Consider the following 288,358-nt stretch of genomic DNA (forward strand, 5'->3'; position numbering starts at 1 on the left):
ATGCTAGGTGTTATTATTACTACACAGTTTATTCTATATCTTCTTAATAGGTGGTATTAGTATGGATAAATAGCCCCAGCATCCAGGTAACCAGCACTAACTCTGATTTGGATTTCCAGTGTTGGCTTCAGCTACTTCTCATACTCATTTATACCTCATGTAATGTCTCAGTGTGGAAAATCAATACAGCAGGACTTTCAGAGGCTCCTTCCAAAGGGTCTCTTATGGAAGAGGGTTTGTAGGGTTCTCTAGTTTGTTGATCTCTCCTGTCCAACATGTTGTACTATATGTACAGTGCTATTGTTTGCAAATGTTTAGAAGAGGAGGTGGGGGGGGGAGAGAGAGACACAGAGAGAGAGAGACAGAGAGACACACACACACACACACACACACACACACAGAGAGAGACAGAGACAGAGACTGAGATAGAGAGAAAAGAAGAAAAAGGAGGAGGAGGAGGAGGAAAGGGGAGTAGAGGAGAAAGAGAGGGAGAGAAGAGGAGAGAAGAGGTAACAGAGAGACAGAGTCAGAGAGAGACAGAGACAGAGGAACATAGTAAAAATAACCCTAATAAATGGAAATCTGGTTAAATAGGGAGTAGTCAGATTATACTTTATATAATTGTATAAATATATTTTGCTTTGTATCTATTGCCAAGTGTGTTTGTTTTGAGTCAAGTAGATTATTTTATTCATCTCTGCATGTAAGAATATCACTGCTCTTCTCCCCTCCCCTTTACACACATATCTGCACTTAATCCAGAATGTTCTACATACATGGTTATGAGAAGCAACAATGATTAGTGAATAGAAAGCCAGCTTTGAAGCTGGGTTCAAGACTAGCCGCTGGCACATTCTAGTTGTTTGACTCTTGGACAAGTAACAACCTCTCATGTCTCTAGGCATCCCTAAGACAACAACATTCAGAGAAGGCCCCGACCTGCAGTTGTAGACGATATCTTTGCTCATAAACAGTTCTTGGTACCAGTGAAATGAGGGGTTCAGTTCTTATCTCATTCTCTACCCGCCTATGTGAAGTACATGATAAATGCTTCCAATTCGAATCTATTAACTCTGAAAAGAGGTAAAGAGAAGGAATAAAATGATGTCAAACTTACTAATGGTTCTGGTAAAAGATGTATTGAGGAAGGCTTTGAAATTAAAGTTGAGATTAGTTCCTTGGATAATTCCCAAGAGTATGAATAATTAGGATTTTAAAAAAATAATTTGGACATAGTGTTAAGGAATTAACTTAGAAAAAATGTTGTTTTTAAAAAATAAAATTCCAGCCTTTTACTAAAAGTTGTTCAGCTTGCAGATTTAGAGCTAGAAGGGACCTTTGAAGTCATCTGGTGCAATCTCATTTTATAGATGAGCAAACTGATGTCAGAAGAGGAAAAGTGACTTACCCAAAGTCACATGGGTGGTAATTGACAGAGCCGAGATTCCGACCTGGGTCCTCTGCCCCCTTTTCACTATATCATGCTTCCTCCCTTAAAAAGTATAAAGAAAAAGAATTCTTTTGAGAACTAAAAAGCACTGAACACATTTACCACATAAAATATGGGGTATTAGGTGGTTGACTTAATATTTTTCTCCCTTATGGCTAAATATTCATCTCTGAACTATGTGCTACAATAATAGAACTGACTGAAAAAGTGTTTCTGGCACTAATACATAAAATATGTGTGCGCAATTAAAGAGTGAAAAAAAATGGATAGTTCTTGGGGAAAAGAAAGAATGTTTTGAAAGTTCCTGCAACTCTGTAGGAATGAAACTTGATTATCTACAAGGTTAACTGAGTTTAAATACTGATTGCCAAACTGTTCAATAAAATATGAATACTTATTATGGCAGTCCATATCACATGCTACATAGCCTATTTCAATGGCAAAGTGTACTTTCTTAAAGAAATACACACTAACTAGGTAATGTCAAACATTATAAAGTGAACGGAACATTGAGATTGAAGTCCTCACTTCCTATTGGTAGATGTATTGGTCTTTAACCTCCAGGAAGAGACGGGTACCATAAACAAAACTCTGTATCCATGGCAACATGCATAAAAAGGTAATTATTTTTCTTTACATTTTTAAATTTCTGAGTTTAATAGCATATTACATGCATTGCCTCAGGCCCTCGGTTCCTCCAGTTGGTCATTAGCTATTAGAAAATGCCCTCTCCACCAGTCATTATTGTTTAAATAAAATGCCACTTACAGTCCCCTTGAACAAAAGAGGTACAGTAGAAGGCATAGCCTTGCATATTGTAATGATTTGGCACAGAGAGGAAGTTGAATGGAGCACCAAGTCCAGGAGTCAAGCTCAGGGCCCTACAGTGCAGTCATGTAGTAGGAGACCTTATTAATTTATGGTTAATTAGAGCCAAGGAAAACCTTGGGTTCATATTTGCTACTTGAACAACTGAAATAGGAAAAGGGTCTCCAATTGCCTAAATGCCTACATTTAGTAACTGTATGAACCTCCTTCATTTTATACAAAAATTGTGATTCTGAAAAGTTCCATGTGATTCCAAATTTAAACCCACTATGCAGTCTCGTTATTAAAAGAATAGATCATGAATCCTTCTGTAATGCTAACCTTCCTCTCCCCCTCCAATTTATCTTTTTTGTTAATTAGGTTTTTGTGCCTTCACTGGACTCTCACTTCACCATCTCATCCTGACGTTAAGATGAAAAATAAATCAACCAACGTAGAACTGAATCCATGTAATTTGGGTCAAAGAGTTTCTCTTTCCCTGACAATAGGTTAGTTTTGAATGAATTATCCAGAACATGGCATCAGCCACCTGTTAGTGATAGCCATGTCCCTAGACAGGAAAGCATCTCCTTAGCCATATGCCCACAGGAAACTAAGTGTAGCAAATTACCTGAACTCTTTGTGGAACTGAGGCCATACTATCATTCTGGTATACACCATTCACTTTGACCCACAGACCACATCTCTTTGCTCCCAACTCTATTTAATCCTAGTAATGATTTCTATTTCTGTTCCCAAAGCATTCTTTTGACCTTAGATTCCAGCTTTTTTCTATAAAAAATTTTTTGCAGTTATGATGCATTCATTTCTGAATCTGTCCTCCCTCTTCCTTCTTTCTTAAAAAGAAACCATTTAGCAAATGTAACCAAGATACTAGCTGTGATTATCAGTATATGTAATATTTTTTTGTTTGTTTTGTTTTAGGCAATTGGGGTTAAGTGACTTGCCCAGGGTCACACAGCTAGTAAGTGTCAAGTGTTTGGTCTGAGGTCGGATTTGAACTCAGGTCCTCCTGACTTCAGGGCCGGTGCTCTATCCACTGTGCCACCTAGCTGCGCCCAGCATATGTAATATTCCACAACCATAATCACCCACCTCCGGCAGAGAGGAGAGTTCTAACATGAATTGTTAGAAGTTTTCCCTCACGTTGAGCTGAGCTGAAATCTGTCTCCCTTTAAGTTCTATCCATTATTCCTGCTTAGCATTTACATAGAGCTTTAAGGTTTGAAAAGCACTTTACAAACATCTCATTTCATCCTTATAACAAGCCCAAGAGATAGGGGCTATTATTATCTGCATTTTACAGATGAGAAAATTAAAGCAGATGTTAAGTGACTTGCCCAGGGTCACTTATACCAAGTCTCCCTGCCTCCAGGTCCAGCACTCTGTCCACCATTCTACTTGGCTCTTTAAGATTTGCAAAGTGCTTTACAGATAATTAGCCCATTTTGATCCTCATAACAACCCTGTTAAGTAGATGCTGTTGTTATCTTCATTTATCAGATGAGGAAATTGAGTCTGAGAGAGCTTAAATGACTTATCCAGGGTTACATAGCCCATAAATATTTGAGGCAAGATTTAAACTCTGGTCTTTCTGAGTCTAAATTAAGCACTGTCTCCATGAGGTATCTCTTGAAGTTATCACAGCTTTCCATCTGGATGACACATTTCCTGCTATGTGCTGGCAAATCATGGCTGATAACATTGATAACATATCCCATCATGTATATTTCTGTCATCTTTTTTAGAGAAGATTGGTATAAGATGGAACAGAGGGAAGAAAGGTAGAGTGAATGGAAGCTTAGTTGGCAAGGCACCGAGTAGGATGGCACCATGAAAAGCTTCTGCCATTGCTATTTTGTTTGGTCTTGTCTGTGCTGTAATTATTTTTTTTCTTACAAGTTCTAGATTATGGTCACAAGTGTCTCATAGCCTTGGGCTACTGTTTTACCCCTCTCGCCATTAAAACGAAAGAGTAAACTTGAGAGACTTTCCAACCACACAGAAGGGCCATTTAAAACAAATTTAGGCGAAATAAAGGTAGTGAGGCACAATGAGCCGGTCAAAAGAGCATAAATAGAGAAATGGAAGGGATCTCAGAAAGTATTTTGTCTCACCTCCTGATTTTACAGATAAGGAAACTGAGGTCCAACAAGATTAAGTGACTGGTCCAAGGACGTCCAAAGCGTTTTTGAACCTGTGATTTCTGAATCAGCATTCTTTGAGTGCTGACTTGAAATCATACCTGCCTCTGACACGGTGTGACCAAATTTAAATTGGGGAGAATAGTACCTATAGCACCTACCTCACAGGGTTGTTGTGAGGCTCCAATGAAATAACGTAGGGAAAGTCCTTGTTATAGGAAGTGCTGGGCTTAGAGCCAGAAAGAACTGAGTTTGAATCCTGGCTCAAACACTTATTAGCTATGTGATCCTCAGCAAGTCATGTAACCTTTTCTCAGCCTCAGTTGCCTCATCTGTAAAATGAGTATAATAGGAATACCTAGAGGGTACTTGTGAAGAATGAATGAAATAACATATATAAAATGCTTTGTAAACCTAGTGATTATAACCTAGCTATTAGTTATTGTCATAAGGCCTTGTTATTACTTATTCTTAGAAATGTCCTACAATGACATAGTATACAAGTGTGTTTGGGGTTTTTTTTGTTTGTTTTTTATGGCAGGACAGGAGTGAGGGAAGAGAAAAGGAGATTAATTTAAAAAAAAAGAAGTTTGATGATTGGATTGTAAGGAGATGGGATTATCATACGAATGGTATTTCCTTTTGCACATCCCGTACTATGAAGATGAAGAAAATTACAAATGGCTAAAATCATGCTGATGGTGGGAAAATGATCTGGGGAGATTCTCTTCTCCCTCTTCTGGGGTGGGCATTTGGAACAAATTTGGAGGTTGAACCTATCTCCTTCCCGGTACCTTTGTTCAGGCATCAGTGGTTTTGGTCCTTCCATGGGTTCCAGGAGTTTGCTTGCTGCTGCCCAGAGGTCCGAGGGATATAGTACTGGATGAGACATGTGAGGCAAAAATAGGCTTGAAATGGAGTTTTGATGTATTGCCTTTTTCGCAGTGGGTGGTAAGAAGTGTGTCTTGAAATGACTTGGTGCTTAACTAGAAAACCCTAGTCTCTGGGAAGCTGGCCATAATAACCAGGCCCTTGGGCTACGATGGCTTCTCCACATTAAGGTGTTTGAACCACGGTATTCTACTTGGACTGACCACAAAATAGGTCAGTCTACTGGATGAAAAGTCCAGAAAGTTCATTTTCAGGTGAATGACATATTTACTATCCACAGAAAGTGGCTGCTTTATTGATTTTGTCTTTACAAGGGCCAAAACCATGAATATCTTCCCCATTCATGTTTATCTAATATATCTGCACTGAAAAGTATAACAATGGACCCCCTGCAATTTGGTCAATGGGGGAAAAGTCTAGTTTGAACTAGTAAGAGTCTAAATTTCAAATATTGCTAAAAGTTTTATTTAAATGCAGTTTTATTTCTTTCAAAAAACAAAAAAAAAAAGTAGCTTTAGCTAACCCTCAGTAAGGACTGCCTTGGAATGCCCATTAGTTGAGACTGTTAGGGGACCTCATTTAATGAATAAAGAATAATTTGTAATGAGCCCATCTGTTCTTTGTTTCTAAATAGTTTTCTTCCTTAAGAAGGGTTAATATTCCCCTTGCCATCCTGATCACTTTGCTAATTTCCTTAGCAAATCCTTTTTTCACAATATAAATGTCCCCATGGGAATGACCACATATTCCAGTTTAGTAAGGTCTGAATTAATGAGGGCTTAACTATATAAGAAATTTTCCTCTCTGGAACAATGGTAATCATTCTCACTATGGCCTGAAACTCAGAATGTTCATGTCTGTAGCATCATTTCACCAAATTACTTAGAAGATATGAAAACAAATAGTGAAGTGAAAAGAAAAATCATTTTAATTAGATTATTTCAGAGGTAGAAGATTTATTTGTTTTGTTGTATTGGAAAGCAGCCACAACTACTAAAGACTTGGAAAAGAAAAAAAGTTCTCATCACCAAAGTGCTTGGTACTGTCAAATAGCCAACATCAGAATGGATATGACTTTTACTAAAGAAGAGGTATTACCATTTGCTTTGCCTCACCCCAAGGACCATTGGACCCTTCCATCTAACTCGCAATTGAAATCTCTTACGTGTCTTGTCTCCCCCATTAGAAGGTGAGCTCCTTAAGAGCAGAGACTGCCTTACTTTTTCTATTTATATCATTATTGCTTAGCATAGTGTTTTGTACAAAATAAGTGCTGATAAATTATCCATATCCACAGAAAAGTGTTTCTACACTGCAGTTCCCCACACTAAAATCATGGCTCCTGATTAAAAAAAAAAGTTCAAGTCACAGTGATAGATGCTGGAAATAAAATATGAACAATTATATACATATATGTATGTATTATGTATAATATATGTCTTATTCTATACATGAACTCTATCACCTCTCTTAAATGGATTATGTTTCATCGTCAGTCCTCTAGAATCATGAATACTCATTGTGCTGATCATAGTTCCTATAGCTTTCAATGTTCTTTGTTTTTAAATTGTGTTTGTCATATAAATTGGACACCTGGTTCAACTAATTTCATTCTTCATTTGTTTGTAAAAGTTCTCAAAATTGATAATTTTGGGGATATTTATGTTCACTCAGCATCCATTCACTTGTCTTTGAATAATCAATCAATAAATATTTATTAAGCACCTACTGTGTGTCAGACACTATGCTAAGTGCTGAGGATACAAAAAGAGGCAAAAGACAGGACCTGCCCTCAAGGAACTCACACAAACAAATATATACAAAGCAAGCTGTATACAAGAAAAATAGGAAATAACTAATGGAGGGAAGGCACTAGAATTAAGAGGGGTTGAAAAAAGGCTTCCTGTAGGGGGTGGGATTCTGTTGGGACTTAAAGGAAGCAAAGGAGATCAATAGTTAGAGCAGAGGAGAGAGAACATTCCAGGCATGGGGAACAGCCACAGAAAATGCCACGAGTGGAGAGGTGGCATTTATCAAACAGCCAGGAGGCCAGCGTCATTAGCTCAATGAGGACATGTCTGGAAGTAAGGTGTAAGTCTGGAAAGGTAGGAGAGGCCTAGGTTAGGAAGGACTTTGAATGTCAAACAGAGGATTTTTTATTTGATCTGAGGCAATAGGAAGCTACTTGAGTTTATTAAGTAGGAGCATGACATGATTGGACTTGTGTTTTAGGAATATCACTCTAGTGGCTGAATGGAGGATGAATTGGGGTAGGGAGAGACTTGAGGCAGGCAGACCCACCAGCAGGCTATTATAATAACCCAGGCACGAGGTGATAAGGGGGTGTACACTACAGCGGTGGCATAAAAAAGGTGGCATATTTGAGAGATGTTGCAAAGGTACAGCTTGGTTATGGGGGGAGGGTGGCTGGGTGAGAGATAGTGAGAAATCCAAGATGACTCTTGGGTTATGAGCCTGAGGGACTAGTAGGATGGTGTTGCCATTCATACTAATGGAGAAGACAGTGTGGTGATGTGGGTGGGGAAGTACAGGATTTAGGGGGAAAGATAATGAATTTCATTTTGAACATATTGAGTTTAAGAATCCAGTTAGAGGTGTCTGAAGAGCTATTGGAAATGCAAGAATGGAGGTTAGCAGAGAGATTGGGGCAAGATAGATTTGAGAATCTAGAGATCCTTGTAGAGAATGAATAGAGATAGTAATGAAATCCTTGGGAGCTGATGAGATCACCAAGTGAAGTAGTATCGAGGGAGAAATGATGATGGAGGACAGAATCCCTAAGGGACACCTGCAGTCAGAGGGTGTGATCTGGGAGAGAATCCAGCAAAGGAGTCAGAGAAGGAGCAATCAGATAGGCAGGAGGAAAAAGGAGAGATTGGTGTTCTGAAAACCTCTAAGGAAGAGAGTATCAAGGAGGAGAGAGTGCTTAACAGTGCCAAAGGCCACAAAGAGGTCAAGAAGAATGAAGATTGAAAAAAGGCTGTTGGATTTGGCAACTAAAGAATAATTATTAGTAATTTTGGAGAGAACAGTTTCCAATGGAATGATAAGGTTGGAAGCCAGAATGTGAGAGATTAAGAAGAGAGTGAGAGAAAGTGAGGTAATCTACTGTAGACAGCTTTTTCAAGGAGTTTAGCTAGAAAGGGCAGAAGAGAAATAGGAAGGATAGTGGGATGGAAGGATCAAGTGAGAGTGTTTTTGTTTTGTTTTGTTTTTTTCCAGGAAAGGGGAGATATGAGCATGTTTGTAGAAAGTAGGGAAGCAAAAAAAAAATAATATTAAAAAAAAAGAAAGAAAGAAAGTAGGGAAGCAGCCAGTAGACTGAGGAAGAGATTAGCAATAAGTGGAAGGGTAGGGATGAGAGAGGGGGCAATTTGTTGGATGAGACAGGGTAGAATGGGATCACCTCACAGGTAGAGGGGTTAGCTTTGGTAAGGAGTAGGGTCACTTCATCCTGTGAGACAGGAGTGAAGGAGGAAACAGGGACAGAAGACAGATGAGTGATAGGAGGTGAGGAAGAGGGGAGAAGTAGTTCATTTTTTTCTGTAAACTAAGAATCAAGTTTCTCAGAATAGGGGAAAGAAGAGTCATGGGAAGTTTGAGGAGGGATGAAAAGGTTTGGAAGAACCGTGTTTTTTAAAATAATTTATTTCCTCATTTCTTACAGAATAACAGTATCTACATCATATTTATATACCACAAATTATTCAGCCATTCCTCAGTTGTTATATATCCTCTTAGTTTCCGTAAGCAAAGTTTTAAGAAATAAAGATAAACCTCCCTTATTAGGTCTTGGGGTGAAGGAGAGGAGAGTTGGGAGAGAAAAATCATCAGGTTCATGACTTATCAAAAGAAATGGAGTGAAAGGGAAAATGGGAAATTAAGTATCACCACCTTCAGTGTGCAGTCTAGACAGTCCATATCCACTATGGCACCCAGCCTCTTAAAGATGGAAGGTAAAATGGATAAATGTAAAATCTTACACTTGGGCTCAAAAAATCAATTTGACAGGTACAAGATGGGTGAGTTATGATTCAACAGCAGTCGGTCTGGAAAAATATCTGAGAGGTTTAGTTGAACACATGCTCAATATGAGCCAACAGGGTAACACAGTATGCAATAAAGGTCGTGACATTGTAGAATCTAGTAAAAGGGGCCTAGTGATCAGGGCGAGGGATCATTTCACTTCTGGTATATTGTATTCTGTTCTAGGTGCACATTAGAGCATCCAGAGAAGGAAAACCAAGAAGGTGAATGGCCTCAAAACCATTTTATGTGACCATCCATTGAAGGAGCTAGAGATGTCTGGCTTTAGTTGACTAGGCTACTTTGGTAAGAAGTAAGTTCTCCCTTTAGATCTTTAATCAAAGGCTGGATGAATCAATGAAGAAACATTTATTAAGCTCTTACTATATGCCAAAAATTGTACTGTAGTGTTTCACCAGTACGTGGTAGAGAATTGGTGGGCTGTATGACCTCTGAGGTCCTTTCCAACTCAGATTCTGAATTCTTTCTATATCTGAGCTCCTTAATCCGTAAATTATATTTCTATGGTCCCTTCCAGCTCTAAGGATCTATTTGATCCTATGAAATTGTCTGCTATTTGACATCATGTCTCCCAGACTAGCAATGCTTTTCCCACCCTAACACACTGACATCTCCTCATTTAAAGAAATTAACTTTTGTCACTCAGTTACAAAGGAAAGAGGCATCTGAAGAACTTAAGCACTTATAATAGGGTATAGTTGAAAACACTCTGGTCCTAGAGTCTAGACAAGAGTCCTGAGTTTAGATCCCACCTCCGTCATTTACCCTCCAGATGCCTATGTCAGTTTCATCGAGCCTCACTTTCCTGATCTGTAAAACTGGGCTAATTGCCCCCATTGTGCCTACCTCATAGGTCTGTTGTGAGGATCTAATAAGTTAATACATATGAACTGCTAAATGTCAGCTGTTACTACATTTAACTTTCATTGCTTAATAAAAAGTGCTTTGAAGACGAAAGGTTGATATGACAAAGAATCATTGGGATTCCTATCCTTACCTTTGTCATTCTGCTCCAAGGGTGAAGGGAAAATTTCCTGTAGAACAGGGAATGTATGCAAGACATACATTCTGTGGAACTCTCAGTATTCTGTCTGTGTGAGCTTTCTGCATTCTGACCCAGAGAAAAGCAAAGTGTCAGAAAAAAAGAAGGAAGGAAGGAAGGAAGAAAGAAAGGAAAGAAGGAAGGCAGGCAGGCAGGAAGGAAGGAGGCTCTGGTCAGAAAGGCCCCTTCCTTCTGTCAGTTTTCCCAGATTCAGTCACCTGTTCCTTTCATCTTATCCCAGGGGATAGCCTGGTAGAAAGGTAAAGAAAGGGAAATTGACAATTTAAAAAAAAAATTTTTTTTGGCATGGGTACAGGATCATTCAAGTGGGAGACAAGAACCTAGGTTCTAGTCTTTGCTCAGAAAGGGACTTCCTCTGAGGCCATGGGCCAATCCCTTCCCCTTTCTAAGCTTTAACTTCCTTTTATGTGAAATGACAAGATTTCTCTACAAAGGTTGACACATCCATTTCCAATGATCATAAAAGTTAGTGGCAGCTGACACAAGTCCACCTGAAGTTCATTAAGGGGAATGACTTTCACATAGCAAGTGAGGTCAGAGGGTATAGTGGTCTGGGAAGTAGCAAGGTAGTTCTGAAGAGTCTGAATGGGAAGAGGTCAGAAGAGGTATCAGGGGGATGAGGTAGGTAATTTGACTTAAATGAATGAAGGCTTGTTGGTTATTGAATTTCTGTTGGAAACCCTCTCTCAGGTGACAGCTGAGGCGGCTTCTGTTTGCATTAGGGTTTGGCAGGAATGTGCTAATTGCCAATCAAAGACAGCTGAGCAGGCTAACACTTATCCTCTATAAATAAATAAACCCTTCTACAGAAGCCCCTAGGCAGTTACCACTGCAGATCACCACAAGAATTAGCCAAAAGATTTGGTTAGGAAGGATTCCAACTGCTATTGGGAACAAAGCTGAAAATGTTAGGCGTCACAGACTTTTAATACCTGAAATTTGTTAAACCTTGTACTTTCTGTATCCTGTTTGCAATAGAGCATTCACATTGTCCATGTGCAGGTTGCCGATTTTTCCTTATCTCTGTCCTGACTTATTTCTGTGCACTTTGATCTGGGATACTCAATTCAAGTATTTATTAGGCACCTACCATGTTCTAGGCACCTGCTACACTCTGACGATACAAAAAATGCAAAATGCACCAGTCCCTGACCTCAATGAACTTATATTCTATCTGTGTATTTCCTTAACCTTCCTCTTCATAGCTGGAATTCCTGACATTCAATTTTCCTGACCGCTGGTAGCTGTGTGGCTGTACCCTCACCTGGCTCTCCAAGTCTGTATCTTCCTAGTGATTCTTCCTATACAACGATCCATAACCATACCTTGACATCATTTAAAAGTATTTCTTTAAGGACAAACAAGATCCCTCCCTAGTTGAACCTTCTACTTCCTTTTCCCCAGGATTCTAGGAATCTTTTTCCCTAGGACTGAAGAACCAACACGTGTAACTTTGCTGAGGAAGAGGATTCAGTACATCATGGGGGTCTCGGAACAGCTTGATTCGGAAGCAAGAATTGCATTTGCTGGGCACCATTACTCATGGGAACCCCAGAGGGCTGGGATGATGAGCATTTTACACTGATTTGGACAGTGCACACTAATGGCCCGAGAAAATAATACCAGAAAGGCTCTAATGATGCTCTGAGCTCTTCGGCAGAGAGGACTCCCATTGATTTCAGAGGGAGGACTGCAGGATCAGGTTTATCCATAACCTGAAATTGCACTCTGCCTCTGGCCCCTTTTCATGGTTCGAAGTGTGTTCATTTCAAAGCTGAATCAGCAGCCCTAGCTGATTATGACATCAAATGAGGACCTTTTGTTAGCTTAAATTACCTCACTTGGTAATAGCTCTATCTGTACACTCTCACTCCCCGTATAAAGCACAATGTGTCTTAATAAAATACCTGTATTTCCATAAGTACCTAGTCCATCACAGTGATGGCTTTATTAAGCTACTAGAAACTACCTTCAGAAAGGGCTAAAAGGTCGGCACACTGGATGTCACTTTTTTAGGAGGAAGTCAAAGTCTTTGCTTTCAGCCAGAACCTGGCGAATTTGGCTCCAGATAGGATGAACAGAACTTTATGCTGATTCTAAGGGCTGTCTTAAAGCCAAAATGATCATTATGTTCTCATTCTTGTAATGCAGCTCTTTAAAAAAAAAAAACCTGCAAAGAAACTCATCACTATGCCTACTTCTACCATAGAATTGTGAGAATAAAGTAGTCTTTGCCCCTTTGTTAAATTGTGGCTAGGAAGATTGCTCGTGGAGGTGGTCTAGGGTTCCTGGAAGTGCTGGTCAAAGATACCAAACTGGAAAGGCTTGGAGTGTGGTAACGCTGGTCCTAGAATTAGCCTTGCTGACTAGAGAGAAACTGTCACCAGAAGCTTCCAGCCATCCATTTGGGAGGGGAGGGGATGGGGTATGTAGGATCATAGGGTCACCGATTTAGACCTGAAAGGACACATAGAGGCTGTCATTTGGAACCTCTTCATTTTATAGATGTGGTAACTGGGACCTAGAGAGAAAGAGAATGACTCTCCTACCCCCACCCCAGGTTTTTGAATTCTCATGCTCATCTTCATCCTTATTCTCTGACTCCCAAGCCAGAGTCCTCTCTGCTGTGACATTTACTAGTCCCTCCACAGGCCGGATACTGTACTTGCAGAATTTCATATTCACAGGGAACTATAGAAAGAGGCTCTTAGCCTGGAGTTCACAGGTCCCCAAAGGGTCCATGGGTAGATTTCAGTGGTTTGTGAACTTGACTGGGGAAAAAATTGTTATCTTCATTCACCTTTTTCCACCCTTTGTAATCCTATGAATTTTGTTTTATGCATGTAAAAACATTATTCTGAGAGGGAGTCCACAAGTTTCCCCAGATTGCCAAAGGAGTCCATGAGACCAAAAAAAAAAAAATGGTTAAGGACCTCCAGAAGCAATCCCCTGTGAATGGAGAATGGGCATGGGATTCTCATAGACATTTTGGAGAGCCTTCCAGCTACTAGACTGCTTTTGTTTGTAAGGTTTTCAGTGACTGGATTTTTGACCTGTGACAAATGGATCTGAGATTTTGCAATCCCTTGTGCCCTAAAGGGACATGTGCATGGCCCCTAAGGCATCCAAGGCCAGAGGCTAATCTTAGGGTACCCCAAAGTGTGAAAGTTACAAAGAAATTCTCCCATCCTCTATAATGGCTGCACACTTCTGATGGTAAGTGCCGAATTTGCTTCTGATTCTATTCATGCACCAGGAATTTCATTCCATTCTATTCAATAAACATTTATGAAACTTTTCCTACATACAAGGTTCTGTGCTGAAGGGGGTGGAGATGGAGGAGGAAGCCTAGGGGAGGTGGGGGAAGGCAGAGAGGAGCAGGGCCAGACAAGGCCGGTATGTGTCTTAGTCAAGGATTGCTCTACGGAGCATGTGCACTGGCTTATCCCAAAATCAATTCCTTCATGCAGCACAGAGCAGAAATTTCTGGCATTAAAATACATGCACTTGTAAATAATAATATTAAAAAGTTCCCTTCCTTGCATTTCCATGCACATTTAGCTCCTGACCACTGACAACTCTGCCTACCCCTAGTCTAGGTTGGGGGATGGAGGAAAAGCACTGGACCAAAGACAAATAAGACTGAGTAGTATAATAGAAAGAGTACTAAAGGGTGCCATAGTGCAGAATGCTGGACCTGGAGTCAGGAAGACCCAAGTTCAAATCTAGTGCCAGAAACTTACTAGCTGTGTCACTTTGGGCAAATCATTTAGCCCCTTATTTCCTCAGTTTCCTCAACTGTAAAATGGGGGTAATAGGGACATCTATCTCCCAGGGTTGTTGTGAGGACCAAATGAGATAATAAGTGTAAAGCACTTAGCACAGTGCCTGGTACATAGTAAGCACTATATAAGTTTTAGTTATTATTATTGTTATTATTATTATCCGCAAAATGAGATAATAGTAGCTACCTCCCAGAGTTGTTGTGAGTGTAAAATGAGAAATTTGTAAAGCACTTGGCAAACACTCCCTATATGTTTGCTATTATTATTAACAGAAACAATAACAATAATGACAATAGTTTAGAGCCAGAAGACTGAGTTTGAATTTGACTTTGACACTTACTACTTATGTGACCCTGGGCTAATAATCACTTAATTTCTCTGAGTCTCAGTTTCCTCATCTGTAAAATGAAAGGGCTGGGACTGGTTGACCTCTAAGGTCCCTTTCAGCTCTAAATCTCTGACCCTATGATCTATAGTCCTAATATCCTGGTGCTCAAAGAATGTATAGTATGAGGAAATGAGCAGTGTGTGCATATAAATAAGTGAATAAATAAATAAATAAATAGTGTCCCAAAAGTCTTAGTGCCATGTTAAGCCTTGATGGATCAAAGGAAGACTTTTGGGTCATCCTGTATAATACAAAATAGAACAAGTTAGGTAGCAACAAAGGGCTATCTGTGGGTCAGCTAAGGAGATAGAGGTCACAGCTTCTGGGGTAGCAGAATCCCTTGGTTTTTCAGAAGAGAATTAATAGCAGGAGACAGGAGGTCTGGGAATAGAAGGAATGAATCATCTTGGCCAAAAAGATGAAAGCACATTAATTAATGTGCTAGTCATTATTAATGTAATGGGTCTAAGTAACACACCTTAGTCTTTTTTTATGTATGTATTTAACGGTTTCTTCAGGATTTATCTGTTGGGCTTTTCTTCCTTCCCCTTATGGCTAATCTATGAAATTCATTAACTCCTGCTCATTACTGCAAATGACTGCAGTGACCTGCGCATGCCAGTCTTTCTCATTTAAGATGTCTAATGGGTTTGGTGTGCAGTGTGATCTAAGGGCCTACGATTGTTTACTTAGATAAGCCAACATACACAAAAACAACTCCCCACCTGCTCCCTGAGCCACAAGCCAAGGAGATGCCCGGGGAGTGAAGTGGTTGCTTTCTGCTTTCAGCCACATTCATAAAGGGATGTGTGTGTGTGTGTGTGTGTGTGTGTGTGTTGTTTTTGTTTTACTTTTTTTGTTTTGTTTTATTGTTAAATTCCTGGTTGGCATAGCTTTGCCATTCTCTTTCCAGGCTGCTGATTTTCTCACCGTGAACTTTGAAGGAAGCTTCTACTCAAGAGCCGCCCTAGGAGTATTATTAGCCTTAAGTCAAAGTCACCCTTTCAGGGGCATTCTAAAACATGTTTTTCTGTGTTGGTTGGGGGAAGGGGGAGATTAAAATATCACAATTCAGAGAGCTTTATGGAGTTTGAATTGGTCTGGGCAACACAGCCTTTCCAAACAATAGAGGACAAAGAATGCTCAAGACTCCAGATTTTGGGAGTGGGGTAATAGGTTTGGCCTACAAATGCCAGACAGCGCTGGAAAGAAAACAAGGATGCTTGAAATGAAGGCAGAGGTAGTTATGGGGCTCTCTTCAACACTAGGGATTCCTAAGCTCCGGACTTGGGCTGTGCAGAGTTATTTCAGGCCATTGGACACCTCCTGGTTTGCTTTCTGAACGAACTCGCTGACCTCAAAGGGATGTGCTTTTTACCGTCAAAAAGGGGTGTCCTCAGTGGCTAATTTTGTATGAGAAAAACAGCTGAGCCAAGGGGTACACATGCAGTTGGTGGGAAAAAAAATGGAAGAGAAAAGGAATTATAGGACTGCAAGGGATGAGAGGAGAGCACCAGGTCCATCTTCCTGCTAGACTGACAGAATCCCACAGTTCCCACATGGGGAGCTGGTCTAATATTCTACCAACCTCCAGAGGCAGTTACCTCAGCCTGCTAAGTCATGCCAATGTTCAGTCGCTCCCACTGCCAGGAAGTCCTTTTCTATGTTGAACCCAAATGACTCATACTGTAGATGAAACCTATTTCTTCAAGAGGAAGGAAGTATCAAGGGAATGAGAGAATGAAACATTTGGAGAAAACCTGAGAGCCTACACAACCCCCATCACTGACAACTGGCAAAGAACATGAGAGAAAAATTTCTCCAGGCAGGAAAAATAAAAATGGAGGGGGGAAAAATCCATTCTCTCTTAAGCTTCCTTGGCATTGTTTTCTAGGACCATTTTCCCCCTAGGGCCATTTTTACCCTAGTTACCTAAAGGTAACTTTCAAAAAATAATTTTGCCAGCGAGAATTCTATTGGATTTGCCAAATTTGCATTAGCCTTATCCTTTCAGATATTATTCCTAACCCTCTCTATGCTGCCAGTTATCATTTCATATTCAATAGAACTTTATTATGTAATGACTACTTATTACTTGAATTTGTATATGTTTGATCAAGACAGATCTCCCCAAATTTAATGACTAAATCCTATATAAGTGCACAAGATAAGTCTTAGTCCGGATCTGGTTCTAAAGTCAATCAACAAACATTTAATAAGTCCCTACTATGTGTAAGGTACTCAAGATAAAAGCACAAAAAGAGGACAGTCCCTGCCCTTGAGGAGTCAACATTTTACTGGATTACCCATCACTCTATTGCTTTGCCCTTCTACTAAATATTACAATAGGTAATTATAATTGAGGGTAAAGGACTACTCTTCAGATTCCAAGATGGCGGTCTGTAAAGTACTCACTATCAGGTAGAGGGTGCAGGGTGGGGGAGGGAAGAAAAGTCCATATTGGAGCATTAGTCCTTGTGTATGTATGCGTGTGGATGGTACCATCACCATTCACATGGACTGTGAAGCTCCAGTTACCATGTACTGAACCTGTCAGTGTCTAGGATTCTGCATCTTAGCCTCACCTTGCTGCCTTTGTCTCACTCCAATTAAGATGTCTGCATTTTGGCCTCATTGTAGCTCATTGTCATTTCCCAGTGTGAGGGTGGGGGTTTTTACCCCAATCCTAGTTAATATAAACACAGAAGGCCCAGACTTCTCCACTGACTAAACCAAGCAAAGGCATGTACTTGGTGAAATAAATCCTAATCAGTTCGGGGGGAGTGACGTTCCTTGATGATTGGATCAAAGCAGATGATACCAGACAAGATATTTTGTGATTACATGAAGAGAATGTCCTTTGGGGCTACAGATTAAATAGCAAGCCAGTTCTGGGATTCAATCTGTTACTGTATACCAGTATTCCAGTAACAGATCAGTCAAGGGATGGTTGAGAGAATTGCCCATAGAAAAGAGGATGGAATTTTCTTCTTCCCTCTCCCTTTGTTAACCAGGTGATGACCTTGTGATCTTCGAGAGGTTGGAAGATCTGTAGTTCCAATAGATGCTAGGAACAGCATTCATTGGAGTAGTGGTGGCTAATGACAGTGTTTGAATTATGAACATCACACTGCTCAGAGACACACCATGAATTAACTAGATACACCAAGTGAAGGCAGTGTCAGGTGCTGATACTCATAGCCTAGCAAAGGCTATGAGGAGCCTAGAGGTAACTTCATGAAGACTCCACAAAGGGAGATAAGAACTTTTAATAATTGGGGGCTGGGAGTTTACTTTGGCCATATATGCTGTCCATATTTGAACATATTCTCCCCAGAGACTTTGTATGTGCAAGGAGAGAGTGTGGCCTAAATTTGGGAGTGTTATTTTATAACTATTCCTCTTGTTATAATTTCAACAACTATATCTTTTGTAAAAGCTATTTGATATCAACTGTTCAAATGGCATTGGGAAGCACACCAGATGGGGGCTCATAGACATCAGTACTTCAAAAATCCAACCCCTCAGGGTTAACCTAGAACCCACCCAAAGAAGAGAAGTACTCATTGCCCTCTGGGAACTCAGACTAATGATTTGAGTGGGAGTTGGGAAGTGAGGAAGGGCTGCACTGGGGAGCACTAGAAGGAGGTGGGAAATGAAGGAGTAGAGGTGCTCTATCGGCACCCAGAAGCATTTCTGACATACTGCTTAAAAGCTACCAAAAGATTCAGTAGGTATCATTGAAGGGTTTTACCTCTGAAGACTAAAATTGGAGTTCAGCCTAAAGTTCACACTCACATCTTTTTATTTTTGCTTCTTTTCCCTTCCATTAGTGCATGAAGCACATCCTTAGGGACATGTAATTACTCCCTTTTCAAGGTCCTGTTAGACCCCATAACGTCCTTTCAGTTGCAGTCAAACTATCCTGTATGTTTTTCCCATAGTAAGATTCTATCTCTCTGGACACTGAGCCTTTTCAGCCATCATAGGAGCCTCGGACACTCTCCATCTTAACCTTTACCTCACAGAATTCCTAGCTTCCTTCAAAACACAGTTCAGGTCTTCCCACCTGTTGAGGCCTTCCCTAATGTACCCAGTGTTATTGGTTTCTCCCTCTCAAAATCATTTTGTATTACTCTGTACATACTTTGTGTCTAAAGTCAGTTGAAAGTAATCTCCTTGAAGGCAGGAACTATTTCCTTGTCCTCTATGTCCTCAGCACCTACTCATTCAATGCCTTGCAGGCGGCAGGTGCGTAATAAATGTCTGTTGAATGGGGAAGAAGAATCCTTTCCCAAATGAATTATCATCTTTGAAAAGTTTCATCAAATACTGATGGGCAAATGATGCTGTGCTGCGTGTTACGTATGGTACATGGTACAGAGTTTACTACCACTAGGAAAATATCATTGCTGGTTTGGGTTGTAGACCCCAGGGTGATACAGTTAGGCCTTAGGTCCACCCCATCATGGATTCTCTTGGGCTCCCCCATCCAAAACAAGGTGATGCAAGATCTGCCTAGGAACACAACTTTTATATGATTTCCAGCAACATGAGTCAACAAAGGTCACTCATTTGGGGACAAATGACAAGGGATGTATGTGTATGTGTGTGTGTGTGTGTATATGTGTAGAAGGTTTGCTTAAATACCATTATTATTATGTACAGCTATCGGAGTTTGTGATAGAAAAAGAGTAAAGTTTCTTCTCTACCCCTCAATAACTGTGTTTGAGAATCTACAGGCCTAAAGGGTAAGAGAGATTAGACCTGGTCTGTCTGGTTCCAGAGAACAGATCCAGCAGCAGAAGATTGAAGGTGCCGAGGCAGACTTTAGCTTGATATAAGGCATAACTACCAAGCAACTTGAACTATACAAAAATGAGATGGGCTCCCTTGCTAGGGAGGTGATGAGATTGCCTCAGGAGCTGGTGAGATCCCAGCTCAATGGAGGTCTCGAAACAAAGACTCAGTTGGTATTTACTTTTGAGTTGTGTAAGTAATTATTTCTCAGGTATAGGTTCAAGTGGATGACTGCTGAGGTCCCTAGCCAGGTGAGATAGTTTCCTGCATTGGAAGATTGTGTGTGTGTGTGTGTGTGTGTGTGTGTGTGTGTGTGTAGAAGGTTTGCTAAATCCCATTATTATGCACAGCTAACTACTTTGTGAAAAATCTGCTATGTGCAGATACACAGTAATGGGTTTGAATTACAGAGGTATAGCTTAGAATAGATGGCTGCTGCGTGCCTTCCAACTCTGAAATTCTGTCCTAGAGTAATCTTATGCTGAGATGCTTCCTCATTAGGAAGGACCCCAGCTATGCTTTGCCTCGCTGTCTCGTGGTCCTTCTCCCAACTCTACCTCCTTCTCACAGCATTGTCCCAGAGCAGTTACTCTTCTTTTACCCTCTCCCCTCTGCTTTCACATCACCCCAAATGGGTTGTTTTTTCCTCCCATTAGAATGTACACTCCTTGAGGGCAGGCACTGTCTTACTTGCTTTTATTCCCATCCCCAGGGCTTAGCACAGTGCCTGGCACATCATAAGCACTTAGTAAATGCTTTATTAATCTAATTGAGGTCTTTAGACAAAAGCTGTATGACCACTTGTTGGGTATGGTGTTCAAGGGACTCTTTTTCAGGTTCGGGTTAGAATAGATGGCTTCTGAAGTCCCTTCCACTCTTGGATTTTACGATTGTATAGGGTACAGATAATCACATTTGCAGCAGGGTCAGCATCATCTATCTGAGGGTGAGAGTATTATCTAGACCAGATGTAGGATGAAAGCACAAAGCACTATGACGAAGGATAGTTTCAGAAATACAAAAGGCTCTGGCAAGAGACAAGAATTCTTGTGGGAATTGGTCAAGGTGCCCATGAGTAGAAGTACAATCTGTTGAAATTAATTCCCATGTGGCACAGAGGCCTGTTAGGGCCAGGACTGCTACCACAACTTAAAGACAACAGACCCTTGGACATGGCATGAGACTAAATTACCTTGTCTTTTTGTTGCATATAGTTTATATGTATGAGCACAAATAGTTGTCCATTTTTCTTCCAATAGAATCTGAGGGCAGGGACTATTTCATTAATGTTTTTGTATCCCCCGTACTTGGCATAGTGTTTGGTACATGGAAGCACTTAATAATCGATTGTTGATTGATTGGTTGATACTTAGGCCAATCACCTCTTGCTACATCAATCTTCCACCATTTCAAGAAGAGGCACTTGAGAAAGAGCCTGAAAATAGCCAACCTTGTATGACCCGTTTCTCCCCCAGGACTTACTATGTTGCTAAAGTGAGTTTTCAAAGGAGTCAATATTATTCATAGGAATGATGCCTGGGCTGCCTAGCTCAGTTCATCTGGTAAATGCGTGATGAGATATTAAATCATGGATTGCATAAGGATGCATTGAATAAAGGGATGTGAAATTTAATAAATATGTATGTTCAAGGGACTATTAACTATCAGAAAATTCCTTTGAAGCTAGTTGAGGTATTTTCATGCATTGAAAGGTGTGTGTGTGTGTGTGTGTGTGTGTGTGTGTGTGTGTGTGTGCAGAAGGTCTGCTAAATCCCATTATTATGCATAGCTAACTGCTTTGTGGGAAAAAAAAAACCAACTGGAATCTGCAGATGTATAGTCAGTAGGTTTAAGTTAAACACCTCACTCATTAACATTTTCTCCCAAAATTAACAAGAGCAATTAGCCCACATTAATGGAAGAATCCCTGGAAGAGTTCAGAGTTGTTTTCTTTCCTTTTTTGGTTTGTTTTTTTAATTAAAATTCCATTTGAGTCAGAGTCAATGAAACTGAATCTTTAAGTAATTTCCATTTGAGTCCAGACAGGAGTTCAAAGCAGCTGAAATGACTCTCCTTTCCTCCCTCTCCCTAAAACTCCACCTTCACCCTCCCTTCAGTTCTCAAAAATTTACTCCTAGGCTGAGACTTACTATGCCAAGTTTCAGAGCTGAGCAAATTTTTACGGTCTAGTTATAAACCCTAGAAAAACAAGGGTTATAGGAAATGTTGACACAACCTTAACCAAAGTGGTGCTAGCTGACACCTCTATATTTTCAATTTGGGGGTTTCTACTGGGAAAATATAAACACTAATTCAAGAAAGGAAGCCAACTATAATAAAAAGGTTGTCGTCTTCCTGTTCACCCCATGAAGGTCTACTTCAAAAGACTCCAATTCAACCTGGAGGCAGGTTGGAACTGGAACCCACTATACCTAGGGCACCTGCAAATGGTGCAGTCTCATAATTCCATATATGGTTTTGCTTTGGGATTCCAGGACATCATGCTGACCTGAAATGCCATTCAAAAAGGAGTGGAAAACTTGATCTTTTTCAAAGAGATATGGGAGGCTGTATTTAGAATCAGAGGACCAGCATATGTAACTATCTATCTATCTATCTATCTATCTATCTATCTATCTATCCATCCATCTATATCAATTATTTATCTATCTCCAATGATCATCTCTATCTCTGTCAGTTATTTATATCAATCATCGATCTATCCACCTGTCTGTCTATCCATTCTATCTATCCATCCATCCATCTATATTGATCATCTATCTCTCTATTGATCATCTCTATCTCTATTAATCATCTATCAATCATCTATCTATCTATCCATCTATCATATATCTATTTATCCATCCATACATCCCTCTATCCATCTATCTATATTGATCATCTATCCCTATTGATTATCTCTATCTCTATCAATTATCAATCATCTATCTATCCACCTATCATCTATTTATCTATTTATCCATCCATCTATCCATTCTATCTATCCATCTATCTATATCAATTATCTATCTCTATTGATCATCTCTGTCTCTATTAATTAACTATCTCAATCATCTATCTATCTATCTATCCCTGAGCTGAGAACTTGTCCCAGTTTTGGTTCCTTCACGTAATAACTAGGTCATATTGCTATATTTCAGTTTCTTTCTCTCTCAGGGATACTAATACCTATTTCGAGGGATTGTTGTGAGGATCAAACAAGATAATGTATGTGAATGTGCATTCAGAATGATAAAACTCTATGTTAGTGTCAGGGATCAGGCCATAACTAGCACAAGGCAGGTGGAGTTTTGCTGAACGGTGCTGACATGGGGTGGGTGGCAAGGGGAGGACTTTCTCCCTTGGGAATCCCCCATGCTCATATCTCACCCACCAGTCCTCCACTGGCTTCAGCTGCTAGTTAGTAGCTGCTAGGTCGTCATTTACCAACCCCAGGGTTCAAACTTTGTGCCAGCTGTCTCACAACCTCCAGTTTCACCTTTTATATCAGCATCTGCTTTTATTCTTTTTGCCCCAGGTAAAAAAAAAGTGTAGTTTCAGGTCCCATAAGGTATTATTACTATGCAACTTCATGCTTATTGATTTTCCATTTGGTCTAATCAAAAATGGCAACCAACAGAAATGTTTTTGAACTGAGAGACAAATCCACTGAACTTTTTCAAGAAGACAGATGGGGTGAGGGTAGGGGAACACCTTCCAAAGGCCCTGTAATTGCTTTTTTTTTTTTTCAAGATTCTTCAATCCCTACAACTTTGATTTGTTGAGGCATTTACTTGTACAACATTGCTTTTGTATTACAGTCTAATAACACATTAAGGACACAATTTGGATTACACCCCAATCACCATTAGAGGTGTCTAACCTTCCCCAACCCTTATGGGACCAGTAAGTTACTACGGTCAACAACAGAAAAGACTCTGAATGATATTTTTTTTTCCACTCAGATTTTCGGGCTTGCTGGCAGTATTTCCTCAGAGCATTTTCAAAAGCTTTCAGAAGATATCATCATAACCTTGGCAAAAAATGTGAAGCATACTTTGAGTCTAATGCTTAACTTCTGTAGTGCCTTATTTTTCAGGTTGAAAAGGAAGATAGTGAGTTCCTGTATGTACCTGTCAGTACTAAATGATTGTTCATTTCCTGTGAATTGGGAATAAAGTAATAACATACAGCTGCAGAGCTAGGCTGTGTTGCTCGTTGTTTTTTTTTTTTTTTTCCCCTTCTCTTCCAAGAGTTGTCTCCTTTACCAGCTGTGAAGCATTACCATGTGAACCTGCTGAAAAACTAAAGGCGAATTAAAACAATAACAACATTTCAGATGTCAGCAATGGGTCTGGTGGTCTTATCTTTAAAAATGTGGGGGCCCTGGATGAACAAAGGAATTTTTAAAAGAAGTTTAATTTAAAACAAGCCTTTAGAAAAGCTGAAGGATTTAAGAGAACTTAGGAATCTTTTTCTCCAGAATGGAGTTGATTAGAAATAGCCCTTCCAAAATCATAACATCCCAGAGACTTTTCATTTGAGAGCAACAATTTGAAATAATAAAGCATTTTACATTAGAGGAAAAAAATTAGCCAGAATGAAAATATCTGTGTCTTGTTCATGCTATTGTTAACTGGAACAACAATATAAGTCAATGCTGGGTTTAAAATTTGAAGTTAGAAAAAATATAATCTCAGATTCTAATTTTAGATCTATACAAATATTTAATTATATTAATTATTACACAATATAACACTATACATTACTAATTTATGATTCTGTTAGCTGTTAGCTACAGAGAAAGGAAGTCAACTTTTCACATCGCATGCATTTCCTCTTCTCAACTTAATTGTCACAGTTTAAAATTTGGATATAAAATTTGAATTCAGAAAAAATATAATCCCAGATGCTAGTTTTAGATCTATACCAATATTTAATTATGATAATTAATGATTACACAATGTAACACTATACTTTACTAATTTATGGTTGTGTTAGCCCTTAGCTACAGAGAAAGGAAGCCAACTTTTCACATCGCATGCATTTCCCCTTCTCAACTTAATTGTCACAGTTCATTAGAAGGGCTGACAGGAAATATTTGCACATTATAAAAGCGTCCCCTTACATAAAAGGCAAAAAAGGAAAACTGAACTCTAGGTGGAAAAATAAACAAAAACCTCTGCTTCTGAGATCTTGCTGAAAATATTATCTTGTGGATTCAGATGTGATCATAGAAGTCCCCCAAGAAGTTGGGGTAGGGAGATAGTAGGAGAGATGTCAGCTATCTTGGATTACTGCATACAGTATTTTTAAACAAACTAAAGGGTTGTTTTTTTTTTTTTAAACAACACTATGTTACCTAAATTTCTATCTGACTCTTTAATCCAAGAAAAGTATTTTTTTTTTAAATGGAGACTAAGCACAGGTTCTGGAGTCACTCTCCCAATTCCTACTTGCACTGGCAATCTGGGTCCCTAGAGGGCAGCTATTATATTTCCTCTGACCTTTATGTGTAACCTTGAGGGCTCTTTCTAACACAGTAACTTATGAGCCCCTACTAGTGTGCACCTACCCATGATTATCAGTTGATAATAATTAGCCAGACTTTTAGAAGGGTAATTTATTAATTTATTAAGGTAATACAGTAAGAATTGCTGGTACAAATCACACCTCACCTATCCCCACCCCCCAAAATGTCTGAGACGCACTATTTCTCAAATATACACAGAGTCCAGTGGAAAGTGAACTAAAGCTTACAGTACATGTGGCAAAGTAGGTAACTCATAGCTCTTAGAAATTCTTTTTCCTTGAGTCCTCATGCTTTTCCCTTTAACATAGTATGGTTTTTCTATTTTTCTGCTGGACGCTTTGTAGAGCTTTGAATCTGAATTTATTCATCTTGTCTTATCTGGTTGAGAATTATCCAAAGGACAATGAAATGGTTATAGGTTTAAGGAGATGGCAACATTACAAATGAGGAATTGTACATTCAAAGCAGTATATAGGATGACATCAGAGAAATGTATGTCCAGATAAAGATGTGGGCTGGTAACATGTTGGATGGCTTATATGCTTACTGGTGTCTATGCAGTGTCAAGAGATCCTGCCCCCAGGATGTGGGGTGGACTCCCTGTGGAGGAATTATGGGTTGACATGAACAGGAGTCATGCTAGTTGGCCAGGCATAGATAAGTTACTATTTGTAACTGGAGGGAGTCAGTCAGTCAATAAAAATTGATTAAGCACCTAACATATGCAAAATACTGTGCTAAGTGCAGAGGATACAAAGAAAGGCAAAAATAGTCTGTGCCCTCAAGGAGCTCACAAACTAATGGGGGAGAAAACATACAAATAATTGTATATAACTAAATTAATGCAGAAGTCCCCATATTAAGAGGTCATGGATCCCTTAAAGGATTGAAATACCCATTCTTAAGTTGAACTTTCTATGGATACCATACCAACCACAGAGGAAAGACTCTTCTATTTGATGTTTCCAAAGAGAAGCAACAATGAAAAAAATAGCTTGGAGTACACAATGCAAATGTGTGTGTGTGTGTGTGTGTGTGTGTGTGTGTGTGTGTGCATACCCATGATCTGTGATTTCATCAATGTGGGGAATGCCCAGCATAGAAACTCCTCTACTGATGGAGATTAGCAGCTTGACTGTAACTAATGAACTTACAGAGATGCTGGGGTATTGAAAGTCTTGCTTTTGGTATAAACTAGTATGTTTTAGAAGCAAGACTTGAACCCAGGTCTTCCTGACTACAAACTGCTGCATCTCATTCTATTTAGGTTATATTATTTCAAATGGGAGTCATATAATTGGATTGATTTTGGCATTTCCTCTTAAAGCTAAGGGTGATCCTCTATAAGCTTCTAAACACCTCAAAGAGAAGGATAATGAATCAATCAACAAGCATTTATTAAGTTCCTTTTATGAGGCGGCCACTATGCTAAGCACTGGAGATACAAAAACCAAGATGGAAAAGTTTCTGTCCTCAAGAAGCCTACTTTTTATCAGGGAAATAAACACATGTAAGGATATATTAAATACAGGGATAGGGACTGAACCTGTGATTTCAAATAAATACAAGGTAATTCACGGGAAGACAGCAAGGAGAAACAAAGGCAGAGGGATATTGCAATTGTCTGATTTATATCTCTGCCCTCAGATTTGGGTTTTTGGTAACCTCAGTCTCATGATTCAGTTGCCTTAATGGGAAGGAATAATAATCACAAGACTTGAGGTTGATGGATATTTGGAATTGCAGGTATATCTTCCTCTAGGGAAAGCATAGTCAGGAATAGACTTCAGAGTGAAGATGTAATAAAGCGTGCTATCAGTACTCAGTAGCTTTGTTCACACAATTTACCTAGTGCCTCCATCTTCCATTTTATGCTAAGTTAAAGTCAAATAGTACATTTTTCTGGCATAACCTATTGTTTTTCTAAAGGTGTTTGATTTTACAGTAGTTACTGTTGAACTGAACAGTACTGATAATTGTTCCCAGAACAGTGGCATGAATAAATTATCAAATTGAAAGTGATAGCAAATCAGACATAATGCAAACTTAGAGTTACTGTCTCTTTACCATGTAGACAAACCCAAACCCTGTTATTTATAAACTTGATAACAAGAAATGGGAACTTGGTGCATTTAAAATCAGGGACCTAGTTCCATATTCTCGGAAGAATGTAAATTTCTTAAAGGCAGGAACTTTCATTTTTGTCTTTGCTCCAAGTGCCCAGCACAGTATCTTGCATGTGACAGGTTGTTGTTATATAGTAAATTGAACTGATTTTGAACTGAATTAAATTAACTATAAGGCAGCAAGTTGGTACAAGTGGATAGAGCACTGGCCCCAGAGTCAGGAAGACTCCTCTTCATGGGTTCAAATCCAGCTTCAAACAATTACTAGCAGTATGACCCTGGGCAAGTCACTTAACCCTGTTTGCCTCAGTTTCTTCATCTATAAAATGTGCTGGAGAAGGAACTGGCAAACCACTCCAATATCTTTGCCAAGAAAACCCCAAATGGGGTCACCAAAAGTCAAGCACAACTGAAAAAATGATGAAACAGCAACAAATTAACTATACTTCACAACTCACTTAATGGGGATTTTTCAGATCTCTTTGGCTGTATTTGCCTCTAACCTTTTCCTTTTTCTTTTGGAACAGCTCGACTTGTTCATTTCCAAAAAGCAGATGCTTACATAAAGGACTGGGAAACTGAGTCTGAGCAATTAAAGTGGCCATCCCATGGAACATGAATGGAGAAGTGGCCTTACTTCTCACAGTGGAGAAGAGGCCTGTCCCCATTGCTGAATCATTCTTTAGGATGGGGACAGTCATTCGTTGTCATCTATTTTCTATTCTCTCATGAGAAGAGGCAGCTATTTGGCTCAGTAGATAAATCACTGGGCTTGGAATCAGGAAGACTCATTCTAAATCTGGTCTCAGACACTTAGTAGCTGTGTGACCCTGGGCAAGTCACTTAATCCTGTTTGCCTCAGTTTCCTCAGCTGTAAAATGAGCTGGAGAAGGAAATGGCCAACCACTCCAGTGTCTTTGCCAAGAAAACACCCAATGGGGTCATGAAGAAGCAGACACAACTGAACAAGCAACATCTGGCAAGTGGTACAATCCAGAATATGTCTGGATAACATAATGTTTAAGGGCATCTGGGTGGTGCAGTGGATAGAGTAAAGGGCCTGGAATCAGGAAGGCTCATTGTCCTGAGGTCAAATCCAGCCTCAGACACTTATTAGCTGTGTGACTCTGGGAAAGTCACTTAATTTTGCCTCAATTCCTCATCTATAAAATGAGCTGAAGAAGGAAATGGCGAACCACTCTAGTATCTTTGCCAAGAAAACCTCAAATGGGGTCACAAAGAGTAGGACAGGACAGAAAATGGTCAGAGGTTCCTCTTTTAAACAAACTCCTTTGCATTCAATTCAATTCAGTTCAGTTCAATTTAAGTGCTTACCAAGAGCAAGGTATAGCCACTGAGTTTACAAATTCAAACAATTGACCTCAAGGAGTTTGCAATCTACTGGAGACATGGCTGTTGTGACAGCAATGACTGATCCCTAGTTTCAGATTGAGTGTCAAAAGCATTGTTTTCTTCATTTTGTTGATAGATATGGGGGTTCTGTTGGGAAATGGAAGATATCCTTAAAAAAACCCCAAAAACACCTACAATAATAACGCACAACATCTCTTCCTGCAATGAATTTTGTCATTGTTCTCCTAGTGGATGTCAGGATCATCCTGTTCAAGAAGCAGCTCCAGGGTAAGGCTCTCTCTTCACTTGAATTCGTTCAGCACTCAGGCACATTCCAGCCTGGTCATTTTCATTAACATGGTTTTCACTGCGCTTCAAGCAATCATTTAACCTAGTGAATCATTTAACCTTATGAAGCCCATGGGGAAGTCATAAAGTCCACCATCTTTCTGAGTCCCATCATGAAATGTTAGTGAGGATACAACTATAACAGAGTCATTAGTTTTCTGTTAAAGATAATATTAATGGAAAAGCAAAGTAGGGGGTTATCCCTCTGGAGAAACTATAAGTTGAAGATGATTAATGTTGCAAAGAAATGCCTTTCTTAGTGAACAAATGGCCTTTGCACTGGAATGAGCTTTATTAGGCTGCAAAATTAGATTTCAGATGGAACAAAATGTTCTCACTTTTACTGTAAAAGAAATGACACATTTATATGAATACCTTCAGTGTATTTTCTACAGAGGGTATATTATTTTAGGATAGCTTCATCATATGTTTTTAGTTGTGGTTCTCTCCTATAACTTTTGAAATGGATTTTATTCCTTTTTCTGTCATTATTGTTGTCTGTTGATTAGGTCAGTTGAGCAGCAGATCTTCTGGGAAGCCTTTTATGTCCTAGTTATTTTTGTCTGTCGGGCAAACAGAGTCATCATAAAAGCATCCCACTCACATACACCCTGACTTGCTATTTGTTTCTTCTCTCTTTATACTCAGCCTCACATATTCTAATGTCACGACTTAAGCTATCTCTTCTGTCTTCTCATAACTTTCAAATCTACATTTCTGTCTTGTCCATTTCTCCAACAGCCTACGAGGACTTCCTTACTTGCAAGTGCTATAAGCTCAATATTTACATATGTGAAAACCAAACTTCCCATTCCACCCTGAAAACATAGCAATCCCCATGATTCATCACGTCGATACCCTTCTTAACAACCATCGTTGCTTCCTTGTTTCCTCTAGCATTAAACAGAAACTCCTCTTCACTGATTTTCAACATCCTCCAACATCCAGCCTCATTTTACTTTTTCAATTCTATTTTCCACCATTCTCTAGCACATGCCTCCTATTCTAATCAATATCTTTAATGCCCAATTAATTCACTATGTTCATTCCTGAAACTGTGTCATCTTTGCTCCTGTTCTTCCTCTCACTTATAATTTCAGATTGCATTTAATTTGATTGACAAAAATTTCAATTCCTTATTTTGTACAACTAGTGTGGTAGGATTTGGGAATGCAAAGATATGATGCAGACTCTGCTTTCAAGGAATTTATGTTTTAATTTGATGATAAGATGCATATGAACAAAAGGAAAGTGACAAGGATGATGAGAGGTTTAGCAAAGTGCAGTGAGAAATTTGAAGGAGAGAATGCTTTTATGGAGGTGGGCAGTATGAGAAGTCGTCATTGAGGTGGCCTCTGAGCTGCAACTTGGAGGAAAGAAAGAACCCTCTGAATTTGTCGGTTTGTTTAGGTATCAAGCCAGATCCTCTTATACCTTTGCAATTAATGTTTTGTTACAAAAATTGAGGACTTTAGACTCCTTTCTAGTACGGTTCATCTTGTCAGCCCCTTGTCTTCGCCTATTATGAGTATCTTCAATACTAATTTTGTCATGTAAGTTATTAGCTCTCCCTCCTAGCTTTGTGACATTTAAAAATGTTAAACAGGGCAGAGTCAAATACAGAACACTGTGACACACCACACAGGCAGTATTGTGTAGTGGAAAGGGCATTGGCTTTCGAGTCAGATGATGGGGGCGGTTTCAATTTCTGTCCTGTCATTTATTATCTATGTGCCCATGGACAAGTCACTTTCTCTCAGCCTCGGGTTTCCTATCTATCTACCAAATGAGGGGAGTGGACCTTCTGAGGTCACTTCCAGTTTGAAATCTATGATCGTCTGCTCTCTGCAATTTCATCCAGCTATAATTCCTATGGTCCTTCAGTGTAACACCAAATCATGCATACTCACTCTTTGACTTAGAGTTAGTGGTAAAATTTTTCTAAGCTGGCTCACTAGGAGCACTAAGGTCTTTTTAGGAAGAAGAATCCTTTAGAAAGAAAGATTGTATGACCATATTTTACAAGCCTGGAAGACCAAAAGGCAGCATAAAAAATATCAAATTAAATTTTGCATATAGGACACACATATAGAAAAATAGGAAGAATGTTGGATTAGTTTTTTTTTCTGGTTTATTAACCTTCTCAAACAACTGTTACCATTCATGCTAGTCTGTGCAATTCTTTCTCTAGATATTCCTCTTAATTTGCTGAAATCAAGTTTGCCAAATAGTAATGGAGGACTGCTTAAGCTTGGGGAGAGTTCTGAGTGTACCATTCCCCACCTCTAAGTGAATTTTGAGCATTTCTTTAGTAGAGACTACTAAAGAAAGAGGTAGTGGTGTCACTATGTCTTCCATGTTCCTGGCAGCCTTTGATGGATGAATGGAATAATACCAGCTAAGCATTTAAAGAGAGTAGATTGAGGGTCAATTAGGATATCCTGTTAATGACTGGATCAATAGAGAATATTTCCTTGGGGAAGACACACCCAATCCTAATTTTGACATTAGAATAGGGTGAGATTTGGAGGGAAGATTCAGACACCCTATCTGAAGGTAGAATCAGGGCTGCTGACCCCCACATAAGCAAGACCAGAATTGAAGTCTAGTGGGGAGAGGCTCCAAGAAGCAGAGGGCATGACATTCTTAGGACTTTCATTCATTCATTAGTTCTATTTACTCAGGAATGGGGAGGGGAGCTGCTTCAGGGGCTGCAAGAAAAGTGTAGAGGATGTTTTCTTCTACGTTTTTCGTGGCCCACCTGAAATCCTTTGTTGGCAGGTGGGCTATAAATGCCCGTGGGCTCGCAGGTTGTGCAGGCCTGATCTATTAGGAGCCTACTAGGTGCAAAGCATTGTGTTAAGAATTGAGGGAGGTAAAAAGATCATGAAAACATGATCCCTGACTTCATTGAAAGTTGTCAATATCTTGAATGCCTGAGAAAGAAGGTGGAGCTAGAAGATGCTAGCTGAGGACAGAATACCATGGGGGCAACAAGATGGAGGTCTTGGAATCAAGATTATCTGCATCTAATACTTATAAAGATAGATGATTCACCTTCACCAAGCCTCAGTTTCTAAGTGTGAACATGGGCTCACACAACTATGTTGAACTTCAGTTTCTTCACCCGTAAAATGGGGTTGTCCTGTAGTACGATGCCTCACAGAGTTGTTATGGGGCTTAAATTCAACAATATAAGTACTATAAAATATCAGTTACCATTACACCACATAACCTCTTTATAGAATCCCTTGAATACTTCCCAAATGTTTCCATTGTCTCTTTTACATCCTAAAATATTGCAAGTTTTCAGTCCAATTATTCAAGAAAGATCCTTAATAAGAGTTGGGGAACACATCAGGGTCTTGAGGTTTCATTTATGTGGGAACTGCCCCCAACATCCCAGATTTGCAACCTGCATTGTCTGGGGCTCAACAGTGATTTGCCAGGGTCACACAGCTAAAAAAATATCAGAAATGGGATTTAATCCAAGTCTTCCTCACTCCAAGTCCAGCATCCTCTCTACAATGTCATGCTGGCTCTCAGATTTATGGGTATATATGTATATGTGTGTATATATATATATATATATATACACACACACACACACACACACATGTGTATATGTGTGTATATATATGTATGTATATATACACACATACATAAACACACACACATTATATATATAATTTTATACATAAATATACACCTGCATTTATAAACTTCATCCATACATACGTGTATACTGTATATTCACATAATAGTCCTCGAAAGTCTAGGTCCTTTTAACAAATGACCATTTTCACTTCCTTTAATTAACTTTAACAAGATAAATTTCATTAAATAGTTTGTTCTATTAAACCCAAGTCATCTTCCCTCTGCTCCCAAATTTATGGTCTCTAATTTCAGCATGCATCATATTTATCAAAACTATCAAGATGATACTGTACATTTCATAGTGACTTACAGTTGCTATTAAGATGGTTTCTTTGTTTCCCCTGCTGATCGCATCAGGCATGCATAAGTCTGCTCGGTAACTTCTCTTTCCCTCTCAAAGGGGAGAAGAGGTTCAGGCAGCCAGCTGTGCCGTACAATCAGTAGCGGCCACAATGTGGCCAGCAGATCTTCCCCTGTGTGAAGGGAGTGATAGAGTGTGGGGCACAACTGTCACTGTTTTATGGTTGTTCACAATTTAAAAGTTAGTCAGCAGCAGAAGCAGGGAGTGAAAAGGGTGAAAGAGAAGACTGTTCGTAGCTAGTGTTAGGTTTCATGACAGACAACCTTGCTGGTTTTAAAGAAGGAAGGGGGGTGGGGGGAGAGGAGAGAAGAAGGGAGGAACATTTGGACCCAATTAAGGAACAAATCTGGAAAACAAGGAACAGTTGGTTACCTCTCCATATTGGGCAGGGTATGGGGGAGGTATTTTGATGTATAATCGTAATTTTGGAAGTTATGCAACTTAGACCAAAGAAGAAATTTAAATTAATTTTACAGGGCAGTCAATGCTTGGGCCAAGAAAGCCAAGGGGACCGATTAAAAGAAGGTGATTGGGAGGGTGAGAAAGAGCCTAAGTTCACAAGACTTTGGGGATATATAAACAAAATGGAAAGAGTCCTGTTAAGAAGCGAGCTATACAAAGTTACAGCATGGAGCAGAAATCTTTGCTCAATAATATTAACTCATATTTCCATAACACTTTAAGGTTTCCTCACAATGACCTCGTGAAGTTGGTAGTTCTAGTTTTATTTTTTATTTTGCAGATGAGGAAACTAAGTCTCAGAAGAGGTTAAGCCCGGCCCTTCCGTATTTCAGCTACTCCTTTGCCTTTCCATTCGGTTGTGTTCTCTGGAATCCCTAGCCTCTTGTTAATTAACTTTACTTCAGCCTAGATCTCTTTGCCTTAGACTTTTTCCTTTTCTTTCTGACACTCATCAAAACCCCAGTTCTCTCCAGAAAATACTGCATCTCTGGTCACTCTCATCAATAAAGATTGATCCTTTTCTCATGCCCTTAACTGATGGAGTCTTTGTCCAACACCCCTTGTCAACAAGGTCTGCCACTTTCAGGCCCTCCGTCTGCTGACCTTGTTCTATAACTTCCTACCTCTGAGGTTCATTCCATCTGTCTATATCACAGTACTCAATTCCATTTTGCCATACTGTGCTAACCTCCAGGTCATTCTCTTTCCTTTTTCAAGGAGTAAGTTCAGTACCTGATTCACAACCTTCATCTCCATCTCCATAATCAATACTTCAATCTGCCTGTTGATGTCTTTTTGAATGTTCTAGCCTCCCAATTTTCTCAACTTCCATGTTCTATATCTTACCCCCAACACAGCCATGTATGTTCTTTAGAACATCACTCATAATTGCTACCTCCATGACCATCAACTTGGAAATTTCCCTTTCTAATCATCATCTCCTATGTTTCTATCTTTCCCTCTGCCTCGTACCTTCCAATCTTTTTTCTTCATCTTCACTGTGATCACTATTCCCTCCATCCTCTGTTCTCCCAATCTATCACCATTTCCCTGACCTCACTTTATAGTTTCCAATTTAAAATTTTGTACTTATTTGTGGAGCTAAGACTCAGTCCAGCCATTCTGTAAAATGATTTGTAATTATGATTTTGAAAGTAACCAAAACATTTCTACCCTTGGACCCTGAGCTCTCAGTTCTAAGCATATACCACAAAAAGGCCAAAGACAGAAGGAAAGGTCCCATATATGCTAACAAATTAATATCATAAGTGGGACCGAAGAACTGGAAACAAAACAGATGTCCCTAGGCATCTCAAACACAACATGTCCAAAACAGAATTCCTTATCTGCCCCTCCACAATCCTGCCCTCTTACAAATTTCCCTATGATTGATGAGGGCAACACCATTCTCTCAGTCACATGGGTTCTTCATTTAATGTCATCCCTAGCTCTTCATGCCCACTTGTCCTATGTAGCCAGTAAGGTATCAGATCTCATTATTTCCATTTTCACAACATTTCTCGAATAAATTCCTTCCTCTCAACTCATCCAGACTCCACACTAGTTCAGGCTCTCAGCATTTTTCACCTAGTGTTATTGTAAGAGCTTTCTAATTGGTCTCCCTGTCTCATCTCTCCTTGCCCCAGTGGTCCTCCCCTGAGCTGCCAAAAGGATTTACCATGCTACTCTTCTACTCAATAAACCAATCGTTCCCTGTTGTCTCTCAGGTTCAATATAAACTCCTCTCTTTGACATTTAGAGCTCTTTACAAGCTGGCCTCATCTTCTCTTTCTAGTCTTTTTTACACATTACTCCCCTCGACACCCTTTATGGTCCAGCCACACTGGCCTATTTCCCATTTTTCTATCTCCCATCTCTCTATGCCTTTACACTGGTTGTACCCCATGCCTGTAGTGCTCTCCCTCTTTTCCTCCGCTTTTTAGAGTCTCTGACTCCCTTCAAGACTTAATTCAATTGCTGCCTTCTTCAAGAGAAGCACCCCAGCTACTAATGACTTCTCTGTAACGTTGGCTTCCATTTACTGTGTACCTACTCCATCTTCTGCATACCTATTTATAAGTATGTTGTCTTTCCCATGATAATGTAAGATACTTGTGGGCAGAAACCATTTTTTTTGTATCCCTGATACTTAGCACAATTCCTGGGACATAGTAATCACTTAATAAATGCTTGTTGATTGATTAGGGGAATGACTAAGCAGACTGTGGAACATGAGTATCATCGAATATGTCTTTGATGTAAGAAATGCTGAATATAAAGGATTCATAGAAGTATAGGAAGGCATGCATTAATGCAGAGTGACGTACACAGAACCGGGAAAACAATATATGCAACTACTTAGAACAATATTAATGGGATGAACCAAAAAAACTGAATACTTGATAATATTAATAAACAAACTTGGCCCCAAAGAAAAGATCAGAAAATGCATCTTCCTCACTCTTGTTCAGGGCTGGGGGGCTACAGGTGGGAAGATTGTACAGATACAGCTGATGCATTGGGTTTGCTTAACTACTTTTTTCCTTTAAAATTTTTTTTTTATTGTTACTATGTGTGACTCACTAGATTGGGGAATGAATGAGATATAATCTTATATAAAAGTGATGTAAAGGAAGTCTTTTAATAACTGTATTTCAGTATAGTTGGTTTCCTTTATAATCCTATGCATTTTATTTTGTTAACTTTAAAACATTATTCTGATAAGGGACCTATGATAATAATGGTTAAAAATTCCCTGCTGTAGGCCATCTTATCTTCTATGGCCATAACTCCCTTGATCATCCCCAAAGAATTAAATAATGCTTACCTTCTGGGATACGCGTATGATAATGAATTCTGAGTGTCTCCCCATTCCTGTTTTTTCTCTCCATCTGCTTGTTATTGCCAGAAATTCCTTGAAGGGGGATGTGTTTCCTAATCTTTAGTCAGAAATAAAAGGTACACCTGATAAAGCCTGGTTGAGAGAGTTCCTTGAGCTAGCCTCACTCACTCTTATAGGCTCCAGAGCCAGAAGGAATTTTAGCAATCATGCAGCTCAGTGTGTCATGGACCCCTTTGGTGAAGTCTGGGGAAGCCTTTGGATGGACGTTTTCTTGGAATAACATTTTTAAATGATTGAAGGAAATGCTAATTTTCAGCTAGAGGCTGATGGAGGGTGGGGAGTGGCGGTGTTTAGAGTTCAATAGGACACTCGGTACCTAATGAGGAAGAGGCAATCATCATGGGGTTTAGGGAGTAAAGCTCCCAGAGAAGGGAGCCTGAGAACACCAAAGCCAACTTTTTGCACAGTTTTGCCCACAATCTATCCCACTCATCTGCAACTGTACAGGGATAGTGAGAAGCTGTTTGAAGATGGACAGACCACAGGCATCATCCTTGGAAGATGCAAGACAGTTCTGATGTGACTACAAAGCAAAGAAACATCCTTCCATTCCAGACAAACATCAGCCTATCACTTTACAGTCATCCTTTATATTTCTCTGCTTCACATTATCAATCCTCTACATGTGGTGGGGACTGGTCATTGAGCTGCAGACAGCATCAACACTACTCCTCCTGACTGATGATGGATTTTTAAAAACAAGACTCCTGCATAAAGGAGCTTTATTCCCAGAGGATTTGGTAATCAAGGTATTGACTTGTGATTACATACTACTGATAATAGCTTGCATTTATATAGTACTTTAAAGTTTGTAAAATATTATCACATTTGGTTCTCACAACTCTGGGAGGGAGGTGCTATTATTATCTCCATTTTTACAGATAAAAAAAACAAAGGAAACAGGTTAAGTGACTTAGGTAGGGTCACACAATTAGTGAGGCAGGATTTGAATTCAGGTCTTCCTTTCTTCAAGTTCAGCACTCTCTCCATTGTGACACCTAGCTTTAAGTTTTAGAATACTGGCCTCTTTACTTACTTATCTTGAAAACTTATTTTTTGAGAGAATAAGCCAGAGAAAATGGAGAAGAATGTCTGTATGATGCTTATAAAGAATTGGGAATTTCTTGGTTATAAAATGATACATCCCAAGGAACAAAGAAGAGCTCATTGAGTTTAGGTTCAAAAATGGACCATTTCAAGGTCAAGATGACCATAATCAGTGTCATATATTCTTTTTTTTCCTGATCAAGAAACTCATTTTGAGGCTCCTTGGAGAACCTAACTTTTTTTGATGTCTGCAGATTTGGTCTCTAATGATAATATAAATAAAGATTACTTAGCCATTTACAAACAGGTGTTCACTAGTATTGGACTTCCAAAGAGGTACATATGGTGAGATCCAGCCCTTACCCATATAATTAAGAAACAAAAATAGAGCAGTAGAACGTCTGCTCATGGAAGTTAAAATAAAGAATGGGAGGTGTTATTGGTTGACTAGAAAAGGTCAATTTAAAAATGGTTTTAATAATGCATTTCAGAACAGAGGACACTTTAACAGTTCCTTAACTCTATGGACACAGGTTTGAAAGCGAAATCATAGAAAGGTGATAATTAACATGACTGAATCCTATCAGTTTACAGGACCTTAGATGGTTAGAACTGAAAGGGACAGTAGAGTTCATCTATCCCAAGGTTCCATTTATGTGAGGACAATGAGCTATGGATAGCAATGTGCCCAAAGTTAGACAGCAAATAAGTGGAAAGCTGGGACTTACATGCTTAGAAGCATGCATCATAGGTATACCCCAGTTCTGGAGCCCTTTTCTGAAATGATTTTAGGGAAGGTTGTTTTGGGTAATCATAATTATGGGGCTCAAGGCTACATATTAGTGTACATTCTATTTACAGACCTTAAGTCAAAGGACCAAAGCATTTAATTGAGATAGACTGGAAGTGGAAGAACAAGGGGAAATAAAGGTGTAGAATCATTCTCAGTGCCTGCAAACACAATTGAGTACAATCCAGAAAACAAATGAAGGGAGTGCTCACTATTTCAGTCAGACTGGCTACAGCTCCCCCTCAGGCTTCTAAAAGTATCCTGGAGACTGTTGAGGTTCTGGGTGTGTTCCCTCGGCACTGTGAATGGCACCCCAATTCCATTTAGCCAGTTGACATCAACTAGCTTTTACAAAAGGAGATTTACTTTGCAGGTAGAACAAGAATAAACATTTCCCCCTCAACACTTCAAGAGCAAACTCTTCTCCATACTCCCTTGGTCTCAAGGAAAATTGAACTCAAACAACCTAATTTCTACAGTGCATTGGTCCCACGGAATTTAGGTCCAAATGCATCATTGCTTTTGAGCAGCCCGCCTCACAGTTGCTGTTAGACTCCCCATTCTTCAGGGCATCAGTGTGGGCTAGCTTCAAAGCCCATTGTGGACTTGGCTCCCAGACTCCAGGACTTTGGGTCATTCACTCTGCCAATTCACAAAGTCATAGTTTTGAAATGAGTTTCATTCACCTAAAATGAAAGAACAAAGGCTGACCCCTATTCACAGGGCCTCTCAGGGCCAAGAAGGGAAAGTGTCCAAAGCTCCTTCCATTATAACATCATTTCTCTTCTCTCACCAGAAAACTCATATAGGAAGGAGTCAATCTAAGGGAGATCAAACAAAAAGAGAAGAGGTGAGCTCACGCCTTTTGAAATCCCTTCCTCCTCCTCCATTCTCTACACTATTTCTAACTCTACAACTGCTATTCATTGTATGTTTAGCAAAAGGGAAACAATTACAGAATGTCTACCCATGTCCCAGTTTTTCCCAAGGCCATTCCATCTCCATGACTCTTTGAGGAGCAGGCTGCCCAATCTATTCCATGTGGGGCATTGATTCAGCAACACTTTGCATGAGCTCATAAGGGGTATTGGGCAGTCCCTTGTTTTACTAATTCTGGGGGCTGAAGGATTGAGGAAACTCTCTCTTTTATGCAGGTGAACTGGGTGAAGGAAAGAGTCAGTCATTATACATTTCTCCTCTGCTTGGTTTTAGTGATGGGCATGGAGATCTGCTAAAGCCTCCTAGGCACAGAACTTAATCTCACTGACTGCTGAGTCATCAGGATTCTTCCAGGACTCTTAAGTTTAGGGATAACATGGCAAGCTTACTCATTTACCCCTCTTTCTTCACATCATCCATCATGCCTGGCTGCATCTTCCAACCTCTTCATTCTAGTTACTTCTTTTTTTAATCTACCATCAATCTGAATCCTTGTCACCCTTTGTGCCCAGACATATAACCTCCTGGAAAATAGAGTAAAAGAAATTCCTATCATTAAAGAATAGTCTTTGGGCCCTACACAACTTGAACAAATAAATTTAAAGACCATTTTATTAAGTGTTGACTATGTGTCAAACATTGTGCTAAGCATAGGAGACATAAATAGAAAAATGAAAAAGTCCCTGGTTCAAGGAGCTCACATCATAAGAAAGGAAGACCTGAGGACTCTTCTCCTTAGTTATGCCTACTATGTGCGTATAAATATTTGCACTGTAACTGTAAAGTAATGAGTCTATTTACTTTATAGCCATCTCCCCAAATTATACATTACTATTCTTTTTTGCATAATTCTATTATGATCTCATTCAGCAATCACTGAAATGACTACTGAGGGTGTGATCACTTTTCCACAATGAGAAAAAATGCAATTTGGGGGAGAGGGGAGAATTAGCATCTATGGCCACCATCTGTGTGAGAGGTCTTTTGCTGTCTATCTCTGGGACTCATGCTTAGCCTCAAATCTATTCAAACAGATCAATGCCATTATTCCAGACCACACTCTAGGCTGGCTTGGTTCTGTCATAATGTTCATAGAATCCAAGAACTCTAGAATATCTGAGTTGTAAGACAACTGAGAAATAAGTAATCTTGTCCAATGCTATCATTTTGCAAGTGATAAGCTGAGGCAAAGAAGGATTAAATCATTAAATTTGACTGGAAGATTGCTGGATAATTGATGTCTTTATCTGAGGTCTGATTATTGATTGTTGTCAACACACAAAAGGGTGGTTAGGGAAGACTTTGGTAAATATTGTTGTCTTGAATATATCTAAGAGATATTGTTAGTATCTCTCTAAGTGCATAGATGCAGATAAAATATTGAGGAAAAAAGTTTTGAATTGGCTATTTTAAAAGTAAGTTCAGAAAATGACTTGATGTGAAACATCTCTACCTATGGATTCAGGGAGAAGGTCTGTATTTGGGAGGTGTTTGATTTCTGGTTCACAAATATCTATGAAGAATCTATGGAGATGTCAAAGAGAAAGAAGATAAGGATGGATTTCTTTCTTGTACAAACTGTTTCATGTGTTATTTTATGAGAAGATCCTATAAAGAGAACTTTATTAAGATAATTCTATGAAAAGCTTGAGAGATTATTTCCGCCGTTGCTGGAGAGAAGGTGAGGAAGACAAATGGGAAGGAGATGAGCAGAAATTCTCCCTTATTGGAACTTTTAATTGTGATATTATATTTTTAAAAATATTATGAAGAAAATAAAGAGGAGTCAGCTATTGAGGATTTGAAGTGGTTCAGGCTGTGATGTTCATAGTCACACAGAAATAATTACACATCATGTTTATTAATTATTCTATATTTTAATAAATTATAATATATTTTATTTATTTAATATTTATTTGCTTTACTAATTATTTAATATTAATATTTAGTATTATTAATTTAATATTTATTTAAATATAGAAAAATAAAATGCTTATTATCGGTTAAAGAAAAGCTTTTTCTAGTTCATTAAATGACTAATATTTAATAAACTAGCACGGGGGCTTTAGCTAATTAATCAATGAGATAGGGATCACAAGTTTATTAATGAGAAAATAATTATCCAGACACACCCCTTAATCACAATAGAGCTTAGAAGGATAAATTTAAATACAGAGCAAGGATTCAAGTGTCAGGCTGAGATTACACGACCTGCAAGTGAGTGAAACGCTCAGATCCCAGACTCCATTCTACCTTGCTATACATGGCGGCAGTGGCTGGTATCACGTTGCTTCTGCCACCTGTTGCAATAATAAGTAAAAGGAAGAGAGCTTTATGGCCACATTAATCAGGCCTGGCCCTGAGGCTCAGAAAGGATTCAAGTGCTCACAAATTTTCAAAAAAAGTTGCATTTAAGCTTAGTTGCTTCCCTCTCCCTCCTCAATCCAAGGACATTTAAGTTGGAAACAAAGAGAACACCACTAATCACAATGACAGTTAACTGGATTTTTTTCTTTTTTTGCTTTACTGATTCTTATCATAAAGAAGAAACAGGAAAACAAACTTTAAAAACAAATCCATTTCCAGGGTATGTATCATGCCTCAGTCATACAGATTCAGGCCATTCTTCTACTCTCTTTATTTATGTCTACACTTTCAGATGGTGGTTAGAAAGTGCTACAGGACTCAGTTATTGAAGAAAGTCTCAAATATGTTCCATTCCCTGGGCAAATAAAAGGACCAATTTAATCCTTCAAAAAGCATCTACTATGGGTCAGACATTATGATAATGCTGGGGATACAAGTACAAAGAATGAAACAACTCCTACTTGGAAGAAATTTACATTCTAATGGGAGAGACAGCAAGGACACACACATACATATTTGTTTTTGTTCATTCGTTTCCATTGTGTCCAATTCTTCATGATTCCATTTGGAGTTTTCTTGGCAAAGATACTAGAGTGGTTTGCCATTTTCTTCTCCAGCTTATTTTACAGATGAGGAAACTGAGGCAAACTAGGTTAAGTGGCTTGTCCAGGGTCATACGGCTAGTAAGTATCTAAGGTCAGATTTGTACTCAGGTCTTCTTGAATCCACTATGCTACCTAGCTGCCATATATCTGTGTGTGTATGTAGATATATGTGTATGATATATATGTATATATGTGTGTAGGTATACATGTAAATGTATATGTATGTGTATGTATGTCCATATACATATATAGACAGACAAACATATATAGACATATGTATATATCATAAATATGAAGTTCATAAATACAAAATCATTAAATACAAGGTATTTGGGAGGTAGGGCACTGTCAGGAAAGATGATGCTTGATCTTTTTGAAAGGAAGAGAGGGATTCTATGAGAAAGGGATACAGAGGAAGTGCTTTCCAGGAATGTGGGTCAGTGTATTTTTGGATGAATATATTTTATACTTTCAACAACATGGTTTGAAATAACAAAGTTATTCCAGTTACCAGAACATTTGACTAACATCTCATTCCCCCAAGCATTCCAGTAATAATAATAAGAGCTAGCATTTATAGTTTTACAAAGCATGTTATATATATCATCTCATTTGATCATAACAACCCTGTGAGGTGAAACATTAATATTATCTCCATTTTATGGATGAGAAAACAGCTTAAGAGAAGTTCATTGACTTAGCCAGGGTCAGACAGCTTGTAAGTATCAGAGACAGGATATAAGCTCATGTCTTCCTGACTCCAAGTTCAGCACTAACCACTGCACCACCTAGCTATTGCCTTCTAGGCATGCCAGGTTTTACCATTGCTGATTTAAAATTTTTTGTTACACTTCAGTGAAAAAAAAACAAGGGTTCTGAGTATACTGGGCTATGTGAGCATGAAGACTAGCATAGATTCTGCCTTTTATATGACCATTACTTAGGAAGAAGCCTGCAGGTCTATGGCAAAGCTATGTAAGTGTTTTATGAAAAATGTTCAAGGTGGGAATTTTAGAGCTATCATGGAAAGGAATCAGGCTCTGCTCCTTGTCCCAGAGTTCAAAATGAGTGCTTAATAGGTACTCATTCAGGTGAATTGAATTGTATTGACTGAATCAGAAGACCTTAGAGAAACCATCTAGTCCAATTCCCTTGTTTAACAATTAGGGAAACTGAGACCTCAAAAACTGATGAGATTTCTTCAAGGCCATACTACTGGTCAGTGGAAGATCCTGAACCAGAACAAATATTCTGATGCTTGGCCTCTTCTCCTCCAAGAGGTTACCATCTCAAACAACCACTTGTAGGGGAACCTGTAAAAGGACACACTAATAAAAATAAAGTTTGGCAATTTACTAAGGTGTAATTTATTAAGGTGTAAGAGATGACATGGTATAGTGAGTTGCATACTGAATTTGGAGTCAGGAAGACCTGGGTTCCAATCCTGCCTCCAATTCTGACTTAGCCATGCGACCTGGGGCAGGTTGGTTAATCCCCCCATCTCAAGTTTTCTTACTTGTAAAGAGTTTGTAGTAATATAAGCTATATCTACCTTATTGGAGTCTTATGAGGCTCAAATGAGATCATGTATGAGATGAGCTTAAAGCACTGCATAAATGTCAGCTATTTTTATTAAAAATCCTACTGAAAGCTGTTACTACTCCATTGATTCTAGCATCCCTCTGAATCTCTGTGTATGCTCCTCACAGCTGTCTCCATTGGCACTCCTTTGGCTGTGCTCATTTCTTCCTCTCATACGTCTCCCCCAACAATCTGTAAGCTCCTCCAGTCCTCATCTTGTCTTTCTTCGTAAAGGACATCTTTTTTGTTGCCTCTGCAAGGCTCTCCGTAGAGTGAGTGCTGTCAGACAGATGGGTGGGATGTATCCAGAATGGAAAAGAAGTCTAAATGTTTACTTCAATACTTCAATGGCTCGGTAACCTTGTGGATTGGCAGTGTTCTCTTCAAGGGTCATCACAACCTAATGATACCTTCACTTTCTATGTGATTCTTGTCCATATTTTCCCATAGATGATCCACAGATGATGTACCCAGCATCCCTTCTTCAAGATTTTCTTATATTTCAAGAGAACACTCAGGCTGGCTAATTAGATATTTACAGTGTATAGAAATGTGAATTAGGCGATGTTAAAATATCATATAGTATGAGTGTGTTATCCACTGATGTTGACAATCAGTGAGAAGGAAAACATCCCACTTCTACATAGAACAAGGACTTTGAGGAGCTGAGATTTCATTCAGCTTTCCAAGATAATTTAAATAATAATAAGAAAAATATGCACACTTATGCTCCATCAACAATTGCCTATTTCCAACTGGGTGTTCCAGAGATTTGCATGGAACAAGATGCCCCTCCCAGGATAAACTGATCACTTCTTATCTCATCAGCATGCTGCTAACTCAGTCACCTTCCTACCTTCCTCAGCCTCCTCTCCCCTGGGATTGGAGGGAGGGAGGCTGAAGCACTCAACTCCACCCAAAGCCTTCCTTTATGTAGAGCAGAACCTGGACTTTGTAGCTCACTCTACTGGGTAGCTCTGCCTGGTTTCAACTCCTTGGCATGAGATTCTCCCTCATTATTTCAACTGGCTTCCTATTTCCTTTAGGATAGCATAAAAACTGTGTAGCTTTTAAAGCCCTATGCAACCTGGTCCCAACTTCTTTCCAGTCTCATTGGATATTCCTCCCCATTCTTCAGTCTGTAATATAACCAAATTGACCCTTTCTCTGTTCCTCAAATTCAACACCCCATCTCTCTCTAGGCTTTTGCACGGGCTAGACACATACCTAGAATATACTCCCTCCTTATCTTTGCCTCATAGAGTTCCTCTCCTCCTTTAAGACATGATGTGATTGTGAGCTTTTGCATGAAACCTTTCCTGCTCTTCCCAACTGCCAATGTTCTCCCTCATAAGAAATCTGGTATTTAATTAGCATGTACATATTTGTACTTACTTACTTTACGTGAATGTTGTATGTGTTTACATACGTACTTGTTTCATCCATTAGAACATAAACTCCTCCGAAGCAGGGAATTGGTTTATTGATTGGTTCTCTGAAATACCCTAACTCCAACCAATTGCATACCAGATGAAATAAACACCAATTTCTTTACGTTTTTCTTTTCTTTTAAACCCCAACCCTCCCCCCCCGTCCCCCCAAAATGGGAAAGTTTGTTGGTATTGCTTAATACAGAATAAAGCAAAGTTAGGATGTCATAATTTATGGGTGAAAATATGTAATTTTCTGTTGTAGTTTGTAAAAAGTTATCAAGGGGTGTGAGGTGATGCAGTTGTTGATGTTATTAGATGTGTTTTTGGAATATTGTGACAAAAGTTCCACTTCAAGGGCCAATTTGAAGTTAGGGCCAATTGCCTGGCCCCATCTCAAGTGCACTTTGTGTGGTAACACTGTATCTCTCCCTTCAGCTCCTTAGAACTTAATTTCTATTTTATTTTATTGACGCCTCACCATTGGAATGTGTATCCTTTGGGCCTCTATGGAGAACCGAGCAGGTGTGAGCAAAGCAAAACATCTTTTGTTAATAGAAGTACACTCTGGGAGTTCATGGACGTGTAGTTGCTTTTATGGAAATTCTGTAAATTCCCTCATTGTGAATTTGGTACAGAGATTGGGAGACCAACGGTCTTCAGCAAAAGCCAAAGATGTGGTTATTTCTATGTCCAAAATCAAGTATTTGACTTCCTGTCTATAGAACAAATGAGTTCAGTTGTTTAACTGGAATTTTTAAACTGCAGAAAAATCAGAATGTTTTTGAGCTTGACTCTTTCTTCTTGCAGGTGGGAAGGAGAGGATGTGGCAGACCTGTGGAGACATAACTCAAAAAATGCTCTAAAACTTTTTGTAGAATTTATGCCATCTGTATGTAGGTCCAGGGTTATTCTTCAATAGCTTTATGCCTGAATGAAATCTGGGCATGTAGCTCAGAGCGGGAAAATAGCTAGGGAAGGATCAAATGAAGTGCACCTAAGACAGAGTCATAACTAGACATTTTAGCACATGGAATAAACAGAACAATACAAAGAGCCCCCAAACTAACTTTGTAATTCATAATGTTAAAATAATTCAAAAAGAAATTAATAAAAATTCCAATGAGTTGTAGATAGAATTAGTTACTATTGCTCACAGCTATAAGTTGTAACACACATATAACTCACAAATAAACCATCAAATACCTTTAACTAATTTTTGCTAACTAGGTGCTAAGCCCAGCTGTTTCTACACCACTGAAGGAGTGAATTTGCTGTTTTTTGGACACTGCCGTCCAATGTTGGTGCCCTGAGGCAAAAGCCCTAATACTCCACCATAGTTACGGTGTTGCTCTATTTCTTAGACATAGATACACATTCTCCAGATCCCCTGCTAAAACAAAACAAAACAAAACAAGAAAACTTGTATAATAATACTTGAGGATTGGGGAGACAGATATAGGGAACTTAATTGTTTGCATCCAGCCCAGCTGAAGTAAAGAATCAAGGGGAGTTGGGTAGGCTTTCCTTCTCAGTCCAAGACGGTAAACCATTGCACTCTTGCAGTCTTAAGCGGAAGAAGTAAATTTGGTTTAAATTTTTCTGTATCATTAGAAAAGGACTTCAGAGTGCTTTATTTTAAAATTTATTTTCTCAGGCTGTATTGCACAAGTGTGTCTTGGCACATACAACTTTAGCTTCACAAATTCCAAGGCACAGAAAGAGTTTTCACATAGTTGGAACTATTATATTTGGTTATATGCCACTAACACCTTTTTTTTTTTTTGGTTGGGTGGGGAGACAAATGGCTTTCCACTAAAAAATTCATTCTCTTCTCCCTACAACCACAGGGTCAATACTTGACAGGGTCATTTATCTTCCCCAAATAGAAAAATGGAAAGCTTTTTATTATATTAGGGCCTTTGGGGATTACTTGGATAAGACCTTAAAAGTCAAAGCTTTTGCCATTCCAGGATGACTTTTAGAAGAATTAGTTAGGGGTTCTGCCCTGGCAACCTTGCCAAATTGCTTGGACTGACTTGGCTGAAACCCATAGGCAATTGAGAACCTAGCTTTTCCCTGTAGACCAACTGAGTTTCACTTGACAAGAGATAAGCATGTTCATTTGATGTCATTAGAAGTTTTTCTATTATAGTGAAAGATGTTAAATCAACAAATCAGAAGATAGATCAGTAAAGGACTAATCTCCAATGAAAACTAAACAGATGAGTACATCTAACTTACAACTCTGAACTAGAGGTCACTTTTGTGGGGCAAAAATATGCTACAAAATCTTAATCTAATCCCGTACAACTATCTTATAAGCTTGCTACTATTTAGTCATTTGATAGAGAAGGGCCAAGATGAGGGTATGTGTTCTTCCTTCCAAATCTCCAACTCCAACTCTCCTTAAGGATTGTTGGACTTTTCCAAGGATGCTGGTTATGGACTCTTTTATGCACAGCCCATTTCCAATTCTGAACATCTAAGTCTCTCCAGAGTAAACTGCATCTTCTTAGATGCTGTATGTACCTAATTAAATAGCAAATTGGCAGGTACCTCATGAATCCTCAGCCCATAGTAACTGAACTGAACTGAACTAAAATCTGCTCTATTCTATAACCCTAGATGCCTTGCTTCAAAGTTGCATTATCTTGGTCTTCCAAGGTTGTCAAAAACAACGTTGAGATGAAATTTTGGTCCCTTTTGGTTTCATGGGTGGTGGTGGTGGTGGTGGTGGTGGTGGTGGTGGTAGCATTTGAGTGAGGCTTTAAAAAAAAAGGTAAGAGATGAAGAGATTCTAGGACATGGGGATCCAGAACTGAAAGGGACCTCAAAGGTCAGTGCTCTTTACACTGGAAACAGAGGGTGGAAAGGAATTCCAGAGAGTAGAAACAGTGTGAGCCAAAGCACCAAGGAGAGAAAGAGTGGGAGGGAGGGAGTGTTTGGGAGGAGAATTAGTAGTCCCATTTAGCTGAAGCATAGCCTATATGGAGGGATAGAAGTTGAAAGGTTGGGTGGTGACTGATTAAGGGGGATCAGCTGGGCTGGATGCAAATGATTGATGAGTGTCAAGCGAAGGAGTTCGAATTTTATCCAGTGGGCAATAGAGACTCAATGAAGATTTTTTGGTAGAGGAAAGGAATGACTAGATAATAATAGTTCATATCTGTATGGCATTTTAAGGTTTACAAAGGGGTTTCTTTGTGAGGTAGTAAGAACTAGTACTTTAAGGCTTACAAATCACTTTCACAGCAGATAAGTAAGGTAGGTAATACCAATATTCTCATTAAAGATTATTTCATTTTTAAGTGTTTATATTCCCAGGTTACACAGTGCTTGGTACATAGTAGGTGCTTAATAAATGTTTGATTGACTAAGGAAACAGGCTCAGAAAAATTAATTGACTTGCCCAGGATCACCCAGTTTGTGATTGACATAATTTGTCTTTTAACTCTAATGCACACACACACACACACACACACACACACACACGCTCTGGCAGGACTAGTATATCTAAAATGTATAGAGGTTCATTAGTTGGTTACCAGGTGGTTAAATTTTTTCAGTCACTGCAACTCCCGAATACTGTCTACTAAATCATGGAGAAGTTGTGATCTATATTAGTAGAGGGGGTACCCACACCTAGAGATGCTTGAGAAACATATATATCTGCATAATATTTTATATATGTATGTGTGCATATATGTACACATATGTATATAACCATATTTCCAACTAAAATTGGTTTTATGCATGTTATGTTTCTGTCACTAGTGTTTGTACTTAAGTGAATGCATGCTTTTATAATCCAGTCACTTGTGTGTATATATGAAGGCATTTCCCAATTTATGGAACAGTTATATTCCAAAAATTCTTTTGAATCCATTGCTTAGAACTCAGAATGAGTTTTCCTTCAGAAAACACTAAACATGGTGATTACATTTCCCAGGCCAGCACAAAAAACCTTACTTAACCTATAATGTAAAGTATAATTATACAAATCTACCTACCATGGGTGTCAATGAATGCTTATTGGCATAATCATGTGATATTTATTATTTTTGTTATTAACAAACTGACAGGCAAGTGGTATAGCTGGTGTTGGAACCAGGAAGACCTGGTTCATATCTTGCCTCTGACACATGCGTAACTTGAGATAAATCACTTAACCTATCACATTTAGGCAACTCTCTAAGACTGTAAGGTTTAGAGAAAGTGCCTACCTGAATTGGTAGGGGGAGTTTCTTCATCCAAAATACAGCAATGAAATCACAGATTCAGTACTTATCCCTAACTATTTGTTTTTTTATTATGATTAATTATATTTATAGTCTGCCTAATGTTGGATTATCCTGTAATAAATTCCAACCTGGTCATAGTGAATTTAGATAGATATACATTTCCACATACATATACATACATGTGCATATAAATAATGCCATAGCCTCTTTGATAATATTTTATCTGTTATTTTGCAGCAATATGCTTTAGGGAATTTTTTTTTATATTTTTCTTTATTTGCTTTATCTCTTCCAGGTTTGGGGATCAGAACCGTATTTGTCTCATAAAGGGAGTTTGATAAGATGGCTTCTTTCTATATTTTTGAAATCATTCCCATACACAGGAGGAAGGTTATAAATGTATATATTAGCAAATATATAAATTATAATATTAGCAAAAACTAGTAATGTTCATACTAATATTGTGAGTTAAGTAGGTAGTTCTAAGCTATTTATTAGTGATTAGTCCAGTGCTCCCTATAGTATAGGGATTTAGACCTTGTTGAAGATTAAGCACTTATTTGAATAAATGAGTGAAAAGGTGTAGGGGGCCTGTACCTTCTGCTGGTATTAATTCCCCTAGGGACATTTTTAAGGTCTAAGACCCATAATTCGGGCATATTTTCTTTTCACTTGATGGTCCCAGGGACTGCTCTGCTTCCTTTCCCTTCAACTATCAACATCTCTTGTTTTGAACCAGGGTTTCTAATGTTCTGGCCCACTTTTGGAATAAAAATACCTGGATTCACTATCTTATTCCTTCTCTTTCACCCTCCTGTGCCTGAAACAAGCAAACTCTTTAGTGGTGTGTTCGTTTGTTTAAACTATGAACAAGAGTAGGAAACAGTAAACAAAAGCCAAGTTACAAAATTTCAAGTTTTAAAATAAAAGTTGTCCCTGGTATTAATTGGAATATAAATGGAGCTATGCCCAGATTTTTATCATTCTATGACTACAATGCCTTTTTTTCTTAAAAGCCCTTCCTGTCCCTGAGAACCTCTTTTAATCCTGAAGCTTGTGCTGAAGCTTGTGAAGCTTGTGTCTTGTCTTCAATAGGGAAGCCCCCTTCTACTTCTTCACACATATTTTTGCATGTGCTTCCTAGAGAAAAACAAAGACCCCACTGATGATAATGGTCTTTAGATATAAAGGATATAAAGGTAAAGTTCATTTAAGTATAAAATCAGAAAACTTAAAATGCTTTGCAATCTTTAAAGTGCTATATACATTCTAGTTATTAATATTTACATTTATGTTCCTTCTTCCTGAAAGAAAGTTATGAAAAGGAACTCTGGGGTGAGAAGTAAGTTGGGGCTTCTGGAAGTTGAAGGGATAAAAAGATTTAAGGAGGCTGGAGATAATGCTAATGAAATTGGAAACGTTGGAGCAAGAGAGGGAGGAATTTTGAGGTTAGAAGAACTCATAAATGATTCTTTTCTATGTCCCTCATTGTACAAATAAATCAGTTCTGGGTTTTGAAACCTCTTGAGTCTGAGTGTTTATAAAGGGAGCTTTTGGTTATATTTATGACCAATTCAATGATTTTTGAGAATTGCAATGATTTAATATACTTGTGCATTAGGAAGATTAGTCTGGTAGCAGAATGAAGGATGAATTGGAGAAGGGGGAGATTGGAGATAGAGATATGAGTTAGAAGGTTATTAGAATACTCCAAGTAAAATGAAACAAGATTCTGGACTAGAGTTGTGGCAGTGAGAATGAAAAGGATGAGACAAATGCAAGAGATATTTCATAGGTAGAATTGATGGGAATTCTGTTTAGTTCCAAAAGGCAAAACTTCTACAGGTTACAAAAGGCAAATTTCAACCTGAAGTCAGGAAAAACTTTTTAATAATTCGAGCTATTCCAAAGTTGAATGATCTACCTCAAAAAGTGGTAAGGTTCTTCCTTCTTTGAGGTCTTCAAGCAGAGGCTGCATGTTGAATTGTCACTTAATGTCATGGAGGGCTCTCCTTTCAGGTACGGGTTGTATTAGAGAGTTTCAGAAGGCCCTTCCAACCCTCAAAACCTGAGATTCTATGGTGACTGATTGCATTGGGGTGTGAGAGAAGGGGAACAAATGAAACAAACATAAAACAAAAATGAAAATAAGATTTTGAATAAGGATGACTGAGAGAATGGTGCCATTAATAAAAACAAAACCAAAAGAAACCCTGCGTTATGGGAGCAGAACACTGTTCAACATGTTTGTTTTTATATTTATCATGGGAATGAGACAACTCTCATTTTCAGAATGGAGAAAAATGCATTTCAAGTGTTTTGAATTGGTAATAGGAAATGTTCTTTATAGAATGTACTATATCTATTATTCTTCTTCTGTACAATTCTCCCCATATTAGCCTACTAGACATCTCTGACTGATAGTGTTTTGAGCTTGGCAAACCCTTAGCAATGACCTAAGTCAACTCCTTCTTGTGCAGAGAAGAAGACTGAGGCTCAGAGAAGTTAACTTGTTTTGTCTAAGGTGATAAAAGCAGTAAGTGATTCAATTCCTTGTCCTCTGACTTAAAATCTAATTTTTTTTTCCCGTTAGGATACATTACCCCAGTGCCTACTCTGATCCCTGAGTATCAATTCATCCTTTTGGTTATCAAATAATCTATCAAATATTATCAAATATTTGTTATCAAATAAGCAATCCTCCTACTATCCTTTTCATAAATATCTGTCTTGTTCCAAATTTTAAGGGATTCAAAATTCCTGAGGAAATCAACTGCCTAGAAATGAGATAGTTATTATTTACATTTTCAGAGACAAAACATATGCTATTTATCAAGTAAGTTCCTTCTTCCTGAAAGTTATGAAAAGGAACTCTGAGAAGAGAAGTAAGTTGGGACTTCTGGAAGTTAGAAGGGATAAAAAGATTCAGGGAGGCTGTAGATGATGCTAATGAAATTGGAAACATAGGAGCAAGAGAGGGGAAGAAATTTGAGGTTAGAAGAACTCATATAAGAGTCTTTTCTTTGTCCCTCATTGTGCAAATAAATCAGTTCTGGGCTTTGAAGCTTCCTGAGCCTGAGTGCCTGGCACACAGTAGGTGCTGTTCAGTCATTTTTAGTAGTGCCCAACTCTTTGTGACCCCATTTGAGGTTTTCTTGGCAAGGATACTGGAGTGGTTTGCCAGGTGTCATTGATGCAATATATTGACTGGTTTCTAAGATCAGAAGAAGCTACGTTTCTGCTGAGTTTTGGTTTTGACCTACAAGCTGATATTGTTCATAAATTGATTTTATTTGTATCATCTATTCTTCACCTCCTTTTAAATTTATTTATTTGCTTGTTTTTATGGATGATGAAAGACATTGTTAGAATTTGTTTGCTTTTGTTTGTTTTTGATACTGTTGATTGTGATCACAGTGTTTAAGAGGCTAAAGTAATTTCTACAGCTTTGAATAAGAAATGCTAGAAGCAGCTACCAAATATTGAGGGTAGGGATTTGGAGTTCTACATCCATTAACATTTCACATTGTGAGATTACACTTGCCATACTATTCAAGTGGCCTAGATGATCAGAATGTGAAATAAGAAAAAGCCACTTAATGGTAGCCTTCACTCCCTGCTTAGAATTCATTCCTTGCTATGAAATGAGCACAGAGTAAAACATCTCTGAACACAAATACTCTCAGAGAACCTTCAAAAAATACAGCTTCCTTCCTAGTCCTCTGGATCTGTAAGAAATATACATTAACTCCATTGTCTCCTGAGCTCTGGCAGATGTCTACAAAGATGACAGGATTTTGGAGCTCGAAGGGATCCCAGAAATCATCATCCAACCATGTTATATTACAGATGAGGAAATTGAGGCCCAGAAAGACTAAGTCATCTGCCTAAATTCATACAGCTAGCAAATATCAGAACTGGAATTCAAACTCAGGTCTTTTGGTGACAAGTCCAAGGCCCTTTCTGTACCACCAAGTTGTCATGCCAAAAAGCTTGGATGTTTTTTCAGTTTTGTTAGTTCTATCTGAATACATTAGTTTTTACTTCTACAATTAAAATAAAAGGGAAAATATTCCATTTAACCAAAAGCTCTAAGTTAAATGTTTTTAACTTTGAGAACTCTAAATTGAAATGTTAGATGTTTATCTTACTACCAGCAACTAATTCATAATTCATAATTAAATTATGGTACAGTTAAATAAAAGCAAGAAAATTAAATTGCTTGCCTTTTTATGATGGTATATGTAATTATAAGTATAATTGTCAGTAACATTTTCACAACTAACAATCCATTTATAATGCTTAACATGTATAATATTAAATTTAACTCAATAACCATTTATTAAGCACCTACTGTGTTCAAAAGGGAAGGGAAAGGAATAAACATTTATATAGCACCTACTGGGGCAGTTAGGTAGCACAGTGGATCAAGTGCTGGGCCTGGAGTCAGGAAGACCTGAGTTCAAATCTGGCCTCAGACACTTACTAGCTGTGTGACCCTGAGTAAGTCACTTAACCCTATTCGCTTCAGTTTTCTCATCTGCAAAATGAGCGGGAGAAGGAAATGGCAAACCACTCCAGTGTCTTTGCCAAGAAAACCCCGAATGGGGTAAAAGACAGTTGGACACGACTGAAATGATTAAACAACAACAATAACAGCACCTACTATGTGCTAAGTGCTTTCACAAATATTCTCTTATTTAACCCCCTTAGCAACCCTGCAAGGCAGAGGCTGTTATGATCTGCATTTTAAAGTTGAGGAACTGAGGCAAACAGAGGTGGAGTGACTTGGCCAAGATCACACAGTTAGTAAGTATCTAGGCCATATTTGAACTCCTACCTTCCTGACTCTAAGCCCAGCACTCTACCCACTGCACCATCTAGATGTAAGACACTATGCTATGCACATATAAAGACATAAACCATGCAATCCCTGATTTCAAGGAGCTCATGACATAATAATGAATTAGACATACATTCAAATAAATATGATATGAGTTAGACTGGGATAAGAGCAAAGGAAGGGTAGGCAATAAGCATTTATGTAGAATCTACTATGTGCCAGGCACTGTGCTAAGCATTTTATAAATATTATCTCATTCAATCCTTGCAACAACCCTGTAAGATGAGTGCTGTTAATATCCTCACTTTACAGTTAGGCTGAAACTGAGGCAAACAGGGTAAAGTGACTTGCTTAGGGTCACACAGCTACTAAGTGTCTGAGGTCAGATTTGAACTCCCTGACTCCAGGCCTTCCACTCTATCTACTGCACCATTGTACTGTTTCGAGGGCAAAGGAGAGACAGACAAAATGATATAAAAAAAAATTGAGGAAAGAAAAATCATTTCATCTGGGGGAAGATAAAAAGGCTTCAAAGGGTGAGATGGCATCTGAGGCTGAACCCTGAAAGAAGAGAAGGGTTTCAACAGCTGGAAATGGAGAAGGAAGGAATTATTCAGGGACAGGAGAGTTGAGAAGGAGAACAGGAAACAGCTAGGAATCCTTTTTGGCTACAACCCAGAATACCAGCAAATTCATGTGAGATAAGTCCAGAAACTAGCTAAGACTTTTCATTGGTGTGAGGGAGAGGAATCTTAGATCCAAGTCTAGTGAGTTATTCTGCAGGCAGTGGTGAGCCATCAAAGTTGTTGAGCAGGGGAGAGACGTGGGCATATCTGCACACTGGGAAGATTATTTTGGCAACTGTGAAGAGTGAATTGGAGAGAGCAGAGGCTGGAAGTAGTGAGAACAGTTAGCAGGCTATTGTATTTGTTGAGGGCCTGAGCTAGGGTGGTAGTAGTGTGAATGGAATGAATGAAAAAATGAATGAACTAATGAATGAAAAAGTATTTATTAAACACTTGTGCCAGACAATATGCTAAGTGCTGAAAACAGAAATACAAATGTAAGTCAGTTTCTGCTCCCAAAGAGCTCACATTCTAGTGGGAGAGATGATACCTAGAGGGGAGGTAGGCTAGGTAAAATGTTTTGATATGGAAAATCACAAGGATGGGGAGAGCAGCATTAGGGCTCTGCCCAGCTTCTTCATCCCCACCCTTCCCCCTTTGATAATAAGTATAACTCTAATTGGTCCAGTCCCAGGCTGATGAGGTGATGGAGACTAAAGGATATTGTGAAGTTAGAATCAACGGAACTTGGCAATTTATTTACTAGAGAGCTAGAGGGAAGAGGCAATGATTATTTTAAGTCTAGATGACTAAGAAGAAGAACATATGTGGGGTGGGGAAGATGATGAGTCTGGTATGGGCCACGTTGAAATTGAAGGTGTCAATTGAATATCCAAATGTTGTTCAACAGGCAGTTGGAATTGTGGGATGGAAGCTCAGGACAGATCAGAGCTGAATATATGATTTCAGATTAATTTGTCCTAAGAGAGGTACAAAGTGTTAAGTGAATTCAGAGGGAAATCATATCTGGTAAGAGGAATCAGGAAAGACTTCATGAAAGAGGGAACATCTGATCGTGGCCTTGAGGATCTATAAGATTTTGACTGAAGTAGGGAGAGAATATTCTGTGAGGAGGAAATGTTCTCAACAAAGGTATAACATGGAAAAGTATAGCTTCTCTTTAACAAATAGTGAATAATCCAGTTTGGCTGAGACGTAGATTACATGTAAAAGAGTAATGGAAGATGAGGTTTTAAAGATATGTTGAGGCCATAATGTTGAGGTCATTGAATGCCAGATGGAGGAATTCATTCTGTGATAACAGGACAGATTAAATGTTACCAAATGGTTCTGCATTTTTGAATTGGTTTCCCATTGCCCACATCAAATAATGATTTTTCAAGAATTCAATAAAAATGGTAGTTCTCCATCCATGCTCCTTCCTTCACCACACTTCCAGCCTCCCAAACAGCCAACACCAGCCCTGAGACTACTTTCTGAAATCCTTAAATAGCTGGCAGGGGCATGCCATCAAAGCTTCAGGCTCAGAGATACTCCTTCCACCCCTTGAACATCTGACAATCCAAGTGGAAATGTCAGGCAGGTAGTTAGAAATCTGACTCTAAAGTTCTGGATAAAGGTTGAAGTTTAGAGCTATAGATTTGAAAGTCATATTGTGCCTTGTGACCACAGTGGAAACCGTGGTAGTGAATGAAATTAGAGGAAAACAGAGTAAAGGGTGAAATAACAGAATTTTGGTAGTGTCTACATTTTAGGAAGGATGAGGAATAGGGACCAATGAGGGGATCAAGATGGTGGTCAAAAAAATTGTAAGAGGGCTAGGAGAGTGATGCACAATAGAAAGTGAGAGGAAGAGTTTCAAGAAAGAGTAAGTGGATCACCGTGTCAAATGTCTCAGAGAAGTTGGGCACAATTAAAACTGAAAAAAGACTTAAATTGTTTTTGGCACTTCAGAGATCATTGGTAACATTTAAGAGACAAGATTCAATCATTTAGTTGAGATGAAAGACAGATTCCAAGGAAGCACAGGATTTTAAAACTGGAATGATCTAATCTACCTCCACCCCCATCGTGTAGATGAGGAAACAGAGACCCAGCTGCCTGGGGTCACACAGGTAGCACATAGAATCAGTACTGGAACCCAGACCTTCAGATTCTAAATCTAGAACTCTTTCTATGACACCATGTTGAGTCATGTAGAACAGCAACGTCAAACTCAAAGAGGAATATGGGCCATCAGTCCCGACATAGGGATCCTTGGTGGCTGCATAGTGGCTTTGTTTTAAAATGTAACATTATCTATATTTTATTGTAGTTTTCTTTATTTTCTTTCCTTCTTTCTTTTTCTTTAATTTCCCAATCACATTTTAATCCCCTTAATATTATTGCCAGCATTGAATGTAGACCATTACTTCAAGAAGTTTAGCAGTTGAAGAAAGGAAAGACATTTGATGGAGGCTGACATAGATGGAAGATTGTAGGGTTTCTAGCGTCGATGTAAGGATTTTTTTCTGTGTGTGGGTATGGGGAGAGGAGACCCGTACATTTCTGCAGAGAGAAGGAAAACTAATTAAAAAAGGAGTTAAATCATTATAATTAGTGGTACTCTTAGTTTTCAAAAGCATTGTTATTATTAGATTTATCTTTTTAAAAAATATTTATTGTTGCTTTTTTATATCACAATCATTTCTGGCCATAGACACCATCTCCCCCTCACTCCCCCGCCCCCAGACTGAAACTTCCCTTGTAACAAACAAAAATATTTATCATATGGTGATATGGTGACCACATTTGATAGTATGTATCTATATCTATACCTATCTCTCTATACATCCATACATACATGTCTATATCTATTCAGCTCTATATATCTCTATCTATACATACACATCTATATTTATACATTTGTCTCTATACACATATCTATATCTATCTATCTATCTATCATTATGCCCTGTAGTCCTGATCTCTCTCTACCAAGTGAAGAGAGCTGTTTCATTTTCTCTTCTGTGGGACCAAGATTGATCTAATGATCAATTAGTTACTCTGAGTTCAGCTCCCTTTTAGGATTCTTTTCATTTAAATCATTTTGGTCATTGTGTATACTCTCCTGGTTCTTCTTCCTTCACTCTACATGAGCTCATGCAAATAACTGCCTTGAAAAATATCTGAACTCTTTGTACTCATTTTTTTTTTTACTTAATGAGAATATTCCATTCCATGACCATAGCTTAATTCCTCAATCATCCCCCAAATGATGGTTACTCTCTTTCCAGTTCCTTACAACAACAAAAAGTAGGACTAGGAACATTTTGTATATCTGGGGCACTAGGTTAATACTAGTGTACATGTGATTCCTTCGTCTTGTGGAAGGCTATTGTTTCTAGCACATTTTTAGATCACAACACATTGAAAGATGGCAGGATTGTTTTCCTTAGAGGAAAGGTAAAGCTGAAGCAAATGTGAGATGGTCACATATTGTTTGCCTCATACTAGAGACTATTTGTTTATTAGAGAGTAGTAAATACGGAAGTTACCTATAAAGGACTACTAAAGAAATACGCTATGTTGATCATGAAAACTGTGTGGTACAGATAATAGAAAAAGTGACAAAACTGACATAAAATATTGATTTTTAAAAATATTAATTATCAGAAAATCTGGTTATGCAAAAATTCTAGTCTGTGATTTTAAAATTCCATGTGCGTATTTAATATTTCACAAATTAAAAAGGATGCACATATTTGAATAAATTATTTTAACATTCTACTTTTTCCCCATTGATAACCAGAGACATGATATGGCTTAAATTTACAGTCAAACAGTCTTTCCTTGAGCAAAATTAAAAATCAGTCCACACGAATGAGTCTTGGACACTTTAAAGTTGTCGCTGATTGAACCTTTATAATCACATCTCTACAAGGGTAACTATTCTGTTTAGCTTTCAGTATCAGCAATGACTGCAAAAGGGAAAGCTTTTGTTCAGCCACTTCTGAGATACTGTGTTACATGTTATCTGAAGTGTACAGTATCAAAATGATGACTGATTTTTTCCAGATGATTGAGGACAAATTAGTAGGAGACATACTCACCGTGGACTCTTTATGTACAAAACCATTCTCAACAAAATGGTGACTATTAAAGTCAAAATTGGATTTCCATGGTATTTGGCTTTAGAGTTTCTAGGACTGTATTCCTGCAGATTCTAGACTTGAATTTGAAGGCAAATATGTTAGCGTTGCTCCTTCCAGTCTCTAACTAAAGTATCTGGCAATTGCTTCATATCAGTTATCTAGTCCTGAATCATTGCCTTCAGTGCAACTATGAATCATTGTGGTGATGTTTGAAAATGTGACATTATTTATTTATGCTGGTGTATTTATTGCTTTTTGAAGTACTCACTATGTACTGAGGGCAGTGCAAGGCAATGGAATATGAAGAGAAACAGGAGCATCTTTTCCCCAGCATCTAAGAAGTGAATAACATAAGGGAAAGAGAATACGTACATGACATATTGAAAACTAGAAATGACACTGAGCACAGTGGTAATACCAGCCCCAAATAAGATCTTTTAAATTGGGAGAAGCACAGTGCTTTAAGAGTTCCAAGATGTGTCCCCTCAATCTCCCAGGTGCACTAAGGTGGCCTGAGGGATTTTTCCACTTTTTTTTTTTTAAGATTCTAAGTTCAGGGCTGGGTTTTCCACAAGCCCCTCATTCTCTTAATCACTGGATATGTTGTTCCCATAATTGCATATCCATTTTGAAAATAGATATGCAATTCCTGATCATTGCAAATGCCTTAAACACAGTGATTTTTTCCACTCGTGAAATTAAAAGAAAATTATATTTGTGTTATTAAAAATAGACTTCATATCAGGATCTTGAAATCTTCCTACTGAACTCATACTGGATAAAAAATAATTCAGACATTCATTACTCAGTACATTATATCACTACTGCCCCAAACCCTGGCACTCTAAGCAACTACACAGTCTTAGACCCTAACCTAAGGATATTATCAATGGAATATGTGTTTCTAATGATGCCTATTTTTGCCATCATCTTGTTGGTTTACAACCAATAGCCATCTTTTATAGTTTTATTTTCTACAGATAGCAAAAATTGGCCTAGAGATCTGAAAGCCACAAATACATAGAAGTATTTAATTATTGATAGTCTTATTTTGGAAATTGATAATAATATAAAATCAGTCCCTACTCTGTCACCTATTGGTGACTTTACTATACATCTACCTTTTCATCCAAGTTTCATAGAGATCTTGTTACCAATCACCGGGAAAGTAGATGTCATCAGAATACAAAGAGGAAAGTAAATTCCTTCCCCCCTAACCCCTCATCTATCCGAGTCAAATCAGGTTGAATGAGAGGTTTGGAGAGCTGCCAAGATGACAAGTTTAAAGCTTTTTTTCAAATCCTGACACATTTGTAGCACTCTTGAGTGAATAGAAAAGTGTCATGTCTTCTCTGCAATTGTTGTAGAAGTTGGAAAAGAGTTATTTGAGAAAGAAGACCACACTAACCTTCTAGATCCCAGGATTGCAATTTATTATCATATTTGTTTAAGTCTAACTCCAGGGTCCAAGAACTGCCCTCAGTCTCAAGAATATGGTATACTATTGTATGGTTATTCAGGCATCAAATCCTCACTTGCTCACCATCTTGATTGAGTAGTAGGTTTAGAATGAATGAATAAGTATTTATTAAATGCTTACTATGTGCAAAGCACTGTGCTAAATGCTAGGGATACAAATAGAAAATTAAGAGATGGTAAGTAATCCAATATAGGTTACACATGTGCAATCATAGAAAACATTTCCATATTAGTCATTTTGTACAAGAAGATTCAAACAACAAAAAAAAGAAAGGAAGGAAAGAAAGAAAGAAAGAAAGAAAGAAAAAAGAAAGAGAGAGAGAAAGAAGAGATAGTATCCTTCAGTCTGTATTCATACAATATGTTTTTTCTCTGGAGGCAGATAGCATACTTCATCATGAGTTTTTTGGGATTGTCTTGAATCATTGTACTGCTGAGAATAGCAAAGTCATTCACAGTTCTTCATGATACAATATTGTAGTTACTGTGTACAATGTTCTCCTGGTTCTGCTCACTTCACTTTGCATCAGTTCATGTAAATCTTTCCACGTATAAAAACAATTTTTAACATTAGTTTAAATGTTTTTAAGTTCCAAATTTTCTTCTTCCTTCTCTCCCTCCCTCCTCTCCCTGCCCCCCCCATCGACAAGGCAAGCAATTTAATATAGATTATACATGTGTAGTCATGCAAAACATATTTCCATGCAAAATATTTTCAATGAATATTTCTCCAGTTGTTTAGATCTGTCTTTATTTGTGTGAAAAATGTTTTTGTAATTGTGTTCATATAGTTTCTAGGTCTGTTTTGGCAGGTAGACTCCTAAGTATTTTATAATGTCTGCACATATTTTAAATGTAATTTCTCTTGCTATCAATTCCTGATGAACTTTGTTGGTAATATATAGAAATGCTGATGATTTATGGATATTTATTTTGTATTCAACAACTTTGCTGAAGTTGTTAATTGCTTCAACTAGTTTTTTAGTCAATTCTCTAGTATTCTCCAAGTATAGTATCATATCATTTGTGAAGAATGATAGTTTTATTTCCTTATTACATATTCTAATTCCCTCCATTTCTTTTCCTTCTCTTACTGCTATAGATAGCATTTCTAGTACAATGTTGAAGAATAGTGGTGAGTTTTCATTTTGGGATCTTGTTCAGGGGGTGGTCAGTGGATTAATTCCATTTCTATTTTGCCCTCTGGTTCTAGGATATCAGGGCAGTTTTTCTTTATAATTTGCTCTTTTTATTATGACTTTCAGGTAGGGCAATAATTCTTATGTTATCTCTCCTCATTCTGTTTTCCAGGTTAGCTATTTTTCTGATGAGATATTTCACATTTTCTTCTATGTTTTCACTCTTTTGACTTTGTTCTATTGTTTCTTGATGTCTTGTGCAGTCATTAGCTTCCAGTTGTCCAATTCTAATTTTTAAATTATTTTCTTCAGTGAGTTTTTGTACCTCTTTTTCCATTTGGCCAATTCTGCCTTTTAAGGAGTTCTCTTCAGTGAATTTTTGTGTCTCTTTTATCATTTGGCCTATTCTGTTTTTTAAGGTATTATTTTATCCTGTATTTTTTGTGCCTTTTTTGCCAGGCTGTTGATTCTCTTTTCATAATTTTCTTGCACTACTCTTGTTTCTTTCCCCAATTTTTCCTCTACCTCTATTATTTGATTTTTTAAAATTATTTTTAGCTCTTCTAGAGATTCTTGTTGGGCTTGTGTCCAATTCACATTTTTTTTTCCTTTGAGGCTTTGCTTCTAGGTGTTTTGATATCATTATCTTTTTCTGAGTTTGTATCTTGATCCTTTCTGTCACTACAGTAGCTTTTTATGATTATGTTCTTTCGTTTTTGTTCATTTTTTCTGACTATTCCTTGATATGTTTTTAATATGTTTTTAACTTTTAAAGTTGGGGTCTACTGTGGCGTTGTGGACAGGCTGTTCCAAACTTCATATTTTTTTGTGTTGTTGTTGTCAGAACTAGTTCTGGGGATCTGTAGGTTTTCAAGGAGAGGAGTGGTCATTGCTCTCCTAATCTCTGCTCTGGTCTTTCCCCAGAAAGTACCTCTGTAGCCACAAGTGCTAGAGCTTCTCTTGGTCCTGGAACTGTGACAGGGTCACTGTTCCCCTGTGATGGCAAGTGTGAGTGCTCCTCTTCATCCTGGAACTATGACACAGAACTGCATATGGGCAATGAAACAGGTTCCTGTACCCAGTGCCAGCAAAGGGTCCCCTGTAATCTCTTTCTGACCAGTTGTCTGACTCCCTCACCATTTGTGGGCTGAAAATTCCCAAGGCTGTTGCTGCCACTGTTGTGGTCACCTCCAAGGCCCACCACTGCTGCTGCCACTGCAGGCCAGGCCAGCTCCCACTCTGGTGTCACACACCTATTTTGCTAACCTCCTAAATGTTTTGGACTAGAAAAATGTTTCATTCTGACCTTCTATCGGCACTGCCAGTTGAGAAATAATTTTAAAATTGTTTAGAGGGAAATTTTGGGAGAGTTCAGCTGGGTTGCTGTAACTACTCTGCCATCTTAGTTCTGCCTCCCCTCATATTCATCATATCCATTTCTCATGTTGAACTATATGACAGTGAGAAGGACTTTGGTAGTAAGAACTTTCTTTTCTGGATCTTTGGTAGCTATGGTTACAGCCCCTGCAGAAGCAGTTACCCACGGCATCCTCTCAGTGGTTGCTTCATAGGATGATGGCTTGTATGGTTAACCTGAAAGTAGGACTGGTATCTGGGTGGTGCTGCCAATCACAAGACTCTTGAACTCATCTGCCTACATATGGTGGTTGGTTGGCAATTAGTGTTGGCAGTGATCATAGTGACAAGGTATCTAAGGAAACTGAGAGGAGTGGTAATGTTCTGGAATTCTACTGCCCTCAGGAAGCAAACTACACTGTCACATGCCAAATGGCCTTTTCCAAACAAGATGGAAAACAAAAAAACAAGCAAACTCCCCACCAAATGACAAAGTACAGTACTGAAAAATACCCTTGATTGCAAATATGTTTCTCAAAATGGGAATTCTATTGAAATAGTTAGTTATATTGAGAGAGCATGTTAAATCAATATAATTGTTCATTAAGGAAAAAACAAACAAACACAGGAACTCATGCCCCTAAATATTGGTACTTCTTGTTATACATGTTGTCTTATGTTATGATCGAGGAAGACATGGAGATAAGAACTAACTTATAGTTTGCATCTGCAAAACATATGGCAGGATTTGAGGTGTCTGAGAAGTCATGGATCCATTTCAGGAAATTAAAATGGCAACTTTAGGGGACTTATTTCTCATTCAAAATGATGCTTTTTGAGAAATAAAAATTTTTTCTTTCATATCACTGCTATATGCAGCTGACACTGAAAAGTCAATATTTTAAACTGCCATAAAGTAGGTTTAAAGAAGTTTTAAAGATTTTAGCAGCTTTTAAAAAATGTCAACTAAGAGGATAATAAATGCTTAAAATGTACTGTGGCATGTGTCTTCGGTATAATATTCACAATCACTAAAGTGTCTACTATAAAGATCAAAAGTATTATTGTACTTGTTAATGAGCTTTCATAGAAGAAGTTATAGATCATTGAATGACTTATCATCAGCAAATGCTGATGAAACAATATTGAAGAGTTTATTGTGATTTGAAATGGAAACCAACTCCATAGAATTGTGAAATTCTTGGTAACCATATCTAAGAATCTAGAACTAGTGAAACCTGGTTATAGATGTCAGTGGTATATGAAGACAAGCAGGAGGGAGGGAGCAGAAGGGAAACCTTAGTTAATGTACCATTTCCACAATATCTTTTCTTCTTTTAAAAGGAGAAATCTTTGCAGGTGATTTTCCCATCTTGCTCACTCTGCAAGGAAGGGTGTTTATCATCTCATGGATTTACTGGCAATTGGTGCATCCTGTGGGCTCATTTATCTCTCACAAAATGCCACTAACTCACTCCTGTCCTCTTAAATTTAAAACAGCTGTTACCCACTGCAGTATCTAAATTTTAACAGAGGCAGAATTCCAGACCTTCTCTCTGCCTGTACAACACTGCTGTTAATAACATCTCTGTCCATCAAGGTGACAAGGAGAGAATGTGTTTCTGTGGGTATTTTTTTTTTTTTTGCCCATAAGTAAAATGCGAAAGCTTTCATTTTGTTATTGTGAAAACCCCTTGATAAAAACAATTTGATTTGGATGCCATTTGAAGCACTGTAATTTAGTTTTGCTTGAAGAAGCATAAACTCTAATGCTAGACTCTACCTAGGGCAAATCTTTATTATATTATTCCTTTCACTTCCAGCGAATCATTGACTAAGAGACAAAGTGAAGAAGAAGAAAGAAGGGGAATAAAGAAAGGTAAAACTATGTCTAAATAAGAGAAATTCATTCCGTGATTTTAATTGAAATTAGGATGTGGTTCTCATAATACATTTTCATAATTTAAAATGATCATTCACCCATTTGTGCTATTCATAATATTTACTTCTGAAGCAATAAATCAAGTTAGCTTGAAATTTAATTGCTTTAACTAAAACTCCCCTATGTTTTTTTATTTACAGATAAAAATAAAGATGTGATTTCCAAAATATATCACTATTCATATTGCACGCTTAGGTACCTTTTCTGCACTTCTCATTTCAACCTTGTTTCTAAACTAGTTGATCTTTTAAAATTAAGTTTCCTGGCAGGACAATTGTTCAACTTCTGTTCATAATATAGTCATCTGTTCTGATAAATATTAAAGATGATTTTGCATACATGAATCACAAGTAGACAACAAAGGGGTTAGAATGTATTGGGTGTTCTGACTAGAGTCAGACCCAAATCATTTTCCTCCATATTAAACTCAACCATCTCCTGCAAGATATAATCTCAGCCTGTCCAAAGCTTCCTTTCAGAAAGCAAGAAAATATAATTTTGGAAGTGAATTACATAGCAGAACTCATAAAATAAAATACATCAACAAATACAAATCTCCCCATATATTTATCCAGGTCTTAACTTAGTATTCTATAGTAGTGGAAAGAATGAATTAGACAAATAAGTATTTGATTAAAAATATTCTAATTCTCTGGAATAAAATTTAAATGGCCAGTAATCTTTGATTAATATATTTAGAATCACCTCCTTAATAAAGAGGATTAACTGCTATAATTTCTATTTGACAATTTATACTATGAAGGAGAAAGGTTCTGAAAATGCCTCTAGGGAAGAAATGGAAAAATGAGTCTTTAGCAAATTTTACATTTTCTACAATCCAAACAACCCAGTCTTCCTTTGTATTAGTACTTTTATTTTTTTCTACAGCCACATACAACAGAGCTTTTAGAGGATCACAGCCCGAGGTTAAAAACCCATTTTATTCTGACGTTCGTGCCCTGGACTTATTGTTGTTGGTATTATTATTGTTGAGACCTATATAGTCAATGTAGGCACAAAGAACATATGCAGAACATCAAATGAATTTGAGTGTAGATTATTATGAAGTAGATAAAATGTGTGCTACATATGGATGCCAGACATTCAGGGTATAAGTAATCTCATTGATTACCACTTTTTTTTGTTCATTTATGGCCTCTATGACATTTCTTGTTGCAATGGTCCTTAAAGAGGCATGTCTCAAAAACTTGAAAAAAAAAGAAAAAAACAACCCTACCTTTTTCCCTAGGATTTTTCAGATAGTGTCACTTCAGGATTGAGAGGTTATTAAATTCCAAACAATTTGGAGAGAGAACTATATAGAGAGAAAAATGTCTTTTTAGAAATGTTTTATATGACTAAGAATGTCTATTTAAAATGTAATGTACTAACAGATCCCCTATCCACCTCAGATAATCCTGGTTAAGCACTTTGGGACTTCTACTTTGATGCAATGTTCTTATGACCACTAGATTTAGGCTACATGGTAGGTTTCAGTAATAACTCTCCCACATATAGGAACCTAATGTTTCATTGGTTAGCTAAGTATTACTCACCTGATAGAGAATGCAATTGATTGGTCATATACTCTAAGGAGGCCTGAGAAGCTATATAAACCAAATCCGTACCATAGAAAGCTAGAAATGCTACCAGTAAGCATTTTTTTCCTTAGCAGGCAAACAGATCTCTTCTTCCAGTTTGACCATTCACTTTATTTGATCTCTAGTTTTGTGAAGGTGAAATATTGGTAGGTGAAATATTCCCAGGAGAGCAATTCCCTTTTCTTTGAGAAATCCCAAATACTTCCTTAGAATAAAATTTTAAAATAACCTATTTTAAGAATCTAATACTTTTTAAATTTGGAATTCTAAAGATAGGAACTAAAATGGAACTGTAGAGAAAAATTCAAGGGAAAAGACGTGATACTGGTAAGGGTGCACTAAGAGAGATTTTTTCAGAGAGAAGAGGGGGAAAATGATTTTTAGATTGAAATGGGCCTCTTTCTGCCTGAAATTCTTAAGGTGAATAAGAACACAGGAATGGCCTTCTTAAATGTAATGATATAGCTAAATGAAAGGCAGCTTGAATAAACTTCAGGACTAGGATTAAGTTTGGAAAATATCAATTTTATAAACATTGTGAAACAAATTTTCAGAAATTGTTGGCATCCTACATGTATTTGAGGAAGAGTTTTAAATGTAGATACTAATTTTTTCCACACTGGCATTATGAATAATAAATACTATTGCATTATGTATTTCTCCCCTACTCTAACATCATATAAACCCACCTTAACAGTCTCCCAGGGTAGTAAGACTAATATGCATAAAAGTGCTTTGAAAGGTTTTATTATACAAATATGATATTTTTATGATTTAGTAGGCAAATCAAATAATATAACTATGAAGTGATTTTCCCTGGTTCCCATAGTCAGTGCCATGGGCAAGGTTTGAATCCATGTCTTTTATACTACAAACCAAGCATACTAGCCACTTTGCCTTCCTGCTTTAAAAACACAGAAGACCTTGTTTTATTACCATAAGGGATTATCATTATTTTGTCTTTTGCAAACCAACTTGTGGATCTTAGAAAGCTTATTTTTCCTTGTCTTATAAAATGTTTTATTCAAATATATAAATAAAATGTCAAATATGATAGAAAGTTTTAGGGTAGCATAGGTAAAGTGGTAGACCAGGAGTGGATTCAAATCTTGCCTCTAACACTTACTAGAATCAGAGCTTCTTAAACTTTTTCCACTCATGACCCATTTTTGTTTTTCAGCAGAGTTAGTTGGCTTTGCATGACCTGAGGGCATGTGCAGTGCAAAGCATGCTTTGTGTTCAGAATCAAGGCTGCAGTGAAGTTGCACAATGCAACAGGGGCAAACACTGCCAGAAACACCTCAGATTCATTAAGCATTTGATTTTTAATTAATTTTTGGTTGTTGCGCATTCAGAACCCTTTTGCTGTTGCCAAATTTCTCCCATGTAGGATCGTGACCCACAGTTTAAGAAGAGCTGTCTTCTCTGAGCCAGTTTTTCATCAATAATAACATGGTACTTAGAACAAAGATGAGAAAAACAGATAGTAGCAAGTGTACAGAAAGGAAATTCATATTGAGGCAACACAATTGTAAAGACATCGACGGGGGCAGCTAGGTGGCGCAGTGGATAGAGCACCGGCCCTGAAGTCAGGAGCACCTGAGTTCAAATCTGCACTCAGAACAAATACTTGACACTCTGGGCAAGTCACTTAACCCCAATTGCCTAAAAATTAAAAAAAAAAAAAAGACATTGAGGGATCAGTTCAAAAGATATCTAAAAGAGGGAAAGATACTAAAGAATTACAAAACTCTCATCTTATTAATAAAGAAGAAGAAGAGAAAGAAGGAAAGAAAGAAAGAAGGAAGGAAAGAAAGAAGGAAAGAAAAGAAAGAAAAAACAAGTAGTAGCAGGAGAGGACCAAGAGAACATTGACAACTGTTGAACTATGTGCCTATTTTCCCAATTCACATACAATGTGAATTACTTAGGATAAGCACCAATAGCCACTGCAATGTTTTTAATATTGAAGAGGGCTATTTAAGATCCATTCTTAAAAACCTCAGAAATAGAAATGCGACAAAAGAAAGTGATAAAATACATGTATATGGCACAAAATCCAGCATTCAACTAACAGAGAAATAATTAAAGTTTGGGTAGCCAGCTCAATCTGTTTTCAGCTGGTCAAAGTCAACTCTTTAAGTAAGCCTAGGGTCAGAAGGGGCTCACAAAATGACTTAATATCACAAAATGAAACCATATCAAAATTGTTTGTCCTAAATAAATCATATGCCACTGTATGCTGACAAGAAAGTGGATACATAGGTCATATGATTATCTCAACAGATCCAGAAAAGGCATTTGACAAAATGCAAGATCCATTTATGCTAAAAACAAAACAACACTGCTAAGTAGAGGTATAGGAGGACCGTTTTTAACATCCATAAAAAATATCTAAAACCAAAAGCAAGCATCATATATAATGGGGACACACAAGAATTTTTCCCAATTTATATGTATGTAAAGCAATGATACTTACTTTCCCCACTATTATTTGATACAGTTTTTGAAATACTAGCAATACCAATAAGATAAGAGAAGGAAATTATAAGTGTAAAGATATTTAAGAAGAGATAAAAATATCCCTGACTGCTAATAACAGGATGGCTAAATTAATGGCTTAGCAAAGTAGCAGGCTAAAAAATAAATCCTCAAAAGCCAACAGTATTTCTATGTAATAATAACAAAATCCAAGAAGTAATACTAGAAAGAGAAATGCCATTCAAAACAATTACAAAATGCACAAAATATTTGGGAATCAATTTATCGAAATACACAAAGTACTTGTATAGATTCAAATACAAAGTGCTCTTAAAGAAATAAAGGACAACTTAAATAGCTAGAGGAATATTTCACAGTGCACCTGGCTGGGCCATGCCAATATAATAAAAAAGACAATAGTGCCAAAGTTAATTTACAGTTATAATGCTATACCAAACAAATTATCAAATGGTTATTTGCAGAACTCAATAGAATAATAACAAAATTCATTTGGAAAATTAAAAGATCTAGAATAAAAAAATAATAAAAAGAGGCAGTAATGAAGAGGGACCAGAGAAGTCATCAAAACCATCTGGTATTGGTTAAAAAATAGAGAGGAAGATCAATGGAACAGACTAGATAAGGGTGAACTGAAAATAACAGAACTCAATAACCCAATGTTCAATAAACTGATAAACAGAAATTATTTAGGAAATAATTCCCTATTTGATAAAAAACTTCTGGGAAAATTGAAAAATAGTCTGACAAATTGGGCTTAGACCAATAAAAAATCATAATATATTTTACAATAAATTCTAAATGGATGTGTGACCTTACTATTAAAGATCATATCATAAAAAATTTAGAAGAGAAGCAGTTCATACACCTTTCACAGCTATAAGTAAGAGATGTATTCTTAACAAAATAAAAGATACAGGCAATTATATAAAATAAAATAGATAACTGATTATATGAAAGAAAAGCTTCTGCATTCTTCTAATGCTTCTAGGATAAAAAGGGAAGAGGTCAAATGGAAAAAAATCTTTGTATAAAATTTCTTTGATAAGGATTCTATATCTAAGATATGTAAACAATAAATATACTTGTATATCTAAGTGTACACATATATATGTGTATGTATATATGCACATACATACATACACACATATCCATCAAAAGCCATTCTCCAAAAGATAAAAGGTCAAAGGATGTGAACAAATAATTTTCAAAAGAAGAACTGCAAACTATTAACAACCATATAAAAGAATATTCCATATCACTAATAATATGCAAAATAACCAGAGGTTTTACCTCACAACCAACAAATTGGCAAAAATGGGAAGAATCAATAATGTAGGGGCTATGGAAAGATAGGCACAATAGCTCATTGGTGGCGGAGCTATGAATTGACACAACCATTTTGGAAAGCAGTTTGGCATTATGAAAATAAAGTGACTAAAATGTCCCTACCTTTTGACCCAGAGAGCTCAGAGCTCATTACTCGGCTTCTACCCGAGGGAGGTTATCCACAAGAAGAAAGCCCCAATACATGCCAAAATACTTATAATGACATTACAGTTTTTTGCTAACAAAGATGAGGAAACAAAATAAAATGCTCATTGATTTGGGGAATGGCTAAACAAATTGTGATACATACTGTAGTAGAGTATTATTGTGCTCTAAGACATGACAAATATGATGAATACAGAGAATCACAGAGAAAACTTACATGATCTCATGCAGATTTAAGTAATCAGAGCCAATAAAACTATACAATGACTATAACAATGTAAATGGAAAGAAAAACCATGAAAAAATCAAAAGTCAATGTTGCAAAATTACAAAGAATAAGCAGGAGGATATATAGAGATATACCCACCCTACTCTTTTGTAGAGGTGGGAGGTTCAGCGGTATGGTATATTGCATATATTTTCAAACTTTTCCAATGTATTGATCAGTTTTGTTGATTTTTTTCCTCTTCCTTTTTCTTTAAAAAAAAAAAAAGAAATACTATTTGCTATATGGGATAGCTCCCTGGGAAAGGAGAGAGGTAGGCATACTGGGAGATGTTCTGATGATGCTACAAACAAAAGATATCAATAAACATTTGTTTTATTTTATTTTTAGGCAATTGGAGTTAAGTGACTTGCCCAAGGTCACACAGCTAGTAAGTGTCAAGTGTTTGGTCAGAGGCCAGATTTGAACTCAGGTACTCCTGACTTCAGGGCTGGTGTTCTATCCACTGCGCCATCTAGCTGCCCCCAACTTTTTTTTTTTAAAAAAACAACAACAATGATTTGGGCCCAGAATAAACAAGAAGAGGAAAGTAGGCTGGGTTGCCTTTAGGAAATTATATTAATAAATGTACATAATTAATGTATTTAAACTTCAGGAAAAAAGACCCATATTTTTAATACTAAAAATTCTACCAGTGATGTTGTATGTCCACGAGGCATGGAACATACTGGTCCCTAAGTGACTTAGCTAATTATTCTCTACTTCTTAAAACTATTTGTAATGTGTTATATCCTAACTACAGAAGATAATAATTGCTTTTCAAACATCAACCATTTAGGGAAAACACTATATATGTGTTATTACATTTTATAATTAATTTATACAACCAGACTATATAATCTAAAATACCAAAGGTATTTTAAGAATTTAAAAACATTTATATAGGAATTTTACATAAGAAAATGAAGTAATAAGATGAACTAATTGAAATCTCACAAGACTTTTTAGATACTATTGGAAAGTATGGTATGACAGTGCTTTCTCCTAACATCAATTTTAAGTAGATAAAAAAAATCTTTATATGCTAATATCTGTTTTAAAGTAGAACATTCTGTCAGCTGATAAGAAGCTATCGAGTTGTGAAATCATGTCAATAGCATAAACAAATGATTTCTGATTCATAATCCCAGTGGAAATTTAAAGATATACAGCATTTGCAAATTTATTATTCATCAAGCGACAAGCATTTATAAATAACATACTATGTATATATTTAATATATTATCATATATTTAATGATAAGGATTGTTGTAATCTAATTTCATTCACTTTTCTTGATACCATATTTCAGTTTTTCTTGATTTTTTTCTCCTAAATACTACTCGAATCATAGAATTTTGGAGTTGAAAGGACCTCAAAAGTCATAGTCCAACACCTATCTGAAATATTAATCTTCTTTACAACATTCCCAAACATATCATCATCATTCAACCTCCATTTGAGAACTTTCATTGAAAGAGGGACTACCTGTATTTTCTGGAAGTCCATTCCATTTTTTGGACAGTTATTCCTTACAGTGAGACCAAATTTTAATAGGAATATATTAAAAATATAGTTGCTGCTCAGTACAAAAATGTTTTGCTCATATTGACTATAGAAAGAAATATCAATACTAACTATGCAAAAAGCTCTCTCTTAAGAGGATAGTATAAAGGAGATATTAAAGGAGTTTTCCTACAACTCCACAATATGGGAAGATGTTCCTTGACTAGCCTGAGAGATCACTGATACCACACAGGTAATACTTAATGAATGATTAAAAGAATCAATAGTGGGCTTTGGGCTTATGTAAAAAACTAAGGCATCCAGTAGTTTGAGAATTCAGCATTTGGGGGAATTCTATATCATTAAATGGTATATGTAAGTGTAATGTGACTTGTTCTGGTCTTACTCTCTGAAGATCAGACTGATTCATTTTATACACTCCTCTCTCTTCTCTGGTACGCTGGGGAAGGCATGTTGGGAAATCTCTTATTTTTGCCACTGACTCAAAGTCCCACTGACTGTGTTTCCTTCATTTTTAGGGTCTCATACCCTGGTCCCATATAGCTGCTTAACATCAGTTGAAGCTTTTCACAAAGGGATATTCATTTTAAAAATCTAGCAAGAACAAATATGCAAACATTGCCCCTCACCACTGGAGTCATAATCTCATGCTCTCCCCCACCCTCAAAACACACCACCTTCAGTGTCTGGGGAGGGGAGAAGGATTTGGTTCACAGTTAAGCTAAGTTCCTACATCACATTAGACCCACCAAATTCAAGTACAAAGTCCAATAATACCCCCACCCCATTCCTGTACCCTTAGTCTTAGAACTTTGTTATTGGGCTGGTCAAACACCTAGCCTGGATTCCTGGATTCCTGGATGTCTCTGTCTTTAGCTCCAAGAGCCAAACACTTTATTTCCTGCATCTAGTCCTGAAAAGGACTAAAGAAAATGCCCAAACTCCAGACCCTTTTCTCGGGGCCAGATGACCAGGAGGTGGAAGGAGGAGGAAGCAATCAGTTAATAAGCATTTATTAAATACCTACTATGTACCAGGCAGTGTGCAAGCTATAGGAATACAAAGAGGGGCAAAATGCCTTTGCTGCACTCAAGGAGCTCACAATATAATACAGGAGAAAACAAATATGTATAAACAAGATGTATAAACATGAAAAATACACCATAAACTATATACAAGAAATAAATCGTAGTGGGAAGGCAGTAGACTTAAGAGGGATTAGAAAAGGTTTCCTGTAGAAGGTGGGATTTTTAGCTGGCAGCAGGCTCCCTCCTTACTGCATGGTATTATCTGCCATAATGAAGGCATGTGGCCAGCTTTCCTGTCTCCCAGAAGGAGATCCCCAAGTGTCTATTACCTGGGTGATACCACTTTAAGTGGTCTAGGCATACCCCAAATTGCTATCATATAAACATACCACAAATTCTTTCCTATTGGTCTTAACAATCACATCCCTGAGAAGCGTCAAGATACCAGTGGAGGTAGATGAGCTCAAGATCCTGAGAGGGCCCAAGGTCTGTCCTTCATGCTTAGGCCTTCAAGGCATCGACATCCTGACCAGGCAGTTCCTGGACCAGCTCTCAGGTCCTTCCTGCCTCCATCCATGGTCAGTGGGTACCAAAGCCCAGCAGGCTAAGCAGCAACCCCCTGTGGCCAATTCATTTGACAAGTTCTGGCTGAAAAGCCAGCAAGCCATGAGAGGGAATCTTTGTGATGGCTGGGATTTTCTTCCGCCAGCAGCTGTAGCTGATACAGTATTGTGGCCCAGGACCATTGAGCTATCAATAGAAGCTGCAAACTTGAAATGTACTCAACCTTCTATCCTGAAAGTCTCCTTCTCAACCCTTCCTTTATGAGAGGGCATGTCTCTCCTACATGCCTCAAGAGCACTGGAGAACTGAACCATATTTATGTCAACACCATGACCCTATCACTGCAGGAGGTAGCAGATTTTGTGGTTTATCTGGAAGGAAAGCCTGTCTCTTCTAGGAGCCAGCTTTGACCTAGGCAAACCAGTGGAGAGTATTTTCAGTAGTCAGGGCAAGCGCCTTCTACGAAAATCTCTCTCTCTTCCTCTGTTGGGACTGTCAGAAGACTGCACCTGATGGCACTAGCGGTGTTGAAAGAAGCTAGAAAATCTGTTCTGGTTGAGAATCCCTACTTGTCCTGGAAACTCATGACCACACATTCTGTGAAACATTTCTGTCTTCCCTTCTGGGATCCTCCTTTCTGGAAGAGAAACCTGCCATAGGAGCCCACTATATAGCAATGATGGCCCCTGATGGTACCATAGAACTGGAAGAAGTAGAACAACTTCTTGTGGTTGAGAATTCCTATTCCTCTGGACTCAGGACTACAAATTATATGGAGTATCCATATCACCCCTTCTCCAGCATCTATCCTCCCAACAACAAAAACAAAACAAAACAAAACAAAAACAAAAAAACAAATCCAACCAAAAAAAAATTAAAAAAAATGAAACCCGAACTGCCTAAGGAGCAAAGTATGGCAGGGCTACTTCCTCCCTCTCCCCTTCTCCCTCCCCCTGCTGCTACTAAACCCAAAAGAAGCTTCCTTAACACTATTTAGTTGAAGAGCCTGTCTTCCATAATAAGGTGAACCCCATACAAAGAGGATTATGGATTTGACTAGATGACTGCCTGCCTATTCCTTTTGCTGCAATAATTTAGCAAAACTGTTGAAGAGAAATTTATCAGTTATGTGGTGCTCACTTCTAGGAGAAGATATGGACGCCATTGTTTGAAAAACATAGCCTTATGGCTCAAATATTTTAAGCCATCATTGTGTTCTTAGGATAATTTGAGAATGCAATCACAGTTTCAACCCCAAAATGATGCTAATAAAGTTTCTTTGAATGTTTTTAAATTTAAAAAATCCTATTTCTCATATACCAAAACCCAATCATTTACCACCAATCTCTTCTGCAAGGAAAAAATCCTAATTTGGAGTAGTGTTAGTTTTGTTCTTAATTTTAAATTGAGTTGGATCCTGGCTATGTAAAGGCAAAATTGGTCAAATAGGGTTGCCATAATAAATTAGGAAGTTGTCTGTAAATACCAATGAAGTCAGAAAAACTATATAGTAAGGAGCCTTGAAACTACTAATCAATGATCTCTCCTGAGTAATCTTTACCCATTTATTTTTTAAAGTTTATTTTAATTTATGGAATAAAACAAGCATTTCTATAACATAGTATAATAAAAAAGATGGTTGAACATGAAACTGGAAATCTACTATGTACAACCTGCTATTCCTTTTAAATATACAACAAAGTTATCAGGCAAATTTCTTTTTTCTTTCCTGTTTTATTCATCTTTTAACCATTTCACAGAGAGTCCTAAAACCTGATACTCTTCATTGATTGTCATTTTACTTTCTAAAAATGTCAGTCTTCTCCAGACCCATGACAAGAGAAAGCAATTTTTACTTATTCATTTAAGACTGCGAGGGAATGACAGAATCCCATACCTGTTTGTGTCATTTACTGAGCACAAGAGGCTACAAGCCAAGGCTTTTATTTTTTCTTTCTAATAATCCTATTCAGGTAGTTTATTGTCTCATTTCCTTAATTTCCCCTTTCTGCTGACCATCTAGTGAGATTCTCCATGCCTCACCCAAGACCAGATTGCTCCCCTGTGCCTCAACAGAGCTGAGCAAAAATAAAAATTAAAAAAAAAAAAATCATTTCCTTATGAATAATGTTTTCAAAAGGTTGGAAAGAGGAGGGACCCTTGTCCTTTTAAGTTGTGATCTCCCCCCAGGAGGCCGTTTGCTAAAATTTAAGGCTGGAAAGCTGGATGGGGTGGGGTGGGGGTGGGGGTGGGGGGATGGTGGAGTGAGGCAGGGGGAGGATGGGGAGCCAGTCTGAGGTTCCCCTAGAGCAGGGGGTCTCCACCTTTCCTGAGTCACTTCTGGTTAATCTGCTGAAGCCTGTGGACCTCTTCTCAGAGTAGTGCTTTTAAATGCATAAAATAAAATTACATTGGAATGGAAATGAGGCCGATTATGTTGAAATGTAGTTATTAAAATATATTTTAAAAAAAAGCTAGTTCGTGGTCAAGGCTAAGAACCCCTGCAGTGGAGGAAAGAGGAGGAAGTGAAGGAGGCGGGTGGGGCAGAGTCAGCTCGGGAGCGGGAGGAGGCCGCGTGACCAGGAGGCCAGGCCGGGGCGGGAGCGGGCTAGGCGGAGCCCTCGCGGGGCGAGGCTGGACGCTGAGGGCGGGTGGGCGGGGCCAGGCGCGACTTCGAAGCACGCTCAGACCGGATGGGCGTGGCTGAGAGGGGGCCGGGAGGAGACGCTTACGTCACAGCACGTGGAGAACTTTTACGAGCACGTGAGCGAAAGAGCAAAAGTCCCTAAAAAAATCGGCGTGGGAGACCCTCCCACCCCAATTCCGCGGGCCCTGAGCTGCTCGCCATCCCGCCTGTCCCCCGCGATCCCTACTCGTACCGCCCCCTACACACACGCTTCACCCCACAGGTCAGTCCTAGGGCTCCCCCAGCTTCACTTTCCATACCCAGGAGGCAATTAGATCGTCTCCTCTGATTCGGCCTCTTTCTCCGCCCAGCGCGAAAACGGAAAACGCCAGTTGGGGGGGGGAAGCAGGGCGCCACGAACACATTGCGCCTGCGCAAAAAAGTTCTCTGAGCGGTGGGGCGGGTCTGTCTTGGCCTTTTCTGGGCGGGGCACTGGGGCTGGGGGTGGGGGGAGGGGCGGGGAGAAGAGACGTGTAAGAAAGAGAGAGTGTGTGTGTGAGAGAAAGACACTTGGTGGGGGGCGGGGGAGGCGCATAAGGGGGAGGTGTCACACCGCTTGCCCCGCCCCCCCGCGGTCTGACGTCCTTGAACGCGAGGCCTGCGTGACGTCACCCCGCTGGGCTGCGCACGCAGTAGGAAGGCTGTAAGTTTCCCTGTGCCCCGGCAGCTATGTCTGCAGGGGCGCGTGCCGAGGGTGGTTGTCTCGGTGGTTGTCCTGATTGTCCTGGGGGCGCCGGGGAGGCGGGGCGGGGGAGCGGCTCCTGGGGCCGCAGCCGGAGGTGGGAGCGGGGTGACGCGCGGGGTCACCGGGGTGATGCCCCCCGACGACTCCCGGCTGTGCGGCGTCCGGGTGCTGGTGACTGCAAGTTCCTCCTGCCCTCCAGTTGAAAGCCGGGTCACTGCCCTTGGCCCCCTAGGTCACAGGCCCCAGGGGACCCGAGGACGCACGTTCTCCTCGTAGGTGTGCAGCTAGAGGGAGCTGCGGGAGCTGGTGCCTCAGTGTCCATTTATGTCAAATGGGGCAGTAGTCACGACTTTTTCAACCCTCTTTTCGCTTACAGAGGCACAGGAAGGACGTCTGTAGAGGACTGAAAACTTTAAGGCAGGCAGGAAGGGTCAAATTCAAAGCAGTGAACTTAGGAGGGCAGGGATAGACAAAATACGGTCTCTGTGCAAGTACCAGTCTGTCCTTCCTTTCCCCCTCCCCCACAACATTTACCCAGGACCTAACCTGAATCCAAAAGATCGAGTTTAGCTTCTTTCTTTTTCAAATTGAGAAAACCGGGGCTCACGGTTAGTTAGCAAAAGCAGGACCTAGAACATGAGCGTCGCCTAACTCCAAGATCGATATTCTCAATCACATGCCACACCTGTGTGAGTCTGGGTAACTCGAGGTTGGCATTGAACCTAATAGAAAAAGAAGGAAGACATAATTGGTATCAACAGATGTTCTTGGTTGTTGTGATGTCAGCAAAATGACTTTGACACCAACATAATCTTGCCTGTGGAAAAAGCCTCCACATGTCTACTGAAATAGAAGTGATATTTCAACGAGCAAAAAAAATTTGCCCAATACAGAGATGCACGGTGGAATCCAGAATAGTGTCGTCCGAGTTGACTTCTGGTAACAGCATTATATTTGAATACTTGACTCTTTTGTCACCCCAACGTGTTGGCATAGATCGTGTCAAACTTTGTGTCAGAGAAAGATTTTTTAAAAATTGACAGTGTCTAAATTGTTATTCTCTGAAGTAGCTTTTCTTGTCAGTGTGCTTGATGGGTTTAAGCTCACGAAATACTGTAGGGGCAACTGCCAAAGAGGAAAGGATTGAAAGGGGAAGTACCACGCTTCCCCCCACCCCCATTCCCCAGCACGAAAAGTGTTCACAATGGGGGAGACAACCTACAAACATACTGAACGAGCTATAGACAGGATCAGTATGAAATAATCAACAGAGGAAAGGTACTAGAATTAAGAGGGTTTGGGGAAGGATTCCTGTAGAAGGTGGGATTTTAGTTGGGACTAGTGCTAAGAGGGAACATGGGGGAAGTACTGCATTGTCGGTATGGTTATATCTTATCTGAAGAGGCCCAGTTACTCCTTCCTGAGCACTCCTACAGAATAAAAGAAAATAGTACTGTAATCATTTCCAATACTCGTCACCTGAAAGTAGCATGACAAGTTATGTTTGTTTCAGCACTCTGGGGGAGGTGGAGAAATAGCTTGCTAATTCCACATCTATTTGTTAACACACATGGACATATACATTAGCCCATGCTAACACCTACACTTTTCCAAATACAGTTACACTTTTGCCAGGAAAAAGCCCTGAAAGACAGTAACACCTTGCATTTATTTGTATAAACTTCGTTTTCTCATAACCTAATATATTAGACGGTTAAATATTACCATCATTTTACAAAACAAAGTGAGAACCAGAGTGACTTGCCCAGGGCTATACATTTAGTGGTTAAACTGGGAATAGAGCCTAGGAGTTCTAATTCTTAGTCCAGTACATTTTTTGTTATATACATAATGCTCCTGTAGAGTAGAATTTGTTTCATTATATTTATTGTAGTTGTATCCCCAGTGCAGAGTCACTGTTCAGACATTTATCAAACACCTACTGTATACCAGGTTGTATACATACTGTATACCTTGTGCGAGGTGCCCTGGGGATACCAGTAAGAAAAAGGAGCTTACAATATAATGGAGGAAGACCGTGCACAGAAGGAGCTGAAAAGCAGGGCAAGGGCTCTAGAGAGTACCCAGGCCTGGTTCATAGAATCAAACCAAGCAGGGCAGCTGAAAGGAAATTAAGAGTTGGCTGGAAAATTCCAAGTCCTTCCTCAAGGGAAGCTTTGGGGGGAGTTGATTGCTCTGCCTTCCAGGCCCCCAATCAGAGGGGACACAGTGTCTGGAACCTAGTAGGTGCTTGCAGTGGCTTGCTCCTTGTGCCACCTTCATAGGTGGGAGAGACTGTAGTCTGCTCTAGTCATGTTTTATGAGCAGTTCTTTGACCTCATGGACCCTCTGTTTATTATGTTGGCATATAACAGGTTCTTGCTTTTAATATCTTTGTGTCATGTAGTGCTTGACTTTTTGGATAAGGGTATGCACGTGTATGTTTTGGGGCCATACACATTTGCATGTTTCTTTATTTGTTGTATTAGATTTGTGTCCTGTATACATTCTTCCTCTTTGTGTGTTCAGGAAATTGAGGAACAGCCTGATATTCTTCTGTCCTTAATTGCTCTCAGTGTCAGTCTCAGGCAGATGTGCAGCTGGGCCTGAGGCTGTTGCTCTGAAGAGAACTTTTGCTCCTTTATTTTTTTTTTTTCCTTTGTTGCCTTGCTTGATTTTGAGCCCAGGTAGGGGAGTGGGAAAAGAAGATGCAGGCACTGGACTGAAGGGAGCACTTCATCCTTCTTCAAACAGCAGGAAAGCCCAAGAGAATAAAAACTAGAGCAGGCCGAATTCTTGTTTAGAGCTGGCTTTCCAAGGAAAAGCTGTTAGCATTTCCATTATGCCCTTTAGTTTTGGGCTTAAAGTTATTTTGAAAAATTAACTCCCGTGGCCTAGAGAGGGGAGAGGTCACAGTAGCAGAGGCGAGTATAAAAGGGAGTTGAGTAGAAAAGATTTAAAGAAGCATTTTTGCCAAGGCTTTAGCACAGAAAGAGTTTGGGGAAAGCATCTTTTGGTTGAGGCGTTCATAAAAGAATCCCTAGTAAACTTGACTATTTTGCTATATCTGGAGTACTAGTTTTATTCAATGTCAGCGTTTTACTAAATGATAGTAATTGTGGTAATTAAATGTAGCATCTCAGAATTTTGGTGTTGAAGGTACCCATTTGTCTAACCCATAGCTGAAAAGATCTTCCCTATGTAATAGACACAGGGCCATCACCGTTCTATTTGCTCTTGCCTGGGTGCTCCTCAGCTTAGCAGTAGCCGTCTTCAATTTTGGCATCACAAATGGAACAATATAGTTGGAGTCTGCTGAGGATTTCTGGATCTCTCATCTGGCCTCCTCTCTTGAATCCCTGCCTTCCTTGTTGTATTTACTCTTATTCCCAGCTAAATCTCAGCCTCGGGTCACTCCCATCATTCATCACTTTTGCTATAACATGTGTGGAATGAAGGTGAAGAAAAACCTGTAGCCCGTCTGGGTCCACTGAAAATTTGTGTCACACAACCTCAAGCTGGCAGTCATTGCTGCCAGCAAACCTACCATACCTCCCTTATCACCTTCCTAGCCCACTTTTCACAGCAGCCCCTCCAGGCTTTTTCATCCCTCCTCCCTCTCAACTGAGATCCTTGCCTCATATTTTATAGAAAAAATGAAGACCCTTCGCTCTTTCGATCCAGTGACTCTGGCCTCCTGGGTGTTCCATGAACAAGACATTTTGTCTTTTGGCTACAGACATTTTCTCTGGCTGTCCCCTAGGGCTGCAATGCTCTCCTTCCTCTGTTCCAACTGCAGATCTCCCTGGCTTCCTTTAAGTCTCTACTCAAATCTCTTTTACTGAAATCTTCCAACCCTCTCAATTCTGATGTCTCCCCTATGCTAATTATTCCCTTTTTATTCTATATATGGCTTCTTTGTGCATAGTTGTTTTCATGTTGCACTCCCCCCCATTAGATTATAAGCTCCTTGAGGGCAGGAATCACTTAATAAATGTTTTTTGATTGGTTGGCAATACTCACAATTAGATTGAATGAATTCTTTTCTACAGTTTCACTGCTTCTTTCACGCTTTGGACATTAGCATGTGAAACATACATATTCATGCTTTCATCTTCATGAATTTAAAAACTTCACTACTAAGTGCAATGCATTGCATCATATTTGAAGTACTTCCTTATGGTGATCATCTGTGTGGATGAATAGGACTGTTTTGTTTAAAGGGTACCCAAATAATAAATATCTTAGGTAGAATAATAGTATTTTGAACTTACATTTCTTATGTCTGGAGATGCGTTAGCACCTAGGAGCAAACTTGGATGCAAAACAGACATTACCTATTTTCAAAGGGCTTTCATACTTTAAAACCTTGATACAGGTATTCCCATATTTACTGTCTTCTAGCATAGCTTTTTCGAATTTGGAAACTGGTAAATCAATTATTGCAGTATTCTGGATTTTTATATTTATTAAAAAAATAAGTTGGGTAGGGGTGAGGATTCCTTTTTGAAGCCCAACGGTTTAGCTGTATTTTTAATTTAACATTTAGGTATCAAATAACAGTATATAATATCATGAATAAATAGCAGGTACAATCAGCCTAATTTGTGATTTTTTTTTCTCTCCAGTGATCTGAGACAGAAGTAGAGAAATAGGATACTTTGGGTTACTTAATGATGAACATCAGGAATGGTGGCAGATAGTGGGGTAAGGGATTTTAGTATAATAGTGAAACATTAAAGTAGCAAACTGTGGGATCAGGGCTGAGTATGGAGGCTAGTGAAGCCATAGTGTAAAAGGGGCCTGGGAGAATAGAACGGATCAGAGTTTTTAGGTTAGTTATTTTAGTACCATGGCACAGAGAGCCAGCCTCAAGGATAGGAAGACTGGACTCAAATAGTGCTTTTGATCCTTGCTGGCAGTATGACTCTAGACGGATCATTTAACCTCTCAATGCTCTAGGCCACTGATCAAAATCCAGTGGAAACTGGAGCCACTAAACTGTACATGAGGATCTCTGCAGACTTAGAAAGCTGCATATTAACATTATCTATGTCCTATTGTATTTTTGTTTATTTTGTTAAATATTTATCAATTATATTGTAATGTGGTTTGGGCAGCACTAAGGAGTGCTGCCTCACCATGGAGGGCAACCATGTATTTGACACTTGTGCTCTAGGCAACTTTCTAAGACTAAGTTGCAGAGAAGATGTTGATTTGCATTGGTAGAGAGTTTGCTCACTTGGGATTTCCCTATACCAGTGGAATTACAAATCCAAATTCCCATCCCTAACCCTATTGTATTTTATTTTAAAAATATTTTAGCACCCAAAGATATTCTGTTTCATTAGAGGATAATTCATCTAACAGAGGGTTGGCAGACAGTAGCTTCCCAATAAATACTTGGTTTTATCTGATATACATTAAAATCCTAAAGATTAGAATCCAGCTATGTTTGTTAGCTGTAGCTTTTATTTTTAAAGAGATCATCTTTTATGCCATTTTGTGCAATTCAGAAATGATTGGAAAGAATCAAACACTCATATAACTACCAAATTAGTAAATCTGGGTGGAGACTAAAATTGTAGTGAGCAGTTAACATAACTCCCACTTCAACTGAATGCTCAAGAGAAAAACTTTTTGGAGAGAATGAAGTATTGTTTTGTAACTTCTACCATAAATATTATAATTTCCTTTAAAATTTTTTTTCTTTTATAGTAATATTTCTTTGTCTTGTTCTGATGATTTTAGACCTTTATTGGGGTTCTTGAATCCTGAGCAAGACAAACGTATGTTAAAGTGACATGTAGAAATTGGCATATTGTATAAAGAATTGGTAATTTGAAGACTTTTCTAACAAGTATTTTGTTTCTCTTTGGTATCTTATATAATGGTAAATTCCTAGTGCCTTTAGTTTTGATGGGAACTAGTTAATTTGGCTCAGTTCTTACATGGAGAATAATTGTTAATGTTCATCAGTTATATTTGGGTGCTTCTTCTTGGCATAGAGTTGACCCTGGGTTCATATGGGTGTGCTGGCACAAACTCTGAAAGGGCTTTCTGAGCTAGAAAGGCTTCAAATACCTTGTATGACCTTGAGATTCTTTGCTCCTTGATGAACAAATTCTCTTAAATCCTTGATCTCTTCCCCTTAGGCTCTTTTCACCACCTAGCACTAGCTAACTGAATATTAGCTAACTTTTGAAGAAGCCACAACTCTTGCTATGTTCTCTACTTCAGACTCTTCCTTCTCCCATGCACTCCCAGGGCCAGTGGGAGGAATTGGTATACTTCTGGCTTCCACAGCAACTTCCAGATACCTTTCTTCTGCCACCATCACTTGACAACCTCTCCTAATAGTTTGCATCATCTGCTGTTTGCCTTATCATTACCAACTACTTACCATTACATCAGGACATTCTCTTGCCTTCTTCCATGATTGTAGTACCTGGTTTACAGTTGTCTTCTTTTTTTTTTAAATTAAGTTAAATTTTTTTTTATTGATTTATTTTGATGTATCAACAATCACTTCCATAGGCTTTTGAGTTTTAAATTTTTCTTCCTCTTCCTGCCCCCCTCCCTCCCCAAGATGGCTCACAATCTGATATAGTCTATACATATACATTCCTATTAAACATTTTCACATTAATGATGTTGTAAGGAAGAATTAGAACCAGTAGCAGGAACCATCAGAAAGAGGGAAACAAAACAGAAGAAAAAAATAGTAAATTATGCTTCAATCTGCATTCAAACTCCATAGTTCTTTCTTTGGATGTGGATAGCATTTTCCATCATGAGACCTTTGAAGATGTTTTAGATCCTTGCATTGCTGAGAAGGGCTAAGTCTGTCAATGTTAGCCATTGCACAGTATGGCTGTTATTATGTACAACGTTCTCCTGGTTCTGCTCACTTCATTCAGCGTCAGTCCATACAAGTCTTTCCAGGTTTTTCTGAAGTCTGCCTGCTCATCATTTCTTATAGCATAATAGTATTCCATTACATTCATAAACCACAACTTGTTCAGCCATTCCCCAATTGATGGGCATCCCCTCAATATCCAATTCTTTGCCACCACAGACAGAGCTAGTATAAATATTTTTGTGCCTGTGGGTCCTTTTCCCATTTTTATGATCTTTATGATCTCTTTTATGATCAATAGCCCTAGAAGTGCTATTGCTGGATCAAAAGGTATGCACATTTTTATAGCCCTTTGGGCATAGTTCCAAATTGCTCGGATCATTTCACAACTCCACCAACAATGCATTAGTGTTCCAATTTTCCTACATCTTCTCCAACGTTTATCATTTTTCTGTTTTGTCATGTTGGCCAATCTGATAGGAGTGATGTGGTACCTCAGAGTTGTTTTGACTTGCATTTCTCTAATCAATAGTGATATGGAACATTTTTTTCATATGACTATAGATGGCTTTAATTTCCTCATCTGAGAACTGCCTGTTCATATCCTTTGACCATTTATCAATTGGGGAATGACTTGTATTCTTATAAATTTGACTTAATTCTCTATATATTTTAGAAATGAGGCTGTTGTCAGAGACATTGGTTGTAAAAATTCTTTCCTAATTTTCTACTTTCCTTCTAATCTTGGTTGCATTGGCTTTGTTTGTACAAAAACTTTTCAATTTAATGTAATCAGAACTCACTATTTGACAAAAGTTGCTGGGAAAACTGGAACAGAGTATGGCAGAAACTAGGCATAGGCCAAAATCTCACACCATATACCAAAATAAAGTCAGAATGGGTTCATGATTTAGATATAAAGGCTAATACTATGAAGCAAACTGGGAGAGCAAGGAATAGTTTACCTATCAAATTTATGGAGAACAGAAGAATTCATGACCAAATAGGAGATAGACAACATTATGAAATGCAAAATGGATAATTTTGATTACAGTTGTCTTCTTCACTTCTATTTATGTTGTCATCCTTGGTGATGTCAATATTATATTGAAGATCCCTGCCTTCTCCCGCTTCCCCCAGCCTTTTAACCTTCTATGAATGTATTAAATATTTTCTTGTGGGCCCACTATGTACTAGGCCCTCTATGAAACTTACAGTAGGTAGACCCAATACTTGGGTAGGAAAGAGAGAACTAATGCCTTCTCTTCTGAGATTATGCACTATCCAAGATATATCTGTGTATATCTTGAGTGTCCTATTATTTCCTTCAATAGAATGTATGCTTCTTGAAAGCTGGGTCTTTCTTTGAATACCCATCATTTAGCACAATGCCTGGTGCATAGTGAGTAATAAGTGCTTTTTGATTGACTAAATGAAATTCTTGCTCAAATGTTCAGGTAGAGAGGCTCTGTCTGCTTAGCCAGCTCTGTAACCTTGGGCACGTCATTTCCCTTTTCTGAGCATTAGGTTCCTCAATTGTAAAATAAGGGGTTTGGAGCATATGTTCACTGAGGTCTCTTTTGGCCACATTGTTACATGAATCATGCTTTATTAAATTAGGGGATTGGACAATATGATCTCCAAAGTCCTTTTCAGTTCCAAGAGTGTAAATACTTTTAATGCAACAATTTTGTAGTCATTTGGCTGTCTTTACTGATAAATATTAACTAAGGCCTAAGAAGTGTAATATTTCATACATGCATTTTAGCATGTATGTAGTAACAGACATGTTACTGCAGAGTTTCTTTGATTCTGTTCCCCACCATATCCCCTACTATTTCTTCATCATCCATCACATCTCCCTATCTTGCCTGTCCTTCTGGCTTTTGGTATCTGAGTCATCTTCAAGACAACTTTCTTCTTCTTCTCCCCCTGCCCCAGCATAGCTGATGATCTTTAAAACACTGTAGTTTCTCAGTTCATCCCTCTCTTCAGTTTTGGTTACCTCCATTTCCACACTGTACCTCAGCCAGACCTCACCACCACTTAACTGCTCTGCCTTCTAGATTCTGAATCTTGAAAATGCCCTCTCTGATTCATCTATTCTATTTCCTTTTACCTCCTTGCTTTTTGTGAACCTGTCCTTGCAGTTTTTTGTTTTCCTAATCTATCACCCTTGTTCTGATTTCTGATTTCACTTCATCCCTTCATAGCTTTTACCCTGGAGTTTGCCTTTTCACTAGATGTCCTGCCCTTCATTTTGAATCCTTTCCTCTTCTGTCTGCTGTTCTTAATTTACTAATGTCCAACCAAGAGGTCACTTTCTCCTCCATCCTCATCTCTGTTCTACTTTAGCCGGTAAGTACTGCCGGAGGAACTGAGAGCTGTGCTGACTGGGTCTGCTACAAATTCATAGCGTTTAATTTCAGCTGTGCCCTAAGTGCTGCACAGTGATCTCTGTATTCCTCTGTTGCCGACTTTCGGTCACACTCCTCGTAGCAGCTGTTTTAAACTTTGTTCAAGATCCAACTACAGTCTCCCCTCCCCCCACACATTCTGCCTTACTGGGAAGATTGAGATGATTCGTCATTTCTCCTCTTCAGTACCTCAAAACATCTCTGACTCTTCACCTTTCCTCCAGTCTCACAAACTGAGGTAGTCCTTTTTACCAGTGTTGTTTAGTTGTGACCCCAGGGACTTGTCCTTGGAGCTTTCTTGACAAAGATACTGGAGTGGTTTGCCATTTCCTTCTCCAGTGTGTCCCCATTTTACAGAGGAGGAACTGAGGCACATAGGGGTTAAGTGACTTTCCCAGGGTCACATAGTAAGTTTCTGAGGTCAGCATATTTAATAAGGGTATCTCTCCCCGTTATGGCTCTTCTCCCATCCTCTCCAGGGAGCCCTTTCTCTTCCAAAGTCTTGCTCCATCAGTCATTACCCTTCTTATCTTTAATCCTTCCTCTCTTCTGGATCCTTCTATGCCTATATAAATATATTCAGGTGCTTCCTATCCTAAAAAAAGATAATCTTAACTCATTTCTTCTATTGCTTCAAGCAGTAATCTAAAAACAGTTTGTAGACTATAAAGTACTACGTAAGTTTGAGTTGTTACTACTACTAATATATCCTTCTCCCACCCTATAATGCTAAACTTACAGAATGAATAGTCAATCTGTGTTTTCACCGTCTATTTTCTCAAGTCTACAATTGTAAAAACTCTCTCTCAAGTCTACAATTGTAAAAACTCTAAGATCAAACATGCTCTTAATTGCTAAATCCAAAGTCTTTTCTTAGTTCTTATCCTGCTTGACCTTTTTGTAGCATTTGACACAGCTAATCACTTTGTTATTCTTTGTACTCTGAGTTTCCTCTCATTAGAGATCTTTAAGCAAACTCTAGTTGACCATTTGTTGGGTATGTTGCAGAGGCGATTTTTAATCAGGTATAGGTTGGACTAGATGGTCCCGAAAGCCCCTTTATCACTGAGATAGTGTGATTCTCTTGGCTTTTTGGACACTGATCTCTTCAGATTCTCCTTCTTGGCTTCTTATTCCTTTGCTAGTCTGTCTTATTTCAGGTTTTGCTTCCCAAATGTAGATACCTTCCAATGTTCTAGCTTTGACCTTTTCTCTATACTCTCTTCCTTGGCAATCTCATCTAAACCTGATTTTATTTATTGCTTCAGTGGTGATGCCTCCAGAATTCCTCTTTTCAGCTCTAAAATACTTCTGTTGAGCCTACATTTCTGATTTCCTCCTGGACATAATGTATATCATGCTGAAACCTCTCAATTAACATGTCCAAAACTGAACTCATCATTCCCCCCCCCAAACTTAACCCTGCTGTAGCTTCTCTATTTTCACTGAGAACACCTTTCCAGTCGTCTAGGCTTAAAAACTTGGAGTTGACTCTACCAGTTTTGCTTTTCTGCCGGTTCCCCCTTCCCTAGCCTGTTGATTCTACTTGGTTTGTGTTGCATGTCTGTCCTTTCATCTCCATTAACATTGCCACAACTCCGTTTATGTCCTTATTAACTCTTAACCTGGCTAATTGACTCTCCCTTCTTCACTGTAGTCTTTACCTTGCTACTGAAATAGTCACATCACTCTCTAGTTCAAAAATATTTAGTGTCTTTCCATTGGCTATTATATTAAACATAGACTTCTTAGCCTGGCATTTGAAATCTCCCATAATCTTGCCTTTATAGGTTTGTTTCATTCCATTCTACATCAGTTTTCAAGAATCTGGCTAAATTGACCTGCTAACTGTCTCCTCCTTTTATGTCCCCTGCACCAGCTCCTGCTTCTCTTTCTGTTATTGTTCATTTGTTTCAGTCATGTCCAACTCTTGGTGACCCCATGTAGGGTTTTCTTGGCAAAGATACTGGTTTACCATTTCTTTCTCCAACTCATTTTTACAGATGAGGGACTGAGGCAACAGAGTGAAGTGACTTGCCTAGGGTCACACAGCTAGTAAGTGTCTGAGGCCAGATTTGAACTCAGGAAGATGAGTCTTTCTGACTGCAGGTGCAGTAATTTATCCACTGCGCCACCTAGCCGTCCTACTCTCTCCTACCACTGTCATGCAATAAGGTCTGGAATGCATTCCCTATACATTTCTGCCTACTGACATCCTTCATTTCCTTCAGGGACCAGCTCAAGTGCTGCCTTATCCTTGAAGCCTTGCTTAACTTTTCTTTCTTCTTTCCCCCCCCCCCCCCCAAAAAGATTTTAAAGTAAAATGAATTTTTGGGGGGCTCTAATCTGCTTTGTATCACACCAATTTGTGAACATGTCTTATCCTTATTAAATTATAAAGTCTCTTGAGGGGATGGAGTGTACTGTTTACATCTGTATCCTCACCATCTTTTGCAGTGCTATGCACACAGTAGACACGTTTCTTAATATTTGTTAAATTGAATACAGGCCCAGTAACAGGTTATGTGACTAGATGGCTAGCTTACTTCAAATCACTCATTACCAGAAGGTTGGTCTCCAGGTGATGGATTATTTTGACCATAGCACCTTGGAGGAAGGGGTGTTTAAATATAAAATCATGATTTTTTTTCATATAGGCCACTACCTTAGGATGATTTGTCACTAACATTTTTACCTTGCTCTCTTTTAATTGTTCTCTTGGTTGTTAGGCATGTTCATGCTCAAACTAAATGGGCATCAATATAGAATACAAAGCTTGATCAAATATGTTGATATCTAGCCATCTTTAGAGTCCTGAAAAATAAGACCTTATTTGAAGAAACATTTATATTTTTAAAAGATTTTCACAACTGTTATTCCATGGGTGATAAGTAACACGGTTAGTGTTATAACCATCTGTCAGATAAGAAAACCAAGATTTAGGTTAAGTGATTTGCCAGAAGTTGTATAGTAAGTTATTGGCATTTTGCAATTTGTTAACCAAGTATGAGAGAATTTATAGCATTAAACTTAGAGTTGCAAGTCACCTTAGTGACTAGCGATCTAGTCCAACCCTCTTGTTCAACAGTGGAAGAAACAGGCCCAAAGTTATTTGCCTGCTGTCACATAGAGCATAAGTAGTTTATATCTTTCCATTCCTCTTTCTCCAGTAATTCTAATCTAATTTCATTCAGGCCTATTACTTTAGAGTTTATTTACATAGATGGTTCTGTGATCTCATTGGTGTGGGCATATCATTCACTAGCTTTGACTGTAATGCCTCATCCTGTGCCATTCTTGTGAGATATCAGCTCCATTTCCCAATTTAAACCTGAGTTTGTTCTCTAATTTTGGTTTATTTAATGTTATTCTTTGCAATTTTTCAGGGGACACCAACACACATGCATATCCTTCCCCCTTGGCTTTTGATGGATACATTTTGCAAACTGAAAATCAGAAACTTTTCTCCATGTAACCCTAAGTTTTAGATCTAGTTTACTTTCCATTACTTTGTATTTAGAAAGACTCCCTTCTCCCCTTCCTAAACAATTCACTGTAATCTTACAACATTATCATAATGTTCTTATAGTCATTTAAGATAGTTCATTACAGATGTTTTTAGCTCAGTTTTAGAGATTAGGAAACTGAAGAATTAAGGGATTTACTCTCATGGGTGTCAGGATCAAGACAGTTTACATCTTCTGATTCTTACAGGAGCATTCTAGCCTCCAGCTAGTATTTTAAGACTGAGTATATTTTATAAATGTCTGACCATTTGGCATTAACATTTAAAGGTAAAGACATTTTGTTGGCATTTGGAGAAAACTATTTGAAAATAGAAGTATTGGTAGAGAACTAATTAATTGAGATTTATAAGTGCTTCACTCCCTTGGATAACCTGGAGCACCAACATATTCTTTTACCTTCTTCCTTTCTACTTGCTAGTGATTTTGGTTGTTAGGTATAAAATTCATGCTCAGTTAAATAAATCCATCTTGCCATTATTGAGAGCAGGAACTGTCTTAACTTTTGTACTCATATACCTAGCTCATTACCTGTTACCTTTCCTCCCCTTCTCTCTTTCCTTTACTCCCTTCCTCCATCCCCTTACTTTACAGCTGTGATTTAATTGCTATAGAGTTTCCCGGTGAGAAAATTATAATGCTGGTCAGTTGCTAATCTGCACATTTTTGTCATACAGAGTTTTCTGGAGAACTCTGGCTAAGTAATTTGACAAATGTCACATAATCAGTAAGTATCGTAGGCTGGACTTGAATCTAGTTTGATTTGACTCTGGGAGTTTGTGCTCCATTCACTCTACCATGCTACTTGGCAAATAGTAGACATTTAATAAATCCTTATTGATTAATAATTGATTAATGAAGGGATGTTCGGAAAATCTGTCACCCAGACTCAAAACCTTGAAGTCATTCATAATTCTTCCCTAACCTTCTCTTATTCAGTCAGTTTCCAAGTTCTTGTGATTCTTCCTCTATAACATCTTATGTCTTTCTCTTCCTCTTTTCTTTTACTGCCACCACCCTAGTTCAGGACCTCATTTCATCACTTCCCACCTTGACTGTGGTAAAAGCCTTTTGTTTCATTTGCTTGCTCACGATTTCCTTCTCCTCTCCTCCCACATCTTACAACTTATCATTTGCACTACTGCTGAAGGAATCTTTCTAATGTATAGGTTTGATTATGTTACCCCTCTACACAAAAACCCTCAATAATTTACTGTTGCTGACTGGATACATTAAAAATTCCTCATAATGGCTCTCAAGGATCTCCATAATTTGGCTGTACACTTCCTAAGGAATGTCAGCCTCATTGCATTATATTCTACTTCATGAATTCAGCCCTCTTCTGTCTTTGTGTATATAATTTCTCATGCTTGAATCAGATTCTTCCTGCCCCCACTCCCTGGATATCTACTGATATCCTTCCCTTCAAGGCTAGGTGTTACCATCTCCTCCGTGAAACTTTTTCTGATGTCACTACTTGGAAATTTCCTTAAACCTTAAATCTTGTAGGATTTATTGTTTTCTTAATTGTAAGATTATTTGTTGTTCAAGTCACTTTTCTCTTTTTATCTCTAGAGCTTATTTGCAGAGCATGTAGTAAATGCTTGTTGATTCATGATTGTCGTTGTAACCTACTAGACTGTACCCTTCTTGAAGGCAGGGTCTGCATCTCCTTTATCTCTCTGTGTCTTTGGCACCTAACCCTTGTCTTAACATTTAGTAAGCTTATTAAACTGTGTGTTTAATTGGATTGTCTTGTTACAGAATGACATTTTTAATGAAGGCCTAAGACTTAAGGCTCAGACACTTAGTAGCTGTGGGACCCGGGGCAAGTCACTTAACCTCTATTTGCCTTAATCTATTGGAGAAGGAAGTGGTGAACTTCTCCAGTATCTTTGCCAAGAAAACCCCATGGACAGTACTGGGTCGTGATTGAGCAACAGCAAGGCTCAAGGAATAGAGCAGAACTACACTTTAGCTTGTGCAATGTTGTATCAAGCAGGAGGGATTGTGATTAGATTTAAAAAGAGGAGAGTTTCAAGCTTGCATAAAACTGAATTATTGTTTCCAGCTGCCTTCACATAGGTTAAGACAGTAATATAGTTCCAGATAAACTGTAGGGACCAAGCGAAGTCCCAGTGTCCCATTAAAAAAGACATCTCCTATCTTCTAGTATAGTATTTTAAACAAAGTTACTATCTATAAAACTCTCCTTTTGTACCATTTTGCTATGTTGTACATTTTTGCTTTGTGGGGAAAAGTTCCATTTAATCACTAAAATCCTGATTTGGGAAAAGAGTATTATTTGAGATGTTATTTGAGATTGGAAAGAAATGCTAATATGGTATGCCAGAGATTTAAATGCTGTTAGCATTTTTCAGTGTTTGTCAGAATAATGGAATTTGAAGCAATTAATTCAACTGTAGTGTAATGTAAAAATATTTTTCCTTACCTCCATGAAGAAAAATGCTAGTTTCCAGAGCAACCTTTATATTTATTGTATTTGTGTCAAGCACATTAACATTAGAGATTATGTTAATACAGTGTACTTTTGACTTTGTTTTTCATATGAGGTTTTAAAAATATGACTGCAGTGACTGTCATGTGTTTTTTATGTATAGGTCTGATGATTATATGGTATAATACTTCCTGAACATTCTTTATATGTGACCCAGGCAGCTTCAAGGATTTTTATATGTAGTTAAAAAGGTAATGTATCATTTATAGAAATACTTTAATACTTTAAACATTCAGGTGAAGGCAGTGTTACTTTTATGTTCCTATTTTTCTTTTTTTTTCTGGGAGGATTTAATGTCGTGTCATGGATATGTCAGAATTAGTCTATTAGTCACTTAGTCTGATGCTGTATTGTTGAGCTAAAAATTTGGGATTTGTTTTTGTTGGGCATGCTCCTTGAAACTATACATATGGCTAGTCCATATAATATGCTTATCTTTGCATCACTTGAAAAAGTTTAATGATTATAACATGTGTGGAGGCAGTTCTACAATGTAAGAACAAGTTTTAATATGAGTAATTCATGGGCGAGACTTAAAATCTGTTTTATCTCTCTATAGTTAAATTTCTACCCTCAGAATATTAAGAGTATGTTTTTCAGAATGAAACAGAGATACTTGTTTATGAACTATTTATTGAAGAAATGTAAATGAGACATTGTTTTTTTATTTTCTGAATTTGCTATTGAAATAAATTCAGGGAAGGCTCCATACTTAAAATAACCAACCCTGACCCTAGAGAAGAGTTGGGAAAATGTCCCAGTCTCCTTTCTTTGATGAAGTGGGGGACTATGGCTGTGAAACATTGCATAAGCTGTCAGACTTGGTTGGATAGTTTCATTGAGCTGCTTTTTTCTACTCTTGCAATTCTTATTAAAAGGGAGAGGTGACTGGATTGTGGAAGAGGGGAGTGATATGTTCAGAAACAAAAGTATTATGAGAAAGAAAAAATATATACATTTTTCAAAACAAATTCAGAGGGCAGTTTTTAGCATTTTAGCAGGCCATAATAGATCAATTGAGATTTGTATAATTTTCTACATAGGATGAAATTTTTAATTTAACAGCACAACCTATATTTGTGTATGAGATCACCTTATGACAGTTTTTATAAGAGTTAAGAAGTTGGTATGTTTGGATCCTTAACCCACATTTCCTTCCTCAATAAGTACTTTTTTTTTTTGACACCTTTTGTCTTTTATGTGGGTGTTACCCAGTGGTGAAGCTATATTTATGTATCCTCTAAAGCACTTTTAGTTGATAAGTAGCCTTTACAGGAATATGAAATATTTTTACTGTATTTTGTTACAGGCCCAAATGTCTTTCTTACTGTCATAATGAATGTCACAAAGCTCATTTATTAAGTATGATTCATTTTTTATTCTCAAAATGTATACATACTTATATTGATGGTGCTAAGCAGAGATATGAATATTCTATAGAATAGCAGTGATTCTCTGGTGCCAGGGTCATTGGCATATAGAGTATATTATAGATAGGGTCATTGATTAGAGCTGGAAGGCACTTCAGAGGTGAGGCAGACCATCCTCATTTTACAGATGAAGACAGGTTAAGTAGCTTGCTCAGTCACAAAAGTAAGTCAGTAGAAGAGAGTTTTCAACCATGTCGTCGTTCCAAGTGTAATACCACAGTCATAGCAGCTGCACTGATCCCCCATTGCTACCTACCTTCTTGCTTATCTGTGTTTTACTGACTGCAGCCCACTTCTTAGGTCAGACCAAACTTCATCCTTTGATGGACTCAAAACCTGCTTTTTCTTTCAGAATTAATGGATTTTAGTGTCATGTGATTCTGAAAATCAAAATTAAAGATGGCTTCAAAGATGGCTACTTTTTCCCCAAATACAGATTTAAACCACTCCCTTACCCTCTCATCCTGTGCTGTTCTTATCTGACTTTCCTTAATTGTACTGGCATGATCAAAGAACTAAGTACGAATTCAATTTTGAATCAACGAACACTTAAGTGCATTTTGCTAGGCTCTGGGGATAAAAAGACGGAATGCAATCTCTCTCTGCCTTCAAGTAGCTTATGATACATTGTATACATAGGGAAGGCAATGCAAGGTCATTTCAGGAGGGAAAAAACAATAACTTTTATTAGCAAAGGCTGCTCCTGGAACCTGACTCCTGCTCTGAGTCTTAAAAGACACTGAGAATGTTGAAAGTTCCAAAATAATTAGAGCGAACCATAGTGTTGGAGGATTATCACTTCCCTTTGCCATAGTGCTGAACTTCTGTTTGGTGCCAAGTAAACTGTACTGACGCAGATGATGGACCCCATCCTTCTTCCTTGGTATTTGATACTACCTGTCATCATCCTAGAACTCTTCAGGGTAGGAGCCCTAGTCAGTGGTATTTCATGAGGCTGAAGTAAAGATTGCCAGAGCCAGCTCAGCATGTGGGAGGTTTTGAAAGAAAGTGTGGGAGAAGAGGTATTAGGCTGCTCACCAAACTGAAAGCCTGCAGAGCCATTGTGCTGACCTCATTGTCTATGCCTGTGAAATCTGGACATTTTACCAGCACCATTCCAGAAAATTGAACCACATCCATTTGAATTATCTTAGGAAGACTCTGAAGATCACCTGGCAAGATAAGGTACCAAACAACTGAGGTCTTCTCTCAAGCTGAATTGTTAAGCATTCAGACTCTACTCCAGAGAGCACAACTCTAGTAGGCTGGCCATATATCCTGGATGCCAGATATATGTTTACTGAAAAGACTGTTTTACAGAGAACTCACACAAGGACACTCTCCAGATCTCTCTGAAGAACTTTAGTGTCGATTGTGAGACGTGGGAGATGCTGGCATAGGACCTTCCAGCATGGCGTGCCTACATCAAAGAAGGTGCTGTGCTGTAAGAGCAAAGCAGAATCAGCAGCATGAAGGAAATGTGAGACGCTCCATTCTAGAGACATCTCTATTCCAAACGTTCAGATGGACTGTTTGTGCCTGACCTGTGGTAGAGCCTTTTGAGCTTGTGGACTCATCAGCCACAGTTGGACACACTCTACTTTGACCTCAGCGTTGTGATGTCATTGGTCTTCTTGGAGTACAAAGACCTCCAAGACTCCAACCACAGCTTCTGTTCCCTAATCCCTGTGATTGAGTCACCCAGTGCATAGTCAGAAAACGCTTTTACTTCCTGATTGCATTTCCATCCACCTTCCCATCTCCTTCCTGCCAAGTCTTCATCCTGCTCTGCCTTCCATTTCCATTATGCCTTTTGGTACTGTAGGAAATAAACTGAGGTGTATAAAATTTTCTGCCTGCAATGAAATGTTAACTGTAAAACCTGATGCTATACTTGTATATGAAATCAGTGTGTGATTATAAGAACAAGATAGCCTCCGTTTCCACATTTCTTAACTGCCTTCATTTTAGATCTCTTCCTCTCATCCTACTTTTGTCTTTTCTTCTTGTGGAAATCTGGTTCCTTCTTCACCTCCCAAATAGTTGTCCTTGCCTCTATTCTCATTACTGGATAAAACTTCTCTTATGCCCCCCGGTGTACTAGTCCAGGAAAAGTGATAGTCATACTTCTCTCTCCTTATCACCATCTCCAAACCCTCTGCCTTCTGTTACCAGTCAGCAACCTTTCTTTCCTTGAGGCTCTCTCTATTCATCTGTATCACCTTTGCATTTGTGTACTGGCTGCTAGGGCATTTTCTCTCCTTTCTCAAGAATCCAGGACTTGGATTATCCTTATTCCTCAATTCTATTATATTAAGGATCTACAGTATACATGGTGATATCCCCTTAAGCACTCTGACCTCTCAGTTCATCACTCTCAAATCTCATCTTTTTTACTTTGACTCTACCTCAGGCACACACTGGAATGGTCATAAATTGCCCTTGCCATTGCCCATTAGTCTGTGGTCCAAAACTCTGGAATTCCTTTTTATCATAATCATTTCCCCTTCTTCCCCCCCCCCCTTTGCTTTATTCTTTCAAAACCTACTTCTTAACTTCACTAAGAACTCGTCTTGACACAGCTTCTCATTGCCCAGGTCAACGGAGCAACTGCTCTGGCCTCATGTTCCTTCATTTACAAACTTGACACTAGACTTAACCAGTTCAAGTTATATATTACCCTTTACCCTTAAATATTTTGCCACATTATTCACTCCTGGCCAAACCCCATTTGCCTTTTCTATTTCTACTGCTGAATGCTGATGGAAAAAGTCAAATTATGCTGACTGGGTATATTACAGATTTGTTACGTAATCACAACTAGGCTCTCACTGATTTACACCAGTTCTTTTTATTCTTTCCTAATTGATAATGGTATTTCCTATAGTGACTATTCCAAACCTTTTCCTTGTCATGACTGAAATTAAACTGAGGCACAAAGTTCTAAGCATTATCAGTTTATTAATAAAACATGAATTTATTAATAAAAAAGGTCAATGACTACCTCAGATATGCTAGAGATATTGAATGAGGGTTGACAGGGTCTTTTATAACAATTAGCAAGGTGACAGCAAAATCTCAGATTGGCTGTTGATGACATAGTCTGAATTGAGATTACATCATTTGAACTTCTTTATGAAACTCCCTTAATCACTGCCAAGATGTGATTGTCAGGTCACAAGACAAAGATCTTCATATGATGGGAGTAGTCTTCGGGTGATGGGAGTTGCTACAATAGTTTCTCTGGAAAGTGGGTGATGGGTGGGGTTACAAAGGTGGAGGTAATTATAAGACAAAAGTTTGACTTTAGGGAATATGGTTGATGGGTGATGGGTGGTGGGTGAAGTTTACACATGAAAGAGAATATTAAATCTAGCTTGACTAAGACTTAAAAATAAAATTAAAATAAATTCTCAATTTTATATCCTCTTTCTTCAAACCTTCATTATCTTCCTCTCTTTTAGCAGGGGACCTTGAGACTCCTGTTGTGCTGGAAAAATTGAGGTTATGTGTCCTGAATTTGATTTTCTCCCTAATTTTGAACTTCAAAACTTGTCTGCATGATCCTCTCATTTTCCCCTCTCTCAGTTCCTGATGAAGAGTTGGGCACTTGCTTAGGCCCGCCTCTCTTGTGTCTTTGATCCCATCTCATGAGCTTAGCTATTTGATTATTTCCCCTTCCCCATCTTCAGTTTTTCCTTATTTGCTAGCCTTTTTCCTGCTGCCTGCACACATGCCTTTTCTTCCCTTCTTGTCTCTGCAATCCCCTCAAGTTAACATCCTGTTTTTGTCATTGTAGAAGGGGTCCTTGTGTAGGTATTGGCTAAACTAGGTAATTTCTCAGGTCACTTCCAACTTTGATTCTATAATTCACCTCCCTTGTTTATCCAAACTCCTAGAAAAAAATCCATCTGTACTGGAGTATTGCCTCTATTTCCTTAGGTATTCTTCATTTCTCAACCCCTTGCAGTTCCGATCTTCCTGATCCTGAGATCCTTCAAGGCTTTGTCTTGGAAGGAGGTGGTCTTCTAACTTTCTCCCCTGTTTCCTGTTTATTTAATCAATTCCTGTGGTTTCATTTATGTCTAGCTCTAATCTTTTCCCTTATTCCAGGTGCCAAATCACCTCCTTTACGTGTCAATTTAGATACTTCCTCAGCATCCCATATTCAGCCTGTCCAAAACACAGAACTCTTCGTCTCTCCTAACCTGGCTCTCTTCTAAATTTTGATACTTCTGTTGAAAGCATCACTAGCCTTCCAAGTTTGTAAGCTTTGAGTTATACTCGACGGTTTCCTTTCCCTCACTCTCATATCCAGTTATTTGCCAACTCCTGTTGATTTAATCTCCACAATATTTCTCACATCTTTCCCCTTCTTTTGATAACTGACTTAAATATTTATCTTTATATTTTATCATATATATATATATATTATACATATGTGTGTGTCATTTTATATAGAGTAGCTGGTGGTGTAGTGGATAAAGCACTGGCCTTGGAGTCAGGAGGACCTGAGTCCTCAGACACTTAATAGCTGTATGACTGCTCAAGTCACTTATTCTCTGTTTCTTAATTTCCTCAACTGCAAAATGGGAATAATAATAGCACCTACCTTATAGTATTGTTGTGAGGATCAAATGAGATAATATTTGAAAAAGCACTTAGTGCAATGCCTGAAGTATAGTAAGTGCTATATAAATGCTTATTTATCCTTCTCACCCCATCCCCATTTTTTGTATGACAAACTCCTTATCCCATTTCTAGGCACAGTGCTCTTGCACATAAATGTTTATTGAATTTAATTGTTGAATTTATAGAGGACATTTCAGCTCAAAACCAGCACTGATACATAACTTACAAGACCCAGCCTTTTGTGTAGAGCTACTTTTGTTGGGATATGGGGTTCAAGGCCATCTCCAAAGGTTTTGGAATCTGAAGTAAATCATATTCTGGTTTTTCTTGTCTATCTTTTTATACAGGTGAATCAAGTTAAAGTGAGTATCATAGGTATTTGACCACATAGCTATCACTGAGAATTGGTAGGATGAGAGACTCATGACTCGAATGTCATTTCAAAAGAATATAGTTGACTCAAAAGAAATAGGATTGGTAAAAGTAGCGGTGGTGAAATGTAGAGTAGATCTTATACTGAGAAGATATACTCAATGTGAGAGAATCTAGGCAGTAGAAGCACAACAGAAAGCATTTGGATGAAGATTGGATGCTGAATAGAAGCACTTGTTTTAATGGAGTACACTACAGGCCACCTGGACAGAAAGAGGAAATAGATGAGTTTGCAAATAGCTTGGCCAAAAGACACGATATAGTAGTGATAGAAATGACTTCAATTATGCAGACCTTGTATTTCAGTGCCAAAGTACTAGCTTCTAGAGAAATTACCCTCATTTACAGTTATATTATCATTACAACAAATGGTGGAGCCTTTCACTAGTGCGATTTTAGTCTATGTCTTGTTGCATGTTTGATATTTTAAAAAATTCTTGGTATTTCTTAATCAATTTACCTTTTGGTAATACTATATGTTTCAGTTAAAATCAGTTAAAAAAAACTTATTTCTTGGGCTCGGAGGTTCTTGCTATATCTCGTTCCTTATTTGATAGGATGTAGAACTGGAATTGCCCCCAAGAGCCTCTCTGGTATAGTCTTCTTATGTCATAGCTGAGAAAACACAGGCCTGGAGAGGTGACATCACATTCAAGTAAGATTCTGCTTGAAGAGCAGGTGGTCAAGTAATCCTTGTTTGTAGGGAAATATTCCTTACCAAGGATGTGGTCAAGGCCTCTGTTTCTGGGACCCTGAAGGGTAGTTGTATTAATTTAGAAACGCCTGTAGGTTGACTGACTTAGCTTCACCTTCTCTCTCTCTCTCTCTCTCTCTCTCTTTTTTTTTTTTTGGCTAGGCAATGGGCTTAAGTGACTTGCCCAGGGTCTCATAACTAGTAAGTGTCATATCTGAGGCCAGATTTGAACCCAAGTCTTCCTGACTCCGGGGCCAGTGCTCCATCCACTGTGCCACCTAGCTGCCCCCACCTTCTCTTTATTTAAATGTAGAGACAGGTTCCCTTATGCAAATATAGAAAGTTGTCAGGTAGGTTATTGAGACCTCAAAGTGTCTACACTACCTCCTTTTCTGTGGCCAAGGCTAAGGGAATTAGAGTGTATTTTCCCATAGAAACATTATAAATGGTGTTTAGATATGGAGACATCTTGGTACAGTGGAAAGAACACTGACTTGGAGGGGTCAGAGAACCTGGTTCAACTTCTTTTTCAAGTGTTTATTGCCTCTGTGACTTTGGGGAAGTCACTTAACCCTTGTGGCCCTTGGCTTTCTCAGCTCAGAAGTGAGGTAGGTTGGACTATGGTCTCTGAGCTCTAAATCTTGTCCTCTGATATGAACCGGCAGCATTAATACTGTAGCTGAAGTACATTATAGTTAAATAGACTTTTGTGGGTTGGTATGGGACCTCATTATTTATAATAATGTTTTTATGGAAAAACATTTTAAGTCCCAAATATTGACTTACAAGTGAACTTTTGAAACCACCTCTTTGTAAATTAGGGAATAAGCATAGTATTAATGTTTATTCTTATCCATGCTAAAATTATTCTTTTATGATTGCTTTCGAGGTCCTCATTGTTGATCTTTTTCTTGTATCTTGTAAAAACACATTAAAAATTTGTGGTAATAAACATTTTAAATGAATTGTTTTTATTTTCAAAGTGCATTCTTTTTAAATTTAAGCATTCCTTCTGTAAATCATAACTCACTGCAGTGTGATAAATTCTGAGACTATGAAAAGTGAAACCTAACTTCAAAATGGTTGTAAATAGAAAGTTGAGAGACTGTGTTAATTTCACTGCTTAAATCTAAATGGAATGCAAAAGGTAAATAGCGAAAGGAGTTAGAAGCCTTGCTTCAAATAGTTTTGATAAATATGGTCATTAATAATTTTAACAGTCATAAAACTGTAGGATTTTCAAAACTGGAAAGAACCTTAGAGATCTGATCTAATCTACTCATTTTACACTTTAAAAACTTGTATTTATATAAGCTTATGTCTGCCTTTACAGTTTTTTTGTACTTTTATTATCTGTATTCCCCCCTAAACCTTTAGTAAATCTGATTAAATCAAATGTATATGTAAAACATTTTACAAACTTTAAAGTACTAAATAAATGTTAGCTATTATATTTTTTTCTTTCCTTAATAAAATGATACATTAAATCATGGAATTGGGGAGGAACCTTTTATAGTAGCTTAAATGTGACATACATCTGACTGTAATGAAGGAGAATAAGAAGGGACATAACAGACTCGTGAGCCCATTTTTTGCTTTACCGGCCACCAAATGGGTATGCCAAAGTTTCTAATGGAATTAGAATTTTTAAAATGAATTTGGAGTTGGCTTTTTAGAAGTAGTGGTGTAGAGAACAGTAGAAGTCCCTTTAGAGGTAGCTAAATTAGGCTAATACTGAATTTTCCTTCAATGTTTAGAAAATGTGGTTGTCCCGCCCCCCCCAAAAAAAGAAAATGTGGAAATGTATTATCCACATTATGATCTTTTAATAAGAGATCTCTTTGTTTTTTGAGAAAGAGATTTTGGATTCTAGACATTTCTGATAAATCAGTAAGGGTAGTTATTCACAGGGAGACCTCAAATTCATGTGATTCTTTCTCATGCCAATAGTACTTTTAAGCCCTTAAATTTAGGCAGACAGGTTAGTGTTATGAAATTGTCTTTTCTGCGATGCTTAATTGTAATTTCAACATTTTAGACTTTAACTTGCTTTTTTGAGTAACTGCCCCTCCCACATAGATACTTATGGTCCTGTTGTTCAAACTAAGAGGCATATGAGCATGGCAATCAGTATATAATCACAAATTCCTGCCCTTTTTTGTTGTATATTAATTTAAATAGGTCCTTATTTTAAGTTTGAAGTTATAATTTTTAAAACTGCATTCACTTTATTAATCCCCTCTTTTTTTTTTCTTCCTATTTTGTTAATGTATGTCCTCAGGAATATAGTTTTTCCTCTGAGGACTTATTTAACTGAGTCCCATAAATTTTGGTAAGCTATCTTTTCATTATCATTCTCTTTCATATAATTACTGTTTGTTTCTTTAATTTCTTTTTCGATTCACTCATTATTCAAGATGTCATTATTAAGTCTCCATGTAGATCTATATCTTTTGCTGGCCTTATTAATTGCTATTTTTATTAGATTGTGAGCTGTAAAGAATGTATTTAGTATTTCTGCTTTAGCATCTTTTTTGGGGGTGAAAGGGAGAGGAAAGGTACTATATGGTGCTGAAGCATGTGTACTTTTTTTGGGGGGGAGGAGTTTTGTTGAGGCAATCAGGGTTAAGTGATTTGCCCAGGGATCACACAGCTAGTACGTGTCAAGTGTCTGAGGCCGGATTTGGGCTCAGGTCCTCCTGACTCAAGGCCGGAGCTATGTATATTTTTTAATGTTCCATTCGGTGCCATAATTCTTTCAGTCTAAATTTTCTAACAGTGCATTTCAATATTTCCCTTTAGTTTTTTGCTAGTCTTGTCTTATTCTGAGAGAAAAAAAGACTGTGCTTTTTAATTCTTTCTCCATTACCTACCTGTGCTTCTACCTTCCATATATTTTTATAATAATCTGAGTTGATAAAGCTCAGATCCAAGAATAGCTCAGGTGCTGCTTACGTATGAGGCCTTTCATGATCCATCCAGCTATTAGCACTCTGTATTCTTGAAATTACTTTGAATTTACTTCTTTACTTGTTATAGTTGTTCCTCTCCATCCCCAAATGATTATAATATTGTGATAGAAATCTGCAATAAAGAGAAACTGAGGCAAAAAAAGTTCTGAGCTCGTTCAGTTTATAAGCAAAGCTAGCAGTTGCCAGTAAATTGGGTCATTGGCTCCTTAGAAGCTAAAGACGTTCATGGGAGAATACAGAACATTCTTGTAGTCTAAAAAGAGGAACTAATCAAAATAAATATACATAAGATTAATATATATTTGTGATATTAATGCATATTCATAGGATTTACAGGAATAGGGAATTAAGTTGATTTGTAATATTAGGACTGTAGGTGTTTCCAACTCCATGTGACTTACATTAAATCAAAGCTTGGATTTCTCATTGGCTTGGGTGTCTATGATAAATGAAGCAACTCATTGATATACTGTGAGAGCGTCATAGAGTTTTTTCTGAGTTTTCAAAAGCTAGTCTGGTTATGGAATAGGCAACTTAGTCTATTATGAATTTACAAGCAAAGACCAGCTTGGCTACAAAATAGGAAACAAGATTTGCCTTAGGGTGTAGTGTACATAGTGAAGAAAGTAGGGCTTGACACAAAAGAGAGTTTAACCAGGACTCTCTCATGCACGATAGATCAGTTGCAACCTAAGTTAAATCTTATCAAAACTAATTAGATGAATTAAGTCTTACCATACAATAAATGTATGGCTCATGAAATTATAGTTAATAATAAGTTCCTGGAAGATAGGATTTTGTTTTTGTCTTTGTTTCCCCAGCACCTACACACGCTGTACCTTGTCTATAATACACACTTAACACATATTTTAAAAATTGAATTCATGTATTTCCAAGCTGAAAATTTGTATGAAGGCAGAAAGGGCTTAGTTATAATCATCTGTGTGTTGTCTAAGGAACAGCCTGGCCACGTTCAAGAGAGGCTCACCACCTAGTTGGCTGCAGGTGATGGCAGTTCTCAAAGATAAGTCATAGATATGTTGTACTTTATGTTGGTCGAGGGAGTACTCTTCTCAATAAAATTTGTAGGCCCTCCAAGTATTGGAGTAAAATTAAATTAACTGCTGAACACCAAAACTTTGTGTCATACATTCACACTTTAGCATGGCATTTAAGGCCTCCTGTGATCAATTTTCAGTTTATCTTTCCAACATTACCCACACGTTCTTCATTCCAGGTAAACCAAGTTAGTGGTTCTTCCCCAGTGTCGTCTCAGTCCCAAGCCCGTAGCCTGAAACACACTCCTTTGTCTCTGACTGTGGAAATCCTCTTCTGCTCTCAGCTCAGTCACCATCTCTTCTGTGCAGTTCATAAGCATTTATTAAGCACTTTTGGAATGCAGGGAACTATGTTCATCACTGAGGATAAAAAGATAAAAATAACACAGGTCCTGCCTTCAGTCAATCAACAAGCAGTTATTAAGTGTTCTTGGCTCAAAGATAAGAGCAAGACAGTTTCTACACAAACCTTAAGGATCTTGTGTTTTATTAGGACTGTGTCATGCATATAGATAAGCATGATAGAAGGGAGAGTATGATAAGGATAATGAAGATTGGGTAAAGTGTCCTAGCAGTCTTTAGAGACAGAGTGCTAGGAAATCTGGAAAAGCTTCATGGAGGAAGCATGTATGATCTTTGCAGACCTTTGAAGAAGATTGTGGTTCAGGATTGAGATGTGCCCCTTCCCTTCCATCCCCCAGCTTATTGTAATGTTTGATGCTTTATAACTTGAGTTGATTTGTTTAATAATGATTTTAGAAATAGCCATATTTTACTTCATATTTTAAGTTTTCATAAGGCATCAATAAATTGTTATATTTTATTCATGTAACATAATTTAAATGGACACTAGCAAGAAACATGTTTAAAATCATGCTTTGCAGTAGAATATTTGATGCTTTTTATCCACTTTAGTAATTTCAATGAAAAAGTGTGGTAATCTATAGTTTGCAGTCATTTGTACTCTTTCATCCCCCTTTTATTGGATATAAGTTGCACTAGCTTGACAATTTTTCTGTCAATGAATTCTTTTAAAAGGCAAATTTTTTTGACTTGGATACTAATGGTGGATTTTCTTAACGTGTAATTTGAAGCATTTACATAGCAGTGCTGTAGGGCTGTGCTCTGGAGCTTAAAATATTTGATCTATTTAACATTGCATGGAGAAGGTTCAATAATGACAGGTAACTTAATAAAATAGAAATGTTCCAGTCTAAATGCTAAATATACCGGTTAAGGTTTGAATTTATTCACTCATTTCTGCCAGAACCAATGAGCAAGAAATAGTCAACTGCTTGTAGTTAGCCTTGTGACATTACTCTCTATGGTATACTTATTTTGTTGTATAGTATTTACTATATCTTCAGTTTTTAAGTAATCATGAATTTGAAAATCACAACTTTAAAGATACTATGTGCTTAGGAGAAAAGGAATATTGTCTGCTGCCTACTGCCTTATTCTCATTTTTGTAATCTACTTTTCTTACTCATTTACCCTTCTAGGTCCCTTTTATTCAATATTTGTAAAATAATGGTATTAGACTAGGATAAACGCCAAACTCTCTTCTAGTTCCAAAATTCTGTGCTTCTATGATCTTGGTGCCATGTCATTCCAAATGGTACATTCAGAGCCAGGTGTTATTCATGTCTGTAATCCCTGCTACTGAGGGGACTAAGGCTGTTAACACTGGGTATGATGAGATCTTTCTTTCCCTATTCAAATGTATAATTTTATTCTTTTCACTTAAAATTTTGTTAATATTTAGAATTTAACCAACACCAAAAAAAGAGAACATTTTCATATATGAAGTAGAATAGAAAGGAGAATTATATATGAAATCACATAACTATTACTTATAGCTTCCTTTAAAAAAGTTACATGATATAACGCAACTTTCAAAGCTATTTTGCTTGTCTATGTTTTCTTCTAAGTCTTCTGTTCTCTTCTTTGAATTTTAAAAATAGACTTCAATGACCCTCTTGTGTTTCTTTTCATTTTGGGGGGGGGTAACTTTATTGCTTTGCCTTTCAGAATTCTTTCCTTCCCTAAATTAAAAAAAAGAAAAACACCATTCTTGTAACAAGCATAGTCAAGCAAAACTAATCCACGTACTTTCTACATCCAAAAATGTTTATCATTCTGTATGTTTTGTTTCATCATTGGTCTTCTAAATTAATTGCTAGTTGGTCATTGCATCTGTCACAGTTCTTAAGTCATTACGTGTTTTCTTCTTTACAGTGTTATTGTTTACAATTTAAATTGTTCTCCTGGTTCTGTTCACTACATCAGTTTTTACAAGCTATTGCCTTGACTTGTAGCCGATAGCCTATATTTTGTAGGTGCAAATGTGGGTTTTGATGATGTTCTTTTAAAATGAGTAAGGGTTATTATTTGGCAGAGCTGTGGAAATGGGGACTAGTAAGGCACAGCCTCAGGAATAGACCTCAGATTTGAGGGCAGGACGCAAAGGAAGAGAAAGTAAAAGCACTTGAATAGAAAAAGGATACCTGAGGAATCAAGTGAGCAGGGCTGTAGTTGGCATCCAGGAGGACAGAAGGATGGGATGATGGACCACGAGTTAACATAAGCTAGGTTCTAGACTCAGTTATGCTGCAAGTTAACCTTGGACAAGTTATGTAATGCCTGGATTTCTGTTTCCTTATTTGGAAAATGAAGAGTTTGACATAGGATTTCGTGATTCTGAGAGAGTGATTACTGTAAGCCTTAGAAAAAGTAGAAGAAAACAAGGACGCTCAGCAAGTGATGGCTGTTAGAGCCATTGTAGACCAAGGGATAGGAAGGTTAATGGGATTTAACCCAGACCAGAGGCTTAGGGGGAGAAGTTTAATGAAGAGTTATTACCTAAGGTTACCCTACCAGACTATAACATGAGGGCAAGAACCGTGTCTGAGCTGATCTTTGAATCTTTCTTAGCTCCGAGGAAGTCTGGTTCCTTTAGGGCTGGATACCTGCCTTGTTCTCCACAGTATTTTTAGGAATTAGACTCTGCCCTTCACCTCAGCCCCTATAATAGAATCTGTCATGTGTGCTCCTAGAGCTCCTGGCTTGCTTGGATAGACATCCAAGCCTACTGCCTGCCACTAGGCATCATTAAGTTCTTGTGCTTCTCCTAGCTGCCTGGATGCTTCTAGGCTGTCTGAAGACAGTCTTAGGCTGAAGCCTGGACTGGCGGTTGAACTCTGGTACTTACAAAGTCAGGATCTTTTAACTGGCCTGTGTGAACAGTACTTCTCCTCCCCCAGGGGGTTTGAATGGGAAATGAGATCTTGGCATTTACATTCCTAACTTTTATCAAGGGCCAATTAGCACTATTTCATATCAACAACTGTGTTAGCCATTTCTAATAGACTGTTGAGTTGTTTTGGTCCAGTCCCACTCTCTGTGACCCCATTTGAGATTTTCTTGAGAAAGATACAAATTTTACTTAAAAAAAGTTTGGTCCTTAGTTTCCAAGTAGACTCAAGGGCAGGGCTAAAAATCATGGTTCTGCAGCAAAATTCTTAAATATCACTGTTTGAATAAATGAAAAAAACATTTATCAGATTCTTAAGCACTGTGCTAAGTACTGAGGATTCACATGCAAAAGAAGATCAGTTTGTACTCTCTAGGAATGTTAGAATGTAAATTTTAATAGGCTTGAGATGACCTAGTGGGGTGATACCTAGGGAAAGGTGTTTTGTTTTGTAACTAATTGTTCTTTAAATGTTTAGTACAAGTGACTTGTGAATCTATTTGGTCCTTGGAATTTTTTTTTTTTTTAGAGAACTCAGTGATAGTTTATTCAATTTGTTTTTCTAAGATAGGGTTATTTAAGAGTTCTATTTTCTGTTAATCTGGGCACTTTATATTTTTGTAAATATTTTTCCATTTTACTTGGATTGTTACGTTTATTGGCATATAATTGGGCAAAATAGTTCCTTATAATTGTTTTAATTTCATCTTCATTGGTGGTGAGTTCACTCTTTTCATTTTTGATACTAGTGATTTGGCTTTTTTCTTAATTTTTAAAAATCAGATTAACCAATGGTTTATTTTATTGACTTTTTAAAATCAGCTCCCAGTTTTATTTATTCAGTGGTTTTCTTTCTTTCAATTTTATTAACATCTCCTTTGATTTTCAGAATTTCCAATTTGGTGTTTAACCAGCAATTTTTAATTTGTTCTTTTTCTAGTTTTTTAATTGCATGCCCAATTCATTGATCTGTTCTTTCTTTTTTTGATGTCAGCATTTAGAGATATAAATTTTCCTCTAAGTACTGCTTTGGCTGCATCCCATAAATTTTGGTTTGTTGTCATTTTCTTTAATGAAATTATTGATTATTTCTATTTGTTCTTTGACCCACTGATTCTTTAGGATTAGATTATTTAGTTTCCAATTAATTTTAATCTATGTTTCCATGGCCCTTTATTGAATGTAATTTTTATTGCATTATGATCTAAAAAGGAAGCATTTAATATTGCTGCTTTTCTATATTTGGTTGAGGTTTTTATGCCCTAAAACATGGTCAGTTTTTGGGCAGTTACTATGTGCCGCTGAGAATAATGTGTATTTCTTTCTATTCTCATTCTGTTTTCTCCAGAAGTCTGTAAGTCTTTCTTGTTTACTTTTTGGTTAGATTTATCTAGTTTTAAAAGGGACAAGTTGAAGTACCGCACTAGAATGGTTTTACTATCTATTTTCTCCTATAACTCATTTAACTTTTCCTTTAAGAATTTGGATGCTGTACCATTTGGTGCATATATATTTAGTATTGATATTACTTCATTGTCTGGTACCTTTTTAGCAAAATGTAATTTCCCTGCTTATCTCTTTTAATTAGATCTGTTTTTGTTTTTGCTTTGTCTGAGATCATGATTGCTACTCCTGCTTTTTTTTTTTTTTTTTTTTTTTTACTCAGTTGAAGTATAATAGATTCTCCTCCAGCCCTGTGTCTCTTTGCTTCAAATATATTTCTGGTAAACAACATATTGTAGAATTCTGGTTTTTAATCCGCTCTGCTGTGTGTTTCCATTTTATGGGTGAGTTCATCCCATTCACATTCACAGTTATGATTACTAACTGCTTATTTCCCTCCATCCTACTCTCCCCGTCCCCATTTATTCTTCCCTTTCTCCTTGACCCCTGTCCCTCCTCAGAAGTGTTTTATTTTGTCCACTCTCCCGCCCCCTTCCATCCACCCTCCCCTCCTGCTTCCATGTAGGATAAGATAGATTTTTATACCCACGTGAACGTGTACGTTATTCCTTCTTTGAGCCAATTCCCATGAGAGTTAGGTGCAAGCTTTGCCCACCACCTGCCTCATCCTTTCCGTCCACTGTAAAAGCTCTTTTGCACCTCTTTTATGTAAGATAATTTACCTCATTCTACCTCTCCCTTCTCCTGGTGCATCCTTTTTTTTCACCCCTTAATTTTATTTTTTTGAATATCATCTCATCATAGTCGGTTAATACTTGTGCCCTCTATCCGTGTACACTCCTTCTAACTGCCCTAATAAAGAAGTCTTAGGGGCAGCTAGGTGGTGCAGTGGATAGAGCACCAGCCCTGAAGTCAGAAGGACCTGAGTTCAAATGTAGCCTCAGGCCAAACACTTGACTCTTACTAGATGTGTGATCCTGGGCAAGTCACTTAACCCCAATTGCCTTTAAAAAAAAATTCTTAGGAGTTACAAATATCACCTTCCCATGTAGGATGTAAATAGTTAAACTTTATTGAATTCCTTATGATTTTTCTTTCCTGTTTACCTTTTTATGCTTCTTTTGTCTTGTGTTTGATTATCAAATTTTCTCTTCAACACTGGTCTTTTCATCAGGTATACTTGAAAGTCCTCAATTTCATTAAATGTTAAGTTTTCACCCTGAAAGATTATGCTCAGTTTTGCTGGGTAGGTGATTCTTGGTTGTAATCCTAGTTCCTTTGCCATCCAGAATATCTTATTCTAATCCCTCTTATCCTTTAATGTAGAAGCTGCTAAATCTTGGGTTATCCTGACTGTGGCTCCATGATATTTGAATTGTTTCTTTCTGTCTGCTTGCAATATTTTCTAACCTAGCAGTTCTGGAATTTTACTAACATATTCCTAGGAATTTTCAATGTGGGATTTCTTTCAGAAAGTGATCAGTGGATCCTTTCAATTTGTACTTTACCCTCTGGTTCTAGGATATCAGGAATATCAAGTTTTCCTTGATAATTTCTTGAAATATGTCTAGGCTTTTTTTTTAATCATGGTTTTCAGATAGTTCAATAATTCTTAAACTATCTCTCCTCTATCTGTTTTCCAGGTCAGTTGTTTTTCCAGTGAGATATTTCACATATTCTTTCATTCTTTTGATTTTGTTTTTATATGTCTCATGGAATTATTAGCTTTTGTTTCCCCAATTCTAATTTTTAAAGAGTTATTTTCTTCAGTGAGCTTTTGTACCTCCTTTTCCATATGACCAATTCTACTTTTAGAGGAGTTCTCTTGTGTGAATTTTTGTGCCACTTTTAACATTGGTCTTATTCTTTTTTTCAAGGTGTTATTTTCTTTGTTATTTTTTTGTGCCTCCGTTACCTAGCTGTGACTCTTTCTTGTATCACTTTCATTTCTTTACCCCATTTTTCCTTTGCCTCTCATTTGATGTTTAAAATCATTTTTTGAGCTCTTCCAGGGCCTGAGACCAATTCACATTTTTCTTTGAGGAGTTGCATGTAGCTGCTTTAATCTCATTGTCTTCCTCTGAGTTTATGTTTTGATCCTTTCTGTCACAATAGTAACTTTCTACAGCCAGGTTTTTGTTTGATTGTTTGTTTGTTTGTTTTGTTTTGTTTTTTAAATGTTTGCTCATTTTCCCATCCTTTTTCTTTACTTTTAACTTAAAAGTTGGGCTCTGCTCCTGGGGGTGGGGGTGTACATAGTCTCAAGCTTCAGGGTTTGTTTGTTTTTGTGCTGTTGTGTTCAGAATTAGCTCTAAGGTTCTACAAGTTTCAGTTCCTCCAAAGTGGTATGGTACAAGGAGAGGTGTGGTTAGTGTTCTCCTAGCCGGTACCGTGCTCTGTGAGTGATCACCAGCATCCCACCCTGAAATTGTGACTAGGATCTTTGCTCCTAGCTCCTGCTAAGTCCTCCTCCTTACCCTGGGACTGTAACACAGGACCACATGAGCCATGTAATGGAGTCCTGTACCCTGTGGTATCAGAGGTTCCCCTGCAGTCTTTTCTTAGCAGTTTTCTGGTCTCTTTACTGTCTGTGGTCCTCGAGCACCAGAGATCTCTGCTGGTGCCACTCCTGCTGATTCAGTGGCTTCCAAGGCCTGCTGACCTTCTAAGTTGTCTTGGGCTGGAAAATTGTTTCACCCTGGCCTTTCTGCTGCTCCAGAACTCCTTTTGTGGCATTATTTTAATGTTTGGAGGGGAATTTGGGAGAACTCAGGTGAATCACTGCCATTACTCTGCCATCTTAGCTCTGCCCTCCATGAATTTGTTCTTAAAAAAAAATTTTGAGAACTGCATTTCATTATAATTGGTGTACTTGTAATCTTGTGTATTTTATTTTATACATTTAAAAAACAATATTCTAAGGAGGGGTCTCTAGGCTTCACTGGACTGCCAAAGGAGGGAGAGGGCTCTATGATACAGAAAAGATGAATAACCAAACAAACTTCTATCCAAAATGGGCAAAATTTAAAAAAAAAAGCATCGCCTAATGGATCTTCAGTTATATAGAAAATTCATGTATGTGAAATACTTCCTCATATATTGCCAATACATCAAATAGTACTTTGTTTTTGAGAAATTTCCTTTTGCTCCCTATACAGTAGTTATGTATAATTTTTAAGATGAAAATTGCATATTTTACTTTGCCTTCATCAGCTGGAGGGCATGGCTTAGCAGTCTTAAGATCAAATTATAGTATAACTGGACTCTGATATTTTGGAGCTGCTGAAAATTTCCAGCCTTTGAAAATAGTTACATTGATTTTTAGGTTTTAGTCACAAGTGTCTAATCATGCAATACTGAGAAAAGTTTAGCCTACCGTGTATGGCCTGTTTGTTTCTTTTCTACAAAGTAGCAAATTTTGGTCAAGTAAAAAATCCAATTTACTTTATACCATCAAACCAGTGTTTCTAGGTGCATGGATGGATATGTGTGGCTTGTTTACTAGCTTGTTGAATTCATGTCAAAAATATGAGCTGATGATAACCTCATTTGATAGATTGTTAGTGAAGTTTAAAATCTTTTTAACGTCAAAGTAAAATGAGTGTTGTGTTTTATATAATTTGTTTTAATGGGTGTTTTATTCCCCCATTTTCTCTCCAGGTTAGCATTACAGTAGTGTCCAGATTTGAAATATGAGCTCAGAAAAACAGCATTGCACTTTCCTTGTATTCTCCCTCAACCACTTCTTCTTCTTGCTTCACAATGGGTAATTGTGAAGGTGCCCAAACCTGCCGAGGATCAATTTGACAAAAGGGGTTGAACTTGGAGCCCAGATGGGAAAAGATGCCTCTTATGTCTTCTTTGAGGCACATACTGATCTCTCCCTCCTGTGAAATCTTAAAGAATTTATTTTATATGTCACTAACTTGGTCCTTAACATAGTGAAAAAGGAAAAAACTTCAGGAAGGAACTTCAGGAAGTATCTGAAGGAGACTTTAATACTTTTAAACTAGTGTAATTTGAAGTTGTACTTGCAAGTTACTTTAGTTAAGTGCTTCACACTCTAGTCAAGGTTCGACTGCCCTTGAACTGATTGCCTGAACTGATTGATTGAACTGATGCAGGAGACCAAGATCATCAGTAACCATTTATTAAGGGTCTACTATGTGCCAGGTACTATGCTAAGCTCTGGGGCTTCAGAAGGAGGCAAAAGACAGTCCTTGCCCTCAAGGAGCTTGCAGTCTATTGAGGGATACAATAATTAAATATGTACAAAGCAAGCCATATATAGGATATGCAGGATAAATAGGAAATAACCAACAGAAGGAAGGCACCAGAATTAAAGATAGGAGACATACAACTAACAAAGAAGGGAAAGAAGACTAAGGTTAGGAACGGTAATCACAGAGTAAATTTCTTCCCATCTGATCCTTTGTGGTGACTATGGAAAGTTAACCATGACAGAGGGTGATAGATCCCTAGCTACTGATTAAGTATATATAACATTCAAACCAATTGTCTCCCCAAGGACTGGAGAATTAACTATTTTAATCCCTTTTTTGTTTACATAGTGGATAAAAATGGTGATACTATACTAGCCCATCCACACTATGAACCTTATATAACCTTATGTGACATAGACTGTAGTCAACAAAATCAACAACATATATCTGCCCTGACTGTATCTTGAATATTGTGTTCAGTTAATTATGAGTGTCACATTCTAGCAAGGACACTGGTAAACTAGAATGCATCCAGAGGAGTACCGCCAATAAGAGACTAGAAAACTTGCTTTATGAGGATTGGCTGAAGGAACTGGATGTCTTTAGGGCCTGAAGAAGAGAATACATGAGGGCTGGGAAGCAAAAGAGGGGGTTGGGCTTGTTCTGCTTGACCCCAGGGGGCAGAACTAGGAGCAATGGATGAAAGTTTCAGGGAGGCATATTTCAGGTTCAATAAAAAGGAAAACTCTTGAGACACCCTGTTGTTAGTGTGCTTTTTATGGATATTATTTTCCATGAATTATATTAATTTTACATATTGGACAATCAGAAGGAAATTGTCAGTAATCTATCTCTAAGTATGTAGAGTGAACCACTCTGTGCTCTCCTCCATTCATCCCTCATTTCAAATCATAACCCCTCCATACATCCTCCTGTGTACTCATTGTTCTTCCGTGGTCTTCACAGAGGATCTGCCTGAAATAGGAATATTTGAACTGCCCATGTCTTATTCCTTGCTCTCATTTTTATCCTTGATAATATTTCTTCACCTATTTTTATGTATGGATCATTATGGGAAATATCCTACAGTCTACTTGTGTTCATGTATCTCTCCATTGCCCTTTTGGTCATCTGCAGCTTTGATCATTCAGAGACGGTGATGTTCCAAAATATGTAACCATAGAGGGTGCCAAGAGAACATTTGTATTAAAAAGATGGGTTTTATTATGCTAGTGAGAGGCTGGAGGTCACTGAATGCACATTGTGTATTTTCCTAAATGAAATCTCAAATGCTTCCTCAGTGAAAGCCATGATTACTTAAGAGATTGACCTAAAAAAATCCATCCAGGAAAAAAAATAATGAATGAAAAATACCAGTTCAGTTGGATGGCTAGTTTGTTGAATTAGCACATCACTGCATATATCTGGGACACACACTGCAGGTAGACAGTGAGTTGAGCTCAGAATTGAACAGAGTGGGCTGTATTACATTTGGCAAATTGCTGATTACAAAATATTGAGAGTGTCTGAAGATTTTTTATGTATTCTTTCTATGGCTGATTTTAAAGTTACTTTCAATGAGTAGTGTGCCATTTTATCTGGTAAAATCCCTTTTGATAAGTGTTACTAGTTCAGTCCTTTAGGTTTCTTCCAAGGGGATGAACAATTACAAATAACCCTGTTGACTAGTAGAGCTAAGTCATCTCATGTCAGTGCCCTGCAAATGAGCAGTAGGATTAAAAAATTGGAGATGCCCCAAGGACCCATGTGTACATTGGGGCTGTCAGATTGATGTACATACACATTTACCTCAGATGCATGAAAACCTTATATGGAAAATATCTGACTTACTAAGTGAGGGACACTTACTAGCTGTATGACCCTGGGCAAGTCACTTAATCCTGTTTGCCTCAGCTTCCTCATCTGTAAAATGAACCAGGGAAGAAAATGGCAAACCACTTCACTATCTTTGCCAAGAAAACTCCAAATGGGGTCATAAAGAGTTGGACATGACCGAAACAACCAAACAATAAAGGATGAAATATAGATGACAAAAGTTATAGGGAACAATTCACTGATAATGCTGAAATTTCTATAAATTAGCAAGTTTCCTTGGTGCATAAAAGGCATCATGAAGCAGTTCAAAGAAACTTGGTTCTGAAGTCAGATGACTTGGATGGGAATCCTGGCTTGACCCACTCAAAGTGCTTTGCGCATTTATTACTCTCCTTTGAAATATGTACAGACAAGGTCCCTGCCCTTGACCTTCCATTTGTCTAGGAAGATAAGACATCTACATAAAAAAGAATAATTCTAAATTGATGATATAAGCAATTCTGTAGTTCAATTTACTAAAATTTGTTAAGAGTCAGCTGTGTACCAGACCCTGTTCTAAGCACTGGGGATACAAATAAAGACATCCCCTACCCTCAAGCAGTTTACAGTCTATTGGGAAAGACAGCACACGAAAGGAAGTTGGAAAGCAAGGGTCACCGGAGGACACTGAGGGCTATCTAACATGAAGGCCCCATCTCTGGAGTTCAAAGGAGGTAGAGCTGTGGATGGAAAATGGACAGTCAGTTAGAAACTGCAGATCTCCAGCATTCTATAAAGGAAAACTTTGGGAGGAATTTAGTGCTGCACTGTCCAGGCCTCCAGTCAGAGGAGAGAGAACCCTAAGGGAGTTGGGAAGGTGTTGATGAGATTTAAGGTGATCAGTTTATCCTGGATGGGGCATCAAACCAAGCAGAACTACAGATGGAAAGTGTCAGTGTGGCACAAACTGTATAAAGGTGTTTTCTACTTTTATTTATGTACTGATGGATTATAAATTTAAAGCCAGAAGGGTCCTGGCAAACCATCTTGATCTCATATGATGTGTTAAGAAACTGAGGCTTGGCACCACGAGGTCACGTGACCATGGTCGCATAAACAGTAAATTGCAGAGCTGAAATTCAAAGCCGATACTGTTTTCCACTGTAACACACTTCCCATCTCAATACCCATCCAATCTCATGTCCTAGAAGAGTTGATAGGCATTCTTATATGAAAGTCTTGTTGAAGGGAGATTCTGGGGCTTGATGAAAGCAGCATGATGTCATCTGCAAACAGGAATGTCTGAAGGACTTCACTGTTCCTCAGGAGCCTTTCTGGCGTTTGGACTCTCCACAGGATGACAACTGTGATGATGGCAGGTGCCTCTAACAAGCTCATATTTATGCTTCTCTTCATCTTGAGTCAGAGACCAGGGAACAAAGTTGTATCTGTGGGCACTTTTTTCATGGATCTTTACATGATTTTGCCATTTGCACAAAAAAACAAAACAAAACAAAAAAAACCTTATTGGAGAAGAGCGTGACTCTTTTTTTTTTTTTTGTATTGAATTTAATGCTTTTTTATAATCTGTAATTAATCTGTCTAGTGGGATTTTGTGTTCATTAAATCTTTTGGTCACTTGTTTGACCATAAATGAAGATCTTGTCTACTGTGGAAAATTATTTGTAAAAGCCTGTTTTCCCATTCTTTCTTATGTTTTCTGGGAGGATACCTTTGCGTATTAAAAAAATTATAGTAATGAAAAAGTTTATATGAGTTGGTATTTATTGATGTTCACCTTGAGCACTTTTTAAAAAAAGTAATACTCTTAATTTTTCCAATTTTACTCCCTCTTTTCAGATTTTTTTACACCGCCAATGATTATGAAAATAAATTATTATAGAAACGCTGGCAGATGTGTTCCAGTTTTTCTTTATTTGTTCTCCTTCCAGTTTCATCTATAAGTGTTTTTTGGATGATCTGGCTTAGTAGAGTGTTGGGCCAAGCTTTTAGTTATCATGTCCCCCTCCGCTAAGTAAAATTTCATTACTATGAAAACTCTTGACTGAGCAGTTTTTCTGAAACATTGTTTATTTTCTGAAACATTGATATATTTTCTGATAGGAAGACTTATTAGAGGTACATTCATTATACACTGCCAGCTTTTGATTATTAAAGGACTGGTTATCTCTTCTATAGATTATACATACATACCTTACAGTTTTTCTTTCTTCTGCCCGGTTCCAGGCCATTTTCTTGTCCACAGCAGAAAAGGATGGGGGGTGGGGTGGGAGAATGAGGAGGTGAATTTCTTTTTTTGTTTTCAAATAATTTATTTTTTCCCCAACTACATGCAAAGACAATTTTTATCATTCATTCATTTTTTAACATTTTAAGTTCTAAATTTTCTTCTTCCTTTGCTCACCTTCCCCCTTCCTGAGGTTGTAGGTATTTTGATATAGGTTATACATGTGCAATCATGCAAAACATATTTCCATATTAGTTATATTGTAAAAGAAGTCAGAGACCAAAAGAAAAAAAAAACACAAAAAAAAGTGAAAAAATAGTATGCTCCTATCTGCATTCAGATTCTATCAGTTCTTTCTCTGCATGTGGATAGCATTTTTTATCATGTGACCTTTGGAATTGTCTTGGATCATTGTATTGCTGAGAATTGCTAAGCAATTCACAGTTGATCATCATACAGTATTGTTGTTACTGTGTACAATGTTCTGGTTTTGTTCACTTCACTTTGCATCAGTTTATATTAGTCTTTCTAGGTTTTTCTGAAATCATCCTGCTTGTCATTTCTTATGGCACAGTAGTATTCCATTACAGTCATATGCCACAACTTGTTCAGCCATTTTCCAATGGGTAGGCATCCCTTCAATTTCCAATTCTTTGCCACTACAAAAAGAGCTGCTATGAATATTTACATAGGATAAATAGGTCTCTTTCCCCCCTACCCCCTGGCCTTTTTAAAAATCTTTGGAATACAGATCTAATATTGGTATTGCTGGATCAAGTCCTTTGGGCATAGTTCCAAATGGTTCTCCAGAATGGTTGGATCAGTTCACAACTCTACCAATAGTGCATTAGTGTCTCAATTTTTCTACATCCCCTCCAACATTTATCATTATTCCTTTTCTGTGATATTAGCCAATGTGACAGGTGTGAGTTGGTACCTCAGAGTTGTTTTAATGTGTTCTTTCTCTAATCAGCAGTGATTTAGAGCATTCTTTTCATGTGACTGTAGATAGCTTTGATTCCTTCATCTCACAACTGGCTTGTTGATATCCTTTGACCATTTATCAATTGGAGAATGACTTGTATTCTTATAAATTTGGCTTAGTTCTCTGTATATTTGAGAAATGAGGCCTTTATCAGAGTCACTTGCTGTAAAGATTGTTTCCCAGGTTTCTGTTTTCCTTCTAATTTTGGTTGCATGGGGTTTGTTTGTGCAAAACCTTTTAAATTTAATATGATCAAAATTATCCATTTTGTATTTCATAATGTTCTCTATCTCTTGTTTGGTCATAAATTCTTCCCTTCTCCATAGATCTGACAGTAAACTTTTCCTTACTCTCCTAATTTGCTTATGGTATCACCCTTTATATTTAAATCATGTATGCATTTTGACTTTATCTTGGTATATGATTTGAGATGTTGGTCATATATTTTTTTTTATTACTTGTGGATTTATTTTTCACTCTGAATAAGTCAAAGTTGACTTGTTTCTTTTAGACCAAAAGAGAAAAATCATAGTTTGTAGTATATGAAAGTATAAAGATTTCTTATGTCAAATGAGAGCTTTGCTTTAATACCTGAGGATTTTTTAGCTTGTGAATCAACAAGAAAGTTATTGAACTGCTAGTTATTGTATGATGTTGGATTATAGTCTTCATTACAGATAGTCTGTGTATAGTTTTTGCATTACAAACGTTGGAATTTTACAATGGAATATTTGAAATTATGTCACTTGATTTTATAATATTCATCATAATGGATTATTCTAGAAGATGATCTTTCATCTGGTCTGCTTATTTATTGCAACTAATTCATTTCTATGTTGTACCACATTTCCATTCTAAACACATGAACAGTTCTTATCTTTTAATATGGCAATGGCACAATATAGAAGGATACCTGAATTCTCAGGCAAATGAAATACCCAGTTAATTTTATTTAGTTAGTTTTAAAAGTTACTTACTTTTCTAGAAAGCAGCATGAAGCAATTGAAAAAGTACTGGTGTTGAAAGAAGAACTAAGTTCAGATCTTTGTTTATGACTACTTCTAGATATGGGACCATAGAAAATTACAATCTCAGTGAGCCTTAGTTTCCTTATCTGTGAAATGGAGATAATAATATTTGTACTAGCTACTTTGCAAAGCATGAGAAAAGAGCTTTTTAAATCTTAAAACACTTAAAAATGAGAGTTGTAATTATTACTTACAAAATTCTTTTTTTCTAAGCTGTTACAGCTGCTAAGAATCTTTAGAAGGTCTTTACATCTGTTGTGGGAAGTCTCTAGGCACGTGGTCTTCTGGGTGGGGGTGTGTGTGTGTGAGACTACTACTCCTTCCCTCCCTCCCCTATTATCAGTCAATACCAGGATTCTTGCAACCTCTGGCAGCCTCCTGTACACTTGTGATAGGCAAGCTTTCTCAGATATATATACAAATATAGTGGAAACAAACACAGGGGGAAAGCTTCTTCTGTAACTTGATTTTCCAGAACTGTACAGCTTTCAAGATCTGATCTGGCTCTCTTGTTTTCTCTCATGTCAATTTCGTTCTATAGCTATGGTATAAAGGCAAGTTTAGGAATAGCAGTCCAGAAACTTGGGCTCTCCATGCTTTTTATGCTTCCTACAGGCACCTTTAGCATGGGAGAGGAACTGATGCCTTCCTTAGTACTAATGACTGCTGTCTTCTTTCTTCCACAGCTCAACTTACTTGAGTCTTATATTATGTTCTTTGAAAGGAAGAAGATTGAAATAAAGATTGTGAACAAGGAAGAATGGCCAAGCCTGGCTTATAGTAAGTATGATCTACTTTTTGTAAAGTCCACATAATTTAGACTTTATGTGCATAAAATTCCATTTCAATCACTTTCCTTCTTTTACATTAAATAATCAATGCTAGCAACTCATTACTGAGATTTTATATAACAAACCATCATGCCTAGGTGATGGAAAGGAAAGATTGGTAAAGCTATCATTTTCAGTTTCATATCTCTATGGAATTGTAACCACCAAGAGATTAAGGAAGAATGCTGTTGTCTAGCCCGGAGTCTCTGTGATCACTGCTTTGTCGGGGTCAGACTTCTGATCACCAGGCCAGGTGGGTGGGAATATAGTGTCCTTGCTTAGCTATTAGGAGCAGAAGGGTATATTGGCCATTAAGATGCTCTAAGACTTTGAGGGGTAAAGATTTGATGCATGGTAATAAGGATAGTGAACAGTTCCAGGCAATTCAGGGGTTCTTATAGTCCCCCCAGATCTTTTAACTTTTAGGCTCTGTAGAACAACTGTGGGAACATCCTGAAGGGGAGGGAATTTGTTTGAAAGACATCCTCCACTGGCACTCGTAATCATTTTGGTGTGTGAAAATACAGGGAAGAGACTGTACCAGGTGACCTTTCTAGATGTTGTTGTTGTTGGAGTGGGGTGTGGAAATGTCTTGTCAGGCAAGCCCAAGAGACCAAGATGGTGCTTATTAGCAGACATTCATTTTTGAATTTAGAAAAAATTATATACTTATTTTTGGCTTCAAGGTCCTTTACTGGTTACTACCACTTGCTTACTCTTTAGCTACTTATGTCTATACTTTGTTATTTGTTAATATTTTCTTAGATTCCGAGTTTCTGATTTTTCTTGACTTTTTTAAACAATCTTTTCCCTCTCCTTACCTCCTCCCTCCTTGATGTGTATTACCTTATAGATCTTAAATTCTCTTAGTTGCTTTATTTACAGGAAGTTGGTTATATCAAAATTGATAAGTTCCATAATACCAGGCCCAAACCTTTCTGCCATCCATTTTAAAAATCAACATCTATTTTTTATCTCTTACCCCATTAGCGCTGTAGCTGTGTTCTTGGTTTTTGCCATCTTTAGAAATATGTTGATACTAGATACTTTTAGTCTCCTGTCAGAATTAATATTTTTTAAATGATTTTTTATAATTTAGGATTTGTTTGATATGTTGCTAATTATTAATGGATTGATGTCAGCTTGTAGGGAGGACTCTAATGGAGTACTCGAGAACAGTTTTTAAGCCCTGGTCTGTTAAACTTTTTGCCAATAACTTAATGCCAAACTTTTAGATGACAAGAAGCTAAGAGGGACTGCTAACACACATTGGAGAACAGAGTCAAGCTTAAAGAAAAAATCTCAATAGGCTTGAATGGTAGAACAAACCAGATAAGATTAAATTTGATTGGGGAAAAATGTGAAGTTCTACTCTTGGTTTCAAAAACTCAGCTTCACAAGTATAGGGTGGACATGATGTGGCTGGACTACCAAAGATCTGGAGGTTTAATGGCCTGCAAGCTCCAGTTGAGCCAAGTGTGATTGAGCAGGTAATTTCCCTCCCACCCTCTTCCCACTTCCACTATTGATAGGGTAATGTCCAGAACAAAGGAGGATGACCCTGTAATTGTTTGTTTATATTCTGCAGTTGTCAGACTTCATGGGGAGCACTGTGTTCAGTTCTGGGCACCACTGTTAAGAAGGACAAGGATAAGCTGGAGCATGTGCAGAAGAGGGCAGTCAGAGGAATAAAAGGACCTGGAGACCGTGCCACCTGGCTATCATTTGAAAGAGCTGGGATGTTTAGCCTGAACCACAAAACTCAGGGGTGACGTGATAGCTCTTTTCAAGTATTTGAAGGGCCTTCCTGTGGAAGAGGGCTTCTCGGTCCTCTTGTGCTTGACTTCAGATAGCAGAACTAGGAGGAATGTGGGGAAGTTGCAGGTAGGCAATCTTAATGTATGTATGTCGTGCTGTGGAGAAACTGTCTGCATTAGAGATGTCCAGAGGTGGGATGGACTTGTTAGGGAGCATTGAGTTTTCCCACTGTCAGAAGTCCTTAAGCAAAAGTGTACAAGGCCAATTGTTGAAAAAGTACAAGAGATTCTTGGTCAGGTTCCAGTTGGACTCTGTTGCCTTGGACAGTCCCTTCCAGTTCCTGGCATCTATGTTTCTGATATATCCTCTCTGAGTGTCCTTATTTTCATTTCTTGATCTGATTTTTTTTTTTTTGGTCAAGGTAGGGGCAGTCTCTATTTTGAGATTTAGCCTTGGTAGCTACTAATTATTTTGTTTGAGGTTAATCAGTTTTTGAAGTGACATAAGGAGTTCTCAATGCTTTCTGAAAACTGGTGTTTTTTTTTTAAATCACTTTTATCTTCATTTCTCAGCCCCTCTTATCTCTGTCTTCATGTGTATGTGTATGTTTGTGAAATTAATTTCTTATACAATTGTCTTTTGATAGGTGCTGAGAAATGTTCTCTTTTCCCTAATGACAGGCCTCATAGTAGCAACTTGCTTGATGGAAATCTCTCCCAGGGGTCCATAAGGAAGAATACAATCTGCACTCCACTTCTCCCTCCCAATTGACACTTAGAAGCCTTGTAACTTGATCCAGGGGCAGTCAGGCTACTCACATTTCCTTTAGCTTCTGAGGATTGATTTTTTTTTTTTTCAAGAATATGAAGCAGCTGAACTTATTTTTTTTTAACAAAGTTCAGCTTTTTGATTCAGAATATAGAAGGTGATTTTATGTGGAGTAGGTAAAGGGAGGGGAGTGAACATTTCTTGTTAGATAACATAGAATTTATTGTGAAAGGAATGTTTTCCCTGCAGGCTGAATAGGAACAAGATGTTTGACCACCATCTAGGGTGGAGATTTATTTATTTGGTCAGCTACAGATGAACCACATTGTGTACCGCTGATGAGTATGCCAGCATCTGTTCTTTTTCCCTTGTGTGTGATTGGACAATTCTCTTCAGATTTCGTGTGTTCTTAGCTCGGGGTAATTCAGGTATACAGGGCATACATGGCAATGAGAAAGACCAAAGGCTGTTTTCTTGAACCATGATTTTAACACATCATTATGAATTTATAGGCTTTTAATGTGCGCGCACGCGCGCACACACGCGCACACACACACACACACACCCATTTTTTTCCGTTAGCTTTTTTCTTCCAGTTGATTTGTGTAGTCACATAGTTTGGCAGCAGCAGGGCTCCATTTTTCATAGGATTTTTTGGCATGAAAGGGTTACTGTTCACATTTCCTGTGTAATTCCCTCTGATCTTGCTGGGCTGTAATTACTTTCTTGATGTTAAACATTCCCAGGCTCCTATAACCTTCTAGCCTGCTTGCAGTGGCCAAGTTTGTCCCAGGTGATCATGTGGGCGAACCTCCTGTTTTTAAGGATAGAAATCTCTCCTTCTTCCTGTATAAGATAGACTAAAAACTGATTCCTATGCATTGCAGTCCAAGAAGAAATCTCTTAAAGGGAAAAAAAAAAGCCGTTAAGTTAACAGTTTTTTAAAGTCAGATTTAGCAGCCAAACTGTTGTCAAATCAGCTCCATGTATTTTAGAATTTGCTGAATCCCAGTTGAATGAATTCCTGGTTGAATGAATCCTGGTGATAAATTAAAAATTATCTTTTTTCCTTTTATAAATACATTTGAATAAAAAGAGTATAAATCTAAAAGGTCAGATTTCAACTATAGGATCTCATTTTTTTTTGCCCACATAATTAGCAAATCATTTTAAGCTGTCTTATGAAATTTTATCTAAAATTCCAAGTTTTCTAATTCATTTATATCCTCTGCAGAAGGAAGGTTTTTAAAAAATTTCTACATTTCCTCTCCTTTTGGGGAAAGTATAATGTAATTTTATTTCACTAAACATTTTTGCTAAGCATTTTATATTGCAAAAGCAGGTTAGAAATAAATATTTTCTTTTTCTTAGATTTTTGAACTCAATTCTATGCCATTGAGATGAACAAGAATTGTCAAGTTGTCAGGATGGAAGATTTTTTTTTTTGAATGAATGAATGAAAAAGCATTTAAATGCTTACTATTTACCACACACTGTGCTAGAGTACTGGGGATATAAATATGAAAAACAAAGCTAATCCCTGGTCTCAAGGAGTTTATATTCTTTTTTTTTAATCTCCCCCAAATTATTCTTTATTTTTAGCATTCTTTTAAAATTTTGTTTTTTGTTTTTTGTTTTTTTTTTTTTTAGTGAGGCAATTGGGGTTAAGTGACTTGGGCCAAGGTCACACAGCTGGTTCTTTTAAAATTTTGAGTTCCAAATTCTCTTCCTCCCTCTCACCCCTCCCCTACCAACTGGGAAGGCAAGCAATATGACATTAATTATGCATGTGAAATCATGCAAAACATATTTCCATATTAACCATATTTTTAAAAAGGCAAGAAAAATAAAGTGAGAAAGTTATACTTTAATTTGCACTCAGTTCATCAGTTCTCTTTCTGGAGGTAAATAGCATTTTTTCATAATGAATCCTTTGAAATTGTCTTAGATCATCGTATTGATCAGAATAGCCCAATCTTTTACAGTTGGTCATCACTGTAACATTGCTATTACTGTGTACAATGATTTTCTGGTTCGTCTCACTTCACTTTGAATCAGTTTATATAGGTCTTGCCATGTTTTTCTGAAAGCACTCACGTTGTCATTTCCCACAGCTACAACTTGTTCAGCCTTTCCCCAATGGAAGAGCATCCTGTTGATTTCCAATTCTTGGCTACCACCACAAAAAGAGCTGCTATAAATATTTTTATACAAATAGGTCCTTTCCCTTTTTTTTTTTTAATCTCTTTGGCATACAGACATAGTAATGGTAATGCTGGATCAAAGGGTATGCACAATTTTATAGCCCTTTGGGCCTAGTTCCAAATTGTTCTATAGAATGGGTAGACCAGTTCACTACTCTACCAGCAGTTTATTAGTTTACTTATTTTTTTCCTTATCCCTTCTAGCATTTTTCATTTCTGATAGGTGTGAGGTGGTACCTCAGAGTCGTTTTAATTTGCATTTCTCTAATCAGTAGTGACTTAGAGCATTTTTTCATGTGATAGCTTTGATTTCTTCTTCAGAAAACTGCCTGTTTTTATCCTTTGACCATTTTATCAATTGGGGAATGGCTCTTATTTTTATAAATTTGACTCAGTTCTATAATCAGTATATATTTGAGAAGTGAGACCTTTTTCATAGAAACTTGATATGCGATTTTTAAATTTTCATTGTCTATGGTACTGTTTAGCAAAATTTAGTCTCCATGATTAGCCCTTTTAATTAGGTATATTTGGTTTTTGCTTTGTCTGAGATCATGATTGCTACCTCTGCTTATTTATTTCAGCTGAAGCATGATAGATAGTGCTCTAGCCTTTTATTTTAACTCTGTGTGTATCTTTTTGTTTCAGGTTGTGTCTTTGGTAAACAACATATTGTTGGATTCTGGTTTCTAATCCATTCTGCTACCTGCTTCCATTTTATGAATTAGCCCATTCCATTCACATTCATAGTTATGATTACTGAGTTTTTCCATCTATCCCATTTTCTTCTGTTTCTTCTTCTTTTTATCCTTTCTCTTCTCAAAAGTCTATTTTGCTTCTAACCACTGCCTCCCTTAATGTGTCCTCCCTTTTATCATTCTCCCTCCCCCTTTTTTTCTTCCCCTCCTACTTTCCTGTTGAGTGTGTTACATTTCTATACATAACCAGTTTTTTGAATTAATTCCAATGAGAGTGAGGTTCAAGCATTGCCCACCTCCCTTCCCCTCACCCCGCCATTTTCTTCTCTACTGTAAAAGCTCTTCCTCTCATGCCTCTTTTATGGGAAAAAAAATTTCCCCTTCCTACCTGTCCTTTCACCCTTCTCCCAGTGCATCCTTCTGTCTTCTCCCTTCATTTTTTGGGGTGATCATTCCAACATGATTGACTTACATTCATGCCCTATATCTATGTAAACTACTTTCAACTTCCATAATAGTGATAAAGTTATTAAGAGTTACATGTATCATCTTTTCATAGAGGAACGTAAACAGTTTAACTTTATTGAAACTCTTATGATTGATTACTCTTTCATATTGACCTTTTTATGCTTCACTTGAGTCTTCTGTTTGAAAGAAGACATCATATTTTCTATTCAGCTCTGGTCTTTTCATCAGGAATTTTTGAAAGTTCTCTATTTCATTATGTATCCATTTTTCCCCCTGAAGGATTATATTCAGTTTTGCTGGGTAGGAGATTCTTGATTGTAATCCTAGCTTCTTTGCCCTCCGGAATATTATGTGCCAAGCCTCTGAGCCTTTAATGTTCAATGAAGTGTTCAATGGATTCTTTCAATTTCTATTTTACCTTTTTGATCTATAATATCAGTGCAGTTTTCCTTGATAATTTCTTGAAATGTGATGTGTTGGCTCTTTCTTTGGCTTTTAAGAAGGCTAATAATTCTTAAATTATCTCTCCTTGATCTATTTTCCAGGTCAATTGTTTTTCCAATGAGATATTTTACATTTTCTTCTGTTTTTTCATTCTTTTGACTTTTGTTTTCTTTATGTCTCCTAGAGTCATTAGCTGCCACTTGATAATTTTAAAGGAATTATTTTCTTCAGTGAGGTTTTGTACCTTTCCATTTAGCCAGTTCTGCTTTTTTTAAGGAGTTCTTTTTTTGAGTGAATTTTTGTGCCTCTTTTACCAGTAACCCAATTCTGTTATTTTCTTCAGTATTTTTTTGTGCCTCTTTTCCCAAGCTATTGATTCTCTCTCTCTTTTTTTCCCTTGCATCACTCTCATTTCTTTTCCCAATTTTCCTCTACCACTCATCTCTTTTCTTAACTTTTCCAGGAATTATTGTTAGGCTTGGGTCCAATTAGCATTTTTTCACTGAGGCTTTGTTTGTAGCTGTTTTCACATCGTTATCTTCTTCTGAGTTTGTGTCTTGGTCTTTCCTGTCACCGTGGCTTTTTATGGTTAAATTCTTTTTTATTGTTTGCTATTTTTTCCAGCCTATTTCTTGACTTGGAATTTTGTGTTAAAATTGGGGAAGCAACTGTCCCAAGTTTCAGGTTTTTGTTTGTTTTTTGTGCTGCTGTTTTCAGAGCTAGTTCTGGGGGTCTGCAATTTTTGGTGCTTCCAAAGTGGTGTGATCCAGAGGCAAGTGTGGTCTCTGCTCTCCTGGTCTGGGTTCTGGCAAGCACTAGTGCTCCTCTTCTCCCTGGAACTGTGACCCAGAACTGCATATGAGTAATAGAATTGCCAGTTAGTGCCAGCTGTACCCTTTCCCAGCAAAGGGTCCCCTGTAGTCCCTTTCTGACCAATTTCCTCACCTCCTCAACTGCTGTTGCTGCTTTGGCTGCTCTTGCTGCCACCATGTGTGTGGGCTCTGAGCAGACCTCTGTCATAGACTTCTGTTGCTCTCCTAAGTTTTCTTAGACTGGAAAAATGTCTTAGCCTGATCTTTTGTTGGCTCTGCCACTCCAAAATGAGTTTTTTGAGACATTATTTTAAAATTGTTTGTAGGGAAATGTTGAGAGAGTTCAGATGGCTTGCTTTTGATTTGCTACATTGGCTCTGCCCCCATGTGAAAGAGTATTTAGAGCATCCAGTCTCACCCTAATGCAAGGGGAGATTTCATCTACAGCTGTCCCAACCGAGTGGTCGTCCAGTATCTGCTAACAGACCTCTGGTGTCATGAGACTCACCTCTCCCAAAGACAGCCCATTCTGTTTGACCACAGGTCTGATTTTTAGTTTGTTCTTACTTAATGAAGTGAAAATCTACTTCCTTATAACTTTTACCTGCTGCTACTAGTTCTGTCCTCTGGAGCTAGGCAGAATAAACCCAATTCCTCTTCCATATGATAGTTCCTCAAATATTTGAGGATAATGATTATATTCCTTTTAAGCCTTCTCATTTTCAAGCTATTTTTTAAAATCTAGGATGGTTCCATTTTTGTCTTTGCATCTCTAGCTTTTAGCGTATAGCTTGTACATAATAGATGCTTAATAAGTATTTGTTGACTTAATTGAATCATTTATCAACATCATTTGGACTTACACAATCACTCATCACACATTAAGGAGATCACTGAAAGTACTAAACAGTATACTTCTGTTGAGTCTCAGGTCTATTACCTAAAAATGTTACATTTATTAAAAGGTAGTTTTAATGATAGTACAATTTTACATATGCTTGGGAGGAAAGAGATTTATTCATTTAATTTTAATTTCCTGTAGACAGGTATCATAGTAATTAGTTTGATAGAAAGTAGAAAGTAATTCCAAACTATTTTTGTAGGCCATTGATTTGGGACAGTGTGTGCAGATAACTACATTGAGAAGTTGTCCCCCTTACAGTGAGCTGTGTTGAGTCCTTGGGCAGCTCTTCTAAATGGAGGTGGCCTGGAGGCAGGGTTCTGCCACCTGCTCACACAAACAGCTGTTTAGTCACTTTTGGTCCCTGGAATGAAAACCAGTTAACCTAAACATCTTCCTAAAGGAACAAAAACTTGCATTTCAAAAGACTATCCAGTATAATCTGTCAGCTTTCCCTTTTGAGGCACTAAGGCATAAAGTCAAATCAATTAATCAGTAAACCTTTAGGAAATATCTGCCATGTACCAGGTACTGTGCTAGTTGTTAGGGATACAGAGGCAAAAGTGAAAGAGACCCTGCCCTCAAGAGAGACAACATGTACATGTCTGAGTATAGAGAAAATAGATTCATGGGTTTTTTGGTTGTGTGTGTGTGTGTGAGGAGTGCATTAGCACCTGAAGTGGTGTTATTTGACATTTGTTAACATCAAACAATCAGCTTATTTTGTTGAATTAATATGAAGAGGTAGATCATGGCCTTTTTTTTTTTAGGGAGAAAGGGGGATAAGCTATATACTTGAGAGAATTTAAACAATAGCATAAGGTAATATACAATTATATGTGCATAAGTACATCAGAAGAAATAGGGGCAATTTAGCACCTTGGAGGAGAGGGAGAGACTTTGGAACTTAGGGGTAAGAGTACTGGGAGAAAGTTTCATGGACAAGAGCCTGAGAATAACTAGAATTTGGGATAAACACTACTGAACAGGGTAGGTTAATATAATATTTGCGTGGTTATAGGTTCTCATTTATCTCCTGTCCCCTACAGTGCTGATGGAATGTTCCAGTAAAGGGCTTCCAGGCATGTACTTTGCTTCATCAGAATCTTAAAAATAGATTCCCTCTTTGATATAGAGCATCCCTTTTTACTACCAGAAGGATTATTTTGATAAAACTCTTCTGAGATTTCTCACCTGAGAAGAATTTGACAAAGGCTAGACAAGGCTAGTGGTATGACTTCAACTTGGTAGTGCCAATCCAGTCCAATCTCAGAAGCAGATTCTACTTTTCAAAGGTCATTGCTGAGCCTCAGCCAAATACTGGCAAGGGAAGTAATGTGTTTTATACTTTATACTTTGCCAGGATATAAGTGGCTTTAGTCACTACAGAGAAAGTGACTAACTTCATGACTAATTGGATAATAGGTTTTCTTAAAGTTTACAAATATGACATCATTACCACATGCAAATCTTTTACTCATGCCTTTCTTTTATACATACAAATAAAAAGAGAACAAGGGGTGCAGCTAATGGAGATGATACATCTCCCTTAGCTTTTGTTACTGTAAAAAACAAATAGTGTTCATTATATCATAACTTTTCAATGCCAGATCTTTTGCCTTTAGGTTTTTTTGTGGGGGGGAGGGAGAAGGGAAGCGGCTTCCAATGACCTACTACGCAGTGAACACTAAAAGTGGTGATGCTGGAACTTTCTCCTGTTGCCATGATGAATCAAGAGTAGGCTATATGTTTAAGCTCAGGCACCCTATGAAGAAGGGATGTGTTTATCCAACCCCATTCAACTCTGGTGGAGGATATGGCTTTAAAAAATAGATTGTAGGGGCAGCTAGGTGGCGCAGTGGATAGAGCACCAGCCCTGAAGTCAGGAGGACCGAAGTTCAAATTTGGCCTCAGACCAAATACTTGACACTTACTAGCTGTGTGACCCTGGGCAAGTCACTTAACCCCAATTGCCTGAAAAAAAAAAGATTGTAAACCTAAGAGTAAATGGTTACTTCTACATGTTAACACAAGTAGTAAATAGCATGTGTGTATGTCAACACATTAAAAATATGCGCAATAATGAAATGTGCAGAAAGCCAATTCTGCTTAGTGGTCCGATAGTATATAAAGCATCTCTCAGAAGCAGCTACTTGTAGCACAATGTGCCTTTAAATGGGTCAGTTTTAAAATGAGCCATTTGATATGAACGGCTTCCAGCCACTGACCTTCAATCTGAATCTTGAGTGTCCACTTCTAAGAAAAGGAATGCAGTTATTTCAGCTCAAATCTCGAGATTTCTTTCAAAGGTTGCTGATTTTCTTATTTGTGATCCTTGTCTTTAATTCAATATGAGAAGGGGGAATAAGGTCTCAAGTACCTTTTTGAAAAGAAGCACTTCACAATATCTGAATGATCATTCTGATGATGAATATTCTCGGCTTTAAAAGCCATTCACAATCTGGTCCCAGTCTACCTTTCCACCCTCATCACACATCTCCCTCTCCCACTAAACTGGCCTCTTTGTTCTTCACACATAACATCTCCCTTCTCCTTACCTTTGCTCTGGCCATTTCCAGTGCCTGGAATGCAGTCATTCAGTAAACATTTATTAAGCACTTACTGTGTGCTAAGCACTATGGATACTAAAAGAGACAAAAAAGACAGTTCCTGTCCTCAAGGAAATGCAGTTGAAATGTGAGATTGGGAGATCAGTAGAGAGATTGGGGCAGGAAAGGTAGATTTGAGTATCATTAGCATAAAGATGGTAATTAAATCCATGGGAGCTGGTGAGATCACCAAATGAAGTAAGCACAGTGGAAGAAGAGAAGAGGGCCTAAGATGGGAGCCCTAAAGGACACCTATGATTAGAGGGTGTGATTCGGGAGAGGATCCAACAACAGACAGAGAAAGAGCAGTCAGATGGGAGGAAAACCAGGAGAGAGTGGTGTCCCAAAAAACCCAGAGAGACTAGGGTATTGAGGAGAGAATGCTCAACAATTTCCAAGGCTGTGGAGAGGTCAGGGAGAATGAGGATTGAGAAAAGGCCGTTGGGTTTGGTAAGATCATTGGGAACGTTGGAGAGAGAAGTGTTGCCTCTTAGAGGCCCTCTCTTCAGATACCACTCAGACATTACTTTTGTGAAATCTTTCATGATACCTGCCTCCCAAACTACCTTGCATGTATTTATATTTATTCACTTTATTCTGTGTATATTTATATGTGTACTTATTTCCCCATTAGAGTGTAAGTTCCTTGTGTGTGTTTTATTTGTTCTGTCAAGCACAGTGTTAGGCACTGGGGATATAAGTTCATTGTAGGTGCTCAATGAATACTTGTCAGTTGATGGATCTGTATAATTTGGCTTGATAGTGTAACATTACATATAAAGGAAATTATGAAATAAATTGTTATTTCATATTACAACTAAAACAATATGCTTAATAGAAAAAATGGCTTGATTACAATAATTTAACACAAAGTTCTAGTGTTTGGATAATTTGGTGTTATGGTTTTCATGTAATTTAACAGGGAAGTAGATTAATGTGCCTGTTCACTTATGAAGGTACAGCTTCTTTTTACAAATGGATATACAAATTTATACAACAAAATTAGCCTAAATGTATGTAAAATAAGAGCAATGATTTTATAAGACCAGGGTATATTACTCAATTTTCAAAGACCAATAAAAGGCAGGTTTCTTAAGCTTATTCTTCTAAATATATGCTTCAATCTCCAGGCAGATAGAGCAGCTTCACCCGAAGGTTTCAGTGAGGCCTTAAAACTGGTTGCTTTTAGGGAGCTCTTGGCAGTTATTTCTTTTGAAAGTCCTTTTCAGTGTAGTACAAGCTTTCTTGAGGTTAGCTTGCATGATCAGAGATCGATCAGCATCCAACTATGACTCATTACTCTTGTTAGTGATGGATTCTTTTCCACCATGACTCAAAATGGGAACATTTTAATTACTTGGAAAACAACCAGCTTTCTTTAAGGGTTTTGGGTTGCCTGATTTTAGAGAACAGTTTGACTTTCATCTACTTTGACCCTGGTAAAACAATTGCAAACTTGTTGAGAATTAGTGCCATCAACAACGTTTAGCTCAGTGCTATAAGACTCTTCCATAATTTTTACTTATATTAATGGATATCTACTTCTCTATAAATATTTGAAATGTTGATAGGATGGGAAGGTTAGCTCGGCCAAAAAATATATTCTCTTTTCTATTTGCATCCCAGAAACATAGGCATATTAAAAATACCCATAACTTTTCTTCAAATACTCCCAACTTAATTGGCAGTATTTTCATTTATCTTACTATTCATTGTCTGTCCAGAAGTGGTCATGTACCACCAAGTATATTTTACTCTTTTGTCTCTAGGATAAATCTAAACTTTCTCATCAATAGATTCTGTGTATCTGTTTAGAAGTGGTTTTCAAAAAACTGGCATAACTTTGAAATTTTTATTGCATAAGTAGTGGTCTACAAGGGGAGTCCTGTACAGATATTCTTCTAGTGGTATTCCTGGGGCAGTAGCAAATCCATTCCCTACTCTGCATTGTCCTGTGGACTAGAACGTAAGGAAAGGTCTGTCCCAGTTTTTAGTAATCTGGTGTAATTTTGAATATGGCTTGGGTCAGTTCCCTTGCTCCTTGGGAATGGACATAGCCACATTGTTATCGTGACCTAATCTGATGGGTTTGAACAATTTACCTTGAGAAGCTAGAAAGACCAGATCATTTGGGGCTTCTATAATTACTACATTGCCTTAAGCCAGGAAATAACTGACATTTATATAGAGTTTTAAAGTTTGCAAAGCTCTTTATGTTCTTGTCTCATTTTTTCATCATTTTATAGATAAGGAGGTTCTTTGACTTTCTCATGGCAGCCTAATGTAAAGTATTGGTCTAAATCTAATTTTTGCTGTGGCTGTTTTAATCAAATAGGAAGTTTTTCCTAAGTAATTTGTGTTTTCTGCCTTATTGAACACTAGATTATTGATTCAATTTCAATTCAATAAATATTTATTAAGCACCTACTATGTGCTAGGTATTGTGCTAAGCATTGGGGATGCAAATAAGAAAAGAAAAGATAGCCCCTGCCCTCAAGGAGCTTACGGTCCAATGGGGGTAATTCAACACATAAAAGGAAGCTGGGGGGTGGCAAAAAGGGGAGACACCAGGGGGTAACTGGCTTGGGGACATCTTGTTCTAAGGAGTGAAAACCAGGTACTACAGATGGAAAATGCAGTAAGCTGGCAAGGTCAGGTTCTGTCCTCTATAAAGGAAGGTTTTGGGTGGAGTTGAGTGCTTCCCCACCTCCAGCCATCCAATCAGAGGGAAAAGGAGGCTGGGAAAGAGTTTAAGTAACCCAGATTGAGTTAAGCAGCATGGTGATGAGGTCTGGAGTGATCTGCTTATCCTGGGCCAGGTACTTTGTTCCATGGAGAGTTCCATTTTTCCTTTAAGAAGTACTTTGAAATTAAAACGATACAAATATTTTGTGTACTCTGATAGGTGGATATCCAGATATTTTATTCATTTTATAAATAAATATTTATTTATTTTACAAATAAATATTTATTTATTTATTATTTTTATTATTTTTATTATTATATTTATATATTTTATAATATATATAATATATTTTATAATAATATAATATATTTAATATATTTTATAATAATATAATATATTATATTTATATTATAATAAACTATTATTTATTATTTATTATTTAAAATTATTTTATTATTATTTAAATTATTAAATTAAAATTAAATTATTATATTAAAAAATTTTAAAAATATTTATTTTATAAATAAATAAATAAATAAATGAAAAGTTATTTGGAATAGGATTTCCCTTTGTATTATTGCTTCTTGGATTTTGTTATTGTTTTACAGAAATGCTCTTGATTTTTGAAATTCCAGGGGTAGATCTTGCCTTGTAAGGAAATATTTATAAATAATTTGAACTATCCACATGTAGAATGGGCTCCTTGAGCAATTATTAGTCAACTCTCTCATGGTCTTCAAGCAAAGTCTTTACCAGTTATCAAGCATTTCTGTAAAAGGGATTTGTATTCAGAGATAAGTTGTACTAAATGGCCTCTGAGGCTTCTTTTAACCATGAGATTCTGTGGTTCTAGACAGAGTGCTTTTTTAAAAATATGACTTTTGACTCTAGTACCCAGTAAACTTTGTCTTTTAGACTGTAATAAATTTTAGCTTTTTAAAAAAAATAATGCCACAAATAGTGTAAAGTCCTTTAAAATAGCAGCTGCACAATTTGTATATTTACTTGGATTTGTGTAGTGGCTTAACTCATTTTTAGATAAATCATTAAATATATATAATGGAGGCAGCATATTGTAGTGGAAAGATCGCTGGACCTGGAAAGAGGAGAGGCCTTTGTGAAGATGGATAAGCCTTGGTTTCTTTATCTGCAAAGTGGAGATAAAAATACTATTCAAAACTACCTCACAGGGTGATTGTGAAGACCAAATGAGAAAATGTGTATATTTTGTAAACTGTAAGGCTTGTCAGATGCTGCTATTCTTATTCCTATTAAAATTAGAGGGTTGGTCTAGGTGATTATTAAGTCTCTTTTAGCTATAAAATTACATAATTCTCCAAATATAAAAATATTTACCAACTCACTTTGGTCAGACATAAGGGAAGTAAGTACTGTAAGGCTGATCATTGTTAAAGAGTACCAGTCAACTGCTTGTGTTAGAAACATTGCATCACCCACTGATCCCTTTCATTTGTTTCTCATTCTTTCCATCATTTGAGACTATGTAATCTAAGTCATTTTTGCTCTTTGAGAATGGTTTCCAAACTTGAAAGTTTAATGACCCCAGACTATTTACGTAAGTATTGTGTAATAATACACATTGCTGTTGTTGTTTGTCCTTCACTCTCAAAGAGGACCAATGACATCCCGATGTTGGAGTCAGGATATAGTGTGTTTGATTGTGGCTGATCAGTCCACTGTGAGCTCAGAAGGCTCCACCACAGGTCGGGCACAAATAGTATGTTTGAACTTTGGAATGGAGATGGCTCTAGATTTGCACATCTCACGTTTCCTTTGTGCTTCCACAATTCTGCTTTGCTCATGGAGCATAGCACCTTTTTTTGAGGTTCTATGCCAGTGTCTCCCATGCCTCACAATTAATACTAAAGTTCTTCAGAGAAACCTTAAGAATATCCTTGTGCCCTTTCTTCTGACCTTTGTGTGAGTGCTGGCCTTATTCGAGTTCTTTGTAAAATAGTCTTTTAGATAAATGTGCATTTGGCATTTGGGCTACATAGTCAGCCCATTGGAGTTGCATTCTCTGCAGTAGAGTTTGAATGCTTAGAAATTCAATTCGAGAAAGAACCTCAGTGTCTGGTACTTTATCTTGCCAGGTAATCTTCAGAATCTTCCTAAGACAATTCAAATGGAAGCAGTTCATTTTTCTGGCATGGCACTAGTATACTACCCAGGTTTTATAGACATACAACGATGTATGGCTCTGTAGAACTTCAGGTCGGTAGGCAGTCCAATTTTGTCCTCTATGTAGACATCCCTAGGGATGCATTCTTATAGCAAGCACTAGCATTTCATAGACTACATCATTGTAAGGAGAAGAGACGGGAAGGATGTGACCGTGATGAAACTGATGTTTGGCTCAGAGTGCTGGGCTGATCACAGATTTATCCTTTCCAGGCTAAACATTCATATGCAACAAAAGCTGAAGCCTCAAGTTAAGAAGACTGTCAGGAGACTCAGTGTTAACAGATTAGAGAGCTTCTTCTTGTGTGAACAGTTTATTACTGACCTGGAAGGAAAGCTAAGTCAGTGCATAGTAACAGTGGAGCAAAAAAGGAGTGGGCAGCTTTCAGAGGCTTGGTGTACAACACTGCATTTGCTCATCTGGGTCAGAACACTTGCCAACATCAGGATTGGTTTGATGGAAAAGATAGGGAAATCTGGAAGCTGCTAAATGAAAAAATGAGAACTCCACAGGGTTTGCCAATAGGACAGTTCAGTTGTTGCTAAAAAGACAGCATTTAACTCCGTCAAAATTAAAGCATAAGCGAAGCTTAGAGAGATGCAGGATTCCTGGCATAATAAGAAAGCAGAAGACATTGAGTTTTATGGTGATAGAAACAATCCAAAGCACTTATATGATGCCCTGAAGACTATGGGCCAAAGACCTCTGGTGCATCTCAATTACTCGGTGCTGATTGTCACATTGAGTCACATTGATTAGTGATTAGGACATGATCCTGAAGAGATGGGCTGAACACTTCCGTAGTGTTCTCAGCAGACCATGATCAACCAGTATTGAAGCCATCCACCATATACCTCAGGTTGAAGAAATAATAGTAATACATATAAACCACATAAATTACTACTAATTTGTCTTCTGTATATGAAGATGAAATTATTGATTTCCTATCCCTTAGAGTTTTTCCAATAGTGGTGATGGAATCAAACTGATTCTCTAAATGATCAGATAGGAAAGGGAAGACTACCTATTTAAACATCTCTGGATAGAATGTTGCACTTGGAGTCAGGAAGATCTAGTTTGAGTCCTGCCTTAGACACTTAATAGCTGTGTGACCCTGGACAAGTCAGTTAACCTCTCTGGGCCTTGTTCTCATCTGTGAAATAGGGATAGTGACAGCACCAAGCTCACAAGGCGGTTGGGACACTCAAATGAGATGCTGTGTGTGAAAGCACTTTGTAAACCTCATGCTACTAAAAGGATGTTATTATTATTATTGTTTTTATGTAAGGGTGCTCTAAGGAATCTGTCCCATGAGGTGCTGAGTATACTGGACTTAGGAATCTGGAGGCTTGGGTACGAGCTGCAGCACAGCCACCAGCCCACAGGTAAGTTGATTTACCTCTCAGAACCTTACCTGCCTGCCTCATTTGTCAGCTCACTCACAGGATTGTTGGGAGATAAATGAGATGATTTCTATAAAATGTCACTATAAAAATATGCGGAATCAAGATCTTTTGTTCCATACACGTTTGTATTTGGCATGTTCAACTTTATGTTTGAGTGACTGTATGAGTGTCAAGGATCTGTGATTTTTGAGGTTAGGATCGTGGGAACTCCTTCTACACAAACAATTGCCATTTGGTCTCTAACTTTGTAGGTAAGACTTAGGACATTTTAAAATCAGAGCTTAAGTAGCTTGCCTGTGATCGTATGGGTACTAAGTATCGAGACAATATTTGAACTGAGGTTTCTTGTCTCCACTGGCCACTGTTGTGCTGAGGTTAATGGGTTTTTTTTGGGGGGGGGGTTAAATCTGTTTTCCTTTAGTGGTATATACAGTAAGGTAGGAGTTCATAGTGTCATAGATTAAGTGCTAGAAGAGGTCTCAGAGACCTTCTAGGACAGCCTCTCATTTCACAGCTGAGGAAGCTGAAGGCCAGAAACATTATGTGACTTAGTTCTGAAAATCCTCTGGCTTCTGAAATTGGGTTTGGACTTAGATGCTGTCCTGATATTTTCATAACCAAAAGGAATTTTTTTTGAAACTTCACCATTACTAACGTGGGAAAAGAATGAATGTATGTTGAATTAGAAATGAGTGTGTCTTTGAATTTAGTAATTATTGAAATGCTTTTTTTCTGTGGTCTTTCTACTCCTGTTTCTGGTCAGAGTGAGAGCAATACCATTGGGTCCTAACCATTGCTTAGTTAGGATTTTTGGCTTATATGAATTTTGGTAAATTAATATCATTATAGGAGTGTGTCTATGTAAAAACATTCCCTTCAGGAGAGCCCTGAAAACATGTAATATTAGGACTATTCTTCCATATGGTAGAATGTCTTGGCAAACACCAGAATTCTTTCTGTAAAAACTGGGCTTTGTTATTCCATAGAAATAGACCATTTTTGACAAGCTGGAAGTCCTAACCTTGAAATGATTTTTTTTTTTACATTGGGCTGTCACATTTTGCAGTTAATTTAAAGGAACTTTGCATTAGAACCAGAAAACTATTCAGTCAGTTTAGCTCTTATGATACAATCTTATGAGTATAGGCACCAGGAAACCTAGTGCTTTCCCACCTGGAAATGGTTTAGTTCTACAGCATGGGTAGAAGAGCATTCTATGTTAGGCACAAACTGGGTGAAAAAACATATAATGATAGTAAGGGTTCCCATTTCTGTATCACTTTAAAGGTAACACCAATATAATTATCCCTGATTTTTAAAGGAGCCCACCGGTTAGAGAAATGAAAGTTATTTGCTCAAGGCTACACAGCCAGAGAGTGTCACCGATGGGATTTGAACACAGGTTTCCTGACTCACAGTCCAGCACTTCTTCAGCTGCATCCTGCTGCCTCCCCTGAAGCTAGTATGAGGGGCCTTGGCTCCAGTCCAGGAGCTGAAGGTGCTGGGACTGTTTTAGTTGCAGCCTGATGTGTAGGGATCCTGAAAATGGTCCTTAATGCCATCTCTTACTAAAACACAGAGAGGTTTGAGTAGATAAATTAATCCTTATGGGCCCTCGAGCTACAGACAAATAAATATCTTTAGGATTCCTGCTCAGTAAGGACAGCTGGCAAAAGAAAGCTAGAGGAGACAGGAGGCAATTCAACGATGGGATTGAAATAAATGGCCAACAGCTGTAGCCAGACAGGAGTCATGGAACCTAGAGAGTAAAATGCAGAATGTGGGAGTCCGTGTCTTCCAGTGAACTTGAGGCTCTACAGAATGAATTATTAAAGATTGGAAGAAGGTGGGAAAGAAGGACTTCCATGGAAATTTCCCCAGGGATTAGGTATATGCTAAATGAATAGCCACCTCAGGAAAATGGTGGCTAAGAACTCCCAGGAAAATCACCTCAGTGATTGAGCACGTTCCAAATGCATACCTGGCCAACTGCTTGGGGGGAGGTAACATGCTATAAATATGGGACAAAGATGGATGTTGCAAGTGTTAATAAGGCGTGATATAATCACTGCTTTACAAAAATAAAAACAGGTGTAAGGACAGTGAAAGGTCTAACAGGGAGTGAAAGAACTGGGTGAACAAAGGCAAGTGGTGATAATTTTAAGAAAGATAATTTTAGGTGTGAAGGAACATGGCATACTCACCAGCTCTTCAAAATCTGTTTCATCTCTTGGGATATTTGGAATAAGTGGGTGTTATTGTTAAAATAATAATCTAAACATACGATTTGGTTTAGGTCTAAAGCTATGATTTCATTGACATAAAGAATCAGGTGAGGAAACCCCTTCTTCGAGTGCAGATCAGCAGGTGCCTGCACTTCAGTCTAGAGAAGACTGGGATACTAAGAACTAAAGAGACATGCCCAGGATCACACAGCCACTATGTGTCAGAGGCCTGAACTTAGGTCCTGTCTACTGTGCCATAGTCCTTTCTATGTAGTTATGTTCCTGCTTAGCTGGAGGCCAGACCTGGGACAACCTCAGCCACGTGGAACATAGCCACAAAGGTATGAGTTAGTGGAGAAGGATTTTGAAGGATGAGGAAAATTGCTATCACATACTCCATGCATTTATTCCCTAGGGACATGGAGCCATTCTGAAGTGAGAGTCCAGTGGCTTAAAATTTTGCGTAAAATTAAGCTGATGGTCGTCATGGGCCATTAGTGTAGGGGCAGACAGCCTTCCACATCTCAATAGTCCCTGAAGTCATCACTTTATTACAGCGTAGTACAATTATTACTGTTCATGGTGATGCCCCGGATCATCAAGACAAAGTTAAATTATGTTCAGTGTACTCTGTTTAATAAGGCATGGCCTAATGCAATATGTTTTAGAGAGAACTCCCTCAAGAAAGTCTAAAATAAAATGGTATGTCAGTTATGTGGAAATATCACTTCTTTGTAATATGCTGTACTTGATAAGACCTGGCAAATGAAACATTCCTGCAGTTATATTGGGTGTAAGAACATATAAATCATCTCCCTGTGGAGTTTTTTCTTCTAACCATCAGTCAGTTTGTTTCCCTCAAATCCCTGTCCTTTCCTAGCGTCTCAGTTATTATTGGTGGTGTTGGTGGTGATTACCCACCTCACTCCCTTGAAGTAAAGTTTAACTGCTGTGTCTCTTACTCCCTCTTTCTGTTCTGTTGCTCCTCTTTCCTTTGCATTCCTTTGAGCATAGCTTCCATGTTGATACCTTTGCATTCAACTTTCTCCCAACTCCAATCTAACTTAACCACAATGCTAAAAATAAATACCCTAGAGAAGGAAGGGGAGACAAGAACTTAGAATTTCTTGAAATCGAGATGCCAGTTGAAAGTCAGACAAAGAAGTGAGGGTATATGAGAGAGAGAGAGGGAGAGAGTGAGAGTGTTTGGTGCTTGTGGTCATGGTCGTGATGAACATGAATCACTTTTAATTGGGCTTGACAAGGGACATATAAGAAAGATTATATTAATAGAAAATGATCAGGGGATGAGGCTAGAGCTTGGAAGGGGAGGATCTGAGTTAAAAGGTGGATTAGGTTAGTAAGGAATTGTTTCAAAGAAAGCAAATCACAACTAAATACAGCTGATCACAAAAATTTAAGAACCAAGGATGGAGGGAAGATTGGGTCCACACTGGAAGGGGATATGTTGGAGGAAGGGAGAGCAATGGTTTCAGATTCTTCTAATCAAAATAAGCTGCACTTATCTAACTACCCACTTATTTTCTTAAAAAAAAAAAAAGACAAACTATCCAATTGAAATAATATAATCTGATTTGATAGAACAGGAAAAAACCTCTTAAGTTATAACTTTGAATGCTAGTTAACTAAATTAGGAGTAAAATTTATTATACATCAACTAATAAAAAGCTGGAGTGCTCATGATTTCAGAAAATATAACAGTGAAAAAATTTCAAGACGAACAGGGAAGCTCCATTTTGCTTAAAAGCATCATAGACAATATCGCGTTATTGTATTGGAAGTTTGGAAGATATATTGGAGGTAAAAGAGGTGATCATGCTCTAATGTTTACTTTCTCTACTATTTAGTAGCAAATGCTTGCTAAAAGGGCATTTTTGTAGTGAGTCAGTATAACCACACCAGAAAAATGAGACACACCCCCCATGTAGCATTTACATATCACAAGCCAAATTTATTGGAAAGACATTTTTTGGTATAATCTGGCATTAGATACTTACTAGCTATGACCCTGGACAAGTCATTTAACCCCACTGCCTCCAAAACAAACAAAAAAAAAAGGAAAGAAAAAAGAAAGAGTGCTATCTCTAATTTGGAAGGACTTTTCTATTGATCATGGTTGTATGTATAACCTTTTTTTAGGGAAAAATGTGTTAAAAAGACTTCTTGTGATACTTACTCATTTACTACCTCCAGTACTTTTCTTGACCTTATTTAACAATCCATTCCCTAAAGTTAAGCAAAATGAGGGTTTAAGAGTAGTCTAAACTGAAAAGCAAAGGTGAGGGCTTATATTAGGAGTCATGGATTGATCTTGTACTTGGGCAAGATTGTTAAGTGAGGAAGGTAGAAAGAGATTTTATCTGTATCCCTCCAAAGTATCTGTGTCTGGTTTTTGTGACCTTGGATATATGCTTCCTGAGGCCTTTGTCCTTTCCAGCAACATTCCAAACTTCAAGCCATATTAAATAATCAATTAACATTTCAAACAGGTATCTCAACACATATTTCTAGTTACGGTGCTCTCACCAATTTGAGGTAGATCAACGAGCAGATTAAAGGACTAGTTCAGTTTAAATATTAAGTATATATATATATATATATATATATGAAAGTGAGAATTGTTGTGATTTCATTGTGCTTCTTTCAGACTTGGATAAATGTAACAAAGATTAGCAAGAAATAAATTATGGATCTAAACAAAATGTTAGAAAAGTGAGGGATGATAAACCTTTAAATGAATGATTATTGAATGGGAATCTTAAATATATATTTACTTTTCAGCACCTTTAAAAAAAACAACTAATCCCTTGTTAGGGTATAAAGAATGAATAAATAAATGCAAAAAGACAGAACTACTACATAAATTATTTACAGACTATAACACAGTAAAAAAAATGTAACCAGTAAGTGAAATAAAAATAGAAGTTCTGTATCTTGTTCACTAAAATAAAAAATATTTTTAGGATTTCATTTGAATTGACCTAATGTTTACATATATTAATTTGAGATAACACATTTTTGGAGATATCTTGTATTGTGGTTTATAGGGTTTGACTGACAATATAAAATAATTCTTAAATTATTCCTTGTTTTGATACGTCAGAGATCTGTGATGGAAATACCTTTGACTGGTACAGATCACAGCCCATCGTTTTTATTTTCTTGCTGTGTCATTTTTGACCATGTCCTACTATCAGGCTATTATAGAATCTACCCAGCACCCTGGAGGCCTTCCTTTAGTTCTTATAGGATTTCATGGATAACAGTTTAACACTTGGTCTGTTATCCTTCATTCTTTAAAAGAAAAAAGTTCATCTCTGCCTTTTGTTTTTTACACTGTAATCATTTTTTCAGTACACCACTCACTCCAGAGAAACTTCCATGGTAACACAGAAAAACAAAGAAAATCAAGCAAACACATGCCCACATCTCTTGGTGTATGTAACATGCAACAGTTACATTCAGGAGTCAGTATTGGTCATTGAATTTGATCTGAGCTCAAGCTGCTTTTTAGTGTCTTTTTCATTTGGATCGTTGAAGTAATTGTACGTATTGTTCTTCTTTCTTGCCTCTGTATCAGTTTATATATGTCTTCTCCAATTTCTCTGAATTCCTCATATTTATAATGTTCTTTGTAATATTCTATTACATTCTTGTACCATAGTTTGTTTAGCCATTCTCCAATCAACAGGCATCTACTTAATTTCCATTTTTTTTTTTCCGCTATGGCAAAAAATGCTGTGATAAATATTTTGGTTATATAAGGTACCTGTTTTTCTGCCTTTGATCTCCTTGAAGTAAATGCCCTCTAGTGACATTATCTCCTTCTTTACTACTAATCCATTTCACTTCCCTGTCCTTGATGATAGCTTTTATGCTGCTTCTTATGTGTAAGTCATCACTGGTGATATCTGTATCTTATACCTACAATGCATTATGCCATTGCCACTTTGTGCCGCTCACACTCTGGTAATCCAAGTACCATTGATGTTTTTAGAAAGTCTCCTTCCTACATTCAAAAACTCAGCATACAAAAATTCCATTTGTATGCAACTTCTCAGTAAGATATCTATTATATAAAGTGAGACATACCAGTATGTTTTATACGATCTCATGTTTTGTTTTGTTTTTTCTGTAAGGTGGGGTATGACCACTTATTGCTACTTAGCATCCTATTGTTATAGAGATAGACCAGGAAGAGTCCTTAGAAGTTGCAGTGTCCAGCCCCTCTATTTTATAGATGAGGAAGCTGAGGCCCACAGATGTTAAATGACTTGCTCAAGATGACACAGTAAGTGCGCAAGCTTGGAAGGTAAATTAGTACCTGAAAGAGTTACTTCCTTGGCAGTATCTGCATAGGATCTAATGCAGAATTTACACATCTGGTGTTGTATAAATATGTTTGACTAAAGATTCTCATAATCAGGTACTATGGGCAAGCCATCAGCAATAATAGGAACAGGAATGGTAAAATGTCATATTTTTCCATTTCCTGCCCAGTCACAGGAAGGTAGGCAGCTGCTAATGCATAAGTTTTGGTGCTGGTTCATTAAAATTTAACTCCTGATAATTTGAGGGATACAAGATATCTCAAAAGTCTTAGTGTTGTTTTAAACTTTAATAATTTAAAGCTGTACATATAGTTTATATATGTATACATATTCATATGTATATGCATGTAAAAAAGGAGTTGTTAATAATTATTAATCCCATAGAATAGGTATAGAGTATCAAATTTGTCTTCTGTTTCTTCCCAGAATAAGACATATGCCCAAATATGTTATTTTACTCTATGAACTAGAAAAGGCAAATGAAATAAAAGCCAAAAAAGGTTTCTAAATTTAATTTATGAAACATAAAGCTGTTTTCTACTATTCAGAGACCACTGTTTTCATTTGTTTGAATAATGAAATGCCATTTCGTAGTCCTTGAGTAAGAAACTTTTTCACAAAATCACAGAGTCTGAGTTGGAAGGAATCTTGGAGGCCATCTAGGCTAAGAATCTCTTCAACAACATCTCCCAAAGTGATCATCAGAAATGTACTTGAAAATCTCTCGCAAGGGGGAAACTCAGTGTTTCCTAAGGCACATATCATTCTACTTTCAGATGACTTTACTTTTTAGGAAATGTTTCCTTATTAATAAGTGTAAATCTTCCTGAATGAAAGCTTACTATGTGCCAAGCACTGGGCCAAGTGCTGGGGATACAAATGGAAGTGAGTTTCTCTTCTTAAGGAACTTATATATGGAGAGAAAACACTTAGGAACATTTATCCATAAGGCTGAAGGAAAGGCCTGGTGGTCCTTAAAGTGCATAGAGCAGCCAGGCAGATGTCAGGGCATCTTACTGGAAAGATTGTTGGTGGTAACAACGAACTACAGTGTGAGGGGCCGTGTCTGCCTTAAACTGGGGATCTTGAAGATCCTAGGCCCACTGTCCTTGGGTTTCTTTGTATCTTTTAATTGTTGCTTCTATTTCTGCCCTCTGAGGTCAAGCAAAATAAGGTATTCTCCTTTTCTATGATAGTGCTTTAAATGTTTGAAAGTCAAAAAGTGTTCTCTTTTCCAGGCTAAACATCTTCTGTTTCTTTAACTGTTCAAATATCAAGGTTTCTAGTCTCTTTAGCATCTCAGTTCTGGATACTGTCCTTTTTATGAGTGTCTTCCTTAAAACATGGCACTTAGACCTGAACCTAAGACTAGGAATCTACTGTCATACTCACCACAAACGGATCACATGGAATTTTCAGGGAATGTTACATGAAAAAATATGTACTATATTGGCCAGGATCTAGGATCCCTTAATTCTGAGGTAAGTAATAGCACAGATTCAAGAGAACTCCTCAACCTGGAGGTCCTTGGGTGTTTGACACCAACCGTGATTCAGGTGTAGGTTTTTAAAGCAATAAGCAGTCTGAGCACGAATCTGTCAATTCTTAGTTTCAAGCAATAGCCCAAAATGAATCCAGCCCTATAGACTAAGTTAGCATTAAAGCTTGGCCAGTGATGACAGAAGAAACAAGGATTCCAGCACAGTGGTGGTTGTACAGGAGAATGCTGGGTAGGGTGAATCACACACACAAAGTTACAAGCTGTGAAACAACAACATTTTGTCTCAAATGTATTTTATAACTCCCTACAGCCTGGACTTGATCCCCTGGACTACAATAGCGTCTCCTAACGCGGCTGAAAGTCACTTGATCCTCAGTCCTTTTTCATTCTCGTTGATAGCTTTGGTGGCTGACTTGCTGGGACCAGCTGGGTGTTGGCCTTAGCTGTTTGCCTGTCAGGGGGCTCTTGAACAAGGGTTTCTTGAAGCCTTCCTTACTTTTCTCTGATGGGCAGGCTAGCTTGCTCAACTTCCATTAAATAGCATTTAGCAACTTCCTGCCAAATGCCCAATGAAAACAGAAGCAGTTTACAGCTATTAGGGAGTTATCTAGCTGAATGTAATTAGCAGGTACTTCAAATCTCTTAGTCTTTATTAACTCCCAATAATCAGTTTTTCTGAGCCTCCTGCATTTTTCCAAAAGATACATTTTTGTCCCCTTTGTACTTTTTAAAAATCTAGATCAACTCCCCCTGTTAATATTGAGTGGTAGGTTCCTGTTTTTCTTTGAGATCAGTTTCTTTAGCTGCTTAAGAAAGTTGCATGATAAGTACTATATTTCTTTACCACTTTTAGAGAACTAGTTTCCTGTCACCTAGTGTACTATGCCTAAACAAAAATGTAGAGAAGATCAAGAAATGGATGAATGCCAGAATTTCTCTAATGCCACTTTGCCAACATTACTTGTCAGAATATTGCTTTTGCTGCTAAAAGCCAGACTGAAGACTCTATTAGGGATTCCCTTAAAGGTGGTGTCACTTTAGAGGATTCATATGTTGTTGTTGTTGTTGAGCTTGGGGAGGAAGAAGAAAGATCTCTGATCATCACTTAACTAGTTTGAGTTTTAGTCCTACTTTGCCTTGAAGTAGCATTATGACCTTGGTCAAGCCACTTAACTTTGTAAAGTCTCAGTTTCTTCATTTACCAAATGAGAGTTCAGACTAAATGGTTTCTAATTCTCCTACCTCTAAAATTGTATGAGTTACTGGTGTGCGCATGAGAGCAACAATTGTCGATTAATGAGAGCTGTGTGCCAGCCGCTGTGCTGTATTGGGTGTTCAGAGAAGCCCAAAGCAGGCCCTGCTCTCGGGGACACCCAGTTGCCATTTCTAGTCACTCCAAAGTTAGAGGGAGCCCTGTACCTAACTCTCATTTACTTTTCATACTCCAAATCCATAACTTCAGTAAAAATATCATATAACTTAAGATCAAATGATAGAATTAATAGTAGTGCCCTCTTATTCATCTCTGGATAAAATGTAAACATCCATTCGATATTTCAGAAAATTTTGTGAGATTATACATATATCCTTGCTCAGGACTTTTTTCTTCCATTTTACCTCTTTACTCAGCTCTCCAAACTGAGATGGACAGAGATAGATATGCTCTACCATGTGACTTCTTTAGCTTTTGAACTTCGCCAGATCAATGGTTCAGTAGTGTGGCCTACACCTTGGTTATTATTTTTATCTGGCCTGTCTCCCAGACATGTACCATCAATCTGAGATGTCTTTGGTACTTTCTTTTTCATAATTTGCCTTCTATTTCAGGCCACTTATGCCACCTAACACTGACAGATCATAGTTGAAATGAACACCCAGCCTATGCCAGACGTCTCGTCTCCGAAGAAGATCCCTTGAGTATGGAATCAACCAATCAGAGGTTAGGAAGATAGTTTATATCCCACTCTCTCCATAATAGCCAGTTGTGAGCCTTGTCTCCAAAACAAGCACGCCACCCTCTTCACCCATTATTGCCCCAACTCTCCTACTTCGCCTTCTCCTCAATGACCCCCTGAAGTTACGCAAGCTGTCAACCTCTCCCCTTACACATCCTACATTGAGGGTAGTTATAATCCAACCACAACCCAGACCTCCCTCCCCATTCCCACCTCCATTGCCCTTGTTTGAAGTGTTGATGAATTGAATCCATCTTTATGTTCACATAATGACTTCCCCCTCACACCATTGCCCTTACTATGGCATACGCACATATATTATAATTGTAGCATATCTTAGTTATGTTTACAAAGTTTATCCCTGATGTAACTTCTCAAATCTTTTCAGGACCTGTCAGTTCCTTGAATTTCCCAGTTGTCTAGCTTGATAGCAATTGTCCACCTTCATTTGTATTCTCCAAAACATACAATCTGCCAAGACCCCAACTGAACCATCTTTAGAACTTGTTTTTTGTACCTTCTTCCCCTTTCATATGTTATATTTCACATCATCTGTCACTGGCAGATCTGTTGTCAAGCTAGGGCACACCTTTTCAAGCCAGATAGATCCTTAGAATGACCCAGCAGCAACCTGGGGTGGTTCAGACCTGCTGCTGGTAAGGATGACTTCTTGAGGTATTGTCTGGATCTATTATTTTGTGAATTGGAATCAGCGTTATGATTCAAAACCTGTAATTATCATTACTCTATCATCAACTTCATGGTGGCTGCTACCATTAATTTACTATGGTCAAATGTATCTGTGATCAGAATAGCCAGGATGAGGTAGTAAGCAGCTAGACAGAACTCACTGCTAACTTCGTCGTAAATGTCATAAAAGACAGTTAGTTACAATGGGATTTCACCTCAGTATTTTCAAATAAACCTGTAAATATTTTTCATTAAATTAGGTTGCCATAAAATGTAGATTGAACTTTGTAGCTCGAACATAGCCCTAGACCTTTGGTTTAAGATTCAGAGGGCATGCACTCAGCCTTTTTCTCACCATCAGTATTCTTTTTGGATGCGCAGTAATAGATTCATAGTGCAGGTATCCAGCAGCTGACAGGCTGACTGCTCACAGGAGGTACTTAAATATACACAAATGCAGTTCCAGAGCCTTATTGCTTCATTTATCACAGGAAGGGCCAAGTGTTCTGCAATATTTTGTAAGAGAAACCATATCACTTACCTGAATTCTCCTCAGAATGATCTAAGATATTAGGCCAATTTCTTTGTAGGTGTTGAAGTTAGGGTGCCAAATGGCATTTCATAGGTAGATTGATTTTCCATTCTAAATTCTGTAGAGGTTCAAAGTATGATCATATCTTTTTGTAGCTCCCCTCAGCCCTACTTTAAAGCCATGAAGGATAAAATCTAAGTTGAAAAAATGTCAGGTGATTTATGATATTTCATTTACTCTATAAAGAATTGTGGCATCACCAGTAAGCCTGTTAGAATGATAGGGTTAAGGTTCCTAAAAGGTGGAAAGCACCAGCTGCGTAAACAAGTGGAGGAGCTTTGTTCTGTACATTCTACATAAATATTCTCTTTAGTGGCACCAAAGAAGAATTCTTTTCCCCCTAGATATTTATATATACGTGATCTCAAACTTTTAAGTACATGTTTAGATCTACTTTGAATTTTTATTTCTAGGCCTATGTTGATATAAATAGACACTGGCATAACATCAATGTTAAAAGATCTTGAAGATACCATGTTAATGTGAACCTATTAATTAGAAATACAAATAAACTCAAGATTTTTTTAGCCATGCGGATAGGGTCAATCTGTCTTATCACATGCTAAGTCTAGATGAATAGCCAGCTGTATCCTGAAAACATATTTTCAGTGGAAAAATGTCACTCTGTTTCCTAATAATAGCTCATTCTGCTAACAACTGGCAGAGTTGGGGTAGAGGCCAATAACTGATAAATGCAAGGCAGCTTCTTGGTTTGTTTCCAAAATACTGCTACAGTATTTGTTTATTTAATGCTTGTCCTCCATGTTTGTGGCCTATTATTACCCAAGGACCTCCTATTCTTGCACATGTAGCCATGTTTATTTAACTAAATATATTTAGCTATTAATAAGGGAATGAGAAATGGTCTATGATGCTCATAAGCTTTGGCAGGTTCAAATATTTTCTACCCTTTGTGTCTCTCAGCCTTCTGTCATGTGTAGTCCAAGTAAAATATAAGATCTGTACCTAGAAATTGAGTTTTTTTCTAAATCATATGAAATAGGAAATCCTTTGGTAGTCCTTTTTAACCTTGTAAAGCAATATAAGAAGGTGAAAGCATTTTTAGAAATATTTGCTTGTGTGTTTAAATGCCAGTAGCATGTTTTTGCTAAGATTTAGAGAAGGCAGGGAGGGTGCAGTGGAGAAGAGAGGAAATAACGTTTAGAGTGTAAATTCTTTTTTTAATCTGACCACTGAGGTCATTTAAATATAGTTTCTCTCACTGTAAAATGAGGGACTTGGCCCCTGATAGGATAGCCCTAAAACTGTGATCCTATAGGTGACCAATGTGAAAACTTCATGGTAGATATAGGACAGGTTGTAGGCAGTTCTGCTGTGAAAAGTTAGAAATGTCTCTTTTTTTGTAGTTTTAATTTTTTAAAATAATATTTTATTTCCCCCCCATTACACATAAAAATAATTTTTAACATTCATTTTTAAAAATTTTGAGTTCCAAATTCTCTCCCTCCCTCCCCTGCTCTACCTCTTCCTGAGACAGTAAACAATCTCATATAGGTTATACACGTGCAGTCATGTAAAACATATTTGAAATATGTTTCTTAAGAATACTAACTTTAAAAGCATAGATCTCCCTGGTTACACTCAGTAGACACCTCTTTCAGAAAGCATTGGTAGACATAAAATCATTCTTTCTGTCTTATTTCTTGTTTGCTGGGTAGTTTTTTTTCTTTTTCCAAAACCTCGCCTCTACCCCTTTCAAACTTTTCTTTCTATTGAGGACACCACCACCCTCCTAGTCACCCAGCCTCTCAAAACTTTTGTTCATCACTCTCTCACACCTCTCATATCCTATTAGTTGACAAATCCTATAGATTTTCTCTTCATATCTGTTGTGATATACCCCCTTCTCTCTATACTGGTTAAGGCTCTTGCCATGTAACATCTAGAGTATTGCAATAGCCTGTGGGTTCTTCTCCCTGCCTCAGCTCTTCCCCCCACTATAGTCCTTTGTCCACTCAGCTGTCAAATTAATCTTCCTAAAGAACAAGTCTAACCATGTCACCTTCTCATTCAGTAGACTCCAATGGTTTAAATCTATAACCTTCAGGATCAAATAGAAAATTCTCTGTTTAGCATTCAAAGCCTTTCATAACCTTCCTCCTTCCTACCTTTTCTATCTTGTAACTCTGCCCTATATACTCTGGGAACCAGTGACCTGGGTCTCCTTACTGTTGTTCACATATATCCAGGGATTGTCACTGGTTGTCCTCCATGCCCAGAATTCTCTCCCTCCTCATCTTCATCTCCTGGGTCCCCTGATTTCCTTCAAGTCCCAACTAAAATCCAACTTTCTTTAAGAAGCCTTACCAGATTCCCCTTAATTCCAGTGCCTTCCCTCTGTTCATTATCTCTAATTTACCCTTTATATATCTTGTTTGTGTGTAGCTGTGTGAATATTCTCTCCCCCATTAGACTGTGAACTCCTTGAGAAGGGGCGACTGTTGTTTTCATTTCTTTGAATTCTCGGCACTTGGCACAGTGCCAGGAACATACTAGGTGCTTAATAAATGCTTGCTGACTTGATTTTTTGCTCTCATGATAATGAGCTCTTTGAGGTAAGGATCCATGTTGTTTATTTCTTTTGTATCCCACCTACTGCATAAAACAATAAGGAGTACGTATTAGACAATCAAAAATACCCATGAGTGAATGGTGAAGTAGAGACTTGATTTTGAAGTTTGCATTTGGAAGATGAGTATTTTGCCTTTACCCTCTAAAACTACATTTTATTTGAAAATCTTAATCAGTGCAGATACAGTGATATCATAAAGGAACTCTCTTGCCCTTTTAAAAAAAATGGCTAAATTCTTTTTCCCTTTTCTGATTAAAGTGTTCATGAGTTAAGCTCATAGTTACGTAATAAAAAGAAGAATGATTTTTTGTTTCATTTGTGTTTCATGTCTCATTAATGTTGGCCATTGCTTTTCATTTTAAAATATATATGACACTGGGATTTTTAGGATTTTTTTCCCCTTGTGATTTTCTGATTGATTTTTGCATCATTTCAAAAAATCTGTTGTTTTAAAGATAGGTGACATTTTCTGTTTTGCTTGCATGCTTACTGAAACTATCTTTACTAGATTTGGTATTCACCTTTTAATTTTTTAACCAGACATTTTTATAGACCATATTTATATTTATATTAATTTTGTTGTACTTTATTATTTGTTGTTTATTTGTGTTATTTATATGTTATTTTTCTAGGGTTACTGTCTTCTTTCAGACCCATTTGAAACTGACAGTGGTGTCAAATTTCTTAGTATAAAGCATGATACCAATAATTGTTATGTAAAAGTTAATTTATTAAGTACCAGTTTTAAAGCAGTGGTTAAAAAATGTTTTTATGCCAAAAAGTTCTCGTTTGAAGCAGATTGAGATTGTAGAGATGTTCCACATACCTTTTGTGTATGTTGAAATAACTTAGAAGATCCCTATATATTATGGGCAGTTTCTCAGCTAATATGAATTGAACAGCTGGCTGGTGCATAACTGGAAGGTATCTTAGAAATCATGTCAAAGCAAATATTGAGAACTCAAGAGACCTTAAAGGTGAGATCATCTATTTAGTTCATTCCCTTCATTTTATAGATGAAGAAGTGAAGGTCCAGAGAGGTTACAGTGATTTTTTTCTTTTAAGGTCACAAAGGTAGTAAATGGTAGGGCCCAGGTTTGAACTTAATGGGTCTTCTCATTTCAAATCTGAAGCTCCATCTAATGACGTCTTGTTTTACACATGAGAAAACTGAGGGCCAAAGAGTAACAAAGACGGTGATGTCAGACTCAAGTAGAAACAGATCCCTGTGGCAGCATTGTGACTTAGAAAAACACAAGTTAACATTACATACGGCATATTTTTTGTTGTTTATTTTGTTAAGCATTTCCCAGGCACCTTTTGATCTGGTTGAACCTCCCTGGGGAGTGGGCCCAGAGTATGTCTCCTCTAGTGTGGAGCACACGCTGTGCTTGGTGATAGAAAACCTTTGGCTGAAGCCTTGCTCTGCCACATGTTCCCTGGGTGATCTTGGAAAATTCTTCTAGGATAATGGAAATGAGAACTTTAGAGGGGTTCTTAACCTTTGTTTTTGCCGTGGTCCCTCTGGCAGGAGGGTGGCAAAGCCTATGGATGGACCTTCTCAGAATATGGTTTTAAATGTTTAAAATAAAATCTATAGATTACAAAAAGAAATAAAATATATTGACATAATTATCAATTTAAAAAAAAGAGATCCTGGATCTCAGGTTAGAAGCCCTGATCTAGACCAAACTCTTGATTTTTAGGTGAGGTAAGGCAGCTTGCCAAAGGTCACACAGATAAGTAGTAGGGTTAGGATTTGTACCTATACCCTGTTATTCCTGTGCTCTTTTGGCTCAGCCTTACTGCAGTTTCATCTGTAAAATGGGAACAGTGACACTTGAGTCACCTCCTTTGCAGGGCTGTTATGAAAATCAGATGTGTAATATGTGTTTGGCACTGTACAAATGGAAGTTCTATTTATTATTATTGCTCAAGGTCACAGAATTAGCAGGGGACCTGCCAGGTCTTTAACTCAGCGGTGCAGGTGGTTTTTAAAAAACTGTGAGTCTCCAGACCTTCCTGTCCTTAGCATTGCAGTAATACAGCCACATAGATAACTGAACTTGAAGTTACAGGATCAGCTCTACTGGCATTTTTTTTCTGCTGAGGGTCCTGGCTGCAGCTGGTTTCCGTGGCTGCACCGGCCACAGCTTAGGCTTTAGTACCCTTGCTCAGGCTTCCCTTTTTCTTCATCACCTTGTCAGGCCATAAGGATTTTGTTCAGAGGGTAGGGAGGGGCCCCAGAATACATCCTTTTAACAACATTACCATTGTCCCTCTGACCAGCTTGAAAATGATGCAGTCCTGTGATGAAAAGGAAAACACTCATGTTCCTTTTCAACCAAGTGAAATTTGATATAAGGGCAGCTATTCTGGGTGAAGATAAAGAGAGATGAGAGGGAATGAGGATTAGGAAAAGAAATGAAGGTGGAAGCTGGAGAAACTAATTTTTGCCATTTAACTTTTCAAGTGTTGTTTGTGAGATAATGTTATTTTCTGAAGTATGAAGTTTTCAGCACCCTCAGGGGAGCCAAATTCTCACAGATGCTCTGAATTCCAATCTGCTAGGGGGCCAGGATTGGGGGGGGGTGGAGTTCCTGTCTTGTAGGAATTGGGGAGTCACTTAACCACTCTGGCTCTGAATTGGATACAGCCATATTTTAGTAACAGCTCCTGAGTGTGGTATGGTGATTTTGATGTACAGAGTAAAATAGCTAACCCACTCTTGTTATTTTTATAAGCTCACAAAGCCTGACAGCTAGTATTTAAGCCCCATCTTATGTCCTCTCAGCCCCACTACTTGTTTTACGCTTTGAAATGTTCTCCTGTTACAGCTTGTGGATCTTGCAGCAGGGTAATGTAAATGGCTAAACAATAATATTGAGTGTAGATTTTTTTTTTGTAGTTTAAAAACTCAACTTAAAAAAAAGTAGGTATGTGGAACTCCAGATTTTACCTAATAGGCACATTAACTGCAATGTAGCCATGAAATTCATGCAAAAATAATTTAAAAGGTATTTAATTAGAAAAATATTTTGCATATCACCATAATAAAGTGGTAATTTCTGGGTATGGTTCATAATATATACTTAAGATTATTTATTGCATTGGATTCCATTTGCAAAATTGTATTTTATAAATGAATTTACTTAATCCTAAAATTTATTTCTGTCACATGAGAGGGTATAATCTTTTTTTTTTCCAGAAAATTCTTGGACAAATTAAATTTCAGTATTAGCTAGTTATTTGAAATAACATTTATTTTCATTCTGCATCTATTACATTTTTTATTTGCAGAGTTTTACAATTATTCATTACTTAATCCTCACATGACCTCTGTGAGGTAGAGTTATAGTCTGAAAGGTAGAGCAGCTGCATTCACACTAACTAGGTGGATCAAATGCATCTTGTTCATTAGGGCAGTCTTAAATAGGATGAAGAATGCTTAATGGATACCCTTTATCTACTACTGGTGGTAGTGAACTGGGTTTCACACCCATTCTGATTCTCCTCTGGAGCCAAGTCCAGGGGGAGAATTGCTAGTGAGGAGAAAAGTTGAAGGGAATGTCTTTGCTTAGTTACAAATTGGCAAAACAAAGGCAGGGGAGCTGACTGTTTAGGATGTTGAACCTGATCGCTTTTAAATTCAGACTTTGAAAATATCTATTGGGTTACTGAATTGAATTTGTTCATTCAAACCTTTGGAGGTGTAATAGATACTTGTTGAATTTCATTACTTAATTCTCCGTCTCCCCCAAAGTCACCCTCTTTCTGAATTGAATGCATCAACCAGTGAGCTCCTTTGGTATTATTTAGAGTAGCCTTAACTTTCAGTCCTATGCTTTGGTCACATTTGTTGGCAGATGAGATTCCTGAGCCACTGTCAGTGACTATTGTGAAGAGCAGATGAGTATTACAGGCCTGGAGAAAGGATAGAATGTTCCAATTAAAAAAAACAAAAGAAAAGAAAAAAGGAAGAAGGTCAAGTCTTGCGAAGCCACTGAGCTTGACTGTGGTTTCTGGCAAAATTCTAGAACATATTATTAAAAGAATGATTAGCGAACATGGAGAAAAAGAAAATGGTGGTAACAAAGAATAGCATGGGACCATCAGGAACAGCTTATTGTAAACTAACATAATTTCCTTTTTTGACAGGGCTTCTACAATGGTAGATCATGGGAACGCTGTCCTTAGATTTTAGCAAAGCCTCCCAAAGTCTTTCTTGCCATCCTTGAGGAAAAGATGGACAACTGTGGTCTTGGTTTTTGTTGTTGTTGATGTCCAGTCATTTTTTTAAACGTGTCTCAGTGTTCTCTAGACTTTTTTGATCAAATAACCGTATCAGAAAAAAAATGTTTGACACACATGACTAGGATGTGGATATTTCCATATTTATAAATTATATATGTACTGCTGCAATCATAAAGTTACATTAAGAAACACAAAAATAGACATTCAAAAGACAAGCTAAAGATTAACCAGTATTTTCTTTATTACAGACAACTTTTTACTCACTATAAGCATCAGCAGTATTTTTTAGTGAAAGCAATATAATTGAATATACTTCATTATTTTTGAAAATCTTGGTTGGAACATTTTGAGATACAGCAATTTGAAGGTCTGATTCTGAATTAAGTTTATTTCAATACTTAGTTTTAATGGTTGTCATAACTGAAAAGATGCATAAAACAAAACAGAAAAACTGCATCATTGGTTCTGCTTACTAAATCATGATAGTCATTTCTCAATCCCATCCACTGATTGTAGAATAATTTTGGTTGAAATTTGGCTAGTAGATTTCTGTCTTCCCTGATGTCAGTTAGTTGCTTATACAAACTAATTGGAAGGTATGTACTTTTATGATTTTACTAAATGGGTTCAAAACCTACTGAAACACTTCAGGATTTTTAAACAGCCTAGAACATTCTGTATCCAAGTTTAAGTATTCAGACATGAGAGTTTTTATAGTTGACACATTGTTTTTGGCAACCCAAAAAGGAGAATAATATCCAGGAAGAGAGGGTGGTCAGCAGTGCCAGATGCAGCAAAAAAGTCAAGAAGAATGAGGATTGAAATAGTGCAATTAGTGAAATAGTGGTGAAAATATTGATATTAACTTTAAAAGGAGCAATTTCTTGGGGCAGCTAGCTGGCAAAGTGGATAGAGCACCGGCTCTGGAGTCGGGAGGACCTGAGTTCAAATCCGGCCTCAGACACATGAAACTCACTCACTAGCTGTGTGACCCTGGGCAAGACACTTAACCCTGATTGCCTCACAAAACAAAACAAAAAACCCAGTTTCTTTTGAGTGAGGAGGTTAGGATAACATGGAACATGAAAACCTGGGAAACTGGAAGGACAATGAGGCTCACAACAGAAATAGGGAAGATGGGAGGAGACTGGGAGTTGCATAACTGACTAGCTATAGGAACGAGCAGAGGGGAAGAATTCCTTGTTAATGGTGAGACTTCTGAATTTTCCAGGGGAGGGTGAGCTGTACACTACTTTCTCATCATCTTCTGATTAGATGTTGGAGCCCCAGCCTTGGAAGCTGCTGGTTTGTAGTACAGTTAGATGGATTCAGAACCATTTGAATGTCAAGATACAAGGAGTAGCCATTAAGAGATCAATGTGAGAGACGAGGAGGAAGCCGTAGAGCCTAGCTCTCCTCCACAAGTGCCCACAAAGATAGAGAATATGCACCAGATCAAGCTGGGACTGGGAGATTGATTGAAAAATCCCTGAGCCATATTTTCAACCCAGATTAGCATAAGAAGATGTCCAGAGAGGGAGCCAAAGAGTTGCTAACAGGCAGCTCTGTCATTCACATTTCAAAGCAGATCTGATCTAGATTGAGGAGGGGACCTGTGCTTGGGGGGAAACGGTGAGGAACACAGCCTTTGGGCCCTAGGCTATGTAGCAAGAAAGGACCAAGTATCCAAGCAAGCAGCTGCCATGTGGCTCTGACCATATCAGAGGAAAACAGAGCAATCCCCTGCCCAGTCTGTTACCTGTAGTGCCATTATGAGGGCAGGAAGCCCAGACCAAAGGGGAGCCTGCAGTTCTCAGCAGGCGTTCAGTGGCTGAGGGATGGAGCTCCAGCTAGAGGCAAGCCCACACTTGTGTTGTTCAGACCAAAACCCAGTGACAAAATATGTTGCCCCCCTCCTGGCAGACAAGTGATGGCCCCGGGATACAGATTGAGACATACATATATATACATATACACATGCAGATATATACAATGCATATATGTATATATGTCTCATTCTGTACGCGGGACCATCTATACTGTAGTTCAGGCAAACGTGTGTGTGTGTACATATGTACATCTATATACTTAAGTATCTACAGATATATATCTACATATCTGTGCGCGTGCGCGCGCACACACACACACACACACACATACACATCACCTGTGGAATGAAGGAAATGGGTATTAAGCACCTGCTATGTGCCAAACCCTATGCTCAGCATCCTGAGAGGTAGGTGCTGTTATTATTCCAATTTTACAGTTGAGGAAACTGAGGCAGAGACTAAGTGGTTTGTATCTGGGATCATATAACTAGTAAGTGTCTTGGGCTGAATTTGAATTCAGGTCTTCTGGATTCTAAGGTCTGTTCACTGTGCCTTCAAGCTGCCAATATAGGAATTTGTTTTTCTTTACTATATATATTTATTACTAGGGTTTTGTTTTTCTTTCTTTTTCAGTGAGAGGAGGGAGGGAAAGAAAGTGGTTTTTCAGTCATTGAAAAATAAAACTAAATTTAAAAAATAATGAGGGCCAAGATGGTAGAGGCAGGGACTCACCTGAGCTCTCCCAAATTCCCCCTCCAAACAATGTTAAAATAACACTTCAGAACAAATTCTAGAGTGGCAGAACCAACAACAGGATGGGGTGAAACAATTTTTCAGCCTAAGACAACGTAGAAGATTGGTAAGAAACATCTGTCTCACTGGGGTAAGAGTAAAGTGCAGGGGCTTGGGCAATTGGTCAGAAGGAGATTCCAGGAGACCTTTTGCTGGCACTGGGAGCAGGACTCTGTTGCATTGCCTGTACACAGTTGTGGGTCACAGTCCCAGGGTGAGGAGGAAGACCAGCAGGCAGGGACCCTGGTCACAGTTCCAAGGTAGAGAGGAATGCTTGTGGTCACTCACAAACCAGAGCATAGGCCAGGAGAGCATTGGCCACACATATCCTTAGATCATGCCACCTTGGAAGAACTGAAAACTTGCAGACCCCCAGAACTAGCTCTGAAAACAGCAGCATGAAAAACCTGAAGGTTGGGATAGTGCCCAACTTTAAAATAAAGTTAAAAGTCAAGAAATAGGCTGGGGAAATGAGTAAACAGCAACAACAAGAGAAAGAATCTGACTGTAGTAAGTTACTGTGGTGACAGGGAAGAACAAAACACAAATGCAGAAGACAACCATGTCAAAATAGCTACATGCAAAGCTTCAAAGAAAAATGTGAATTGGTCTCAGGCCCACAAAGAATTCCTGGAAGTGCTCAGAAGTTATTTTGAAAATCAGTTAAGAAAGGTAGAGGGAAAATTGGGGGAGGAAATGAGAGTGATGCAAGAAAATCATGGAAAAAAAAGAGTCAACTTCTTGGTAAAGGAGGCACAAAAAACACTGAAGAAAATAACCCCTTAAAAAATAGGCCAAATAGTAAAAGAGGCACAAAAATCCACTAAAGAATAGAACTCCTTAAAAAATAGAATTGGACAAATGAAAAAAGAGGTACAAAAGCTTACTGAAGAAAATAATTTCTTAAAAATTAGAACTGGGGGCCACTAGGTTGCGCAGTGAGTAGAGCACTGGCCCTGGAGTCTGGAGGACCTGAGTTCAAATCCGGCCTCAGACACATAACATTCACTAGCTGTGTGACTCTGGGCGAGTCACTTAACCCCAATTGCCTCACAAAAAAAAAAAGGGCAAGTGGAAGCTAATGACTCCATGAGATATCAAGAAACAATAAAACAAAATCAAAAGAAGTTTTTTTAAAAAAGAAGAAAATGTGAAATATCTCGTGACAAAAAAAGTGACCTGGAAAATATATTGAGAAGAGATAATTTAAGAATTAGTGGCCTCTCTGAAAGTCATGATTTCAAAAAAAAAAAAAAGCCTAGACATTATATTTCAATAAATTATCGAGGAAAACTGCCCTGATATCCTAGAACCAGAGGGTAAAATAGAAGTTGAAAGAATCTACCAATCTCCTCCTGAAAGAGATCCCAAAATGAAAACTCTCAGAAATGTGACAGCCAAATTCCAGAGCTCCCAGGTCAAGGAGAAAATATTGCAAGCAGCCAGAAAGAAGCAGTTCACATATTGTGGAGCCATAGTCAACATCACATAAGATTTAGCAGCTTCTGCATTAAAGGATGGGAGAGCTCAGAATGTGATATTCTGGAAGGCGAAGAAGCTAGGATTACAATCCAGAATAACCTACCCAGCAAACCTAAACATAATTCTTTAGCAGGGAAATGGATATTTAATGAAATAGAAGACTTTCAAGCATTGCTGATGAAAAGATCAGAGCTGAATAGAAAATATGATTTTCAAATACAAGACTCGAGAAACATAAAAAGGTAAACAGGAAAGAGGAATCATAAGAGATTCAATAAGGTTAAACTGTTTACATTCCTGCATGGAAGATGATACTTGTAAGCAGTAAGAACTTTCTTATTATTAGGGCAGTTAGGAGGAGTGTAGGACACAGGTGTGAGTTGACAATGATAGGATGATAACCCAAAAAAATGAAATTTAGTAGTGAAAAAGAGGGATACACTGGGAGAAGGGGGAAGGGAGAGCTGAAATGAGGAAAATTTTTTCACATAAAAGAGGTGCAAAAGAGTTTTTACAGTGGACGGGAAGATGGAGGAGGTGAAGAACAGTGCATGAACTTTGCTCATGGGAAATTACTCAGAGAAGGAATGACATACACACTAAGTTGGGTGTAGAAATCTGTTACCCTATAGGGAAGGAGGGAAAAAGGATTAGAGGAAGGGGGTGGGGCTGTTAGAAGGAACAACGGATTGAGAGAGGAGGTAGTTAGAAGCCAAAAAAAAAAAAACTTTTAACTTGTAATTGTGAAAAAATAAAATTTTTTTTTGAAAAAAAGGAACTAGAAAAGAGATCAGTGTCAGCCTAGAAGAAGGTCTTGAGTAAATCATCCCAGGTTCCTGAACTTAGCTCTGTGACTTCTCATATTTTCATGCTTATTAAATTTGGTGGTGATAAAATACTGAGAGAGGAGTACTTAACACATTTAATGATAGGGTCTAAAAAGTGCTTGGCAAGGCCAAAGTGTTGGGTCAAATATAGTATGATTAAATTTAGTAGATATATCTGAAATATTAAAGTAATGCAAAATCAACTTTTTAAGTGTATGGCAGGTATGACTGAAGTAATCAGTACATCTGAAAAGACTTGGGGGTTTTAGTATTTAGCTCAGTAAGAGGCAACAGTGTGAGATAGCAGCCAAGAAACTAGTGTGATATTAGACTGCATTGAGAGGCCTAATGCCTAGGATTAAGGAAATAGGGGTACTGTGATATTCTGCCATGGTGAGACCACGTCTGGAGTTTTCTGTTTAGTTCTAGGTGCCATGTTTAAGGATGTTGATAAGTGAAGAGCATTCTGGGAAGGATGAAAGTGAAGAACCCTTGGGATTATGTCCTATAAACATTTGAAGGAAGTGAGATTGCTCAGCCTTCAAGAGAAAAGATTTAGGGGAAACATAATGGCGGCTTCAAGAATTTGAAAGATTTTCAAGTGCTGGAGGGATTAGATTATTGACAAAAGCATATTTAGACTTGACAAAAGGGGAAACTTCCCAACAATGAGAGATGCCTAAAAGTAAGATTATTATGTCTTCCCCCTCGGGATCTTGATGCAGGAGCTGGATTAGAGGAACGTTGTCAGGCATCTAGTCGAGAAGATTATTGTTGATGTAGCGGTCAGACTTGATTATCCCCGAACTCCCTAACAGCCCTGAGATTCCCTGCTTCTGATGTGGGGAGAAAGGGATGCATTTACCTGATTATCATTGCAGTAAAAATGTGCTTTTGACTTTGACGATGCTTTTTTTCCACCGTTAGGCTTGAAAATAATATAATTCGTGTTTTAAGAATAGTTAAGATGATCTTTTAGAATTCAGCCTAAGAAGGTACTTTGGCTCAAAACTTTATAGCATTCTGTAGGACTGGTATATTGTTTGTCCTTCATTCTTAAAGAGGACCATGACATCAGGAAGGTGATGCAAGGACTTACAAGTGAATTGGATTTAAGTGAGGGAGGGCTGTACAGAGTCACCAGCCTCACTTTCTCCTCTGGAACCATCTGGGCCAGTAGCAAGATATAGATCAGGAGGACTGGACATGGCCCTGGACATGGCAGTGGGATAACCAAGACTTTAAATAGCCTTTAGGTCACAAATTAATGTACAGTAGAAGGTCTGCAGTTAAAAGTCATCCTGACATTTTCTTTGCAAACTAAATTATAAGCGTCAAGTAATGTAGAGGCATTTATTTTATACCAATGAAGTGTAAAGGTCTTTTTCATAAAGGCATCCACATATTAAGTGCCTGGCACATAGTACTTAATAGATACCCTTTATCAATATCTATCTGTTTATCTGTCTATCTATCTATCTATATATCTTAAATAGAGCTGTTACCTAATAACTGATAGGTAGTCAGAGACAATATGATCTCAGGCAAGTTTGGTATCAAAAATACTTATCGATGCATAGCGAGTTGGAAGGTGGAATTTCATTCGTAGAGCCCCTTTCACTCTGATCTGCATACTGTCATGCCTTTTTTAGAATGTGCATGAGTCCTACTGTAATGGGGATCATCTGTTATTCATCACAGGTTACCTTACTATGAAAAAAATAATGAGAATGGATATATGGTTGATGTGTTCTCCTTAACTCCAAAATGGTTTTGTAGCAAGTAATCTGGATTCAGAGACTACCTGACCTGAATTCAGTATGAGCACTTTTTCTTTCCTTATCCAGCCAAGACCTGAAACTGGTATAGCATTCTTGACTTGCATTTTGTTCAACTGGAATACCAAGTAAAAGTTCTTACTCTAAATTGGCATTCCAAGTTATTTCTGAGGGACTATTGATTGGGTGTTGACTTTATATTTAGGCTGATGACAATAAAGAACCTCCTTATTTAATTAAATTAGATCTGAGCATTTTAGAACTAGAAAGGCCCTATTTTAGAAATATTCTTGGAAAATGAAACCACTCATTTGGACTTGTGACTTGATTGAATTAAGGAAGAGATATCTTGCATATTGTTAGTGCTTTATGCTTTGTCTTTCAAAGACTGGGCAAATGGCTTACATTTATAAAAGCCATTGATTTCTAGAGTTTGTTAAAAATAAGAATTCTAAGCTTGAGGGAACTTAGAAGAGATCGACATAGCATTTAAATGAATATCAACAGATAGGATCTCATATGAGAAAGTGTATTACTTTAATTTGATATCCTTGTAGCCAGAAAATATTTTGTTTTGTTTTTGAAGTGTCACTCCTACATTGGCAGACTGTACATTTAAACTTAGTTTTCGTTGGCATATAAATACTTTTGAAACTAGAATGCAAGTTAGTTAATAGAAGCAGTTCTGCCCTAGCAGATGATCCAAGGGTAGCCATGCCTAAGGACTTGCTGTATGCATCATGGAATATTAAGAACTGGGTTTTTCTCAAGAATTATCACAATGTAAGTTTCCGCACAGAAGCATCCTTATGGAGAAGGATATATACCATCTGAGAAATCCACAACTTTGAAAATTGTATAGTCCATGGTGCAGAGAACAGTAGGTGGAATAATATACGTTGACTACAACTGTATTTTTAAAAAATGCTAAAAACTATGAAAACTTTCACCGACTAAAAGAATTTTAGTCGGTGAAAGATCTTGTAGTTTTTAAAAAATTATTTTTTCAAAAATAAGCTACAAAATTTTACATTAACTACAGTTTTAACTACAAAAAAAGCTACAACAGTAAATAAATTCAGGAGACATGGCATCACTTAATTATTTTAATTTTCTTAAATATTTACATTTTTCTATTAAAATGTAAATAGTTTAAATTTTAGGGTTTTATTTAGGAAGAACAATCCACAATCTTCTTCACAACAATATTGGACTCTTAAGGCTAAGGCCCTGCTCATTCACAGTGGGGCTTCTTTCGGAGGGAATGCCATGCTATAATTGTAATTGTATAGACGGTGTGCTCCTCACTGAAGAAATATGAGACTTGAAAAAAAGATTCCATCCTTGAAAGTTCTCATAGTCTCTTCAGTTTTAGCAATCAGATCTCTGAATCTGTGACCAAGATCCCAAGGAATGTTTTTTTTTTTGCTAAGTAGGCCTTTTTGGGTGCTTCCATTTGCTTAGGATGATTCTAAAAAATAAGTTTCTAAAGTAATCACTTAATAAGCAGAACTTTCAATCACCATGTGCTTAATATTATAACAAATTATCCTATTATACTAATCAGAAGCTACTTGTGGTGTTGTTTCACACATATTTTGGGGGTGTGCAGTAATGCCAGATTTGTGAAGGATTCAAAATGCTGTATGGTTTTGCTGTTTGTACTGATAGAAAATATATTTTAGTTTGTCATACCAGATTATTTTTTCTTAATTTAATTTTTTTTTGTTAGGTTTTAAATTTTGAACTGTCTCCCTCCCTCTCTCCCCACCCAACACTAGAGAAGGCCACCATTTGATGCAGTTTTATAAATACATGTAAAACCATACTTTGCGTACTTCTATTTATCAGAGCCTTTTCTGGAAGTGGAAAGCATCTTCCTCCATAAGTCCTTTATAGTTGATTTGAGTATTTATAATACTCAGAATAACGTGGTTGTTCACAATTATTCTTAGAACACTATTGCTGTTACTGTATACAACCTTCCCTTAGTTCTACTGATTTCACTTTTCATTATTTCATGATTATTTCATGCAAGTCTTTGTATGTTTTTCTAAAATTAACCAGCTCATCATTTCTTACAGCACAGCAGTATTTCATCACAGTCATATACCACAGCTTGTTTATTCATTCCCCAGTTGATGGGCATCCCTTCAGTTTCCAATTTTTTGCCACCACAAAGAGAGCTGCTATAAATATATTAGAACATATAAGTTTTTTTTTTCCTTTTTCCCTAGTCATCTTGGGAAATAGGCCCAATAGTGGTATTGCTGGCTCAAAGGGTATATGCAGTTTTTATAACTCTTTGGGCATAATTCCAGATTGTTCTCCAAAATTATTGGATACCAAGTAGTTTAAAGCAAATAGTATTTTCCTTCTTAATGCTACTTTGTCAATTAGTAGCATGTAGATTTTTTTGGAGGGTGAATACATAATCCTTACTTAGGGTTCAGGTTAACACTGGAAAATTTCTCACCGAAGCCTGAGAACACCTGTTTTTTGTGATATTTAAGCCTACATGAAGAATATACTGAACCCATTTTTACAATCTGCTCTTAAGCTATGATACCTGTTTTTGTTACCTATTTGAATTTATTGTGAATGTGAAAATATCAGTTGGAGAATGAGGAGGGAGGGATTTCAACCCCTTTTTTAAAAAAACATTTAAAAATGCCCCTTCACCAATGCAAGTACCCTATTGTCATTGATGGATATTACTTGGTTGGTGGCACATTGGCATCAAAATATCTATTCCAGGTGTACTACAAGATTTTTTTTGCTGACTATGATGGCCATCCTGAAACTAAAACTTGGAGGGGGGGGACGGACAACTGAAGTTGAAGAGGGATCAATGAATAGTTCTTTACTTGGAACCTGAGAAATAAAGATACTTGTATTTTTTAGTAGAAAGTGAACTCAAACTAGAGAGGGCTTTAAAAAAAAATTTGTTTATTTGGTTAGATAGAAATTGTTACCCACCCCCTTTTTAGGATCTATTTGTATATATACACATACATATGTATATATGTGTGTACGTGTACATATACGTACACAGACATATATGAACTCAGTGAAGTCTTAGCATGAAAGTCTAAAAAGTCTACCTGTCTGAAAGGGAAGTGTTGCCTTGTGCTTTCAAGTGTCATCCAGGAAGCAAAGATCAATTAATTCAATGCTTACTACCCCAACATAAAAATCAATAAAAAGAAATAAAAAATTAATTCCAAAATTATTGATTTTGTAACGTCAGTATCTCAGATTATATACTGAAATGAGAAAATGGGTTTTCCTCAAGATTTTCCATTGGTATTTTAGCTTCAGGTTTCATGCTGTATGCTAATTAAGAGGGCATGAAGTTAAAAGAAATGTTTAATATCTGTAAGGATTTTGAATCCCCCAAATCCGAATATTATAGCGACCTTGACCTTCCATACTTCCTCCCATACTTATGAATAGTTCAGCTTCAACTCAGTTCTTCTGCACCTTCAATCATTCTTTTACTAAGGCTTCTTTCTTATCCTTTTGTTTCCAAAGGATTATCTGTGTATGACTAATACCCATGCTAGATTATTAGCTCTCTGCAAACTGGGACCCTCTCTTACCTAACCTTTGTATCCCTCCAGTGGTTATTGTAGACCTGGTATTTTAGAATTAGCACAACCTGTTCCAGTAGGCCCTTAAAAATGGTGTTGATTCAAAAACTCAGTCTTACACAGGGTCAGTTCTCATAGGACATAATCCCATAAAGCCACAGCCTTGTGATGGATCATTCCTAGACAGCTGACTAGGGTAGACTTCCCTGATTTGATGTTAGAAATGCACTCAGGGAAGTCCTTTTGATCCCTTAGGCTGCCCTAGAACAGACTCAAACCCTTGCCTTGGGGTCTGAACCTATTTCAGCCTCGGAGAGGTTCCTCTGGTACAGAATTTCCCAGAGATAGAAAGATAGGACAACATTAACTGGGATACTTTTCCCTAGCCCTGGACACTCTGAGAGACTTATGTCAGCATATCTTTGTGAACAAAGCTGGTGTTCCTACGCCATCTCCTGCTTCTCTGATATGCCTACTTGAAAGGTTGTTAAGGGTTAAGGGAAGCCGAGGGAGACAAATCAATTCATCTTCTTCAAGATTGTGTTGATAGTCTGGGGTCTAAGGGAACCTTTCTTTGTCTTTCAGAACTCCGTGGCCTAAAGCGGCTGTTGATGAGGTAGGTAGAGCAGGGCTTGTCCACTTTTTGGTAATGTTAGTGGATCCCATTCACTGTATCTCCCTGACATGTTGGGGTACCATTCTCTTGTTTCTGACAGTGTGCTGCGAGAAGACCACGAGTGATTGTGTGTGCACACTGCCTTCTTCTGTATTCTTTTCTTCAGTGCTTCTTCACACACTCCTGGCAGAGGAAAGCCCTCGCAGGTATGTTGACTGACCTGATGCCTGCGGATAATCTTTGATAAGTAGAAAGCCCCAAATTGGAATTGAAGGAGCAGGACTATTTTTAATCTAAAACATTTAAACTTGAATAAATGAAAATTTTATTTAAACCAGAGTAGTTGAGTTGGTGAAGTCTTAATTTTGTGGATGAACTGGTATAAAAAGATAGCACATCAAAATCATTTATATTTGCACTTGGGTTCAAGCGTTACCTCTGATGCATCCTAGCTTTTTAACTGGGGCAAATTGTTGGAGACCTGCAGTGCAGTAAGCACTATCTTTTTTTTTCTTTGAAGTACATGTAAAAAATCCAATTCTTTTAATGGTTTTGCGTGCTGAATAGATTGGCGTATGTCTTGTCAAGTGGGTTTTTGCGGGTGATAATTCTACTTTTTTTATGGACACCATATTATTCAAACATCATTTTTACTGTTCTTTCCTGCCCTCCTTTTTCTTCTCTCTCCTTTTCTGTTCTCTACTTATTTTTTTCTTCTCCACCAGTTATATATATTCTTTCCCACCTCATTGTTTTCCATCAGTCCCTCCTTACCCAATGACACCTGTAAGAAAAATAACGAAGCCAGACTAAGTGTGTGTGCACTTTTCATCCTTCTGTCCAGTTTCCAGTGCACCAGAATGTGTGCATATGCATGTGCACACACATGTAAAGGCTCCTTGTGTGCGAGATCAGTGAGCTTTCGGGCCAGGTGTTGCTGACTAGGGAGGAAATTCTGCCAGCAGGAAATCATTCAGCCATTTTATCATCCAAACACCTAAAGCAGTTTCAATCTTGAAAAGTTGAATCTGAGAACGAAACCAAGGAAATGCTTTTATTTTTCTTAAGAGTCAATAAATAATGTAAATGATCATTCCTTTCCATAGAATTAAGCAGGAGAGAAATTTATCTGAGCATTTGAATTAACTGATCCTTAACTTGAGGAACCAAGTCAGAAGGTTTTCCTAAAAAGTGAAAGCTCTAGGCCTAGTAGCTACTGAAGTCTCTCAGCTTCGTTTTTCTCTGCCCACTCACTTCTTAACCAAAGCTACGTAGCCAGTACCGCAGCAAATGCAAAGTGCTTCTTCGTGTGCTTATGATGATGTTCAATTTTCCAGTTAAGCTTTAGATGACTGAAAATTTAGGTTTAGGAGTGACTGCTTTTGTTCTAGTAGTCTAGTGAATTGTTTTTCTCTGTATTTGAAGGTGCAGTCATCTTATTTGAGAAGCTTTGTTCATTAACAAAAGGTACCAAAATAAATTCAGCTAGGGTCATAGTGTTTAATTTAATAGTGTTACGATAATAAGAACCATAATTAGTTTCAGATTTGCTGTCTTTCCCAGAGGACATGATTTTTAGTTTTTGATGGCTACTTAAGGCATGAGAATGACAGCAAAATTAATGTCATAACCTTTACAGCCTGTTTATGGTTTTCTATGTTGCACCCTAAAGGATTTTGTGGGATAATGTAACATCTAAAATAAACCACTTAGTATGGACAAGTAGAAATTAGGTTAATTGGGTTCACTTAATCCTCAGCTGGTAGAGCCTTGATCAAGACACCCATTTCATACTTGGAAAAAGAGTCACCATTTTTCCTTGAGGAGATTATCTTTTATATTGTGCGTAGACTTCCACCAAGTCCTATTTTGATGCCTCATCATCATGTGGAAGTGACCCTGGTCTTGAAATCTATGCCAGCAGAGTTCAAGTTTTCGTAGGTACTAGCAGGCTAGATAAAACGTAGAGCATGGACCCCTTGTCTGTCATCTGATGACCCACCTGATTAGTGAGCAAAAACTCATCACAAGAAAGTTAACACCTTGGTGAAAACTTTGGTGAAAAAGTTTATTAAAATCAGTCTACTGAGGTCTGCAGGGGTGATGTTCTGCATTAGTACCCACATCACTGAAACCATAGGCCCTTTACATTTGATTGGGTCTTTTAGAATGACCATCTTTTAAAGACTAATTCATGAAGGAGTTTAGAATTTCCCCATATTATTATTTTATCTAGTTTGTCTTTTTTAATTGGGAAGCCAGTTTGTCATATAATTTTCATAGTAAGTACACAGTGTGACACCCAATAATAGATTGTGTTGTGTGATATTGATACAAACTTCTTTTTCCTGATTCGTCTCCAGTATGGCCCCTTATGGCTAAGCTCCTGCTGATTACTTTTCCTGTCTCATTTCTAACCTGTCTGTGGTTGTTTTCTTGAATTATTATTGTTTCAGAAGTCCTTGAAATCTGGATCCTGAGCTTTCTCCTCATGTCATGGTATTGTGAGGCTATGTCAGATCCAAGGTCATAATTTTAATTGGAAGGCAAGAAATAATTTTAATTAAATGAGAGCCTCAAAAGCTTTTGGATAGTTAATTTTTAGAAATTATGTCTCCTACAATTTCTTCTGTGTAGGGACATTCCTTTTGAAAAGACTCCATCAGATTAGAAACTGCTGCTGGGACAGTGACAAGGTAAATGACTTGCCCAGGGTCACACAGATAGTATGTGATAGAGACTAGACTTGAACTCAGGTTTTCCAGGTTCTGAGGTCAGCTCTTTCTCCACTACCATCTTGCCTTTCAGTGCAGTGAGATAAAATCACAGGTCCAGACAAAAGACAAACCCCCATCCCCCCAACCACCATGGCCACTCTGGTGCTTGGAATGTGGCAGAATACAAGATGTCACTAAGACAAGTCAGCAGGGATAGCTCATAAATTGAGGAATGATCATAGATACAGAGCTGGAAAGGTCCTCAATGTAAGCTAGGCCAACTGCTCCATTCTACAGATGAATAAACTGACTCAGAGAGGTTAAGTGACTTGTCCCCAAGTCACACCAATAGCAAGCACTACAAGCAGGATACTGTGTAGGACTATTGTTTGTGTCCATTATCTACCATATTACTGGAACCTACAGTACTAGACAAAAGACTGAAGAAATATATAGCAAACAGGTGTGTATTAATTGAACTGCTACAGGAAAGATCACCAGGCTTATTTCATTTGAGGTTGTTTCAGGGACTTTTAAGGGAATATGGAGAATGTAAAAAGCATGGAAGAATTTAGTCCTGAAGAAAAGGAGGGATAGTAATTATAAATCTAATTCTATATCTAAAATTATAAATTATAATCTTCAAACAGAAAATTTTAGTTTAGTATATAGAAAGTGAGGGGAATCAAAGAGAAGAGTGCCCTGACTCAGAGGAAATATTGGTGGCGGCATTTTTGAATGAATTGAAATGGGAGGGTGATTGGAAATAGACAAAGAACTCTTTAAGCATTGAGAGTTAAAGTGATTGGCAGGTGATAAGAAAACCCAAACTCTTGTAATATCTGGCAGCAGCTAGAGATATGAGGGGGGAAGAGAGTACAGAGTCCAAAACAGCACTAAGATCATGATCTCCCAGTGGTCCAAAGCACCTTTGTGCAGGAAGTGGTGCACACAGAAGGAAATAAGCAAGTGTGGGAGAAATAGGATAAACCACCATTAATAAAATAAATCCAGTTCTAACGATACCAGCCAGACTTGATTGAACTGAAACAAATGATGAACTCTCCCACGACTTGCATCTTGTTTCAGGACTTGAGTGCATTTATGATATCTGCCCCATGCTTCCTTCAACCAGTTCTTTGCAGTTCTTTTCCATGCCTTTCTATATGTCTTCCCTAGAGGATCTACCCAATGTGCTGGTGGCCTTCCTCTGGTTCTTTTCCAATTTGGGAATAACAGAGCAACTTGAGTCAGGCAGTCTGGCTGGTTAACCCTCATTCTGGTTACATGAATGATCCACCTTTTTTGATCATATATTTTCTTGATATTTTTCATATTACTTTTTGTTATGTGGGGAAAAAAAGACTTGTATACTCTGAAAAGGTTATTGGATTATTATCAATAGACTTTAAAGGGGTTAATTAATCATAATTACTCGATCCTCACAGTATTATTTTATGGTTGCCTAAAATTGAATTTATTGCCAACAGTAGAACTATATATTGGAGAGTTAGGTACTGATTGACTTATTTCATTAGTTTTAAAATTTGTATTCTTTGACCCATAAGAATTGAAACAAATTACTTTTTTAAAATTAAAAAAGTATTATGAAGGTGATTTGTGTCAATGCCACATGTATTCCACAGTGTATTTTGTAGTAGATAGAGTCAGGAAGACCTGTGTTTGAATCCTGCTTCAGATACCCACAGTGTGAAGCTGCACAAGGCACTGAACCTCTCGGCCTCAGTTATCTGTCAAAAAGGATAATAATAGCATTTCTGGGTTGTTGTGAGCCTCAAATGAGATAATAAATGTAAGGTGTTTTGCAAACTTTAAAGTGCTATGTCAGTGTCCTCCTCCTCAGCTATTGTTTGTGGTCCCTCTTAACTCTGTAGTTAGTTCTTTGTGCTCTTGAGGTCAGAGAATGGGCCTAAGTGTCCTGGAGTGATGGAGACTGAAGAAGGTCACTACTTAGAGAGTCCATAACCCAGGAAGCTAACCCAGCCATACCTTGTTGGCAAATGTTTTATCTTTGTGTATCATATACAGACAAAACAATGGACCTAGAGGAGTCTTTTGGAGATATGCCTAAAAATGTTGCTCTTTATGGAATCAACAGAAATATAATTAGGCCTTTAAACCAAGAAGCACTATTTTAAAGCTTTTTGATTTGTGAATAATGCTGACAATCCTACTATTTAGAAACAGTTCTCCAGGCTCCCCTTGGTGCTGCTTAAGTGTACCACTGCTGATACGTGTACAAAGAACACAGCATGCAGCAGCTAAGTCCTTGAACTACATTTTTTAAAGCTACAAAATCCATGATTCTAATCTTTTACTAAGAAGATGGATCTTATTCCTTCCCTAAGATGGTATAGACTCAATTCTTGACAAATCAATCAGCAAATTTCAGGGGTATTTGCCTATCCTTAGAAGTCCTCCAATAATCCCTTCCCCTCACTCTTAGCTTAATAAAATCCCTTCCCCTCACTCTTAACTTAATAAAATTTTGCCCTAGTGCAAGCTGAAATGTTCCATCAAATCTCTTTAACCACAGTGATACCTGACTGGGAATATAATCTACAAAATCAACAGGATACAAACAGTGAACATCTTGAACAGTATTAAAATAAGATAGCTGTACAAAGTAGATAAGATTAAGTTGCAGCTATAAATCAAAGCATGAAAATAATCCTTTTGACTCTGAAAACAAAAATTCCTTGCCTTGATTTCAGAATGAGAAGTAGTGTGGTGTAGTAGGTAGAGGGGCACCTGAGAGTCAGGAAGACAGATTCAGGTCTTACCTCTGACACATACGAGGCAAGTCATTTGATCTTTGAATGTCCCAGGCAGCTAAGACTTACCAGTCCTTCCCCTGCCCTTAAATATTCAGAATTCTTCCCTTATCACCCTGTTTTGCACTGACTTTACCTGGGCTTACGTATAGCATGTTTGCCTTAGTACATTTTTGACCTGACACTTCTGTGTTCTACAAATCCGTGGGTGCATGAAGAAAAGCCAGCTCCAATCAGAAAAAAAAAAAAAAAAGATTTTAACCTCCTAGAGCATTCATTGGTTTCTTTTGCTTATTTTCTACCCTAAGTCATTATTATTAGTCCCCATGGTAAAATGTACATGCAGTGAACATGAAGTATTACTTTAGGTAAAAAATAATCTTTGAAAGACTAGCCAAAAATGTTCCTCTTTTTCATAGCCCATGTCTTCATCATCGTGGTAATCACTTTAGTGCTTCAGAAGATTTGTGAACTCAGCTGTAGAATGCTGGCTCCACTGCTGCAGACTACAGTCAGTTAGTCAATCTGTAAACATTGGTTAAGCATATCCTGTGTGCCAGGCTCTGTGCTAGGGGCTGGGGATGCCAAACAAAAGGGAGACAAACAGGTTCTTGTCCTTAGAGAACTTGCATTCTCTCCATTTCTTACCTGACTGTCTTCATGAATTGTAAGCAAAACAGCTTCCCCCTTACTGCTACCCTTATAGTGATGATCCTCTATTACCTTAGAGCTAGACAATAATCTACAAAATCAACAGGATACAAACAGTGAACATCTTGAACAGTATTAAAATAAGATAGTGTGTGTGTATCTATTTATATACTGTGACAGACAGACACGCAGCCATCAGTCCTATTTCCTGTGCTTTTTAGCTTGGTATAGGAAGTTCTAGGCCTTGCATTCTCCTGGCAAAATTAATTATAAAAATAGGTGACTTTTATTTCATTTTAAGGTGTGTGAAGTATTTTTTAAGCGTTGTCTCCTTTGAGCATTCCAGCAACCCTGTGAGGAAACTGAACCAAAGTCATAGAGTTCATAAGAAGGGCATGAACCATCTTCCTGATAACTCCTGGTTACTTCTAGGTCTACAGTGAGATAGATATCAGTGTTGCACTTTAATAGAGGGTCATAGAAATTGTAATTATTTTTAAAATTTTATAGATTAGTGAATCTGTTTTAAACTTACAACAGGAGGAGCTTTATTAGTCAAGCATAGTACAGTGATGCCTTGTGGGAATTGAAATGGCCATATGGTGTAGTCATATGACTGCTGTCCCAGCCCTTTCCTCCTTATCTTAAATCTCTCCCTATCTAGTGGATTTTTGCCTGCTGTCTACAAAAAAAAGAAAATGTTTAAGGGTTAAAAAACCCTCGCTAGAATCTTCTATTCATGCTAGCTATTGTTCTGCACTTTTCCTTCCTTTCTCAGCCCAGTGCCTTGAGAAGCTGTCAATATTTACTTCTCCTGTCACTGGATTCTAAAGTCTCTTCAGTATAGCTTCCAGCCTCATCAATCAGCTGAAAATGCTCTCCCCAAAGTTACCAATGATTCTTTGGTTGCAAAATCTAATGACCTTTTCATAATCCTCATCCCTTTTTCACCTTTCTGCAGTATTTGACATTGTCTGTTACCTTCTCCTTACGTGTGTGTGTGTGTGTGTATCTATTTATATACGTGTCTTCCTGAGGACAGGCACAATTTAGCCTTTGTTTTTATATCTCCAGCACCTAGTAGAATGCCTCGCACATAGTAGGACTTAACAAATGCTTGTTGGTATTGATTGATGAATGTCCTCGATTATTGCCAAAAGAGGATTATAGATCAAGCAGTCGTTGAGTTTTATTGAAATTCTGTGTGCTCTAGTATAGCCACCGTAGGATATAAAACATAATCCTTGTCTTCAAGTAATTTGCCATCTAGTTATAGATGAGACTTAAGATACATGAAACAATTAGAAAGCAATAAAAACAACATATGATTAATTACTTTATAGAATATCTATTCTTGAAAATTCCACAGTTATCTAGATCATTGTCTATACCATATTTTTTATTTTCCTAATTTTACTTAAGTTATTTTAGAACTGTGCATAATAATACTTTGTTTTCCCGGAGGTCATGTATGCTGTCACCTCAGTTATCTAGAACAAAGCTAAGAGTCAAGAAATATGCAAAAGAGGACTAAGAAGCCAAAATAAAGTCACAGAATTCGTGTACTAAGAACTCAAGCACTTTGTTCATTAAAGAGCACCTCTGCTCATGCTACTCCTCTTCTTAAACCTTACAGTGTCTTCCCTTTCACCTGCTAAGTAAAGATCAGACTGTTTAGCATTCTACAGTCTGGCAACTTTCTATCTTTCCAACCTTACTCCTGCTATTATTCTCCACAAAATCTGTGTTGTGGTTAAACTGACTTAATTTCCCATTCCTTCTGTTCCACGCCATGAAATTGATAAAGACCAAGGCAGTTAAATCCAAGCATATCAACTTATTATCAAGGATAGCAATTGCATAACAAATCAGGTCTAACAGCCCTTAGTAAGTACAAGGACCCCATTTGGCAATTAACAAAGCATTCTTATAGTCAGTAATCAGGAACCATTCAGTTTACACTGTCTCGAGTAACATGGTCATGCTCTCTTCTGATGGCTCAGTTTGACAAGTTTTGTGGTTATTTCCAGAACGTCCTGGAATATCCTGTGGTTGTTATAAAAATATACCTCAAGTTTTATGGAATATTTTGTGGTCAGCCCCCGTTATTCCACATTCTCAGAATTGTCTCAACATTTATCAATTGCATAAGGTTCGTTGTATATCCAGAATCAGTATTTTGAACCATCATCAAATTATTAGGAATTGATTTTGAGCAAGTTTTGGTATAACAAGCAATGTAACAGCTAACACTAAGTCAAAAGACAATGATTCATTTCCCAAGATTAACTGGGGAAAGAAAAACACCACGTGATAGGATTAAAATAAAGGCAACAGACATATCTCTTTTCCACGATGTAGAAGGGTTTCACTTTTATGGGAGGGTGGCCAAACTGCATTTTAAAAAAGGTGAAATCCCCCCCCCTTTCCCCCCCAGGTATAATAAATGCACATAAAATAAAGCAAGGGGAAGTAAATCAGGCTACTTTAAGTGTGTTTCAGAGCTAATTTACCAATAAAGGTTTTAAGTTCTTTGTTTACATGCTCAACTGAATTTGAACTCTTTACATATCACCAAGGTAACCAAGAAAACTCAGCAAACACAAATACCATGAAACAGAAACTTGAAGCAAAACAATAACATTCGTTAAAAATAATATAAAATCTACTTGTAACCCACTCCCAATGTCCATTCAGTCAGTACATTTCCTCTTGAGTCCCAGATATCCTATGCAGTCCCTGGAAACATCTTTCCTTGGAAATTCTAGAACATGTCTTGTTCTCAGGGCGGCTTTGAAGGGGTTCCTCCTAGAAAGTATGCTTGAGTCTTTGCAAGAGTTTGGAACCAGAGAAGCCGATCTTCCTGTGGTTCTAAGCCACCCACAGAAACTCCCAGGCAACTGCTAAAATCTGCCAGTCACAAGACTTAACGTGATTTAGTACTACTTTCTAAGTTTATTTTTCCAATAATTAGTTCATTTGGTAAAAACCAGCCCAGACCTTATGGTTCTAATCCTGTTAATAATAGAGCTATAGGAAATTCATTATAATTATTAATGCAATTTTATATGTAAAATCTTCAGCCCAGTTTTGAGAACTTTCTACTAAAACATATTCAAGCCCTGTATATACTATTAGAAATATTTGGACATCAGTTTTAAAACAGTCTGATCCTGTTGCTTGTCTTATCTTTCCCTGAGGCATCTAAGTTATCTAAATTATTTTCTTCAATTTCAATCCTAAGAAACCCTCAGCCATCCCCCTGCCTTGGGAGGCTCTAGGGGTTGGGATTCGTCCTTTCAGGGACAGAGTATGTACACCCAAATAATTTTATGCTACAAAATTTTACTTGTAAGAATTTCTATTTAGTAAATTTTGTAACTTGATAGAATACTGCCTGTCTAAAATTTCTTATGGACATTTCTATAAAAGCTTTCCAAATCTTCTTATCTCACTGGGATCAAAATCCTTCCTCAAATCTCCCTTTTCAAAAATCCAAAACCCTTTACTCACCTTTTCTTTATTCTACTAAATTTTTCCTTTATAATTTAGCATAAGTTTTTAATTACACAAAACCATTTAATTGCAATACTGTTACCTTTTTGGGTTTTTGAAGGCTTACAAATGCAAATTTCATTCTAGTTTCTCTTGGTGACTTTGTTCCTAGTTCACTTGAACAACTGTGTTCTGTTACATCACTCAGAATAAAGTACAGTGGCAATGTAAAATATTCTCCCAAATCAAATTTTGCTTACTTTTCAAGTTGCTCACTGATGGTACTTTTCAAACTAGCTTTAGTTCCCCTTTTCTTAAAAAAAAAAAAAAATTAAAACTTCAATTTGGAAATTTGTAGTAGAGAATTTACATTTCAGTCACGTATTTTAATCTCTAGTTCATAATGCTATGAAGTTCAACAGACTGGGAGCAAGGATTCCCTTCCTCCTTATCTGGGTGTCTTGTCTGCCCTTCTGGCTTGGCCAGAGTTAGAAAGACTGTGGGAGAGATTTTCCTTTTTGAAGCCTTTGAAAGGTCCTTAAAAACATCCTTTGACTGATCAGGCCACAGGAAGAAGTTACCTGTACAGTATGATAAAGCAGACATATAGATGTACTTTCCAGCAAAGTTTTTCCTTAAAGTTTAATCAGAAGGTCAGTGCATACAGTTTTCTAAAGGCAATCTCAAAACCTTCATTTGACAAATGGGAGTTGGACCTTTAAGGAGCAGAGAGCATGTCCCTTTAGACAGGGCATCTCAGCAAACCAGTAGTTCATTTGGTAGGGGTGGGGTTATTCAGTGACCAATCTCAGTTTCTTTAATATATCATAATTGTAAGAGCCAAATTTAGGCCAGAATAATTTATTAGTTCAGTCTCTTGCAGTTTTAGATCAAATTCCATGCAATTTAATAGTGTGCTTTTTAGTCATACCTGGTTGAACTGAGAGCTTTTCCTAATTCCAGGACATGAGAAATTACTTTAAGGGGGCTACTTTTGGTATGCTACTACCAAGCTCATCCTTTCCCTATACAAGGGTAGAAGTGATTCCCATAGAAGGAATGGATTCTCCTACCTATACAAGGAACTATATTCCGTTTTCCCCTTAAGGTCCTTCTCTTGGCTTTATTCCCTTAAGGGACTCCCCCACCAATGTGGAGGCCAACAACAATGTGGGAGTCTTACCTTAGCTCAGAAGAATTGAGGTTGAGGTTGAGGAGGAGTCCCAACTTCTGGGACAGTCCTCTACAGAGAAGTCCTTCAGTGTGCTCTAGTGAATTCTTCCAAGAAACTGCCTTGAAGGCTCGGGTCCTTTTCTTGACCTCCTAGCGGGCTCATCAAGCTTTTGGGAATGAAATTGGTAAAGACCGAGGCAATTAAATCCAAGCATACCAGTTTATCCCATGGCTAGCAGTTATATAACAAATCAGGTCCAAGGCCTCCAGTAGACTCACGGACCCCATCTGGCAGTTAACAAAGCATTCTTATTGTCAGTAATGAGGAGCCAATCAACTTATACAATCTGGAGTAACATGGGAGTGCTCTCTTCTGATTGGTCAGAGTTTGACAAAATTTGTGGTTATTTCTAGAACATTTTGGAACATTCTGTGGTTGTTACAAAAGCATACCTCAAGTTGTATGGAGCATTTTGTGGTCAGTTCCCATTACCTCAATTTCTCAGAATTGTCTCAACATCTTAATTTCCCCATAATTATATGATTTACAACTAAGGAAGGTCTAGCTCACAAAATGGAAGACAATCACAAAATGGAAGGAACCAAACAAAATGGAGTTAGTTTTGGATTGCATAATTCCCAGTGTTTCCCGTGCCTGACCCCCCCCCCACTTCTAACTTGTCCTTTATAGCCCAATTCAAATGCCACTTCTAGGAAGTCTTCCTTAGTCCTATCTAATCAGTAATGACCATCTTCTCCCCACCTTGAACCACAAAATTATTTGTGCTTATGTTTATTAGGTGTTATTTTGTATTATAATTATTTGTATATTTCTCATATCCTTTTAGTATACTCTCATTTCCAGGGGCAGCAATAACTATCTTATCTAAACTCATTTCCCATGATGCCTACATAAATAACAGCAATAGTAACTACTAATATTTTTTGTAGTGCCTGTTATGTGCCAGGCACTGCGCTAAGCGCTTTACAAATATTATCTCATTTGATCCTCACAACAACCCTGAAAGGTAGGTGCTATTATTATTCCCATTTTATAGATGGAGAAATTGAGGCAGACAGAGGTTAAATGATTTATCCATGGTGAGCACAGCTATAAGTATCTGAAGCTGGATTTGAACTCAGATCTTCCTGACTTAAAGCCCAGCCCTATGAATGGTATACACCTATTAGGTCCTTAATAATTGTTGGATTGAATTAATTCATAGCCTAAATGCAGGTATTTGACATGTAATTCTAATACGCTTAGTTATGAGATTTCTCAGTTCATTAGAATTATCAAATTAGAGAATGAGGCTGTCAGAGGCCATCATGCTGACAGCCTGACACTTAAAGCTAAGACAAGAAATTATAAAAAGTAGACACAAGAGCTCTTCCAAACATAGCCATCTGGACTGATTTAGTGTACGTACTTCAGTGGGTTCTGAACACATCACTGAATTATAGCACAGTATAATCATTAACACTCATGAGATGATATTTAGCCATCTGGAAGAAGATATTAGAATTTGGAAGGGAATAGTTAACGTTTTTAAAGTTAGAGTGTTTAAAGGAGTAGGCTTTTTATATGACAAACATATACTAACCTGTTGGTTATGTAGGCAAATGAAGTAGTGGTGTTATTTTTTTCTCTTTCATAGGTTTTTGTGGAGTTTCTACCAATACTTGTTATTAGGACTACTAGTAACTGTATGAAAAAAATTATACTTAAAATTTTAAAAATGAAGAAAATACGGTTCTGAGCCAGAATTACCTCCCAACTGAAGTTTTCTAGAAGCATCAGCAGATCTTTAAAATGTGTGACATTTACTCAAAGATATGGTGTCAGCAAAAGATAATGCACTTGTTTCAATCTCACTTTAGCTTTTAGAAATTCCATTGGCATTGAGCCTTATGTAAAAATGCCCCTTTCTGAAGATTTTCAAATTCAGAATATTGAACTAATAATGAGTGCATTTGAATTAACTGTCAGTAAGTGTCTCTAGAATGATGTGTGTTTGAGGTAATAAATTCAGAAAGGAAATTCCAAATAATTGAGCTGCACAGTTTGACACTAATTATTAACAAAAAATAAAATAAGTTTTGATAAGTGCGTCCCAGGTCTTTCTTCTCTCTAAATACAGTCAATCTCAGATCAATATTGATATATCTGAAAAAATCTCAGAGCCAGGACCTCAGGCAGTCAATAAGCATTTGTTAAGCACCCACTGTGTACAAGGCACTGTGCTAAACACTGGGTTCTTGTTCTCAGGGGGTTTAATAATTCAATGAGGGAGACTGAATGAAACTATGTATAAACAAGTTACATGCAGGATAAATTAGAAAGATTCAATAGAGGATCTTGAAAATGGTTGCTTCATGAATTGTCTACATTGGAATAAAACCCAAAGCTAGGTCTGCTTTTTAGGATAGGATAGGTCATCTAAAAACATGTACACAGGTCAGATTATTCAAATAAAAAGAGATTAAAAACCAAAAAAAATAAAAATAAGAAAAGGACCCTCCAGTGTTATCTTGGTTGTTAGGTATGTGATATCCACTTGTAGAGAGGCAGATTTGGGCTTGATGGAAGGAAAAACTTCCTGGCACTCCGAGTGACCAAAGATTGAAGGAGGCTACCCAGATAAGTGGTGGATTCTCTCTCAAAAGGGATCTTTAAACAAAGGCTGAGTGTTTTACTTGTTGGCAGAATTGATTCTTGAACAGGTGCGGGATGGAAGAAATAGCCTCTGCTGGTCTTTCTTAAGACTTCTTAGGTCATTGATGGTTATCTACTAGAGTCTATAATATTCTTAGTAATATATTCTGAGGAGAATGTCAGAGACTGAGTTTGCAGATTTTACAGTACTCTATAAATATCAGCTATTTAAACTAGGTATATGAATGGACCTGGTGTGACCGTTTTGCTAACTGATTGCTCATTAGTCCTGCTTTCACATAGTTTTTGCCATTCAAAATTTCTGACTGGTTGCTTTTGTTGGCATAAAGTAGTGAAGGAATCCTCACAAGCTTCTGTCAGGTAATTAGGATCTAAAGCCATAGTAGCTTTATAGAAAGCTGTTTTAGAGTCTACTCTTTGTTGACTGTTAGGGAACTAACAATATTCAGCACATAGACAGAATGCTAATTGGTTTTGGCAAGTTGATCTTTACACAAAATGAGGGTTTGAAATAAACTTACAAATACAGATTTGCATCTTAAATAATTCTCTAGAATGAGGGCAAAAATTACAATAAGCTATTTTAAAATGTAACTGATAACATCTTTCTTGATTTATTAGAGTTAATGATAAATTTGTAAAAATTAATTCAATAGGCAGGCTGATTTCCAGTGGATATACTTATTCATTGCCTTTCATGCACAGATATTTTCAGGAATGAAGTTTCCTGTAAGTAGAAAAGGAGACTCCTCCAACATGACTAAATATACATTTCATACATGACATGTGTTGAAGATCATGATTTATATAAATATATTTTGTGAGAGTCTGTGATTGGATTTTCCATTTAGTTATTAATAAGCATTTATTTAGTACCTACTGCCAGACACTGTGCTAGGCTCTGGGGATACAAAGGCAACAGTGTAGAGTGAGATGGTCATTGTCCCCAAAGAATTTGCATTGTGTCAGTGTAGACAACATTTAGTAATAGATGTATTTTGTGTGTGTGTGTGTGTATGTTTAAGCATACACACACACACAGACACACATGTATGTGCAGCGTGTTCCAAAAGTCTTTGTGCAGTTTTAAGCTATTAACTGTTTGAATCAAAGTGAAATGAATGTTTAAACATATAAATAGTGACCAAAGAAAGGTGTGCTTCAGAATGGAAAGTTCATCTGCCCAACACAGTGGTCGACCACAAGTCCAGGCAACTGATGGTGAACATAATACCCACCTCCTGACAGAAAAGTGAGGATCTCAAGCTGCAGATGGACACATATGTTTTTTGGACATAGCCAATACAGGAGTTTGTTTTGATTGACTATGAATATTTATTATGAAGGTTTTCTTTTTTAGTGAGAAGAGGGGTAAGGTTGGAGGTAAAGAATAGATTTCTGTTCATTGAGAAGAGCAACAAAATTTAAATGGCAGGCTCATTTATTTGCATCTTAAATTGAAGTATCTTTAGATAGTTCCTATGTTTTCTTATCTACAACCCTCTGAATTCCGGATAGCTGATTTTCCTTATAGCAGTTGAAAATCAAGTATTATATGGCATTTAATATCTGCAGGTTGTCTTGCTTATTAATTGGTTGCTTAAGCGATTCACCAGTGTTTAGTCCTTTCTTTTTAGTGCCTGAGGTACACTCCATACAGAGAAGATTTAGTAGTCTCAGAATTGGAAGGGGTCTTTGAGGTCGTCAAGTCCAAACTGCCACTTCATACAAGAATCACACCATCTCATTCTTTCAGTGGAGGGTGTTTGGAGTCAGAGAAAAGAAGTTAATATCCTAGCACTCTCTCCAACTACCTACCTGTATGACCTGGGATATGGCACTTAAACTCCCTGGGCCTCAGCTTCTTCATGTATACCATTGACATAGTTGGACTAGATGACATTCAAATTCTCTTCCAGCTCTAACTCTGAAGTCCTGTGATCTTGAACATTTCCTGTAATGGAAAGTTCACAATTTTTTTTTTTAAATTTCTGATTAACTCAGTTGCTAGGAAGTTTTGTTCTCCCCTTTCTATTGACCCAAAATTTGCCCCACTATCAATTTTCTGCATTTTGACTTGTCCTCTGGAGTTGCACAGAATACAGTTAGTTCCTCTTCTGCATGAATTATTTTTTTCTGTTTATTCAAGGTGTGTTCCACAATACTGGCTAACATCTTTGGCAAGAATACATTTACTTGTTAACTACCTGTCTTGATGTTCGTACTCAAATTGTCAAACAAAGTTATCTCCAGGCTTAGGCCTGGCTAGTCTTCTCTGATTTCCATTTTTACCTGAGAGACTTCTAGTCTGAAAAGAGCTTTCAAGGTTATAGCTTCCTTTTTTTCCCCCCAGACAGTTAGTTGTGTTATTAATGTGGTGCTCTTAAAAAAAATCTTCTGCAAAAACTAGCCTGTTTTCTTCTCATAGGATTGCAGATTTCGAGCTAGATGGAACTCTAGACATCATCTACTACAACCTCCTTATTTACATCCTTTATAAGGAAACTGAAGCCTTCACAGTTCCAAAGTGACATTCGTAATAAGTAACAAAAGCCAAGATTCAGACTCAAGATTTTTATTCTTTCTATTGCACCAAGTGTGTTCTCGTTGAGGAAACCTTTGATAAATTCATATTTTATAGAGACTTTTTCTTTATTTGAGGTGTGGGAGGGGTAAAAGTACTGTCCATGATCTTTTCCATTCTTCTGAAATGTTCCCTTCTTTGAAAGATCTTGAAAGACTCAAAACTTGAATAGCTTTGCAATTCCACATGACAATCCTTCAGATATTTGAAAATAATAATCATATAGCACCCTTCCTTCACATATCCTTAAATGTCATTTCCAGTTCCATCACCTTTCTGGTTGACTTCCTTGGACACATTGTTGTTTATCAGCATCCCTCTTAAAACATGGTGATCAAAGTATAGGGCCCCAGGTATGGTCAGACCAATAGAGAGTACAGGGTAATGATTTCCTTCCTTGTTCTGGAAGATGAACTAATATAATTTATCTAAAACCAAAGGTTCCACCTGTACTCAGTTTCTCTGTAGCCCGTCGGGGAAAGTAGTCCCTTCATTCTTTGAATGCAGTTTTTTCCTCCAATTCCAGCTCTCCACTTTTCCTAAATCGCTCTGCCCACTTCACTACCAGCAACCCATGGCTCTCCACCCAAATCCTATCACTTCCAACCATCTATATTTTGTTGCATTTTCATACTAAGCATCCATTGCCCTCAATTCTCTTCTACTGCATTCTTCTGTACTTCCAATTTCTTCCCAGTGCCTCTTTTTTTTTTAAAGTAGATATCTTTTGTTTTTTTACATCATCAGAACTCCTCCCAGTGAGCCATCCCATATAACAAATAATTTTAAAGGAAATATGGGAAAAAGAGAAAAAATTAGCAAAACCAGTAAGTGCTTTGAAAAAAAAAATCTAAAAAAACACGCAGTATTCCACAAGGACGTCTCACCTGTGCAAAGGATTGGGATGAGAGTGTCTTTTCATTTCTCTTCTTTGAAGCCGTGCTGGTTCAATGTAATTTTGCTGCATTCACTTTCAGCGTTTTCTTTGTTTTTGTTCTTAACGTTTACATTGTTGTAGCATTATTTATATTGTTTACTTGGCCATGCTTCACTCTGCATCAAATCATGTAAGTCTTTCTATGCTTCTCTGTACTCATTATTTTTGTTATTTCTTACAGTACAGTAATATTTTGTTAACATCAGTGCGCCACAGTTTGTTTAGTCATTTCCCCATCAGTGGGCATCTTTGTTTTTAGTTCTTTGTTACCATAAAAAAAATGCTGCTGTAAATATTTTATTGTGTATGGGGACATTCTTCTTATCAAGCACCTTTTTGGGGTATATGCCGAGTCATGGAATTGCTGGGTCAAGGGGTGTGGATATTTTAGTCATTTTATTTGCATAATTCTAAATTGTTTTCCAAAACGATTGAACTTCTACATAGTCCACTAATAATGCACTCATGTGTCTGTTTTCTTGCAAACTCTCCATTATTGACTCCCTATTTTGGGGCTTCTTTGCCAGTTTGCTGGGTAGGAGGTGAAACCCCGAGGTTGCTTTTGATTTGCATTCTTTTTCTTGTTAGTGATTTGGAGCATTCTTTGGTAAGGTTTTTAAAAATTTTGCAATTCTTCTTTTGAGAACTATTTGTTCATATTCTTTGACTTACCAGTGCCGCCTTAAACTAAGGATCACATTCGGGGACATTTTTTTTTCTTCAGAATTTAGCCCTGGTCTTCCTAGTCTATATCTGCTTGTTGTATGTGTGTTTTAAAAAGTAGAGTGGTTTTTTTTTTTTGACAGTATTGATGCGAATTACCAGATTTTTTTTATTGGAAGAAAAAATAGAGAAACACTGCACCTATTTCTCTGTCTGTGTCATGTATCAAAATATATGCTAGATGGTGGAAAAGTTCTGTCACGTTCTGTTGCATGAGTATATACTGCTCTGTCTTCAAACTCAGAATTTCTGTGGGACTTTAACTGTGGTGCCTTAAAAGTAGAGTCAGCAGTGGGATCCAGGAGAAACAAGGTGCTTTCAGTTCATATTCTCAGTAGGTACTGGGTTAGAAGAATTGTCTTGATATGCAGGGAACTGATTAAGAGATACCCAAGTCACATCTTTTATTTCATGTTCTCACTTTTCAAATCCTCTAATCAAAATTCTTTATCGTGACATTTTTCTGAATAGGAGTGGACTGGTAACATACGTTTTTTTACTTGGATGGATAGGTAAACCTATAAAGCATTAAATGGTTACTGTATGCTAGGCCCTGTTTCAGCCACAACGGATACGAATATAAGCAAGTCCCTGCCACGAAGGTTCTTAGATTTTAATGGGGGAAGAGAACACATAAGGGGGAGCTGGAATGTGGATGGGCACCAGCATAGCATATAGATGGAAGCACAGATGGAAGGGTGGTAGAGCCCTTAATCTAGGCAAGATAAGGCCCACGATGACCTGTTAGAGCCCAGGGTGCTTCTAGAGGTACAGTCAGTTTTTAGGTAGAGAAGAGATGGAGACAGTGGTGGTGGTGGAGATCCCCATGGCCAGGAGATTGCTGGGAAGGAGACAGAATAATGCAAATAATGGAAAATATCTGACTGGGAATTGATTTGTAGCCATTATGCAATGAAATTGTGATCTCAGCCCAGTCTCTTCTGATTAGTGCCCACAGCAGAAAAAAAGAAAAGTACTAAGAATAATGAGGTTGAGTTAGGTTTGCAGAAAGTGATTTTCCTTTTACTTCTTAAAGAGTTTTATCCCACCTCATATTTAGGGACGTTAGCAGGGTAGCATAAAGAAGTTGGACTGGCTTCTGTCTTTGCAGTCCCTGTCCTAGGAATAAATGAAAGATTTCTATTTCCAGTACCATCAAGCTGTCACTTTCCTCAAGCAACCAATTCACTCGATTTTCATTTTTAATCAACTATGTTTAAATATGGTATATTAACCAAAATTAAAAGTAAGCATGTAAGAGTGATTTATAAAGCATACTATATTAGCTCTTGCTGTAATTGATGGCATGAACAGTCTGCCTTCTTTAATTTTTCTTCCTTTTTGATAGATTTTCTTATTAATGCACTTTGCAGCAATCCAAGTGAGGCAAGTCAGGTTATAATTATCTGGAACTTTTGTATGGTGCTCAGGAACAAAGAGCTGCCTACATGCCGACAAAGGATTGTATTTCTTAAGGTGTGGGCATGTTGACTTTGCTTGGATGATGCCTATAAAACACTCAGAGAGAAGCAGCTATTTAATGCATCATCCTTTTGTATGTGGTAAATTTATAAAATAAATTATGTTTTCCCTCAAAGTCAGAAAATAGAACATTCTGGTGAAAAAGACGTCCCCAAAAAAAAAGAAAAGAAAAAGATGTCCCATTCAGTAAGCTGTTGCTATATATGCCATATGTTAAGGTATATACTGTTCTCCTGTTCAGTTCTAAGTCCCATTCATTGCCTAATTGGAGTGTTTGCCCAAGATTTATATGTTGAGTGAACTCTTAGGTTGCCCATCCAGCTGAATGTTATAGCCTAAATAATAGGCAGTCCTCATCTACTTAATTTTACCTCTGTTAATAGTTAGGCTGAACCATTTTGGATAATTATGGGTCTCATTAGAAAGCCCTGCAATATTCTGGACTTGATTCAGTCAGTAAAATGATATCCACAGAAAAGAGCTATGGAGAACCTCTTCCTCTATGGGCAATCCCTTTTCAGTTTGTATTCTGCACTGTATCATAGTGATGAACATCTTCAGCGATTATACATCTCCTTGTTTTGTCTCACTTGATTTTAATAATCAGTGTCATTGAACAAGGTTTTCTCTATTATATCTTTCAAGGAATCTTGTATGATTTTGACATGTGCATGGATTACCTTTGGGAAATTTCATAATCCTTTTAATGATCTCAAGCTTCTCCCTGAAACAAAGACCCACCTTTTAACAACAGTATTCGACCTAGTGCTGATTTATGTCTGCAAGTCATAGAACTCACCAGTCTATGAAGAAGTTGTGGACCATCCAGATGGCAGTGGAGGGGCACTTGGTGGCTGTGGGTGGGTTTGAACACATTACAGATAAGGAATTATGCAGGAGAAATGGTATAAAGAATACCTTCAAAAAAAGGATGTACATGTATTACCTATATCAAATTGCTTGCTTTCTCAATGAAGGTGGAGGTGGGGAGGTAGGAAGAGAGAGAATTTGGAAATCAAAGTTTTAAAAATGAATGTTAAAATTGTTTTTACATGTAACCGGGAAAAAATAAAATACTAGTTTTTTTTAAAAAATGTGCATAACCATGACCAGAAAGCATGTGATAGGTCACATAGCCCGAATGAGTAATAGCTGACAGACAGCTTCTGTGCTCTGTTGTTGGTATGCCTTCAACCTTCAGTGTTTGAGCTTTGAAGTTACCTCTTTTAAAAATGTTTTTATTGATGTACTTTGTTGTTATATCATATTAGTATATACATATATACCCTTGTTATTTTGTCATCCAATAAGCCTTCTCTAATAACAAAGATTAAAATAGAAGGAAAAAATTAGTAGTATCCCTTCAATATTAAGAAAACTCAAGAAAGGCCCATAGTAAATTGGGCAGATTCCCAATGGTGAATTTAATACAGGACACGTTTGAGAATAACACAGAGTAGTTAGGATGAATGAATTGTATTCTGCATCCTTGGAAGGAATGCCTACATCCATGAAATCATAGATGCATTGGGGCTTGTGTGTCCTAGCTTGGCTGCCCAAACTCCAACATTCTTATCTTCAGCTGATAAAGATCATTTTCACTGACTTTTAATCTAGTCCCTGAAATGCTATTATTGTTCACGAAGGAGCATAGAGAAGAGATGTGTGACCAGAAATCTAGTCACATAGGGAGAATGAAAGATAACTAATAGCCCATGTGCTTCATTGGTATCTAAGCTATTCTAAGACATTTAGGGGGAGGCCCCTGGCATATAAGGTGTATTCTTGGTGAGGATTTCCAGGAAGATGTGGACAAGAGACACACAGGTTGTGGACAAGCCAGAATGGGTCATGCGTTTCTTCATTGGAGAGAGCACCCCCATAATTGAGATCACAGAGCCATATAAGAACCAAAGTATTCTTAATACTGTGAGACTGATAAAAAAAACTTTAGACTGTAGGATTACATTTTTCTTTATATTAATTTGCTTCATTTGAATGTCTGGATAAGGAGGTAAGTTAACTGAAAAACCTCTGTAGAGACTGTTAGCAGTTAGCATATCGTGACCAATTTAAATGATATTTTGTAATGATGAAGAAACTGAAAGCATAAACATTCCTTATACTTTATCCAGTGAGATATTAATAGGGGTCCCATTAAGGTGATGGCCAATATTATCATTTGATCATAAGCTGTGTGGTATTCATGCTAGTAGCTGTGGTTTTTAAGTTTAAAAGAGAACTGCAAATTGTATTCAGCACTCACTGTCACTCTGCAGGACATAGAGTAAGGGACAGTAAAACAGCATTGCCAGCAGGCTAAGTCCCTGGGGAGATCGACAAAAGCAGCTTCTTGTGAGGTCACAGCAGAAGGTGGGAAGGAGGCATGGGCACCAGGCCTACAGTTCTACCCAAAGACCAGACACCCCCTATCTGGAGAGAATTGTGTGTCTCTGTAGTAGGTTTGCTTACCTAGGAAATTCTTATGGAGTTGAGAGAAGGAATACCTGCAAATTTCCAAGTTCATGTTGCTGCAGGATCTAGTCCCAAAAAAACTCTATGATAGAATAGACTGTACTGGAAATTTTCATCCTTAGAATGGGAGATGATACTCTACAAACACTATGGTTAATGCAGTGAGAACCACTTGCTTAGCAGGAAGAGGAGTCTTGTGTGGGGAACATCAGCCCTTTCCATTTACTCAAATATCCTGCTGTGATAATGAGAAGGAGTTGAGGTCTCTGTCTTCTTATTTGCTTGACGTGGTAGAGGAATAAAGGATTTCATATAAGTGGATGTTCCAAATAACTGAAGTTGAAAACTTTCAAAACCAAGAATTCCGAACTATTTCAGAATATTTTAAGACTATTATTAATGGAAATCTTTGAGAAATGTATTATAAAATTCCTCCACTTCTGAAAGGAATGTATTGAACATAACCTTTTTTTATGACTGTTATCATTATTATACTGTGACTTAGTAGTGTTGTCATCAAGAGTTATTGAGTTGTGTAAGATTTTCTCCTCCTACAATAAATTATACTAGATAACAATATTTTTCAGTTAACACATTTTTGCATGTTACCTCCCATTTTCAGCTGTTACAGCATTGTTGTTATTGTATACACTTGTAGCAGCTCACTTTCCCTTTCCTCCCAACCCTTTCACTCTAATTTGCTTTGTTAAAAATAGTCATATTGTTATTTTTGTATGTTGTGAGCGTCAGTAGGTTGTCAGTGAAGGCATCTTCCCCAGAGGAAAATGCATGGGCTTTGTAACAGTTATGTTGGCCTTTTACATTTATTTATGGATTAAGAGCTATATTCCAATGACTGAAATTGCTGAAAATTTGACCCCCCAAGTAAGTGAGGTGTTAACTACACACTTAACACCAATGTTATGCTGAAAACATTATGTATACATTATATAGATAAATTATATTTTATAATATAAACTATATAGATAAATCACTAATGTTTCAGAAGATATCATTATTGACATTATTGGTATGCAAAATTGCCAATTTATCAAGAAGTCAGCTTAATTAAAACATTGGGTATCAGAGATACCTTATATTAAGATGAAAGAGAAAAAAAGTTACCTGGTTATACATTGAGAACTAAGTGAACTGCTCAATGGACTGTTCATTTATGATTATTCATCTACTTATTAAAATTTTATGAGTCCTGAAAAATTTGTTTTATAAATACAGGTGAAAATAAATATTGCATTAGAACTTGGTTATAGCATATGTTAAATTATTTTCTAATGTTTGTGATAATGTTTATTTTCTTTTTCTTTTCTTTTCTTTCTTTCTTTTTTTTTTAAGGAAAGCCAAAGACATCACAATGGAAAATTCTTTATTGGTACCTCCAAAAGATCAAGGTAAGATAAGACATGTGGGGAACACCAGTGTTTATAAATCATTAAATTTTTTATATATATATATATATATATATATATATATATATATATGTCATTATGTAATGTCCTGTATATATCAACATAATATTATATTATTATAAAAGTCTTGAATTTATTAATTTAATGTAATTTCCCGGTTGCTATACAACCACCCACTCAGCATAGTGCCCTGTACAGAGAATAGGGGAACTGAATTGAATTTTTTGAAATAAATTTTTAAATTTTTGGTTGTTCTGAACATGACAAACACCAATAAACATGGATATTTCCATATATAAGGAAGAAGAGAACAAAAAGATTGCATATGAAACTACACAAATCTTTTTTACAATTTTGTTCTTAAAAGTATATAATAAATTCAACATATTAGTTTCAAAACTGTTCTGTTTGTCTGTATCTCCCTCTGAACTTCCTTTTCATCTGTGCTTTAAAAAAAAAGTCTTCAATTACTACCCTCTTTCCTATTTTCCCCTTTTTTGTTGTTACTATCACTAATAGTTCCCCTCTCCCTTCTAAACATCCCCCAGAATAAAACAATATGAAACAAAATCCTCCTTTGTAACAAATCAGCATAATCAAACTGAAATATGTGTCTCAATCTGCACCTTGGGTCCATCGCTTTTCTATCATTGGCCCCCTGGAATAAGAGTGCTCATTGCATTGATTGGGTTCTTAAGTCTTTCCAGTCTGCTTTTCTTTATCATTTTATAGTCATTGTATAAATTGCTCTCCTGGTTCTACAAAGAATCACTTCACTCTGCATCAAGTTTATATCATTTTTCCCAGATTTTTCTGAATCACTTTATCATTTCATGTGGCCCAGTAATATTCTGTTACAATAGATGAGCATCCTCCATAGTTTCCAATTCTTGGCCATGTCACAAAGTACTGCTGTTAAAAATATTTTTGTGCATATGGATGTATCTCTTCTTTAATCTTTTTGAGGTAGGGAGTGGAGCAGGTATAGGTGAAAGAGCACTTTGAGGAATAAAGCAGAATATCCTTTATACTCATCATGGCACAAAGTTGTTCTAAGGTGTAATAGAACAGCTGTTGGCCTGGGATTCAGAAGACCTGGATTCTAGTCCTATTTTGGCCACTAGCTATGGGGAAGTGACTTCACTGAGTCATTTTTATGACTTTGTTTATAAAATGAGGAAATTGAACTGGTGCTTAGGGAGAGGAAAATAATTACATGAAGTCTTGCTAATAACTTTACTTCTATAGGAGTCCTGTGAATAGCTGGTTTGGAATATAGAGAATGAGATTTTAATTTCTGAACCATGGCTTAAAAGAGAGGTGTCAAACTCACATGGAAACCTCCTAATTGCGGCCAAACCAAGTTAAAATATAAATGGGAAGTGTTTAACAAAAGAAATAAAAATATAATACCACATAAGAATGTGAATTTGTGATTTTGTAAGTCAGTATGCTATCTGTGGAGATCTGTTTCTATTTGAGTTTAACATCACTAGCTTAAAATATAGGAATGAAGAGTTCTTAACTAGGGACAAAGTATATATAATGAAGGCTGATACAACGTGTTTGTGCAAAATTTGCAACAGCATTGCCGTCTCATAGTACAGAGCAGCCAATGAAGCATGAGAAGAAGAATATCAATGACAGATGGAAGACAACTTCTGAGAAAAGAGTCAGTGATCAAATAGGCAGCCTGGATGTCTGGTCACCCTATATATAGAAAGTGAGCAGAGCAAAGTGGACTTACTGCCTGACTTCCTAGATGTCACTTAGACTTAACTGGATGAGACTTAAGCCGAGAATAGGATTATTCTCATTCAAAATTAATCAATAGAAAAATACAACAATGGATTAATATTATGTATTAAGAAGATATATTTATGTGTGGAAACTTAGTAACCCAAGGCAGGGAGCATGATGAGGGGAATGTTGCGTAAGGGTTAATAGAAGGGGAAACAGAGGTGGAGCATGTTCTGTGAGGATGGGAGAGGAGTACTAACCTGCATGGAGGCATAATATAGCAGCAGCAGGGGATTTAAGTTATCCAGACATCCGCTAACACTTTCAGGCCGCCCAAAGCCAAGCTGATAAATTCTTGACTTGATTCATTGATTATTTCATTTTTCAAAAGATAAAATAAGTGACAAGGGGAACTCACTGTTCTTTTCAGTCTGGTTCAGATCAACAAAGAGAAATTGGTCAGTGAAGTAGAAATTACAGGAGCCTTGGGATAAAGTTGTTATTCCATTTTAGAATTTGTGATAGAGGAGGAGAAAGCCAGGGATACTCCGGCTCTCCAGATTTAGGAGAATAGATTACCAAGGTTTCAGGATAGGTAAGATTCTATGGCCTCAAATTCACAAAAAGAGGGAAATATCCTGAGGAAGAAAAGTTACTGATGTAGATGTAGATACACAAAGGACCCATCAACTAGCATAGTTTTAAAAAACAAGTATAGGATATGGAAGCAAGGGCAGCTCACAGAACATGAAAACAAAAGAGTGGCATGGCCCTGTAAGAGCAGTGTCAAAAATAGTAAAGTTTAGGATGAACTAAGGCCAGCACTGAATACTCAGGATAATAGCATTTTTTTATTTTTAGCTATGTTGAGGGCTAGAGGAAGAACAGGGAGGGAGGTAGGAAGGATGGATTAGGAAGGAATAATGGAGTGAAAAGACTGGACTGGAAAGGATCAAATTAAATTGAAATAGAGGCAGTTGAAACCCAAGATAAATAAGAAGATGGTAAAAGAGTGCCTAGCTATCCTTGTTGGGATCGTCACCAGTCCCAAATGGACTATAGCCCAGGGAATTGAAAGATTTTGGCAAGTGCAATTGGGCAGTAGCTAACTGCCAGTGATCCTCAAAGTTCATGAAGAGAGGGAAGGGTGCCCAAGTTCACGGAAAAGGTCAAATGTTACCCTGATTTTCAAAGAGAAGTGGGGAGAGTGGAGAGTGTGCAAATGAAAACTGGTAAAGATGAATTTTAAATCTGACAAAATTCCAGAGCACATTATTAAAGGGATGATTTGTGTACTGGTTTGGAACTGGAAGAGACTTTATAGTCCTATAGTCCAGGCCCTTTATTTTAGAGAAGAAGAAGGGGACGCCTAAAGGCCTTAAGGCCAGGGTTACACAGGCAGCAGAGCCAAAATCTGAGCCTCCTCTGACTCAAAAGTATAGTGCCATCTCCACTTTACAATAGTCATCACCAGGAACCACTGTCAAATGCAGATCATGTCAAGCTAGCTTCGTTTCCTTCTTCTTTTTTTTTTTTTTTAAATAAGGTTACCTGGATCAGGGAAACATCCTAAGCAGAGCATCCCCAGATTCCAGCCAAGCATTTGACAAAGCCTGTCATACTATCCCTGGCGATGGGGTGGAGAGATGTTGGCCAAATGATAGTACGGTTAGGTGGATATAGAGCTGACTGAAAGATGAAACTAGTAATGACCAACATCTCCTGGAAGGGAGGTATCTAGAAGATAGCTCCAGAGGTCTGTTCTTGGCCCCTGTCCCTCTGTTAATGATTCCCTATTTAGGTTACTTTGTAAGTGTTTGTTTGTATGTTTTCTCTCCCATTAGATTGTGAGCTCCTTGAGGTCAGGGACTTGTCTTCTGCTTCTTTTTGCATCCCCAGTGCTTAGCACAGTGTCTGACATATAATAGATGTTTAATAAATGTTTATTGATTTGTTAATCTGAATTGCATCCTAAGTATGCTGTTAGGTCTGATGAAAATCCTTTGAGATAACAACACTGTCATAATGATCTACAATACTGTTTAATTAATAAAATTAAGCTTTAAGTTTAAAGCTGCGCTAAGACTTTTACGAGGCGCTGTGTATAGAAAGTTTCAGCTAAAGGTGTATTAAACCTTAAGATTTGGCTTCTTTAGTGTCATGTCCTTAATGAAACTATACCTGTTTCTGATGTTGGGCCATTTGATGGTGCCAAGGGCTTTGGTGGTGAGAACTGTATTTTCTGGGTTTTCAGTAGCCATGACTGCTAACGAGGAAGGGACTGCAGCTCTGGCAAAAGTAGCTAACAGATTCTGTCTCCACAGGGAGATATAATCTTTAATGTTTTCAAAGCCCTTTGCCCCAAGACATCTGGGAGGTAGGTGGTGATTATTATTGTTATTACAAATGAAGATTCTGTGACTCTAAGACATTAACTAACCAGCTACTGTCCTAGAACTAAGATGTGTCTGAGGTGGAATTTGAACCAAGGTTTCCTGACTGCCAGGCCAATTCTCTCTTGACTAGCTCATATGAAAATAGGTTTGTTAAATCTTACTGACTGGGCCTGGTATGATACTTTGAATTCACCAGCCATCTACCCTGCTCTTCCTTTGACTCTTGGTTCACTGCCCCCTGAGCATACTGTAGGTAGGATGGAAATCCTTTGTGATAATGATCTACCATATGAGGCTGAACAATTTCTTAGAACTATAGAGTGACAAACTGTACTGGGAATGGACTCAGCCAGTTGCACAATTGAAAGAGATTCTTTGTTTTCAGGTGATTAGAGAAAACCACAGAGGTAAATAGCATAGGAAAGAACTCTGGCTCTGGTGTCACCTCTATCCGTACTGCTTGTGTTACCTTGGCCAAGTCACCTTACTTCTTTATGCCTCAGTTTCCTCATCTGTAAAATGAGGGGGTTAGACCAGATTTTTCTGAGATCCCTTTTAGCTTTGAATCTGTGCTCCTGTGATCCAAAGTTTCTTTATTTGTCAAGTGATACTCAGTTTAATATGTGTTGCATAATAGTGAAATTACTGATGTTTTGTAGAAATTTGGGTAGACTATCTGCGTCTTAGTATTCGGTGATAAACATTTTTAACATTTTTCCCCTGACCATTGCATTTCTGATCATTGTCAATGATTTGTTTTGTTTTGGGTTGTTGGGGTTTTTTGGTTTTATTTTTTATGAGGAAGTGACATGGGAAGGAGGGAGGGATTATTCTTTAAGATTAACTAGTTTATTCTTCCATATATTTTCGTATGAAGTTCACATGAAAATCTTGATCTTTATGGACTAATAAATGCCATTCTTGGATTTTGATCCCATTAGGGGCCGTTAAATATATAAAGAGCAAAATTTTCATATGAACTCCAAAGATAAGTTGACCATTTTTAGTGGGTTCTCCTTAACGCCTTAATGGTGGAAATGGAAATTTTCCAGTATCGTAACTTTGATGAAATGCTATTACATGTTGTTGGCTTGTTGTAGTACTGACAGAATGCCAAATGAAAAAATATGCATCCTTAAAAAAAAGTTACTCCCAAAGTTAAAATGACACGAATGAAGAGAGGCCTAGAATTTATCAGGCAAAATTTATATCTTAAGTCAACTCTGTTGTTTTGTTGTTGTTGAAAATATAGAGGAGATAAAAACATTCCTGATGATCAATTAAAGTTTTGGGTATTTGAATTGTTTTTGTTTTTGTTTTTTGCAATTTTTGCAACTTTTAGAAAATGTACTACCCAGACATTGAAGCCGAGTATATGTATCAATGTCAGTGGAGCCATTTGGCAACAGAAACTTCAATTAACCATGTAAATATATTTCATAGCATCACATCTCCCTTTGTCAGAACCCCCTGCTGCCTTTATATCATTAACATAAGTGCAGGTGCAAATATCATTTATGTACTTTGATAGAAAGCAGTTGGAGACATTTCACTGTGGGACACAACACTTTCAGATTGTGTACATCTGTTCAAATAATGTATCCAACCCCAGTGACATGAATGCAGGGATAAAAACATCTGCCCCTGAGACCATTTGCCATACAACAGATGCTTACATCTTTATTTATGCAGATGGTTTGTGTGATGAGTTGAGCAGTGATGAAAGCCGAAAGGTTTGACAGCGATATTTAGAATGTTGCTCTGTCCAAAAATATAACTTAGTTGTCTTTTTTGTTTGTTTGTAAAAGTCTAATACCAGTAGGAACAGAAATCCATAAATCTACTTGTGTTTTTAGTACAGCAAAACATATTGTTCTTGGCTTTAAATAAATTGGCATCAAAGTCCTAAACACTTACACAAACGTCTTAGGACAGAAATTCTAGAGTATTATGTGACAGCTTACAAAGAGCTTGCAGGTGATATGGAAATATATTTCAGAATCAATTTTGAATGCATTTTAAGTCATGCTTAAAACAATGCTCAAGAATTTGGATTAATTTGGAAATGTTTTGTGTTTTACTATGATGATACTTTGAAATATTGGGCAAAATGGGAATGACATTTGTTTGAACACAATTGAGGTGAAATGTGCTATGAATATGAATTCAGCTTGAGTTTTTAAGAAAATGAAATTTCTTCAGAACTTTCTGAAGGACTGAACATTTGTGAGATTTATCAGACTTTTCATGATTTAATTTGTATCCTAACACTTACCTGCTGGTGATGTTGTAGCTTGGATGATAGGAAATTTGTTGTTACAATTTTGCATTTTGCATTTTTATTAATACTTTAGATATTCAGAGCTTTGTCCTGTAATTAATTGATGATCATAAGTAATTCTGAAATGGCTTTTTTTTTTTTTACAAATGTGAAAAACTGGAAGAAACTAACACAGAGCAACCCAAATTTATGGATTTTATTTCCTATTCTCATTCACAGAGATAGGTTTTGGCATAGATAATAGAATTTAAGATATTAGAACAGTAAAGAATCTTAAGTCCAGCTCTCTTATAGAGGAAACAGGCTCAGTGAATTAAGTTGGTGACTTGTCCAAGATAATGCAGCTCTTTTAGTCAGAGATCTATCTGCGTCTGGGGAAGATGAAAAGTTGATAGATATGTGTCACCATTTTTACATGTTTATAAATATGTAAAGTGTTAGGAAACGTGATAGTCATTCAAAACTTAGAATGTTAAATTCTGTCATGAGTCTGTGTGCTCACACGTGTGTGTTTTTCCCTGCGATCATTTTGGTATCTTTTACAGGTATTTCACAGGTATTTTCAGTATTTTATTCTTTACTTTAGTGAGATTCTTCCAAACTGTATCCATTGTCCAAAGTTCTCATTACTCATGCACTATTATATGATTTGCCTACTTCTCATTGAGATTGTTGGGCCAGAGTAGGCTAAAATAGTTCCTGCATTCCCCAACTCTCACCCAAATTACATTCTAAAGAACCATAAGCAGTCATTTTCAAGACTATGTTCAAAGTATTATTTCACCAATGAAGGACCTTCATAAGAACAAGGATTTTGATCCCATAAAACTTAAACATAGAGATCATTCATAGTGACACTACAAATGATACATTATTCCACATTAAGATGATTATCAACCACAGAGTTGTTCAAGGATATATTCTTTAACATTTAAAATTTCCTGGGAAGGTATACAGTGATAAAGAACGAATCAGAAAATCAGCTAGGGCTCTGAGGAGCTAAACTTCCAATGAAAAGTTATTCTCATTTTCTGCTTAAGATTGTGTGGGCCATAAAGCAGGTATTTTTATCTTTCTTCATTCACTGAGAATGAAACATTCTGTTTTTCTTGAGTGTCTGCGTTCCACTGTATTATTTGTGTTAACTACAATTGCAGTAGGGCTGACAAAAGGCTTCCCATGATTCACCATTTGATGTGAATGGCAATTAGAGAGTGCCTTACACCAGAAAGGACTGCTGAGGGATGAACCCTGGTAGCTACTATATGGCTTTGAGCAAATCCCATCCAGAGTGTGTGGCCCCCTGAGTAAGTCATTCAGGAATCAGTCACTCAGCCTACAAATGGAAGTGACTGTCCCAGCTCACCCAGAAGGCTGGTGGAAAAACCGAAGTGAAGGTTTTAATCTGCTGGCTTGTCTTTTCTGATAATCTCGGTAGTCCTCTTGTATCTACCCAAGAGAGGAGGGAGGATATGAACCCTATAACTGGTTCTGATCTGCTAAGAGATCGAAGAGTTAATTCTTACACATTCTGAACATGTGTGTGAGATTAGATGTTCCTCTCTGCAAGGTTTTATAGTAGTCATCAGAAGGAAAATGAGGGACTTGAAGGGGAAGTTAACAGGGAAGAGTCCAAACATAAAGGAACCCAAAATGTTCTTTGTAGCTTTGAGACTGTCTGATCATTTTGTTATTTGTTCTAGCTTTAATGTTTCCAGAAAGGAAGCCTATGTTCTATCATGTGAAGTCAATTTAGGCAATTTTTACAAAAGCCACTGTCTCAGAGCAAATTCATGAAGTGGTCAGTACTAGGTACTTAACCTTGCTTTCTCTTTGTCATTTCCTTTATTGCCTCAGCATTGGTAGAGTTTTTCTAAGTATTGCTGGACATGTGGGACTTTCTTTAAGGAAACCTACGTACAGCGATGCAAATTTACAAAGCAGGTGGCTTAGGGGTTGGTTATTTACATGTTTCTATATTTACACAACATGGAAATGCCTTATTTTATAGACCATAGCTTACCCTCTAGTAATTTTGTGTATATGGACCGTTAACAATAACTGAGGAGCGTGGATAAGGAAGTGTTGAAGGTTAAAATGTCAAATAGCTGCCAAGTGAAGGGAAATCAGAAGAGAAACATAATTTCCCCAAAATTATGTCAATTAAAAATACAGTTTGATATTTTAAAGTTAATTTTCCTCATAGCTTTTCACAGCCATCATCTGTAAGAAGTTAAACATGCCTGTATTTGAAATAACTATTCATCAATAAGAATATATTCCAGATATTAGACTCCAGGTTGTCTGTTCTGTTTTTTAAATTTTCTAATCTGTGCTAGATTGTGCTTAGAATCCACAGCAGAATTTTAACCATGGCAGGAACTTCAGCTTTTTTGGTGAGTTTTTTAAGTTTGGGTATATTTCTTTTGACTGTGCCAAAACATTGAAACCCAAGTATTTCTGTTTACCCCGTTAACTAGATTTTCATCTTTCTCAAACTCCTACTTTTGCCTGTAATATTTGATACTGAGTATTTTTTCCAAGTGCTTTTTAGGAGTAAAGAGTGATAACACAGACCAAGATGGAATAACTCATTTTAATGTGGAAAACGAAAGGTAATGTTTTAGATTACCCGTCCCTTGTTTCTTGACTCGGGAGCGTCGCACAACCACCTGGAGCATTTCTGCAGGTGGTGCTTTTGAGCATACAGACCCTACTGAGAAAGAATGGAGCCAGGAAGCCCCGCTGCCTCCACAGACACCAGAAACTGGTGCTGGAATGAGAGTATCGACAGGCGTTTGTTATGGGTATGACGACTCGGTAAAACCACACAGCAAGCCGTCATAGACAGAGATTGATGCAGTGTTGACTCTCAACTGTGGCGATCTTCTCAGTTCATCGTTTCGATTGGAGGTCTGGACGTGACTGTACAACTGATAGAATGAGGTTAGAGTGGATCCATTTTTTAAAAAATTGTCTTCGGACATATTAGTTGTCTCTTCAGTAGGTGATTGTGATGTTGTAGGAGATGGCATGGTGGGATGGGAGGAGCATTGGAGCTGGAACCCAGGGAGTTGGTTTTGAATCCCAGCCCTGGCCCTTGTGATCTTGGGCGAGTCTACTGTTTCCTGCCTCTAAAACCTCAGTTCTCTAGTTTGCAAAATGAGAATGTTGGCCTTGATGGCCTCTGGCTCTACCTCTGTGATCCAGATGATTCTTATAGAAGCAAAGAATCTTCCTTTTCAGTGGGTGTCAGAAGAAATTCATGCAGTGCATTGAATGTGCTGTAGCTTACTTTTGTTAAAGAGGTAAATTGCTTCCTTTAAACTCATGGCATTTAGAGCCGGAAAGGACCTCATAGATTGCTTAGCCTAACATCTTCATTTTACAGATAAAGGGACTGAGCCTATAGAGGTAAAGTAACTTACCTATCATCACCCAGCTGATGAGCCAGAATTTGATCCTAGGTCCTCTGATTCCAGCCCAGGGCTCTTTCTGTTAAATTCTGCTGCTTAATTATAAACCACTTGGTTGCAAGTAATTTGGAACAAGAGCAACTGAAATAAAGAAAAAATTTCCCCAGAAACTAGGAATTTTAAAGTGCAGTAACTTTAAAAATAGGGAGCTGGGGGCGGAGAGGTTGGGCAGAGTGAGGGAGGTGGCACAGGAAATAAGAAACTTCAAATTATTCAATGTATGTTAAAATAGGGTAAAACAATAATGGTTTATAGTTCTCGACCTTTTTATTTGAGTCGTTACTCGTAGGGCCCCAAAAGACCAATCAGATTATTTGAATTTAAGAAACCACATTTTATTGGATTAGTCTTTTTTTCCCCTTTCTATTAATATCTTATGTAATTGGCTCTGAAGGCCTTCTATAAAGGATGCTGGAGCCCTTTTTGATAATAAATGTAACTATCTAATTTGTTTAATTTTGTGGGTTATTTGATGATTCATTGCCCAACATTTTCCCCCATACTGTGACCTGTTTTAAGTCTCTCCCTTAATTATTTTCTTAGAAATACACTGGAGACTTCTTACAATGCCAGTTTGAGGGTCCATCCTGCACCAAGTGTTGCTATTCCTTGACTTCTTGTACCTAACAGAACTGTCTGGGTTGAATTGCTCCCAGGAAAAGACTTAAGGCTTCCTTATTGGAAAGGTGCCACTTGGTAAGAGACCACTGCCCTAACTCTTCTCCCTCCATCCCCTCGGCATATTATGAGATATCACCAGTGCCCTAGTGAGGGAATTTGCACAACCTCCTGAACCTTGGCTGTACTGTTCTTTCCCCTAGGTAGAGTAGGCAACTGCTTCCACGAGGATCAGCAAGCTACAGTTGCCTCAAGATACCTTTTTTTTTTTGTTTGTCAATCATGCCACCTTTCTTTCCTACTTGGCCTGAAATTCCCATAATTAACATTACTCCTGTGCTGTAACTCTCCAAAGCAGGGGCATTATCTCAAGAAGGCCACTGTTTAAACTGCACAGAGATTACCTTCATATTGGTATGGATCAACAACGGGCAGGATGACATGGTGGCTAGAGAGCTGATCTGGGAGATTGACAGACCAGAGATCAAGTCTCCCATTTCTGGTGACTGTCAGCAGTGTTACCATGGGCAAGCCATTTAAATTCTCAATGCCCTAGGCAGAAAATTAGACCAGTTTTTTTTAGGGGCTCTTGCTTGTCCCAATATCACTACTATTATTCAAGACTACTTTTATTTTACTTTTAATTTCTGGCAGCCTGTCAGATGATGCATCTGAGCAGCTTGCTCTACCCACATTGGTTAGTCTTCACTGAGGGGAAAGCTAATTGTCCAGAGCACAAGGGGAAGGCCCCTTCGTAGTTCTTTGTGCCCGCCCTGAACAGAAGGCATTGGGATGCTTCTGCTGGGAATGGAAAGAGGCTGAGGTATAACTGCCTTGTTTGCAGAGACAGTGGTTTTTTCATGGAGGAGAACTCAAGGTAGGGATGGAGAGGCTCCAAAAAGACTTGGGGGCTACTGTTGTGAGGGCTAAGAAAGTACATGTAGGTCCTGGGTTACAAGAGACCAAAGAAAGCTTGGGTCTGTCTGTCATCAGCAGTTTCACAGGACCCTGGGCACGGTCATCTGTCGGGTTCTAGTTGGCTGACAGAGTGAGGTGGTATTCCCTGAGCAGCACCTGGGGGAGAGGGTAGGCAACCCCTACACATATTGGTGGGGTTCACAACAGGATCAAGTTAGGCTCCCTTGGAGGAGAAGGCACTTCTTTTAGCTTGGACTTTTCACAGAGTATGTGCTCAGTATGTGCCTCTTCTTCTCCTGGGAGTCCTGAGATCTGGGCCTACCCTGATTGAATGAGAAATTATAGTGCCCTCCATTATTTGATCTATGATCACTCAAAAGGGGAATGAAATGTGGTGGCAAAGGAAGCTGTCAGGCCCACAGGTAGGCTTTTTCCAAGTACTTCAATTCGTGGTTTTTTTTTTTTAATCAGTTAAGACAAGTAACTTGGAAGATCTGAACTTTTTAAGAGCATAAATGTGCTACTTAGTGCGTAAGCTAATTTTTTTCTCTACCACCAATGGCCAATCTTTGCATCAATTTCCAATGCATTAAGACCTTTACCAGACACTGGGCAGGTGGGGAAAATAGAGGGCCCTATGTACATATGTATGTACACACACACACATACACCAATGGGGCATCCCTTTTTCTAGATCACTGAAATGGAGGCAAGGCGTCCTTTTTTCAGCCACTCTGTCCTGTAACTGTGTTATACCCAGTGAGTAGGAGGTAGGGTACCAACTAGAAACAGTAAGTAGCGTAGCACCTTATAGGGCAGTGGAAAGAGTGCTGAATATGGAGTTTATAGGCCCTGAGCTCTGCCACTTCCTACCTATATGACCTTGGACAAATCATTTAAATCTCTGAAAAGTGAGGGTGAGGTGGAATAGATGGCCATCCTTTTCTGCCTTCCGATACCTGTTCTTACATCCTATAGCCATATTCAGGGCCAATTATCAAATGATTGCTAATTGTTTAAAAAGTCCTAGTTATAAACCAGTGATCTCAAAAATGCCAACTTCAGGCTCAAGGTGGTCCATGCCGTCCCTCCAAGGGGTAACCAACCAATCACAGGGTGAGAAGATGGTTGAATCTTATCCTCCCCAGGAAAGACAATTTCAGGGCTTAATTACAATACAACTACACAACCCTTTAAACCATTCTCTTGTAACACTCCTCCACACTTCCTCTTTCCTGTATCTGGCCTCTTGTGGCTGTACAATCCCATTCTGTACAGGGCATCAACCCTTCAAAGCAAACTGAAACCTGGCATACATAGTAGCTATACAGGTAGAATTGAGAACCCCCCACATCCACCCCCTCCAACCCATGTGTCCACCTCCTGCTTACCTCTGCCCCTTACTAGGGATGTGCTGGTGAGACAGAGCTCTGTTCTCACTCCACTTCGTTTTTGGTGGGGCAGAGGAAGCCACAGAAGACAGGCAGATCTAGCTGGATTGCAATCTGTGCAGTAGATGTCATTACGTTGTGTCAACACAAGCCCATCCTTCTTCTGAACATCCATGTTTTTGATGAAGAGACCACTAGCTTTCTATTCTCACATTCATAATATTCTCGCATTCATAAGTTCCTTCTTTTCCTTGACTCCTTATTCAACTGAAACTATTATTTTTAAATTATCAATGATCTCTTAATTGTCAAATCTAATGGCTTTTTCTCAGTCATTCTCCTTGACCTCCGCAGTATTTGACACTACTGCCTTCTCCCAGATACTTAATCTCTTCTTTCTAGCTCTCTGAAAATGATGTGTGTCACCTATAAAAAAGCTCATATATATACACTTTTAAAACTTGGAAATGATTTCATAAACTGTTTAAAATCTAAATGAAGAGCTTCAGTGCGTTTTGAACTAATTTGTTAAAGATAGGAAAATATACTTCTGAAGAGTTTGTAGGAACAACTAATAATCATAACAATAGCTAGCCATTTATATAGCATTTTAAGGTTAACAAACACTTTGTGTGTATTCTCTCATTTGACCCTCACAACAAGCAGATGCTGTTATCCTTATTTTATAGACAAAGAAACAAAGACCAAGGAAGGCCTCAGAGTCACCCAGCTATTAAGTGAGTGTCTGAGGAAAGTTTCAAATATAAGATTTCTTGACTCCGCATCCAAGATTTCTCCACTGTACCACAAGCTGCCTCATTGATCACTAGTCCAGTTTCAACAAAAACCTTTTCCCAATGGGTAGATGAGTCTCCGTGTCTCCGTGAGGGATCGTTTAAAATCAAGGAAACAGAACTTAAGAGTCAGGCTTCCAAATTGTTGTATCACAAAGTGTCCAAACAGTATTTTCAAAAATAATGAAGCCTAGGGGATAGAGCACCCACCGGCCCTGAAGTCAGGAGGACCTGAGTTCAAATCCAGCCTCAGACCAAACACTTGACACATACTAGCTGTGTGACCTTGGGCAAGTCACTTAACCCCAATTGCCTCACCAAAAATAATAATAATAATAATAATAATAATAATAATGAAGCCTATTTAGTCACATTCCTTATTATTAATAATATTTTAATTAAAGGGAAAACTTTTGTGTCATTAATACATAAAATGTATTCAAAATATTTTATCTTTATTCATCCTTTTTTACTTTCTGTTTTTATGTGTTTTATAACATACATAATAGTAAAGAAGTACCTGTATATAATACCTGAGGTAACTGGGTAGTTTAATGGCCAGAATACTGGGCTTGGAGTCAGGAAGGTGACATTTGATCCTGCTTCAGACACTTGCTAGGTGGGCATCCTTGGGCAAATCCCTGAACCACTATGAGCCTCTGTTTCCATATATGTAAATGGATGTGATACCTCCTCCCAGGGTCATTAATAAATAAGTATCAATATAATCAGAGTATTTGCTTAAATTTTTTTACTGATGGGATATGCAGTCAAAAAATTTTAGAAACAACCACACAGATACTTTTTGTTTAAATATTAACTGATAAAATGAGTTTGTAAGCACTTGTATTATAGTAATGTTATTTTCCCTCTCCTTCTCCTCTCCTCTCCTCCTTTAAAATGAAGCTATTACCATAACAGAAGTTTGGAACATAACATCTGTTTAGTTCAGGCTGATCTCTGAAATCCATCATCTTGTTTTCATAAGGCATCTGCCAAGATAGTCTCATGACCAGAAACATGTTGAATGTTCATTTGGAAGTCCTGTACCTTAATGATCAGTCCATGAGGTAAACTCTTGGCTAGAAATTTAAGACCTGATTTTATCCAAAACCCAGATAATTGCCAAATAATCTTTCTGAAGAAAAGACAAATTAAGGAAGAACTAGTTGCTAAAGAACAAATAGTGGAAACCCTGGGGAAAGTGATAGAGAAGGATAGAAAAGGTGGGTGTAGTTGGATATATTCCCTATATTTTAGGAGAGGAGATTTCAGAGTATCAGAGAGATGATAGATGAGAGCCTGTGCACTGTGGTAAATTCTCCAACAAGGCGTAATTCCTGCCCTCGAGGAGCTTCACATTCTCATAGGAGATATAACATGTGCACATAGAAACACATACAAAATGAATAAAAGGTAATTCACTTTCCCACGGGAAAGACTACAATCTTATAAAAAGATAGCAGAGAAATTTTACAAAGAACTTGATTAGGCCCTCCAAATTTAATCAACATGTACTTTAATGCGTAATGTCTTGAATGCAAACGTGGGCATAAGAGAAAATGGTGAAAATATTTTGATAACTATAGTGCAGGAGTAAGAAAAATGAGATGCCACAGGCTTGGAGACCATACTGTAGCCTCACATCTGTAGATCATATTTTCTTTAAGAAGAGAGTGGAAAGGTGTTGAGTATGGCAAACACTGAACAGTATCATGAAAAATGAAATTGCTTATATTCTAGCAGAGGGGAAAGCAGCTGGTTTTTAATACAGGATGTACTTTAAAATAGCAGCTTTCCATAGTTAGATTGTTGACTTGTTAAAACAAAGATCTAGATCAATCCCAAATTCAAAGAAGGTTAAAAATAAGATATGACAAGCAATTGAAGTAATTCCAACCTGATATATTTAAATTAGCTGTTGATCCTGAAAAATAGGAAATAGGTAAAAGAGTATATGTGGACATAGATGCTTTAACAACCCATATGTCTACTTTCCTTCTTCTACGCATTCTTTATGAGAGTAACCTACACGAATATGGAGGGAGGACATCCTTGATGAAAGCACAAATAGGGAATAGACAGGCATTTACGAAGTGTATTCTACAGCATTCCACATGTTTTCAATCACACATTTGACTAAGACGTACAGAGAATATCAGATCCTGCTGTGCTCATTTATTACTGTAGAAAGACATTTAATTAGGAATAGCAAAATGCTGTCTTAAATGCTCTCCAACAGGTGGTTTCTTATAAAAATCATACAGATTCCTTGAAAGTTATAACAACAAATATAATTTTATTCAACCTTCTGATTGTTACTGATCAAAGCATAAAATGGAGATATATCCTCACCAATGACATTTGCTACTATGATGAAGGATATTCAACTCATAGTGCATTTGGAAGAAAGATTCTCTGTAAATATTGACTTCCTTCAGATACTCCTTTGTGGATCACATTGTGTTGATAGTATCAACTTCCAGAATGCTGCTGACTCCTAAATGCAATCCACAATCACTCAAAAGTTTAGCCTAACTATTTATACAGGAAAAACCCAGTTAATGAAGTATGTCTGTTGCCTAATCTGTGCTCAGGAGTTGGAAGGATAGACTTAAAACCAATCCATCAGTATATGTTTCTTAGATGCTACAGGTAGATGGTAAAGTGGGTTCACAATTGAATGGCGAGAGGCTAGCCAGCTAGGTTTCTTTTAGGAAACTGCCGTGCTTTTAACAATCCCAAACTTGGTACTAAAGCACAGGCCCATCTAGCTAACATTAGTATTATTCTAGGAGTGCTGTATGGTTACAAGTCATGGAATATCCTTTTCCAAAGAACTAAAGTTAAAATCACTTAATAGGTGGTAGCCCCAAGCAGGCTACTACATTACAAATGAAAAATTATGTAGAAGTGCTGAAGGGATCGAAAGTGGAAAAAGTGTAAGAAGCCCTGCTAAAAAGCACTGGTGTCAAACTCAAATAGAAATGGATCACTGTAGGCTGTATGTTGACTTAAAACTACAAATTAACTTTATCTATGTTGTATTGTATTTTTATTTATTTTGTTAAACAAGAGTGCCAGGCCTTCATCAGGAAGACTCATCTTCCTGAGTTCAAATCAGGCTTCAGACACTTACTAGCTGTGTGACCCTAGTCAAGTCTCTTAGCCCTGTTTACCTCAGTTTCCTCATCTGTAAAATGAGCTGGAGAAGGAAATGGCAAACCATTCCAGTATCTTTGCCAAGAAAACCCCAACAGGGGTTACGAAAAGTCAGACATTGCTGAAAAATGACTAAACAACAACAAACATTTATTTCCCAATGACATTTTAATCTGGGTGACTGCTTAAGAAATGGATGACCGGAAAAGATGAACCGATAACATAGTGAGAGAAAAAGATAACCAATGGAAAATCTGTGTGCTTCATTGGAAGCCACACAATATCAAAAAAACAAATAAAACAACAAAAAACTAGAGGAAAACTCCTAGCATACTAGGTGAGCTTCTTATGGAAAATCCGTAAGGTGTTATCCACAGGCAAGCACAAATGGATTGGCCACATTATTGTAACAGGGCCATAGAAGTAACAAAGTTTCTCTGCCAAGGTAGACAACCTTTGGATTGAGAAAATTAGAAGAGAGGTGTCTAATAGGGAGTCAAAATCCAATATGGCAGCATTTAGAAAGAAAGCATACAACTTCTCTTGATGAATTCAAGTCACCAGGTCTAGAGTAAGCATATTACAGGGCACTGTGAGAACCTACAGATTTAATTTATGAATCTCAGTGATCATAAAGAACGAGAAAGGTGCCACAGGATTCTTGTCAAAGGGCAAATATTGCTCCAGTTTTGAGTAAGGATGAGTTTGAAAAATATATAGTACAGTGAACATTATTTTGATTCTTAGACAAATTCTAGCACATATAGGATTATCCTATATAAAAGGAATGGTTTTGAACTTCTAGAAAAGGAAATAATGATGACAAAGGCCTAGCATGTTTTTATCAAGAACAGATTGTGCCAGACTGTCCTCCTTTCCTTTTTTGATAGTTACCGCACTGATAGGACAGATATAATTTCGCTAGATTTCAGCAAAGTATTTGACAAAGACTTTCATGCTATTTTTGTGGACAAGTTGGGAGAATATATACACTAGATAATAGTATAGTTAAATGTTTTTGGGATTGCTAAATAATAGTACACCAAAAATAGTCATTAATGGCTTGGAAAGAGGTTTCTAGTGAAGGGCCCAGTGAAACTAACTGACCTCTCGTGGAGCTCAGTGTTTTTGGTTGGTTTGTTTTTTAAGGTTGATGCAGCCATTCCTGCCTCTCATGTAATTTATAAGGCTAGGAGGGATAATTCAAATACTGGATTAAGGGGTAAGGATCCAGTAATGTCTCAGGCTACCATGTTGGACTAATTGTAACATGAAATTTAATAGGGGGTTAATGTAAAGTCTTACAATTGGGTTAAAAAAAATTAACTTCAGCAGGAAGAGGCATGGATAGGTAGCAATTGATCTGAAAAAAGGCCTGTGGGTTTTAGTAGACTGCTGGCTCAGTATGAGCCAACAATCTGCTAGGGCAGCTCAAAAGCTTATATGATCTTAGGTTGCATTCAGAGAAACAGAGTGTGAAGTGGGGAGGCAAAAGTCCAGCTATGCTTGGCCTTGATAAGGAGACATATGTTCACTTCTGGGTACCACATTAGAACTGGGTACCACAAATAGAACTTTTCAAAGTTAAAATGGGACTGCTCCAGGAGGTTTTTCTAGAAACCCCTTTCGGTAGGGTTTTCAAGCAAAGGCTGGATGACCATTGTCAGTTACACTATAGAAGAAATCCTTGTTAAGACTGGACAGGTTGGGGGGACCTGCCCTTAGAGGGCTCTCTGAGGTCTCTTTCAAGATTCTGTGTCTCCTTCTTTTTGGCAATGTAGTTTTTCCCATGATACAGTATAAAACTTTTACATTTTCATGATGTTATAATATTAGTGTGCCTGAATTGTTTGCGGCAATCACTATGAGGGAAAAGTCTGGAACTCTTAAAACAGGTAGAAGAATCAGAGCCTATTTCAGCTTTTCTTAACACTTAATTTTATCTGGTTCACCCTTTTGAGATTATTCAGGTCATGAATCAACTTGGTCACAAAGCATGGCCTTTTGTCCCTGGGAATCCCCCCCCGAAAGTTACCCAGTCATTTTTTTAATTGTAAGAGCCTTCCCCTCTAAAGTTCTCTTTAGTCTCAGATAGGTGTTACATTTCCATTTCTCCATTGTATCCCAGATATTTGATTTCTGGAAATACCAAATGGCATTTACTGAGGTATACCATGAGATCAGTGTTACCTATTGCACCTAGCAACCTGAAATGGTCCAGACGATCTAATATTCCAGCTAAATATAGCAGTGTCATCTATATAGAGACTATGACAAATATCCCTAGCCTATTTAACACTCCATTTTTCAAACTGTAGAAAGAAATAGGTGAATGCCTCAATCCAAAAAGAAAGACATTGAAATTGTACACTTTGTCTAAAGTTAGAAATGCAGATTGGATTCCTTATCTAAGACCATTTCCTTCATGTAAAGATTTTTGGCAAGAAACTACTCCCTAATTCTGGTTTCCACCCAGGGGATAAATCCTTTTGTGAGTCCAGAACAAGTATTTTTCTTGTTTTTTTCTTTTCATGAGATTGGGCTAAGGAAGGGACCTATTAGAATAACAGTGTTGTACATTATAGAAGACTTTACGCTTTATAAATCTGTTTCCTCATGACCAACCTGTGAAGTGGTTAGCAAAATATTATCTCTATTTTACATATGAAGAAAATGAGGCTCAAAAAGACTAAGCAATTTACCCAAATTCAGATTGATAAGTAAGTAGGAAAGACACAATTCAGAACTAGATCATCAAACTCAAAAGGTCAGTGTTTTTTCCTGTATATCATTCTGCCTTTAAGTGGAATAAGAACTGGTCACTAGGTGCTCTCATAAATCATAAAGAGTATGATTATTTTAGTTGTATGAGCTAGAGAATGTTTTCTATCTTTGCATATTGTTAAGTATCTGTAACACTTTTAAATGTTGGTGGGGTTGAGGGGAGTCACATCAGCTTTTAAATACTGGTGACTTAATTGCAAAAGCACACGTAAACAGTGGAAACGTGTGAAGAGAAATTCACAAGTCACATGGGGAAATAGAAACAAGGCTGGCTTTCAACCTGGAATTCTTCCACCCGAGCAAACAAATTGTGTTGCCGCTGTGCCAAATGGTGCGACCTCAAATGGAGCGAAGGATGAATGTTCACAGAGCAATGATCTATTTTATCCTGCCCTGCATTGGTGACTATTGCATCTATTGTACCGTCACTTTACGTTTTAATATGTTCGATATGTGTAGGAAAATGCAGCTCAGAGATGACATGAGCACAGTAGGTAAAATGTGCTCTTTGTAGGTCACAAAAACTGTTTGTAAAAAGGTTTGGGCTAGGAAGTGAGTGCTTGCACAGTCTGTCTTTTGTAAAGCCAATTGTTTAAGGAAGGAAACAAATGTGTGTTAACTTAACTTGCATTATTTAGCTCACTGTGCTAGGCACTATGCCTTAACTCCCTGTCCTGCATGAAGACTAGTTGGAGCATTGAAACCTCAGTCCAGAGGAATACTATTTGAAAAATGTGAAAGTAAGGCTTTGACACTTCTTTGAATCTTTTTACCATCTCATTTTAATTATATTTTTCTTTGAGTTACTTTTAATGTGCTTATTTGGACTGTCAATATTTGGATAAATATAATACAATAACATTTTGTTTTTGAATTTTGTATTATCATTGCAGATGAACCTAAAGTTTCTCCCTGGACAACACAGACTGGAAAAAATTTACAGAATAAAATTCAGTTTAGGACTATTGCCCCCAAAATTACACCAAAAGTCCTAACGTCCCCAGTGCTGCCCTATCAATCACCATCACTCTCTGATCAAGTTCATCCCACATCCTCAGCAAATTCTAGGCCTCTGGTGATGCCACCCCAAAACTATGCCCTGATGCAAGTTGCTGGTCAGGAGGGAACCTTTTCTCTTGTTGCTTTGCCCCATGTTACCCCCGCAGTGACAAGCCAACCCATCCAGAAGCCCAAAATATCATTGCCCAAAACCCTTAAATTGCCTATTCCTCGGTACCAACCTACAAGAAATAAGAAGGTACCAGGGGTGGAAACTATTCCAAACTCCTCTGTGAGTGTAATTAAGAAGGTTCCAGCCAATACACAAACATGTGCCCAGCCATCACCTTCAATAACCAACCATTCTGAACTTCATACGAACATTGATTCATCTGAACATGTGATATTAATAGATCAGATGCCAACTGAAATCACAGTTACTGCTTTGCTTGATGAAAGCAGCTGTGTAGAATCTGGACCTCCACTGATAAACAGACCTGAGGCAGGTGACACTGTTACTATTCCAAAACCATGGGTACCAGAGGAAACTTCAGCTGAGCTGAGTAATTCAATGAAAGTCAACCTAGACACAAAGACAATAGCCAGAAAGCCCTCTGCCATCAGTGGTGAGAAAATCAAAGAAAGAGTAGCTGATTCTGCAAAAGCCATTACTGTTCTGTCCCCAGCGATTTTTGGCAATGCAGTTCATCTGATTCCTACAGCACCTAAAGGTAAACTTCCAATCTTACCTTACTCAAGAATGAAGACAACAATGTTTTGTAAAACTAAGCCAAATGCCAGCATGGTAGGTCCCGCTTCTCCTTGGCACAGGCCCGACTGTGACAAAGTCTCATCATTTGCAAAAACCTTCAATGTGTCCACCAAAACATCTGATAAGCTCTTTGCTGTTTCACTCACACAAGTGTCCAAGCCAGTGACCTGTGAAGATGCCTTTTGCTCACCCACAAAGGTGGAAGTTGACAACAAAAAGAAATTGAATAGTGGAACAGCAAAGAGAAGAGGAAGAAAACGAAAGATCCCAGATGAAATTTTGACTTTTCAGACAAAAAAGAGAAAATGTATCCTTGACACATGTAGAGATGGTAAAGAAAGAGTAAAAATTGACCCCCAGGAGCCCAGAGACAGAAAAGCCAGCACTGTGAAAAAGTATCGGAACATTATGCCCAAACCTGTCATTGTAATGCAAGCAATGGCTCCACTGACTTCCCCTGCACCTCTTCTACAGACCAAATCTCCTGACTGCTTAGACCGAGACATTTTGTTAAATAATTCACTTACAAATAAGTATTTCAGCTCCAAGCAGAATGATAGTGCTTCCACTAAACCGGGTACTGTATGCAAGAATGGCTTTTCTGCCATAAAAAAGCCTTGGCACAGATGCCACATCTGCAACCACCACTTTCAGTTTAAACACCACCTTCAGGACCATATGAACACACATACAAACAGACGGCCATACAGTTGCCGAATCTGTCGTAAAGCATATGTGCACTCTGGAAGTCTCAGCACCCATATGAAGCTTCATCATAGTGAGAGTCGTCTCAAGAAGCTCATGTATTGTGAATTCTGTGCAAAAGTGTTTGGTCACGTAAGGGTCTATTTTGGCCATCTGAAAGAAGTACATAGGGTTGTGATCAACACTGAACCTTCCACCAGTGAATTGCCACAGGGCAAAGGGCCAAAGAATCGAGAAATAGGCTTAAGAGGAGCAGAAGAATCAGTAGAGAGGTGAGTGCTAATGGCAATGATACGTGGGAAAGAAATTCAGTTTTTATTTGGGGGCTGGAGTAAGATTTAACGTTGTTTATGTCCATTTAGAGCTTTCAGAAATCTCTCTAAGCTTTCATAGCTATTTAGTGGTTTCCTCCCATGTAAGATTTGATATAATTTTTTATTCTTAATGGGTGATGAACTATAACAGACCTACATTCTTGTAAGGCAAGCCAAAGTCCCATTTGGGAGCATTCTTCAAATATGAATGTAGTCATGGGCTATGAGAGTTGGAAAGGCCTCATTTTACAGATGAGGAAAAAGACGCTTAGAGGTTGAATGACTCGCCCAGGGTTCCATAGTGCTCAGGGATAGAGCTGGGAGTTAAACTGGGTGTCTTTGCTCCCAGGCCAGTACTTAGGTTTCTAGGATTTCCTGCCCCCAACTTGCATATTGTACCAAATTATAAGAATAGCATAAATCATTCCTCTTGAAGGGCAGATATTAAGGGAAGCGTGACTTCACCACATGGACATAATGACCTAAGAAGGTTAACACACCCAGCCAGAGGTGATCAACATCCATTCTTGATACCAGAAGGATTTCTCTTTGACTGAACTCACGTTCTCTGCTGTGTCCATGCTGCTTACCTTTCATTTTTCCTCCTCATCAGCTCACGTGTTTGGGACATTTGCAGGGTGGGTGGTGGTGTTTTAGGAGCCAGCCTTTGAGTGCTTGGTCTGCTTTACTAGGACCTCTCACACAGCCTCTGCTTTTTCTGTTTTCAGAGAAAACAGATCGAGCCTCGAGGAGACCCTCTTTCCGGGACAGGCCAATGAGGTCAAATTGGACATCAAGTGTGGCCGCTGTCAGGTCACTGCTCAGTCTTTTTCTGAGATGAAATTTCATTTATTATATGTGCACGGAGAAGACATTCAAGGGAAACTAAAGGAGGGAATCTTACCAGGCAGCAAAGGTACCCAGGAAGAAGTGGTAAAGCGAGCCGCTCATTTCTGGAAACAGCACAGCGAGAGGAGAAGCCTGGTAAAGAGGGATGCTTTGGAGGAGGAGGTGTATGCATTTCCCATACAGCTCAAAAGGGAAATCTACCTTCTCCATCAGAAAAACCTGGATGTATTAACCAAGAGCGAGGAAGCTCCTTTGGGAGCCAGCGAACCAGGAAAGGCTCTGCCAAGCCCGGACTGTGCCACACCATACAAGATTCACGTCTGGTCTAATCTGGGCTTTAACTGTCTTCTTTGTAAGCAGACACTTGAAAGGAAAGAAGAGCTTTTCCTTCATTGGGAACAGCAGCACAACTGTGAAGACCCTTCTGTACTTTGGGCTCTTTTAAGTGCATTATCTTCACAGGGAGTGATTGAACTTTCTAATGAGTCTGAAAAATGAAACTGGGGGCAGAGGGGAGCAGGACATTGCAGGAAATTTTTGCTCTGCCCTTCTCCCACAGAGTTTAATATTATACTTGTGTCTCTTAATGACAAATCTGGGCCACACAAAAAAAATGAATAAAGGCAAAATTTATACAATTTTGTTTTCTTATGTACTACACAAGAAATTCAGCACAGAATTTTTGGATTTGTATGAGGATGTGCTGTAAAATGTCACTTATTATCCGATAAAGCCTTTGACTCCTTATCAGAATAAATAGAAAGACCAGACTATGGATACAAAAATCAAGAAGATTATCGCATCCGCTTAAAATATACTGTGCAATATGAACATGCATATATGGGTACCATTTTTGTGTAATAGCACACAAATGCCTTCTATTATATAGATTGACAAATCTGATAACTTCCTAGACTGAAAACTTAATTTCAGTCTCAAAAGTAGTACCAGGTTTTATGGTAATGAATGTTGATACGTATTAAATCCTTGGCTTTATTTGAATATGCTTTAGGAGAATGTATTTAATAACATTGTCATTTGCCCTAATTTAAATTCCATGCATACAGTCCTTCAGTTGTTTTTTTTTTTCTTAATGCTACCCACTGTCTGTTTTCTTAAATGTTCATTGCCTTGAAGAGTCTTTGCTGGCATGTCTTACAAGTAGAGAGTTCTCTCTTCAAAGTAATCAGAATTCTTTTAATACTCCAGCTAATAAAAAAAAAGCCATTTTCTTGATAAGGAGTTGTTTTCAAGCAGGCCGAGCTAAAATATTTATAGCCTGAAAAGTAACGTAGATTGTTCAAACCAGAAACCTAGGTGTCTTGGTTACTTTCCCTTGTCCCTCAGGCTGGCTTCTTTTTTGAATGGTGGCTTGGAGAGATATCACTGTATTATTAATTTAACAGGCCCAGGTTTTTCTTTTTTTCAAATTCATGAGTAAAACTCCTTTTTTAATGTCTAGGAAATGGTCTAGTAAAATCTGAAATGTTCATCTTTCAAGTTTCAGCCCATTCTGGATATAAAAATAACCTTATGGCTATTGTATGTTTGGGAGGTGTTGTTCAAAACAAAACTTATCTTCTTCCCCACATCCCCTTTGCCAAAACTGCATCACCTCCTGACTCTTCTGTTTCTGTTAATGACACCAGCATTCTTCTGCTCGCCCCAGGGCAAAACCTGGGTCACTTTTGATTCGTCCCTCTTCCTCTCCACCCATGTAACTAAATCCTGTTGATTCTGCCTTTGAAATGGCTTTTGTATCCATCCCTTCCTTTAAATTTCCACCACCACCATCCAGGTTTAGGCCTTCATAACCCACCTAAACAGTAGTAGCCTTTAACTGATCTCCCTGAATCTGGTCCTTCCGCTTTCACATATGGCCACCAAATCAATCTTCCTAAAGCACAGTGCTGATCCTGGTACTGCTGCTCACAACACTTTAGTGGTTCCTTGCTATATAACAAATAAAGTCCAGTCTCTCAATTTAGGATATGAAGCTCGGTCCAATATGACCTCAGCCTGCTTTCCCCACTCTTTCTCATTCTGTAGTCCCACACTTGTATTCACCTACCTGGACCACCTATCATTTTCCCAACACAGTCCAGAATTTGCCTGCATGCCATGATTTTGTTCATGCTGTTTCCTACAGTTGGAATTACCTTCCCTCCCCCTATATCTTCACCAGTTGGGTTCCAACCCATCCTCCAAGATCCAGCTCCTCTTATGTTATCCTTATGAAGTTTTCCTTCATCTCCCAAGCCAAATGAGCTCTTTCTTTCTTCTGAACTGTCATAGAAATTTTGTTTGTACCTATCTTATAGGCATATCATGTCCTGCCATGTATTACAGGTAAGTGTGTACATGTCTCATCTTTCCTGTAAGACTGTAAGCTCATCAAGGGCAAGGGTCATGTCTTAGTCAACTCTGTATTCCCCTAAGGTGCCTGACAAAGTGCCTTGCACAGAGGCACTCAAAGAAATCTTGTGGAATGATGGAATGATTGAAATTACCTCTTTCCAAAAGAAAAAAAAAAACCGGGGCAGCTAGGTGGCACAGTGGATAGAGCACTGGCCCTGAAGTCAGGAGGACCTGAGTTCAAATGTGGCCTCAGATGCTTGACACTAGCTGTGTGAAGCAAGTCACTTAACCCTGATTGCCTCACACACCCCTCCCCCCCCCAAAAAAGAAAGAAAGAAATTACCTCTTTCGATCTTGAAATAATTTTCAGAATAGTATAGGCCAACTTTATCCTGATAGAATCTCTTTTACTCTGGGTGGATGCAAAGTGTATAATATTCATTTGCTCCCAATGCACCTGAGGGTCTTCTGAGTTTTAATCCCTTAATCCCTCACATTTGTAGTTTAAAGCAGGACTTCTTAAACTTTTTCCACTGGTTTAGAAAATGCTTTCACCTACATTTTCTCTTTTCATTCTCCCAATAACCCTAGGAGGTAAACAAGAAAGGTATTTCTATCCCATCAGTTTTAGAGATGGGGAAACTGAAAAAAAAAGGCCCCATTGTTACAGAGACTAGAAGAGGAATGTTTGGAAGGAAAACCTGTCCATATCCTCCATCAATTGCTATCAAGAGGATAACAAGGATAAACTATACCTACAGCTTCTACCATCTCCTGTACCTGATGTTCTCAGGACCAGTCCTCCGGGCATTTGCCAGTAGGATGGGAGATACTGAACTCTATTAGTTAAAGACAGTCTTATTTGGGATAAATGACCTCAGGAATTATAAGAGAACTTATTAACTCAGTAGTGAACATACAAATGCAGTATATTGACAGCTACACAGCACATAAAAGTTCCTATCTCAATATACACTTACTAATTTCTCAAAAATGACTCCTATATAATGAGAATTTAATACTTCAACAATAATCCTAAAAAGATAAAAACAATTTTTCCTCAAAAGAGAGAGGCAACAGATTATCACAATCAATGCCTGAATTAATCCTATAGATCCTTCCGTGCAGTCTCTTGGGATGGATGGAAGAGCCAAAAGTCCAACTTTCTACTCTCCTGAACAGCCAGAGGGGAAAACATTGGGTAAAATCAAGAGTAAGAACCCCCTCCACCCCCCCAAAAAAAAACCTTCCTTGAATTCCTGCCCACTACTACTAATTTGATTAAGTTATTTGCCCTCCTGCTCCTCCCCCAAGGATGAAGCAATATCCTATCTTCTAACTCCCAGACTCCATCTGCTATGAACATCAGTGGAGGTACTAACCCTTTTTCAGGGAAGGAGTCAGTTTTCAGACGAGGTCTGGACCTACATTTTCTTACATACAACAAGGAGAAAGCTGCCTCCTCAATTCAGTCCGCAGCACACATTTTTTGAACTAAGGCAGTCTTGCCCAATTAATAAACAAAAAAATGTGCTACCTTAATCCATGACCTCTTGGTGTCAATTCTTTTTTGAGATCTATTTCCTTACAGCCTGATTAGAACCAAGTGATATAAGCAAGCACTGTTCTGCCCTGTCATCCCTGTATTACATCCACATCTCCATTCTAAACAGTTAGAACATAATTTTGGATCTGTTATTAGCAGGGATGTTCTAGTAAACGTTTTAACCATAGCCTCTCTGGGAAAAAATGCACAACACCTAAGTTTAAGCTGTATTATTAACATTTTCTCAATCTTTTCTTAAGTCTAGACAATCAACCAAATAATACATCAAGCCCTGAGTTGTAGCATTTGCTCTTTTCTGAGTTAAATGGAAAATTTAACAAGCTCCTAGTCCTTGACTATGGGCCAGTTAAATCAGACTCTAATGAGCTGGGTTAAACTGGCTCCAGCATGCTTCTGGTTGTTGACCACAATATCAACAAGGAATACTACATAGGAAGGCTGCTAACAACATGATTATTAGTAAAAGGTATAGCCAGGATTTAAACTGAGGCATTCTAACTCCAGGTTCAGTGCTCTTGCCACTACATTAAACTGTCTGTAATGAAAAGCAATTACATTTGCTAAGCTAAGTTATTGCATAGCTTTCTTGGCTAACTTCTAATGAAGTCAGGCATTTGGATGAAGCAGTTAGGACCAAGTAGATTAAAAAAAAAAAAAGAATTAAACCATTGTCAGAAATTTTTTAAATCTCAGATAAGGACAACATTTATGATTGGAAAAGAAGGAGGACTAGAGTGAAGACTAGTAGGTAGGCAGCCCAAATGATGTACTGGTATCCCTGACATATTAAGTGTACCAAAGGAAGATTTCCAGTGCATTGGGCCAATCCTCCACAGATGATTTCTTAAAGGTTAAGAATTCTCAGGATGTGTACCTAAGGTAGTGCAATCTTAAAGATGTTGCAGGATAATTTTACAAGATACCTCAGGGAGAAAAAGAGACCAGAAGAATAGAGGCAATAATATTTACACCTCTAGTCACTGAGAGATATTCAGAGAGTATCACTCTGTATGCTGCTTGCATCAAACTGCAGAGCATTCTAGGGTTTGGGGGTAATTCGTGATTATTCAAAAGAGATCAGGCTGATAATTTGCACAGGAAAAACTAAACGGATGGAAAATTCTAAACAACGAAGAATTGTGTAGAAATAGAACTGGTCTCAAATTTGCATTCCTTTTGTCCAGGTTGTCATTCAGTTGGATGGCTAGCCCACTGAGTTTAGTATAGCAAGTACAGCATTTCCAAAAAGCTTCATTCAATTTTAAGCTAACTGCACTAAGATTTTTAGGACACCCTGTATTTGAGACAGATAGTACAGGTGGACAGTGAGTTGGGCCCAGAATCAAATAGGAGGAAAAAAACAGCACAATTGCATTTTGAAAATTGTGCAGTACTTTCAATAGGTCTAAGTGGCTCCTGAGTACAAAGATCTGTCTTTTTAACAGAAATGTTCTTCTGGAGATGTTATATGGTTACAAATTTTGAAAGACCACAGATTTGCAGAGAGCAATGGAGAGATGACAGCAGGCACAAGTGGGTGTTTAGCAGGTTTCCAACAATGACCTATGCTCAAGAGGTGGTAAAGGGATATGAATTAATGGAATGAAGTGAATGGAAAAGCCTTACTAAGCATTTAGTATGTGCCAAGCATTGTGTTGTGTAACAGGGATGCAAACAGAAAAAGAAGACAGACCCTACTTAAGAAGCTCACGTTCCCAATGGGGTAGATGTCACATATAGGAGGGTTGATGGATGGAAAAGCTGTGGTTCTACAGAAGAGCAGATGGTAAGGCCCAAGAGTCCTTGGAGTTCATTAGGGCATCCAGCTGATAAGTTGGAGAGCCTAGAAGAAACCAGCCCATCACCATTTGGGAAGCAGAGAGTAAACCTAAGAATATAATTGAGGAAATGTATAATCAGAAAAGGACAGAAAGTGTCCTCAGCTTTCTTGACCTCTGCTCCTTGCTGTTCCTTGCACATGACACTTCATCTCCTGACTCCAAGCATTTCCTTTTAAAAAAAAAAATTACTTATTTTATTTTTAATTTATGGAATAAAACAATCACTGGCCATCCTCCATGCCTGGAATTCTTTCCCGGCTCCATCTCCTGCTTTCCCTAACTTCCTACACGTCGCAACTCAAGTGCCACCTATAAGAAGCCTTTTCAGATCCCCCTTAATACTAGCGCCTTTCCTCTGTTTATTATCTCCCATTTATCCTGTATACATCTTGCCTCATACAAGGAAACATTCCCATGTTTCTTCCCCATTAGACCCTGAGTTCATTGAGAGCAGGGATTGTTGGGTGTTTTTGTTGTTGGGTTTTTTGTTTTGTTTTGTTTCTCATTTCTCTATACCCCCAAGTGCTTAGCACAATGCCTGATACACAGTAGGCATTTAATAAATGCTTGTTCACTGTTAGACAAGTCAAGCCAATCTATTTCAATGGAGACAGCTTTCCACGTCACAAGTTCCTTATGTTGAAGAAATCCTGGGCTTAGACAAAAATCATTTTTTAAAAGTTAAAATTGTTTTCGTTAGATATCATTTCTATTCAGGCCTCTTCTTTCCCTGGACCTTTTCCTCTACTGAGCTTTACTGTTCCTCGGTAAAGCTGTGCCTCATATGGAAAGTTGTTCCTTCATCAACACACCATAAATACTCAAAGCTGGCTGAGTTCCATCGCCTTCTCTGGCGGCAGACCTCCTCCCCTTCTCCAGCTGCAGTGCTCCAGTTCCCTATGGTTTGGTTGACTTGACTGCTGACGGTAAGTGCTTCACTTGCTTTATTTATTAGAATTCAGATCTGGCCCATTTTGCTCCATTCAAACTGCTGTCACGCCTTGTTAGTTACATACTTAATAGAACATCCTTTTCTACTGAGCTCACTCTGTGACACTTTTCTGTCATGGTGGGGACAAACGGGGATTTAGTAGGACAGGTTTTCAGCCCTAACGTAGTATGAACACTGCTGGCGTTTGAGAATCACCGACTTATCTAAGCTCTTTATATGCTCACTTATGTTTTTAAGTACATCCACCTACACAGGCATTTGCCTTTGGAGCTGAAACATTTATTGCAGCTCAGCTTTGGCCAGGGTCACAGTTTGCTCTGCGATTAAACCGTAAACACAGTTTCCCAGGCATACCATGAATGTCTGCTGAGCATGTGGACTTTCAAATACCTTTGAGGTTCCAGGCTCATCTGCTCTATGCATCAAGCGCAATCCTTGATTTTTATGTAGACGAGGAGGGTAGTACTTTAACATTTGGGGAGCTGTCTATGCAAATGTTCCCAAAGATTGGCCTTGTCTTTAAATAAAAGTATCTTTGACCATACTAGATGTATGTGTCACATTTTCCATAGCTCTTAAGTGTGAAATGTTTCTGTCACACCTCATGCTTGCAACAGGAAGCATAGCAGAGTAGCTCCAGCACTTTCCTTAGAGCCAAGGATTCCAATTCCATTTCTAATGCTTCCTAGGTATGTGATCGGGGCAAGTCCCATAACCTTGCACTGATTCCATGCCATTCTGTTAGACTATTGTATAGATGAGGTTGCTATTCTTCACCAAAGGAAGAATTTTCAGTATCAGACAAGTTCCCTGCATGACGGAATCCCTGGTCCACATGGGGAGGTTGGACAACTCTCAAAGGACATCTCTGTTGAACTGACAGTTGACTTCACACTGAGAAAACTGCCAGCTGATGGAAATTAGGATATTGTAGTCAAAATGATGATATAAGTTAGCTATTTACATTTCAGTGTAGGCTAAATAACTTAGCTGTTATGCCACAGAGTCTTTGTCTCTCTCTTCTTCCAAACAGCCCCCTCGGAGCATCAAATGTTTCAAGTTAGAAAGGACTTTAGAGGACATCTACTTAAATCCTTCATTTTACAAATAAAAAACAAACAAACAAAACCAAAGCCCAGAAAGTTGAAGCAATTGCCCATGGCCCCACAATTATAGACAGCAGACCCAGTTCCCCTGACTCCATATCCGGCAGTCCGAAGTTTTCTTGGGCAGGAAAGAAATGAAGCATTCTCCAAACTCTACATTACCAACTGTTAGCATGATGGCTGATCTTTCCCAGACACGACATCATTTCTAAGCTGTAGCCCAAAAGAAGAGTTTGCCAAAATCGCTTTTTGTTTTATTTCTTGCTTCTGCCAATGGGGTCATAATTCATGTAGCTAGGTTCTCAACTTTCTCTTCCGAGAAGGGCTGGCTCCAGATCCCCTTCAGAGTTCTAGGAGTGCTCCTGGGTAGGGTAATTCTTCTCTAAGGCTGCCTGCTCAAGCCCCTACCCAAGCATGTTCTTCCTAATATTAATCACTAGCAATTAGCACCCCAATTCCATTTAACCAATTAACAACAATTATCTCTTACAAACAGATATTTGCTGGGAGTATATAATGAGGAAGAAATACCAACATTTTGCCTCCACACCTGAGGGCACATTCTCTCTTATATCACCTCTGTCCCTGGGGAGAATAGGCTCTAATATGTGCTGCTCAGAATATTCATGCCACAGAGTTCGCTTCTAAATGCATCATAGTAGATGGATGAATTACAGTTGCCCCCTCTCGTCTGCCTTTGATCTATAGTGGGTCCAATAGTTCACCCAGGACTTCACTCCTCATAGCCGACTGCAAAAACCAGCCTGGATTACAGCTCCAAGGCTTCTAGTAGCGGACTATTCTGGCCTTCCCTAGCTCACAAGATTGGGTTTTGAGTCTGCTTTAGTGCAGATACATGGTCAGCATCATCAACCCTAACTGAACACTATATTCAAACTCCCTTCAAGGTGTTAAATTTTGAAATGGACAGTGAGACACACATCTAGCAGAACCATATACTTTTGGAGTCAGAAGAGTCCTCGGAGATCTCCTAGTGCAGGGGTGGAGAACCTGTGACCTTAAGGCCACATATGACCCTCTAGGTCCTCAAGTGCTGCCCTTTGAATCCAAACTTCACAGAACAAATCACTTTAGGCCACACTTGAGAACCTAGATGGCCACATGTGGACTTAAGGCAGCAGGTTCCCCACCCCTGATCCTAGTCCAACCTCCTTGACATATGAATCTGCACTAGAGCTCCCCTGGCTTTTGCTTGACAAGGGAACTCATTACCTCCTGAGGTGTCTCTTCTGTCATCAGACAACTTTGATTCTTGGTGATTTCTTCCTTAACATTGAACTGAAATCTTCCCAGGTCAAATCTAACTGGGGGTGAAAATTAAAAGAACAGCATGCTTTGTGTGGGACAAATCACTCAAATCAAGTGGCCCATTCCCCCACAAAATTACCCTAAAAAAAGTCACATTTCAAGAATACTAAACTTCTTTGAATTGCATGCAGTACTCCTTTCAGTGGGAGTAAGGAGAAATATTTAACGAGAAGGAAAGTAATGTCTAGTGAGGAACATTTATCCTAAGCCTGTCCTGTTGGGGGTGGGCATGTATCTCCTTTGTGGTACCATAAGGGCAGTGAGGAAATTGTGTCCCATTTTTCGTACTATCCAAATCCTATCAGCTATAGTAAATTTTACATGAATAGTGTTCCTCAAAAGGAAACCTAAGAGATGCCTGTGTTCAGGCCTCTGACCCTAAGTGCTCACACCTTTCCTGGGGAAGTAAGAACCCTTGGGTGCAGACTCTCGCTGATTTACCTCCAAGTGTTCATTCTTTGGAAGAATCTCATACTTCATGTCTTTATGACTCCCCAGCCCTCCATGACAGTGCTGCATTCCTCCAGGGCCATGGATCTTTGATGCTGTCTTCTCTGATCATATTCAAGCTAGAGTTCTGATGGAGTTACATGTTACCCTTGCTTCCACATGCCATCTTACTAGGGCTTCCTAAAAACAATGGCCTTAATCCAAACACTGACTTTTATAATAGGAATTTATGGCCAAGATGGGAATGTATTTGGGGGCAGGAGGACCTTACCCTGCCCTTCAATTCACACATTAAGTGTTTATCCATTCCATTTTGAATAAAGGCTGACTTGGTCACCACTTAACAATTGGCTGGGCCTTGCATTCTATCAGAGCCAAGCATCTGCAAATAAAGAAGGACTGAAACACCTCCCATTCAATGTATCAAGGGCTGCCAGGATTGAGTCTAAAGCTTGAGTTATCTTAGAATCTTCTCTTGTCACATTGAAGGAAGTGGGATAGCCAAAAAAAAAAAGAAAAAGAAAGTGTCCACTGCAAGATCAGAGAATGGAGTCCTTACTGTTACAGCCTGACACCTTCACAGTCCTCCATCTCCCTATTACAGTGGTAATTGTTACTACCTGCCAGTTTTTTTGAGTGTTTGAATGCAATGATGCTCCTCGAAATCCTAGACTTAAGCTAAAAGGGCCTTCAAAGTCCATCAGTGTCCAATTTCCTATTCTTTTTTCGGATGAGGAAACTGAGAACCAGAAAGAAAAACAACTTAGTCAAGGTTATGCTGGTAGCAAATAGCGGAAATAGGATTCAGATCCAGATCCCCTCCCTCTGCATCTAGGACTCACTTTGCTTTTTACCACACTGACTTTTTTTCTTTCTTGCTCTGAGTTTTGCCAAGTCTGTTGCCTCCTTTGTTAACAATGACTAGACATCATGAAAAGAAGAGGACTGCTAACTTCAAAGTCATTTCTATCCATGATAGGAACCACATCGTTTTACCCTAGGCTAAACTGGTCCTTTACAGGGCAAAGAAGGCTATTTGGCTTTCCTTGATGCCCATGGCATAAAATCAGAGCCTGGGGGGAGCTTAGGATCCCAGATTACCAGAGAGGCTTCGAATGCCTTCCTAACTTAGCCTGGTGGGTTTGCTATGGTGACTGTGGAGGTGGAGGGAAATAGTATTTGATCCGTAGGTATCCTTTTTAACTTTAGAAATTATATTGTTTTTATGTCTTATCAACAAAATTGTTTTACTGGATTTCATGGTGCACACATGCCCCATTGCTTTCTAATTTCCAAACTTGACTCACTGGATTAGATTGGGTTAGTTAGGCCCAGCCGAGAATATCTATCTCTCCTCAGGTCATCTAAGGAATGAGCCTGAAAGTGGCCCTAGGGACATACTGCCTTCACAAATGTAGCTCATTGGTATTGCCTCATATACTAGATAATCATTTCTGGGGAGTACCTATTGGAGGGGAGTGAAGAGAAAATTCTACTTTTCAGATGGCTGCTACTTGGGCTAGACTCTTCCAAAAAAGTAAAGTCTAGGTAATTCATACACTCATGTATGTTTCTCTGAGGCCCTTGCCTTTCCATTTTTAATGATTGGCCAGGGGAAAACATGATTCTGGTTTCACTTTTTTTTTTAATAGCAGCTTAAATCTGTCCCAAGTTGCCAAAAAAGTATTTATGGAACTACTTGCCAATCCTCTAGGGAGTGTCCCAAATCCACATAATGCTCCTAAGTGCTTAGTTCAACACTGAGAACTGCACATTCAATAAATCATGGCCACTTTACGGATTGGCCATCCCCAAAGAGGTAAAAGCCTGGTACAAAGCTTCATTTGGACTGAGGAAGAACTTTCTGGACCTGTAGCTGTGGGTTTTCTCAAGAATTACTGCACCTGAAACATATTTCTAAGTTCTGTCCTACAAATATAAGAATAGCACCTGGCCCTTGTCAAATGGGTGCTGGACCTGGAGTAGGAAAGACTTTCTAGCTTATTAAGCATGTAACTTAACCTTTTGGTCTCAGTTTCCTTATTTGTAAAGTGGGAATAATAATAATACCTTCTCCCTCATAGGGTTATTGTGAGGATCAGAGATAGAATGTGCAAAACATTTTGCAAACCTAAATATATATAAATGTTATGTACAAATATGGTACATATTTGTGTACACTATGTAAATGTTAGCTGTTATCATTAAATGAAAGCTTTGGAGAAGGGGCAGGGTGGAGAATTTTTTTTTTTTATTTTGCCTCCTTTCCTATTAGCATGATGAAGAACAACTTTAAACACATTTGCCATCTTGTATTGTTGTTGTTATTGTTTGTCGATCGTTTTTGAAGAAGACCAATGACATCACAATGGGTGATGCCAACTTGTGTGTGAATTGAATTTAAGTGAGGTAGAGCTGTGCAAAGTCATCAGCCTCACTCTCTCTCCCAGAGTCACCAAGGTCCAGTAGTAAGACAAAGTCAAGATAATTAGCCATGGGGTACACGATTTAGACATAAAGGGTGAAACTCTAAGCAAATTAGGAGAGTAAGGAATAGTTTACCTGTCGGATCTATGGAGAAGGGAAGAATTTATGACCAAACAAGAGACAGAGAACATTACAAAATGCAAGAAAACTAGTGATGACCTGGGATTCAGTGGATGACCTTGGCATCTTTGATATCTGACCAAGTTCTAAATGCTCCCCAGCACCTGCTTCACTGATTGGAACAAAATGTTCTTATCTGCCCACTTTACCAGGAGAAATCTTCACATGCTTGGGGTAAACATTCCCCTAATTCACCAATGGGTTTGAGAACTATCCATTACCCTCAACCTGGTTTAGCCCATCTGCCAAGATGGTTTTACTGGATTGTGGCCGCTGTGTATGCTTTGAGCTACAGGTGAGAGCTGGGTGACAGGTGGACACCGAAGGTGGGTGAACAGCCCTGAAAAGGGCTTAGCAAGCCCTCTCACCAGAGGTGCTAATCCTCCCTGAACACTTCATACACCTGGGAGAATCCTACAGAATTTCTACAGAAGGCTGAAATACCTTGGTTTCTCTGTGCGCTTTGGAGTTAATTGTACATCTCAATCTAAGCACATTTGGGAAAATTTCCACATCACAGAAACCATTGCTATAATGGACACTAATTGGTCTGTTTGTTGACAGTCTTGAAGAGAGAACTCAGGGCCTAGAAAGTAAGCAGTCTGCTGGCTTCTCTAAGGGCTAAAGACTTTAGGTAGAAAATTGCAGTGGGACTGGCCAAGCCTTCATCTCTTCTGGTGATAAGAAGAATGCCTTGGTCCCCAAAGCTGTCAGTGCATAACTTTCCCCAAATAATTTATTCTGGAACAATCAAAGGTCTTTTAGTGGGCACAGTAAGTTCCAACATGCTAAGCTGAGCCTAAGTATGTTTCTCTGCTAAAATTCTCTTAAACTTATAATGAAGAAAAGAAACCAGTGAATTACTGCTGGGGGAAAATCGGATACAGTAGAAAATGAAGGAGCCAGTTCTCCTGATGGGAGAGTGCTTGACTATATTTCAGGAAAGGGGGCTGCCTACTTTTCCTACAAGTAGGTGGCTGTGGGATGTTATTTGCAAGGGCCTCATTAGTCTTAAGTAAAGCCAGTAGTTTCTGCCATGTTGTGATGTTTAAATTAAACCTTTCACAATTCCTACTTGCCCACAATCTGAATCACAGCCAATCGATTGCTAATACCTGCCAATTTCCTACTAAGTGCAATCTGGCATTGCTGCCAATAAATCCAGTAGCAAGCTCTTAAATCATCTCAATATTTTCTGTCAAGTCTATCAATGTTGAGGAAGAAATGTTTTAAATGGACAGCTCTTTCAGTAGGTGATTAATATAAGACAGAGAGCAAAGAAGATAAGCAGTGGCTAAAAAAGTAATCCCCCTCTCCCTCCTTGTGCTTGTTGGGTCCCCACCCCACCCCCAATTTAAATGGAATTTGATGGGTTTTCCTTCCTTACCACCAACACTGTAAGATGCAGGATATCAAACAGTTGATTTAGTGGCTGGTATTAACTGCATTTAAGAAACTCCATGTAAGTTTGGCCTAAAAGCAAAATATTTTTTGTGAAAAAGTCTGTTTCCTTTATTGGGGGGGGTTATAACAATAATTATAGCTTTTATTGTCTACTAGTCTTACTCATCTCTAGCTTCACTACTTGGGCCCAATCCCTAACAACATACAGAATGGATCCATGGATCCCATGGTACCACAAGTGGTCAGAAACTTGGTGGAACAGGCCAATGGTCTGATTGTTTGGATGAGAATAGAAATCGTGATCAAGGGACTGTGGATTCTGGTATTTGGTGAAATACCAGACTGACTAGCCTAAATAACAATAATAATAATAACAGTAGTTACCATTTAAATAGTAGCTTTGGGTTTGCAAAGCACTTTTATATCCTTTAGCTCATATTATCTAAACAACAATCCTGTGAGGTAGATGCTATTATAGCACTTTTAGAGAGGAGAAAACTGAAGTTTGAATTGTTTAATGACTGGCCCAGCCAGTATCTGAAGCAGGGTGTGGACTCTAGGCCCAGTGCTCTATCCGTTGCCCAGTGCTGCCTAGATTGTTGATGGGGGGATGCTGAATTCTTTCATTATTATCTAATGATGAATCTCTTGATTACCTTCTCTGAGCCCTAAGGCAGTTAGTATTTGGTGGTTCTTTTAGGACTGTGCATGGTTGACTTGGACCAACAGATTCTTGGTTAGGAGAAAGAGAGACAGAGAGAAAGAGGGAAGGAGGCAGGGAGGGCATGAGAGAGGAAGCTATGCTTGGTGGGATGTGGTAATTCCTAGATAATTTTTGAGCAGAAGAATGACATGCCTAGATCTATCATAAGAAAGATTATTCTGGCAGTGATATAAAGGATAGATTACAGAAGGAATGAGTAGAGACAAGAAGATCTGTTAGAAAATTAGTGGTACAGTCAAGGTGGGTGATAATGAGGACCTGTACAGTGGTGGTAACAGTGGAGGGAAGAGAGCGGGGAGGTGTTGGAGGCAGAATCAATGGGGTCTGGTCATTGCATATAAGAGGTGAAGGAGAGGGAAGGGTCAAAGACAACACCAAGGTTTTGGAGGCACTTCTAAGAAACCGAAAAGTACAAAAGAGCAGGATTAGGGGGAAAGATGCGATCTGCTTTAGGCATGTTGAGGTTGAGGTGCCAATGGGACATGACTTAGAGATAGCCTGTAGGCAGTAAAAAACACAGGTCTAAAGCTTGGGAGAAAGTGTCAGGACTGTAGATTGTATAGGATCCCAAAATCCTAGAACTGGAAGGAGCCTTAGTGACCATCTAGCTTTTTAATCATAATTCTATCCCTCAAAAGAAGAAGGAATTAACTAGGGCAATAGTTCTTAACCTGGAGACCATGGACCTCTTTCCTTAGAGCCCATAATTTTGTTGAGAAAAAAAAATTGCATTTTTATTTTCACCAACTTTAACTGGGATTTAAGATTTCCTTCAATTACTATAAAGACATTATTTTGAGAAATTGGCCATAGGCTTCACCAGACTGCCAATGGGTCTGTGACACAAAAAAGGTTAAGCATCCTTAAGGTAGAGGATATATGAGTCCTGACTAGATTTTTCACTAACAAGGAGAATCATCATCATCGTTGTTGTCATTATCATCATCATTCCTCCAAGAATGACAGCTACATAACAACCAATAATGTGTCAACAAAGAAGTCTCAAACAAATGGTAGATTCAGGCAGACTTACTCACAGAAGCAAAGGGTTTTGATAGCAATTCATGAATCAGGTCATTGCCACAAAAAACTACAAAAAAAAGTTAACTTAAGGAGATTAGACTTACAGGTTGATATGGATTATGCAAGGAAGTACAACATATCACAGCAATTTTGCAAGAATTTAGTACCTGCCTAATATCTAGAAAGACATGATCAAGTGGCCAAACACTTGCCAGAAGCTTGCTATCTTTCATATGTTATGAGATGGCAAATATTACAGACACAGACCCCCAGATATTCTCGAGATTCAGGAAATAAACTACCCTGAGCCATTTCTTCCAAGTAGAACATTTCCTTCATAAAAATGTAAGCACACATGTTGATAGATGTCAAATTGCATAGTCTCCAAACAACATGGAATGAAAAGCTTTCAGAATATAGAGAGACATAGGAAGAAATCAAAACCAAATGGATGAAGTATCCATCACATATGTCATCCTGTCTGCTACTTAAGTTGTCCCCAAAATGCTTTCAATGAGCCTACACAGGCTGTACTTATAACCTAATACTTTTATTTAGTGACCCCCACAAAAACCCCAACTTTTCTCCTCTTGTACTTGTACTTGTAATTGTACTTGCAGAACAATCAATTATAAGGACCAAAAATGTAGCTGAAGAGGACTGTACAAATCTGAACTTGACTGAAAAAGATGAGACGAAACAGAGAATAATAATAACCACAGCTCACATTTATATAGCACTTCAAAGTTTGCAAAGCACTTTCCCCATGATAATCCTAGGAAATGTGTAGTGTCACAGTTGTTATCCCCAATGTGCAGATGTGAAAGTCAAAGTGCTGAGAAGGTAAATGTTTTGCTCATCATTACACAGCTCAGAAATGACTGAGGTAGGATTCTACCACAGTAGAATTCCTTTGAGGGGACGTGACACCCTCCAGCTTAGAATTTGTGATAGAAAACAGGACAGGGTGGTGGGAGATGTACCCTAGATATCTATATATGGGGGAGGGCAGATTTGAAAAAATTCAGAGAAAAAAATTAGGTAGGGTCCCCTGGGCTTAAATTCTCTAGACATCACTTCAGGAAAATGCTGAAGTCAAAAGGAAGAACCGTTCTGAAAGGGAGGAAACAAACGGAGGCAAGCGTTGAAAGAGACCAACATAAATGAACAGGAAACTCACCAAACAGCTTAGATTACAACCTAGAACCAGTTTAGAAGACGTGTGGCCCAGGACACCAAGCTCTAGGTTCACGTGGATCAGGTTCAGTCTTAGGGGACTTCCCACAAACCTCCCCCTTTGACTTGTGCTCCCCACAATGCATCTTTTTGTAATAGGAAGCCAGATGGCACACGCATTCAAGGCAAACAGCACTCAATGAAACAGAATACCGACGCAATTACAAAGAATTGAATCACGTATTAAATGCTCTTGGCTCCCATTCCCAAATGGCTACCACCTCCATGCGTCTCCTGGGAACATTAGGCTCAGCTCTCAGTGAATCACTCTGTCTCCTCAATAGAGGTGGGCGAGGAAAATAACTTCTCCTGGAAAGGTGGTGAGACTCTAGTAAATCACTCCTGTTTTCCTCCCAGCACAGCAGCTACAATCTAGGATGTGCTGACTGATCTCTCTGAGAACCAGAGGGAAACTCAACCTGTGCATCTCACCATCCCTGGACTGTCACTATTTCTGCAATCTGTGCTGGTCCCGGCAGGTCTCACTGGTGCTACTATTTCCTTCTCATCTTTCTCTCCCTCTTCTGCCTTCATTCTTTTCCTATTCCTAATCTTGTGAGTATCTCATTCTCTTTTTAAATTGTGTGCATTAAAAATATGCCCAACCAGGGTTCATGGATGATCACACCCCCTTCTATATGCATGTAAGATGGAAACAAGGACAGGTAATGAAAGAGAATTACAAAAGCATTGTTGATATTATCTGATGAATGGATATCAACATTTTAATGGTCTCAGCAAAACAAAGTAATGAGATCATACTTTGTAATGTACCATTACTTTGTTCTGTAAAAATACTGTTGGAAATATGAATGTTCCAAGGCATCTGAGACTGACTGGTGAGGAAAACTAAGGGGGAAAAAGTTGTTTTTTGTTTTGCTTTGTTTTGTTCTTAGCTATATTGGGGAAAAGAAGAAGATCCAAGAAGGGTTAAGATGATTGCTGGGGACCAGATAGTGGTAATGAAAAACAGAGAAGACAGAATTATTCACATCTCATTTTGCTCCTCTTTTTTCTACAAAGAAGAGTGATCCAAGAGGCAGCTAGGTAGCACAGTGGATAGAGCACTGGCCTTAGAGTCAGGAGCTCAAATCCAGCCTCAGACACTTGACACTTGCTAGCTGTGTGACCCTGGGCAAGTCACTTAACCCCAATTGCCTCACAAAAAAAAAAAAGACCCATGTCCAGGTCAAGTTGACACCCCAGATAAGCAAAGAGATAGTAGTAAGAGAGAATCCAGTTTCTCTTGATGAATTCAAGTGATCACACCCAGATAAATTACATCCCAGGGTACTGAAATAACTGGTATGTCATTGCTGAACCACAGTCAGTGATCTCTGAAAGACTGAGGAGAACAGGAAGGAAAAAAGAAGCTGTATAACTGATGAAGGGCCAGTGTTGTCCCAATTTTCAAAAAAAAGGTAAGGGAATAAAGTATGCAAATTATAATGATCTTAACTTGGATTCCTGGTACAATTCTAAGACATGTTATTAAAGGGGTGGTTAGTGAGCTGCTAGAAAAGGAAGCAGCAATCACAAAGAATTAGCATGGCTACATGAATAATAGGTCATGCAAGGCTAACTTAATTCCTTGTACCCATATTCAAAAGCTTCCTACCTCAAGCTCCATTGCTGTGTCTTTTGAGATCCCCAGGTCACCTTCACATCACAATAAGACATGGTAGGACTTTAGTCAAGTTCATTAGGCCACTGCAAGTAATCAGTCTTTTGTCGTGTGTGAATGGATCCTACTGTTATTACTAAATACAGACCACTAAGGGCCATTTTTCTGAGCTAACTACACTCTCTTCAACCCAAAGGCCCATTTACCCTGTTACTTTCTGCAAAGACAAATACAACAAATGTAGAGTTATAAAACTATTCACAGGTGAAAAAAAGCAACCCTCTATTAAAACCCTAGTCCCTGAACTGACTTCTACCAAGTCAAAGGTTACTATACAAAGGGATTAAACATGTGAACCATGACATATATGATTTTGCAGGACAGTAAAAATAGAGCCTTGCGTATAATAGCAATTGCATTCCAGGGATCCTGATACAAACCCATGCATGCTGCAAAGCAAAGAGACTCCTTGCATCCCCAAGATAGGTCGCCCCTAGCCACTGGAGAGCTATATGAGAAAATTAGTGCTGCTTTAGTTTCTTACAGGCACTAACTGTAACCAGGTCACCTAGGAGCAGGCACAGGACAAATGGAAAATTGCCAATAGTGATTTATTAATGGAGAAAAATTTGGAATTGAACTTTACCACTGGGATTTGCTTGCATTAGAAAGCAATGATGTTGGTAGTCTGTCTTTTGACACAGAGTGGGTTCTCCAACATTTTTACATCTTTCTGATGAATTAAGAGCTTATGTAAGGTGAGAGATTGAAAACATTAGCAACCACAGCTCTTGGTATGTCTGCTCGGCAGATTTATCTGGATAGGAAAACACAGGAACCAATTTTAGACCATTTCTATACCAATTCATATCAACCAGAAATGCTGATTCTCTTCTAATCCTGCAATAGGCAGATAATACGAACTCCTTGCCCTCTAACTCTGGGAGCCAGTTGGAACAAGGTCTGCTAATTGAATTCAGTTTGCAGTTAAAAATGTTCAGTGTTTTCTCTGAAGCAAGAATACATTACAATCACTAAACTCACTTCATCTGTCACTTAAGAAGAATTAGGGCTTGTGTGTTTGTTTTCTGCTGCCTTGCATTCACCTTTATTCCAGATTTTATTTCTCTGAAATATCTACAACATAGTAGAAAAGAATCCAGTTGAATTATACATTTGGTCAGTCCCTCTTGTTTTTATTTTGTTGAAAGGCGATGCCTAAGGTGGCCTCACTGTCTTCACCAGGTTAATTAATGTAGGACTGCCCACCAAGAGCATTTTGTAACTTAACAATTGCAAAATATTATAATTATGTGTTCTCATGCTTTCCAGCATGGAAACATTACACATGATTGTGAGGCTTGAATAATTCGGGCTTCTTAGAAGAGGCCTGGGCTTGGTAACAGGGTTTCCTGCAATGCGCCCCTCCAGGGAGAGCTAGCATCTAACTCGTGGAGTCAGAACCAATTAAACTCATCCTTTCCCACCTCCCCTTTCCTCTTCTGCAGTGTTTAGATGAGTCACATTCTTCAGGCATAGTTCAACCAGGCTTGTCAGGTCTCCAGGGCTCAATGCCTCCTGGGCTCCACAGATCCACTGTCAGCCGTGAAAAATCATTCCCTTTGTGCAGTTACGTACTAGGGCAGGAAAGCCATAAATCGAACAGCAAGAAGGGGAAAATAAGGTATGGTGCTGCTGTTTCCTCAGGCCTGGAGCAGGCTGGGCTTAGTACAGAAGGGGACCCAGCATCGACAGAAAAGCTTATTCAGATTGTTAACCCAAAGTTCTTTGGAGGAAAAGATACCTTCTTTTTCAACCAGTGTTAAAGGAGACACAGACAGAGAGACTGAGATAGTTTGGCTTCTCTATTACTTTGCTGAGTTAAATTTGCCTCCTTTCAGCTAAGGGCAGAAACAAAACCCTTGAGCAGATCCACTGTCAGATGAGAAGTGAGCAAGGAGAGGCCCATGCTTAAAAAAAAGTTTTATTAACAGCCATAACACAAGTTAACCCTAATGCCTCCCCTGCCCATGTGGACAGAGAAACTACTTTGGGATCTGTGTTCTTTCTCAGAAAGACTAATGTTTTCATTTCCCCTGATCTATCTTTTCCTAGCTCTCAGATGGTGAAGTATCTACAAAATAAAATCTACCTATCCCATCCTTAGGGTGCAGCAGAAACCTCTGGCCTCCATTTGCCTCTTAGGATATTAGCCAATCTGTCTATTTGGGAGTCTCAAAGCGGTTCTGTTCTTTCTAAGCAAGTATTAAGGAGTCTACTGTGCCCAATTTATTTGGGGGATTGGTTTCTTTTGGGGGGGGTATTTTTTGTTGTTTTTCTTTCTGGGGCTTTCAAAGGGTCCTGCTTTGATGTGGAAAATAGATGCCCGAATTTTAATTCCTGCTAAGTCTAGAAAGCAATGGAATCTTCAGTGTCCACCGACAGGGAATAGGAATAAAAATGGAGTCATTATTATAAAATCTTAAGTAGCTTGTCATTCACTGTTCAGGTTAACCTGCCACTCACAACAACAAATTTGCTAGCCTCCTTCTGCTTTTCACTTGCTTACTTGGAGAAGTAAGATACGTCATTGTTTCAATAAACCTTTAAAATTATATCTAGATCCTTCTAGATGGTTCCCCAAAGCCCAGCAAGTGGTGATATTGAAGAAAGTGGATGTGAAAAGCAGTCATCTAATTCTTTCCAATGGATATCCAGTTGTTTGTTATTCAGAAAGAGCTACCATGCTCCTCTGTGGTTAATACTTGCCTATTGATGGAATTTTAATTTCTATTTCCAACCTAATAGCGGACTAGCAGAAATTCTAGGCTACCACTCCCCAGGCCAGTCTTGACGGCCTCCTGCCTAGGCATGCTGGGACTCTGACCGACCACCCAAGCTTTGCCTGAGGGTGGGAAAAGACTGTACCAGCAGCTCTACTCAATGGCCCCATAATAACTACTCCTCTTGTTTTGGGTGTCCCATTTGGGAGTGCTCCTGAGTGCATTATAGCCACAGAAATGTGGCTACCTCAGCAATGGGATGCCCAAACCAAGACTGAAATACCACATGAGAGTCTGGGACAGCAAGAAAAGTAGAATGGAACCAATTTAAGCAGTCAGGAGAACTTTAGGCAGGATATAATTTCTTAGCATAGAGGAGAGAAAGTTTAGATGGAGAGAAAAGCCCTCCTGGGTTATCAGAGATGCCCACAGACCAAATAAACTCACCATCAGATCTCTGGTTTTGTATCTCCGAGATTTCCCAGAGTGTCTTGCTCCTAATGCTAGGTAGGAAAACTGGCTTCCCTATTCACTCAAGAGATTTCCTCAGTCAGTCACTTCATCCATTTGAGTTTGACATGGAAGTGTACAGGCAACTTTATACTTGCAAAAAGCACGGAGTCGTTAGTCTCTCAGGTCCCATCCAAACAGGGCCTTTCTTGGGGCATCTTGGACCAATGGACCAGCTCTGAGTACCTAGGATTGACTTTTTTCCCTTTCTCTTCTCTCAGCTCATTGTAGGAAGGAGGGCCCACACTGCTGAAATCTGCCTTGTGCCACAAGGCATATTTTGTTCCATTTGACCCATTGGCTTTGAATGAGTATAATACCAGAGCCAGAGCCGAAAGAGCCAGGGTAACTACAGCCCAACAAATAGGATAAAACTATCTAGAAAGTGATGGTTCTTATGTAGATTTCACTATCCCTGAATTGTGTATGATCACCTAGTCTTTCCAGCTCAACTTTCTCATGTACTAAAATGGGTACAATTCTGTCTTTGGTGTTCTAACCACCCACACGGTGAGGCACAGGATGTGAGCGAGCATCAGTGAGTGCCATGGTCCTTGTGATTCAGTGGAAAGAATAGCAGCGCTGGAGGCAGAGGGCCTGCATTAAAATCCCAGCTCAGATGGGATTTTGCTACCTATTTGACCCTTGGCAAGTCATTTAATGGCACAAAAAAAAAATGCCAAGGTGCACTGAACTCCAAGCTGTTTTCAAAAATGAGGAATCTTTGCAATAATACAAATCCCCATCATGGCACTTTGGTTGAGAATCTCATTAGGGCTTTTGAAGCTCAGGTCGATTTATGGCTGGGGAGGGCAGAGATGAGGTAGAATTCAGCTGTTTATTATTGCTCCCACCCCCCTCACTCACATACATCCCATTAGATGAAGGTGCTCAGGTTTACTCTGAAAAAGCTGTAGACTGCCCTGAAATGTACCTTGCTTGGGGCCTGTAAAGATAAAACAGAATTTAAAGGCAGGGCATTTTCTGCTGGGCAGCCTTATCTGAATTGATTGTGCTGGGTTTCCAGCTAAGTGTGAATGTGAAGGATAATTACTATCATGTGTTACCTGAGATTATAGGGTTGCTTTCCAACTAATGACACCGGCAGAACCAAGCAGTTGTTAATATTTAATCAGACTCTTGGCTTAACAATTGGATAAATGAGGTGTGTAATTACACAATTATAAAAGACATTTCAGATAGAAAACTCTGCTGTTATTAATGCTGAAGGTGAAAGCTAGTGGAAAGAGGGTTCCTGGTCATTTCAGCCTAGCTACCCAAAGAAAAGCTTTTGGAACAGCATGGGTGGGTGCTCCTCATTAAAGAGTAAACAAAGACTTCCAACTCTGAACAAATACAGGGCCCCTCCACCTCTCCCCAAGGATCCCAGACCACACCTCAGATTAGATGTTTAGGGATGTGATAAAGTAGGTGGCAATGTGGAGAAGGGGAGTTGATATTAAAGGTCTGTCTTCCAAGAAATAGACTTCCTGTTTGTGTTTTAAGCATGGACCCTTTTTCCAGCAACCTCATACTTCCTTTTTTCCAGGCCTTTTTTCTTTTTACATTCAGGAGTATCTGAGAAGCTCACACCCCAAGGCAAGGCGGTATCAATGGATGCCATGAACTGTGGGGGCCATTCCTTCCAGGGCCAGTCTCCAGTGCTGCCCACCTGGCTCTCCAGCCGGGCAACACAGGCCTCCTCAAGTTAGGTATTACTTCTTTGCTAAGTAAACATCCAGGGGGTTCATTCTTTCATTCATCCGTCATAACAATGATTCTGTCTAGGAGATGCTGTTGGCACTCATGTCATTGCTTTTATTGCTTGATCTTCTATCTTCTGGCCGCTTTAGCATTGTGGTGTGTAATGCAATTTTCAAATTGGAGAGACCTTGGCAACAGCATTAGCTGAATGCTCCTTGACTGTTAACGCCTAGATAATACAGTCAAGAGTGCATTAGAAGGACACGGCATGTTTTTAGCACCAAAACTGGAGAAGCTGTTGACCAGCATGATCACAGTTCAGCTGCAGAAATCAGAATAATATTCTTGGAGTTTATATTAGAAAAACACATATTCTTCGAGAGCTAGTTTGGAAGGGACAAAAGCAGCATTTCTTCCTATGCTTTTAAAGTGGATAATATTATGAATCACCTTAACACATGAATAGTGCCCTTCCAAATACCTCCTTTCAGTAATGACCCCAGCACACATCCCTTTCTCTAATGGTCCTTTCCAGGCTTAACAGCCCCTTTGTTCCTTCCCAGAAAGTCAAGAAGAAGAACTATTCTGATTCATTCAGCTGTAAAGCTCACCTCTCAGCATTTGGGTGCCATGTTCTTACTGACCAGAGAAAGTTGTTCAAATGAACAATTCTTCTTTCCCTCTCCCTAGGGTGATTCTGTTGCATTTTGGGTGGTAAGTAGTAAGGGGCCATGAGTGGGGAAGGGGGAAGGTTTGTACATTTTTACATCATTCTCCATGGTTTTAATCAGGGTGGGAAACCTTTAGCCTCAAAGCCACAAATGGCCTTCTAGGCCCTTGGGTGTGGCTTTTTGACCAAGTCCAAGTTTTATAGAACAAGTCTTTTTATTAAGGGGATTTGTTCCGCAAAGTTTGGATTTGGTCAAAGGGCCACACTTGAGGACCTAGAGGGCCACATGTGGCCTTGAGACTGCAGGTTCCCCACCCCTGGTAAGTCTTTGTCTCTTCTCAAATGGATGTTTGATGGCCTCCAAACCAGTCTCCCTGTAAATAGAACCCAAGAGGTAATCTGCTCTGGAAAAAAATCTGGAATAATGTGCCAATTTGGGATGCTAAATTTTAGGTAGGACATTGGCAAGCTGGAGGGGTGCAGAGGAGACTAGAGACTATGCCATGTGGGTAAGATTGAAGGAAGTAAAGATGTTGAACTGGAAAAGAGGTCAGCTTGGGGGCTGCAGGTGGTGGAGTGGGTACCACATAATTGCTGCCTTCAAATATTAAAAGAACTGTCATCTGGAAGAGGAATTAGGCCCAGAGGGAAGAAATAAGAGCAATGGATGGGGGCTGCAGAGGGGGAGATTTAAGCTTATTAGAAGGGAAAACATGCTAATAATTAGAACTATCAAAAAATGGAATGTCCTTCTTCTAAAGGTATTGAACTCTACTAGAGCTCTTCTAGTAGACACCAGAAGACCATCTGCTAGGGATATTTCCTAACACCTCCATTACCTGTTGGTCAGCTTCCTTTTTGTCTGGACCATGCGCTAAAGGACTTAACACTTTCATCTCCAGAACTCCTGCTCTCAGGTCCTAAAGCCCTGATTAGTGAATCACCATATCAGGCTTGGGGCAGTAGGTGGTACAGTGGTAGAGTTTTGGCCCCCTGGAGTCAGGAAGACTCATATTCATGAGTTCAGATCTGGCCTCGATACTTACTAGTGGTGTGACCCTGGGCAAGTCACTTCACCCTGTTTGCCTCAGTTTCCTCATCTGTAAAATGAGCTGGAGAAAGAAATGGCAACCACTCTAGTATCTCTGCCAAGAAAACCCCAAATAAGGTCATGAAGAGTCAGACATGAGTGAAACAACTGAATAACAACAATAACAAAAGTAGGATGTGCTGACTTAATCAATAGTGAATTCCCCACTACTAGAGGCCTTCCAGTGCAGCTCTGATATCTCTTCCAAATCTGAAATTCTGCTTGTAAGCTCCTGGAGGGCAGAGCTTGTGGCTTAGCTACCTGTGTGTCCCTAGTGCCTTCTGTAGTAACTGCTTAAGGAGCAGTTGAGTTTAATATAGTGGAATTAGAGAACGAAGTTGCGATTAGTTCTGCATTGTCGATATGGCTACACACCTAAAGGGTTTTCAGTTCAACTAATCCAACCTTCCTTGGTAATACTGCCAACTTTACTATACTTAAAAAACTAAAGACACTTAGTCATAAACTGAAATTGTTTTTGCTCTGGATGATAGCCTGATGAGAGTGTCACAATTGTACTCTTCCTCCACGACCAGTGAGACTGGGTTATTGGTACATTGGTGTGGTAACATAATCTCAAGGAAAACTGAGACCCAGAGAAATACAATGTCTTGCCCAAGGTCAAAAGGTAGCAATTTGAAGCTAGTAGTGGGATTTGAAGCTGGGTCCTCTGATGCCCAATCCGAAGGTCTTTCCACTATGCCAAACTACCTCTCCATACAAATCCACAGTTTAAGACAAAAGGCAATGGGCACATCAGAGTGAGGGGTGCTAGCCAGAAACTACAATGAACGGTAATTTAGTTTTGTGCATATCTCATAAGCTCAACAATTTTGGGTAACTTCTATCATCCCCCATTGGCTTGGCCAGAAAAAAGGAAGCACTTTATTGAGTGGCTTATTAGGCGTTTAGGACCTGGATATCTCTTAACACATTTACGCTTAGTTTCGTCTGCTGGTAGGCAGCAGGTATTTAAAATGTAATAATCATGATTAACTATTTGGAAAAAAAAATAAGCAGGTGCCTTTAAAAGCTGCTGCTTCCTAATATTCCTGATTCCAGGTCTAATGATGTTGCCCTCTTTTTAAGCACCAGTATCTAAATTGCTCCAAGTTTGCAGTTGGCTTCAATTAGAGGTCTGGGGCCCAAATGAGAAATACAGTATAGAAGCATGGCCAGTATCTTTTAAATGAACGAGTAAGCTGCCCATGGCCTTCTTCCACCACTGCACCAACACACACTCTCTCTGGTCTTTTTCACTAGGCTGGTGTTGAAAAGCAGTTCTGTGCAAGGTAAATCACATTGGTGGGACCCTTAAGCCCTGGGGAAGTGATGTCAGCTTTTCCCCACTAACAATCTCAATATTCTGGGTTTGTTTTCCCATCTGGTATTTGGGTCTTTTTCATAAATGTTAATGGGAATAGCTCACTTTGGCCAGTACCCACAGAGACAAAATAGTCTGGAGGTGATATTCATGCCTGCTAATGACTAACTTCCTTTGGGAACATCAATAGTTGAAATTGATGGTGATTGCTATCTGCACATACACATCTCTATGACTGGAGAGATTTTGTATCCCATGCATGTGGCCATTACAAGTCAGACTCAGATTCAAGGCTCCTGAAGCTTTTGCTAAATAAATAATTTTTGTTATGCATTTACTTAACTTTGCAAAAAGCCACTTTATGTACATATTTGATACTTAAGCAAAAATATTATCCTTTAAATCTTGTTTCAAGCTCTGTTTGAACATATACATACATGATGATACAGTTGAAACAGCTTCTTTCTTTACATCATTATCATCATCATTATTATTATTATTTTGGCGAGGCAATCAGGATTAAGTGACTTGCCCAGGGTCACACAGCTAGTAAGTGTCAAGTGTCTGAGGCCAGATTTGAACTCAGATGCTCTTGATTCCAGGGCTGGTGCTCTATCCACTGTGCCACCTAGCTGCCTCTTTGTATTATTTTAAATGTTTTTTCATACTTGTGGTTGACAATCTTAAAAGCAACTTAATATTTCATTGCAGTGATAGTTTGAAGTCTATTAGGCATTACCTCAATTTTCAGAATTTTAGGTTATTTGCCATTTTTCATTATTATAAAAAGCCAAGCTATGGACAGCCTTTCCCATCCTCTCCAGCAGATTGTCCCCACTGTCATCCCTACTCTCTGATCTTCAGTCATTTTCTATCTACTTTTTGCTTTCCGGATGCATAACCTTACAAACACACCTATGTCTCTTCTTTTCTTAAACAAATTCTCCCTGGGTCCAACCCTTCTCATTATCAATTTAGATATCACCTCCCCTTCTGGCTAGACTCTTTGAGAAGGCCATCTACCTGGTGCCTTCACTTCCTCTCTTCTCTTTCACTCACTTCTGTGCCCTTTGCAGCTTGGCCTCCAGTCTCATTGTTCAACATGAGCTGTTCTCTCCAAAGTTACCAAAGATCTTTTCATTTCCACATTGAATTGCTTTTCTTCAGTCCTCATCTTTTTTGCTTGCTCTGCAGCCTTTGACATAGTCCGTCAGCCCCTCCTGGATATTCTCCCCGCTCTAGATTTTCCTGACATTGTTCTCTCCAAATTATCTTGTCTGACTGCTTCTTCTTGGTCAGCTTTTCTGGATCTTCATTCAGCTCCTACCCACTAACTATGGTTGACCCCCAAGAGTCTTTCCTGGGTCCTCTTTTATTTTTATCCTATAACATCTCATTTGATGATCTCATCATCTCCCACAGGTTCAACTGTCATGTCGATAGAGATAATGCTCAGATATATTTATCTAGCCCTGACCTCTTTTCTGAGCTCCAGACCAGAGAACACCAGCTGCCTTTAGGATATCTCCAATTGGATATCCACCAGGCATCTCAAACTCAACGTAGCCAAAACAGAACTCCCCAAACTCTCGTTTGCCCAACTTTTCTATTACTGTCAAGAATACCCCTGTTCTTCCCATCACCCAAAGTCCAAACCTGTGTCATCCTCAGCTCTTCACTCATGCTCATCCCATGGATTCAATGACATCCCTCATATATGGCACCTCTCCACTTGGACAACCACTGCGCTAGTTGAGGCTCTCCTTGCCTATCACCTGGACTATTGCAATAAATGAGTCTTACAATTAGTCTCCTTACCTCAAATCTCTCCCTATTCCAATCCATCCCGCGTACAACTGCCAGAATTGTTTTTCTAAAATACAGGTCTGCGTGTGTCAAGATAAAGTCAAAATCGGTTCATGATTTAAATATAAAGGCTGATGCTATAAGCAAACTAAGAAAGCTGGAAGAAGTTCACCTGTCAGATTTTTGGAGAATGGAATTTATGACCAAACGAGAGATAGAGAACATTATGAAATGCAAAATGGATAATTTTGATTACATTAAATTGAAAAGTTTTTACATGAACAAAGCCAATGCCACCAAGATTAGAAGGGAAGCAGAAAGCTGGGAAAGAATTTTTACAACCAGTGTCTTTGATAAGGACCTCATTTCTAAAATATATAGAGAACTGAGTCAAATTTATAAGAATACAAGGCATTCCCCAATTGATAAATGGTCAAAGGATATGAACAGGCAGTTTTCAGATAAAGAAATTAAAGCTATCTATAGTCATATAAAAATGTTCTAAATTACTATTGATTAGAGAAATGCAAATCAAAACAACTCTGAGGTGCCATCTCACAGCTATTAGATTGGCTAACATGACAAAACAGGAAAATGACAAATGTTGGAGAAGATGTGAGAAAATTGGAACACTAAAGTGTTGTTGGTAGACTTGTGAACTGATCCAACCATTCTGGAGAGCAATTTGGAACTATGCCCAAAGGGCAATAAAACTGCATACTCTTTGATCCAGCAATACCACTTCTAGGGCTGTATCCCAAAGAGATCATAAAAATGGGAAAAGGACCCACATGTACAAAAATATTCATAGCAGCTCTTTTGTGGTAGCCAAGGGTTGCCCATTAATTGGGGAATGACTGAACAAGTTGTGGTATATAAATGTAATGGAATACTATTGTGCTGTAAGAAATGCTGAGCAGGCAGACTTCAGAAAAACCTGGAAAGACTTACATGAACTGATAGAGAGTGAAGTGAGCAGAACCAGGAGAACATTATTCACAGTAACAGCCACATTATTTGGTGACTAACTTTGATAGTCGTATCTATTCTTAACAATGCAAGGATCTAAGACAACTAAAGACTCATGATGGAAAATGCTGTCCACGTCCAGAGAAAGAACCATGGTGTCTGAAAGCATATGGAACCATACTATTTACTCTTTTTGTTGTTTCTTCTTTCTAGTGGTTTCTCCCATTGGTTCTAATTCTTCTTTACAATGTGAGTAATGTGGAAATATGTTTAATATGATTGTACATGTATGGCCTATATCAGATTGCATGCTGTCTTGGGGAGGGAAGAGGAGAAAATTTGGAACTCAAAATCTTATGGAAGTGAATGTTGAAAACTAAAAATAAATGAATTAATTTTTAAAAAATCATTTCTTGAAAAAAAAGATACAGGTCTGACTATGTCAACCATACTTCTTCACAACCTCCTGTCACACAAGTGCCCTACTCAATAAATTTCAGTGGCTTCCTTTTGTCTATTATTAGAAGTAGCTAGGTGGCACAGTGTATAGATCACTGGGCCTATAATCAAGAACCTGAGTTCAAATGTGTTCTCAGTCACTTACTAGCTGTATGATCTTGGGCAAGTCACTTAACCTCTGTTTCCTCATCTATAAAATGGGAGCAATAATAACACCTACCTCCTAGGGTTGTAGTGAGGATCAAATGAGATAAAAATTGTTAAGTGCTTAGTACAATTCCTGGCATGTAGTAGGTGCTATATAAATGTTAGCTATTATTATTGTTAGTATGATTGTTATTACTTAATCTCTTCCATCTATAGAGAGATCATACATAATGATATATATTATTCTAGAGATAATAATAATAACATCTAGTATTTATATACACACATACACACATATTTAGGAGAAAGAATGAGATTCGCAAATAGGCTGGCATGCTTTCTAGTTAAAATCCTGAAGATTTTCAAACACTCCATGTAACAGATTGCCATTTTCCCACATTTAAATCATGCAGAAAGTTATTTATTGTACCTGCTGTTTCAGGGAGGGGAGTGGACGGGGGAACGCCATGATTGGATCTCTGCTTAACAAACAACGATGATGCATTTTTGCACCAGCCTGCAGAGAAGGGCTTGCATTCTCCTCCCTTCTCTTTGGTGGTTTGAATTTATGGCAGTGGTACATACGAAGTGATTCTTCTGTGTCCCTCCTGTGCTTTTAAAGCTCAAATTATGGCCAAGGACAGAACTTTCATTCTTGAGGCATGTCAATGAGATTATTCATGATGGACAAAGAACTCGGTCATTTCACAAATGGTTATTGATGACCTCCCACGTGCAGGGGCTGGACCAGGGCTGCTAGGGGATAAAAGGAAGGTTAAGACTCTGCCCTCTTGAAGCTTATAGTCTAGGAAGCTCACAGCAATCACGAGATCCAGGTTCAGAGCTGGAAGGGACCATATGTGCCATCTAGTCCAATCCTCTCATTTTACAGATGAGGAAACTGAGGCAAAGGGAGGTCAGGTAGATTACAAATGGTAAGCATCAGAGGTTGGATTCAATTGATATGTTTGAAGTGGTTTTTCGGTTCCAGATCTAAGAGGGAGAAAAAGTAGAAGGAAGTTAGGTTGTTATTCAGTTGTTTTTCAGTCTTGTCAACTCTTCGTGACCCCATAGGGCCTCAAAGATACTGAAGGGGTTTGCCATTTCCTTCACCAGCTCATTTTAGAGATGAGGAAATGGAGGCAAATAGGGTGAAGTGACTTGCCCAGGGTCACACAGCTAGCGTCTGAGGCCAGATTTGAACATAGGAAGATGGGTCGTCCTGACGCCAGGTCTGGCGCTTTATGCACTGTGACACCACCCAGCTCACAGTACTTTACAGACAGTTGACAAAACCTCTAAGGCTCTACAATCACTGTATTTATGTGTAATACCCATTTAATACCATGAGCTTGAGGCTCCACATTTCCAGTGCCGGCTGATTGTTCTCTTGGAACGTCATTTCCTTCCAAAACTTTCCGCTTTCCAATTCCCCAGCTTCCTCCCATTCACCTGGCCTAAAAACTGGGGATGGCATTCTGCCTTTCGCTCTCCTTCCCTCTCCTCATCAGCTACAAGTCCTGTCAATCCAGCCTTCACAACATGGCCCGTTGACTTCTGAGGGCCTCCACAGCCTGGCCCCTTCCTGTATTCTCATTCTTTTGATGCTACTCCCCACAAACGTCGCTCTTTGTCCCAACGACTCTGCATCTTTTTCCTGGCTGTTGCATGTGCCCGGAATGCTCTCTCTCTGGTCACTTCTGCCTTCGGACTTCCCTGGCCTCCTTCAAGACTTAGCTCGATTCCCATCTTCTGCAAGAGGCCTTTCTTGTTCTCCTCATTGCCTTACATGCACACAATATGTGTGTGCACACATACATGTGTGAGTATACATATATGCATGTGCGCACACGTGTGCGCACAGTATGTGCACGTGTGTGCATACACGAGGACCCTATGCACACATTTCAATGTGGAAGACAACATGCAAGCAACTATGTATATATAAGATATGCGTGCCTAGTGTGTATATATCTCTATATACGTATATGTTGGTCGGTCGTTTCAGTCATGTCCAACTCTTCATGACCCCATTTGGGGTTTTCTCTGCAATGATACTGGAGTGCTTTGCCATTTCCTTCTCCAGCTTATTTTGCAGGTGAGGAAACTGAGGAAAACAGGGTTAAGTGACTTGCCCAGGGTAACCCAGCTAGTGTCTGATGTTGGATTTGAACTCAGGAAGATGAGTCTTCCTGACTCCAGGCCCAGCACTCTGCACTATGGCGCCACCTAGCTGCCCTACACATACATACAGGCACATACACACATTTTGTATGTACATGCTTGCATGTTGTCTCCCATATTAGGATGTAAGCTCCTTGAGAGCAGACACTATGTTTTTTTTTTTCCTTTCTTTGTAGCCCTAACACTCAGTACAGTGACTAGAACACAGTGTTTAATGAATACTCGCTTGCTCACTGACTGCCTACAGACCCTAAACAATATAATAAAGTGCAAGTTCCTTAGCCTGAGAGCATTTCAAGCTCTCTATAGCCGCCTGGGATCCACCTCATTTCCCACGCTTCTCCTCTAAGGTCCGGCCAGTCTGGGGGAGTAGCTGGACCTCATCCTTGCCTCTCCCACCACGTGTTAGTACATAGGCTGAGCGCCATCTGTTTTCCTATAGGTCAAACCCCTTCTCTTCTTTCCTGGCCCAACTCTAGCACCCCCTTCCTGCGAGAAGCCTTCTCTTTCAACTGAAAATGGCTCCTCTTTCCCTTTGCAGACTTTCTAAAAGCACTTTGGAAAACCTTCCCTGAGCGCTGTTGAGAAGAAGACACTTGATGATACAAACCTTAAAGTGCTAGAGAAGTGGGATCTCTTCTCCTAATTTGTCTGCCTTTCTCCTTGGCCCTGGCATATTCTACCTTACACACTCATTTATGCTCTTGTCTTGGCCTTCCTCCCCACCCATGAGATTATAAACTCCTTGGGAGTGGGGCTTATGTCTTATTTCATCTTTGCATCTTCAGTCTAGTCCCTTGAATCTGCTAAGTGCTAAACACAGTACAGTGGATAGAGTGAGGCATAGAGTGAAGAAGACCCGAGTTCAAATTCTGCCTCACTTACAAGTATCTGCTGTACAACCCTGGGCGAGTCACTTAACATCTCTGTCACTCAGTTTCTTCATCTGTAAAATGGGAGCACCTACTTCACAGGTTGTTGTGAATATCAAATGTGTTAACATATATAAAGCACTTTGCAAACCTTAAAAGTGCTGTAGAAATGCTAGCTATTATTATTATTATTAATAATAATCATAAATGACATTTAGAGTATGCAGAGCCCTGTGAAGGAAAACCTACAAGTATTATTATCCCATTTTGCAGATGAGGAAATTGAGTCTCCAAGAAGTTAAGCAACTCACCCATGATCTCAGAACTAGTCAGGGATCTGAACTCAGGTCTTTGTTGTTCAGTCACACCTGACTCTTTGAGATCCCATTTGGAGTTTTCTTGGCAAAGATACTGGAGTGATTTGCTGTTTCCTTTCCCACTTCATTTTTCAGATGAGGAAACCAAGGCAAAGAGGGTTAAGTGACTTGCCCAGGGTCACACAGCTAACAAGTATCTGAGGCCAGATTTCAAATCAGGAAGAGGAGTCTTTCTGACTTCAGGCCTGGCACTCTATCCACAGCACCACCTAGCTGCCCTATCGACTACACTATGCTGACTCAATCAGCATTCACTGAATTGTATTTTACTGAATCAAAGAGAGGCATTTCCAACCTCCCCAATATCCATTGGTGAAGGCCAAGGAGAGAGAGTCCACTAGGGGACTCCGGGTAGACATTTCATAGAAAATTGAGGTTTCCCTGAGAATAGGGGGGAAGGAGGGATTTGGAAAGTTTGAAGTGGGCTGTACAGGTTTGGCTCTGGTCACCAGTAGCAGTGGAAACCCCTCCCCCCCCACCCCCAGATATCCCTGACTGGGAGGGGCATTGGTTAGACTAATGAAGCTCCCTTGAGGGAGAATACCCTACAATGTGTCTGTCAGAGAGCAGTGTGACTTACCCAGCTCACAGCTGCTGGTGGCTGAGATCCAATCTCTTGGCAGGCATCCATCCCTTACACCACCTGTTGGATTTTTTCCCTCTCAGTTTGAAATATTCATTAAGCTTATCAAAGACCACTGGGGCCTTTTGAAATTTCCCCCTAGATCTCCATACATTTCCAAAGCCCCTTTTTCTCCTGGGGTATGTGTTTGACGCCAATTTTCTGGCACAGGGCATGTTCTCTGGGGCAGAGATCATACAAAAGCATGGAGACAGCATTCAGCCCTCATGCTGGAGCTGATGGAGGAATAGGGGTGCGGTGGGTACACAAAAGCCCAGTTTATGGTGGGGCCAGGAAGGTGGCACAGCTGGGTATCAGGCTACTTGATTCCTGGCAGAGATCAGGCTCTCTGTAAACATCATCATGCAATTCAACAAGCGTTTATTAAACACCTACTATGTGCAAGGCACTGTGGTATGCACTGGGGATAGAAAGACAAAACCAAACCAGTAACTAACTGCCCTCTAGAGCTTACATTCTACCGGGGAGGGGGTGTCTCAAGCGTGTAAATAGATAAATGTCAGCATTATCATTAGAGGAAGAGAGGGCTGATGAGTAGGGGTTTCAGGAAAGGTTTCCAATAGGAGGTTGTGCCTAAGACAATCCTTACAGGAATCTAGGGATTCTAAAAAGTCTGGGCAGATTCCAAGAATGATGGGCAATTGAGGCAAAGGCACAGAGATGAGAGTTGTTACGTGGAGCTTGGTGCCCAGAGTAGAGAGACCTGTTAGCTGACACAGAGTACGTGGAAGGGGATAGTGCAGCCTAGGAGGCCAGGCTGGATCCAGATTGTGAAGGGATTTAAATGCCAAACTGGGCTTTACTTTATTCAGTGGACCTAATTTCCCATAGCAAAGGTGTCTTCTCAGTCCTCACTTATGGGCAGGGATCTGAGCGAAAAGGGAGGCTAAGAAATGAGCATGAGCCAACGTCATCCTTTCCCATTCTTCCTCATCTCCTCAATTCGTTTTTGCTTTGACTTTCTATCCCCAGAGCCTAGCCAGTGCCAGGTACACAGTAAGTGCTTAATAAATGTTTAATTTGATTGACTGATTGAATGATAGGGTAACAAAGTGGTAGAAATCAAAGGGGCTGGTTCACCTATTACTCTAAATGTTGTCCCTGGTTGCCTGGCCCATTCACTTGGCAAAGAGACTGAAAATGTGCTGAGCTTTTCCAGCCTTCTTATTATGGTGACATTTACCAATTTCTCTTAGAAAGGATGAGAGTTAGGATCTTTTACCTCTATACTTTCCCCATTTTTAATACTTGACAGCTTTTTTTTTCTTGAATTGGGTTGGAGTTGCTGTAGTCACACACAGCATCTTCTCATCTCTGTTGTTGCTTAGTTGTTTTCAGTTATGTCTTGACTCTCTGTGACCCCATTTGGGGTTTTCTTGTCTGAGACACTGGAGTGGTTTGCTATTTTCTTCTCCAGCTCATTTTCCAGATGAGGAAACTGAGGCAAACAAGACTAAGTGACTTGCCCAGGGTCCCACAGCTAGTAAGTGGCTGAAGCCAGATTTGAACTCAGGAAGATGAGTCTTCCTCACTCCAGGTCCGGCATTCTATCCACTGTACCACCTAGTAATTTGATGCTCACACTTGCTTTTGCTCTAACCCACTGGAGGATCTGACTGCATGTAGACAACACGTTCTGCACCGACTGTTACCTCTGGAATCAATCGTTTCTGGTCCATTGAGATATAATCACTTCCATCTTTTATGGTGCCTTTTGGTGCTTCCCACATCTAATAACTTCATATTCGTGAAGAAGAAAGTATTCGTGTTGTATGAGTATAAAGCTTTTAAGTGGATGGCCCCTTTCGTTTCTTGATCCCAAACATAATTTTCACGGTGCCCACTTTCACAATGAAATCACCACGTATAAAGGTATATGTTAACTTTTATTGGAAGATCTGTCAAATTCTTTGTCCTCCATTATGGATGGTGTTAGCTGCCATTATCTTCAGGGTCCACAAGATGATAATAACAGGTAGTTGCATTTATATAACTCTTTAAAGATTTGCAAAACACTTTACACAGATTATCTCATTGGATCCTCACCACACCCATGTGAGGAGGTAGGTTCTATGATCCGCATTTTATAGATGAGGAAACTGAGGATGACCCCAGGTCACATAACCATTAAGCGTCTGAGGCAAGATTTTAAAAATCAGAGTCAGAGACCATCTAGTTTAATTCTCTCACTTTACGGATAAGAAAACTAAGGCCCAGAAAGGTTAAGTGACTTGTCCAAAGTCATCCAGGAACACTGGAAATATGTGCCCAAGGTGGGATTTGAACCCATTTCCTCTGACTCCAGATCTTGTGCTCTTTCCCAGATATCCCTCTGGTGATTTCTTTAATCATGCTGATGAGCACTGCAAAGTGAAATAACCCAGACAGACTATCAGCCATAGTGGATGGAGACGTAGCGAATCCAAGTCTTGCCACCCCTCCATTTGCCTCTCTGAGAAGAGCCACCTTTCCACTGAGCTGAAACAGCATGTCTTCTTGTTTCATTTGTCGCAATAGTGTCGATATGGATGAGATTCTGCCATCCGAAAGCATGCCTCGAGTGCCATGGTGGCAGGATATTCAAAAACTAGATGATTATTTATACTTTTTCAGGCTATTTTCTCCACTCTGACACTTTCACTGGGGAAGCCAGATGACACCTCACGGGGCTGAGGGCAGCCGTGAGTTTTTACTTATTTCATAGGCTGCCCGGCCAAAAACATTTATCACCTGGGGGGCTGGCCTTCCATGAAAGCTTTGCTGGGCTCAGCTAGGCTGCTCTTGGGGCAACAGACCAGCCTTTACTCAAGGCCTTTCCATCTTGATAGCCATTGTAAGAGCTCCTGAGAGGTGAGTGCAGTGCATTGTTCAAGAGGCCACGGTTTAACCTGAGACAGGTGCTGGTCATTCCAGATGCCTGAGGGAGGAGTCTCTGACTTCTCCCACCCTAGCTTTTTGTACCTAGATTACTGGGTGAGGGAGGGCCTCAGAATATGGCTCCTAACACAGACATGTTATCTCATGCAACAGTTCCACACACACAGCTTAGCTGTGAAATGCAAATTGTCCAAAACCAGGGGACTGCTTGTACTTCTCAGTTCTACCCCTGAAAACCCCAGGAGTGCCCAGTCAGCTGACCAAAGGGTATTTATGGCACAAATGCATAAAATATGTATTTAATTAAAAAATGTACAATGTTTCAAGGACGAGGCTTTCTAAGTTTCTTGCTGGTTAGGCAGGGGAGTAATTCATACTCTGTCTGGTTTCGCATGTTATACGTGGCTATTTACTTTAGTGTTCAGCTGGAGCGTGGTGCATAGCAACCCCTCCATTATTTATGCTCCTTCTGAGATACAGAGCCCTTCCTGAGGAAACCTACAGAGTCACAAATGTGGCAGGAGCCTTTGCACTGCTGCCCAGCAAAGGGAAGTTCAGGGATGGGCTCCACAGGACAAGATGGAAACAAGCCAGTGTTACCTTGAAACTGATGAGTAGGAAACAAGGCCAGATCCTCTTAATGGATGGATGGAAAGGCAAAATCATCGCTCTAGATTGGGATCAGTTACGCTTGGATTTCATGTTTCTGTATTTTGGGTCATTCTTTCCATCCTTCCTCTTCTCCCTCCTCCTCCTCTCTTTTCCCCTCCCCCTCTCTCCCCCTCCCTTTTTTCCTTCCCTCTCTTCTCCCTCTCTCTCTCCTCTCCCTCTCTCCCCCCTCCTCTATCTCCTTCTCTCTTTCTGTCTCCTTCCCTCCTGTTTATCTCTCTTTTCCTCTTCTTCCTTCCCTCTCTTTCCTTCTCTTTCTCCTCTCTCCTCCTTTCCTCTCTTTCTCTCTTCCCTTCCCTTTCTCTTTTCCCTTCCCTCTCTCTCCTTCCATTTCTCTCTCTTCTCCCCTATCTTTTTCCCTCTCTTCCCTCTCACAAATCTTGGTTCTGCCACTTACTCCCCACAAGATCTTGGACAGGTAACTTTAACTCTTCAGCCCTCAATTTTTTACTCTGTATAATAAGAGGACTGGCCAATGCTGGCCCAGTCTTGAGAGCATTCACTGTCTTCTGCCAGGCTATGGGGATGCTCGGGGAGCCTGCTTCTGTTACAGCATGCTGACATGCAATGCAAGGAACCTACCTGGATTGAGGGCATCCCCAGGTATTCTGTGACTTTACAATACGAAGAAGAGTCTTTGGTTATCTGCTGAGCTGCAAGTGAGGATACATGGATACAAAAGGCTCCAATAGAGAAACTCACTTTTTTCCCTTCCTGCTGGCCATCAGATTCAAGGATGACTCCTTGAGCTCCAAAGGGCTAATGGAGGTACACACGTCTGGGATGGGGCTGCTTCCTTTCCTTAGTACAGGGCCTTGTGAGATCTCCAAAGATCAGAGTTGCTAGCAGAGGTTTAGCGATGACAGAGACTGCCATAGTCACAGCAACAGAACTGGGTGAGATGCCGATGCAGCCCTGAGGAGTCATCTGATTGACCCAGCCCAGCAATGGATTGACCCCTGAAGCCAAAACCCTGTGTCCTACAATCTAAGGAGAGAATACATCTACTGGCAATGCCATGTACAGAAGTGAGCTTAGTGGAATAAATGTTTTAATGTAAAGCCCACTGACCTCAAGAATCAAAGCCATTTAGGGAAGAATATTGCTTGATTCTGAGGGAGGTGTTTGAATTTCTAATGGTGCTATATCCTCTCAGTAAACATCCCTTTGTAGAAGCTAATTTACGTAAACTGCTTATCAATATTAAGGAGATAGCAACTGGTTAAATTGCTAATCAAAGAACTAATCACTGGTATCAATGATACTGAGGAAATATTGGGCAGTGACGGATAGTGAGAAAAGCAAACTAGAATGAGGCTCAAGCTGATAGTTTTAGATAATAATGCCCCTCTCTCAGGGGTACTCCTAGAGTCCGGTGGGGAGAGTGGCCAGCCAAATTCTGGGGATCTGTATTAGTGTGCAAGTGGGTTGGGAGAGCAAGTCCAGAATCTCACTACCTCTGTAAAATGAGGGATTTGGACTAGATTTACTAGGTTCTCTTCTGTTCTTCCCCCATCACGTTCCTCTCTCCCTCTTTCTTATTAGGAGAAATCTGGACATACGCATTTATCATACTCTAAGATAATTTGTCCTAGAACTTTCTACCTATGATCACAGATATACAGTTGGAAGAGGCATTCAAGGCCATCTACTTTGCCCACTTCATTATACAGATGGGGAAACTGAGGCCCGGTAAGGTGAGCTGTCCACAGTCAAATAATAAGTAGAAGAAGTAGAATCTGAACCAACATCCTCTGATTCCCAGTCCAGCATCTTTCCCACAGTATCTCTCTGACTCTCTGTTTGTTGATTCTCAATTAAAAACACCAGAGTTCCTTCTCTGTTTAGTAGAAAAGGCCCACTGTCCTCTCGGACATCATGGACTTTGGTCTTGATTCAGTGTCCTTCTTAGGACTTGCTATTCAGGCATTATGCTATTCATCTTTTATTCCCCAGGACTAGTCATAAAACTTTGTTATATACTTCCAAGATCCCTAGTTTCACATCTGTGTGGCTATGCCTTCCTCTGATGCAGCTCACTGTTTTTCTGTTCCTTAGAATATAGGTCTCAAGAGATTCTATGGCTGAAAAATTCACCCCCATTATGAACCTCACTGCCCTTCGCTAACCTGATGTTTGGCCAACAAATATATCCATGTAGCCCATCACTAAGCTTGGACTCAAAGACTTAAGTAAGAATTATCTGAGTTTACACTCATCTGGCATGGTCTTTGAGAAGGCAGGGTCGACTCCACATCATTACAGAAGCATTGGAAAACCCCAGTTGACAAATGGTCAAACGATATGAACAGGCAGTTTTCAGGAGGAGGATTCAAAGCTATCAATAGTCACATGAAAAAATGCTCCAAATCACTCTTGATTAGAAAAATGCAAATTAAAACAACGCTGATGTACCACCTCATACTTATCACTGTAGCTAACATGACAATAGAAAAATGATAAATGCTGGAGGGAATGTGGAAAAATAAGGACACTAATGCACTGTTGGAGTTATGAGTTGGTGTGACTATTCTGGAGAACAGTCTGGAACTCTGCCTAAAGGGCTATGAAACTATGCATACTCTTTGATCCAGCAATACCACTACTAGGTCTGTACTCCAAAGAGATCAGAGAATAAGAAAAAGGATCTATGTGTCCAAAAATGTTTATAGCAGCTCTTTTTGTGGTGGCAAAGAACTGGAAATTGAGGGGATACCCATCAATTGGGGAATGGCTGAACAAGTTGTGGTATATGATTCTGATGCAATACTGTTGTACTATAAGAAATGGTGAGCAGGATGGTTTCAGAAAAACCTGGGAAGACTTATATGAACTCATGTTAAGTGAAATGAGCAGAACCAAGAGAACATTGTGCATAGTAACAGCAATATTGTATGATGATCAGCTGTGAAAGACTTATCTGCTCTGCTCAATACAATGATCCAAGTCAATACAAAGACCTCATGATGAAAAATGTCATCCACCTCCAGAGAGAGAACTGATGAACTCTGAATGCAGATTGACACAACTTTTTTCCACTTTATTTTTCTTGCTCTTTTTTCTTTCACAGCATGGCTAATATGGAAATATGTTCTGCATAGAAAATAAATATATAAATCAATGAATTGATAAATAAATTAATAATGATAACAAAAAAAAGACCCAGAAACATTAGAAAAAGCACTTAATAGACATAGATGTTCAGTAAAAGATGGTTGAGTTGAATTCATTGTTCAGCCAGTATCCTTTCTTTCTGACCATGCTGGAGACTGAAGTGGGGAAGCTGATACCTTAATCTCCCATAAAAAGCAAAATCAATCTGTATATTAACCCTTTCAACTCTGCATGCTTTGGAATCCACCTCATTGCCCTCCTTTGGTTAGACAGAAATATACTTGGCAATGCAGGGTATGAGTGTTTGCCAAACATCTGCAGTACATTCAGCAGCCGTTAACATGCCACATTTTTTAAAAGTTCATTCTGGGACCTCTATAATCACTCTGAAAACTTCATCAAACTTTAAATAGAGAAAGCCCCCAAAGGGAAAGGGCATAACTTTTGAAATGACTCAAGGGTTTGGTTACTAATATAGACAGCTACGGGGAGACCTGCTAATGTGATGTTATTGATAGCAAATAGTTCTGCTCTGGTCTCTTTGGTCATGTTCCTAGGACAAGGACAAACAACAAAACCCTAAAGTTGATGTAAGTAAAATTCTGAAACAAGAGGTCAATCTCTAATCACATCAAACAAAGTAGAGTCCATTTCTGGTCCAAAGGCTGGAGGCCATACCCAGAAATGCAAAGTGGGAAAAGTGAATTTCAATTGGCATGAACATACCCCATTACTGATTCCATCTTTCTTCAGCATAAACAGATAGGAGAGTAAGAGCAAGTTTTAGAACTGGATTCTCCCACCATGAGTCAAGGGGTAGTTTCATTAATGCCAACTTTCAGTTGTTTATAAATGGACAAAAGTGATTCTGTTTGTGTGGGAGGAGGGGATCTCACACAACTTTTATTTAATAATCTAGCTGTAGTAAATGAGATCATAGAATTTGAGAGTTGGAAGACACCTTAGCAGCCATCTAGCTCAATCCATAAATGAAAGGAATCACCACCATCACATACCCAACTTGCCTCTTTTGAAAGATCTCCAAGGGGGGAGATCCCACCATATTTCCAGGCATCATGTTCCATTTTGGGACAGCTCTAATTTTTAGGAATTTTGTCCTAATAGCAAACTTCAATTTTCCTGTTTACAAGTTCCATTCATTGCTTCTGGCCCTGCCTAATCCCTTCTTCACTTGACAACCTTTCAAGTACTATCACATCCCATCCCCACTCCTGAGCCTTCCCTTCTTCAGGATAAACACTCCCATTTCCTTCAACCAAAACTCATGTGACATGAATGCAAGTCCCTTTGGTATCTTGCTTGCCCTCTTCTGCACAATCTCTAGCTCACAATGACTATCTTAAATTGTAGTGCCCAGAACGGAACACAGTGCTATAGGTGAGACCTGATGTGGGCAGAGTACAATGGGACTGTCACATCCAATGGTATGTTGGACCCACTTCACATGAGGCTCAAGGGCCATAGAGTCAGTTGTTAAACATGTATGAGCACACAAATAGTCACCCCTCTATTCCTGAAAACTTTTCTCCTCTTAATGTAGCTCAAGATTACATTAGTTTTTTTGGCTGCCATATCAACCTGCTGACTTATATTGTGCTCACGTTCTATTAAAATCCTCAGATTTTTTTCAGAGAAATGGTTGTCTAACCATGCCCCCCTCATCTTTTTTTTTTTTTTTGAAATTGATATTTTGTACCCAAGTGTAAAACTTTTCATTTATCCCTATTGACTTTCATCTTATTAAATTCAGGCCAATTCTCTAGCCAATAAAGATTCTTTTCAAGCCTGACTCTTATCCAGTGTGTTAGCTATCTCTCCCGGCTTTGTGTCATTTCTTCCATACCTTTATCTACGTCACTGATCAAAATATTAAACAGTACAAGCCCACGCAGAGCACTCTGGTGATATTCCATGGGAGACCTCTTGCCAAAATTATATTGAACAATTAACAATTAGTCTGAGTTTGGCCATGCTACCAATCCTGAATCATCTGTTGGTAATATTGTCTAATCCTTATTTCCCCATCTACTGTACAAGAATAATATGAGATACCTCATCAGTAGTTCTTCTAAAATGTAGCATAAACCTGAAAAATTAAATTAGCTGGATGAGTACCTGATCAGATCATAGCTTTTTTGAGGTGGGCTGTAGATTTTGGAAGGGAATTTAGAAGTCATCCAGTCCAAGCCCCACAATTTACAAAGAGGTTAAATTTCCCAATGTCGTATGGGTAGTGAGTGGCAGGATCTGAACTCAGGTCCACAGTTTCCAAATCCAACACTCTTCCTACACACCAAGCTCTATTAAAACCGCAAAAACAAATAAATGTTTGAAAATCTTGATTGGGAAGGGAAGATGGTAACATATTTAAGCTAACATATTAAGGGGAATGAGGAGGAAATGGATTTTTTAAAATGCTCTCATATTATAGAGCTGTCAGTCATAAAAGCCCAGGGTTTTTTTTTTTCAGGGCTTTCTGAAGTTGGAAAGTATGAATTACATGTGCTCATTAAAAACTTTTTTCTGTTGAACTCAAAGAGTGAAATTAGAAGCTACATTAATGTTCCAGCCACGCAACAACTGGGCAACAGATGTTGGCGGCTTTACGGGGAAGAGATTACATGGTCCAAGCTGACCGTTTACTGTATGTTTGCCTGGCAGAGAAGAAGTGGAACAAGCACATTGTCCAATTACAGAAAATGTGCCGCCTCTGAAAAGAGAGAAGGTTGCAAAACGGACTGTGGTCATTTCTGAGCTGCACATTTTTTCCCATTGAGCTGTTATTTCAGAGGGTTGGGTGGTTTGGGGCTGGTTGCCTTTTTTTTTTCTTCTTCTTTTTTTTTTTTTTAAAGTATGAAGGGATGATCTTGCCCCTGTCCACAGAGCCAGAAAGCTGTCAAATGAAATCCCAGGGAAGACTAACATTCTTTCCAGTTTCCTTACTCACACGGTGGGTGAGTTTTCCAGCGATCCACATGTGAACTAGCTGGCATTTAAATTAGAGCAGTTGCTCCTTCTTGCCGAGAACACTGGAAGGCCCGAGTTGTTTTGCTTTCATGGACTTGATGATAGGATCATAGATTCCGAGCTGGAGGGTACCTGAGAGGACACAAATTCCAACTCAACTTTTATGGATGAGGAAACTGAAGCACATGGAGGTTTAGTGAGTTGCCTTGAGTCACACGGATCACACACATGGTTCTAGTTTAGGCTCTGAGGTTCCATGCTATTTGCTGGAGCCAACATGGTGGAAATTCATCCTTTCCTTAGAACTGGGGAGTGGCAAAAGGGGCTTTAGTGTTCTCTTCTCTTCAGTACGTACATCATGGACAACCCTAGTGAGGTAAATCAACAGTGTGGCTTTGAAATAGGATTTTCTGAAGAACAAAGTTTGTAACATGATAAGAGAACCTGAGTTCAATCCCTTCTCAGACATAAGTCATGTGATCTTGGACAAGTCACTTAACCTTCTTTTACTTGCAAAATGGGAGATGGGGTTGATTTGGATGCCTCTAATGCCCTTTCTAAGTCTATGATCCTAGAAGCATCCATGAACCCAAGAGGTTCCCAAGTCCTCTAGGCGGACTTCTCTGGCGGAGTTAAAGGCCTCGGCCACTATTTTGTAGATAAATAAATTTTGAGACGTTCTAGAAAACTGAATAAACTGGAGGGTCCTGCACAGGCCACCAGCCAAAACCTGGGTTTTCTGAGCCAGTTTCAGGAGTACTTATTTAAACTCAGTACCTCAAAGGGTTTCCTGCTTGCCCACAACACACTAAATATAAATTGCTATGGCAGCTCTGTTGCTAGCTTCTCTTCAGCTCCAGATCTGTGATAGTGACTATGAGAAGGAGGAGGAGGAAGAGGAGGAGGAGAAGGTTGGCATCTGTATAGCACTTCAAGGTTTGCAAAGCACTTTACACATATCATTTCATTCAATTCCCATGACAGTCCTGGGACAGTCCTTCTTCTTCTCATAGTCACCGTCATAGATTTGGAGCTGGAAGAGATAATGTTGTTGTTGTTCAGTCCTATCTAGTCATGTCCTACTCTGTGACCCATTTGGGAGTTTCTTGGCAAAAGTACTGAAGAGGTTTGCCGTTTCCTTCTCCAGCTCATTTTACAGATGAGGAAACTGAGGCAAACAGGGTTAAGTGACTTGCTCCAGGTCATAAAGCTATTAAGTGTGTCAGAAGTCAGATTAGAACCCAGGTATTTTTGATTCAGTTTTGGTAAAAAGATTTTGCAGCAGGGTAATCAGATAAGATATGCAAATGCCATTTAAGCTCTATCCAATGGTAAATAGGCAGTGAGCTTGGGCAGATGGAAGAAGGTTCAGTCCTTGGATCAGAAATGTAATCCTGTTGACCATCAACCATGTATTTGCTTTCTTTCTTTCTTTCTTTCTTTCTTTCTTTCTTTCTTTCTTTCTTTCTTTCTTTCTTTCTTTCTTTCTTTCTTTCTTTCTTTCTTTCTTTCTTTCTTTCTTTCTTTCTCGGGAAGTGGTGATGGATGTGCATGATTACACGTGAACTTTCTTGTCCAGTCCTTGTGACCAGAGGCACCAAGTTATGAGAATAGGGCCAGCCATGGAGCAGGAACACAGAACCTATCCTCATAATTCAGAGCAATTCAACAATCACTTGTTGAATATCTGGCACATAGTAGGCATTTATTAAGAATAAATTAAAAATAAAATATTAAGAATAAATGCCTTTTGACTGACTGTATAAAGCACTGCTGCTAGTGATACAAGGACAAAACTAAAGACAGTGCCCGTCCTCAAGGAGCTTACATTCTATTCTGGGATATAACATGTAAGTACAGTAACTTTGGGGATCAGGAAAGGCTTTGTTTAGGAGTGGGCATCTCAGCTGAGCCGTGAAAGAGACGTTCCCTAACTTACCTAAAGGCTTCAACCCAGTTGTATGTTTGTGATCAAATTACGCACTTTAGTTTGACCCCTTCCATTAACGGTCATGTCTAATTCTACTTATTTCACTTCTACTTCACTCTTTACTCTACACCAGAGCACTTTCTCATGGTTCTTCTGGTCAGTAAGGAAGTCTTCCAGTTTTCCATGGGCTTCAGCCACCATTTTGGCAGGAACCCTCTACACTTCTTCATCTGAATGGCTGTTCCTAAGTCAATGGTAGCAATGGCCTAAAAGACTTGGTAAAACTGGTCCAAGGAATCAAGACAAGGCAAGTCGATGTGATGGACAGAGATGTGTTAATAAGCCTTGACACTCTCTGTCTCAAACCCAGGCCCTCCCCTAATTCCAGGTCAAAATGATTCTTCTTTTAACAACACAGACCTGACCCTGAGGGTTCCTTTGAATTTTGCTCACTGGTGTTTCTTTGATCAACTTCCTGCCACAAAGCCTAGAAAAAGTCTTAAAGGAGCTGTCCTTCCCCTATCGCCATCAACCTCCACTTACTAAATCCTTCTTTATGTTCTCTGATTTTAGTTTCTTAAAAAGCTTTAAGGCTTTTCATCTCCCTTTTCTCTTTCCTGTCTCCAAATGTCACTGCTTACCTGTCTGGTACAGACTTCAAGATCTCATTTTTAGAGGGACCATTGTCCTCCTAGACCTCATCAAAGAATGAACACATTCAGTTAGTTAAGCATAATACCCAAGAAAGTCAAAGTTAAAGAGAGAAAGAAAGGGCTAATATATATAACAGAATATTAACAGCATCACTTTTTGTGGTCACTCAAAACTGGAAATAATGTGGTTGCCCATGTTGGGAAACTGATGAATTAATGATGATGAATGTAATAGAATTTCATTGTGCTAAAAATAAATTATGAATATGAGGAATTCAGAAAAACATGGGAAGACTGGTATGAATTGATGCTGTGGCATAAATGGAATGTTGCATAATTGTAGTGACCAATCTTGGTACCAGAGAAGAGATGAGGAAATGTACCTTTCTCCTTTTCTTGGAGAGGTGGGGGACCAGAGGTGCAAAAAGTTGCATATGCTATCATACGTGGTCATTGTGCTGGTTAGTTTTATTCATCTGTTTTTCTTTGTTACTATGGGAGACTCACTAGGTGGGGGAAATAGGTATGTATCCAGAACTGTCTGTGATATCAAAATAGACGGCAACAAAATTTGAATTAAAAAAAACTTTCCAACTAAGATTAGAAGGAAGTTAGAAAATTGGGAAAGAATTTTTATAGCCAGTATCTCTGATAAAGGCCTCATTTCTAAAATATATAGAGAATTAAGTCAAATTTATAAGAATACAAGTCATTCCCCAACTGATAAATGGTCAAAGGATAGGAACAGGAAGTTCTCAGATGAAGAAATTAAAGCCATCTATAGCCATATGAAAAAATGCTCTAAATCACTATTGATTAGAGAAATGCAAATCAAAACAACTGTCTGAGGTACCACATTATACCTATCAGATTGGCCAAGATGATAAACCAAGAAAATTATAAATGTTGGAGAAGATGTGGGAAAATTGGAACACTAATGCATTGTTGGTGGAGTTGTGAAATGATCCAACCATTTTGGAGAGCAATTTGGAACTATACCCAAAGGGCTATAGAAATGTGCATACCCTTTGATCCAGCAACAGCACTTCTATATCCCAAAGAGATCATACAAATGGGAAAAGGACCCACATGTACAAAAATATGCATAGCAGCTCTTTTTGTGATGGCAAAGAATTGGAAATTGAGAGGATGCCCATCAGTTGGGGAATGGCTGAGCAAGTTGTGACATATGAATGTAATGGAATGCTATTGTGCTATAAGAAATGATGAACAGGCTGACTTCAGAAAAACCTGGAAAGACTTGTATGGTCTGATGCTGAGTGAAGTGAGCAGAACCAAGAGAACGTTGTACATGATAACAGCCATGCTGTGCGATGACTAATATTGATAAACTTGACCTTTCCCAGCAATACAAGGATCTGAGACATCTCCAAAGGCCTCGTGATGGAAAATGCTATCCACATCCAAAGAAAAAACTATGGAATTTGAATGCAGGTTGAAGCATACTATTTGCTATTTTTTTTTCTCTTCTGTTGAATTTTGTTTCCTCTTTCTGGTGGTTCCTCCCATTGGTTCTAATTCTTACAACATCACTAACGTGAAAATATGTTTAATAGGAATGTATATGTATAGCCGATATCAGATTGTATGCCGTCTTGGGGAGGGTGGTGGGGAGGAAGGGAGAGAAAAATTTTAAACTCAAAAGCATATGGAAGTGATTGTTGATAAATCAAAATAAATTAATAAAAAAATTAAAAAACAAAAGGAAAACTTCAAAATGTGATCACAAAGGGTTGGCATGATTGAAAAGACTGAACAACAACAAAAGGGGACTCATACAGGTGAAAGTATCACATCAAATATATAATGAACTTAAAAAGAAAAGCAATCTGGACATAATAGAGATGCCCAATTTTCATGTAGAACTCCTTCTGTTCTACTGTAAAAAATATATGGAAGTGCTTACCTAGTTGATGTTCATTAAGTCCAGAATGAAAAAATGCGGAAAAATTAAAAAAACAAACAAACAAACAAACAAATAAAAATTTTCATTCTACCTCAAGCCAGACTGGTGTCACCCTTGATTCACATGTGATTTGGTGAGAGATTTTTTTAAAAAATCCCAGTAGCCATTGGAGAGTCTCTCGTAACCAAATGAAAACGCTAATCGATGATGCCAACATGCATACACCTCATTGCTTTGGGAAGATGACTACCCATGTTTTCCTTCAGATACATCTTGTCATTAAATAAAGCTCCTTTTTATCTCTCTTGCTGGATTCTGCAAAAAATCAACTCTCCCTTCAAAGAAGGAAATACCATAAATTCTCCTCTTTGATCTCTGTTTTTCATTTTGTCTTGGTGTCTTTAGTGCCTTGCACATAGTAGGCCTTTATTAAATGCCTGCTGGATTGGATTAGATTGGATCTCCCCTATCTTTTAATGTCAAGAGAGTATTTCATAGAGGAGGGTAATAAGAGTTGATCAGTTCCTTCCAACAATTCTCTACTCTGACAAGCTCCGTTCAGGAAGAGACCTTCAGGTCATTTCCCCAGAGCTTTTTCACTTGGGAGCAGAGAGACCCTCTGTTTGGGTCCTTGGCTTACACAGATATTTGTTGGAAAAGATATAGAAGCATCTAATGCATAGATGTGTATTGGTCCCATTTTCTTTGACTTTGTGGCTTTGAAGCCATATTCCATGTAAAGGAAATATAACGTTTTACATTATTAATTACTGACCTAATTGCATAAGCAGATGGCACAGTGTCATGTTGAACATACAGCATTAAAAGGTCAATTAGTGCCCTATTTTGGGTTAACTGAATTAATTCTTTTCTTTCTCTCTCTCATTTTCAATGAAACTTTTAAAGTTGTACTTTGGAGACAGCTCCAATTAATACCATCTGGCCAAGAGAATTCAATACAGTATTTAGAATCCAAGGAGACTGAAGCCACATCTGGAGGGGGGGGTGGTATGAACAAGAAACTACACAGTTTCTGTGCTGCCTTTCCTTGCCTGATTGGGCAGTGCCTCTGAACTGATCCCAAAGAACTAGCTGAGACCCTGCAAGCTATGCAATGTGAGCTGTGAAGCATTTTGGGAGCACTAGTGCTTCCTTTGAAAACATCCAACGCCTCCTCAGCAATATGGGCTTTTGGGAGGGGCCCCTCAGGCAAGTGGAGACATATAAGATGGACCCGAGTTCCAAAATGTTCAGATTTGAGACTGCTGACTTGACTCCTGTCTCGCCCTCTCCCAGAAAACAAAGAAATACTTCCCCAGACAGTGCGCTTCATCTTTGGTCCTCAATTCTGGTGGCATCCTCACCCAAGTCAATGTGTTCTGGTTTCCCAGGCCTTTAGAATGGGAAAGGACTATGTGAAGTAGGAGAATTAGCAACTGAGGAGGGTCCTCTTCCATCTCTCTTGGTAAAGAGGTGATGGGGCTCAGATTCTTAAAATCTAGCCACAGGCTCAGATTCTTAAGATCTGGCCCACTTGCCTTTGCAATACAAATGCTTAGATTCCTTAAGAGTCTGGCCAATATGGCGGATGTTCTAATAACCTTGCCTTTGGCTGAAAGAAGGTTTGGGTGAAATTCATTTGGGCAGGACCCATGTGTTCTGATTTTGGGGTCCCAGCACCCCTAAACCTCAACATATGGTTCCCTGACCGAGAAGAACTGCCTAATCCCAAGCTCTTCTCCAACCAAGACTGAAAGGTCCCTGCTCTGGAGGCGACCCCTACTCAGGCTTTGGAAAAGGGCCTTGCCTAGGCACCTCCTCCCCAGGCCCTTTACCCTGAGGCAAGGACCACCCAGGTCCTGGCCTCAGACCCAGTTTCAGTGGTATCTCCTCCCCCTCCCCCTCCCCCTCCTCTGGTGCCAGCTGATTTTTCCCCTTGCCAGCCAGATCCCCCAGCTTTGCAGTCCAGTCCAGTTCAGCCAGCATTCCCCAGTCCCTCACTCACAAGAAGTGGGACTTCCTATCTCCCTTCCACCCTAACCCCAGTTCCCACAGTGCCTTTGGGGCTTTTTCCCCTAAGGGAAGTTCCTAATGGGACAACTAGGGTGCATGTTCTGTTCTCCATTTCCGACCTCATTCAGGTTAAAGAGAAACTGGAGCAATACTCAGAAGATCCCACTAAGTTTACTAAGGGCTTTAGGGACATGTTCCTACAATTTGAGCTTTCTTGGGGGTGATTTGCATATCCTCTTTTCCACCTATTGTACCACTGATGAAAAGAGGAGAATCTGGGAACAAGCCCCCAAATTTGGGGATTGTTTGGCTAGCAATGACCCCACAAAATACCTACTAGAACAGCTGCCATTCCCACTACTAACCCAGGATGGGATTATCAGAAGAGTGAGGATAGGGGAAAGAGAGACTATATGATAATTTGCCCATTAGAAGGCCTAAGAATTGCATTTCAAAAGCAAGTCCATTTTCAAAAAATTAAGGAAATTACTCAGGGAGAAAAGGAAACCCTGCCCTTTTCCAAGACAGGCTAGTAGAAGCTATTAAAAAGTATGTGAATTTAGATCCCGATTCTATAGAAGGGGCAACAATCCTTAGCATGTATTTCATTAATCAGTCTGCCCCAGATTTTAGGAAGAAACTGCAGAAATTGGCAGTGGGACCCCCAAACACCTCAGGCCCAATTACTGGAGATGGCCTTTGGAGTTTTTAAACAACAGACAGGTAGTAGCAGCAGAGGAAAGAAAAAGGGAAAGGAAAGGGCTACAGACAGAGAACATGCATAACTCTTGGCTGCTGCAATGGCCAGGAAAAGACCCAAGGGTGCTCCTGGCAACTCCAGCAATGGGGAAACCTGCTTTCAATGCCACCAGGGAGGTCACTGGTCCAAGGAGTTTCCCTCCAGAACACCCCCCTAGAGGGAGGCCCCAGGAGCGACGCCTCTGGGACTGTGCCCAAGATGTGACCAGGAGGAACAATGGAGGAAGGATTGTCCCTGAGGTTGGAAAAGTGGTGGAGTTGCCCCCCAGTCCCTTGTCCTCCATTCTTCTCAAGACTGGGAACGACACTAGTGCATTGTTAGAGAGCCATTTTGGAGAGCAATTTGGAACTATGCTCAAAGGGCTATAAAAATGTGCATACCCTTTGACTCAGCAATAGCACTTCTAGGGCTATATCCCAAAGAGATCATACAAATGGGAAAAGGACCCACATGTACAAAAATATTTATAGTAGCTCTTTCTGTGATGGCAAAGATTAGAAATTGAGGGGAAGCCCATCAATTGGGGAATGGCTGAGCAAGTTGTTGTATATGAATGTGATGGAATACTATTGTGTTATAAGAAATGACGAGCAGGCAGACTTCAGAAAAACCTGGAAAGACTTGTATGGTCTGATACTGAGTGAAATGAGCAGAACCAGGAGGATATTGTGCACAGTAACAGCCACATGGAGCGATGACTGACTTTGATAGACTTAGCTCTTCTCAGCAATGCAAGGATATAAGACAAGTCCAAAAGACTCATGATGGAAAATGTTATTCACATCCAAAAAAAGAACCATGGAGTCTGAATGCAGATGGAAGCATACTATTTGCTCTCCTTTTCTTTTGTTGTTTAGTTTTATTTCTTCTTTCTCATGGTTCCTCTCATTAGTTCTAATTCTTCTATGCATCATGACTAATGTGACAAGTTGCTTAATATGAATGTATAAGTACAGCTTAAATCAGATTACATGCCATCTTAGGGAGGGGGGAGGAGGAGGGAGAGAAAATTTAAAACTCAAAATCTTATGGAAGTGAATGTTGAAAACTAAAAATAAATAAATTATTAAACAAATTTTTGAAAAAGAGGTGATGGAGTAGAGATAGAGAAGGAGAAATGTACCTTCAGGTTTGGCTTATGTATGGATTTGTTTTACTAGACTGTACATATTTGTTACAAGGAAGGGCTTCTACTTGGCAGCATAGTAAAAACCTTCTTTTTAGTCCAACTGAAAATATTAAGAATTTTTTATCTTGTCTAAAACCCTTTTCTAGATTTTTTAGATCAAATAATATTTGTAAAGTGTTTAACTCAGTGCCTGGCACATAGTAGGCACTTAATAAATGTTCCCTTCTCTCCTTTGCTTTCTTTTCTTTTTAGGAGAACTGTTGAAGATCAGGAACAAAAAGGGTAAAAACCAAATTTTTGTCTATCAATCAATCAACCAACATTTATTAAGCACGTATCATTGCCTTCCACACTCCCTGAAATATTTGGGCTATTGATGCATCCAAGGGCAGTCTCCTCTTTCCCCACCCACTGAAGTGTTTGGCACTATGATAACCAGCTCTCCAGAATGGATTGGATTGTGAGATTCTTGAGAATAGGGCCTGTCTTCTGCTTCTCTCTGTATTCCCAGCACTTAGTACAGTGCCTGGCTCAGAGTGAATGCTTAATAAATGTTTATTGACTGACTAAGGCTTTTGCACATGTCTCTGTTTGTAGCCACCTTGTGTATTGTGTGTGTTAAGCCTTAAACTATCAGTTGCTAAGTCTTCACAGTTCAACTTCCCCATCACTTAAACCTGTTAACTTCTCTCCACTCCAATGCAGGCAGGCATTCCTTCTTCCTTGAATTATTGTAGTAGCCTTCCTGTTGGTCTTCTGACCTCCAGACTCTCTCCTCTCCAAACCACCCTCCCCATCACTTTCATAATAATCTGCTTGAGGCCTGGTCTATACTCCCTCGTTCAAAAGGTCAGTGGTGGATCGTTATTGCTCCTAGGATAATCTGCAAACTCCTTAGCCTGGTATTCAAGAGCCCTCCCCAATCCGGTTCCTTCTATTTCCTGGCATTATTTTACATTTTCCGCCTTCATCCATTCTACATTCCTCCCAAACTAGACTACCAGCATTTCCCTGAGCTCGCTGTGTCCCTCTACATTCATGTAGGTCAAATCCTCCGTGCCCAGAATATATTTCCCTTTCATCTCTGCCTGCCAGAAACCTCTTTTTCTTCAAGGCTCGGTCCCAGGTGGCGCCTTGCGACTGAAGCCTTCCTTGATTCTCTCCTCCCCTCCATCCTGGAAAATGTGCCTTCCTCCTCCAGTTTTCCTAGATCACCCTGTGCTGATATCTCCTTTATTCCTGCTTATGTTATGCTTATTTATGCACATGTCATATCACTCCCACTAAAATACAAAATTTTCAAGGGCAGAGATTATCACTCTTCATCTCTGTATCTTCCACACATAACAACAGTGCCCCTGTATTTTGGATGATGCTTAGTTAATTTTTGCTGAATTGAATTGAGAAGAATAGTTGGACTTTCCAATGAAATTTCTAAAAGTTTGGTATGAGTCAGTATATCCTAGAATCACAAAATTTTAGAACTGGAAGGGTCTTTAAAGAGTGCCTAGTCAATTCTCATGACTTCATGAAGAAACTGAGATCCAGAGAGGGCTAGTCACTTCTAGGAGAAGGTGAGAATCAGACCAATGTAGAACACAACCCTTCCATGCGTTCTCATTCCTGTGCCATGACTTTCTAAAAATCCTCTCCTTGCTGGAGGTCTTCTTTTAATTATTTTTAGTATTGGTGATACCACTGTTCTATTTCTGCTGTCCATCTGTGGTCTAGAGTTCTGGATCACTCCTTTTTCCCACATCCCTCTCCCCCAAATTAGGAGTTAAAGTATTCATTCACCAAATTTCAAAGCCACTAGTCAAAGGCCACTTCCTGGTATTAAATTGTTTGAAGACCAGGTCTCTAAGGGAAACACATACTACAGATTCTATGAAAGGGGAAATCTCTCTGGATTTGTGAAACCTAGCTCAGGGTTGCGGATTACCCACTAACATCTGCACTCTGAGTATACAGACCAAAAATAAATTGCACGCCAGTTTCACCAAATGTACCACCTTACAAATGCTGGTGTTTGCAAGAGCAGAACCCTCAAAAGGAACCATAATGTATCAAGGGGGAAAAAGTTTCTGATGTCACGTGAGAGTCAGTAACTGGAAATAATGAGCTCCAGAAACAAGTTTTGTCTGCTTGTGAATGTCCTTTAAAAAGAATGGGAAAAACACAGACTACTGAGGCCATGGAAAAACAGTTCTTTCTAAATAAAATGCCCTCAACATTTTCCATAAAGAAGCAAGAAGGTCATTGTAAGGCCAGTTACCCAAATGCGGATGCTGATTCTCCCAAGTCAGCAAAATGTATAAATATAAAATTCATGTTTGGGAACAGAAATTCTCTCACTTTGTAGCCAAATAACCCTCTGCCAATGTAACCAGCCCCAAATTTCTTGAGTATGGGACTTTTTTTTTCTGGAGTGAATAGCTAATGTCTGTTAAAACATATTCAGTTTGGTCCCGAGGTCCTTGAACATCAAGTTGAAGGCTTCATATTAGGAAATAAGATGAATAATTCTAGATCCCTTGTTAGGGCCATCAGCAGCAATTGCTGCCTTCCTGATTGTGGTAACTGATGATACCCATTTTGATAAGATATCCTCTCCTCTTTCCTTCCTGGAGGTTGAAGGTGGCAGAAGAGGATACCCAATCTCACTGACACGAGGTGACGGGATCCACCAACCTGGGAGGACAGGTCAAGGAGAGTTTTGTGTGGTTCCCCCTCGAGGGGCTGGGGAGGTGGTGGGGAAGACAGCGTTCTCCAGCTGATTCAAACTTGCTGCAGAGCTATTTCTGTCTCAGTTTCTCTATACAATTTTCCTTCTCTGGAGTCTGCCTCCTGTTCCTGTTTTCATTCAGCTATATAGTTGTCTCAATTAAGACTGCTGAATTTCTATGCATAGGATGTGCTGTGATAGGCTGCTAATTTAAGTCCTTTCAAAATAAGTTTTCAGCACTGCCTCTTCCCATCTTAGGATGGCTCTCAATTGGCTGAATTCATTTTCCCACAAGCTACCAAAATCTGCCTATCAGGTCAGAGTCTCAGTAGCAACCAATTAATCAACAAGCATGTATTTAAGCACCTATGTTTTGTCAAACACTGTTCTAGGAGCTGGAGATACAAAGTTCAAATGAATATCCCTTTTCCCTCAAGGAGTTTACATTCTCTAAGGCAGTGGTGTTCAAAGTAGGACAAATGTCTTTCAGGGGATACATGAGCTACTGGGCTATGGGAAGAAAATATTAGAATTTTTCTTTACCTTTAGCTTTACTAATATTAACTAGAGAACTTTCTTTTACTAAATTTTGTTACTAAAGAAATTAAGATTTACTAATATTTATTATATGAATTAACACTGGCACCCTCCTTTGGTCTGACTGTCATATTATCATGCCACCAAGGTATTCCAAGAGGAAACTAGAATTTCCATCATATTGAGAAGTCAACAGTGGCATTCTCACCCATTTGTTTTAGCATATCACAATATATTGCCCCCATAAAGTGGGTTTATGGTTTTCATTTTAATAGACTTTTAGACTTAAAAATTCTTCCACATGGAAAATTTCAATGGGTTTTGAACCCATTTGTTAAACATATAAAAACATGAGACCTTCTTAGTATTTTGAAAGAATAACTGATTGACATCAGAGAAGACAGAAATTTACTAACAAAATTTCAATAGAAACCTTTGTATAATTGGTGGATAGGACTGAAAAATGAGCACCCTGATTAAGTGCAGCTGACCATTAGGATCTACAGATCTTTGTGAGGCATCTTTTCAGATGTAACAGCCATTTTTAAAAAGTAAAAAATAAACTGAACTTAGAATCCTTGGAATTAATATATCAAAAAGTGTTAAACCAAAAATGTCAACTGTGATAACATATATTCAATTACATTGCTCTCACAAAATTTTTTTATCAGTAATGTTTCATTGAAAGCAGAAATGTTTTCTTCTATTAATAAGATGAAATAATTTTTAAAAAAGTTATCAATTTCATCTTCATTTCATTCATTTTTATGTCTTTTCCTGTGTTTCCTAAAGTACACAATATTCCAATGCAAAAGTGTAACTCATAGTTTCTAAATAAATATACATATATTATGGGTATATCCTCAAAAAAAATTTACAGAGTTATGAGCAATCAAAAAAGTTTGAAGATCACTTTTATGGAGAAGACAACCTGTAGACATATTAAGTACATACAAAATAAGTGTACACAAAATATTTATAAAAGAAATTGAAGGTAATTTTGAAGGAGAGACACCAGAAACTGGAGAGATCAAGAAAGGACTCATGTAAGAGGGTACTTTTGAGCTTAACTTTGTTTTTTTAAATCCATTTTTTAAAAATTATTATATATTATGTATATATTATTATGTAGGTATTATTTTATAGGCATATATAATAATCTGTCCCTCTCACAGCACACCTTTCCTCTCATTGAACAATAAAAACTGCATTGTCCAGAAAAAAACAAATTTCTACAGTGGCCATGGCTGAACATGCAACTTTGTCTGTCTGTATCTCTCTTTTTAAGTTCATTGCCTCTATGTCAGGAGGTGAGATGAGGATTTTAAAAAAAAAGACAAAAATCAGACAGCCCCTGTCCTCAACAGGCATATAGTCTACTGTGGAGGGATACAACATGCTCACGTGTACGTAAATACACAGTATATGCAATACAAAACAAATACTAATAAATTAACTCTAAAAGGCACTAAAAGAAATCTAATTGCCAAGTAGTTATAATGATCAGTGTTGGTACTGGGGGACTCTGCCAACTGGAGAAATCCTAGAGAAGATGGCATTTGAAGTCATCTCAGAAGGGAGAAAGCAAAGGTGAGGAGAGATAGTAATCCAGGCATGGAGAACAATTTGTGCAAAGATCTGGGAGGGAGATGGAAATACGTAAGTTAGAGCACAGGCTGCATGATGGGGTAATAATGGGAATCAATCTGTAAAGACTGGGTTGAACCGGACTGTGAAAAGGCTTCAAAGGCCAGACAGAGATAGTTCATTTTAGAGGCAATAGAGGACTGTCAAAATTTCTGAAATGGTGGAGTGACGTTGTTGTCAAATCAATTTGGCAGCTGGAGGATGCAACCTGTTGCCTAGATAGCCAGGGCAAGGGAAACCTGGGACCTGAACCTTATTCTGTAATCAGAAGCATCCTCAGAAAACGTGACTGATAACCTGCCTTCCTTCCTTTCCTGCGAGTTCCTTCCCAACATCACCCTAGAAGTCAGATTATAAAGAAACCGAAGGTGAGTCATAGACAATCCCCCAGAGGCACCATCACTAAAGGTTGCCAAGTTGTTACATTATTGATGACAACTCTTTGAATACAATCATCCAACTTATGAAATCTAGGCCATCACTTACTTCCGGGTCTGTAATGTTGGAATGAAGTCAAAAGTTCAACTCAACTTGCCAATCCCTAGAGGAATTTACCAACAAGGACGAGTTTATGATGATAATAAAAGGAATTTGATATCTTTTTTGTTCCAGGAATTCAGTATGTTACAGATATGATCTCATTCATTGTCCCATCATATTCACATGGTGGTAGGAGGGGTGGGTTTAATATTTCATTATTTTCATTTTATTGCTACCTATCTCCCAGGAATGAGATAGAGTCTGAGGTACTCTTCAGGAAGGCAGACTCCCTTCCTCACAGGAGAAACCTCCACTCTGCAGGGGAAACTCCTAGATGTTACATAGGAGAGGGACATACACTTAGTGACACAGATCCAATGGGGCTTGCCCATTGGCCCAGGTGAAAGAAGTGGTCCTCACAGCCCAGAAGGGACTGATGTCCTTGTGTTGGGGCACCGGAAAACTCGTTAGTTACTCCTGTTCTACCAATAATGAAAATCAAGGGATGAAAGAAGATTCTCCCAAAGTTTCTCATTGAACCAGAGACTTCAAAACTACAGAGGAATCACAAACCAATCAATGTGCAGCATTTCCTTCCAACCGGATAATGAAGGTGGGGGTGGGAAATCAGAACATGGGTCTTCTGGTGCTATGGTACAAAAGAAGGAATGCTTGGATCCACCCAAGAACTAAAACAATGTTGATGAAAGAAACAACAACATTATGGACTGCATGGCCTATGTGATGACCAAGTGTGAGCCTGAAGAAGAAATACAAGAATGTGTTCCCCTCCCTTCTCCGTAGAGGTGGCAGACTAGATATGAAACATGGCACGTAAGATCAGCCTTCGCTGATGTGTTGGGTAATTTTGCTAGTCTGCCTTTTTCCCTTTCTTTTTTTATTCTTTGTTATAAAGAGTGGCTCTCTAAATGGCGGCATGGGGAGGAATAAATTAGGAAATGTCAAACCAGATGATACCAGTATTTTTTTTTTTAAAGAGCACTGGATTAGGAATCATGAGATATTCATTCTAATTCTGATCATGACATTAACCAGCCAGGTTACCTTGGGCAAATCAGTTAATCTCTCTGGACTTCAGTTTCTTCATGTGCAAAAAGGAGAAGACAAGACCCACATAACGTACCTAAGCTCTGGGACTAGGGGAGCATAGATAATGTAGTTTATTCATTTGTTCAGAAGGCATTTCTTGAGCAGCCACTCTGCATCAGACACTGTGCTTGGCCTGGGGATACAGAGACAAAAACCATACAGTCTTTGCCCTCAAGGACCCTCCCTTCAAATGAGGGAAGCAACATGTTAAGTATTTTGAAAAGCCTAAAGCATTCTATAAATGCGAGGTATCATTATGACTCACCCAGCTTTTCTTTCTACTGTTCTATAGCCAAGTGAGGTAACCCTCACCCCCATTCCACCTGCTCAGCCTTCCCTCACTCCCTCTCTTCCTACCCCCAAAACACACACACACAACAACTGCAACTGAGATCATCACCCACTTAAGTCCAAGCCCAAGTGGCCACACGCCAAGGTCTGCATCATGGCTTCCATAAGCATTCCTGGGGCGGATGTAAGAAGCGTCGTGATGGAGCTCCCTGATGTAGACCACATGCTGAGTGAATGTTCCCGAAAGTTACCCCTGAGGTGATCGGAAGATTGGGCCCCACTGCCAGGCTACCTTGGGCACCCTGGGGAGGGTGCCAGGGATGCTTGGAGAGCCTATTTCCTTTGCCCTTCAGGGCCCTCTGCCGCTTCTGCTGTTTCTTGGCTCTGCTAACCATTTGATCTCAGTTTAGTGACTTGCTCTTATAAACAACAGCAGGGGGGGAAATGGAAAATTTGTGGAAAGCAGCAACTGAGAATTAGGTCACTCTGAGAAATTCTCAAACATCAGCAAAGCTCTTGTTTAGCTTGATTAATTCAGTGACCCCTGACCACAAGCCAAACCTTGAATCTGCCGGCAGAGGATGAAAGAGTCAAGAACTGAATGGATAAAGAAGCTTGCAAAGTCAAGGTCAAAGGACTGGACCAGCCCAGGAAGACTGCTTTGGAAGAATCATTTTGTGTTCTGATGCACATGGCCCGTTCCCGTGGCTGTTGGAATATCAGGCACATTCCTATTCTTTGGGATCTAGATGCTTTGATTCTGAAGCCAGCTGATGTTCTCAGCCCAATTCGGCACCTGACTTTTCTACTCACAGATCATCCAAGCAAGGAAATGAAATGAGACATCATTGCCCATCATTGTCAATGTCATCCCGTGGTTTGAGTGAAGGCATTATTTTTCAAGGAGGAGGTGTGCTGTGCCATCTCTTGGATTTACCCTGGAAAGTCTACCTCTAAGAAGGAAGTTGAATTTTCCACCCTGGCTCTAAGACTTTAAGCCACTTACCGGACTATTTTTACAATAAGCCCATCTCTCTGTAGGTGGTCACTAACAGTCAGAGCACGATTACATTTTGGAGCAACGGAATGGATTTTTAATTGAGTTTATAAGAACTGGATGAAAATGAAGTCAGGAGTGTCCCTTTGATACTAATTCAAAGGTTGTTACCTCTGCACAGGACCTAGTGACCGGATGCTATGTAGGGCAGCAGCCCCACAGGCTTTCAGAGCAGTGGCACTGGGGGTGGCCAAGGGGAGGGGCTTGGTATTACACATTCAGGGCATAGAATTGTCCACCTGTCTCTCAGCAGCTGAGGATTTGGAAGGGAAGAGGATTAAGAAGAGGCTTTTGGATTTAAGGTATCAAGGAAACATCCTGACTGCACAAAGACAGGTTGGTACCTGATATCAGCAGAGCTGAACTACTCATAGAACACTTGGCTATTTGTCCAGGGCAGCTAGGTGGTGAATTGAATAAAGTGCCATGGCTAGAGTCAGGAAGACCTGAGTTCAAATCCAACCTCAGACACTTACTAGCTGTGTGGTCCTGGACAAGTCACTTAACCCTGTTTGCCTCGGTTGCTTCATCTATAAAATGGGCTGGAGAAGGAAATGGCAAACCACTCCAGTATCTTTGCCAAGAAAAATCCAAATGGGGTCACAAAGAGTCAGACATGACTGAAAATGACAAAACAGCAACAAATCATAGACTCTCCCACTCCACCACTGGCTCTGGGGCTATGCTCCGGGCTTCCACTGGTCAGCTTTAGGAACAGAGCTGAGGAAAGTCTTGGAAAGACATGCCACAATCTTAAATTGCCTTAGATAAATGACGATCCCTCTTGTTTTATGAAGATGAGGTGCAGTGTGGTGCAGCAGGAAGAATTCTGGATATGAATTCAGAGGACTTGGGTTCAAATCCTGCCACACTTATTCAGTGTATGACCTCAAGCAAGTCACATAATTTCTCTGAGAGTCAGTTTCCTTTTCTGTAAATAGGGATAATAAAATAAGGATCCTAAAATATTGAAGAACTATGTAAATGTGAGCTGTTGTCATTATTCAAACTGAATCTTTCTATTTGAAATCAATCAACAAGCATCTGTTGAGTGGTCACTTTGTGCTCAGGCACTATGCTAGGGGTTAGGGTTACAAAGACAAAAAAAAAAATCAAATAAACCCTGCCCTCAAGGGGCTTACATTCTACTGGGGAAACAACTTGAATGAATGAACAAATGAATGAAAGAAATTTATTAAGCTATTATTCTCTGCCAGGCACTGTGCCAAGCACTGAGAATGCAAAATAGTTCTGTCCTTAAGGAGCTTATATTTTAATAGGAAGAAACAACCTTTGTAAGGCGGTGGTGGCCAAGGAAGTATGTTTTGCCACAGAGATTCTGAATGGAGTCATGAGGCAATTGATTGATACATCCTTTCCAATAGTGGTAGTATTGATCTGAATATTATTTCCAGAGGTAGAGTTGGAAAGGAGGTAGGGTAGCGTGAGTTGACATGGCATGAGTTTGGTTGGCGAGTAGCAAAGGATATTGCTCCTCAGTCAGATAACCCCAGGTAGAGCTAGAGTTGAAGAGAGGGTTGGAGGTTGAGGATGGAACACAAGAACATGGCACGAGATGGTTAGGGAGCAGTGTGCCTACATAAGTGAATATATGCAAAATGAGGTTCACTGTGAGCCTTTGCCCTTTCCAGTCACCAGTTGCCTTAGCAATGTCATTTCCACCTCATTTTGGTAAACAAAACTCGGGAGCCTGCTTTGGAGCAAGAGCAAAGGTAGGTCCAACCTCTACATCTCTAATGTACCTTGAAAGCACAAATTTAATGGTTGAACATGGCAGAGGAGGGATGGGCATAGCAGTATCCTAGCAAGGTCTATGCAGGTTCCCCACCCCTTGTTTAGGTCCATACACAGGAAGGCCACTATCATCAGGTTACCCAAGGCTCTGGACAACCGGAAGTCAAGAAGTCCCCTATTTAGAGATCTCCAAAAATTTGAAAACCTCTCTCTGCATTCTAGTCTAAACAGGATTGCAGTTTAGCCTCTCTCAGAGTAGATATCACTCTCCTGATGTCATTGGTCCTCTTCAAGAATGAAGGACAAACAACAACACATGTTTTCCTTATGCCAAAGAGAAATGTCTCAGACTGAAGCTTATGCCCATTTTTCTCATTGAGAGTCCAGGGCAGAGAGTACCTGATCACGCCCTCCTGGATTAGAACTAAATGAACACTGGCATTAGGGTATCCCGAGCCTTCTCTTTTCCCAGCTGAATAACCCCATCAACATTTCCTAATAAGTTCTCTTAAATTGTGCATCATCAAACTAGAACCAAATATTCAAATACGGAGCCATGTCTGTGCTCAGTGGGAGTGATGCCTCATGGGCCTGTGGATAGCACCGCTATAGATGCATTGTACTGCTATGTGAGCACAAGAGGCTGGAGCAGATGTTCTTAACTTTTTTTTTTTTTTGGTCATAGACCCTATTGGCAGACTGGTGAAATCTATGACTCCTCAGAATAATGTTTGTTGCCCACAATCAAAATGGAAGGAAAGGCTAAATTACAGTTAGAGTGTAGTGAAAATGAAGATGTAGATTTTCTTTTGCCATTCAAGTGCATGGACCCTCTGAAATCTATCCATAGATCCTTTAGGGGTCCGTGGAGCCCTTGGGCTATAGGGAGAACCTTGGAATTAGAAAGGCCTGGTTTAAATCATACCTCTTACAACTGCTGGCTGTGTGAGTAAATGGGCAAAATGTTTAATCACTCAATGCCACAGACAATTCTCTAAGACTGAAAACTGGAGATGCATTGGTGCCTATACAAATGAAATCATGGATCTGGACCCAGAAAGAAAAAAAAAGTCTGTAACCTGGCTTCAAGCTGACTGCTTTCCCCCTAAACAACAGCATTAAATTTCCACACACACCCCCCCCAACCATTAGGACACCTAGATTTCTGTTGATTTTGCTAATGGCCCAGCATTCTCCATCTTGTCTTAAACCCAATCCTCCAACCTTCATCAGAAGACAAAGCTGACAGCCAGAATTCCACACCTCAAGATTTAAGAGGGCAGTTAATCTACTTAATGAACTCAAGGCCGCTTCTTCCTTTCTATCATGGGCAGAGGTCTGTGTCAGCCCTCAGGTCGGCCCCAGAACAGTGTGGTTTCTTTCGTGTTGCCATCATTGTTCACAGCCCTTTATTCAGCACCAGCAGGATTCAGGCACCCCATGGCCTATAGCATTGGGGTTAAATGTAGTTCTCTAATCAGTTACCAAGTCTTGTTGACTGTAGGATCATAGATTTAGAACACGAAGGGACTTCAGAGGATGTCCGGTTCAATACTTTCATTTTACAAATGAGGGAAGTGTTGCCCAGGGAAATTAAGAGACATGCCCAAGATTGCATGGGTAGCAATAAGCAGAACTGAGATTTGAACCCAGTTCTTAATCCAAATCTAGCTCTGTTTTTGCTTTGCTAGACTAAACCTCCACAATCTCTTTTGCATTCATTGTGATCACTCCACACACATTGCCACCACCATTGTTCATGCCCTCATTACCTCACACCCAGTCTACAAGCCTCCTAGTTACTCTCCCTGACTTGAATCTCACCAAAACAATATTCCTAGTGCCCAGGTCTGACCGTGACATTCTCCTGCTCAAAAACATTCTTATTTTCTATAGGATGAAACGTACCCTACTTAGCATGGCATCCAAAGCCTTCCATACCCGTGGCTCCAACTAGTCTTTCCAGTTTTATCTCACAGTAGTCACACAATCATGAAATCTCAGAAAGATCACAGGATCATAGATTTAGAGTGAAAAATGACCTCAGAGGTCAGCTAATCTAACTCCACTCATGAGCAGAAATCTCTCGAATATTCCTGACAAGTGGTAATTCAACCTCTACTTTAATATCTCATGAATTCCCCATGCTTATTAAGGTAGCCCATTCAACTATTGGAGCGTTCAAATTGTTGGGAAATATTTACATATATTTAGCTTATTTTCAATATCTGTCTCTCTGTAGCTTTTACCTATTCCTCCCAGGTACAAGTTTATAATATCTATTCCCCTCAAAGTTTTCATTTTTTATGTGTAAGTATTTCCATTCTCTTTACGTGATCTTCGTGTGTCATGCTCTCTAGTCCTCTCATCTTTTTCTGATCACCATCCCCTGGATGCTCTCCAGTTTATTAATGTTCTTCCTACAATTTGTAACCCAGAGCTCTAGGCATAATCTGGCTAGTCCATGCTGGGAGGTCATCATCTCCCTCATTTGGAATATTAGATCCATGAGGTCACTGGGCAACGCTGTTGACTCATACTTGAGCCCTTAGACTTTTTCATGGGAACCGTTATCCAATCATACCCATCCCATCCTGTACTGAGCAAGGCACTTTTTCTTTTAAACCCAAGTATAGAACTTTACATTGAATCCTTTTTAAATTTAATTTCATTACATGTGCCCAATCTCTAAGGTTACAGACTGATTCCATCGACCATCACTAGACATACTACATCCATCCCCACTAGGGACCCATTTATTTTTGTGTCATAAGTTGTGGTCCAGAAATCCAAATCCCATTCACAGACACCATATTCTTAACAAGCTGTTCACTTCCCCCATCTCCATTTTACTTTTGAATCCCCTACCTTCCATCAGTGAGTAGCTGTAATGGAAGTACCATCTGTGCCTTTCAGGTCTTCAGTTGCTTGCCTAGGACATTGGTAATCCAATGCTTTTGGCTTCCTTCTGGTTATTTAATCAATCCCTAAGTGAACGGTTAGAAGTAGGTGCCAGTTGTTTGGTTCAACATATCTTGAGAGGCTCAATCTATCTCATCCTGTGTATGTATGTTTATATACATATGTATGTCTATCTGCATTTACACACATATGCACATATATGTATGCATGTGTATATACACACATGTATATGTGCATATGTGTGTATGTATATCTATCTATATTATATATATTATATAAAGAGATAGAGGTGGGGAAAATAACATACCTCCCTCTGGTTCATCTCAGATTTGCATTCATTCAGCAAGCATTTATTAAGAGCCTACTATTTTTCAGATGCTGTGCTAAGTTCTGAGGATTTTTGTTCTATAATTATTCAATCATATCTGACTCTTCATGACCCCTTTTAGAGTTTTCTTGGCAAAGGTACTGGAATGATTTGACTTTTTCCTTCTCTAGCTCATTTTACAGATGAAAAACTGAGGCAAACAGAGTTAAAAGACTTACCCTGAGTCACACAGCTGGTAAGCGTCTGAGGCCAGATTTGAACTCAGGAAGATGAGTCTTCTTGACTCCAAGCCCTGCACTCACAAACCACCTAGCTGCCCCTAGGTTCTAAGAATACAAGGGACAAACAAAAACAACAACAATAATAACAACAATTCTAGCCCTCAAGGACATATTTTATTAGGGAGTGAGGAAAGGCAATGTGTAAATTCACAATTTCATGCAAAAAATATGCAAAGTAAAGTGTTTTCTGGTAGAAGGACACCAGTAAGTGGAGGGGAATAAAGATAAGCTTCCTATTGGAGAAGGGACTAGAATTGAACTTTAACAGAGGCTAAGGATTCCAGGAGGCAGAGGGGGCATTCCCGCATGAGGTACAGCCTATGCAAAAGGAATGAAGGCAGGGGAGTGATGCTGTTTAGGGACAGCAAGAAAGGAGGGCAATGAGCAATGATTCTGGAAAAGTAAGTTGGAATGCCCCTGGAGAGGTCTTGCATATCATAAGTATGTGTGCATTACATTAAATTTAATTTCTGTCCTCAAAGCGCTTATACTCTAGTTGGAAAAACCAGATGTATGTAATAGTCCACAATTATGATAGCTTTCATGTACTGCATATAATCATTTAGAGTAAAAAAAATGCTTTACATATATTACCTCATCTGCTATTCACAACATCTCAATGAGGTACATTATGTAAGTATTATGATTCCCATTTTATACAAGGAGAAGTTGAAGCTCAGAGGCAGGATACAGAGATTTTTCTTTTGGCCCTGAGTCCAACCCAGTGGTCTTCCTGCTACAGCACACTGTCTTCCAAATCAATGTGAACTGAGGCTGCCTACTAAAAGCAACCATACTGTATATTTCATATTCATTTTATTAACATGTATGAGACAAAGTGCTCAAAGACTGAAGGATGAGATAACTAGGAAAGAGCAAGTGGACAGGAGATTGAAAGGAAGAAGGGAAGGATATTCATAATGTGGCTTCAATTAAATTGGAGCTTTGGTTAGGGCCAAAATTGAAACCTAATTCCTGACTGCCTAGAATATTTAATTAAAGTCAAATCCCATAAGCCACCTGTTATTTTAACCATTTGCCTCCACTAGGGACAGACTCTGGGACAATTTGCTTCAGAGAAAGTTGGATAATAACCAGTGATTTGATTTTGATGAAAGAAATGTGAGGATAAAATGAATGATAAATATCTTGTCTTCAGAACATCATAAAAATTTCAATACTTGCCCAAAGTGATTAGATTTTCAGCCTTAATTTGAATACAGAAAAGCTAAGAACAGCACTCTCCAACTTGGATTCTCCACATGTGTCTTTTATTTTCTTTATGGGTTCAAAAAGGAAATCTGGGAAAACCTATTCCTGACTGTTTGTGTCTGCACAATGTAACTGTCGTGAGAACTTTCTTTGATTAAAACATTATCTCCTCTCACTTGGCCTCACCACACAAGCTAGGGGCTATTGGGACATGGATCAAGTTTTTCAAGCTCTCGTAAACAAAGTGAGAATTGCCTGTGGACAATTCTTTGCTCTTCTCTCCTCAGCCAGCCTGTGTCATGAGTGAAATGTTCATCTTAGGTTGGATCCTTTATGTGACCCTGAACTATTGAAGGTGGAAGGATCACAGGCAGGTGGAAAAATGGCTCTCTCTAAAGTAAAAGTTGGGGTGGTATGGTGTGGTGAGGTATGGTGCCTTGGTATGTTGTGTATTCTCCATATGTGACATCGTCAACCAACAATTACTTAGTTTCTCCAAAGAAAGGACGCCATGTTAAGCATTGTGAGTGTTACAAAATTGAAAGTATTGACTTGCTAGAATCCCTACAACTACTAATGAAAACTGCAGTAAAATGGTTATGACTCTTCATAATTCTCAGGTGTGGATTACGGCTTTGACTTAATCACAAATATCTCCAGAGTGAGATTGCAAATGTTTCTCTCCCTAGTGGACAACAAAACAAGGGGGGAATCTGAGCTCCCCTAGAAGCTTTAGGAAGCAGCTCTAGGGAATTTCAATAGTTCTATCCTGCTACCTGAAAGAAATTCAGGACAGTAGGTACCAAATGACAGTTGGGAAAAGGTTAGGACATTCTCCTGAGTCTCTAAACCAACGGTGTCAAAATCTCTTAAGAATCTCTACAGGCCTCATATTGACTTGTTCAGTCATTTCAGTTGTGTCCAACTCGTCATGATACCTTGTGGGGTTTTCTTGGCAAAGATACTGGAATGGTTTATCATTTCCTTCTCCAGCTCATTTTACAGATGAGGAAACTGAGGCAAACCAGGTTAAGTGACTTGCCCAAGGTCACACAGCTAGTGTCTGAGGCTATATTTGAACTCCCGAAGATGTCTTCCTGACTCCAGGCCCAGCACTCCATCTACTGTGCCACCTAGCTGCCTTCATATTGACTTAGAAAACCACATATTAATATTATCTATATTCTATTGTATTTTTGTTATTTTGTTAAGTATTCCCCAACTACATTTTCATTTGATTCAGACCCATTGCCTTGCAAGCTATGCTTTTGACACCTCTGCTATAGACCTAAGAGAGGCACTGCTTGGATGCTGGGAGGGAGAGGACATCAAAATGTAAAATCTACCTTGAACCAATACAATATTGATGACACCAATGCTTCAGGAGGTCTGCAGGATAATTTGTACTCCGATTAGTGAGGCACACTTCTATGAGATCGAAGTTAATGAGAATATAAGTAAAAGGTAAGGTCTGAAATGGAGATACACTAATCTGGAGCTGAATTGTGAGCTATAATACCCTCTCAAGTGTTTCTCCTTTGTAGAAGAGTGGGAGAGAACTATTCCCCTAGGAAAGAAATCGACTAATACCATCCATTGATGGTATTGCAGATGAGAGCATCATAGAAGGAGAGTAGGAAGGGTCCGCATCAGCCATCTAGTCCAACCCATTCCCTATTTATCATCATTAGCTTGCCAGAGGAGTCCATGACATAAAATATTTAGAACTTCTGCATTAAAGTGTAATGGAATATTATTGTCCTATAAGAAATAACAAGCAGGATGATTTCAGAAAAACCTAGAAAAACTTATATGAACTGATGCAAAGTGAAGTGAGCAGAACCAGGAGAAAGTTATACACGGTAACAGCAATACCGTATGATGAACTGTGAACAACTTAGCTATTCTCAGCAATGGGATGATCCTAACCAATCCCAAAGGACTCATGAAGAAGCATGCTATCCTCTTCCAGAGAAAGAACCAATATTGTTTGAATATAGACTGAAGCATGCTATTTTTCACTTTCTTTTGTTCTTTTTCTTTTATTCGAGTGTTCTTGTAGAAAATGACTAATATGGAAATGTTTTACATGATTGCACATATATGACCTCTATCTGATTGCTCACTGTCCCAGGGAGGAGGGAGGAGAAGAAGGGAGAGATGGATAGGATTTAGAACTCAAAACAAACAAATAAAAAAACCAACTGTTTAAAAAAAATGTGGAACTTTTAAAGGGATTCTTATAGATTCCCTTTCTCTCTTTTTATATTTATTTATCTGGACTATTTGTTCTTAACCTGTGGTAGAGCCTTCTGAACTTGTGATACAAGCCACAGCTGGGAGCACTGTACCTTGACCCCAACATAGTGACTTCTTTTGGGGCCTCTTTAAGAACGAGGTACAAGTACCAACCAATCTATTACTGTCGTGCACGAGGCAGTTCAGTTGAACTTGGTAAAAACACTACCCTGAAGCCCCTCGGAACAGGCCAAATGGAGACATCTTCTTGTATGTGTGTGTTTCTGACTCCAAGTGCCAAAGCTATTTGCATTTTTCATTTTTCAAATGGTCGTTCTGATTTTGTGCATTCTGACCGATGTATCTCAGACTTTCTTCAAAACCCAAATGGGTCTTATCTAGCATGAATATAGAATCATGAATCATAAAATCTGGAAGGGACCTTCATGATTATTGATCCAATCTCTTCCTTTTTACAGATATGGAAACTGAGGATCAGAGAGATGAGGTGATTTGCCAAAAAGCCACATGACTGAGTTTGTGCTCAGATCTAGGTCTTTCTTGAACCCAGGAGTACCATGGTGGTGGAGTAGAAAGAAAGCGCATTGGATTTCTCTGTTATCAGAGGTCCTGGATTCAAATCCTCGCTCTGCCACTTAATCTTGGACAGATTGTGCCACTTCTCTGAGACTCAATTTCCTCACCTGTAAACTGAGGGCATTGGTCTACATAACCTCAAAGGTCCCTTCCAGCTCCTCACCTGTGACCCTAAAAACCCTGAGTTTGGAGTCAGAGGGCCTGAATTCAGTTCCCAGATCTCTAGCTATAGGCAAACTCCCTAACTTTTCTGGGTCTCAGTTCCCTCATCTAGAACATGACAGAGTTCTATCTCAAAATCTTAAGACTCCGGGACTATTGTGCTTCAGAGTAAGAGGATCTAAGCCAGGAGTCACACTTCTCTCATTCCCTTTGAATCTGGATTTAAAAAAAAAAAACTTTATAAATTTACATCTTATTCCCTTAGTTTGGTAACTAACACAAGCAGTCACAAAAATACCATAAGGTACCAGAAAAGAGCAAGTTTGCATTTTTTACCCCTGAAAAATGTTCTCCTCCCTTCTAGCCCTCCTTCAAGCCCCCTCCACAATTCAATCCAAGGGGTTCAGCTTCCAAAGGAACCCCTGTGGCTTTCATGGATGACAATACATCCCCAGGAGCAGAACAGCGGGGAAGAAAACACCGTGAAAGCAGTGGGCCGCAAAGCCCCGAACAGCTCTTAACAACCACTAGAATTTATTGTGTCATTCTGGAATATGGAGATGTTAATGAAAACAAAACATTGTAACTGCTCTGATTTATGGGGCAAGCCGTCTGAAGGCTTGAATAAGCAGATCTTTGACACAAAACATTGCAATGGCCAGTTGGCTCCGTTGTAGTCCATCATGACGCCCTTTCGTTGGGAGATGTTACAAAGCTGTTATGGAAACAATCCAGATTCTGGGTTTACAAGTTTGTTGCCTGGACGTGCAACTGTGTATTGGCTCTGCTGATGCTCATGTTAAGTCGATGGTTTTAGGGGGGAAAAAAGATTAGTGTGACTATAAAACCACAAACTAAGTTCTCAGTGTATTATTGACTTTAATTTGAGGACTGGATCTCCCCCTCCCCTTTTCACACACCGATTAAGAGACAGTAGTTTGCAGGATCTCCTGCTGTTTCTGTTAAAAGCATTGCTATGCAGAAGCCCTCATCTTTCAAAGGTTTTGTCTGTCTCCCCAAAGAGTTGTTTTCCCCCCTAACCTCTTCCAGTGGAGCTGGTCTAATGACCTCTCTGGGCCTCTGTCACTCCAGAGATTTGGGCTTGCCGACAGCTGTGGCCCTGACCCGGCCATTCAGTCACTACAGGTCCTGCCAATGCCAAATCTCACATCATCAAGGTGTTTAAAAACTATCTCATCGATGCCTTATGTCTTTACGTTATAGCTCTTTCCCATCTGGACCCTCTCTTGTAAAAAGAAAAAATAATTAAGTAAAAACAACCAAAAGAAAAACCTCATCTACAATATTCTATAGTGAAAGCCCCATATCCCTCCACTGGGAAAGAAGAGGTATGCTTTCATTATCTCTTCTTCAGGGTTTTTACTGATTTTTCCATTACTTAGTGCTTCTTTTAGTGATGTTTTCACTAACATTGTGGTAGTGACTGTGTATATTATTCTCTTGGTTCTGCTTATTTTTTTCTGCTTTAGTTAATACACATCTTCCCACATTTTCTTAAATCCATCACATTTGTCATTTCTTAACTTCATCATAATATTTTATTACGTTCATCTACCATTGGTTGTTCAGTCATTTCCAGTTGTGCTCCATTTGGGGTTTCCTTTGCAAAGATACCAGAGTGGGTTTGCCATTTCCTTCTCCAGCTCATTTTACAGATGAGGAAACTGAGGTAAACAGGGTTAAGTAACTGAGGTCAGATTTGAATTCAAGTCTTCTTGATGACAGGGCCAGTGCTTTATCCACTGTGCCACCTAGCTGCCTTTTCATGTGCCATAGCTTAAAAACAAAACAACAAAAAATATTCTCTAATAAATAGGGACACATGTTCTTTCCAGCACTTTGCCATCACAAAGGATGCTTCTACCTTTGTTTCTATGCTTGAATTCCTTAAGGTATATGATGTTCAGTAGTGGGATTGCTGGGTCAAAAGGGTCTTTTTTTTTAGAGTAATTCACATTGCAACATAAAATGGTTTGCATAAACTACAATTCTGACATTATTCAAGTAGAGTGCCTGTTTTCCCACAGTCCTTCCACCACTGTTCTTCTCATCATTTTCTTCTTTGTAAACATGCATAGAATTAGGTGAAACATCAGCATTATTTATTTTGCATTTCTTTCATTTTCAGTGATTTGGAAGAATCCAAGAAGAGACCTTCATTCACCCCCAAAACATTCTCATGGAGGAGTTCAGACCATGGGAGGTGGCAGTGATGACCAAGGAAGGTGAGTACATAAATGTAAGGGTGAACACAATGCCGTTGCAAATTATGCTGGCCGTCACCACATACGAAGGTCTAGAAATGTGGCTAAGTAGGAGAGACAAGGACCCAGCCACCTGGGCGTTTTGTCTCTCTACGTACTCATCTACATGGGAAATGGGAAGGCCCTTGAAATTAGGAAATTTAGAAAGAAGGAAGGAACAAATGAATGAACAAAGAAACAAAGAAAGCAAGGGAATCTGGAGTCCCTGAGCTCTTTGGTGGCTAATGGAGGAATAATTTAATTTACATGACCAATAATCCAATGTAATCTAGCCTTTGCTCTGAACTCACTGGGTCCTCTGGAAAACCCATTTTTAGTGGCTCATGAGCTATTTTAGTGGCTGTAGACATACTAAGAACCTTGAACCTAGGCAGCTTCTCTGGAGGGCCCACCCTTTGGATTGAAGGGAGACCTCAGGAAGTATGGGAAAAATAAATCAGTAGTGTTATCCTGCTATATTGTACTGATATGGATTTTTCCAAGCACCAACACAGGCCAGGAAAGTGTGGTAGAATGAACCCTGGATTTAGAATCAGAAGACCTGGGTTTGAGTCTGGGCTCCATAATGGAACTCTCTAAAGACTGGAAGTTTCAGAGAAGGTGTCGGCCTACCCTGGTAGAGGAAGGTCCTCAGCAGGAATTCCCTGATGAAATCACAGATTTGGTTTTCTGCCCTCTGCCCCTACCTCCATACACCAAAGTTTCTGTTTCAGTGTTGGTTGTTATTATTATTGTGATGCAAAATTCCTCAAATTAGGGTACCCAGTTAGCTGCTCTGAATTTGATTAAGATGACTAAATCAGTCCCTGATTCTGGATTGTCAGATATATAGAGTTATCCTTTTTCTAGGTTAAATTGCATGACACCTCTAGGGTTCTTGTGCATTAAGTTAGATCCCATTTTCATAAATTCTAAGAGTCTGTCCATATTCATTGATTGCACCAGAATTCTGTCATGAATATTTAAGTGGATTTGAGACATCACAAATTTGGGTACGCCCTCTGATGATACAAACCCCACCATATCTCTACCTTCCTGCTTTGTAATTCTCATCCACGTCTTCCCATGGATGCTCCATAGACTATCTTTCCAACATTCTGAATAGATTCGTCTAAGGTTTTTTTTTTTTTTTTTAACATCCCATGTAAACCAGTGTTGAACTCGAGATGCCCATCTGTTATCCCTCTTACTGGATAACTGGTCCACCTACTTTCCCGATGATACGTTTCCTGGATGGTATCTTTTAGGCTTCTTCATATGCTGCTGCAGCCAGCTTTCACTCACAATGCATCTCTCTGTCCTTTGGGTCAGTTTTCATCCTTTTAGAGGTTGTGATATTCCAGAATTTGCTGATATTTAACATCATGGAGAGAATACTGATGTTGGGAAGATAACTTCACATGTCAAAGAGCAGCTTGGGATGGTGAAAAGTGTTCTACACTTTCCCCAAAAGCAACCAATCTCTTCAATTCTGGGCCTATTTCCAGACAATGACATGTGGTTGGGTGGGCAGCCCATTAACTTACTCCATCAGTATATATCTCTTGACAGGCACTACAGATGGACATTGAAATGGTTTTGAATGGTTAGGTCATCATCTGGGGATGTGGATTTTTTTGTATATAGTTTTAAAAAAAGCATAGTTGTTGTAATGGAATCTGACCTGTACTGAAATAAGGATTATATGATCATAGATTGAGTGGTGAGGGATTTCACAGATCATCTAGTCTAACCCCCTCATTTTACAGATGAGGGGTCTGAGACTCAGAAAGGTTAATGATTTTCCTAGGGTCCTGCAAGTAATAAGCCTCAGAGGTGGCATTTGAACCCAGAACTTCTGGCTCTAGATACAGTGCTCTTTGACTTGGGGTACTAGGATGGGCAGTTTTTAATTCTTCAGAAAGACATTTAGCCCATGAGTTGAACTTAGGTGATGAAACAGTAAAGCTCTGGTTGTCAGGTTAAATGCCTGTCCTAGCTGCTATGCTCCTGGGTTGTTATTCATGAAAAGCCTAGACACTATCAGATATAACAAATGTGGGAGCTGCTGAGAATCTTAGAAGTCATCCATCTGGACTCCCTTACATTGTCATTGTTCAGTTGTTTCAGTCGTGTCCAACCCTTCATGACCCCATTTCAGGGTTTTCTTGGCAAAGATACTGGAGTGGTTTGCCATTTTCTTCTCCAGCTCATTTTACAGATGAGGAAAGCAAGGCAAACCAGGTTAAGTAACTTGTCCAGGGTCACTTTGCCTTGTAAGTGTCTGAGGCCAGATTTGACTTCAGGAAGATGAGTCTTCCTGACTCCAGGCCAGGCACTCTATCCACTGTGCCACCTAGCTGCCAATTACATTACTGAGGAGTAAATTGAGGCCTATAGGTTTATTTGTAATAGGGTAGCTGCTTTTTATTATCTTAAAGCATCATCTTCCACCAAAGTCCTGCCTTATCTAATAAGGTGACCTTGGGTTCACAAAGGCTGTAACAGTAGAGAGCAAATTCTGCCAAGTTACACTAAGCATAAAGGGGGTTTGATTATGGGCACAGTGATGGCCTGTCTGACTCTTAGCTGAGGACCAGCCAAATAAAGTTCTTAAAGGCTCATCATTAGCTTTGCTTCAGGATAATGAATTTTTCAGCCATAGAAACTCTCAAAGAAATGTAATAGAAGGTCAGTCTCAGAGGTAAGAGTCCCTGGGTTCAAGTCTTGGAGTTTCCATATCAAAAGCTCCCTATGTTGATGAGATCACAGGTCTCAATTTCATTTTTTAAAAACAACATCTGAAAATCAGTACACTAAAGCACAGAGAGATTACAGTCTTTCTCAGCTCAAGGAGTACCCCTACCAATGAAATTATAGATCTTTGAAGTACTAAATAAAGTATTATCAATCTACTGTTTCCCTTTCCCTGAGGAAATACCACACTCCAACCTCAGAATCCACCCTGTCCTTCATGATTTCCCATTAATTTATGGTATATTTTTAATCATGGGAAGCACTGTGGTTGAATCAAAGTTGTTGTGTCAGCTCAGTGGACAGGAGACTTCAGTTCTACCCTTGGACTCTTCCATCACCTGTAATGAGCATCAAGACTTTTAGCCCTTTTTACATGTTTCCCAATGTGTCAAATGGGAATTGGGCTCTTACTTCTTCCATCAGGCATTCTACCATGCCTAGGTTTTCCGTTGCCTTCAAAAAGTGCCAATGGTCCAGAAATACTTTGCAAAGACCTTTGCATGCCACATCTACCCCATTCTTCAAAACTGGAATATGGAACAATCTTTGGACATACTACTTCTAACCTATTTGGGATCTTTCCTTTCCATCATTACCAGTATCTCTGTGACCTTTTCTCCACCCTGATCTTCCTAGTACTTTCCTCTGCATCCCCTGATGTTCAGCACAGATATTCCTCAGGAATGTATTGAGTATTTCATGTGTTGCAAAGCAGTATCCTCTCCTGCCTGACTTCCTGTCTCATCAGAAGCTTCCAAGGCAATTTCTTAGGAGCACCACTTCCAAGAACAACCTGCTGATACACTCCATATGCCCTGGATTTTGCTCTGGAAATTAACTACCCAAGCTTGCAGTTTCTCTAGTCCACTCAGTAAGAGATGTCAGATACTTAGCTTGCTCTGAACCTAGGACAGGAGTGATACCGGTTGTAATTACTTGGCTTATTTTATATTGTTTGATGACTACATAATTGTATTTCTCCCTGCCTCATCCTTTTTACATTTATTTCTATTAACTAATTCCTGTTTTAGGTTATAAGCTTCCAGAGGACAAGGATTTTATTATTAAATATTTAAATAAAAATAAAAATTTAAATATAATATTTTAAATTTTATTATTAAAATAAAATTTATTAAATTAAAAATAAAATTTAAAATAAAATTTTATTAAATAATTAAAATAATTAAAAATTAAAATGTGTAGACATGTGTGATTTATAGATAGCTTTTCTTAAAAAACTGTTGTTTATTATTCATGATAACGTATTAGGATAACATAGTCATATTATAACCATACCTTCCACTACTTCTCTATATACTTACTCCACTCCAGCAAGACTTTTCTAGTCCCTGGCCCAGGGGACTTGCCTTCTTTCTTCTACTCATATGGTCATCCTAAAGTTTATGCTCTATCTCCATCAGGAATTTTCTCCTCTGTGCACAAGACCATCACTATAAAGGTGTGGATCCAAGGCAAAAAATCAGAGGCTGGGTCCCCTGCCATACATATAACAGTCTGATGTAGGTGGAAGTTGGTTAAGATTAGCATTAAGGATGACCATGAAAGAGGAAAGAAATCACAAGAGCAACACCAGCTTTAGGACACTGTGGAAGGTAGGAGGTTCAATAATAATGCCACATATTTGCATGGCACGTTACAATTTTAAAAGTTATTTAGAAGCATCAGCAATCAATCAAAAATATTTATGAAGTACTTATTATGAGCTATCACTATACCCAGCACTGGAGATACAAAGACAAAAAAGAAATAGTCTTTACCCTCAAGGAGATTCCATTTTATTCTATGTTCACAGAGTTTTGAAATTGTATTTTGTTACCATCTAACTGAAAAAAAAAAAGAAAATGTAGTTTTAATTTACTGCTTAATGAAGTGGGCCCAAATGCAATGAAGTAAGAGGAAATAATACTAGCTTTAATGCTATACACTATAATACTCAGAAAAATCTGTTGTGGTATGAAGAATTCAGAGAAATATGGGAAGATTTGTACGAACTGATGCAAAGTAAAGTAAAGCTAGCCAAGAGAACAATGCCTACAATAACGTGAAAGGAGACAATGTGGAAAAGACAATCAGACAGTTGAATTGCAATGACTGATCTTGTTCCCAGAGAATAAAAGATCAACTATGCCTCTCTCCTCTTGGTGCAGGATTATGAGTATAATAGACTGCATAAGCTACCAGAAGAAGTCCTATTTGTTGGTCACTTGTGCTTAACTTTTTCTTTGTTACAAAGGAAGACTCATTGTGACAGCTGTTGGAGGAAGACAGTGATATGAAAAAAAGACATTAACAAAACTTAAAGAAATATGCCATTGTGGTTATTGATAGAACATTTTTTTTTGGTGAGGCAATTGGGGTTAAGTGACTTACCCAGAGTCACACAGCTAGGAAATATTATGTGTCTGAGGCCAGATTTGAATTCAGGTCCTCCTGACTCCAGGCCAGGTGCTCTATCCACTGCGCCACATAGCT

The 288,358-nt window shown here is 38.6% G+C and overlaps 1 protein-coding gene across 9 annotated transcripts; it reads left to right on the plus strand.

Moving 5' to 3' along the window:
- The first annotated feature begins 76,484 nt into the window (after positions 1 to 76,484).
- On the plus strand, positions 76,485 to 212,685 carry ZNF438 (zinc finger protein 438). Of its 9 annotated transcripts, XM_027841636.1 has the most exons (7): positions 119,174 to 119,262; positions 136,152 to 136,248; positions 165,318 to 165,348; positions 165,449 to 165,554; positions 188,411 to 188,466; positions 208,938 to 210,792; positions 211,563 to 212,685. In XM_027841636.1, exons 5-7 carry the CDS (start codon positions 188,430 to 188,432, stop codon positions 212,179 to 212,181), a joined length of 2,511 nt encoding a protein of 836 aa, XP_027697437.1. In that variant the 5' UTR covers positions 119,174 to 119,262; positions 136,152 to 136,248; positions 165,318 to 165,348; positions 165,449 to 165,554; positions 188,411 to 188,429; the 3' UTR covers positions 212,182 to 212,685. The 9 variants fall into 9 exon arrangements, with proteins under 9 accessions (XP_027697433.1, XP_027697432.1, XP_027697437.1 ...); XM_027841632.1 differs by lacking the exons at positions 136,152 to 136,248; positions 165,318 to 165,348 and adding an exon at positions 76,485 to 76,528 and having other exon boundaries at positions 119,169 to 119,262; XM_027841631.1 differs by lacking the exons at positions 136,152 to 136,248; positions 165,318 to 165,348 and adding an exon at positions 76,912 to 76,948 and having other exon boundaries at positions 119,169 to 119,262.
- Positions 212,686 to 288,358: the final 75,673 nt, after the last annotated feature.

The sequence above is a fragment of the Vombatus ursinus genome, unplaced genomic scaffold, assembly GCF_900497805.2.
Source record: "Vombatus ursinus unplaced genomic scaffold, bare-nosed wombat genome assembly UNPS02014861.1, whole genome shotgun sequence".
Taxonomy (NCBI): domain Eukaryota; kingdom Metazoa; phylum Chordata; class Mammalia; order Diprotodontia; family Vombatidae; genus Vombatus; species Vombatus ursinus.

What these genes read in the sequence shown, in the direction of transcription:
- ZNF438 (XM_027841632.1), top strand. Translation starts at nt 119,193, where the DNA reads ATGTTCTTTGAAAGGAAGAAGATTGAAATAAAGATTGTGAACAAGGAA. An exon ending in GCAGAGGAAAGCCCTCGCAG is followed by an intron (nt 165,555 to 188,410) that starts GTATGTTGACTG and finishes TTTTTTTTTAAG; the next exon opens with GAAAGCCAAAGACATCACAA. An exon ending in GGTACCTCCAAAAGATCAAG is followed by an intron (nt 188,467 to 208,937) that starts GTAAGATAAGAC and finishes TTATCATTGCAG; the next exon opens with ATGAACCTAAAGTTTCTCCC.